The 288,358-nt window shown below is 42.6% G+C and overlaps 7 protein-coding genes and 1 long non-coding RNA gene across 37 annotated transcripts in view; 5 read left to right on the top strand and 3 right to left on the bottom strand.

The window, feature by feature from the left end:
• PIK3AP1 (phosphoinositide-3-kinase adaptor protein 1) overlaps positions 1–26,653 on the top strand; it is a 47,970-nt gene extending 21,317 nt beyond the window's left edge. For all 4 annotated transcript variants that reach the window (XM_083615592.1, XM_083615594.1, XM_083615595.1 and 1 more), the window contains 13 exons: positions 1,854–1,996; positions 4,193–4,322; positions 6,153–6,349; positions 7,898–8,090; positions 12,078–12,158; positions 13,087–13,269; positions 15,944–16,009; positions 17,021–17,226; positions 18,717–18,789; positions 20,631–20,786; positions 21,536–21,606; positions 22,891–22,994; positions 25,711–26,653. In XM_083615592.1, coding sequence (XP_083471718.1) covers positions 1,854–1,996; positions 4,193–4,322; positions 6,153–6,349; positions 7,898–8,090; positions 12,078–12,158; positions 13,087–13,269; positions 15,944–16,009; positions 17,021–17,226; positions 18,717–18,789; positions 20,631–20,786; positions 21,536–21,606; positions 22,891–22,994; positions 25,711–25,780 — 1,673 coding nt within the window. In that variant the 3' untranslated portion in view covers positions 25,781–26,653. The remainder of the gene's footprint in view (positions 1–1,853; positions 1,997–4,192; positions 4,323–6,152; positions 6,350–7,897; positions 8,091–12,077; positions 12,159–13,086; positions 13,270–15,943; positions 16,010–17,020; positions 17,227–18,716; positions 18,790–20,630; positions 20,787–21,535; positions 21,607–22,890; positions 22,995–25,710) is intronic.
• Positions 23,009–25,700, top strand: LOC310763595. The gene is made up of 3 exons (XR_014548695.1): positions 23,009–23,402; positions 23,447–24,380; positions 24,896–25,700. It is a non-coding gene; the product is annotated as an uncharacterized lncRNA (long non-coding RNA).
• Positions 26,654–30,943: 4,290 nt separating the features above from the next.
• Positions 30,944–54,086, top strand: TM9SF3 (transmembrane 9 superfamily member 3). The gene is made up of 15 exons (XM_083615694.1): positions 30,944–31,281; positions 37,697–37,892; positions 38,990–39,112; positions 40,659–40,819; positions 41,512–41,589; positions 42,283–42,414; positions 43,888–44,054; positions 45,875–45,969; positions 47,596–47,726; positions 48,745–48,884; positions 50,250–50,318; positions 50,427–50,573; positions 51,285–51,368; positions 51,506–51,582; positions 52,184–54,086. The coding sequence occupies exons 1-15, from the start codon at positions 31,204–31,206 to the stop codon at positions 52,249–52,251; spliced, it is 1,746 nt and encodes a 581-aa protein (XP_083471820.1). The 5' UTR covers positions 30,944–31,203; the 3' UTR covers positions 52,252–54,086.
• Positions 54,087–58,068: 3,982 nt separating this feature from the next.
• On the top strand, positions 58,069–68,054 carry EIF3F (eukaryotic translation initiation factor 3 subunit F). The gene is given in 9 exon segments (XM_083614012.1): positions 58,069–58,161; positions 58,165–58,654; positions 61,124–61,194; positions 61,550–61,629; positions 63,103–63,240; positions 64,238–64,329; positions 66,206–66,342; positions 66,444–66,557; positions 67,755–68,054. Coding segments are annotated over 9 exon segments (1,278 nt in total). The 5' UTR covers positions 58,069–58,083; the 3' UTR covers positions 67,833–68,054.
• Positions 68,055–74,402: 6,348 nt separating this feature from the next.
• ANXA7 (annexin A7) lies at positions 74,403–102,291 on the top strand. Its single transcript, XM_083615846.1, has 13 exons — positions 74,403–74,659; positions 81,014–81,068; positions 86,195–86,417; positions 87,577–87,672; positions 90,073–90,110; positions 91,966–92,068; positions 92,887–92,981; positions 93,644–93,757; positions 95,287–95,457; positions 97,237–97,407; positions 97,513–97,588; positions 98,341–98,453; positions 101,685–102,291. The coding sequence occupies exons 2-13, from the start codon at positions 81,015–81,017 to the stop codon at positions 101,805–101,807; spliced, it is 1,377 nt and encodes a 458-aa protein (XP_083471972.1). The 5' UTR covers positions 74,403–74,659; position 81,014; the 3' UTR covers positions 101,808–102,291.
• A 3,189-nt stretch (positions 102,292–105,480) lies between these two features.
• PPP3CB (protein phosphatase 3 catalytic subunit beta) lies at positions 105,481–143,070 on the bottom strand. 17 transcript variants are annotated; one of them, XM_083615770.1, is made up of 15 exons: positions 142,940–143,070; positions 135,559–135,759; positions 131,238–131,362; positions 128,661–128,772; positions 127,461–127,606; positions 126,904–127,043; positions 126,747–126,824; positions 126,553–126,647; positions 120,514–120,639; positions 119,276–119,353; positions 118,216–118,242; positions 114,654–114,738; positions 113,460–113,557; positions 108,755–108,784; positions 105,481–107,043 (listed from the first exon to the last, which is right to left on the bottom strand). In XM_083615770.1, the coding sequence occupies exons 2-15, from the start codon at positions 135,584–135,586 to the stop codon at positions 106,865–106,867; spliced, it is 1,347 nt and encodes a 448-aa protein (XP_083471896.1). In that variant the 5' UTR covers positions 135,587–135,759; positions 142,940–143,070; the 3' UTR covers positions 105,481–106,864. The 17 variants fall into 17 exon arrangements, 14 of the variants coding, with proteins under 14 accessions (XP_083471896.1, XP_083471894.1, XP_083471904.1 ...); XM_083615768.1 differs by lacking the exon at positions 142,940–143,070 and adding an exon at positions 140,508–140,830; XR_014548631.1 differs by lacking the exons at positions 108,755–108,784; positions 142,940–143,070 and adding an exon at positions 140,508–140,830 and having other exon boundaries at positions 114,654–114,916.
• A 1,867-nt stretch (positions 143,071–144,937) lies between these two features.
• Positions 144,938–244,865, bottom strand: USP54 (ubiquitin specific peptidase 54). Of its 10 annotated transcripts, XM_083615499.1 has the most exons (26): positions 244,600–244,810; positions 244,003–244,193; positions 228,736–229,014; positions 218,474–218,527; positions 201,807–202,632; positions 197,048–197,140; positions 189,292–189,426; positions 187,545–187,658; positions 187,344–187,426; positions 185,108–185,213; positions 184,493–184,639; positions 184,089–184,238; positions 181,538–181,706; positions 179,465–179,635; positions 175,705–175,836; positions 175,180–175,548; positions 172,771–172,996; positions 171,294–171,433; positions 169,635–169,808; positions 168,262–168,381; positions 166,932–167,118; positions 162,379–163,817; positions 160,391–160,509; positions 159,284–159,421; positions 147,149–147,338; positions 144,938–146,315 (listed from the first exon to the last, which is right to left on the bottom strand). In XM_083615499.1, exons 5-26 carry the CDS (start codon positions 201,951–201,953, stop codon positions 145,663–145,665), a joined length of 5,202 nt encoding a protein of 1,733 aa, XP_083471625.1. In that variant the 5' UTR covers positions 201,954–202,632; positions 218,474–218,527; positions 228,736–229,014; positions 244,003–244,193; positions 244,600–244,810; the 3' UTR covers positions 144,938–145,662. The 10 variants fall into 10 exon arrangements, with proteins under 10 accessions (XP_083471625.1, XP_083471622.1, XP_083471621.1 ...); XM_083615496.1 differs by lacking the exons at positions 244,003–244,193; positions 244,600–244,810 and adding an exon at positions 217,811–217,983 and having other exon boundaries at positions 228,736–229,101; XM_083615495.1 differs by lacking the exons at positions 218,474–218,527; positions 244,003–244,193 and having other exon boundaries at positions 244,600–244,740.
• Positions 244,866–257,464: 12,599 nt separating this feature from the next.
• MYOZ1 (myozenin 1) lies at positions 257,465–285,449 on the bottom strand. Of its 2 annotated transcripts, XM_083615989.1 has the most exons (6): positions 285,030–285,449; positions 277,910–277,992; positions 272,614–272,795; positions 262,143–262,413; positions 261,308–261,473; positions 257,465–258,066 (listed from the first exon to the last, which is right to left on the bottom strand). In XM_083615989.1, the coding sequence occupies exons 2-6, from the start codon at positions 277,983–277,985 to the stop codon at positions 257,835–257,837; spliced, it is 927 nt and encodes a 308-aa protein (XP_083472115.1). In that variant the 5' UTR covers positions 277,986–277,992; positions 285,030–285,449; the 3' UTR covers positions 257,465–257,834. The 2 variants fall into 2 exon arrangements, with proteins under 2 accessions (XP_083472115.1, XP_083472116.1); XM_083615990.1 differs by lacking the exon at positions 277,910–277,992 and having other exon boundaries at positions 285,030–285,392.
• Positions 285,450–288,358: the final 2,909 nt, after the last annotated feature.

Here is a 288,358-nt window from a genome sequence, read left to right as displayed (position 1 = left end):
CCACAGGAAGCAGAAGCTGTCTTGCACTTCCTCTTTCCCCCACATTCTGCCAAATGGCCAGAGCTGCGCTTAATTTTTGCTGTGTGGTAATTTTAGAAGCATAACGGAACTCAAATTTGTCATTCAAAATAGGAAGGGTTATGTTGTGGAAGCTAAGTTAATTTTTATTCAAATGACAGCCTGGAGAGTATGAAAATCCTTAACAGGAACACGTTTCTTCCTAAATGTAGGAATTTTTTCTCACTTTCCTAAGGGCTGAGTAGTTCAGTTGATTGTGCTTAGGGCTCTGGCATGGACCCTGTTTAGTTTTCACGCATGAATCTTTTAAGGGAGTTGGTGACTGTAAACTGCAACAGGTTTCGTTGAAACTGCTCACCAGAGAGGACTGTGGCAGTGCTGAATCCTTCTTGTGCTTCCCCCTCGGGCCAGCTCCAATAAATAAATAAATAGCAAGGACTCAGGATTTCTTCTTGGGCTTTGTTTAGGCCAGGAGTTCTGAGTAAATACTTCCTGCATTCTCTGGTTTCATCACATGATCATGGCTAAAGCAAGTTGAAAGCACTGATTGTGCTGCTGGGTGATTCTTGACCTTCCAGTTTTGTTCTCTTCGATAACTTTAGGTTTACGTCATCCCTTCCACTGCTGAAGCCTGTAGGTTTCTCTTGGCATGTTAAGTTCTTCCACACATTCAGATACATGTGAAAGAGGCATAGCAATAGCAGCTCCACCACTGGTTTTGGGTGGCATGGTTGGTACAGTTCAGCTTTCGAGGAAAACAGAGGCCCACCTGTTGACAGGTAGTACCGTATTTTTTGCTCTATAAGAAATGTTTGTGCGTCTTATAGAGCGAATGCAGGCTGCACAGCTATCACAGAAGCCAGAACAGCAAGAGGGATTGCTGCTTTCACTGCGCAGCGATCCCTCTTGCTGTTCTGGCTTCGGAGATTCAGAATAGTTTTTTTCTTATTTTCCTCCTCCAAAAACTAGGTGCGTCTTGTGGTCTGGTGCGTCTTATAGAGCAAAAAATACAGTACTTAGTTTCTTGGCGCATCCCTAACAGCAACATTGGCTGTTAGGGAATGAATTACCGTATTTTTCGCTCTATAGGGCGCACCGGACTATAGGGCGCACCTAGTTTTTAGGGTGGGAAATAAAGGGGGGGAAATTATCCCCCCCCCAGCCCCAAAGAGCTCCCAGAGCTTGCGGGGCTGAAGACGGGGGAAGCCCGAGCTTCCCCCGACCCCAGCCCTCAGAACAGGTCCAGGAGAGGCGGCAAGATTGCGCGCAACCTCGCCGCCGCTCCCGGAGCTTGCAGGGCTGGGGACGGGGGCTTCCCCCAGCCCCCAGAACAGGCTATCCGCAAGCCTTCGGAGCGTGGCGGGAACTCCCGCCGTGCTCGGAAGGCTTGCGGACAACAGGGTGCTTTGCGCAAGCCTTCTGAGCCCGGCGGGAACTCTCCGGAGCGCTCCGAAGGCTTGCGGATAGCTGCCTGAAGCCTGGAGAGCGAGAGGGGTCGGTGCGCACCGACCCCTCTCCCTCTCCAGGCTTCAGCGAAAGCCTGCATTCACTCCATAGGACGCACACACATTTCCCCTTCATTTTTGGAGGGGAAAAAGTGTGTCCTATAGTGCGAAAAATATGGTAGTAGCCGATGTTGCTTTTGGAGAACCACCAAGAAACCAAGCACTACCTGTCAACAGGTGAGCCTCCGTAGTATCCCTCGAAAGCTGAACTGTACCAACTGTGTTCAAAGGAAGGCCACACAGAGCATTGTTCTTTATTGATTCTTCTAGCATAATGGGTTTTCTTTTGTACCTTGTCTGTTACTGATTAATCTTTGCCTTATCCCACAGACCTATCGCCTGGAGCTGTATGCCTGCGATTGTTTTCTGGGGATCTGATGATAGCTGAAGCAAGCATTTGCTATTACACTGACATGGAAGAAATTAGCAACTTGCTGTCTACTGCAGCAAATCCAGTGGAATTTATGTGTCAGGTAAATGTTAAAAGATGGGGCAAAGGAAATAACTTGAATCAGCGAGGAACCTTGAAAAATAGCTAACTGCATATCAGGATAATTCTTATAGTCATGAGAGACACAAGCTATGCCTGATGGACATACTGCTTTGTTTTGTTTTAAAATCCAGGGTGGCAATAGAAATGATTAGTTTGAAAAAGATCTGTCAAACAACTGCAATATACCTTCTATGTAAAATTCAGCCATGGCGGTATTTATGAATTTAAATGGAAATTTAGGTTCCTATTTTAATTCCTATTTCAGGAAGGGACAAGGAGCACGTTTACTACCGTGTGATGTGGAAACATATTTTAGATGCAGCAGTAGCTAGAAAGAATTTGCTCCATGGCACCACAAGTTAAGCATTCACTTTTTCTGCTTGGAAACAACAGTGGAGGAAGGTGCTTGCGTTAGCAGTGATGAAAGGAAGGGCTTGCTCATTGCTGCAGTGAAGCAAAAAAGAGGCTAGGTGCTTAGATAGTCTCTGTAACAGTGGGAAAGTTGGAGTCCAGAAACCAACAAAATCAATTATGAGGTCTAGTTCCTCAGCAGGTGTCTATGGCAGGGGTCAGCAACTTAAGGCCCATGGGCCCCAAGAGGCCCATGGGGGTTGTTTAGCCGGCCCATGACCCCCACCACACGCTCGGGGACCCCCACTGCCTGCTTGGTTGGCTCCCGTGCGCGGTGCTAAACTGGTGTGGAGCAGAGCAGGGACCGCCATCCGTGATGCTGGTCAGCTTCCCATTGGCCGCAGGAAGCTGCGCACGCCTCCTCCGCACCGGAAAGAGTGCTGGAAATAGCATTTGTGCATGCCTGTGCATGCACTCCAGCCCACCACGGCGTCTGCGGGACTGTGAACCGTCGCAAGCCACAAAAACGTTGCTGACCCCTGGTCTATGGGGCTGGTGATGGGGTTACCTGAACACTGTGAAAAGGCTGAGTGACTCTGACATCAGCTGCTGCTGAATGGATATTATTCTACATATTACGCAGAGTTAATAGCTTAAGTTTCTAAATTCAGAGAAAGAATGGAGCACTCATAAACCCTGTTACTTCTTAGTTCCAGTGTGAAATTGGATAAGAGACCTTGGGATATAAAAAGATTAACCTCAGAAGGTCAGCGGTTCGAATCCCCGCAATGGGATGAGCTTCCGTTGCTCGGTCCCTGCTCCTGCCAACCTAGCAGTTCGAAAGCACACAGTGCAAGTAGATAAATAGGTACCGCTCCAGTAGGAAGGTAAACGGCGTTTCCGTGTGCTGCTCTGGTTCTCCAGAAGTGGCTTAGTCATGCTGGCCACATGACCTGGAAGCTGTACGCCGGCTCCCTCGGCCAGTAAAGCGAGATGAGCACCGCAACCCCAGAGTCGTCCGCGACTGGACCTAACGGTCAGGGGTCCCTTTACCTTTATAACCTCATTAAATGTAAGTGTGTGAGAGTGTGCATATTATTATTATTATTATTATTATTGTTATTATTGTTATTATTGTTATTATTATTGATTCAATTTATATATTGCCTTTTATCCAACGATCCCAGGTCAGTGAACAACATTAGAAACAACATTTACATAGCGTAATAATAAAAGACAATAAAACCACATGAAAAAGTCATAACCATCCCCCCACTTTTAAAAGGCCATACACTGTTCATTTGCCTGGGTAAAGAGGAATGTTTTTGCCCAGGGTCTAAAGACATGGGGCCAGGTGAGCCTCTCTGGGGAGAGCATTCTGCAGATGGGGAACTACCACAGAAAAGGCCTGTTCTCGTGTAGTCACTCTCCAAACCTCTCAAGGAATGGGGACACAGAGAAAGGCCTCACATGATAAGCGCAGGGTTGATTCCTATAGGGAGACTCTAGAGCAGCTTTCACCAGTGCAGTGGCCTCCCAGAAGTATCAGAGTACAATTCTGATCAACTTCATCCAGCACAGTTGTGGTAAGAACCATCTGGAAAGCATCAGTTTGGCAAAGGCTGCTCTAGATGGACCATGGTGCAATCAGTATTGTGGCACCTTTGCTTAAATATCAGGTGTGCCTTTGAATGTGGGTAAACAGTTCCCCAGAAGGGGATGACTTCTGTTCTTGAGATTTACAGGTGGATGAACTCTTGATATATTAAAACATGCTGTCTGGCTGAAATAATCTGATATGAATCGGTTCCTTCCTTTCATCCAGGCATTTAAAATAATCCCTTACAACACAGAAGCACTAGACAAAATCCTGACAGAGTCAATGAAAAAGAACCTTCCTGCAAGTGGTTTGCACCTGTTAGGGATCAACCAGCTAGAGGAAGAAGACGTTGCATGTAAGTGTGGTGGTGGTTTGAAAGTTATTGTGTTCTGTGAAAAAGCACAGTACAATTTGTTGTTGTTGTTGTTGTTGTTTAGTTGTGTCCGACTCTTCGTGACCCCATGGACCAGAACACGCCAGGCACTTCTGTCTTCTACTGCCTCCCGCAGTTTGGTCAAACTCATGCTGGTAGCTTCAACAACACTGTCCAACCATCTCGTCCTCTGTCGTCCCCTTCTCCTTGTGCCCTCCATCTTTCCCAACATCAGGGTCTTTTCCAAGGGAGTCTTCTCTTCTCATGAGGTGGCCAAAGTATTGGAGCCTCAGCTTCAGGCTCTGTCCTTCCAGTGAGCACTCAGGGCTGATTTCCTTCAGAATGGAGAGGTTTGATCTTCTTGCAGTCCATGGGATTCTCAAGAGTCTCCTCCAGCACCATAATTCAAAAGCATGAATTCTTCAGCGATCAGCCTTCTTTATGGTCCAGCTCTCACTTCCATACATCACTACTGGGAAAACCATAGCTTTTACTATACGGACCTTTGTTGGCAAGGTGGTGTCTCTACTTTTTAAGATGCTGTCTAGGTTTGTCATTGCTTTTCTCCCAAGGAGCAGGCGTCTTTTAATTTCGTGGCTGCTGTCACCATATGCCAGTTTGACGTGTTTGACCATCCCACACAATACAAGGTAGTATAGGACAGAGGGTTTGGTCAAGCTGTCTTGTTCTCAGCCCAACACAAACATTTGAGAGTAACACATCTGCTTCTAGAGAGAGGTGTGCTCTGGAATGGTTAAACATCAGAATTTAGCCCCCTGGCTCATCAGCTGCTGGGTGTGTTTTAAATCCTGCTCATCAGTGCCTTCTCTGCAGGGAATGTTCTGGATGTTGTTGTTGTTGATGATGATGATGTTGTATTATATTTATTTAAATCCTGCCTTTACCCCTGACATGAACTTAGATCAGCTTGCAACTAAAATAAAAACTGCTAAAAACATAGAAAAGAAAGCAATCATGAAAAAACGATTAAACACTAATAGTATAGAGTCGTATCTTGGTTCTCAAATGTAATCCGTTCCGGAAGTCCGTTCAACTTCTGAAGACATTCTAAAACCAAGGCACGGCTTCTGATTGGCTGCAGGAAGCCGCACACAGTTGGAAGCCGCAAAAGCCGCGTGGAAAGTTCAGCTTCCAAAAAACGTCCGCAAACTGGAACACTCACTTCCGGGTTTGTGGCGTTCAGGAGCCAAAACGTTCGAGTCACAAGGTGTTCTAGAACCAAGATGCGACTGTTTACACCCACACTCCATTTCAATAAAAATATCATAGCACCAGCTCTTTCCTTAAAAACAGTCAGTTCCCAAAGGCCTGCTGGAACTAGAAAGCTTTCACCAGGGTGGATGGGCAACAAGGAGGGAACCAATCTTATTTCTCTAGGAAGGGAGTTCCAAAGTCTGGGAGCAGCCACTGAGGAGGCAGATCCCCACCTCCACCCCTACAGGTCAGCTGAGGTGAACGGGACCACCCTCCTGTCCATCACCTGATGTCACCTTGATGTTAGATGATGAACAGGTGGGTGCCCCACTCATCTGTGAAAGTTGGCCCATGGGGTGACTGTATATCATGATCTGGGCTGCTAATCCAAAAGTTCCAAGGTTCTAATGCACCTTGCAATTAGGGTAGAAAAAATAAAAGCTTCTTTCACCTGGGAAGGAAACTTCTGAGAAATTGGAGGTTTGGGCACGACACTAGCTCCGAGACAGTATAACGATTGAGAACTGCTGAATTTATCATCCGTGAGTAAAACTAAAAAAAGTAACTTGCCTTGCATGCCTGTTTTCTTCTTTTCAGGCCAGAGGGATGAAGAGCTGCCAACTCTGCTGCACTTTTCTGCTAAATACGGTCTAAAGAACCTCACTGCCCTCTTGCTTTCGTGCCCAGGAGCCCTACAGGCTTACAGTGTTGCCAACAAATATGGCCACTATCCCAACAACATTGCAGAGAATGAGGGCTTCAAAGATCTCCGGCAGTTCATTGATGAATATGTGGTAAGAGGGGCTGTCGCCCTTCCATTCCCTGTTGTCAGGATGGTGGAGAGGGGGTACCTCAGTACGGGGACTCCTGAATCTTCACACTGCTTAGGGTGGTGCCTCACATAGAAACTGCACTGCAGGGGCAAGAATTCAATTGCCGCAGTTTTATTCCTTCAGAAAGTGATACTAGTATTTGAATGTGGGTCCCTTTCCCCAATTCTCCAGAAGCTGAAGATGCATTTTACTTAAAGTTCTCTAGCTCACATGTATGATTCCTTTCTGACAGCAAAATAATAACCTGAAGGAGAAAACTCCCAACACCCCCTTCTACAAATTACTCTAGAACAGTGTTTCCCAAACATGGGTCTCGAGCTGTTTTGGGGGGCTACAACTCCCATCATCTCTAGCTAGCAAGACCAGTGGTCAGGGATGATGGGAGTTGTAGTCCAAAAGCAGCTGGAGACCCAAGTTTGCGAAACACTGCTTTAGAATCTAGAGCAGGCATAGGCAAACTTGGCCCTCCAGATGTTTTGGGGCTACAACTCCCATCATCCCCGACCACTGGTCCTGTAAGCTAGGGATGATGGGAGCTGTAGTCCCAAAACATCTGGAGGGCCAAGTTTGCCTATGCCTGATCTAGAGTAATTGATAGGGTAGATGATACTTGTGAAATTAGGGCCTGGAGATATTGGCACACTTCAGTGTTTGTAGGAGGAAAAATAACACCTGTGAACAATGTTGAACAGATCTTCAAGTAGATAGAGAAAGCACATGCAGAAGCAGTGTGGATTTGTCAGTGGGAGACAGGCAGGCTGGATCAGTGGCAGAGGTGAAAGGTAACAGCACCTTTTTGCTCTGCTTTTCTGGAATTTTCTGGAATTTCTCAGACAGGAATGCTTTAAAGATTTAATGTATGGCTTAGGCCTTTGCAAGAGACCCAGCCTCTTCTCTGAATGTTATTCTCTCCATAGACATGATAGTTCCTGATTTAGCATCACTTGTGACATTTTCCTTTTCCACATATAATGGGCAGTGAGATACCTTAATGTGGGAAAGACAGCCATCGAGGGGTTGCGGTTTTTACGGAATCGGGGCAGATGTGTACACCAGCCCTAGAGGGTGGAAGGTGCAGAAAGCGAAATGCAGTAAAATAATGATTTAACACCAACCCACCCACCTTGCCGTTTCATGAAGTTTAGAGGTGCATGACTGCAAAGGAAAGGGGTAAATTTGCTTGTATGTGTTTCAAAAAGTGGCTAGCTGATGGTTGTGTGCCTCTAAACATTTAAAAGAGTTGACAAAATGTTGTGGGCGTCAGTTAGTGAACAAAATGCAGTAAAACTAGCCTGCTCCCCTGTGTGGTGGTCTTTCTGCTCATTCTGCTGACTTCCACCCCAAAGTTCTGCCCTGCCATGAACGCTCCACTGCATATAAAGACTCAGGTGTGGTAGGAGGGGTCATGTTTCGGATTGGTTACATGGGCATGCTCTTAGATTGATTCAATGGCATTCACCACCACCACTGCCTCGGTGGGTCTGTTGATTTACTTCCTTCCCCTTCTAGGAGACAGCAGACTTGCTGAAAAGCCACATAAAGGAACAGCTGATGCAGGGCGAGGAAGATGATTCTGTTTATGAGTCCATGGCTCATCTTTCCAGTGACCTGCTGATGAAATGCTCTCTGAACCCTGGCTGTGATGAGGAGCTCTACGAATCCATGGCTGGCTTGGTTCCTGGTGCTACTACTGAGGACTTGTGTATGTATAGTCTTCCTCTTGCTCTTAAGCTCCACGTTTATATGATGCTGTTAAGAGAACAGCATCCGTAAAGTAGCGCTGAGTCAAAATGCCCCCCAGTTTGCCCTCTGGTCTGACAGCTTTCTGTTTTCTTGGCTCATCTCAGGCTGTTGCCCATAGCTCATCTCTGACAGAGAAGTGACTATAATCTTAGCAACAAATTCAAACTTCCAAGACCTCAAAGCCTTTTGATCAGGGGGAGTAATCTTAACAGGGGGCTTCATAGTTTTAAATTACATACTACAAGAGAAAGTTAGAAATAAGCTTGCGACCCTACCGTTAGGCAATTGAGACATAGACTCGACACATCTTTGTGTTTCTTTACCCTTATAGGGGAACGGTATCCCCAGCGGAATGGAACACTTTTTCAGTGCTTCCATCAAGAATCTGTAGTTAGTCTCTTTTTTAATAGCCTTCTGGGGATCTCCTTTAAGATGATAATTCTTTGTTCCTCTATTTGTAGTGATTTTTGGAAATGGGCTTGGAGAAAGTAGTCTCTGATGCTTCTTATATTAAATATCACCAAACAGTTCCCTGGCAGTTTTTTAGCTTTGGCATATGGAGACTTTACTCTGAAAACTTTATCTATCTCTTTATTCAGCTCTTCCTCCTCCATCTCCAAGAGTTTAGATTGATGTTCTATGATTAAGACCCTGATTTGTTCATTCTGATGCTCTGGAATACCTCTCAGACATAGCGTTTTTGTTTTAATTCCTGAAGTGCAATATTATCGAGTATGTTCTCTTGAGTTGCTGTGTTTTCGTTCTTTCTTGATCCCTTTTAATCTCTTGGTTCTCTTCTTTATTTCTCTTAACTGCCTCCTCCAAAGGGGACAAGGTGCCTTCTTGTCCTTTGCCTCAGGCAGCAAAATTTCTTGGGCCAGCCCTGATGTTACTTAGGCAGGTTGCTAAATAGGTGTAGCCAGAGATCAACTTAAATGACACCTGGAGAGCCTTAAGTAGCATGTGTGTGGAAAGATAAGTAAGGGTGCATCTTATTCTAATTTCCAAAAGGATTGATCTAATTCTGGAATCCGTTTCCCTGATCTCATAAACTCAAGGTTCCATTATTGTCCCAGAGATATGATCTGACTGCTCATGGGTGTTGCTGAGGGCATGGCTGGAATCCTAATATGAATGTTGGAAATTGAACAGCATTCTTTTAAAAGATACAGCTGTAATGCCATGGACCAGTGAGGGCATTATATATTTTGTTGTTGTTTAGTTGTGTCCGACTCTTTGTGACCCCATGGACCAGAGCACACCAGGCACTTCTGTCTTCCACTGCCTCCCGCAGTTTGGTCAAACTCATGTTGGTAGCTTCGAGAAGACTGTCCAACCATCTCGTCCTCTGCAGTCCCCTTCTCCTTGTGCCCTCAATCTTTCCCAACTTCAGGGTCTTTTCCAGGGAGTCTTTTCTTCTCATGAAGTATTGGAGCCTCAGCTTCAGGATCTGTCCTTCCAGTGAGCACTCAGGGCGGATTTCCTTAAGAATGGAGAGGTTTGATCTTCTTGCAGTCCATGGGACTCTCAAGAGTCTCCTCCAGCACCAGAATTCAAAAGCATCAATTCTTCGGCGATCAGCCTTCTTTATGGTCCAGCTCTCACTTCCATACATCACTACTGGGAAAACCATAGCTTTAACAATACGGACCTTTATGTATTATTTTAACTAAAAGCAGACACTGGCAGTTTTTTATTTGGGATGCTTTCAGAACAGCTATAGTCTTACAGCACCACATTGTCCACTCCTGAATTTGAGAATGTTGGAAGTGCGTCTGGCTTTAGAGTTAGTATCAACATATCTGTAATAATCAATGTATCTATTCCACAAATGGTTCAGAATCACCTACAGAATTTATATACATTTCCATGGTTTAACAAGCCATTCCTATGGAGATTCAGAATTCCTTCAGTTTACATGAGCTTAATAAATCGAACTTGGACTCCTTATCCACTAAGCTAAATTTAGATATTAAAGGGCAGACTAAAGAGTCTGTCATGGCTGCCACCATGTATTGCTGTAAGTAGAATAAAACGTCTCCTTCCTCCTAGCCTGATCAAGATCTAGACAAAGCATTTTATCAGAACAAGTTAATTGTTGTTTACTGTTGTAACAATTGTTTTCTCAAAATGTATCTTCTGTACCATGAAAAATACCTTGAAAGCATTATCCAAAAAAGCAAAGAAACAAAAAAAGATCTGAACAAAGCCAGTGTCAATTAACAGCTTCTCTTGAACTGGTAAATGACTCAGATTGAAAGGAAGTGCATTGCAAAGATCAGTAAATAAACTGGGTCTGGCTGTACCTAACATGGCAGGGTATCATGCAGAGGAGCTCAAACACAGAATGTTCTAACCTTGTTTCAAGTCCAAATGCACACAACATTGGAAATTAGAACAAAGAATTTTCAGATCGTGGCCTCTGGATGAATTTGTTTGGTAGGTATGAGGAAATGGCTCACCTTACCACTGGATTATTTATTTATTTGCATTACTTAGAGTGGCTTGCAGCCGTCAAAGTACTACATTCCAGGATAAAACAGCATTATCAAGACAGGCTCAGCACATTTTCACCAGAAATGGCAAGGGAGTGGGCCAGATAAACCTAGCAGGGCAAGGTTTTCTACAGTCTGGGTGCAGCCATCAAGGAAGTCCTTCATATCATCCCAGCCAACTGCACCTCCATCCTTGGTGGGACACAGAGAAGGGCTTTGCTACCAGATCTTAGGGAATGGGCAAGCTGAAACAGGGTGAAATACCCTGGACCCAGTCCATTTAGGGCTTCAGAGGTTATCACCAACACTTTTAACTGTGCTTGGAAACAGATTGGTAATCAATGCAGCCGTTGCAGGATGAGTGTAATATGGTGGTCCCATGGGCAATTTTTTTACCTATTTAATAATAATAATAATAATAATAATAATAATAATAATAATAATTAATAATAATAATAATAATAATAATAATAATAATAATAATAATAATAATAATAATTTTTATTTATACCCCGCCCTCCCCAGCCAAGGCCAAGGCAACAAGTTGAATGAATACAACTTAAAAACAAGATTAAAATACAACATTAAAATATTAAAACATTAACATATTAAAATGCAGCCTCATCTCAGGAGGAGAAAGGAAAAAGGAAAAAGAAAGAGGGGGAGGGAATCAAATTGGCTCCAAGCCAAAGGCCAGGTGGAACAACTCTGTCTTACAGGCCCTGTGGAAAGAAATCAGATCCTGCAGGGCCCTGGTCTCATGAGGCAGAGTGTTCCACCAGGCCGGAGCCAGTGTTGAAAAGACCCTGGCTCTGGTTGAAGCTAATCTAACTTCCTTAGGGCCCTGGACCACTAGGGTGTTGCTATTTATGGACCTTGAGGCTCTCCGTGGGGCATACCGGGAGAGGCGGTCCCGTATATCCCTCGAGAGTGGACAGTGCTGACTAAGACTCTTGCTACCACATCCTGGACCAATGGGAGTGTCAAAAGACTCTTCACAAGTAGCCCCATGTAGAGCACATTGCAATAATAATCCAATCTTGATCTGGGTGTCGCTAGGGCATGTGCTATCATAGCCAGACCTGACTTTTCAGCAACATGCACAGCTCAGCAGCCTAAGTTGTGAACAACCACTATCTCAGCATCCTGATGGAACACTGAATGCAGGAGAACCCTCATACTGCAAACCTGGCTTTTCCCCATCCAAAACAAAATCAAGAGCTGCGGTGCCGCAACAGGAACTCCCCACGTGAGTGGGTTCGTTCACATGGGTAGTGGAGGAGTCAGTTTCACCCATTTCAGCCTCAATTTGCAGTGCCATGGAGCCTTTTGAGCAGCTTTCCCCTTTCAGCAGCCGTCAATGGGAGTCACGTCTCAGTTGTTCTTAGATGCTGATGAGAGAAGCTTTTCCAAGAACCCAGTGGATGATGTTTGTCCGTTGTTGTTTTCAGACGTAGAAATGCTTCAGTCTGAGACTAGCAGCTCCTCCGCACGGACAACAAAGGCCTATATGATGCGCAAGTTCTTAGAAGGTGAGCATATGCAGAGGCTCAGAGTTAAGATCTCCCTATGAAGAGATCTGGAGGATAGCAATATGAGAGAGAACCTTTTCTGCAGTAGCTCCCAGTTTGTGGAAGGTTCTCCCCAGCAAGGCTGGTGTAGTGGTTAAGAGCAGTAGTCTCGTAATCTGGTGAACCGGGTTCGCTTCCCCGCTCCTCCACATGCAGCTGCTGGGTGACCTTGGGCCAGTCACACTTCTCTGAAGTCTCTCAGCCCCACTCACCTCACAGAGTGTTTGTTGTGGGGGAGGAAGGGAAGGAGATTGTTAGCCGCTTTGAGACTCCTTAAAGGGAGTGAAAGGCGGGATATCAAATCCAAACTCTTCTTCTTCTTCTTCTGTATGTCTTTAGGTGCCAGGCGAGAACAATTCTCTTCAACCAGGCCTTTTGCTGATTAGCATTCTATGGCCTTTTAAATACGTTTGTGGGAGGGGGTTATTGTTTTGTTTTGTTTTCATTTTATTATGTATTTTGTATTCATATTTTGTATTTTTATGTTGTGAACCGCCCTGGGATCTTCAGATGAAGGAGGATATACAAATTTTATTAACAACAACAAATCTTATCACTAACTGCGAGCTATAGCCAAGGCTTCTTCTTGGTCAAAGCTCATCATCAGCGTGGAGACAGCTTACCCATGAACCTGGGTTCAAATGACACGCTAAGGCAATCCTTGGCTTTTGTTCAGAGTGATGCAGGGGTAAATATGTTCAAATACAGCGGGTCCAATATTAGAGATTCCCTCAATGACTCTATAGCCAACAAAACAAAAATATTCAGACTAACATAAGATAAATAAAAGCCCCCCGTTCCACTCTACAAGTTATGTAAAACATAAATGCACACAGTTGCTCCACTCTGCATGAGTTTCCTCCTTTCTAATTATGAGTTTGTTTTCTAGGTGTGAGCATGGATGTACCAGAACCGAAAGAGGATATATACCATGATTGTGAAGATGAAGAACTCTATCACACGGTGGAACAGGACAGTTTTCCTCAGGAATTGGTCAATAGGCCACCTGTCCCTGTTCCGAGACCTGATCCCTCCACTAAATCACAGGACAAAGAATCATACATCTATAAAGGTGACTGAGGAAGCAGAATTATCTCAACGTTGTTTTGCAAAAGCCTGTAGCGAGGGAATGAGGGACCACTGGTCCCCCATATGTTGTTGGACGTCAGCTCCCATCATCCCAAGTCAGTGGTCATCCATGATGGGAGTTGCAGAGCAACGTCAAGAGGACCACAGGTTCTCCATCTTTGCTGTAGGCTGTACAGCCTAGGAAGGGACATGAGTGGCACTGTGGTCTAAACCACAGAGCCTAGGGCTTGCCGATCAGAAGGTCGGCGGTTCGAATCCCCGCGACGGAGTGAGCTCCCGTTGCTTGGTCCCAGCTCCTGCCACCTAGCAGTTCGAAAGCACATCAAAGTGCAAGTAGATAAATAGGTACCGCTCCAGTGGGAAGGTAAACGGTGTTTCCGTGCACTGCTCTGGTTCACCAGAAGCAGCTTAGTCATGCTGGCCACATGACCCAGAAGCTGTCTGCAGACAAACGCCGGCTCCCTCGGCCTATAGAGCAAGATGAGCACCGCAACCCCAGAGTCGTCTGCGACTGAACCTAATGGTCAGGGGTACCTTTATCTTTACCTTTTATACAGCCTAGGATAGGAAAACTCACAGCTTGTATGCTTATAGTTGAGTTCAAAGAATTATGCTTCTCATTTTTTAAAAGTGGTTTTGTCTAGTCTTCCTGGTCCCAACAACATATTTGCCAAATACCAAAGGAATGAAAATAAAAGGGAAACAGAAGTGAGCTCCTATTATTTCAGCCTGTCCAGGCAACTAACAGCCAACATACGACCGCCTCCAGGAACGTTCAAGGCCACAGTTAGGTTCATTCCTGGGAGGAACGTGGAGAGAACAAACCTGTTTATATGATCCAGAACCTCCATGTGTCAGAGCCCAAGCGTGAGAGGAATGAGGATACTTTGCTGGGGCCTGAGAGGGTGACCCAGTCTGCAACATGCCCATTCTTGCGGATTGAAAAAAAATGAGGCGAACCTGGTTGTGCGAACCTAGTTCCTTTTTATCTATTTGAGATTTCCAGATTTTGTCTTGTGAGATTTTCCAGAGCCAGTCAGAAGTAGTGTTTGAACAGCAGAAACAGCATTTGAAGTGCTGATCTAGGCTCTCCTCTAGAATATTCCAGCAATTCCCGTACATGCTCTTTTGGGGGTCCTACATGCCCATCCGGAGGGAATTTTGCAATCTAAAGCAAATGTCCTGGATTTGGGGGGGGGGGTTATATAAAACAAATTGTGTGCAGGTGTTTCTGGTTCAGACTTTGGCTCTGGTGGGGGCGGCCCAGGCTTGGTGGCGGTGGAGGAGGGGCTATCGGACGATTGCCCTAAAAAGAATGCTCAAAAACTTTTTGTGTCTGGATTTTCGCCTCTTGAAATATGGCAACCCTACTCTAGAACCATCTTCTCATTGTGTGCTGGTCCAGGGGGGAGGTTACCGTGGGGCGAGGTCCAGGACCTGAGTCGAGGGTCGGCAGACAGTCCTCCATGGGCGAAGCGGGGTCCACAGTGAGGAGCCGGGCAAGGACAGGAACTCTGGGGGAACCAGACTGGGTGCTGGCCGAAACAGCTCTTCAACGACGTTGCTCCCGCAACCTGGGACCGGGCTGACTGGCCTTTATCTTCTCTGAGGCCAGGGGCGGTCCCGGCCCCCAGGAGACCCGCCTCTCCTGGCCTTAAGGCGAGCACTCCTCCTGGGAGAAACCAGTTCCCTCCGCCTCTCTGCCCTGAGCCTCTGCAGTTCAGGAGAGGCTGAAGGGTTACTGGACCAGGGGGAGACTCACCTGTAGGCACTGAGTCCTCAACCACCTCCGGAGCCAGAGTGGATTCACCTGGTGCCTGCTCCTGAGGATCCGGCCCAGGTGCAGGTGCTTCAGAATCAAGGCCCTGCCCCAGTTCAGCCGGCCCTGGAGGCGGGGACTCCTGTGCAGGCTGGGATTCCTCCGGTTCAGCCTCTGAATCGGATTCCAAGGCCATCACACATTGCCTCGCTAGGTGATTTCTGTGCTCTCATTGGAGAAGCCATTCATTCAGTTATTCAGAATATGTAAATCCTGTTTTATAGCCCAGTTTACAGATTATTATTTTTAATTCTAAAAAGTAAATGAAAATCAAACACAAATTAAATTTTGAAATGTTCCCTGGGCAGAAATCAGAACTCCCCATAGAAATGCAAGATGCCACCATAGCAGCGTTTGGGCGCCACCCTAAAATGAGAAGCAAGCAGCAATGGCGGGAGTTAATGTTTCTTTCTAATATGGCCTTCTTTCATGTGAAACCTTTGATTGTTATTTTTAAATCAGCTTCTAGAATTTTCAAATTGCAATTCACAATGCTGGTACATCCCATCCCATTCCTTTTCCTTTAAACATAGCAGTCTTCAGTATGTTCTGTCATTCAGATTTTCATAGACTGCAATAGTATTCTTTATTAAGTCAGTGTTGGCAACAGATGGCAACGTTGATGAGTATAGCATCTGTCTTACTGTGTTGTCTATAGACCAATGGAAGTTGGCAGGCTGATTCCCACACTGATCCGCCAATCAGCTAACTCAAGTGTTTTGGGTTTGTTGTTGTTGTTTTTGCTTAGAATGGGATTTCTCCTAATAGTTGCATTGACTGACGTTTGGTCTGGATCTGCCGTATTGTCTCATGGCTTAAATAGCTTGCCACTGTTTAGTTTTTGCAGGAAAGCACCAGGAGAAACCTGGGAACCTTTACGTGTCTACAGGCAATATTAGGAAAGGTAAGTCAAGGTTATAGCGACTCTTCCCATTGCCTCAGTGGCGTAGCGTGGGGGGTGCAGGGGGGGCCGGCCGCACCGGGCGCAACATCTGGGGTTAGGGCAAATCCACGGGTTAGGGGGCGCAAATCCACGGGTTAGGGGGCGCAAATTACTTGCCTTGCCCCGGGTGCTGACAACCCACGCTACGCCACTGCATTGCCTGACAGGCTAATTCTTGGGTATGACTTCCATTCATGGTTAATATCATTTACCATATTAAGTGTAGATGAGCTGTGCAGATTAAATTGCTGTAGTGGAATAAGTAAGAGAAGTGAGTGGGCTGGCAGTAGCAAAAGCATTTGGAATAGAAAAGCAATGATGTGCTCTAGGTGTTCCCTTAAACTATACTTTTGGAAGCAGAAGTTTTCAACCTTTTTGAGTCCACGGCTCCCTTGACCAACAACATTCTTTGTGCAGCTCCCCTGTGGGGGAACAACCCCCGAGCCTCACAAACCCAGTTATGTCACCCCTTGCCTGCAGAGCCAGCAGCCCCTCAGCCCTTTTCAAACACCGTCCCTGAACTGAACCACATGACACATCTAGCAGTGTTTTGCTTTTTTAAAAAACGATATTTTCCTTTTTTGGGGGGAAAGTTTTTATTGTTAAAATAATTCAGCATTAATACACACATATTGCGAATATACAAGCATACAAACATACAAACATACATTTCATACAATCCTTAAAAATATTCAAACATAACTACACTCAGTCCCACAGATAATTCCTTTTCTCATCACCATCCACCACCCCTCACCCCACCTTTGTGTTAGACTTCCAATCTACTCAGTTGCAGTTTCTTTCCATTTCTATTACTTTCTTTCACACACCTTTAACCTAATTTCATGCTTCTTTTTCTATTACACATTGTTATCCACCTTATTTAGTATTTCAGTATTTAAAACGGAACTTGTTTATTCTAATAGGAGTTCTGATGATATTTTCCAAGCGTTTCCTTTGCTTCCATTCCAGAGCAAGCAGACAGAGATCCAAAGGCTCAGCCACAAACCAGTATATATGACCCGTTTGCTGGGATGAAAACCCCAGGCCAAAGGCAACTCATCACTTTACAGGAGCAAGTGAAACTGGGGATGCTCACTGTGGATGAAGCTGTCCTTTGTTTCAAGGAGTGGCAGCTGAATCAGAAAAAGCGGTCGGAATCATTTCGCTTTCAGCAGGTGTGTGAGTCAAAAAGTGCTTTTCATTGGGAAATATAAAAAGCAACAGCATTACTGAGTCTGCCCTACCACATACCACACATACCGTATTTTTCGCTCTATAAGATGCATCTAGTTTTTGGAGGAGAAAAACAAGAAAAAAATATTCTGAATCTCAGAAGCCAGAACAGTAAGAGGGATTGCTGCGCAGTGAAAGCAGCTACCCCTCTTGCTGTTCTGGCTTCTGGGATAGCTGCGCAGCCTGCATTCGCTCCATAAGACGCACACACATTTCCCCTTTTTAGGAGGGGAAAAGTGAGTCTTATAGAGCAAAAAATACGGTAATTCTTTCTTTGTCTTTCTGTTGTCATTGCTGGGAAAGGTAAAAAGCTGCTGTTTTCTCTTCTGCGCCTTTCCATAAGTTGGCATAGTGTAATTCAGAATGCAGAGCCAAGTGGGCAGTGGTTTCAGCTTGTAGGAGCTGGAAGCTAAAACGTCTTAGTATTCCCAAATGTGTCTTTAACAAAAAGGACAATGAGGACAATCTCTAGGGATGGACGGACCCTCTCCACTTCAAAAATGATCTTGAGTTTTGCAAGCTTTCCTCACAAGAACCTGAGGGGATTTGCAAGGAATCCTGGCAGAGTCCAGTTAGTAGATTTCCCCTCCCTTTCCCTCCCCTGTCAAATGGATGACAGCTCTTCACAGCTGAGGGCTTCTGTTCTGCTGCTCCATTTGCAAATGTGGTATGTGGGGCAGGAGCCCCAATTAAACTCATGGCAAGCTCAAAGAGGACATTGTCCAACTTGCATTAGAGCTGACCAGTCTGCGAGGAGGGAGCCTGCATTTCAAGCCCTTGGAAATGTCATCTTCCCCAACCATCCCAAACATCTCCCTTGTACAGACAAGCCCATAGTACCCAGCTGTACTGTAGCCTTGTCTTTAAAGCCACTCTGATACGTGGACTTGTTTAAAAAAATATGCAAATAGCTACAGGCTAAGAGAGAAGCCAGATGTTGTGCCCATACTGGAGTCTTTGCTAATAATCGGAAATGGTTGAAAAGAGGGAATATTTGGAATGTGTAACACAGTCTTGGTTAACCACACCAAATTGCTGCAAAACTCATTTTTGCTATTGATTGCGTGTTGAACGTGAGTCAAACTTCATCAGTTACACAAGTATTTCCTGCGTTCCCTCCTGAAATGCCTTCACCACCTATGGAGTCATAGCTAGGAGGACTCACAAAAAAGTGCATGGACAGGGCAATCAGTTTATAAGATCAGAACAACATGGACTGGAGGCTATGGAGAATTGCTGATAAATAGTTAAATCTTGGTTCATGATCACTAGAATCTCTTTCCTAATATCTTACACGGTGAGGCCCACGTATTAGTAGAAGAAATGGGATTATCTACCTCGGATTCAGTTAGATCTTGCCAGTTTTGCAAACCATTATGACTGGTTGTGCATGTTTGTTCAGATCCTTGAAAATAACGTTTTGCGTTTCCAGGAAAACCTGAAAAGATTACGCGACAGCATCACTCGGCGGCAAATTGAGAAGCAAAAGGCTGGCAAACATGCAGGTAAAGGGCTTGACTAATTGGTGACCATGCTGAAAACTGCAGCAGTTGGACGTCTCCCACTCCTGGTCTGTAGCCAAGTGTGGTGGAGCTAAGGGGTTGTACGCAACATTTTGCTAAGTACTACTTTGCATGAGCGGAACAACTTCCTCTTGCACAGCAGGGCATTCCCCCCCCCCCCGCTCCTACCCCTGTGCTCTGCCTAAATCTCTTAGGGGTTTTTCCCAACCCTCCACAGCAGATTTGGGGACATTATGGAGCATGCACAAAGGCAGGGGGAAGTCGCAATGCAAAAGCAGAAGCAGTTCCACTTGTGCATTTATTTAGTTAGCCCATGGTACACTCTGTTGTAATGGTTTTCTAGTTGGTTTTCTAACCTCTTTTGACTTCGGTCTGATTGTAAGACAGAGGCTTTTGAGGCAAAAACAAAACTGGCCCCAGCAATCTGAAGATCCTCAAATGCGGGAGGAAACCTGAAACGGGGGTTCTCTCAATAACTCATTTTTTGTTACTTTACTACGGTCTTTACATTTCAGAAGGATAAACAACTCCCATAAATTCTAAGTTGATGTATACATTTTTGTGAAAGTTCTGGGACGCAAACAAGATTGTGGATAAAAAGACTACGATAAAGACTCGAGGCAAAACATAACCTTTCTTCTGTGGTTACTGTCATTTGACACACAGAGGGCAGGAATATCCGAGGCTGTATGTGCACAAGCATACCAAGACTGCCCAAATAGCAACTGGTTAACATTATGTTCTTTTCACTGGCGCTGTAGCTCGTCAAATGCCATCATTTATGATAGCAAGGCACTGGTGGAAAAAGTATGGTTTGGATTGGTGCAGCGGTGGCAATTGTAACTACAGGGATGTGCCTACTAGATGCCAATTTTGCCTGTTGTATTACTGAAGGGGATGTGGGTGGCGCTGTGGTCTAAACCACTGAGCCTCTTGGGCTTGCTGATCAGAAGGTCCATGGTTCGAATCTTCGCAACGGGGTGAGCTCCCGTTGCTCTGTCCCAGCTTCTGCCAACCTAGCAGTTCAAAAGCACTCCAGTGCAAGTAGATAAATAGGTACCACTGCAGTGGGAAGGTAAACGGTGTTTCCGTGCACTCTGGCTTCCATCACGGTGTTCTGTTGTGCCAGAAGCAGTTTAAGTCATGCTGGCCACATGACCTGGAAAACTGCGGACAAACGCCGGCTCCTTCGGCCTGAAGCAAGATGAGCGCCGCAACCCCATAGTTGCCTTTGACTGGACTTAACCAACCAGGGATCCTTTACTTGCACAGAATTGGTGAGGGCAGAGAAGAGACATCAGTGGAAAATCCAAGCAGCCCTATGCACGGATTTCCAAAGTGCAGGAGGGATTACCTTGTTTGGGGCAGAATCAGAATTTTAGCTGCCGATGCCAAGGAAGGTACTAGATGAGCAACGAGGCATAACTTCCAGTTTGAAAAAGTTTTGCCCACTGCCAAAGGGACAAAGCTGAGGTATAATTTTTGAATAAATGTGTTTTAATAATGAGCTCCCGTTGCTCGGTCCCTGCTCCTGCCAACCTAGCAGTTCGAAAGCACGCCAGTGCAAGTAGATAAATAGGTACCGCTCCGGTGGGAAGGTAAACGGCGTTTCCGTGCGCTGCTCTGGTTCGTCAGAAGCGGCTTAGTCATGCTGGCCACATGACCCGGAAGCTGTACGCTGGCTCCCTTGGCCAATAAATCGAGATGAGCGCCACAATCCCAGAGTCGGTCATGACTGGACCTAATGGTCAGGGGTCCCTTTACCTTTACCTTAATAGTAATAATAAGTTGCCTTGCCTTGATTCCTGACTTTTTCTTCCTAGATTTGGAAATCACTGTCCCTGTTGGTCATTCTCAAAACATCCCCAAGAAACCAGAGTGTAGCATTTATGAAGCTCATCCTCGGAAAAATCTATACCAACCAATTAAAGAAATCAGGCGAGGGGACTGGAAAACAGAAAGCGCCTCAAGTACTACTAGTAAGTAAGCAGCCAGGAAGCCATCTAGGGAGAGGCGAGGATGCTTTGGATTTCTAGTCATTAGGGATGGAGCACTTAGCAGTTGTTGCTTTCCCAGCCAATGCTCTATATTACCCTCACTGAACTTACTGCTCAGTCTGTTTATGCGCTTTATGAATGTTTCCTATGCAAAAATTAACTTATCCAAACATGAGGAATTAGTACCCAAATCTCACTATACACACCACAGATTCAGATAACCAAACATAAAACATGTTTTCCTTCCTTGTTTTCCTTTTGCTGATCAGCAAAAGTTTGAGTTTCATCATGCTGCAGTTTCATCCAATAGCAATAATTTAATTTACTGGTGCAGAATTCCACACCTCCTTGACGCTGTTCTGAGGGGAGTGGGGAAAGCCTCTCCTCTTCGATCCATTTACCTGTAAGATAAACATGTATAAAGCCTGTTTCTCAGTACATGCAATTCTCTAAGCACTGTACACATATTGAAAGATAATTCAGTCCCTGCCTAAAGGTTCACAATCTTAACAGACACATGACACAAAATGAAAAAGAAACCGAGAGGTAAGAAGAAATAACTTCATACAGAGCTCTTGCCTAATTCAGAAATTATAGGAATAAGCGGAATGGTGGTTTCAGGGCCAGGGGAAAGGATTGGAAGGTGGTTCCTCACAAGAAAACATGAATGTGTGGACACTTTATGAAATGCTTGAAAATCCCTAACTGGGCTTGTTTCCTCATCTAACCAGGTAGTTCAAGCAACCGATCCAGTACACGAAGTATACTGAGTGCCAGCAGTGGGATGGATGGAGACAACGAGGTAACACTTCTCACTGGAAATTTTCTCTCTTAACAAACTTGCACAACTGCTCTGGCCTGATCCCTCACTCAAGCTACAGAAATGCATGTTTCAGTGTACAAGCAGTAGCCGCTTGACTGTGGGCTTAGAATACATAGCAAACAGGCCGCATAGAGCAGTGATGAGGTGTTGGGACTACAACTCCCATCATCCTTGCCCATTGGGCAGTCTCGCTGGGGCTGATAGGAGTTGGAGCCCAACAACTGTACCTGCACGGCCACAGGTCCCCCAACCCTGGCATAGAACTTGATAAAGGAGTAGCGGGAAGAGTTAATTTGAGGCACTAAGCCGGGATTGTTGATGCTGTGGTGACACTGGAAGGCTTCGCTGAGGGGAACTGAGAAAGAAAAAGGCCGCTTTGGCAGAATAGCACTCTTGTCTCCCAGGAACAATATTATGGGAAATGGGATCTGGTGCCAGCAGATCCACATGAGAAGGACCAGGGTGTGGGGCCATGATACTCCCTACCCTGCCTGAAATAATACACTGTTCCTAATGCCAGGAGCTCTGGGGCTGCAAAGTTGAAGAGAAACCCACTCTTGCCTTTGCCATCAACCAGAGGACTAAGGACCGCAGGGTTCCCCTTGCCCCCGTTTGTTCTGTTTTAGATTACCGTGCTATTGCTTTGCATATCTATAGGCAGTATATAAAACTTCAAAATCAATGAACTAGTTAGATGACGAGGTAGTTCTAAAGTATTTCATTATAGAGCCGTAGTCTGGCTTGGTTTAAGGCAGCGTTCTGTGTTGTGTAGCACACTGATTCATTCATAGAAGAAGGCCTGAAGGCAGATAGTCCTAGGCAATGCAAACATGTATGTGTATTATGTATTATGTGTATTATTATTATTATTATTATTATTATTATTATTATTATTATGCCACCCATCTGACTGGGTTTCCCCAGCCGCTCTGGGCAGCTTCCAACAAATTAAAATACAGCAAGACATCAAACATTTAAAGCTTCCCTAAACAGGGTTGCCTTCAGATGTCTTCTAAAAGTCAGAGAGTTATTTATCTCCTTGACGTCTGATGGGAGACCATTCCACAGGGCAGGTGCAGCTACCGAGAAGGCCCTCTGCTTGGTTCCCTGTAACCTCACTTCTTGCATGGAGGGAACCACCGGAAGGCCCTCGGAGCTTGATCTCAGTGTCCGGCTGAACGATGCGGGTGGAGATGCTCTTTCAGGCTGCGTATTTTCCAAGGAAATGCTGTGGGGAAAGCTTACTTTCACATCTTTATGTAGGATAATGAAATACCAGAAGTAAAGAGAAATTTCAACCCCGGGACCCAGCCGCCAGACAGACCATCTGCAAGACCTCCAAGGATACCCCCTCGAGTTACTAGCAGGTTGTTGTTGCTGTTATTAATATCATCATGATTGTTACCTTTCTACTGCCATCTACCTCAAGAGCAGGTTTGACAGGTCTCTGCCCCAAGGGGCTTACAATCTAAGATAGAAACGGAGGGGGGGGAGATGAAATGCAATGGTGGCAGATATAAACAAGAGACTATGCGATTATTATTTTGTTCCAGTTACAGCTGCTTAGGCTTAATGCGGACGGAGGTATGGTAAGGCATAGGAACTAGGGGGTCCTGCCAGAGGCTTTGCAGGAAAGATGGTTTTTGAGGAAAGATTTGAAGGAAGTAGGAGAGAGAATCATACAAAGGTGTTATGGGAGGGAGTTCTAGGCATAAGTGACAGCAGGGGCAGAGTTTCTTTCAAGGCAAGGAGCAGGAAACCACCAGATGTCTGAGGTGGTATAGCTGGCCAAGCAAAGATCACAGGAAGGCGTGTGGAGAAGTAAGTGGGGCAAGGTCATAGAGGGTTTTGATGGTAAGGAGGACAGTGAAGTCCTGCTGGATCCAGGAGCAGACAGGAAGCTGTTGGAGGGATGTTTACACAAAACACAGCCCCCCCCCCCGCTTTTTCTTTTGCCAATTTAGAGCCTATCAAAACTTTGAGGAAATAAAGCAACCATGTGACTTATGTAAAAGGCTCGTGGAAGCCAGTTGTTTTGCCATTTCCGTATCGTCAGTAAAAATATTTAGTGGGCTGATTATTAATAGCGTGCAGATATAAAAAGAGTTGGAAGTCATAAATAGCTGCTGTAAGGTGATCTCTTTCAGTATTTCTTTCACTTTTATTCCAATTGCACAATGAGGTAAAAGCCAGTTTTATATTTGAACCACTTCTTTTTGTAAAGCTTTTGACCTAGTCCTCTAGTTTTATCGGAATTTGAAACGAAGTTGCATGTATGCATAAGTGGATTTGCTCATATTTCCATGCTTTGCCTCCCTCATTCTTCCCCCTTTCTCTGTCCCCCCCCCCACTGTCAACACTGTAAGCACCTCAGGGCAGGGGCCTGTTTCTTTTGCTTGTGTTACTCTATAGAGTGTCATATGCTATGTAGTTTCAAAGGGTACTATCCTCTCCCTAGCACTGCTTAACATTGATATGTTAAATAGCCAGATGGGCAGAGTATAAATTATAAAATTATTACCGGTATACTGATGAGACACAGCTCTATTTATCTCTAACATCTGAAACGGGAGAGGTGGTGAAAGCTCAGGATCAGTGTCCGAAGGTAGTGGTGGATTGGATGAGGACCAATAAATTGTCTGAATCCAAGGAAGACAGAGGCTCTTTGGGTGGGTAGTTCCCGTGTCTGGGAGATTAGCAAGTTACCCATTCTGAATGGGGTCGCATTCCCTCTGAAGGAGAAAGTGTATACCGTATTTTTCGCTCTATAAGATGCACATTTCCCCCTCCAAAAATTAAGGGGAAATGTGTGTGCGTCTTATGGAGCAAATGCAGGCTCCTTGGCTTCAGCGATAGCAGCGCGAAGCCTCAGAAGCGCAGCGGGAGCGCTCCCACTGCGCTCTGGAGGCTTCGGGTTGCCTTCACTGAAGCCTGGAGAGCAAGAGAGGTCGGTGCGCACCAACCCCTCTCGCTCTCCAGGCTTGAAATATAGCCGCCTGAAGCCTCCGGAGCTCACTGGGAGCTCCTGCTGCGCTCTAGAGGCTTCGGGTTGCCTTCACTGAAGGCGAAGGCAGTGTGGGAGAGGGAGAGCTGCGCAGCGCCCCTTCAGCGAAGCAGGAGGAGAAATGGAAGGGGCTCTGTTTCTCCTGCCGTTTCACTGAAGGGGCACTGCGCAGAGAGGGGGAGAATTTTTTTTTCTTATTCTCCCCCTCTAAAACAAGGTGCGTCCTATGGTCGGGTGCGTCCTATAGAGCGAAAAATACGGCAGCTTGGGGTTACTCCAGTCCTGGATTCATCTCTGTTATTAGAGGCCCAGAAGCTAAGAGTGCCTTTTACCAGCTCTGTCTGGTGATCCAGCTTCATCTGTTCTTGGACAGAGAGAGCCTGACCACTGTGGCCCATGCCTTGGTATCTTTGAGGCTGCATTACAGCAATATGTGGACCTGCCTTGGGCTTCGTTTGGAAGCTCCAGCTGGTACAGGATGCTGCAGCCTGACTCCAGATGAGAGCTTCTGGTTGAGAACATGCGACCCCATGGTTAAAACATCTGAACAGGCTACCCAGATAATACGGACCCAGGTTCAAGGTCCTTGTATTAATTTACAATGTCCTGAACAACTTAGGTCCTTGGGGACTGCCTAACCACTTACATCCCAGCTGAATCACTGAGATCATCTGCCAGAGTGCCATTGGTTGTCTCCTAAGTTGGCAAGACTCATTTGACAGCAACATGAAACCGATCCAGCCTCCTTCTGTTTTAACCTTTAAGCCCCTTTTGCCAAGCTTTTTTCTGGCAATTAAAAACAAACATTTATATGGTTTTAATGGCATGGCTCTATGTAAAACAGTTGTAAGCTGGTCTGATAGTTTATATGACTAGTAGAATATAAATATTTTTTATAAATAAATGTAGACTGACATCATTAGTAAGAATATTAATAATAGCTTTTCTGTTTCAATTTTGAGTTGGTGATTCACATAAAAACCGCAAAGACATTCTGTTGTTTCCTTGCCTTTGAAGTTCAGCATGTGTAATATTCCAAAGCTATGCTTATGCTCTGCTTTTCAAATGTTTTTCTGTAGGCTTTTTAGCAGTGACAACTTCTGCCCTCCTCCCCCTGTGCCTCCGAGAGGTCGTGAAATGCCACGCTAAATCTTCAGGATGCTGAATGCGAAAATGCATGGTGTTTATTCTTAAGGTTGACTTTTAATAATAATGAATATCCAGCAAAGGTTTTCTCCTCACTCCGCCCCGTCAAATGAAGAATTTTGGCACAGGTTTCTTTGAAAAACCAAACCGAGGGGGGCAGGGAAAACAGGGAAAGCAGGGAAAAACAAGAATTTGGCTGTCCTCTTGGCAGTCATGGCTTTTCAGAACAAACTGGTTACGGCAGAGGAAAGTACACACTGAGCTTCTTCAGGATTATGCGATTCATCCTTCTTAATAGCACCAGATCAAAGGTGGCAATCCCTCAATATGAAAATGGAATACCTACAAGTGGACCTTTTTCTCTGTTTATCTACAAATGAGGTAACAAATGACGCTTTCAGGTAGGCAGATTGGAGATGGCATAGGGCTGTATTCAACTAAGTATTACTTAGAGTAGACCCACTATAATTAATGGACCTAACTCAGCGATTTTCATAAATTTCAATGGGTGTACTTCGAGTAAAGCTTTGTTGAATCCCACTCACAGTGCAGTGGAAGCTCAACCACAGTACACAATGGAGTAACTCCTTCGAAATCTGCCCAAACAGATTACCGGTTTTATGGTGATTTTATATTTCAGACTACTAAATTGGTGCCTAAAGTAGCTTTTTCAGATTACAGGGAAACATTGTTTTGCACTTTAAGTCCTGTGCCTTAGAACACAGGACCTCTGTGGAATCTTCGTCCATGCCTTGGTGTGTATTAATTCTGTGGTGATGTTATCAAAAGCCACCCAGCAAACTGTGGATGTTAATGAACCTGGGTTCTGTATAATTTATGAATATCAATAAAGTTTATGCACAGATGTTTAACATAGTTCTTTTTACAGAGTCTGAATTCTTTTTTTCAGAGGCAGCCTGTAAAGGCAAGCAGCAGATCAGAGTTAAAAGGTTTAAGATGTGCATTCTCAACGGTTTGGTCAAAACCCCTGGGAAGGCACAACACATCTGGAGAAGTGAGAGAAGACTAAGATCTTGCAGCAGACAGATCTTTATTTTCCCAGCCCTTTGACCTGACCATCTCAGGTTATACTATTTTCCAGGGTCTGTTCCAGGGTCTGAGCAAACTCCTCAGATCAGGTTTAACAAAGCAAAAAACACCACTGTGCAGAATATCTCTCATAGCAAATTTCCTGTAGGAAAATACATATGGAAGAGGAAATGAAGTATGGCTGCTTAGAGCGGTGTGTGCTTAATGTGCCTTAGATAAGGACCCCCAGTGCATTTGTAAAGAAAGTGTGTGCCCCCATCATCCCAGGCTAGCCTAGAAAGGAACACTGGGAAGAGGTCCTTTCTTCTAACTTCTAGGTTCGATTTTAGGAGACAGCCAGAGATAGCCTACTCCATCTCTACTCAAATCCTCAGGGCCTGCCTAAGACTTTTTGGCACCCGAGGCAAACCACAAAATGGCGCCCCGGGGAAGAAGGGTTAAATGAAGAGCTACATCAGGATCAAGGGAGGGAACACTGGGAAGGCTTCGCTGTGGGTTTCTATATTGGAAACCAGAGTGGGAGTCAGCAGCGCCTCCTGTTCGCCAAAAGGCTGTTGTGGAGGCGACATGTTGCAGGGAAGCTGAGAAGGCAGAAGATGTGGCCTTCAAGCAGTGCACCACAGCTGTCACTGCCACCATACCACCAGAGGGCAATGCATTCCTGCCCTGTGGATCCTGCTGCCTGAGGCAGTCTCCTCACTTTGCCTCATGGGTGGGCCAGCCCTGCTATTTCTGTGTTACTGGCCCAGTTCCTACCATCCTGTGAAAATCTTCCCATGCAGTAGTGCATCTCACACATGATTGCATGTGAACATTACTCTCCACTAGAGATGGAGGATAAATTTGATTCTGTTTGCATTAAAGACAAACCTACCTAATTCACACTTTGCAAAGCAATATGCGAACCAAAACACATCATTCTTCAAAATTTGTATTCTCCGAATTTTGTAAGGTAGTTCTCCAACCAAGTCATGTGAACAAAACTGCATATATTTGTGAAAGAAGCATGCATTATATTTAGGAAAAAAGCCTTGCAGAAATGTGTATAAGCAAAATTACAAAGGTGTGTTTCATAGGACAAATTTGCACTAAAATGCTCCTGAATTTCTACAAGGACCTTTTTAAAAAAATAAAAGTGCAAACTGATGTGAAAATGTGATGAACTGAACTTATGAGTGGGAAAATTAGAAACTGAGAGAAACCAAACTGACTGATTTGCCTATCCCTACTCTCTGTTTGCTCATTAGCATGTTGTGGTTGTTGGTGAAATTGATTTTTGGATGGAGAGCTGACTTAAAAAGTTTGAGGATTTACTGTTTAAGATTGGGGGTACAATGCCTGGAATCCTAAGAGAGGCATTGATATCAAACCAGGGTACAAAAGCAATGCCCTTTTCAGGTTAAGATATTTTTGCACAAACCAATATGCTTTCAAATGTATTGTTAGGCATGTGCTGAGCAATGTGAAGTTTCAGGGGTGCTGTGTTCACCCAGGGTTCTGTTTCCTTGGAATGCGGGTCATTGGAGACTGAAGGTTCTTCTGTAATATAATGTTTTGTTTACACATATACACAAGTTGAGCATAAGAGAGACAGTTCACACCATTAACAGTCTAGCAGATATGACTTTCCATTCAGTTCCTAGGTGGCCACCAGTACCACAGGATTCTTCCAGAGAGTAGTTCAACCTTCAGTCCAAAACTGCAACCTTAGGTTGTCCCCTCTCCCCGGCCAGGTGGAGGACAAAACTACTTTGAGGGCTTTCTTTTTTAAAACAATCAAGCAGTATATAAATTTTATGAAATAAGAGGGTGAGTCATTACCCCACCTTTACTGTCCATTCACAAAGGTAGCAACTAAGCCAGGCATAGGCAAACTCAGCCCTCCAGATGTTTTTGGCCTACAACTCCCATGATCCCTAGCTAACAGGACCAGCGGTCAGGGATGATAGTCCCAAAACATCTGGAGGAACGAGTTTGCCTATGCCTGAACTAAGCAAAGACACATGCCCAGGCATGATGTTACGTCACCAGTTCCCATCTTGCAAATCCTGGATATTTTACAGTCAGGTGTATGTGAAGGTAAGTCTATGGGTGAGATCCAATCATACTCAATGTAGAACCATTTAAATAAATTAAGTCCATTGATTTTGCCGGGCTTGCCCCGAGTACGTCCTTGGCACCCGTCTGTCTCGGGAGACAATGGAGGAGTGTGCCTTCGGAGGTGAAGTCAAACCGTGGGAGAATTACAGCGCCTGCTGTGGCTGTAGAGACCAAAACAGGAGAGACATGTTTTGTTGTAGCTGGGGCAGGTGGAGGCGTCCAGTTGTGCTGATGCAGATACAGATACACCATGGCATTTCTTCTCTCTGCACTCCTCCCAGTGGTCATTCCTGGGTATGACGTAGGTAAAGATTGCCCTCTCTGCTTCTGCATGCCTTTCCCGCAGTGTTTGCTATCTATGTTACTGCTCCAGGCACGGAGGAATTGACTTGCTATAGTCATGTAAGGGGGAGGAGGGAGAATGATCAGCAGTGCGAGTGTGGTGTCTGTTGAGCCAACAAGGAAATGTTCTGTGGCTGACTGGGGTTTTCCCAGAAGCGCAGGAATGTGAAGAGTAAAGCCAGGAGGGAGAGCCATACAATGTTAACTCCAGTAAGGAGGCAGAGCTAGTAGCTTCAAGAGCTACACTGCAGTAACTTGCTTCCGGTGCATAGTGGAAGAGGGAGCTTGCATTTTCCTGGAAAAAAGTCACAATACTGTATTGCCTGAAGGTGCCCCTGTGTGGAAGTGTTTCCTGAGCTTTCTTCATCTGGTGTCTAGGGTCAGCACCTTTTACTCGTCCTGACATGCTGTAGTGGGAGCAGGGGCAACTGAGGTTCCCCTGGATCCTGTGCTTGCTGGTCTGGTCTGCTCCCTCACCTGCTATGGCAAGCAGGTCTCCAGTGTCAGAAGGAGAGCAGACAGCAGAACTGTAAGGGAATTGAAGGCCTTTTCTCTTGCATCAACATCATCATCATCATCTTATCTGTATGCTGCCTTTCCATAGTTAAAACAATGCTCAAGGCATCTTACAACATGCAGCCTCTGTGCAGAGTATCTGGTCAAGGTGTAGAGGCTGGGAATAAGGTCCATGGGCATAATTCTTATTATGCCATTCCACACACTATCTCCATAGAATTGTAGAGTTGGAAGGGACCCTGAGGATCATCTAGTCCAACCCCTTGCAATGCAGGAATATGCAGCTGTCCTATACGGGGATCGAACTTGCAACCTTGGCATTATCAGCACCATGCTCTAACCAACGGAGCTAGTTTTTATATATGCATACACTCAGGCACAGAGAGTTTTCGTTCTATCCGTGTTTAATTGTTATTTTCTTCCCAAATTATTTTAATTAATTTTCCAAATTACAGTGGTACCTCAGGTTAAGAACTTAATTCATTCTGGAGGTCTGTTCTTAACCTGAAACTGTTCTTAACCTGAAGCACTACTTTAGCTAATGGGGCCTCCTGCTGCCACTGCGCCACCGGAGCACGATTTCTGTTCTGATCCTGAAGCAAAGTTCTTAACCCGAGGTACTATTTCTGGGTTAGCGGAGTCTGTAACCTGAAGTGTATGTAACCCGAGGTACCACTGTATTACAAATCAAACCAAATTAAATTAATTTACTACAATTTCTGAAAATCAGGTTTCCCGCTCCTGTTCCAAACCTATGATCTTTATCGGTTGCTTTTTTCCCTTCGACGTTTTTAGCGGTTTCTGTTTCTGTCTGTGATTCTTATATTCATTATTGTATTTATTTACACGCCGCCTTTTTATTTGACAGGGACTCAAGGAGAGTTATAGAATAATAATAATAATAATAATAATAATAATAATAATAATAATAATAATAAAATATATAAAAAAAATCGGGATGCAAAAATTAATAAATAATCGTTAGCCGCAGACAATGTGGAGATGCGACACTGCATTGGTCCCCCGCGAAGAAAAAGAACCTCAAGGAAATCCTCGCTTAATTCAGCAGCCGCGGCCCCCGCATGGCTTTAACATGCCGTTCCTAGCTCCTCCCCGCACGCAGGATTGACGGCTCGCCTCGCCCCGCCCACTCATTGGAAACCCGGCGCACGTCGGGCGCCTTCCCGCACTCTTTCTTCTACCTCTCGTTCCCGCGTCACAAGATCGCGCGGGGTGGTGCTTGGCCCCTCCGCCGACGCCTCCCCCCCCACTCTCCTTTGCCTGCGCCTTCTGAGCCTTTTTGGGCGGCGCCGGCCGCCGTAAGCGCCGGCTGTTCCGGTGTGCGCCCGGATGACGTGGCGGGAACGGCGGAAGCGGCGGCGCCTCCTTTTCTTCGGCGGCGGCTGGTGGAGACGGGGATGGCGCCGGCCGGGCTCCTGTGGTGCGTGGCGGCCTTGCTGGTGCTGCGGGGCCGCGCCGACGAGCACGAGCACACGGTGAGCCGGCGCGCCGCGGAGGGCCTGAGGCGGCGGGGTCGGGCGGCCTCCCCTCTTCCTGCCGCCTTGCCGTCAGTCAGTCGCTCGCTTGCCCGCCCTGCCTGAGAGGGCCTGGTTCGGGGCGGCCCCTCTGCCTCCTCCAGGCCTGTCCTGAGGGCCGCGAGGAGGGAGAGGGCCCAGTGGGGCTTCGCTTGGTGGCGGTGAGGGCCTGTCGCGCGTCTCTCCGAGCGAGGAAGGCTTCTTGTCCTGTTGGGACTGGGGGGTGAGGGGGCCTCGTCAAGAGCCGCCTTTTCTGCAGTGGAGGGGGGAGGCGAAGTGGCCGCCCGAGCTCAGGATGCCGTGCAGCTCCATCCTGCGCCGCCCGGCCCCGTTAAGTTCACCGAGCATAGGATTGCGAGTCAGACTTTTGTAGCCCCGTGTCAGGTTGGAGGAAGAGAGATTCACTGGATATCGCCACCCCTTTCGCTTCCTTGAGGGAACGTTGCGCTGCGAGAGTTTGGTGTGTGGTGATGGTGGGGAAACGCCAGCCACATCAGCTTAAAAAAACAAAAAAACCGTTCGCCTCACATCGCATAACTGGCTTGGCAAGTTTTGAGAACAGCGGCGTGGATGCGCTAGTGATAGTCGTCCCTTCACGTGAAAGTTGGGAGAGGCAGCAGTGTCTTGGCTTCTAGCATGGCAAAAGGTGGTGGGGGATACCTACGTTTCTGTGGCAGGTTATTGCCCCATTAGAGAGCAGTTAAGCAGGGGTCTTGCACGTGCAATCTTGGATATGCTGCCATAAGCCGTGGCCGACCTGCAGCGCTGTGGGGTGCGCGTAGACTATAACAACACATAGGAAATGCGCAGCACATAAAATACTGACCTGGTTCGCGTGTCAAGCCATTGTTTATTTTTATCTATGGTCTCATACAAGCAACCAGTGTGCTGGTGCACACTGTTCAAGTTTCCAGTTCGCTCTTCCCCCTGCTAACACTTTGCTGTGGTGGGGAAGAAGGAAACCAGAGGCTGGCTTAGCATTATGGGTGAACCTGCAAAGCCATGGAATTGTTTGATTCTGGGACTTCCTGTTCATGTGTGCTTTCTTTCCCTCTCTCTATGCCTTTCTATAAAAAGAATATTCAAAGTGACAAAGTGTAATAGAAAATTAAAATAACATAAAACATAAAAACCCACAGTACATATTTACAAAGTAAATTTGTAAAACAACAACAAAAAACAACTCCACAAACAGTATATTTATTTATTTTAAAGATTTGTGCTCTCCCTTTCAAGCAACCAACTGTAATGCACAACTCTCACATACACATCACCTGGCAGGCCTTGGTTTTCTAACTGGTGGATGGTTCCAGAGTTTGTTATCCTTCATTAAAGTGGAGCTGAATGTTCTTTCTGGCAGCAAGTGGGGAAGCAAACATCCTGCAGCCTTTCCATCCATAGCGAATGGGGCCAAAGCAGTCTTCCTGGAGGTGGGTGATGGTCATTGGTCTTCTGACCAACAACCAGAATTCCTTTTTAAAAGCAATACCTGTTGAAAACTATTGGAAGAGGAATTGTAGAATTGGAAAGGACCCTGAGGGTCATCTAGTCCATTCACCTGCAATGCAGGACTCTGAAAAAACTTATCCATGATGGATGGGCACCCAATCTCTGCTTAAAAACCTCTAAGAAAGGAGAGGACTACCTTTTGAGGGAGTGTGTTTCACTGTCGAACTGCTCTTGCTCTCAGAAAGCTTTTCCTGCTGTTTAGTCAGAATTTCATTTCTAGTAACTTGAATCCATTGGTTCAGGTCCTACCCTTCAGAATGGGAGAAAACAAGCTTGTTCCATCTTTCATGTGACAGTCCTTTAGATATTTGAAGATGGCTCCTCTCAGTCTCCCCATAACGTACCCAACTCCCACAACCATTGGTTTCCAGACCCTTTATCAGGGATATCCTGGTTTATTGAAAGGCAAGCAGAAGCAGTGATAGCAGCAAGCAGATTTTTTTCAACAAAGAGTTGTACAGTCTTGATGCCACTACAGCAAATGGCCAGATCTTAGACTAAGACTGCAGTCCTATGCCTACTCAGAGGTAAGTCACATTGAATTCAGTGGAGCTAGGACTGCAGCCTTAGCCTACGTAGTGCTGTTCAAAGGCTACTCTCTGTTAAAGACAAGGAGAGATGAGTGTGTTCTGGACCATAGCATATGCCTTAATCCCTGGTATAACAGTGCTACTAAACCAACAAAGTTTTCCCTGGCAGAATATTGAATGCTTGACTTTATAGGTAGGGCAGCTGTTAACAGTTTTTGATAAATGACAGGAATGCTTGTAACATGTACATAGAAACAAGGGGTTGTCTAAGGCAAATAGGAAAACCTAAATTGTTTGTCATACTGATGAAAGCTGATTTTTTAAAATTGTGAATCAAGCTTCTCTATGAACATTGGTTAAACATTGGCTACTGGGAATGAATATTCAATAACATTATAGGTATCCTATGAGGATATATAATTTGTGGGAGCTATTCCATGCTTGGAAAAACAGATTCTCTTATCAGTGTGATATAACTGAAAGTTTGGGGAACAATGGTATGTATTCTTAATGCTCTTGTGTTGATTTTTAGGCAGTATTCTACCACAGACCGTCCTGGTTCGCACGTTATGCTAAGCCAAACATAAGCTTAACATGAATGTGTGGGCTCCCATGGAGTAGCTGGTAGCTGATTTTCTTTCTGCCATTGTTTCTGGAGCTGTGCTGCAATAAGTGAAGCCAAGATTTGCCTTACCATGTTGTCTGAATCAGAGTTAATTGTTTAGCTCTCCCAGACTAACCATGAACTATAAACCAAGAACAAACCTTGGATTCACCTCGCTGAACTGGAACCCCTGGTTTGGATGGTGCGCTAAGCCAAACCGCAGCACAGCGCAGCAACAAAAGGGCCTGTGGAGGAGTAAAGTGACTGCAAGCTTTTTCGGGAACCTGCTTATTTCTGCTAAGGCATAGTTTGGTTTTGTGCAGCTGATTTCACTTCCATAGAATCAAAAAGTGTGCAGCTTCTTGGAAGGAAGCCACAACTCCTCTTGGGTGCGATGAATGGGTAAACACAGAAGAAAACACTGGTTTCAGTGCAAACATTTTGGTTTGTATATTAACCAAGAGTTCTGTGTTTTGTCAGACCTAATACATTGGTACTTCCGGTTACGAATGGGATCCGTTCCAGAGGCCTGGCTGCATCCCGAAAATTTTGTAACTGGAGGCGCCCTTCTGTGTACGCGCGCGGTGTGATTGAGCACTTCTGCACATGCACACGGCAAAACCCGGAAGTATACACTTCTGGGTTTGCCGCGTTCGCAACCCGAAGTTAACGTATTTAGAGGGATACGTAAGCAGAGGTACAACTGTATAGTTAAATCGGGAAAAGAAGCCAGGATCAGGCTTATTTCTTGGTTGGTTAACAGACATTAAGCCAGAATTGCCTGTTCTGGGCAAAATGAGGAACTGGCTTAATACAAGCCAGGATCTTTGTGCCGGTCAATGCACAGTGGGAAGGGCAAGAGAAGCGTTTGGCCCTAGTGTCCATTGGAAGCCTCAGAAATAATCCAAACTGGTCTTTTCTCCCATTTAAAAATAACACATCATGAAATCTGTATTTCATATAAATTACTATATTGGGGGCTTCCTACAGGACAGAGGGACTAGCTGGTCATTGCAGCGTAGCTTGCATCAGCAGGATAAGCCAGAGAGTCCATGTGGATGATACTGTATCCTATTTTATACCTTATAGTTATCTGCAATGTTTTAAGCTCTTTTTCCCATGGTTAGCGTAGGTGGCATGGAACAAGTGTTTAAAAAATAAGATACGCCAAAAGAGAAATAACATGGTAAAAAGAAAGCTTCTGAGTTATGTATCAAATAGATTTCATTAACTTCGCAAACCTACATGCCAGAAGTCCTTTTCATTTTTGTGGCTCAGAGATGTTGTCTTCACTGAATTCTCCTCCCACCTCACTAGCAGCCACCTGCCTTATATCCTAGACCAGGGCGGTCCAACCTCTCAGTTTAAGTGGGCCACAAGAGTACTTTGACACAGAACCCGTGGGCCATACACTGAATTAAATTACCATATCATAAATTAAAGTTTTTGCAATATAGTTAATATTTTTAATATACACAATTAATATATATTTAATTAAATATATAATTAAATACACAATGTATAGATTTAATATATTTATTAAATGATATTTAATACACAAACAGGTGTGTGCGCTTTCGTTAACGACACAGACACTGAGTCCCTGTCAGGATAAAAAGGTGGGGTATAGGTAAAGGTAAAGGGACCCCTGACCATTAGGTCCAGTCATGACCGACTCTGGGGTTGCGGCGCTCATCTCACTTTATTGGCCGAGGGAGCTGGCATACAGCTTCCAGGTCATGTGGCCAGCATGACTAAGCCGCTTCTGGCAAACCAGAGCAGCGCACGGAAACGCCGTTTACCTTCCCGTCAGAGCGGTCCCTATTAATCTACTTGCACTTTGACATGCTGTCGAACTGCTAGGTTGGCAGGAGCAGGGACCGAGCAACGGGAGCTCACCCCGTCACGGGGATTCGAACTGCCGACCTTCTGATCGGCTTAACCCACAGCACCACCCGTGTCCCCCAGGGTATAAATATGATGATGATAAACAACTTATTTTAGAATGCTCCTAGTTAAAACAGTTTGATCCTCCTGTGAAGCCAATTAACAAACTCAGCCCATTGGTTGTTACCCTGGCACGAACCAACTAAGAGACAGGGTTTCTCTCTGACCTTACTGTTCATAACACACACACACCCCAAAAGCAATGTATATGTATCTGTACTTTGGGATAATATTTTATGCATCTGATGGGGGGGGGGGGAATGTAGTCCACAAAAGCTTATGCCACAATGAATTTGTTCATTTCTAAAAGTGCCGCAGGACTCTTTATTCTTATTTACCCTGTTAGCTTCTTTTAATTGCTTCTCTCCTCTGAAGCCTTTGACATTGATTCCCATCTTAAAATGCCATATTCCAGCTAGATTTCTAACCCATGCCTCTTTAACATCTTCCTTGACGATTACTTGACCCGTGTACTCTTATTTAAAAAGGAGTACAGATACTACTTACTTTTTGCATAGGAAAAAATATATTTAGCTGCACTTTTTTTTACATTTAGCAGCCCAAATTATGTAGAAACCTAGTGCGCTTTGAGGTAGGTAGCAAAAACTATCTCATAAGCTTCCCTGTGCCTTGTTCAGTTCCTTTTCTCCTAACTATCTACCCACTTGCTGCAGCCCTGCCTCAGCTTTTTTGACACTGCAGTAGCCCTATGCTCCAAGATTTTCTTTGCCTTGTGTGAGGGTGCATGGACAACTGCCAGGGCACTGTGCTTGGCAAAGCTGAGGCCAGCTTCTATTAGTGCTGTGATCTGCAACTGCTGTGCCACCAGTAGGGAGCTGTGTGTTTTGGTGGCAAACCACCAATAATTGTTTGTCAAACGAAGTCAAGAGATGATAAGCAGAATGTACCAGTACTTTTTTTTTGAGAAAACTCAGCACCTCACTATTGTCTGCTGAGTGTGAGCAGCCATCAAAAGTAAGATGGGATTCTTGGACATTTTAACGCCCATACATAACAAATGACAAACACTTCATTATCCTGCTAAAGTTACACAATTCAGCCAACGGTGTGCTACCTGGTGCTGTTGGTGCTGACCTTTAAAGCCCTAAACGGCCTCGGCCCAGTATACCTGAAGGAGCGTCTCCACCCCCATCGTTCAGCCCGGACACTGAGGTCCAGTGCCAAGGGCCCTCTGGCGGTTCCCTTCCCGTGAGAAGTGAGGTTACAGGGAACCAGGCAGAGGGCCTTCTCAGTAGTGGTGCCTGCCCTGTGGAACACCCTCCCATCAGATGTCAAGGAAATAAACAACTATCTGACTTTTAGAAGGCAGCCCTGTTTAGGGACGTTTTTAATGTTTGAAGTTCTGTTGTGCTTTTAATTCTGTTGGGAGCCTCCCAGAGTGGCTGGGGAAACCCAGCCAGGTAGGTGGGGTATAAATAATAAATTATTATTATTATTATTATTATTATTATTATTATTATTATTATCTGCAGAAGATGGATACAAGAGAGAAAAGGATTTGAATATGTAGTGCAGTTCTAATTTTAAAGTAAGGCTGTACAAGCTTGGCCTAATTTCATGTGAGTGGTAAGGAGGGAGCCTATAATTAGCTCCAGCTCAGTTGGCCCTCAACAGTTTACTTCTGTGGGAATGTGGCCCTTGAAAGCAAAAATGTTCCTCACTGTGTTTTGCACTTTCTTCACAGATTTTCCTGTGAATATTTGCTCAGTTCTAAATAACACATTTATTTATAATCCTTTTACTTTTCAATATGCTTTCTTTTCAGTACCAAGATAAAGAAGAAGTTGTTTTATGGATGAATACAGTAGGACCATACCACAATCGCCAGGAGACATACAAATACTTTTCTCTCCCTTTCTGTGGTGGATCCAAAAAAAGCATTGGTCACTACCATGAAACGCTTGGAGAAGCACTGCAAGGAGTCGAATTGGAGTTCAGTGGTCTGGACATTAAATTTAAAGGTAAACTGCTTTTGTTGATGTTTTCTAAATTTGCACACGACTGTTCAAGTCTTAAACACACACTTGGAATTACCGTATTTTTTGCTCTATAAGACTCACTTTTCCCCTCCTAAAAAGTAAGGGGAAATGTGTGTGGGTCTTATGGAGCGAATGCAGGCTGCGCAGCTATCCCAGAAGCCAGAACAGTAAGAGGGATCGCTGCTTTCGCTGCGCAGCGATCCCTCTTGTTGTTCTGGCTTCTGAGATTCAGAATATTTTTTTTCTTGTTTTCCTCCTCCAAAAACTAGGTGCGTCTTATGGTCTAGTGCGTCTTATAGAGAGAAAAATACGGTATATTATCTTATGTTCAGAAATTTGTTTACTGCAGCTCAGTTACTTCTTCGTTAACCCTCCAACACCATCATTGATACTACTTTTGTTCACAATTATTGTTAAGGGTTCAGAAGCAGGCCACGCTCCTGTTCCCTTCCATGGGCCTTTCCCACACCTGTCTTCAGCATCATAAAGGTTAATGCTGGTGTTGACCTTAAGATTAGGTTTAGTGGGAATTGCTATTAACCAGTATTTGAAACCAGGGTTTTAATTTGGTTACCATTAACCATGATGAAGGATGGCTGGAAAATTTGCACAGGCAGAATCCTATCTCCTAAGTATAGGTATACACACATCCTCTTTTTTGTGGGAGTCTTATTTTTGTGTGTGTGTGTGTGTGTGTGTGTGTGATCTGGTGATTTGGTTATTGGTTTGGAGAAAAGCATGGCAGGAGTGATGGTCTATTCAGCCTGTGTGCTTTGAGGGACTGAGAGCTGTATATACTCAAAGCCAAAAAGCTTGGATATAGGTTGCTCTTAACTCCTTGAGCATTTGATGCCCATCAATAGACTTTTGGGGCCTTGTGGGTGGGTTTAGTTTTATTTGTAGTTCAGCAGTAAGGGTTAGCAATAGTGCAGCATAAAGGAGCTCAGCGGGGTTGAAAGTGGGGAAATGATCTTTGAGTGACTGATCTTTTTAGTAAAATAATGTTAGTGTAATATCCAAGGCTCAATTAACTTTCAGTTAATGCACTATTAATGCATTTTTAAAAATAATTTCCACAGATGATGTGATGCAGACAACTTACTGTGAAATCGACTTGGATAAGCAAACAAGAGATGCATTTGTTTATGCTATCAAAAATCATTATTGGTATCAGATGTACATAGATGACTTGCCAATATGGGGTAAGAAATGTTTGCCTGCAGAACGGAAAACATTTAAATAAGTAGTATACCCTTGATCTTATCTGACGCCTTTCTGTCCTGTTTTATCCTACTTTCTTCCCTATTTGATCAAGCATTGCCTCTTCCACATGAACCTTGAATAACTGGCAGTGGGAATTGGCACAAGCTGCTTAGGCTGGCTTCTGTGTTTGTAGCTCTGCGTCATGCTGGAAGGAATGGGTATGTGTTGCTCAGCTGGAGTGACACACATGATTATAGTTTTTTACTGTTTTATTGGTAACCTTGAGACCGGATTACTGCAACATGCTCTACATGGGGTTCCCTTGGGTTTAACTTGGAAGCTGCAGGGGATGCAGAATGCAGCAGCTTGTTGACTTGGGTAGCTAGACAATACGTTACTGGGCACAATTTCAGGGTCTTGCTTTTAACATTTGAAGCCCTAAATAACTTGGGACCAGGATATCTTAGGAACCACCTTGCCCACAATATCCCTTCTTGGCAACTGTTCTCCTCAAATGAGGCACTGCATGCTGAGACTACCATATGCCCCAGAAGTGCACTTGGAAACTGGGATTTCAGTGTAGCACTCCTGCTTTCTGGAATTGGTTTCCAGCTGATGGTGTTTAGGCACCTACTGATTTATTTATTTTTTTTAGGAAGGCTGAGGTGAAATTATATATTTGATAAAATGATTTTGTTGTTTTAGAGTTTGCTGAATTGATTTGATTGTTCTTCAAGCTTGTGTTTCTAAGTTTTACTCTGTTTTTACTGTGTACAACACTTTGATGGCTGCATGCTGTGAAGCGGTCTATGATTTTTTAAGGGTTTTTTTTAAGCCGTGCAAGTTTTCCAAGGATATGGTAGTGTTCTTGAGACCGTTGATTTGAGTAGGGGTGCAAGCTTTAATTTGTCTGGTTGATAGATTAATCTACTACAGATTTAGTTAATTTAGTTTTAATCTATAATGATAAACTTGCAGGCATCTGCTTAAGGCCACTGGGGTACTGCAATGAGATTGTTAAAATGGAAGCCATCCCTTCCCAGTGTGTAATAGCTCTTTTTTATTACATTGTAAGTTGATTTTAAACTTCCAGGTTTAATGTTTATATCCAAATTTATTTTAATTGATCAGTTAATGGGCAGCAAACTTGGTGAAATCTCGGAAGGGAAGTCAGAGAAGGTGTAGCTGAATTGAATCAACAGTGCTCAGAAGAGTACATCAGTGCCTATATTGCTCCTTGTCCCTCTCCATGACTAGCGGAAGCAAAATAAAGTATGCACATTTGTTTTATGTTGTGTAATTTAGCTTTCTTACCCAGAATTTGGATTCCTGTGGGATCGTTTTGTGTGCGTGGAATGCAGAGTTTGCCTGCAGGCTTCATCTCTCTCTATCTCTGCAACAGCAGGGAAGTATCGTAACTCTTGAAGCCCATCTTGATTCCCCTCAGGGGGCCGCACTTGTAGACGGCAAGCCTGCTGTAAAACAAAACCTGCTTTGGTGCACGGATTAATAATATTACTTATATCCATTCCCCTCTCTTTGCAGGTATTGTTGGTGAAGCTGATGAAAATGGTGAAGATTACTATCTCTGGACGTACAAAAAACTTGAAATAGGCTATAATGGAAATAGAATTGTAGATGTGAATCTGACAAGTGAAGGAAAAGTTAAACTAGTTCCCAACACCAAAATCCAAATGTCTTACTCTGTAAGTAATTCAAATTCATGGGTAACATTATTTATACTCTTACGTTAGTGGTGACTAGGCCATTCAGCGAGCTGAGCTAATCTCTTCGTTTTAGCCTTGCGTTGAGAGCTAACTGGTGTGCTTGTTGTCACTTTCTACCCTATTCCCAGCAATATATAAAAATAGAGCTGGCAGTTGAATATAACTGCAGGTCATCTTCAAAAACTTACTCTCTCACCTCATGCTCTGGATTGCTGTATGTTGGGCATGCTTAGGATGTCCAAGTCCAGACCCTGAAAAGCACCTATGTGCTTTAAAGGGTTTTATAGAAGCAGAGATTTTCTTGAGTTTGGCTCTTGCATATTAACGGTGCTCTGGCACATGGTCTTCTGCTTCAACAGCCTTCTTCCTGTATGCTTGCCAGCTTGCCGTTATTTTTTTGATGGCCCTTCCCCTGTGCCTTCAGCAGCAGTTGACATGGAGAAAATAATGACTGAAATAAACCAAGTGATTCTTTATCTCTGTCTCCCTACTAGGAAAAGGTTGTCTTGCGTGTTAGGCACAGGAGTAGGGTCACAAAGAAAGGTGGCAACTCAGATTGCCAGTTCACAACCTGTTTTATTTTTCCCTAACTATAGGTGATTTGCTGAACTGGAATTCAGTAGACCTATAACCAAATATTGTCAGCTTTCCAAGTGTTAATTTCTTTCTAGGTGAAATGGAAAAGGTCAGACGTGAAGTTTGAAGACAGATTTGACAAGTACCTCGACCCATCTTTCTTTCAACACAGGGTATGTTTCCTTTATTCAGTTTACGTATATGCACATTATAATAATTACTAACCCAAAAAACTCCTGTCCTGGTTAAATCTTGAATGGGTAATGTCCAGATCGGACAGTGAACTCTCCTTCAGATCTTTAACCAGGGTTAAGGTTGGGGGGGTCACTTAAAACCTGTGGCGTTTAAACACCAGCATGCAACAAGAGTTGTTTTTTCTTCTTTAGTGTCCCTAACTTCCATTAGCTTTACATATGAGCTCTGCTTCTAGGATATGTTCCTTCAATCTTTTAATTTCACCTTGCCCCTCCAACCTTATTATTATTATTATTATTATTGTTGTTGTTGTTGTTGTTGTTGTTGTTGTTATTTATTACAAGATGTGACTCTTAAACCTTAGTACAGTAGGCTACATTTCAGCTATGCAATGAACACCCACCACCGTTCTCCATCCAGTCAAACAAGAAGCATTATTATATTTCAAAGTCACATTTTAACCAGGTGGGGGGAGCATTTGATGGTGTCGAGCAGGACAGTGAGGGGCGTGGCTTGGGAACAGTCCCAAGGGCCAAGCTGAGAGGCCTTCTGGGCAGCATTTGACCCTTTTCTTGAGGTTCCCCATCGCTGGGCTACAGTATTTATTTTGTCTTTTGAGTAGCTTGCTTAAATAATAAACAAGCTGACACATTTCCACTTTTTTATTTTAGATTCACTGGTTTTCAATCTTCAATTCCTTCATGATGGTTATCTTCCTGGTGGGCTTGGTTTCTATGATTTTAATGAGGACACTGAGAAAAGATTATGCACGATACAGTAAAGAAGAAGAAATGGATGATATGGTAAAAATCTTGTTTATCTGCTACTATGTCTTTTTTAAAATTACATTTTCATTTCTAGAAAACTTGTCCAAATGACAGCAATTTTTCGGTAAAAGGAAAGGATCTCTAGAACAAGTTTTCGGTCAGATTTCAGTTCCTCTGGGTGTTTCTGTGTAATTTATGTGAGGGCATAAATGCAGGAACATTGAACTTCCTTGATATGGGTATGGGGGTGTCTTGCTGCTCAGTTTATGTTCGACTGTCAGAGGTGCATCTAGTCCTTTTGGTGACTAGGAAGCCTATCATATTCTGTCAGTTTCCCCCATATATTCAGTTTAATTGCTTGCATCTTCCTTCCTTCCTTCCTTCCTTCCTTCTTTGGAGGGCATTTCCAACCCCCAACCCCAACATGCCTGGACAAAAAGTCAAGAGAACTCCCTACCACTATAGGGAATTACTTAGGAGTGCAAGGAGTAGACTTCAAACAAGTGCAACTGTGGGGTTGGAAAGTCTCAGAGCATTCAAATATGCAAGGCCTCATAAAAGAAAAGCTGCTTGGAGCAACATTCCTTTACTCTTTCGACCCTTGTTCCAAAGAAAGGAATGCAAGTGGATTATGGCAAAGAACTTTCTCAAAAGCTTGCTGACCTGGCACAATTGAATACAGATTGAGGCAAGTGCCCAAGCCATTTAATCCCCACTGGTAGTATAGCAGAGTATTGACACTCAAAAGCATGAGCTCATTAGTGAAAGAGCTTTTTGACTCCTGAGCCAATCAACGCATAAGTCAGGAATTATGTCCAAGCAATCCACTCTTGGTGGTACTCAAACGGTTGCAGAGAGATCCTCTGAAACACCCAACATTTAGAACACTGGGAATGAATGACCAAGAACCACAGTACTTGAATGATCTCCTTACATCAGAGGTTCTAAGCTTGAGCTCATCTGAAAGAAAATATTTTTCTCCTTGGGGCAGTCCTTGAGAGCCCTTAGCAAGGTTTCTGGTGCTGTGCACAGAATGCCCCTCCTCCCTGCCTAAGCTGTCTACGGAGAGCAGCTCTTTGGGATCTAGCATTTGAGTTACAGACCCCCAGGATTTGGTATTGTTGTTTTTCCAGGAATTCTTACTAAGGCAATGGGTACAGCTGAAATACAAATCTGTTGTAGCACCCTAGCGTTGCAAAGAGAATGGATCACAGCCAACCATGGCAACTCATTCTAACCACAAGTAGCCAGACGCCTGGCTGAACCTTTTGCTGAATGCCTCGCTGTATCAAGCACTTGCCATTTAGTGAGCTTCAGTACTCTCATGTACTGTGCTTTGGAATATTTATTGCATCTCATGATACATAGCGTCTCACAAAGTGCTTCTTTCCTATAACAGTTTGGCCATTGTCGCTTTTTCTCCTCCTTAAATGGGTATTTTTGCTTAAATGGGATTGACTACTAGCCATTTCCTTCCTGGTGATTGTTTTCAAACTTTTTTGTGTGCAGGACAGAGATCTAGGTGATGAATATGGCTGGAAACAGGTTCACGGCGATGTCTTCAGACCATCCAGTCATCCTTTAATATTTTCATCTTTGATTGGTTCCGGCTGCCAGATCTTTGCAGTTTCTTTCATAGTGATCATTGTTGCAATGCTGGAGGATTTATACACAGAGTGAGTATTGCTTCGTGCCTTCATCATATCTTAAAAGATCTTGGCTGAGATTCAGGAACTCCTTACAGTTTACAAAGTGGATCACATTGGGGCAGTTTTTCTATGCCCAGGAGATGAGAACCACCACCGTGTGCATAAATCATTCTCAACGGCCATCATGGTGCAGAACTATTTCAGAAATGAAAAGTTTAAAACAACATCTTGGATCCTGGCTTTCTTTCTATGAACAAAACAAGAGTTCATGTCAAGGTTTTCCTGTTCCCTGTGCCCCTTGAGGGCTGGGGAACCCTTTGGAAATAGTGTGGTGCAAATGGAAAGAGGGAGGAGTTGGCAGAAACCTCCTGATTTTGTACTTTCTATGTGCAGATTAAAAGCATAATTAGTAACACAGACTGATTACTTGGGGGAGCATTGTAGAGGCTCAGGCAACCTGGGAAGGCGCATCCCGTCAGATGAGGAAAAATGATGAATTATGTCCCAGACTTCAAAAGAGTTGACTTGGCCATGAAACAGCAGAACTAGATAAGAACCCAAAACCTGCTGGATTCCAAAACTGTTTTTCCAGCGACTGACATTCATTCAAAAGGTGTAAAGTGTGTCTGCTTTTTTTTAAAAAAATGCATAGAACAGCAAGAGATAGCATCGGCCCAGTGGTGAGAAACAGCCTCTTGCAGCTCTCCCGGTCTCTCTTCTGGAGAGACACTTTGTTTTTGTGGAAACCCTCTGGAACTGTATGTACAAGCCAGAAGCTTCCAAGTGATCCTTGTAGGACAGGGGTCAGCAACCTCTTTTAGCTGGGTTTGGTTCACCATCCCTCAGACCATGTGGTGGGCCGGACTATATTTTGGGAAGAAAAAACTGAACGAATTCCTGTGCCCCACAAATAACCCAGAGATGGATTTTAAATAAAAGCACACATTCTACTCTCGTAAAAACACACTGATTCCTGGACCGTCCATGGGCCAGATTGAGAAGGCTATGGGGCCGAATCTGGCCCCTGGGCCTTAGGTTGCCTACCCCTGTTGTAGAACCTAGCAGAAATAAAAACTTGTGAGTATTGTTTCCAGACTGCTGTAATCTGAAAAACATTGACATTTCTGAAATTTCACTAGAGGGCTCCTATGACAATTTGCCTTGTGAATTGAAAGACCAACATCGGAATTAGCAGTATCTCCTATGGTTTTGATTCTTGTACTGCTAGGCTACAACAGTGATACCAGCACTTCTGATCTGCAAGGAATTGTGTTTAAAAGGGCATAATTGTTAAATAATTTAGATCTTGTAATAGAATTTTAGGTAAAGTTTTAAAAAACATATTTGAGCATAATTCAATGTTGCTTATTCCCAAAACTGTTAAACTGTTCTAGTTGTTACTTTTTTTGCAAGGTGACACAGTTTGCATGTCATGGTAAGTAAGCTACAAACCATAGCTTATCACAAATGAGTCACACTGCTTGATTATTGCTCCTGCTCACGCTAGGGGAGGAACAAACTACAAACTTTGGCTTACCATGTGGTCTGGGAACATGGGTTGTTTTTCCAATAAGCCAAGGTTTATGATCCTGGTTAGGGGAAGTGTGATTGAGCAGCATGCAGCAGCTTATGGTGACATGTAACTGTGGCTATAATGGAATACTTAATCCAGATGTTCAAAGCACTTTGGGATTTTGTTCTTGCTGCACATTCAGATTGTTGGTGTTTTGCACTAGCTGAAGCTAAACATTCAGCTTACCTTCCACAATTTGCTCCTTGTAACTTTTTACATTGGTAGTCTTCAGGCAGTCATTTGTGTAGCCAAAACTACATGTCTTTCATTTTAGGAGAGGATCAATGCTAAGTACCGCTATTTTTGTTTATGCTGCAACATCCCCAGTGAATGGCTACTTTGGAGGAAGCCTTTATGCCAGGCAAGGAGGTGAGACTTTAAAAATTACTTTTGTATTAAATATAATTTTGGAAGGAATTTAATATCTTATCACCATCCTGGGTTGCTTTTGACTTTTGGGGATTACCTGCACCATTATACAGTTGTGAATTTTCTGGGTTCTGCAGACAGCTTTGTGCCTAGCAAATTTCTCTGTGGCAAGAATACTTTGAGTAAGTGTACAGAGTAAATTAACACTGGCCGCAGTTAGATGTTGGAAATACAGTAGTAGTATGCTGTTGTCATTGGGATAAATTGTTCCCACCTGATCAGAAAAGAGTCAAGAAGGGCTCGGTAGTTAAGTCAGTAAAGGGTAAGCAAGTTTGTGTCCTGTAGCAGAGGTCGAGAAAGGTTCTTGTTCACAGTACCTCAGCAGCATGATAATCGGAATAGCTGAACAGGTGCTGCAGTATCTTCTCATGTCCCTTTGAGCATATGTTGCCATCTGAAGAAACCCTTTGGAATCTACTGAAGGCCAGACTCTGTTCTCATTTTTGGGGAAATATACACCCCAACCTAAGGCTTTGGAGAGGAATGGGAGGCTGCAGACGTTTCCTAGGTGACAGCAGACACCACAAATAACAAGAGGGCCATTCTCCTGCAGATATCATATCAATTGTATCTATTCCTTGTCTTGAAAATCCCAGAGGTGAAAGACAGAATTGTGCCAAGATGTTGAACAGTATAGTGCTTAGGACAATGCCCTCTTCCAGGTCGATGCAGATATGTTTTATGAGCGCTTGTTAGCTACGGTTTCTCAACCAGCTGTGGCTCTATCTCATAGTATTGTCTAGCCCCTATTTTACCACCTTGTTAGTGTAGGGAGTCTCTATCATATGCTTTGCTGAAATCAAGATATACTGCATCCATGGCATTCCCATGATCCACCATACTAGTAACTATCAAAGGAGAGCGTAGAAGCATGTCTGGCCACCAGATGGTAAATGTTCTCCATCTGCCCAGGAGTTTACTTTGAGCCTTTTCTAAAAAGATACAGAAGCTATTCCTGATATTAATGACTCATGATTGTCATTTTTTTTTACCTTTCAAAATACTTACTTGACAATAGCATATACAGTGGTACCTCGGTTTACGAACTTAATCCGTTCCGGAAGTCCGTTTTTAAACCGAAACCGTTCTTAAACTGAGGCACACTTTCCCTAATGAGGCCTCCCGCCGCCAGTGCCCTTCCACCGTTCGGCTTCCGTTCTTAGACTGAGGTAAAGTTCACAAACCGGGACACAACTTCCGGTTTTACGGAGTTCTTAAACTGAATAGTTCGTAAACAGGGTTGTTCTTAAACCGAGGTACCACTGTACAAGTAAGGTTTGTGATAGAATCATTTGAGATGCGAGTCTGTTTTAGATCTATGCAAGAAAGATAATACTAGGATCCAGACATTTCCAGCCTAAAAATTATCAGACTTTGATCTTAACATATTAATATTTTCCCTGAACCAAAATTTGTTTTTCAGGGCTATACTGAATATGCATTATGGTTTCCTTTTACCTAACCATTCCTATATCACAACACAGTGTTTTTGGTTACAGAGAGGAACATGTTCACATGCCGCTTGAGTCCTGAATCTTAATTTCATTGGGGTATTTCTCTTTGCAGGAAGGCGGTGGATAAAGCAGATGTTCATTGGGGCATTCCTTATTCCTGCAATGGTGTGTGGCACAGCCTTCTTCATTAATTTCATTGCCATCTATTATCATGCATCAAGGGCTATTCCCTTTGGAACAATGGTGAGTACATTAGTGCTGTAGGTTTGATCTATTAAACCAAGAAGGCTGCTGTACATTGCCTTGGGCAGTTAACAGTTTAAAGTAGGCGGGAACTTGCATGCAAAACTTTGAATTACATCACATCAACAAGAAAGCCAAAAGCTTAGGTTTACTGATGCATCCTGATAATTAGTTTATTTAAAGCAAGGATGGTGGGCCCTTTCGAGGGTCTGCATGTCAGTGACTTGCAAGATCTGTAGTAAGACAGTCCCTGCCCCACAGCTTATAACATAAAATACACAACATGCCAAGAAACAGGGATTGCGGGGGGGGGGGGGGAGAGAGAAGGAAGGTAAGCTCCACCACAAATCTTAGTTAATTTTTAAAAACAGCCAGCTACATGGAAGCAGTTCAGGATGCAAACTAGCCTGATATAATGACTGCTTCTAGATGACCATTGTGGAAAACCAAAGGCAGCTGGTCCCTCAGCAGAGATAGGAATCATCCAGCATATTTCTTTGACATAATTTATATTAAGTTCGGTTTTCACTCCAGTTGAAAACAAACAAACAAAGGGACTTCAGCGGCTAAAATGTTCACAAAAAATCCCTACTTCCCCCATTAGAAAAAAAAAGAAGTCATCCGCTGCTTTCTTGGGGGAAGGATTAGGAGGGCCCTGAGAATGCAGTCCAAGTTTGGAAATGGACCCCCTGGGGGTTTTCCTGACCCCCAGACAACAACCTGTCTTTATTGGGGGAGAAACCAAGCAGAGTGTGAGTTCTCCAACCCTGAGCTCCAGGACAGCTGATGCAGTGGGCTCCCAAAGTTCCCTCCACCAGGAGAGGAGAAGACAAATTCATGCCTGGTGCTGTCCACCACCACCCCTTCAGATACTTATCCTTTCATGGAATGAACCTTAGTGATGCTATTCTGAATAGGCATGTTAAGAATGTTGGTAGGAAGCAGAAATTGTTATAATGGGTGCATGTGCTTTGATGCATTTTATATCCTCTCTTCTTGTGTGATTATGAGTTTACAGGTGGCTGTGTGCTGCATCTGCTTCTTTGTTATCCTTCCTTTGAACCTCGTTGGCACAATACTGGGACGGAACCTTTCGGGTCAGCCCAACTTTCCTTGCCGAGTCAATGCTGTTCCTCGTCCAATCCCAGAGAAAAAATGGTAAAGTATAAATGGCTTCTCTTGGCATTCATGCATCTGGTGAAGTAGGTGGTTGCCCGTGTAAGTAGGCTTGCCCCTTTACTAGCCAAACTACCAAGGAGGTCAGTTCAATTTTAGGTTAAATACTTGCTGAGAGATAAAAATCCTACGGGTGTCATTGGTAGTTGCCACATCTTTTTATCAGTGGTTGAGGCAATGTACGGTCTTATTTTTGGTCTGTTGCCTGTAATAAAAGGTAAGGGTAAAGGACCCCTAGATGGTTAAATCCAGTCAAAGTTGAACAATGGGTTGTGGCGCTTATCTCGCTTCAGGCCAAGGGAGCCAGTGTTTGTCCACAGACAGCTTTCCGGGTCATGTGGCCAGCATTACTAAATCGCTTCTGGCACAATGGGACACCATGACGAGTGCCAGAGCCCACGGAAACACTGTTTACCTTCCCACCGCAGCAGTACCTATCTATCTACTTGTACTGGTATGCTTTTGAACTGCTAGGTTGGCAGAAGCTGGGACAGAGCAACGGGAGCTCACTCCGTCACATGGATTCAAACCTCGGACCTTCCAATTGGCAGGCCCAAGAGGCTCAGTGGTTTAGACCACAGCGCCAGTGATGAGTATTGTGGATAATTTGAAGAGCAGGATTAGGGAACTGGGCTACCCTCTGTGGGCTGCTTTTGACAGGTGAGCAGTCACTAGCTGTCAATCAGATGATCCAAACGTCAAAGGAAGAATTGGGAGCTCACTCTTAAGTGTGTTCCCGATTCTTCCCTTCAGGCTGGGGCAGGAAAGATTTGGCACTCTTGCAAAACGCCTATTTTGGCAGAGATCCTAAGGGGAACCAGTCCCAGTAGGGCTTGCATTTGGTGCCAAACGCAACCCCAGCCTGCCAAGGAACAATTGGGGATGCACATTAAAGCTTCCAGTTGTTCCTTTTGGAGTCATAGCCTTACTTGCCCCACACATGTTGTCGATGTGGGGACAGGTGGGTGTGGCTGAGGGGAGAAGACTTTGTGTGCCTAATTTGGCCTGAAGAACAGGCGTTCCTTTTTCCTGATTTAGAACTGCTATCATGTTTTTGGTCTAGCAGTGATGAACTCCTTGCACAGGTGGAATTCAGGGGGCTGGCGCTCTAATCCAGAGCTGTAACTGCATGCAGAATGCAACTAAGCCAGCAACAGTTCTGGAGAATCAGGACTCACATGGTCTGAACCTTACTGAAGTGATCACAGTCCTTTTAGAGCTTGCCACCAGTGCATCTTTAAATCAGCTATCCGTTTGATTTCAGTGATTCTGCAAGAGCCCCTCTCTTAAGTGAGCTATTCCATTAGTTATGGTCAAATGAGAAAGTTAATTCTAATTTCTTTTCAGGTTTATGGAACCAGCTGTTATTGTTTGCTTAGGTGGAATTCTCCCGTTTGGATCCATTTTCATTGAAATGTGAGTCTTCTGCCTAGAGAACTTTGCAAGCGCTTTACCAGGCACTATCAGCCTGGTTTAATTAAACGTTCATGTCTGTACAATAAACAATGCTTCTTTATTCTGTAGGTATTTTATATTCACTTCCTTCTGGGCTTACAAAATCTATTATGTCTATGGCTTCATGATGTTAGTTCTGGTTATTCTCTGCATTGTGACCGTATGTGTGACAATCGTGTGTACATACTTTCTACTGAATGCAGAAGACTATAGGTGGTAAGTATATTTTTTTCCACTTACAAGTCAGTCTTAAGCAGCAAAAAACCTAGAAATTAGTGTCACAGAAAGTCTATTCTGCACTTGCAAGAAATCTGTCTTTCAGTGGGGTAACACGTAGCCTTTGAGGCAGGCAGGCAGGCAGGCAGGCCTGTGTGTGTGTGTGTGTGTGTGTGTGTGTGTGTGTGTGTGTTTTAAGCAAGCCTAACCAGATACATAACGTCATGCATTTTTATGTGTACTCTTTAAATAATGTAAACTTAAAACTGGTGATTCAATTATATTTTGAATTGTTTAGGTCTGCTTATGTTTGATTTCTTTTTATTGACAATTATAATGTGTATTTTGTGTAAAATGCTTGGAAGATTTTTACAGTTAAATGGCATGCATATTCTGTTAGTTAAATATTTTTATTTAAATAATGAGTCTCCAATGTTAAATGCATTGTTTAAAAGTTATGCCCAGAAAAAGAAATCTCTCCCTCTGAAGTGTGAAAAACAGAACTGGAAAATGGTGGTTCCACAAAAGTGCACAAGGATTGTGGACAATTTGTGCAACAGTATGAAGAAAGCTAGCTTGTTTTTTCATGCAAGGTGGAAAATAGTTGAACAAATTTTATGACTTCCTGTTACGGTTCTTGTCTAGATTTTCTTGTACTGTTTGCCAGGCTTTTACTCCCAGTTGTTTGAAATATTTGTGTCTGTTTTTCAGGCAATGGACAAGTTTTCTGTCTGCTGCTTCAACTGCAATCTATGTTTACATGTACTCCTTTTATTACTACTTTTTCAAGACAAAGTACGTAGCCTTTGACATTTTGTATTTTCCTTCCTTTTTAAATTAAGAAAGCTAATACTTCACATTTTAAAAAAAGATTAATTATTGGTAATAAGGGAGATACAAAAAATATTCCTCTTCCTCTTTTTCCCCCTCAGGATGTATGGCTTGTTTCAGACATCATTTTACTTTGGTTATATGGCAGTATTTAGCACAGCGCTGGGGATAATGTGCGGTAAGTTTTCTGCAGCATACTGAAATGCTGTCATCTCTCTTTTCTGCCAGGCCCATTCTGTTATATTGTGTTTCAGCCTTAAATTAGCATGTATCCTGTCTGTGAGTTCGTAGTCTATTGAGAAAACAGAGAACACAAGCTAGGAAGACTCCTAAATGGGGGGAAGCATTCCATAAATTGGTTTTCTGGATCTGATTCATTCTGGTGGGGAACATGAGTTTGCTAGCTTATCAGATTTTTAGTCTTTAAGGTTTTTGTCATATGTATGGCTCTTGGCAGCACATGCACAAACACTAGGCCGAAATGCATGTGTTGTTTGAGATGAAAAGAAGCTTGCACTCCAGGGTGAACAAGATGTAATTTTAAAAAATGATATACCAAAAATGACAATGGTGCATATCTTAAGCTTTTTAAGGAAGGAGCTTTTTGCAGGCTATATGGTTGTATGGCATAAACATAATTATTGAAGCTTATCTGATGTGCTTTTACTTGGGAGGAAGTCCTAATGAATTCAGTAATACATAATCGTAGCAGATATGCAGCCATTGTCTTGTAGAACGTAAGCGAATCTAACCTATATATATTTGCCTTGTTTTTGCAGGAGCTATTGGCTATATGGGAACAAGTGCCTTTGTTCGAAAAATCTACACTAATGTGAAAATTGACTAAGGAAAGTGAACTCTGGAACAGTTAACCCTTGGGGTGGGGTGGGGTGGGGGACAGAGTATATAAACTTGCACACCAGAAAGCGCAAGGAGAAAATTGTGTATTTAACACTGGGCACTCTGTGGGTCTCTCTTTTGTGGATCATTTAAAGCAACATCTGTTTTCATTGATCCTAGGTTCTTACTGACTTTCTTCAACTGTTCTCAGCAAAAGCTTGGATTGTATTCGGTAGGCATCACTCCCCAGTACATGCTAATCTTCCCAAAAACTAGCTCACAAAGATGAAATAGACTAGCTCTCTTCAGTGAAGAGGACAAAACTGTATTTACACATTTGTTCCATTTAATTAAAAAAGGAAAATGAAACTTGTGGATCCTAAAACTTTGCTGATTAGTTTCTGGTACTTTAAAATACTATTCTGGAAAGATTTCCTCCATCCAGTTGTTAGTGCTATTTTACAGGGTAAGGGGACACTGGATGCTACCAGGATAATTTGCAGCATCACCTATTCTAACATTTACATGCACTTGTTTTAAAAAGGCAAATATTTGCATGCAGTATCAGTCTAATAGGACCGACTTTCCATTGGTTCGCCATTAAAGGAATATCCAGCTATATCTGAGATCCATCCAAAGAATCTTAAGTACAAAGGTGGAATTCTCTGCACTGCAATTTTTGTACAGTTAGCAAGAAAAAACGGTAAATAAAGATGATGCCATCGGTTTTTATTCAACACTTGGTGGTCTAGGTAACAAAAATAATTGAATGTCTACAATGATTTTCTTTTTCTTTTTTCCTAACTCAGCCGCCCATCCCCGGTTTGGCGTGTTTACTTGATGATTAAAAGGGGTAACAAGTGTATAAAACATTAAATGATGTAACTTAGATGTAGCTCCCAAATGTATTTGGATGTACAGATTTACTAAAGAATACTTTTTCTGATGATTCAATGTACAAACGTGTGAATTTAGGTGGCTTTTTACATCCTGCCTGCTGTTGCATGAATTTTGGGGGGGTTTCCTCGCAATGTGTGTGTGTGTGTGTGTCATGTTTTCTGTTGACTGAAGCTCTTTCAGAAGCAAAAACTTGTAATTTATAAGTTTAATTTTGTTTAGTTATCTCTGGACACTTGTGTAACACCTAAAGCAGCGCTGCTTTAAGTGTTCAGAAAATTTGAAATAAATTTTTCAGACAAACGTTCTGATTGTAAAAAATAGATAAATTTCGCACTTGGAAATTTTTTTCAAGCAGTACTGCAGAATACCAGTTCTTGAATAAAGTGCTACATATTCTCCATATATCAAAACGCCAGAGGATAGGTCACATTCCAATTCCAGTGTGCTTTGTTAATTTAGAAAGAAGCTTTCTGGCTCATGAGAAGAGGCACCTATTAAGTGTACAGGCTACGATGGTGAAATAGATAGTGGACAAATGACAATTATTTCTGGAGGTTTGTTGCAGCAAGGCCTTCAGGGTTCCTTGTTTTCAAAGATGACTGGAGATTAATTTTAACATGTATCGCCAAGGCAAGGCAGATTCCAAATAATGCAAGTGTTCCCAAAAGACAAATTACTGTGAGGGGAGTTGGTTAGCCCTAAACTGTGTGTATGGTGTATGTATGTATAAAGCGAAAACAGTTTTCCCGAGGTAAGTTCACTTGGATACTTATTTTCACCTTGGGAAATTGTGGAAGAGGAGAAATAAATACAATTTACTGTAAGTGAATTGTGGCTGGCTATCTGAAAATGTTTTATATGTGTAGTTAAATTCCATGGTGGGTCTGCAGTTCTTTTCATATCTAAATGGCAGACAGATATTAAATGATTTTGGCCCTCTTATTTTGGTAGTGTTTGCAGTTCATTTTATAAACACTGGTTTTATTCATAAATTCTAATAGTGCAGATTAAATCCTCCATACAGTTACTGGACAATCTTTTTTCAGGTAGCAGTGCATAGGGGTTCTGCACAAACTTCATGGAAATCCTTGCAGATTGCACAGTAGTGGGATGCATAGCACATTATGATCCACTGTAGATTAGATGTTTGCCTCTGTTTGGAAACTGGAAATATTGTTGTTTAGTCGTCTAGTCATGTCCGACTCTTTGTGACCCCATGGACCAGAGCACGCCAGGCACTCCTGTCTTCCACTGCCTCCCGCAGTTTGGTCAAACTCATGCTGGTAACTTCGAGAACACTATCCAACCATCTCATCCTCTGTCGTCCCCTTCTCCTTGTGCCCTCCATCTTTCCCAACATCAGGGTCTTTTCCAGGGAGTCTTCTCTTCTCATGAGGTGGCCAAAGTATTGGAGCCTCAGCTTCAGGATCTGTCCTTCCAGTGAAGACTCAGGGCTGATTTCCTTAAGATTGGATAGGTTTTATCTTCTTGCAGTCCATGGGACTCTCAAGAGTCTCCTCCAGCACCATAATTCAAAAGCATCAATTCTTCGGCAATCAGCCTTCTTTATGGTCCAGCTCTCACTTCCATACATCACTACTGAGAAAACCATAGCTTTAACTATACGGACCTTTGTTGGCAAGGTGATGTCTCTTCTTTTTAAGATGCTGTCTAGGTTTGTCATTGTCAGGAAATATTACTTAAACTAATTAGAACAGTGACCAGAATTTCAGTATGGATGCCAGTAGTGAGAAATCATTTTATACTTCTCGCCAATTTTTGGTTTGTTTCCTGTTCCAAAAAAAATTATAGATTATGTCACAAGGATTATGTCACTGCCAACTTAATGAAATAAGCAAATTAAGTGATGTGGTTATTTTGCATAATATTTGCTTATATTCAGCCCTTTAGTGCAGCTTGCAATGTTTAGGCACCAGGTGAGCCAGCCAGGGGTGGGGGGAGTGTTCCATAATTGGGGCACCAGCTTACCTCAACGTATGTCAGGTTTATACTGGAGTAAGTAGTCATCGAGGTACCCAGGTTATGCACCAGGGGTTGCCAAGCTTTTTGGACTTGTGGGCAAATCTTGGATTTTGAGTGTGTGCTGAGATTTAGGACAAACTCCACAGCAGCCATTGTGTGACTAACACAAAAGACTGCCACCCAGAAGAGAGGGCTTGAGACATCACAAAATCAGAGTAGTCAGGGTGACGCTTTTCCTATAATTGTATTTCCATAATAAGAAAGGTAAGCCTTTTGGATTTCTGACTGCCAAACAGCTGTTAAAGGAACAAGAAAATTATTTCCCCTGCCCTGGAATCTAGGGCTGTGCTCCTGCAGGAAGCAAGCCCCTCTTGAGATGTGAATGCTCTGAACCAGTGGTTCCCAATTAGGGGTCCGGGAAATGCACCTATCTCTTGCTTCCCTCCCAACTAAATTGTTGTCATTCTTGAATGGCAATATCTCAAATTTTATGTCTGTTTTAGGGCTGTGCAGTTTTTCAGTTTATTGGCCAAAATTGGCTTTGAAATCACACCACAATAATGATTTTGAGCCAGCAATACACAGCAATATATTGCTCCTTGTGAGCAGGGAGAGCAGGGCAGCCGATTTCAAGGCACCGCTTATATCACATGAAGATCTCAGTGGATAATGCTGCTGATCTGAGCTGCCTTCCCTCGTGCTGAGGGAAAACAGGGCAACTGATCACCCTCACTTCAAGGCACCGTGGCACTACCTTCCCCTGGCACTGGGGCACAGCAACTTTTCTCAGCAGGAAAGCAACAGAAGCCACAGTGGACGTGCATCTTCACTGGCTGCCACGGCTGGCTGCCCCACTGATGGCGCCTTGATGCACCCTCCATCCCCTCCCACTAAAACCATGCGGTGGAGGTGACTCCGCTTCCACTCCTTCCCCCCACCCATCCGATCTCCAAGGTTGCTCCTTCCCTCATCCCCACACCCAGTCTCCAATTTCAGACATCATGATATATTGGAATATTGTGATGTTTAGCTGCTGATATATCACAATGTTAAAAACCAGATATCGCTCAGCCCTAGTCTGTTTTTTAGTACAGTTTTACCTCGGGTTATAAACACATCGGGTTACAAACACTTCGGGTTACAAACTCCACTAACCCAGAAGTAGTACCTCGGGTTAAGAACTTTACCTCAGGATGAGAACAGAAATCACACATTGGCGGCACGGCGGCAGCAGGAGGCCCCATTAGCTAAAGTGGTATCTCAGGTTAAGAACGGACCTCCGGAACGAATTAAGTTCGTAACCAGAGGTACCACTGTATACGTAAAATCCTTTGCTTATTAGAGACTACCCTACATTTTGTTCAAAGAATTGCTTTGCAGAGGTAACTAGCACAGAGTTATCAAAATTTTCGAAAGTCAGTGGTCCATGCTTTGAACAATCTCCACTGTAGACTCCGGCATATATATGTGTAAATAAAACCATATATCTTAAAGACACTACAGTCTCCACTGTGCCTCATTTTTCCAAAGGCAACACAAACCCTGGTTAAGTTTCAAGACCCCTGGAATCTCACACGGCTCGGCAGAGATTGGGGTGGCCTGCAACAGTGTGATTGCCTAGCCTCAGGACTCAACTGAGCAGACATTCATCATGTCTGTAGTAGAGCTAAAGGTCTGATTCTGTTGCTGTCTTCACATGATTGTGTGGAAGAGCAGTACCTACAGAATACTAAGAGATCCTCCTGCAGAAAAGACTTTGATTTTCTGATTTAGGTGTCCGTGTGTTGTGTTCCTCAAGGTCTTTCGCATTTCTGTTCCAATAAGAGTGCAACCCATTTTCAGCATATGTTACCTATGAATGTAATTATGCAATTGCGTGAGATGGAGAATGGAGCAAGCTTGTAGGACCTGAACCCGATGGCTTCAAGTTACAAGGAAGGAGATTCCGACTAAACATCAGGAAGAACTTTTCAGGAGGATAAGCCGATAAGACCTCTTTGACAGTGGAACAGACTCCCTCAGAAGGAGGTGGACTCCCCTTCCGTGGAGGTTTCAAAACAGAGATTGGATAGCCATCCATTAGGGATGCTTTAGTTGAGATTCCATCATTGCTGGAGGTTAGATTAGATGACCCTTGGGATCCCTTCCAACTCTACAATTCTGTGTTTCTGATAAAAAAATACTCGCTGTTCTATATGGACATATTGAAAGTAATGGAAAAAACAACAACCCACACACACCCCTCCTTAAAACAGAAAAATTATATACAAATTATAAGAAAACCATCCAAGATACCAAGGCTTTCCTAGCAGCAACACTCAGAAAATGTGAGGCATCCCCTGGAAAATCCTTTAGAACCAAAACAGGCTTGTATATTTTCCCAGCCTAAGGAAAACGTATCCTCCTTTCTGCCCCAAGTGTATTTCCATAAAAATACCCTGTAGTAGATGACCAGATAATATTGGACTACACTGCAGGGTTGTCATGCATCAACATAATTGTCGTCATGCCCATGTGTGATGGGTATGATAAGTTGTAGGGCACTGATGTAAGAATCTATATGCCTTCAGTGCCACTCATACCTGCAATATCAATTAGTGCATGTTACAGGATTGTTGTAGACTGACTGAAGTGCAGTCTGCCCACCAGCACTGTAACTGGACTGTATTGGTATTAAAAAAAAAAAAAAACTTTTTAAAGATCTCTCCCCCCACTCCCGCAAGAAATCAAATATCCACAACAAGTACAATGTGGCAGGGAAGAACCAGTACGTATTTAACATGGGGTAGCTCAATCGCTAGAGCATGAGATCTCAAGGTCGTAGTTTCGAGCCCCACATTGGTCAAAGGCTTCCAGAATTACGGGGGGGGGGGGGTTGGATTAGTCCTTTCCAACTCTACAATTCGTATGCAATAACAAGCAAGCTGAAAACCCTTAGTTTCTCCATTGCTCCTCTATGGGCACCTTGAGGAGGAAGGAGAAAGTGAAAAGGGAGCTAGGAAGCTCCACGGCACTCGGGTTGAACGCGTCACTCTGACATTCTTTATACGTCTATGGTGACGGCAACCAAAGCGTCGCGGGGGATGGGAGGCGTGACGCGCCTCCTCGGGAAGAGGGCGAAGCACGTGACTCTCCAGTGGCCTCGGCTCAGCCTATCAGCGCCGAGGAGCCGCTTCCACGGGTCCCTTTCGCCGACAAGATGGCGGCCGTAGCAGCCAGTTCCCCTCAGAGCGCCGCGACGCCCTCGCCGCCGCCGCCTCCTGCTCCCGCGGCTGCTTCCCCGCCCGCAGCTGCCTCCACCGCCGCCGCCGCCGTTTCGTCGGCGCCTCCCGCGGCTCCCGCTCCGGTTCCCCTTCAGGCCGCCCCGGCGCCGGCCCCGACTCCGGCCCCTGCCCCGCCGCCGGCTCTGGCGGCGCCTTTCCCCGGCGGCCGCGCGGTCCGGATCCACCCGGTGGTGCTCGCCTCCATCGTGGACAGCTTCGAGCGGCGGAACGAGGGGGCCGCCCGGGTCATCGGGACGCTGCTCGGTAAGGCCAACGACACCCTTCCGTCCCAACCGCCGCTTTTCCTCGTGGCCGGAACTCTGCACGTGCTCAGAAGCCCGCCTTTCGTTCTTTACCTACCTTGTACTCGTCGCTGGCCGGTAATAATCGGCTTGGAGTTTCGCTGGCTTGCTTTTGTTTTGTAACCGTCCGGTGTATAGGTTTTGTGAAGCGGAAGCGATAAATTAATTACCTGGCATAGTTTTAGTTCCTAGTTATTTCGTAAAATGTATACACCGCTTGGGTGTTAAAACACAAACGTGAAACTCGGAAGTCAGTCATCTGTGTACTCATTTAAATGTAGCTTTGCCAGGTAATAACTATGTTTTTTATCCCCTAAAATATATACACCGTTTGGTCGTCAATCAAACTCAAAATTATTGTTATTTATTAAATTTATATACTGCCCTATATCCAGGGGTCTCAGGGCGGTTCACAGAATAAAATCAAGATGTAAAACCAGCTAGTCATCACCATACTAATTAAAATGTAGCTATGCTAGTTAATATTTTTATGCTTTTTTATTTCATCAAGTTTATACGTCATTTGTAAACAACAACAACCCAAACCCTCAAAGCATGTTACAAAAAGATAAACCGGTGAAAAGCTACCATGTGTTGAAAATGTACAAGAAGCTAAAATGCTAAAAGCAGCTGCTTGGCAGCGTTTATGTGGTGCTTAGTTTAGACTGCTTTGCAGGGTTACCCACAGGCCAGGGGTTGAAACTGCATGGATTGCAGTTTAAAGACAGGGATGGGGAGCTTTTGGCCTCTCCAGACATTGGTGGGCTCCAGTTCCCATCATTTCTTGCCTAACAGTAAGTGGAGGGTCATAGGGTCCCATTCCTCCTCTTAAAGTTTTCGAAGTGTATTTGACAGGCAGAGGTGAAATTTGAATCCGGGCTTCATGCCTTGTAGCTGAGGTCACATGGCAGCTTTGCTGCTTCGAAGCTCCCGTTTTGTAATGGTGCATTATTGATTGCATTTTGTTCCTGCTTCCTCTGTCATTGTTTGGCTGGTGCGCAGAATCATTCCTGTGAAGTAGTCTAAAAAGCAGCCCACCTGTGTATACTGCAGTGGCTGAGCAAGGAATTTGGAAGCCAGATCTCCCTGTTCTATTCACGTCAACTGTAGTGGCTCTCAGAACACTTCACTCACTATGGTATCTCAACCAGTTTGTCAGGCAAGTGAGTATGATTATTCCCATATTGCAGATGGGTGTTGAATTTATGACTTTATGGCAAAGAGACAAGGCAAACCAGGAACGTACTGATTTGTAGGTCAAGCCGCTAGGCTGTGGTACCTCTTGCATGGTCACATCTCAGCCCTAGGATGCCCAAATGTACTGGAGAACTAAATGTGCTTTAAATAACATCAAGGTTGCAGGTTTGATCCCCTTATAAGTCAGCTGCATATTCATACATTGCAGGGAGTTGTACTAGATGATCCCCAGGATCCCTTCCAACTCTACAATTCTGTGAATTTACGTGGAAGAGGGGATTTTGGAAGAGGATAGCTTGTCATAAAAGGCAAGGAAAAGTGCATCTATTGCATTGTACTTTTCTAAATAGTTTATTGAAGGAACAGGGAGCTCTTTTTTGCACCAGGTCAAAATACTCGGGCCTTACACTGAAACGTGATCCCATGGGCTAGTGTAAATTATGGCCACATTGTTGTACACCACAATAAAAAGGATTCTTTAATAGATACTGAAAGAAACTGAAGTTGGAGAAGAAAGCTGGGTGATGTTTTTAATTCCAATATACTTTCTTAGCAAACCTGAATCTTCTGCTTCTTTTAGTCAGGCTTCTCCTAAGTTCTGTGCCAAGGGTGGGAAACCTTCTGTCAAGGGCTGCAATCCACCAGCTGTAAGATGTCAGGGGTTACATTATGTTGGTGACTCTGTTGACTTCATCCTTCCCCCCCCCCCACTTTCTCCCTCCGAGAGAAAGCAATAAAAGGGAAAGCACTTTGCATTTTGAGTACATCAAATACTTTGATACTCTACAGCAGCAGCATCCCTAAAACACAAGCCCCTTGCTTCCGCCTCCAGCATCCTAAATTTTTGTTTCCTTCTCCCCACAGACCCACAATACTTCGCAATTAGATTACATCAGACACTCTCCAGCATAAAGAAGGCATTTTGCCTATTAATCTTGGTTTCCTCCCTCTACCCTCCAGCACTTTTGCCTCTCCCTATAGCTTCCAACAAAACTGTGGAGATGGCCATGGCAGGGATCTGGCTGATGCTTTCTCATGGACACATATCTCTTAATTTCACAGGCACAGTTGACAAACATTCTGGAATTGCAAGGCTTCATGAGCTGAGACCAGCCCAGCAGCTGACAATTGCTCATCCTTGTCTTATACCTTGATTACAAAATCTCTCCTTGCATGATCCTGGGGCCTTGGTTAGAAAGGCTTTATCTTACAGAAACATGTTGTCCTTTTGCAGGCACCATTGACAAGCATTCAGTAGAAGTCACCAACTGCTTCTCAGTGCCTCACAATGAGTCAGAAGATGAGGTGAGTACCTGCTTCCTCCCCATGCTGTATTATGTCATGTACTGGCCACTCAGAGCTAAGCCCAGTGTGGTGGTGAAATAGTTGATGGCTTGATTAGAGAATTCTGGTTTTTATAATCCCTATGACTCTGGTGCAGCATCATTCCTTGGAAATTTGATAACCTGGTGATTGTTTGAAATGAAGGCAGGGAAGCTGTAAGACCATTTGCAGAGAGCAGGTTTTGTGCATGTAGAGTTCCAGGTTCAATCCCCAGCATCTACAGTCACAATAATTTAGTTAACAAGGCAGGGAAGACTGCTTCAGGCCTTGGAGAGTCACTGCTACAGATTCTCTTACTTCCTTTCTTTACTTCTAGGTGGCAGTTGACATGGAATTTGCCAAGAATATGTATGAACTGCACAAGAAAGTTTCTCCCAGTGAAATTATTCTGGGATGGTAGGTTGCTATTCTTCTTGTTACAAAAACAGAACAGCATTAATTGGCTTTTAAAATTGTTGATGTACAGTACAAATTATGCTGGGGCAAAGGTGTATTTACTCCTGTGTTGCATAACTCATGCCAGAGAAGGTAAAATTAATTGTGACTTACCTAAAAATGGCAGAACTACAGCAATTTCCTGACTTCTGTTAGTTCTATGTTAGAGCATCTTATTTGATTTTTTTTTTTAAAAAAAAGCACTGCTGCCAAGTCCCAACTTGGGAGAAAGGTGGGATATAAATATGTTAAATAAATACATATTTGTTAATATTTTTATGCCATCTTTCAAAATCCAAAGTCCGCCCCCCCCCATGATGGCTTACACTCAGCACAAAAACATTTCAAAAGTATATTTTTTGTACCCAAAAATAGTGAGTACTGCACTATATAACTGACTGCCCATTTAGTTGGAGGAGAGGAACCTCTTGTTCCATATAGACCAATTGGTTAAATGGCCGGAGTATCATGTGGCTACATTACTTATGAATGTTGGATGTGCCAGTCTGCCCATACCTATAACATATGTTCACTGTGTAAGGGCCTGGTTCAGACATAATGACAAACTGAGCTGTGATTAAAGGAATGAGTGTTTTGTGAGCCTCAGAAGCATATACCTCCCTGTTACTTTTCGGCTCTGCACAACCAAGAGGATATTATAAGTTTATCTACTTTCACTTTTAGATTAACCACAGTTCTCTATTTTATCCAGACTTAGAGAACTGTGGCTAGTTCTAACTGTAGTTAGTTTAAACAAATGACAAACATTTGATTCTGGTTTATTTTAACTAAGTGCAATTTCTAATTGCACTGGGCTTATGTTTTCTCAGCAGAGGTACTGGCAATTCTCTTGCTATCTTTTTTCCTTGTATTTATTTTGTGATGCAGCTGGTTTATCAACAAATCATAGAATTGTAAAGTTGGAAAAGATCACAATGGTAATCTAGTCCAACCCCCTGCAATGCAGGAATCTTTTGCCTCCAAACCAAGTTATGATATGTTTCTTTACTGTAATTCAGAGGGTAGCACAAGAATGATTTATGGATGTATCTACATCTGAATTAGCATTGTTTAATATATCTAACAGGGGATGCGGGTGGCGCTGTGGGTTAAACCACAGAGTCTAGGACTTGCCGATCAGAAGGTTGGCGGTTCGAATCCCCACGACGGGGTGAGCTCCTGTTGCTCGGTCCCTGCTCCTGCCAACCTAGCAGTTTGAAAGCACGTCAAAGTGCAAGTAGAAAAATAGGTACCTCTCCGGCGGGAAGGTAAACGGCGTTTCCGTGCGCTGCTCTGGTTTGCCAGAAGCGGCTTAGTCATGCTGGCCACATGACCCGGAAGCTGGCATATCTCATCTGTGTCTAAAAGGTCTGTGTTGAATGAATGGGCTTCATTGTGTGCAGGTATTAATTAGTCTAAATTATGTTTTTGAAGGTATGCAACAGGGCATGACATCACAGAACACTCTGTCTTGATTCACGAATATTACAGTCGAGAAGCACACAATCCAATTCACCTCACGGTGGACACCAGTCTTCAAAATGGGCGCATGAGCATTAAGGCCTATATCAGGTATTTACAAAACAACCTTCGTGTACTGCACTTGTTCTACCTCCATCTTTGTTCCTTTTAACTTAGAAATCTGGTGTTTTACAAAAATAGCCTTTCAAAAACAAGTAAGACAATAAAATATCAAAAATGAAAATCTAAATGCAATAGAATAGACCATCAGATACGTATGACTATTTGAAATAAAAATGTTTTCAAAGCATATCTATAAAGAGAAAGACTGAGCCCAGTGGAACTTGCTTGGAAGAATTTCTCTTATTTAGTCGCTACCATGGAGAAGGCTCTGTCTGTCTCATATACCCAAGGACATTCAATTTATGAGAACATTCCAGGGCTCCTGACTGTAAGTTTCAAATTAACAAAGGATTTGGAGAACGTTTCAATGGGCATTACAGAGGAAGGAGAGAGGGAAAAATTCGCCATCCTGCTTTTAAGGATCCCAAATGTGTGGATGGTCCTCCACGTACTATGTATGGAGAAGGGATGGGGTGAGAACAGGTGTTAATGTTCTCATTTGTGCTTTCTTCTGTTTCCTACCATTCTGCAATTTCCTTGCTTTTTAATCAGGTATTTGTCCACCAGAGCATTCAGAAGTACTATTTGTATATTTGCAGTTCTTGCCAAAGTTTGGCTTATTGTGTTGCCCAGAGCAGGATTCATAGTTAAACTCTCCTTTCACTAACTTGAGCTGTGTTAACCAAGGTTTGTTCTTGGTGTTAGCTGATGGTTAGTGAAGAGGGAGCTTAACCATGATCCTGGGTTCAGATGACACCCTAAGGCAAACCTAGGCATAGTCTGGTGTAGTGTGGCAACAAAAATGACCTGGGAAGAGCCAAGTGGTTGTGAGCTCCTCCAAAACCCCACACATTGGCACCATCTCGGTAAGCCATAGTTTGTCCTACCATGCTATATGAATCAAGCCAGTGTAACCACCTTCTTGGGTGCTATAAAGCTTCCTCTGAGCCCTTGTTTGTGCTAAGAAAATCTATTTTTCCTCTAGTACTGCAATGGGAGTCCCTGGTAAGACTATGGGAGTAATGTTCACTCCGCTCACAGTGAAATATACTTACTACGACACAGAACGGATAGGTGGTAAGTATTCTTGTCCTTTTTTGATACTTTATAAATGTCTTTGAGTGATTAAAGTACAGTGGACGCTCAGGTTGCGAACGTGATCCGTGCAGGATGCACATTCGCAACCCGGAGCGTTTGCAACCTGCGTCTACGCACGCGCAGGTTGCTATTCAGCACTTCTGTGCATGCGCAAAGTACCCGTTCTGGTACTTCCGGGTTTCGGCGGCCTGTAACCTGAAAAAATGCAAATTGAAAGGTCTGTAAACCAAGGTATGACTGTAGTGTGTGCCTGTCCTCCCAAGTTTCTCTCATTATTTGGGGCTGAGACAAGTAGAGGTTGGCTTGACAGTGTTCTGTGGGATAAAGTAATAGGGCTATAATCTAGGACACAGTTGAGAGTGGCCTAACCTGCCACTTATGCCTGATGCTGATCTTACTAGGGATAAGGAGTGGGGCTTGTTTGTGATCACCCCTTTGCTGCTCCCAGTATAAGTGAAATAGTTGCCACTCATTCCTATGGGTGATGCTGACCCTTAGGTTGGAAGTCTGGGATTTTACTTAAATAATCCACAGCAGCCATCTCGTTTGCCTGGGGTGAGTAGTTATCAAATGCACATACCGCCAACTTGACCATAGTTGTGTATTCCAGTCTAGAGCATTCATAGCACTCCTTTGTGTTGCCTCCGCATATTATGGCTGCTGTCTCTGTGCATGCTCTCTCTACTTCCAAGTAGTGGGGGTGGGGGTGGTTTGCTGTGGGTGATTTAGAACAAAAGAGGAGGATTCAGTTACCCAACATTCTTTTGTAAGGCTGGGGCTGAATGATGTAGAGTAGTAATAGTTAAGGCTATAATAACCAGCTGATCAACTAATGCATTTTCTTGAATGAACTGACATTTATTTAGCTCATATTAAAAATTTATTTTAAACCATATATATCCTGCCTTTCTGCCTGTCAGTAGGCCTCCAAGGCAGCTCACAGTAAAAAATAAAAATGAACCTACAATAAATGTAAGATTCTTTTTCAGAAATAAGACTGTGGGAAAGGAATTCTTTTCCAGTTGCTGCTCTTTCAAAGTTTGGCCATGGCCATGTGGGAAAACAGCCTACCACCACCACATGACTTTGTTCCAGGGGTTGGAGAACCTGTTCTTGGGCAGTAGGATGGTGCTGGCTTTTCCTGGCAGCAGTGAGAGCACAATGATAGCTGTCCGCTGCTCAGTGCTTAGATACCACTGTGTTTATGAATATTTGGGTCCAGCTGGGTTTTTGGTGGCTGAGAACAGCTGCAAAAAGGCAGTGGGTGCATTGCTTGAATCGAGTGGGTTGAGTGAGGGGCCTTAATCTCTGTTGATTGCTTTTTGCCCCTGCAACTCCCTTCCTTCAGCTCAGGTCCTAGATAATATGTTTGCCACATTGTGAGGGAAAGCAGGTGGGAGGAGGGACTTGCAGGGGAACTTGGCTGTCAGGAAGGAAATTAAGCACTTAATAGCAGCTACAGTAGCAACATGCTTGTGTGCCCAGAGACACTGTTCTTCATCTAAACATGTTCAGCTTTTAAATGCTTTCTCTAAATTGGAAGGCGTACAGTATTTGGCAATATCAGCCTTCAGCAATCTGGATTTTTAACAATTGAATTTCAATTTCTAATGAGTGAAAGGCTTTGCCAACAATGCTTTCAGCTGAATAACCATGCAGTGGCCAGGAGGAAGAGATGAGGCAGTAGCATCAAATAGTAGTTGTTGAATTCCCACTAGAAAGGGTGTGGCAATGGATTCAGAAGGTTGCATATGAGTAGCGATTGCTATGGTACATGGCTTTCGGTTCAATTTCTGGAATTGTCAGTGGCGACAAATGCTGTTCTAACAGTCATTCCCACACCCTGTGTTCTCAGTTGATCTCATCATGAAGACTTGCTTCAGTCCAAATCGAGTGATCAGTTTATCCAGTGACCTTCAGCAAGTGGGAGCTGCTTCTGCTCGGATTCAGGATACCCTGAGCACGGTGCTGCAGTATGCCGAAGATGTGCTGGTGAGGATAGTGTTGTGGTCTGGCCAGAAAATAAATGCACCCTTGTTTGTGTGCACCTTTATTTTGAATGACTTGTTAACATTGCCTGTCTTCATATCTAGTCTGGTAAGGTGACTGCTGACAACACTGTTGGCCGCTTCCTGATGGACCTCATCACCCAGGTTCCGAAGATTTCGCCAGAGGACTTTGAGACAATGTTGAACAGCAATATCAACGTAAGTCCGTAGAGCTGGCTTGTAAAAGCATCGCTTGCTTGGAAGCTTCCCCCATGCAAGCAATGTGCCACAATTGGCTAAGATATAGATGTATAGGTGGGTAAGCTGGTGATTCCTGTTTGGTTTAGTAGCACCTCTTGTGTGTACTGACTTGCAAGGCTGCCTTAGATCTCTGGTGCAGCAGCCTTCCTGAACAACCAGAAGGAACTTTGAATTGGCTGCCTTTTATGAAGGCTTATTTCCCTGCAAATCAAGAACTTGCGTTGTATTGGATCATATTCTGAAAAGTTGCCTATTTGGATAAAAATATGGACTCTGACCAGTTCCAAAGTTAGCGTTGGGGTGGGGTGTGTGCATACACATGTTGCTTATAAAAGGGTGGTAGCCAAGTCAGTATGTTCTATGTATAAGCTCCTTCCCACAAGCTCCCTTGAATGCTCCTGTGTAGTTTTGTAGTCACAGCCTAGGTCTTGCCCAGAGCCTCAGTTTACCCAGCTGCACACCGCAGTCTTGGACATGTAAAATTATTGGCAGTGGCCAAGCAGTTCAGACTGCATAACTCAAGATAGTGGTGGTTACCTCTGATTCAGGTTTCCTGTCTGGAACATTGGGGCCTGGCTACCCAGGCCACACACCTCATTGACACTGCTCCATGCTCTCTTCAAGTCCTTTTGCCTGGTTGGAATGTGTCCTTAGACTTCGATAATTCATCTTGCTTGTTTGGATGGGGGTGTTTGTGTGTGAAGAGATGTAAAAACCTCTGGCTTTTGTGTGGTTGGAATTAGTCTACCATGCAGAGAGAAGAGTTTCATTTATTGCTCTGCCTGCTTTTGCTTCTGGCCACACCAACCATTGGCAAGCGGCCCCCAGAAGGTTGCTTATAAGGGAATGTGGCCCTCGGGCGGAATAAGGTTTCCCTTCCTATACCATATTGCAGAGAATGAGATCAAAATTAGTAGAGCACCTCTCTTACTGGACTAAATCCCGTTGTGGTACGAAGCTTCACGATAATGTAACTGTTTGGCAAGGCTTTCAAGCTATATTAAACAATCTGGAACTGGGAGCTGAAGAGGCTCTGCAGTGTCTTGGCACAACCAGGTGGACCCAAGTATCAATACGCTCCTGCAAATGAACAGATTGTTATTTTATACAACTGTTTTCTGCCTAATCTTATGCATGCTCCTTTCTTCTTTTCAGGACCTGCTGATGGTGACTTACTTGGCAAATCTCACACAGTCACAGATCGCACTCAATGAAAAAATCCTAAACCTGTAATTAACTCCTAACCATCTTATTAGAGGAGAAGGTGAAGAAAACTATGGAGTTGTAATCTTGTCATTCAGTTCTTATAATTGGACTATAACTTTTGAAATGACTGATAACTAAACTGTCAACTTTATCCTGGCCCCTCTTTCCAACCCTTGAAGAACCCCGCCCCCCAACAAACAGGATCACAAAGAGGAAGACAATAATTAAAGATAAGCTAGCAACTCCCAAGCTGCTGAGTCTTGCCCATTCATGTTTCGATCTTAATAACCAACCAAGTAAAATCCCATCCTTTTTAATTCATTTTTTGACAAATCTATTCTTAACCTCAGCACTTCAGGGCAGAGGAAGAACAACCTAATAATACATACCACAAACATTTCAAAAACAAACTACATAAAATGTTGCTGATCTTTGAAACCTTTCTACTAAATGGCCGAAGTTCTTTCAGCACTACCCAAACTCTGCTTGGGCTTCAAAAGTCCTTGGGGTGGGGGGAAACCATAAAATATAGTGAAGAATTGTGAGAATCTAATGGAGCAGGAGATGTTGACTGACTTTTCCTTGGCCTAGAGGCTTCTGCCCCAAGACTCTCTAAGAGTTCAGTATTCTTGGAGTCGGGGGTGCAGATTAGATTCCAGCCAAGCGGCAACAATAATTTATTGGAAGTGGACTTGTTCAGAACAGTGTTGAATTGATGTTAAACCATGGCAAGGAGTTTAAAGTCCCAGTTTTTCTATATAAAGCACATGTGTCAGCAAAGGGGGTATGGCTCCTAAGCATGTTTTCCGGCTAAACACATAACAGTGTCTCCTCTGTTACAGGGAGCTATCCTGCCAAGAGGCATATGATACTTAGTTGTGTATCTCATGATTAACTATAATCTCTAAAATGCATTCCAAACTCTTGTTTCTCTGACACTCACTGTTGCCAAGCTTGTTGAAGCCTTCACTTTCATCAGGTCTCTACAGCTGTGCTATTTCTCATACGTAATAGGGGAAAAAAATATTACAACCTTTGGCCCTCCAGATGTTGTTGCACTACAATTCCCATCCACTCTTCCCAGGGTTGCTGGGTTGATAGTTGTTGGAATCCCATATGGAGTGCACCAGAGTTCGTCACCTTGGGACTACACAAAGCAACCCTTGAAAGCCTCTCTGTATGTCCATACTTATAATTTATCACAGAAGGGCACAATCTGTTGGAACATAAGCATTTAGGGCTTTCTAGATCAATTTGACCTTCCTAGATTATGCTTTAAAAACACTTACACAGTTGCTAGCTTAATCTGTGATGGGCAATAGCCAACAGATTGATTGGAAAGTGTGGTTTCTCATTTTGAGAACCTTTTGGGCAACAAAATTCTATTGCTATCCTAAGGTTGAAGTGGAAAAATAATATCTTTTGTGATTTTAAACCCCAAATACAAGAGCAACCACACTTCAACTCCCCATTTGCGGAAAATATCCCCGCTGTGATGTCTTCGTGAAGACTCATCAGAGAGGGATTTGAACCTTTTAAATGTAGTTTAATGCACATAAAAGGGAAGCATCAGCATTTTCAAAGATCCTGACTTGGTCAGCCATTTTGCCCATTGCAGACGTGCGCTCAACAGTAGCATTTGTTATTGTTATTAACTGCAACCCCGAAAAAACAGACAAATAAATGCATGCAAGCCCGCCCAAATTGTGTATTCCGGTTGCAAAGTTAAGTCAGGGTAGCAAACTGTACTTTAACCTGAGGATATTAAAAGCACTTTCCATTGTCTGTGATGGTCTCAGTGCCACTGTTGGGACCTGATGTCCCAGCAGGTGTTAGGATCCCAGTAGCTTTAACGATTCCTGCCCTGGTCCACTATAAATTCTATTTTCAGTCTGATACTCCAAGAAGTGCCACCTGGTTGGATTTAGCCAACCTTTTAATTACAGTACCAACAATGCCCCTGATCTAGTGCCATGTAAAGGAATTATGAGAAATTAAAAGGATGGCTATACCCAACACAACTTTGAGTGCTGCCAACAAAGCCAGGTTAGTTGGAGAGAACCTGTCGACAGAGGGCCCCCACCAGTGGTCAGTTTGCTTGAGCAGCCCTTTAAACTTGGACATATCTCTGGAAGTTCTACTGCCCTTGTCTGTACTGGGATTTTTTTTTTTACTTGGGCTGTCAAATGGTGGTGGAGGCAACCCATGATTTGTGCTAATGGTAGTGACACAATGGCCCTTGAGAAACCTGAGATGGCAGCATCTGTGGTCTCTTTTGTGATGCTTGTAAAAACATGCCATTGTTAGTAGTCTGTCCCCTATCAGCATATATTGTATGCTTGGCAGAAAGAAAACAAAAGGGAGGAGGCAAAGGTATATTTCGCTTCTGAGGTTGTTCACAAGCATGTGCTTTAATGAATGAAAGAACTGCAGTTTCTGCCTGTCACCTGCCCCACTCAACTCATTAATACTAAAAGCTTGCCTTGACAGTTGTCTTCTCAATCAGCAGCCTTTTGACATTCTACCTGTTAGCAAGGCCACAGAGCCCCTTCATAGTCTCAAGACACTGCAAGCTTACCCTAGACTTTCATCAATGTTACAAATGGAAACCTATTGTTGAACAAAAACATGGAGGAGATTACATATCCACCAGTTTTGATAGGTGGGATAGGGGAAAGGAGAGAGAAAAAAAGGGACCTTTCTCACATATGGTTGGTTGTTACCTCTTAGTTTCCTTATCACAAAATGCACCTATATTGTGGTTTTGGCAATATTACTGTTTATATAGCACATTAGAGTTGTGAGCTCTAGTGACACCTATGTGTGTTTTGCTTTCAGACATCTTTTTTTATGCCTGCATGCTCTTTTGCACTTTGGCATCTTAGTGATGATGAGCAGTGAAAAGTTTCAAAGCAACCCTATGCAACTTTGGTTTCCTTTTGGATGAGAGTGCACTAGAGATAGAGGGTGTCCTTGTAATATTTTCACTATTTGTAAATATACTAGTGGGGAGTGCTCGGTACTGCCCAGAAAATTTCAGAAAATGAAAAATACTGTGAGTTAAATGGATAGTATGCGTGTCATACCAAAAGCAGGTGATGTCATGTCAAAGTCACATTTCGGTCTGCTATCTTTATTTAAAATGATACCCAGACTCCAAACATTGACAAAGACTGCTGCACCCACCCCAGGAACCCTCATCCCAAGTTTGGTGATGATATCTTGAAAGGTGGCAGAACCTAAGCCTAAAAAATCACACCAAAGTCACATTTCAGTCTACCATCTTGATTCAAAATGGTGTCCAGAGTCCAAAAGTCAGCAGTGTCTGCCACCCCCAGCTTGTGAACTCTTGTGCTGTTTGGTTGTGATATCTCAACAGACTTCCAAACTTTGGAGACCAGATGGACAAATAATTTTTCAAAATATATAATAGACAAGCAGAGGTCTCGGACCCTCTTCCTCTCCATTTTGCAGTGTTTTTAGCCAATATTTATCGCCTTGTTACCGGAAAAATCCGAGGGCTCCCTTGGACAAAAAGTAAAGACACCAAGCAGAGTAAATTGAAGCAAATCAGCAGCCTGTAGGCTTGGTCTTTATTGAAGAAAGACTGTCAAGACAGGGTGCTCCCCTCACTTGCAGGTGAGAGGAAAGACCCAGAAAGATGGTGTGCAAGACCTTATAAAAACTTTTGAAATTCCCACCCTGTAGGTCAAGCCCACCCCCAGAAACATCATGCATACATTACAGAAAGGAGGGGTTGAGGGAGGAGTTGTGGTGGTAACCTGAGTGTCCTGTCACCTGGCTGATTCCCTTCTCTCCCCCCTCCCCACGAGTCACTTCCAGGAGACAAAGGGGAGTCGGCAGTTTCCTGCCCCCAGAGGGAAGATCTGATCATTGTCCTTTGTTTCAGTCCATGCTGAATCTACTCCCATATGCAAGTTCTTTGTGATCTTGATTGTCTTCTGTCTAGGACCATCAGGGTTGGCACAGCAACTGGGCAGGGCTCCTGTGGATGTGCTGGGATGGTGAAGGGATTATGGCTGGCCTGTATCAAACCTTCCCCATTTTGTAGTCCTTCCTTCATGGAGTAAAATAAAAGTGGAACAGTGCAAATCCGATGTATGGTTGATTTTCTATGAATTTATAACAGAAGCGTAGCGTATGTAGTGAGTGTGAGTGTGAGTGTGTGTGAAGTTTGTACAAACTGAATGATGGGGGGGGGGTTTCCTGCTACAGCCTTCTCTGAACTCTGATCTCCTACCTAACAATTGCCTCCCACTGATGACACATCAATTAGCCATTCTGGACTATTGACCAGTAATTTGCATAGGGAATTTGCATAGGGAAAGGTCAACCTTCAGCTGCTTAGCTTAAGTTGGATAGAGTGTGGTTATACAATTGTTGCATTTAGTTTAAAGGAAAGCAGAGATTAGTGTTCTTTCAGCATTCCTTGATGGCTAGTTCAGAGCCGGCAACAAATTATGCCACCGCTTGGGGTGGTGGGTGAAGAGGCTGGCATTTCCCTAGCTCACCTCTAATTTATTTATTTTAATGTCTAAACTGGCCTTCAGCAAACTGCAGGTTGCTATACAATAGAGAACACAATATAATGAAACATGATATTCGAACAACATAGAAGACTGAGAGGCAACAAAAATATAAAGAGACCATCCTAGCAGCAGTTCCTGTGTGAATCAAACATATTATGAAGGTTGTTCTGGCTATAAGCTACTGGACCATTTATTTATTTCAACTGCATCTGACCAACACGGCTACCTGCCTGAATCTATTACGAAGGATTACTCATGTTGTTGGACTCCCAACTCTCCTCAGCTCTAGCCAGCACATTCAGTTGTCATGGAAGATGGGAGTTGTAGCCCACAACACCTAGAGGGCTGCAGGTTAGCCCTCAAAACTACCAACCACAACTGAGACTCATGAGAATGAAGTTTTTGCCAGGCAACGAATGGATAGCAAAGCAGGTGCCAATAATGGATTCCTAGGAACTAGAATTCAGTGGGGCTCTTTGCTGAAAATGTCCCCCTCCCTAGTCATCACCTGCCTCAACTGAGGGTGAGGAGTCAACAGATGAGTCCAATGTGTGGTCAGGTTGATACAGGGGTAAGTATTCCTTTAGCTATGTGGGTTATGAGTAATAGCATAGGTATGCATCACACCAGCACCATAGAATGTTAAACAAGGTAGAGAGAAGGAACAAATGAAGAACCCTCATGGCAATTGCAATCTTTGCTCATTGGGGATTTTAAGATGCGGCACATAACTTGGAACTTTAAAAACGCGAGTTACTGCCTGTTTGTTGTTATATATATATATAACTAAAGACGTGGAGGACCACGTCTTTAGTTGTATAGATTGCTTTAAAGAAGTGCGCATATATATATATATATATATATATATATATGCACTTCTTTAAAGCAATCTATACAACTAAAGACGTGGTCCTCCAGGGAGCACCCCCAGACTGAACATGATCTTTCTGTGGGAGTCTGCAACCCCATTCAAAACAGGTTAAATGCCACCCAGAGAAGTTTTCCACTCACAGAACCTCAGTGTGTTGGGATTTAGCTTTAGTTTATTGGCCCTCATCCAGCTCATTACTGATTCCAGGAACTGGTTCAGAACTTTAAGTGCCTCACATGACTCCCATGACAAGGAGAAATAGAGGTCATCAGTGTTATTAGTAACATTTCACTCTAAAGCTCTGGATGAGCTGCCTCAGCAGCTTCATATGCATATTAGAAACCATTGGGGATAAGGTGGAACCAGCCAATATGTCATGAATGAATCTCCTATCTCTGTGCTCCTACCCACAGAATAATACTGCGGATAGTGGTATCAAAAGCCACTGGAAGGTCCAATAAAATTGTTAAGCGTGCATCCTGTCTCCTATTAGAGTGACCAAAAGCAGTTTCAAGGCTGGATTGAAATGGTGTAGATGAGCGATTCTGAACAGCGTTCGAAACCCCCATTGCTCTAGGCGCATTTTGTGACGGAATTTCATTAGCGTGAGCTGTTTATTAGTACTGCGCCTAATATTTCAGATTAAAACTTCCAGAGTGGAAGGAAAGAAAAACTTTTTTCTGCCTCCCCATTTCCAGTTACTCTCTGAAGCCTGAAGAAGAGACCCTCTTAAGAATATTAGGGGGGTGGGCAGAGGAAGAACTAGACCATGTGAAAAATGGACATAATATTTTAGCTGCATTCATTCATTTTCAGCCTTGCATTCAAAAGCCTGCCTGGACATTCCGTTGTGGCGCCCATAACCTAGGCTTAAGGTGCCATTTAGCTCCTAGCTAGCTTGAGCTCCCACCCCAGTTTCTAACACTGGTCCTGAACCTTGCAGCCCTCCCATCAACCCATGGTTGTGGGTGGTGGGAATGCAATCCGGTAAAAAAAATCTTGCGAGTCACAATTTGCCCACCCACGGCTGGTCTAGCTAATCCACCTCTCGGCTAAGAGAGCTTGGAGTGGTATAGCCACCACCTTGCCCGACAGCAAGCGCGACATTCGCGAGCAGCTGCGGGCCGTTCAAACGTCCCAGGTTTCTGGGCGGTGGGGAACGCGCAGCCGCGTTGCGGAGCCGCCCTGAACGTGCGAACGTGACGGCGGGGTCCTCCCCGCCAGAAGAGCCGCCCTGAACAACAACGCCGCTTCTCCTCACAGCCGCTGGGGCAGCGCGGCGGGTCTTCGCTTCCTCAAGGCGGGCGGGGCGAAAGTCAATCCCGGCCCCAGGGAAGGGGCGGGCCGGGTTCCGCCGGCCTCACCTCGCCCGGGCGACGTCTCCATTTTGCTTCGCTGAGCTGCGTTTGCGGGGATTGTCGGCCGCGCCTCAGGTGAGAGCGGGAAGGCGGGAACCCGCGGGGGGCAAAATACTGTAGTAATAGTAGCAGTAGTAATAGTAGTAATAGGGGTATTAAGTTCTAGCGACGTCTCCCGTGTTGTGTGTGTGTTTTAAACCAAACCCGTGTTTGTGTTTGTGTATGTTTTCCTCCTTGACGACGTGGACGTCTCCTCAGCCCTCACCCCCCCTTTTTTTTGAACAACGGTTTTTCTCCCCGCTTCTGAGCGTGCCAAGTTTTCCACCCGCTTTGAAATCCTGCCAAAGTCCAGGGGCTCGGGAGTTGAACTGCAAACTCTTAATGCTGCGGACATTGCCTTTTTTTTACTCTCTCTCTCCTCCCTCGGTGGTGGATCAAATTCGGATTAAGGGCAACCACGACTCTTTTCAACTCAGGGCAAGGTTAGGAATGAGAAGCTTCCCTAGGAAATCAGGCGACCGATGCTGAGAGTTTCGCGTTGCTTTGGTGCGTTGGGCGAGCTTGGCTCTTCCCTTCTTCGCGCTATGCTAAGGGTAACGTTAAGGGATAAATGCGCATTATTTTTTCCACATTTCCTTCCCCTCAGCCTTGCGCCCCAGGCGGCAGCCGCGGAGATCAGCGCGTGATTTCTTCAGCTGCTAGCATTCTATAAAACCGGCTGCTTGCTCAAGAAAGTACGGGCAGAGGTGCTGCCTCGCCTAAAGCGGCAGAGGAAGCCCCAGGAATTGCCCCTTCGTGGGGTTGGTTTGCCTCTGCTGCTAGGCTGGCCCTGTATCCCCATTTGAGTCTTTTTTTTATGATGGTTGTGGCAAGATACACACACACACACACACACACACATATATATATACATATACATACATACATACATACATATATATATATATATATATATTCTGTATATATATACTGTGAACCGCCCTGAGACCTCCAGGTGTTGTTGTTTAGTCGTTCAGTCCTGTCCAACTCTTCGTGACCCCATGGACCAGAGCACACCAAGCACTCCTGTCTTCCACTGCCTCCCGCACTTTGGTCAAACTCATGCTGGTAGCTTCGAGAACACTGTCCAACCATCTCATCCTCTGTCGTCCCCTTCTCCTTGTGCCCTCCATCTTTCCCAACATCAGGGTCTTTTCCAGGGAGTCCTCTCTTCTCATGAGGTGGCCAAAGTATTGGAGCCTCAGCTTCAGGATCTGTCCTTCCAGTGAGCACTCAGGGCGGATTTCCTTAAGAATGGAGAGGTTTGATCTTCTTGCAGTCCATGGGACTCTCAAGAGTCTCCTCCAGCACCATAATTCAAAAGCATCAATTCTTCGGCGATCAGCCGCCTTTATGGGAAAACCATAGCTTTAATTATACGGACCTTTGTTGGCAAGGTGATGTCTCTGCTTTTTAAGATGCTGTCTAGGTTTGACCTCCGGGTACAGGGCGGTATATAAATTCAATAAATAAATAGGTGCTTTTGCTTTTTGTTTTTTTAAGTGGTTACTGAACTGCATGCATGCTCTTTGGAGGAAATTTGTTTGCCGATGCGCTTTCAATGTTAACAGTGACTAGTAGCTGCCTCCTCTTGTTTAACACACTGTGAAAGTACTGGAGTTTTTCTGGATTAAGCTGAAGTGAAGCATTGCAGGGGCTTGGATTTAGAAGACCCTTGAGGGCCCTTTCCAGCTTTACAATTCTGTGATTCTGTGACTGTGTGCCTTTTGCGATGCAATGATTCTTGACACATTTGCTTTTAGTTGTACAGTATGTCCAAAACGGAAAGCGTGACAGTGGGCAAACGCATGAGTCATACAAGGTAGCTGTAACCCTGGATTTGCCATCCTGCCTTGTGTGCTCACAGTGGCCTTCATTCAACAGGTTCTCCCTGCAGAACTTTGAGTTAATATTAAAGATCTGTTAACTGCTGTTGAGTTTCTTTGCAAACAAGCAGGCTGAGTAGTTAAAAGGTGTGGCATTTATTTATATATGGGGTGGAGATTATGAAGTAAGCCTGAAATTGGGACTTCAGGCAGAATGAGATTGCACTTTCTCCTTAATCAAACAATGCTATGTGGTCCTGTACTTGCAATTCATTTATTCATATAAACTGCCCCATCTCAAAGATGGGTAAGATTTTAAGTCCATAAAACTGAAATTTAAATAACCAGATAATGACCATTACATGATTCTTTAGCACTTACCTCATATTAAAACTACCCTGAAAAACTAACCCTAACAGATTACCCCTGCAAACGAACAAGTTTCCTATGTTTCTGTGTGCACTCTTAATGATCACCCCTGATCATACACGAGTCAGCAATTACCCCTGTAGATTTCTAGCTACTATTTCATTCAAAAACATTAATTGAAAGGGTAGACCAGGGGTGGGATTAAAATGATTATCATACGTAAAGTGATTTTATGTTCTCTCCCAAAGTGAACCTTCCATATTGATGTTAATAGCTTGTGTTTGAACTCCTAAGCAGGCTGTTACAAATTTTGACTTGCCTTTTAGGAGACTGTTTTTGAGAACAATCTCTCTGGGCACACGTAGTACAGCTCCATAGTACATCATTATTTTCTGTTAATTCAAAACAGCCCAAGCTGAAAACAAACGCAACTACAAGAAAAAAAAGTGGCTGCTGTTTAGTAGTCTCATTAAAAAACAACGACGAAATAAAATAAATCAGTCATATAATCTTGAAAGCAATTTTACACACTATATATATGGGTTTCTTAGACACTGTCATATAGGAATTAGTGTAGGCTAGAAACCAGTGAGTATATAATCAGATATGACAAATAACACTATAAATGTTTGTGAACAGAAGCATACATGCTGAAATACATTCATGTAGGGCCATTACATGTGACAATCTGCAGATGAGTCATATATGATATATTTATTTGTTCTTCAGTGCAGGCAATCCATAAAGGGCCCCCCAGATTCCTAGAGTATTCATGTATGCCCCCTTGCACATCTCCTCCGGTCTTCCTTCCTTCAACTCTTGTCTTTCTACATTCCTTTTTGTTACCTTCATTCGATTTTCCTGTTAAGATCTGTGTTATTACTGGGCCGACTATTGCATATAGTTATATGTATTTAGGGGTTTTTTAAGGGGCCCCAAACCGCCTTGGAGTAGAGAAGCTAGGGCAAGGCATTTCCCTCTGCTGGTGTTAGCCCTGTTGTGGAATGGGACAATTGCCTGCATCTTATCTGTCTTCACCCAGAAAGGGCTAATAGCAGATTGTGCTTAATGGGTGTGAAGAAACAGGGTGGGGACGAAAAGGGTTAAAGCGCCGTCACCACCTGCTCTCTCAGTGCTACTCCTTTCATTCAGTTCCTCTTATGGTTGCTTTATTTTTTATTTTATTTTTTTTTAAAAACAAACACTTCATTAGGATAATAAAATATAACTGTATTTGTATTTAAATACAGCTGATTTCTGTTGCAGCATTCAGCAAACAGGCTTCCCTTTTTAATGAAGGTGTGTCTTTCCTCTCTTTTCTCCACCCTCATTTAGCTTATCAGTTTTGCCATTAGCACATAGTGCTTTATCTTCTCAGACTCATTTCTCATTGTCCTCAGGATTGGGTATAGTTCTAGCTGCTGTTATCATATATGCCGCTAATGCCTTTGGCAGCATTACTCTCTTGTCTTTAGAGTAAGTTAATAAACATAGTGTTTGGATATTGTAACCTAATATTTGCTCCATTGAGGTTTTTACAAAAAAAGAGAGAGAGATTTTGTCAGTATTTATTTCCCATAGTCGATCTCCCACATAATGCTTTGGTCCTCTTATTCCCTGTGGCTCTGTCCATTTCTGTTGTGAAATCTTACTATTTTTTTCTTCTCCAGTTGTGTTGTGAAATCTTATCTATTTTTTTCTTCTCCAGTTGTATTGCAGTGCTATCTAGTAGATGCCTGTGATGCTTATGCAAGAGCACTGGATTCACTGGTGTGTGGGAAGAATGTAACTTTCCCAGCAACAAAAAAATATGATGGTTTGAATGCTTTAAAAAAATATTGGTGTCTCCCGTCACTAAAACATTACCTTCAGTATAGGATATCTGGATTCCAAAAAACAATTTAGTAACAAGGATGCATTTATTGCACTTTTAAAAATTGTAAAAACCTTCCCTCTATATTTGTAGCTTAATTTGAAGTAGTGGGTACCTTTATCTCATGTTTGGGTTTCGTTCCATCTCCCATTCCTGCAGTTTAACTACTTGATAACTGCTGCTTTGGTGTCTCATCCTTCTCAAACTCTTTAACCAAGTTTCCTTGTTCTTGTGTTCCTTCATGCTTTTTCCCTGATTAGTCAGTTTTATTTATACCATTACCCATTTTGAAAAGGCTTTGGAAATTAATGCAAGAACGATAGCATAGCAAAAATGCCCTAAAGCTTCCCAAAACAATCTCTGACCAGAAATGTGCTTTGCTATCATTCATAGAGAAGACAAGGTTTGGAAAAAGAGGTAAATGTTTTTCCTTTGAAAATCAGTCTAGCAGAAACTGTAAATGCAAGGTTACCTAGTCCTGGACTGTGGATATGTATAGCCATATCTCTGCGTGTCTGCTCCCTTGTAAAGTTCTCTTTAAAAGGATTTCTCAAACATTGCTGAAGGTCATCACAGTTCTAACAGTCAACTTTGGATTTTGTTTTACTCTTTCATGGCTTGCTAGGAAATAGTATGGAAGGGGAAGAAAGTGCTGAGTGAACCTGTTAATGAATAAACAGTTAATGAATAAGATTTCTGTGTGTGGAATAGAAGAGGTCTGTAGCGATACTTGGGGCTGAAGTAGTGAACAGGCCCCATATAAATAAGAGGAAATGGAAGAGGATCACAGTCAAAGCAAGGGACTAGCAACTTCATTGCCAACTGTTACATTCATTGAAGCATATGGCAAAGCGAAATGAAATAGATGGCATAGTCTCACATACCCTCTGTATCTCAGATTTGACCCAGTTAAATGGGCAATGTAACAAAGTTAAATTTGCATCGGCAAATGTGAAAGGTTGTAGCCATGGAAGAAGGAGATGTTTTCAGAAACAGGTTTGACTGTAGTCTGGTACAGGAATCTACAGATTTTGACTTGGCTCACTAGCAGGTCATAATTTATGGACACCTCTGACCCCTCACTTCCAAGTCCCCTGTATGTGCAAGAGGAAGTGTATTGCACAATTGCACCGTGACCACCTCCAGACTGCAGGGTGATGAGAATTGCCTAGTAGGAAGACGGCTTCATATCTGGCCAAGTGACAAACAGGCTGGGGCTCAAAGCTTTGCATTGAGAAACACTTGGAGCTATTTGTGACATTAAACCTCTCCTCCCCATTCCCATGTTAAAAGGAGTGGAGATTCTACTCCTTGGGGAGTAGATTTGTGGAGACTTGATTTACTGATCCAGCGATAAAGTGCACAGCCATGCCTCATCACTGCTTCTCTTCCAAGATTCTGAATTAGGAGGAATGTCTTAATTTAATTTTCATTGCTATGAAGCTTGGCAGAAGAGAGTCTCTTGTAACTGAATGCTACCCAGATAGCCTTAATATAAAAAGGCAGATCCTTTTAAATTATCTCGAAAGCTTTTAAACTTTAGACTGTTTCTCCTAAAACACACACATAGTTTTCCACAGTCAGATGAATGCTCTGTTTCCTGCTTGGCGTTACGTAACTGCCTTTGTGGAGGGTGTGGTCCTCATTTTTTACTTCAGGAGGATACACTGAAACATGGATTAGTGACTCATTGTGAGATGGAAACATAGCTGGCTGGCCTTTAGTAAGATCATATTATGTGACTTCAGTTCTCTGGAAAAACAGAAAATGCCTGAGAGGGCTATAGGCACTGTGGAGCTTGTGGAGGCTTGACTTCAATTCACCACCTCTGATTTCTAAGCTTTTAAGTCTTTCTCCCTTTTATATGGAGGCAAGGTGCATATTCTACCCAGCTGCTCAGCAAGGAAAAAAAGAAACCTGCCCTTCTGTATTCTGATGAAAGACTACCAAGGCCATAATATGGATGGCACATGCATTAAAACAGGAGTGGGAAACCTTTTTGGCCCATGGACTAGATCGTTATCTCCTTCCAGCCCTTGTTGGTCCGCTTTGACATGTGGGAGGGGCTACCACCTGTCACTTGCTCAACATCATGGTGGCTGATAGGTGGGTGGAATCACCTAACTGTCAAGTAGACCTGCCAAAGGTCTGCTTTGCTGGCATATTCCCCCACAATCAAAATGCTGGTGAACCAGAACCCTACAGCGAGCAGCACCAGCCAGTGAACAGATTGTTATATCCTGCTGGTGGTGAAGTGCTCACATGAGGAAATCACTTAACTCTTAAGTAAAAGCTCTCAAGTGCTTTTCTTTTGTCTTACAGAATGTCGTACCCAGGATATCCCCCTTCAGGTTACCCTGCTTTCCCTGGCTATCCTGTAAGTATTTACTATATTTCAGTTCTCTCTCTTTTTCACACTTTAGCACAGCAATAGACAGTGATGATTTGCATTGTTTTGCTATGTATTTAGTAGGCATAAAGCTTCAATCAGATGGTGCCTTTAAGCCAGGTATGGCCAATCTGTGGCCCTCCAGATGTTGTTAGAAATGGCCAGTAGTCAGGGACAATGTGAGTTGGAGCTCAGCAACACCTGGAGAGTTGCAGGTTAGCCACCAGTGGTTGAAGCAGTCCCCGGGTAGCTTTCTGGATCAATTTTATTTGGGTTTCAGACAGCTCCCAGAGATATTGCGAGTGCTTCTCATCCAAGACCAGGACTACAGTAAGAACACTGAGGCTTGTGTTGCGACTATATATAATAACAAGCGCATATTATTGCTTAATAAAAATTAAATTGAATTTTTTTCCCTGTTATTGACACAGATGTAATTTGTAAGGTGCAACTGGTCTAGAAATTATTTTATTGTTGCGAGCATTATTGCATTGTGTTGGTATTGGGTTTTGAAGTTGCAGAGGAAAAGAAAATGTTAAGAGTGTTTTGAATTGTTGTGCTGAAGGATATTGACTCACACACATCAATCTGCTTCTGTCATGCATAATGGCATCTTCTGTCCTCCGAAGTGCTCTGAGGTTTCACCACATAAAAGCACAGTTTGTGCTTCTCCAGCAAATGCTCTCAATGGCACTTTTACTTCTCTATTTTTCTCCTGTTTCATGTTTACTCAATGGACACACATTGTTTTGCTCTTGTGTTCGTCCACTTCTTCATAATAGTATATTTTACTTCTGTTCATAATTTTTTTCTTGTTTCAGTGTTTATGCTTTAAATTCTTGTTTGGTCTTTTGTTCATGTTTGGTTTTGGCATTTTTGTTTGTTTGTTATAATGTTGCTTTTTATTTATAATCTTTAGTTTTGTCTACTATAATGTGTATTATTTTTACCAGTGTTTTTCTCATTCTCTCCCTCCTCCCTTTTTTATTCATTGTGGTTTCCCCCGCCCCCCTTTTGGCTGCTTTCTGTTTGTTTGTTCCATGTCTACATTTTATTTGTACTGTAATTCACTATTTTAACTGTTTGTTTTTATCTTTCCCATGAGTGATATGGTTGGTATTGTGTAAAGGGTTTTTACTTTTTTATTCAGGTAGCGTAGTGTATTACTAGATTTGTTTGTGTGCGTGTGTGGCAAAATTGTTTGTACTTCTGCATCCAAGCAGAAGGAGGGAGAAGGGAGATGCCCCACCACACTCCTTCAGGGCAATAAAATATTAATCAGTCCCAGAACCGTATATTGTAAATGTTTGTAGGTCTTAATCTGCCCTGAGACTAAACAGTCTCTACTGTATGATGTGCTTATTGCCCTCACTTCCCTTTGTCTTGATGTTGATACTATATTTTTGGAATAGGAGGGTGTGGAATAAATGAATGAAAATGACTTTTATTCTTAGGGATGGTATGGTGAAGATGAGCATGCCTGCCTTAAGACCGATTCTGTGAACAAAGAGGTTCAAAGGAGCCCCAAGGAGGGTCCCTTTGCAAAACTGTTTATTAGCATGTTTTACTACCTGAGTTGTAAATGTCTTACATCCTGAGTTGCTGAGACAAAGCAAATGTTGGACTCAGAAGCTTGACTCCCTAAGAGGCTCGTTTCCTGGCTGATGTTAAAGTAAAGAATGTGTTAGATTGTTAGCCTTGAAAGAGGGATAGATTTATAGTTTAGAGGTGACCCGATATAACAAGGAGAAATAGCAGATGATAGTTTAAGAACTAGTAAAAAAAAAAAAGGTAAAGGGACCCCTGACCATTAGGCCCAGTCGCGGATGACTCTGGGGTTGTGGTGCTCATCTCGCTTTACTGGCCAAGGGAGCTGGTGTACAGCTTCTGGGTCATGTGGCTAGCATGACTAAGCCACTTCTGGCGAACTAGAGCAGTGTACGGAAACACTGTTTACCTTCCCGCTAGAGTGGTACCTATTTATCTACTTGAACTGCGTTCTTTCGAACTGCTAGGTTGGCAGGAGCAGGGACTGAGCAACGGGAGCTCACCCCGTTGCGGGGATTTGAACCGCCGACCTTCTGTTTGGCAAGCCCTAGGCTCTGTGGTTTAACCCACAGCGCCACATGCTAGTACGCAGGCTTAAATGCTGCATGAATATTATAAAACACACCCCTATTGTAAAAACTGCTAATTTGAATGGACATGGGATATATGCTATTGTTGGGGGTACATGTTTAGGAGCAAACATGATGTAGGCGGATCGGGAAGCCTGTAAACTGCAGTTTCTTAACCAATAGGAATTGTAGGAGGAATATTCGAACCATCTTAGGGTATAAATTATCTGTGATGTGAACTGGAATGTGCAATCCCCTCTTTCCAGCATGAGCTGCGGGGGGGGGGGGGGTCTTTGCCCACAGTCTGCTTATGCTTGATCGTGGTGTAGACTTTCTCCTTTCAAAGAGAAATTTGAATCCCTCTGGGAAAGATCCCTGTTGTCCATAATAATTAATTGTCTGTTTCATTGCTCCTTTGGCATTTCTGATCAATGAAGTTTCTCTCTGTATTGATAACAGTAGGCATTATGGTTGACCTTGCTTCTGTTACTTTAGTCCGAAGTCCAGTGTTGTGGGTAGGGTGAATAAGGGCCAGTGTTTACTCAGCCACAACCTCGGAGGCAGTTTCTGTATAGATCTGTATTTTTTCTGCTTCAGTGGTAGACTCCAACAGCTTTGCAGGACAGGATAATTTCACCATTTTGCAAAGTGCTTGGAAACTGGGTGCATGCGATGGAGCTTTCTCTGCCCCTCTGGCAAGCTCAGAGAGGAAGGGAGAAACACTCACAGGGGAGCCCAACTTCTGGCAACCTTGCAGAGCTGGGTATCTGTTTCTTTCTTTGCAAGACGCTTGTAGCCCGGGTGATAAGCAGGGAGTTTTCTGTCTTTCTCTCCTCTGAGCCTAGAGATCTTCAGTCTAGCTTCTGACATCAAATGTTGTCAGAAGCTGTTCAGGTGGAAGAGGCAGAGGTATTCTCCATATCTGGCACTTGATGGTATGTAGTAGTGACATCCTCTCAATTGCAGTTGTTTAATCCACTTTTATTTTATTTTATATATATATATATATATTTTAATCCACTTCTTGAAGAGGTTTCCCACTTCATGGACGATGAGCATTCCATGTTGGTATTCTACTATCTTTGGAAGATGCACCTGTTTACGCAGTCATTCCCTTGACCTATCGACCTGTGTCTCCTGTTTTAACTACTGTGTTGTTTTAATGCAATTGTTTTATGGTGTGTTTTGAAAAATGACTGCGTAAACAGGTGCATCTTCCAAAGATAGCAGAATACCAACATGGAATGCTCATCGTCCGTGAATTTATAATCCCTTTCAAAAACCATCTAAATTACTGATCATCACTACATTGTCTAGCTTTGGTTTCTTAACCATGCTTTCCATGAAATCTTAAGTGGGAAACTGTAAGTTTAAGAACTCACTCCAAAACAGGATAAAAGATCTAAGGGAGTTGCAGTATACTGAGAAACTTTAGAAACAGAGATCCAGTAACTATAGTCCTAAGCAAATCACTGGTCTATCTTCCTTAAATGAAACCATGCACAGAGCAAAACTAGCAACAGTTGGCATAAATGCACCAAATGTGGAACAAATAGTTTTATAAACATCTATTGAGGACACTACAAATTAACAAGGGAGATATTGGCTTACTTATAGACCATAAATGGAACTAAATAGACCATATAAATCAAATACGCCCCACTTTCAAACCTCTTCAAGAAGTGGATTTAACAACTGCAGTTGAGAGGATGTCACTACTGATATTGCTTTCTGTAGAATAGATACTGTTCCATCTTCTTGATGAAAACTTGTCTTAGTTACATGCATGCATACATATTGCAGAAGTTATTCTGAAATGTATGCTTTGAGTACATAAGAGGACTCCAAGATTGGAACTTTATTATACTGTCTCTGGTCCTGGCAAATGCATTTTGAATTTTACATTTACATTTTATTTTACATTAATAATAATAATAATAATAATAATAATAATAATAATAATAATAATTTATTATTTATACCCCACCCATCTGGCTGGGTTTCCCCAGCCACTCTGGGCGGCTTCCAACTTAATATTAAAAACAATACAGCATTAGACATTAAAAACTTCCTTAAAGAGGACTGCCTTCAGTTGTCTTTTAAAAGTAAAATAGTTGTTTATTGCCTTGACATCTGCTGGGAGGGCGTTCCACAGGGCAGGCGCCACTACCGAGAAGGCCCTCTGCCTGGTTCCCTGTAACCTTACTTCTCACAATGAGGGAACCGCCAGAAGGCCCTCGGCGCTGGATCTCAGCGTCCGGGAAGAATGATGGGGGTGGAGACACTCCTTCAGGTATACAGGACCGAGGCCGTTTAGGGCTTTAAAGGTCAGCACCAACACTTTGAATTGTGCTCGGAAACGTACTGGGAGCCAATGCAGATCTCTCAGAACCGGTGTTATGTGGTCTCGGCGGCCACTCCCAGTCACCAGTCTAGCTGCCGCATTCTGAATTAATTGCAGTTTCCAGGTCACCTTCAAAGGTAGCCCCACATAGAGCGCATCGCAGTAGTCCAAGCGGGAGATAACCAGAGCACGCACCACTCTGGTGAGACAGTCCACGGGCAGGTAGGGTCTTAGCCTGCGTACCAGATGGAGCTGGTAGACAGCTGCCCTGGACACAGAATTAACCTGTGCCTCCATGGACAACTGTGAGTCCAAAATGACTCCCAGGCTGCGCACCTGGTCCTTCAGGGGCACAGTTACCCCATTCAGGACCAGGGAATCCCCCACACCCGCCAGGGAATCCCCCACACCCCTGTCCCCCCAAAATTTATTGCATTAACTGTTTTAATGGTCAGGTTTGCACTGTATGTATTAGGCAAGCATATTTGTTCCATGTGTGATTTTTTTTAAAAGTACAGCAGAGTTGTTTTCTTTAATCCAGTAAGTGGTGGAGCTGAAGTGAGAGCCTCAGTATAGATTTTCAATTTTCTGTGACTTTCTCTAGGTCTTTCTTTCTCAACTGTATTAACTCTTGATCTACTGCTTGTGTTTAGCCTACAGGGCAAGAGTCTACTTACCCACCTGCTGGTCAATATACTTACCCTGCTGCTCCTGGAGGCTTCCCACCTATGGGAGGTGGTGCATATCCTGCTGCTCCACCAGCTGGTGGCTTCCCAGGGGCTACAGGATACCCACCCGCACCTGGTGGGTACCCCCCTGCGCCTGCTGGATACCCTGGGGCTCCTCAGCCTGGTGGAATGCCAACTTATCCTGGAGGTAATGTGCTGAAACGCTGTTGGCTGCTTATCTCTGCTGTAGTTGAATGCCTCTGTTTGGTGGCTTAAGAAATACAAGGTTGTACCCAGCAAAACCATCCTGTTAATGCAGGACCCTCAACCTGTGCAGCAGGGCTTCTTTTTCTACCCATCTATCCCCACACTCTCCAGATCTGCTCTGGAAGGTTGTGGAAACCCCCCAGAATGGGCTTGCGGAGGGTAGGCATGAGGAAGAGGAAGTCCTTGACTAACGGGACAACTTCATACTAAACCCTAAGCAAGAAAGAAATGAATCAATGCTCTCAGTGAGGTGCTGGTTATGTTCTCTGTGTTTCAGAAAGGTCAGAGAAGCTTAGATGAAAAGGGCAAACCTAAATGCTCAGCTCCCATTTGTCTTCCAGTCAGGCACTGAACAGGCTAGGGAAGGACACTGCGTAACTGAGAGTGACTATTCAAGGCCACACACCAGTCCCAATCCCACATAGTGTTAGCTTACTGCATACTTGCCACCATTGGCCCCACATGAATGACTTTTTAAAAACCTACTATAAAACCAGAGCCATGTTAAGGAATAGGTAAGCTTCAGACAAGGGCTGGCTTATCCAGACATACCTTTGCTTTGCTCTCTCCAGGCACAGTCCATGTGTCTGAGTGTGCCACCCCACTCCCCCCGGAGCTTTCCCTGCAACAATCCACTCTTTAAAGCTGAATTTGAGCAAATGGCAATTTGGGTTTTCTGAGGATTGCCATTTGCTCTGATTCAGCTTTAAAGACCAGCTTTTCGTGGTGAAAGTTATAGAGCAAAAAGAAAGAAAGGTGCTCAGGAAAGTGTGGATAAGGCTGGCCTTTGAAACAGCTAGCCTTAACTCTGCAGCGTCTGCTGAATGATTCTTTAACTTGCCCCCCCCTCTGCCCACAGCATGCAGTGAGCTGCCTGATTCATTTGGGAAAATTCCTTACCTAATATAAAGGAAAAAAATTATTAGGATTCTAGTAGTGAGCACAAGTAATACAGGTTTTCAAACAGACATTAAATCAACTGAGATTTTCTAGCTCTTTAAATTGATGTATTAACTATATTTTGTACTATGTGATTGAAAGATTTTGGTTGCACTTGCATGGTATCAGATTTTTTATTTTTTTAAATGTATTTATTCCAGGCGCTGGGTTTGGAGTACCTTCAAATGGTTCTGGCTATGGCTATCCGCAGCCTCCAACCCAAAATTATATGGGAGGTGGACCAGCACAAGTACCAGGTATTGAACAACTATTGTGATTGGATATGGAAAGGATAAATCATTCTGTTTATGGGTTTAGAGGTGGAATGCACCCTGTAAAATATGAGACTAGTGAGGCAAACTTGTATCAATAGGAGTATAGCATCTAGATCAAGGGAAGTAATAGTGCCACTGTATTCTGCTCTGGTCAGACCTCACCTGGAGTACTGTGTCCAGTTCTGGGCACCACAGTTCAAGAAGGACACTGACAAACTGGAACGTGTCCAGAGGAGGGCAACCAAAATGGTCAAAGGCCTGGAAACGATGCCTTATGAGGAACGGCTAAGGGAGCTGGGCATGTTTAGCCTGGAGAAGAGGAGGTTAAGGGGTGATATGATAGCCATGTTCAAATATATAAAAGGATGTCACATAGAGGAGGGAGAAAGGTTGTTTTCTGCTGCTCCAGAGAAGCGGACACGGAGCAATGGATCCAAACTACAAGAAAGAAGATTCCACCTAAACATTAGGAAGAACTTCCTGACAGTAAGAGCTGTTCGACAGTGGAATTTGCTGCCAAGGAGTGTGGTGGAGTCTCCTTCTTTGGAGGTCTTTAAGCAGAGGCTTGACAACCATATGTCAGGAGTGCTCTGATGGTGTTTCCTGCTTGGCAGGGGGTTGGACTCGATGGCCCTTGTGGTCTCTTCCAACTCTATGATTCTATCTGTAAGTCTGTATTCCACTGCTGAAACACAAAATAGTAGTTACCGTATTTTTCGCTCCATAAGGCGCACCGGACCATAAGGCGCACCTAGGTTTTTTTGTGGGGGGGGGAATCAAGAAAAAAAATCTTATGCCCCCCCCCCAGCCCCAAAGAGCAAAGAAGCCAAGACAGCGAGGGGGATCCATCCCACTGGCTGTCTTGGCTTCCTCTTTAGCCGTGCGCAACCTCTCCAGCCGGGAGAGGCTGCACGTTGCTTTGGCAGAAGCCAAGACAGTGAGTGGGATAGATCCTGCTGGCTGTCTTGGCTTCGTTTTTAGCCACGGGGCTGGGGCAGGGGAAGCCCGAGCTTCCCCCAACCCCAGCCCCCAGGGCAGGTCCGGGAGCGGTGGCAAGGTTGCGAAGCCTTTGGAGGGCAGCGCGAGTTCCTGCTGTGCTCCAAAGACTTCAGGGATAACCACCTGAAGCTTTTGGAGCGCAGCAGGAACTCACGCTGCGCTCCGAAGGCTTCCTGTTCCTGTTCCGAAGTCTTCCTCTCCCGGCTTCAGCGAAAGGAACCCGAAGCCTTTGGAGTGCAGCACGAGGTCCCGCTGCACTCCAAAGGCTTCAGGTGGCTATCCCTGAAGCCTGGAGAGCGAGAGGAGTCGGTGAGCACCGACCCCTCTCGCTCTCCAGGCTCCAATGAAAGCAATGCGGAGCCTCCGGAGCGCGGAGCCAAGCTGGTGCCAAATGTATTGCTCTGTTTTCCTTGGGGCCACATCCTTGATGCCGGGCGGTGGGGTGGCGGGTCTTGTCATCTGGAAAGCCCAGGACTTCCATACACACCGCCCAGGCCTCTGCCTCAGAGAGGTCACTTCGTTGTTGCTAACATAGCAGAAACAATGTGAGAGGCAACAGCTATGAACTACCAGTCTCTGCAGCCACAGCAGGTGCTGTGATTCTCCAGCAGTTTGACTTCAACCCCAGAAGCGCACTTCATGGTCTCTCGAGACAGACGAATGCCTACAACTCTTTCACCGGCCTCATGTATAATCCCATGTGAGGACAGTGATTCACAGAAACAGCATCTATGCACAGCCCCAGCTGGCTTGTGAGTCCACTAGTGGTCCTGCATGATCCTGAATTGCATGGATGCTGCCGTAGTTGGCTCCTATCGTTAATGTTAATCTGTTCAGTGGCAATGCAGATATAACATGACACCCGAGTAAATACTAACCAGGAAAAGGAGGGGGGAAATTGGTTCAAAAGAGCGAGAGGAAACCTGTGAATTTGTGGCATTCCTCCTCATCTTGGTTATGCTGCTGTTAATGCCACATCTGCACTGGGCCTTACTGTAGTCCCACTTCCTAAACTTGTGTCGGAAAGGACCTTGGAAATAAAGATAGGGAGTTCCAGGCTGCAAGTGATAGTGTTTTAATGGTCAGCTTTGCATCCAGCAAATATTTGTTCCATGCACAGCTCCCTGAAGGGAGCAGGAGATGCAAGGAAAGAGACAGAAATCTGAAATGTGATTGAAAGTGACACAATTTGGTGGGTGCTCATGTCACTGAGAAGCCTGCAAGCTTCTTTGCAAGTCCTAAAGTTCTCCCTAATCTGCATGAGGAAATATTAGCTGAAAACCAGTGCATGAATCAGCAGACTTCACATTTTGCTATCATGATATTTTATGCACACAGCATGGCAACAGTAAAATCTTATTTCAATTTTGTATTTTTCTTAAGCTGGGTATCCAGGTGGACCAACTCCAACACCACCTCAGGTATGTATGTCATTTGTATTATAAAATGGGATAATGTTGTTGGTTTTATTTGATCATGGTGGGAATGCAAATTGTTTTCACAAAGAAAAAATGTTGTGGTCCAGTTCTGCAGATCAGTATAGAAAACTACTCACGTGTATGCAGCATATTTGAATACACCTCTTGGAGTCTGGCTTGAGAAGCCAGATAATGCTGTAAATATAACTGAGTCCTTCAGTCTTAGGGGGCAAGCTTTCCTTTTGAGGGAAATCAAGCTAAGCAAACTTAGTGTTGTATTGGCTAGGTTGTTGCAAGGGTGGACAAGTAGAACCAGTTTAAACTACAAAAAGGTATGCTTAATGAAAGTGTAAGAAAAACTTTCTAAGGGAGGTTGTGGAATCTCAGCTCAGGCATACACAAGCCGTACTTCTGGTGTGTGTCAAATTCCCTACCTCACTTCCTTGTTTTGTGAGAACCAGAGTTTGTCATCCAAATGTGGCAAACCATAGTTACTGCATATTTTGCCTCCAGGCCTGAATTGGAAACCATGATTTGAAATGGGTTTCCAATTATGGTTTGGAGAGGTACTTATAATGACTTTGCTTGCCTGATTTTGAATAAACTGTTGTTGTCATGAATCGGGAAGGACGGTAGATGAATTGGAGTACACAAGGAGAAGATCGCTTGGGCAAGCTTCAGCTGTAGCCTTCCATGTAAAAGAAAGAGCTCGGGGCAAATAATAATAATTGTCAAAATAGTAATATTTAAATAGAGGGGAAAGTTTGATATTAGTTTTTTAAAATCTGCTTTTAAATTAAATGCTAATAAAACCCTTCTGCACTAGCCATTTGTAAAGGCCTGCCATGTTTTGAGAATTGCAGCCTTGATGATTCCAGTGTGGTAACTTGGAACATAATAGATTTTGGCAAAAGTTACACTTCACAACAGGGTGGTTTCCCTTGAGGTTCAGGCCACTCTTGCTTTGGAGTAGACATAGTGAGCCCTTGTTCTCAGAATTCAGGATCCCAGTTCATCACAGGACCCTCCTAGGGGCTTCTTCTACCACCTCCTTGTGCTCAGATTCCTCCTCCTTCCTTCTCTTAGACTGGCCCCTGTACACAGTTGACACAGGCAGTGCTGTTGCCTCTTGCCTCACCCAATAAACTTTCCTTTGACTCCCAAGGGAGTGAGGGATTGCCACCCTCCTACTTATCGTTGAGTCAGCTGCTTTAAAAGAGGGTTAGACAAATTCATTAAGGATATCAACATTAGCCATGATGCATGTGTTCTGCCTCCACAGTCAGAGGCTGTATGCTTCTGAATACCAGTTGCTGGAAACCGCAGGAGGGGAGAAGGCTGTTGTGCTTGCAAACTTCCCACAGGCATCTGTTTGGGCACTATGAGAACAGGATGCCGGACTAGATGGGCCATTGGCCTGATCCAGTAGGCTCTTAGTAGGTTCTTACATTCTCTTCCTGTGCCTGTGTTCCTGTTGAAAGCCCCAAATGCTGTGGAGCTTTTCCTGCAGCTGCATCTTCAGTTGTTCTCTCCTTCTCCCTCTCTTCACCTCAAGCCTACCTCTCCCTCTCTGTGTTTCTGTTTTAACTCTGAATGCTAAGGGAGGAGATGTGTCCTCCAGCCTGAAATTGATTGCTGGGGAAATTTCCTGCAAATACTTATAAAGGCTTGAGCCGATGACAGGTGCCCCATCATATTAGTAAACCAATTCTGTTCATCTGGAATATATTGGCCTCCCGACTGCTTAGGATGTCTCTCCTTTCCCTCTAAAGTACTGATGCCTAAGATTTCATTGTTGAGATTGAATAAGCATTTCACATGGATCAATAACATGGTAAAACAGATTTCTCAATCTCAGCCTGCAGCCATGACTCAACATATGCAAGGCACAATTCGACCAGCTCCGAACTTTGATGCAGGGCGGGATGCAGAAATTCTGCGCAAGGCTATGAAAGGGTTTGGTAAGAGCGGTTTTGTGTTTCATACAGTGTTCGTGTTTAAACTTGTGTAGGCCCAGAAACCAAACTCTCTTCTCTACCTTAATCCTGCACGTCTCTCACTAAATCCTTCCAACACTTGTATATATTTTAACCATAGTCTTTAACATAACTTGGGGTGCAAATCAGCCTTTCACTCTACAACCTGAATTGTTTATATGGAATATTTTTTCCAACATGGCTTCCTCTTTCCATGGCTTGGTCTCCATTTTGGATTTTTAAAAATAGAAATACGGGCAACAGTGAAAAAGAGCAGCAAGACTTGGGATAGATGGGTCTGTAGAGCGGGGCATGAAGAATCGTTAACCGTGAGAGAGTATTGCACAATATGCAGGGCACTAGATGCTCCTCAAGACTGTCCTTGGCAGGGAACTCCCTTGTTTAAAGTGTATCCAACACTGTCCAGGGCAGATTTTGGTGGTGCCTGATTTGGTGGCTGCAGGTGGGAGGAGAGGAGGGTGAATTTCCATTGTATAAGAGAAGTCCATTTGCACCAAGTTGGATTCTACCCCAGAGCTTTTGTCAGATGTCCCCGGGTTTGAAATCTTTTCCCTACATTGTGCATTGCTAAATACCTGTTTTAAGCAAGCCTATCTTGCTGCATTCAAACTCTGCAGTGAAGTGCTAGTTTCATTTTGTACAAGAAATCTATGAATGTGAGCAGTTTGCAAAGTCTCTGTACTAAAGCAGTGTTTTTGCCCGATGTACACCTTGGGGTGTACAATAAAAGGGATGAAATGGCTTGATATGAGACTACACTGAGTTGCCTTCTTGCTCCCTAGGAACGGATGAACAGGCAATCATTGATGTTGTGTCCAACCGCTCCAATAGTCAGAGACAGCAAATTAAGGCTGCTTTCAAGACCATGTATGGCAAGGTATGATTGCTGGTGATTTTGTTTTAGTCATAATAATGAAAAGCAAATCAGCAGCTGGTACAGCATATGGACAGCTTATGTGCTTAACTGTCGTGAGCAGAGTGAGGTCTGTAATTTAACTTCATTTCTTTATTTTGTCAAATACTGGACCCTCCCCCTGTAGTGGTTTTCAAGAAAGCTAGGAGTGGACATAGCCTCTGGCTGTGCTTTACTAGTATAATGTGTAACAGTGAAGTGTTGACAGTAGCTTCATGTTCAGTATGTGCTGAGTGATGTAACCTATTTCAGACAGATGCTCTCTCCTATCATAGAAGATTCCAAATAGCTCTTTGACATAAAAAGTCAGTATGGGCCTTGTTGAGGCACTAGTATTGACATACAAGGCACATGTCTACAACACACCAACTCTTCTGCATTCTGCTGTATAAAATAAAATAGTAATTTCTTCTAAAATGGCTGCCTGTGTTATGATCCCCTAGTTTAAAAGAAGTTTTAAATTGATTTATCATGATTACTGCCTTCATTTTCTGTCTTGAAAATATGTCTCACTAGACTTCAGTAAACATTGATTTGCCAGCAGCTGAACTGTACATTTTCAGTCTGTGTGCGCATGCATATTTTATGAATGTATGTCTTTCTGATACCACTTTGTAATTGGACAGGATTTAATTAAAGACCTGAAGTCGGAGCTAAGTGGAAATATGGAAGAGCTGATCCTTGCATTGTTCATGCCAAGTACCTACTATGATGCTTGGAGTTTGCGGCATGCCATGAAGGTATGATTTTCACTGGCATTTATTTTCATGTACAGTGATCACATTAACTGTAAAGGACTGCAAATGCTCAACTAGCTCAACGTCATTTCAAAACTTATTTTCAGTAATAAAGGTGAAAATTGTGTTAAGAGTTTTTAAAATTAAGGAATAGATGCAGTGTACATTTCCAGAATATTCACAGACAAATGTAATCTGCTCCCACTCTCTCAAAATTACAGCAAATCTCTCATGAAAATAGTCCCCAATGCCTTGCAAAATTAACCATGGTCCTCTGTTTTGCATATTCTTTTGTGCTACTCACAGAACCCCACTTCTTGTTTTCTTATTCGCTTGGCTTTCAGTCAGAGTCAGAGATGATTGTTCTCCCCTCTCCCAGTTCTTTATTTCACCCCCCCCCCTGTTAGTGTTGGGGAATGAGGCACACGTGCAATCCAGGAACACCTTGTGCTTGGCAGAAACAAATAAACCATCAAATTAACACCCTGCCCTGCACCCCCACCCCAGATCCATTGGAATCCACTCCTGGTTTTCTCCTCAGCCCCCTTCAATTTTCCAGAAAGGCAGGTTGGGAGTGGCAAGAGCTGGGGTGGCGAGGCTGGTGAGAGAAACTTTTTATGTCAGGCATACAGAAGAAGAGTGACAACGCCTCTGTCATCCTCAGCCAACAAGTCAGATATGCAGCGCTGGCTTGTCACCAGTAGCAGGGCTGGGTGACTGATTGATCTGAATGCAGAAATACCTGTAAGACAACTGTGGGAGAGTACTTCAGGAGGGAGGCAGGGATGCTCATTCTGTGAATTTAAGCTACAGTCTAGTTGAAAATATTTCTCCACTGACAATGAATGAAACCTGTGCAAAGAGCATAGCAGTGCCCAAGTGTAATTTATATGTACATGGTACCAATTCCTAACATGAACCTCCCCACACATCCCTTAGTTATTTTAAGAAATGGAGAAGGCCTTCTATGTTCTGAAAAACTGAAGGATTGATTGGTGTCCTTGCTTTCTTTGCTCAAGCTCCTTACATTTCTGGCTGCATGACTTCTATATATACCCAGATATAGAAATATGTATGTGTTAGAAATACAAGTGACAAATGCCCTATAGACACAGTTCCCTGGTTGTAGCCATCTGAGTTTTACTAGACCCATAGACCCATTAAAATTAGTAGAGCTAAGTCATGTTCGCCCGTGCTTGTGCCTGCATCCTGTTCATTTCCAGTGAGACCATCACTGGATTATGCTCTTAGATTATAATACTTTTCTTCTGTAACAAACCTTGGGAACTATCGGTAGCTGGTGGCTAAATGAAGCAAGTTTGCTGGGTAGGTTTTTTTGCATGAGCTGAAAGATGCACAATGGCTTGCAACATGATCTAGTTGAATGAAGCAATATGGCTCAGATGTTCCTACAGTACAAAAAAGTGATCAATCTTCTTTCTAATGTAATAAAACAATTAGATGTTCTGGTCAGCTTTCCGAGCAGCCTGCATTGAGGTAATGTCTGTAGTGCTTTGTTTCTCTGCCTGCAGGGTGCAGGCACACAGGAGAATGTCCTGATTGAGATTCTGTGCACAAGGACAAACCAGGAGATTCGAGAAATTGTCAGATGTTACAACAATGAATTTGGAAGAGATATCGAGCATGATATTCGGTCTGATACGTCGGGACACTTTGAACGATTACTTGTATCTATGTGCCAGGTAGGATGAACAACCACCTTCTGTCGCATTTATGTTTACCTTGTTCTCGATACCAAGGCCACCATATAAGTATCTAGTTTGCACCAAGTACAGTTCCATCTGTAAGTTTTCCACCCCTTTTGAAATGTATCCTGGGTTTAGGTACCATTCCTTGTATGAAATAGGATTTGATGATAGGACTAGGCTTTTTCTATCAGATGGAGATTTCAGATACCTATCTCTTGAAGTAAATGGTTTTGACTTAACATGACCCTCTAGGACCCAATCAATGTGACATCCAGCTCTGAAGGAGACCTATTACTGATGAATAATATTACTGAATAAAACAGACACAATAGATGAGTAGCTCCCAATTAGCTTAGTACTGTGGACCCCCATTTTTCAAAATCCAAGTCACAGACCTACTTTTGAAAATGTGGTAGTTTTTGTTATGTGAATGGTGCCACCATACCCTTCAATATGTCCCAGCACAAAAACCAGGATGTGTGTCTTCTGGGCTGCGCTCCTGCACGAGTCATTTGGCCCACACACAAACATGGTGCCCAAAAACGTCCGTTTTGGGGCACCGCAATGTTGTGTATCAGGCTGTGTTCTCACGTGTGAGCATGGCACCCAAAAACGGGATGTCTTGGACATTTTTTTTTCTCTTAGATGGAACCAAAGTACTGTGTTAAATAGACCTGTTCCATCTTGCCCAAACCAAAACTCTTGATTTGGAATACATCTCTCCTAACTAGTTCAACCTGTTAATGTGTTGATACAGGCACAGATCATGGGCCAGGCCTCCTCTTTTTGCACACTGTATTGAATCCCCCCCCCAATAGGCACTTTTATTAATGTGCTGCCATTCTTTCATATCTTCTTGCTCTCTGGTGGGGGCGACAGATCCTTTGGTTCTCCAGATGATGATGGACTCCAGCTCTAGTCCGCATGGGCCACTGATGATGGGAGGTTTAGTCCAGCAACATTTAGAGAGCTGCAGGTTCCCCCATCCTCTTTATGGAAACAAAATTGGTTCATTTCAATGTTCACAATCTTACAGTGCCAAGAAAGTTTGAAACTAGTCTGTCTATCCAGCTCAGTTTAAATTTCTCCCCTAAGTAATTGTCATTGTTGATTAAAACAAAAATACTGGACTAGTCTGTTGTTAACTGATAGAAAGATAAGTAGTTTGATCATGTTAGAAATATTTATCTTATACTGTGGCTCTGCTTAATTTACTTACCATTGTAATGTGCAAGTATTAATTTCTAATTTCTCTCTGGTCACAGTTACCAGTGGCTTTAAATATAAATTAAACTGGGGGGGGGGGCAATCTTGCCTTGTCCTCTAGATGGTTTAAATTATGAGATGACTGAAAAGTTGATCTTAGGTTTGCTCATTTCGTTTTGCATATTTGTGGAGCCATAGCTGTGTTCAGACAAGGATACTGTAAAGCATAAATGGAGGCCAGATGTTTAATCATTTGATTTGCTATGTCTAAATGAAAGAAAAGGGAATCACCATGCTTTTACTTCCTTTTTAAATAGTTGAAGGCAACTTGCAAGCAAGGCTAGTACAGTAAACCTGCAACTGACATGCATTTAACCTGTGTGCTTGGCAAAAAAGTGAATTAAAAGAGGGTGGGCATCCAGGGAAAAAGGCTTGGCAATCCTACCATTGAACCCAGTGAGTTCTGACTATGCACAATTTCTGCTGTGATCCCTGGAATGTAACCCCTGCATAAGTTGTGGGCTTACTGTATATAATAGTAGTAATCAATATTTTTCTCTCTTACAGGGCAATCGGGATGAGAATCAAACTGTAGATTACCAAAAGGCTCAACAAGATGCTCAGCGCCTTTTCCAAGCTGGTGAAGGGAAGCTGGGGACTGATGAGTCTGCCTTCAATATGGTCCTGGCAACTAGAAGCTTTCCCCAGCTGAAAGCCACAATTGAAGCCTACTCTCAGGTAGACAAGAAAGGGAGGGCATTTGTGTGGACTAGACAAGACTAGATTTGGCTTTCATCAGTTCTTTGGCTAAAAAATTAACATTTCCTACTTATATTTTTGCAGGTTGCTAACCGAGATTTATTAAGCAGCATTGGCCGGGAGTTTTCAGGAAATGTAGAACGTGGTTTGAAGGCTATCGGTAAGGGACTTTTCCTGCCTTTCATTGTTCAATGAGGTCATTTTTATGGGCAATTTATTTACCAAGCACCTACAACTATTAGATGCTGGAAACTTCGCTCATAAATGACCATAAGCTGGGGCTTCAGTGCCCTTCCCAGACCTGTAAAATAATTTATGCAAAATAAGAGGACTGATGTCAGTTGCTTAATTTGCACATATAATGTACAGTGGTATCTTGGTTGTCAAACTTAATCTGTTTCGGGAGTCCGTTCGACTCCCGAAACCATTCAAAAACCAAGACGCAGCTTCCGATTGGCTGCAGAAGCTGTTTCGAATATTTTGGCTTCCAAAAGACATTCGCAAACTGAAACATTTACTTCCGGGTTAGTGGCGTTCAGGAGCCAATTTGTTCAAGAACTAAGGTACCACTGCTTCAGATTGCTGGTGGTGCAGTAATCCTTTCCCTCCACTAGGAACTGGGCTACATGCACTACCCATTTCCTCCCTAGAACCAGTTAGGGCTGATCTAACAACATTTAACTCTAAGGACATGATGGTTACTTTTAATTACGATTGGGTTGGATAATTTTATGCTTTTGAACTGTTGGTCTTTGTATTATCTTTATGTTATAATATACTTGGGGGGGGGGAATGCAATGACAAAAAATGCAGTTTGGATTAAAGATTCTGGCAGGTTGATGCTGTTAGAATCATGTGGCTTTGAGCTGTCAGTGTCAACTCCGAGTTGATCTTAATACTCTTTTATTGCAGTGCAATGTGCTCTGAACCGCCCAGCCTTTTTTGCAGAGAGGCTTTATCATTCCATGAAAGGAGCCGGCACAGATGACTCTACCTTGGTTCGAATTATAGTCACTCGCAGCGAGGTAAGAATTTATTATGTGTAAATTTTACCTAATAGGTAATTAAAGGCCAGTTATTTAATCTTGTTTGTGTTCATTATATACACCATCTGGCCATACTTCCAAAGAGGTCAAATGGCTCCTTTATTAAAACGCAAATGCATCACAGTTTTTACTGTATGAAGTTCAGGCACAATGGAAAGGTAACAGAAGCTGTAAACACTTTTGACAAATTGATAGTTGAAACTTTTTTGGTATTATAAGCAGCTTTCTTTATTAAACTTGTACAACCCAAGTGGCACATTGTATAGATTCAAGGCCATTAGCGGTGATGCCAGTTACCTGAGCTGGCACAGATCTAGATGATAGAAAGCACTCTTCTTTTAGGTAGCAGACTCAGTGCCACATTGTTCCTGGCAGTGATAGTTGCCCCAACCTCAGTCTTCATTATTGAGTCATTGCTTTAGAGGCTTTCCAGGTAGAAAGACTGGCTATGAACATGAGGTGGGGTAGCTGCAGTTGCCAAGACAGGTTGGAGCCATGCACTTTAAGAATGAAAGAAGTGTATTGTTTCATGTACCGTATTTTTCACTCTATAGGACGCACTTTTCCCCCTCCAAAAATGAAGGGGAAATGTGTGTGTGTATTATGGAGCAAATGCAGGCTCCTTGGCTTCAGCGATAGCAACGCAAAGCCTCCAAAGCCCAGAGGGAGACTCCCCCCGCGCTCCAGAGGCTTCATGTTGCTTTCGCTGAAGTCGCCTAAAGCCCCTGGAGTGCAGGGAACTCCCGCTGCGCTCCGGGGGCTTCAGGCAGCTATTTGCAAGCCTTCGGAGCGCAGCAGGAGTTCCTGCCGCACTTCGAAGGCTTGCGGATAGCCGCCTGAAGCCTGGAGAGCGAGAGGGGTCGGTGCACACCGATCACTCTTGCTCTCCAGGCTTCGCTTCGCTGGAGAGGCGCTGCACAGTTTTCCCTCTCTGCCCAGCGCCCCTTCAGCGAAGCAGGAGGAGAAATGGAAGGGGCTCTGTTTCTCCTGCTGCTTCGCTGAAGGGGCGAATTTTTTCCCCCCTGTTCTTCCGGTGCGTCCTATAGAGCAAAAAATACGGTATTTATTTATTGTGTGTGATTGCTTTTGTCATGTTATTAGGCCTGGCAATACATCACTATCTTGCCCAGGACTGCTAGGAGGGGCAGCCCGTGATGACAGCTTCACTCAGTGGTATATTATGGGTGAAACTGACACCTCCTGAGTGAAGCCACCATCCCACTGTGCCCTCATACCGGCAGAGGGAGAGACAAGCTGCATTGGCGAGGCACAATACAGCTTGTTCCTCCCTGTGCTTCTTTAAACGGCTTGGCTGAGCACGCCGCTGCCCTTGCCAAGCAGTTTTGCAGATCCCCTGACACTGCACAAGCCAGCGGTAGGGTGGGGGGGGCTCTGTTAAAGTGCTTCCCAGCCCCACTCCTGCTTGCACGTGGGCAGGATTGTGGCTGGGGAAGTGCAGGCTCTGTCACACTTCTCCATTGAGGTGTGCACCCCTCAACAGAGACGTTTAAAGGAACCCCCACATCTCCTGGCTCTGTTAGACTTCACCTGCTGAGGCAAGCCTCAACTGCTGCCGCTTAGGGGGTTGGATGGGCTCAGCCAGGGGGTGCAGAGGCTGCGTGGATACAGCGGTTTTACACCCCATGGCTTGAGGACCAGGCTCTGTGCACGTGGCTGCCTTTGTCTGGGAGGGTGGGCTGTCTGTTACCACCCCACAAGGAAAGTGGCGGCTTGCCTGCATAGGCAAGGGCAGTCAACACACTGATGCCTGGTCCATCTTGGGGGGGGGGGGGTAAGTTTGCTGCCTCTTCCTCCCAGGGGAGAGAGGTACCACACCAGCAGAGAGCGCCTCCAAAAAGAGGTCCCTGCTGCTGGCACACCAGGGCTTGCTCAGTTGCGGGGTAGGAGCCTTCCCATCCACCAGGCGTTGGGGTGAAAGCACCTCAGCTTCCACAGTGAGAGCTGAGGTTGGTTTCACCCCTTGCTGGTGAGAGACACCACAATGTTGAAAATGTACTGTATTTTTCGCTCTATAGGACGCACTTTTCCCCCTCCAAAAATTAAGGGGAAATGTGTGTGCGTCCTATGGAGTGAATGCAGGCTCCTTGACTTCAGTGATAGCAACACGAAGCCTGCGAAGTGCAGAGGGAGCGCTCCCTCGGGAGGCTTCGCGTTGCTTTCGCTGAAGCCTGGAGAGCGAGAGGGGTCGGTGCTCACTGACCCCTCTCGCTCTCCAGGCTTCAGGGATAGCCGCCCAAAGACTTTGGAGCGCAGCGGGAACTCGCACTGCGCTCCGAAGGCTTTGGGTTCCTTTTGCTGAAGCCGGGAGAGCAAGACTCTCCTGGCTTCAGGGATAGCCGCCCGAAGCCTTTGGAGCGCAGCGGGAGTTCCCGCTGCGCCCCAAAGGCTTCAGCCACGCACCTGCCTGGAAGCCGGAGGAGGTCTCCTTCTGTTCCTTCTCCAGCTTTGCTTGAAGGGGCACTGCGCAGTTCTCCCTCTCTGCGCAGTGCCCCTTCAGCGATGCGCCTGCCCTGGCTTCTGCCTTAGCTGCGCACAGCCTCTTCGGGCAGGGGGAGCCTTCATCCCGCTGTCCTGAAGAGGATGGGTGCAGTTATCCCAGAAGCCAGAACAGCCACACGGTATCCCAGAAACCAGATCCCTCTTGCTGTTCTGGCTTCTGGGATTCAAAATATTTTTTTTCTTGTTTCCCCCCCCCCCCAAACTAGGTGCGTCTTATCATCTGGTGTGTCCTATAGAGCGAAAAATACAGTAACACTGCCCAGCCCTAGTTATTATTTGTATGCTATCTTTCCATAGTGAAAACCATGCCTTCAGGAAAGGTGGCATACAAATAACATGAACTTCTCCCCCAATGTGGAAATGAAGGTTGCATTACACATCATCCACTGTACCAGAGAGTAGCATATATGCATTACTTACTTGTTCATAGAGAGCAGTATTAGAGGCTGGATCGCTAGGCAAACCTATGTCTTGAGTAGCTTTGTAACATGTTGCAGACTCTGTTTCTGGTGTCAAATTAATTCTTCCTCATCATCAAACTGGCACTGAAGTTTTAATGCCCAGTGTGGGTGAATGGGGCACAATCCATCTGGAATTTCAGTGGCACTAGACCTGCCTGTTGAGTTTAATGGGATTCATGAATTAAGTTGTGTCCTCTCTCAGTTGTCTGCTTTGTTTCTTTTGGCACAGATTGATCTTGTACAAATCAAACAGATGTTCACCCAGATGTATCAGAAGACTTTGGGCACAATGATACAAAGTGACACAAGTGGAGATTACAGGCGTCTGCTCTTGGCCCTTGTTGGTCAATAGACCACGCTGAAACAAAGAAAATGGAAAATGAGCTGCTTGGGCAAATGACTATCAATGCATATAAGAGCATAAGTTATCCTAGACAATGTAAACAAGTATGCTTCTAATGGATGGTTTATTTTGCACATATAATTGCCTTAATTTCGCACATCATGTACTTTACAATATAAAATAAGACACCTGCTGTCTGAGTTGTAGTGAAGTGTCTTTTTCTTGTTACCGTGGCTATACTCAATACATTAATATAAACCAATATCACTTATTTACAAATATTAAATAACCTTGGATTGTAGCTAAATTACTCAGAGTAGACTTAATGAACCACATTAGTAGAATACAACCCCTTATTCTTGTGAGCATTTCACACATACAAGAAAGAGTCCTTTCTACTTAGGAAATTTTTCCTATATGTACAAAGTTTGTAGCAGTTCAGAACATGCCGGGGTGGGGAGAAAAGGCTATAATAAAGTATCTTGGAATAATGCATGGCTGTCTTGCTGAAACCTTCAATAAATATGCAAAATAACAAAACAGTACTAGAAGCCATGCCAGAATTATCCCCGTTGGAACATTTTGCAAGACAATCACTCACACTACAAAGAGCTTATAACCCACCTACTCTCAGCAGTCAAGAACATCAACACTGGAGGGAGCTGTTAGGAGTGAACGTGGAGCACTGGTACCAAACTGTATGGGAAACAGCCTTACTAGAAAAGCTAACCAACAAACCAAAACTAGCACAGGGACAAATAAACAAGGATGCCTTCACCCCAGTGTGGTTCGCCTTTATTACACACACAGCCCAACAAGAACCCAGCGACAGCGTGCGAATTGACATGGCTAACTTGAGCCAACAACCCTTCATGCACAAACAAAACTTACTGTAGCAACTTACTGTAGCCCCCATGAACACGAATGAATGAATAGAAAGGGAACCTATGCATGTGACTCTGACACAAAAACCTTGCACATACACTGTAAAAATGCAAGTTTACTGCGCCCCACCTCTCTTCCCACAACCTTATACTGTATACTACATCGAATAGAACTGATCTGTTGAAAGGACTGTATGATGCAAAACAGAGATGTATGTACTTCTGTAACCCAAGAAAATCTTTAATAAAAACAATTTAAAAAAACAACTAAGAGCTGAAACCTGCAGCTCTTTGCACTGCAACACATTGTTGCAGTCTCATTTAGAAACCTGAAGTGCATAAGCCAGGGCTTTATCCTCCACCCTTCCAGTTTTCAAAGTATGCAAATACTAGCTACTGATAAAATGGAACAGCAATCCATTAAAAGGATTATGATTTAACTAGATCTTCAACCACTGTATGAAGTGACCAAAACCCTGTTCATATGGTAGTAATGTTACTCAAGAACCATTTCTCCAGAGTCTGATCCCATATTGCTACTGTGTGTTTGAGTGAGGCATCTAATTGGGCTGTCAAAGTCCCTGTTACTTGCTAGTCATAGAAACATTTTCACTATTCAAGCACAGTGGTGCCAGCAGGACAGACTTTGGGAGTCCTCTCGGTTATTCTGCCCCAAACAGAAAAGCTCTAGTTTAGCACATATTGAAGCGAAGTAATATATACCACCACTATCTAAAGAGGAAGGTCCCTGTATGTCCAAATTTAGAAATTTTATTACAAAACTTTTGACCTCTCCAGCACTCAGGTTTACACATCCTGATTATATGAGGAAAGTTCAGTGGCATGAGGTATTTCATTTCATTTCATTTCACTGTTCATTTGTATACCGCCTCTCTATATTACTATACACAAGGAGGCTTGCTAGCTGAAGAAACAACAAAACAGTGAAGATCACAAATGTACTAACAATGTGATTCAATACACAAAAGACTCATCTGTATAATATGTAGTAAGCGTTTCCTAATCTGAGCTGAAACAGACACTAGTGATTTAGTCTGGCAGACTGATGACACCTCAGGGTTGAAGCCTCAACCTACCTCCCAATTCCTATTCTCATACATTTTTAAGCTGAACTACTAGCGTACCCCTTCCATGCAGGGAGGGTGAAATCTGGACAGATCCATCAGACTTATACCACAGATAGTATTTCCCAGCAGTTGGAATGAGTTCTAAATTGAGAAGATGCTTAACAAGCATTTGGAAATAATTATGTCTGTGGTCAGGGCTGCATAAGGACGTGAAGATGCTAAAAGACAGTGGCAGGGCTGTCCCTTGTTAGTTTATATTGCTCTGGCATCCTCAAGAAATCAGGTCACAAACATTAAAAGGAACCAGTATTTTATGCCAAGAAAACAAAACTGCACTGTGTGCAGTTTTTTATCTTACTTCTGGGACAGCTGCTGTGCCTCAAGTAATGCACGTAAATAAGTCATTTGATGGACATCTCAAAGTATAAAATTAATATGGAATAAGTCTGTGGCCAAGTCACTCAGTCAACTCACAAATGCAGCTGAGTGGAACTGCATTTTCTTGCAGTTAAACATTTCAGATATTTAACCATTTAATCTCCCCAACCACAGACCCACCTCACAAGTTAAGAGACACTGCTGTTTCTCACCTCTTTAGTGAATGGCACAGCAGATTGGGAAAGGTGGAAGCTTCACATATAAACCTGTGGGAAAAGTGGGGAAAAGTCAGTATTGACCCACATTATGTACATGCATTCCGAGGACTCACCCACTTCATGTCTCCCCCACCCTTTATTGCGGAGCAGCGTTGCTGTTAAATTGGATATACTTGTTGCACGGCCTAATTGATGTAGGAGGCGATGACCCCCCCTTTCAATATACAGTGGAACCTCGGTTTTTGAGTGCATCAGAAGCTGAATGGCTTCTGGGGCATGTTTCTCGGTTTTCTCAATGGGATTTGCTGACCGCCCATTGAGCCTCGGTTGTCGAACAGTCTTCCAGAACGGATTACATTTGACAACCGAGGTTCCACTGTATTTCATACACATTTATGATTGTATACGTGAGACACTGGAAAGTGGACATTCTTTGCTGCTTTTGTATTGTACCTGCAGGCTTACCTTCCTTTCATTTATATTCCACTTTTCCACTAAGGTCCTCGGGGTGGCGGACATGATTCTCCCTCTCCCCATTTAACCTCACAACCACCTTGTGACATAGGTCATCGGAGGTCACCTGTGATAGGGATGGAGGAGGCTGGGAATGCTGGGCACAAATATGGCAGTTACTTTTCAATATTGTTTTTTTTTTTTAAAAAACAATAAAATTAAACTTTGGTATTTAACAAAAACACCCCACCCCAAATTACACACATCATTAATAAACAGAGCTGGTAACTCTACGTTGTCCATACATGCAAAACCATCACTGACTTTCAAATGAAATGTTCCTTTGCCCTTATAGTTAGCTGTACTTGAGATCTAATCACCATATAATAGTCTCATTAAGTACAGCACTGCTCTACATCCAAGTAACTATATGAGGAAGGATTGTAGGAATGAGCACACCAGCTCTGCCCCTGTCACCTTCCTCAAGTTGGAGCAAACGTTTGACATAGGGAGGCCTCCTTAACTCAGGGACTTCAAAGATTCTAAAATGTGCTTGGAACCTCCCCGTTCCAGATATTTGCCCCCAGGAGGTCAACTAGAATGGTTGGTTGTGTTGTGTTCCTCATTACGCAAACAAAAACAGAAGCAAACCAATCCGAGCTGAGGCCCATGCACAAACTTTATTGTGCGCTTCTTATTATAAAATACTTGAATGGTTTAAAACATGCATCAAATAGCCAACTTAGGGCCACACACAAGTTCCACTTTGTGGCAAACAAACTGCAGGTGAAATCCATTGCCGTAAGATTCCAACAGCTTCCCACAGAATAAGAAAGGTAGGTAACAAAATGTTGGGAGAATTTAACTACAGTTCATCATTCGTTAGATCAACACATGGTTTGATTTTATTTTAACCGAACAGTCCAGCTATCAAAAACATAACATGCATCTTGATTTTATATCTTCACTAACATCTTAATGTCCAGAGTAATTATGCATTGTATGGCCAAAAGTTCAAAACAAAAACAAAAACAACCAAACAGAATTAAAAGAACACACTTGCAGCCACTCAGCCCAACAATTATTAACTATTTAAGCAACTTTAATACAATAAACTAAAAATACCCATAACAGCTGTGCTGCATAACCTATAGGATGTTTTCTCCTGTATACCCTAGGTCTATATATTAAATATCTGCAAAATTAAAACATGCATACCGAAAATACAAAGCCAAGCTTTACAGATCTGATATGAATCAAATTTACTTGAAACGTAATGTACAAAGTACCTTAATTTTAAACTTTTTTTTTTTTTACTGTTAATAGTTCTTTTAACATTCAAGTGTGGGGAAAGTCTCAAAAAGTTGGGCAAAAAAGTTTCTAAATTAAAATATTTTTCAAAAGCTATGGTTCAAGTAATAAACATTTTTATATAGAAATCTTCTGATAAGTTTTAACTAAAAATAATATGTTGAACATTATACAGAATTAGCAACAGGAGTATACCCAAGACCAGAAATTTACATAATTACTAAGATTTTTGGCATTTCTTCCTCACTTATTTAAAACACAGACATGTCTGCAGCCTCAGATTTATATTTTAAGACCACTGTAAAACTATCATTTAAAGACAGTTCATAAGACCATTAAATAAATACGGATGCATTAGAACGTCCGATTTAAAAACAAAAGAAAACCACCTCACAAACCCACCACCTAGCTCTACAATCCCATTCTGTAAACATAAAAAGTGTTGACAATGATAAAAAAGTAACATGCTAAGTCTATAGTGATAACAGCAGAAGCTTGTCCCTGGATCTCTCTCCACAAAGTGAGTTCCAAATATGCACTGTTAAAATTCATGTTGTCACTTTTAGAAGAGTGGCTGTCATCTCCAAAGCATCATGGCTTCTCTTCAGTAAGATCAAGTTGTGATTTCGCTCCGGGTAAAGCGTGGGGACTGCATCTCCCTGGGATGTTTTGGCTACTGTCTTTTCAAGAAGCAGTCCTCAACGAATTATTACGTAAGTAAGCAGATGCGACGGTCACTGCGCATTGTCGTTGCCAGCGCCATTGTTTCCGTTGGCATTTGTTGCATTCACAGAATTAATGCCACCCTGAAGAAGAGCATCTTTCCTTGGCGGCATTCGCTCATTGATCCTATCCAGTCCTTTTGCCTCTTCAAAACTGCAGATTTTATGTTGTGGAGAGAATCCTCGTATTGCTTAACAAAATGCAAATTAGACATGTCAGTAAGGCGGAAAAGCTCGGCGTATTCTTAGTAACTTCTAAGAAATAATATCAAAAATGTAAAAAAGAAAAGGGGGGGAGACACCCACAAAACCAGTAAGTTAGATTAAATGTGATTTTATGTATTTACACTTCTCTTAGAAAAAGTGAGCAGAGGTGTACAGCCTCTCTGAGTTTTCTTCTTCACTATATCATACCAATTTTTGCTTAAGGCCGCTAGGCATTTCAAACATCACTTATGAGAACACAAGAACTAAAGTTGGCAGCAATGCAAGATATGACTGTGAATACCTAGGCTAAACATGTGAGAATAACCACAACAGCCTTGGAAGCCACCGTAAAATAAGGACAGTACCTAGACTTCAACAGATCACCTTACACATCAGGCAGGAGCCCATTTTATTTTGATCACTGATAATAAGACAATTTTTAAGTTTTGAAGAATAATGACATGTGCACACACTGCTATAGAAACTAGAGTTCTGTACAATGGTGCCAAGCATCTTACTCCATTTTCCACCACCAAGACAATCCCACCCTGCAAATGTAACTAATCATCAATAGTGATGTATAAATATGGTGTTTGAACCGTTAGGGAGCTTGCTGGCCCGGCAAGTTCCTCTGAAGATTTTTAAGGAGATGCTGAGCCACTAATAAGTATAGTCCAAGTCTTCAGACTTGGCACACATTTAAAAAGCAGCATATGCACCAGCGTTACAGATTAGTCTGCAAACGTGATTAGACCACAGATTTGCTTGGTACCAGTAGCTCATTTGTGCACATAGACATACTTTGTCACTTATAGTAAAGCAATGGCCTGACAAATGATGGGATATGAAAGTCATCATGGACAGTGGCTATTAAGGCTAGGATCCAAAGAAGACTTTACCCACACCACCCAAGCAATCTGAGCAGAGTTGCCAAAGCAGTGACATGGCATGAAAGGTTGCCATTCCAAAATAAGACGCGTCTCTGGAAATAGGCAAGCCCTTGGCCATGTCTAAATTATTATTCGGCTCTCATCCAAAGATAACATTTTCTACTTTGCCAGTTTCCTGGCACTTAATGTTCACAAATGAATACTACACATTATAAAAACACCTTTGTAAAACTAAATCTTGCACTACCAGATGGGTTATGAGAAAGAAACGAAAAGACACAGACTTCAATCCAGAAAACCATATGGGAAGATATCTGCGCACAGTGGAAGAGAGGAGGGCTGCATTATTCTATGGCACCAGAAACTACTTTTGAAACTCCGGGCTATGATGTATTGTTGAGAAGTCACATTCAAAATATGGGGGGGGGGGACTAGCAAATATGAAAAGCTCAATTTGAGTGTCCAAGCCATGCAAATACTTAAAAGTGGCCTGCTGGATTGGAGACAACATTTAAAATCCATTATCACCAGAGGAAGTATGTCAACTAAAAGAGGGGACATAAACATAGCATGCTATTATGCTAATGAAAGAAAACACATCCTTATTCCACAGTCAGAAAAAGCAAATCACTCCAAAAGCGAAAGGCAACAATCATCATCAAGACAAGACAAAATGCTACGGATAACAACAAATGAATCAGTGTATTGATTCATCTCTGGTTGTGCAAGTTGAAAGAGCAGAACAGACTTTTAAATCCCTCCCAGACCCCAATCCCTGCCAGTAGCAAAGACACTGAGACCATACCTTTTTCAGCCTCAATTGCCTCTACTGTGGCTGTACAGAAGTGAGTAGATGCATGCAAAATGAATGAGAAAGATGAAGAGTGTAATATCACATAGCAGAAAAAAATATGATTAATATTATACTAGCTGAAGGTTGATTTAAGAAGTCCTTTTTGAAAATAAAAATTTCCTTGCTTTTTTGGCTTTGATACTATTTATTTATTTATTTATTTATTTATTTTTAAAGAAACCACAGTTTAATATGAGTTCCCAACAACATGGAAAGGGCTGAAAGGGACAGTTTGTAATGTTTTGGGAGGACTTTCTTCATTAGTCCACAATACCAACATGCAATAAAATATCAAGTATTTTATTCCTGAGTCAAACACAAGAATTTAAGAAAGGAACGTTTCTTATCATCATCATGAGTAACTGCTGCTTTACATACAATGATGATGATATTTTTTAAAAAATGTAACCAGCTGCCATGCAAACTAAGAAGATGAAAAGTCTGCATGTTTGTAGGTGAGCTGCAGTTAATAATGGGAATCCCCAGATTTTAAAAACGGATGTGAACCCCCTACTGTTTAAAGTAGCTATGAAAAAAATAAAACTTTGGATATTCTTCTGCACATTTTCTAATATGCTTATGAACAGACTAACACTATTTCACATGAGAAGGAATGTAAAGACCCTTCACTGATAGCCAAGGTGACTGATGATCACATCATCAAGAATTAACTGTTTTTCTTTGTAATTTCCTTTGGAGAGATGAAATATTCAAACATCTCTGTGTACCCACCATGACAACTGAAAAAGCAGTGACCCATGCCATTAGCTCAGTAAGATCTTAGAGGACAAATACCTGTTCTATAAAGCAATGATCTCTTATTACCATCAAAAAAGTTCCTCTTCTGCGTTTACCATCAGTAGGATAGGATTAATTAATAGGTGGGAACAAAATTTACAAATGAATATAGAGGAGTGGAAACTGGAGGAGTTATGGGCAACAAGGTCTTTCAGATCAATATTGTGTTTACAGAATTACCTACAAACTCACCCACAATGAAACCATTGATAAAGACGCTGAAGCCAACCTATAATTCTCAAGTTTTAGATCGTCAGTTTGTCATTTAAGTGCAGAACTGTATTCTTTGAAATACAATGAAACATTTGTTTTGGCATATATTGTTAGAAGTTACAGTGATAAAGCTTTGCTTCAAAATGTGTTTTATGTGCATTAAAAAAAAACCCCAAACACTGCTGTATTTTTTATTCAGGGTTTTTTTTGGGGGGGGGGAGTAGAAACCTCCCAAGATACCGCAGGAACAGAAGTGGACTAATAAAAAACAATGTAGAAACTAATTTCACCTCTTTCAGGAATAACCAAACTCATATCCCAAGTGACTCTAATAAAACTCTCCTTTAACACAAAAGCCAACTTAAAATTTCTTAAGAAACCCGCTTGAGTTTCAAAAGCAGCTTGCCATACTCCTGGATCTGGAAATGGGACTGAAAAAGCCCTACTGAGTTTGGATGCAACAACAGACTACAGTTTATTATTGTAGGAATAAACCTAGACAGGCAGTGAGCTTCTTTGTTTCTCTCTTCTCCTATAGGATTGGCTGTGAAGAAACATCAGAAGCTTCTGATTCTGTTTTTGACTAGCTGCAGTTTCATGTTACATTTGAAACTGGATAAACTGCAGTTGGTGCTAACTGTGGTTTACTGAAACAAGCCAATTTCAAACTGTGGTTTATGAACAGTTCAGGTGAAATGTTATCGCTAAACTGTGGTTAATTGACAACTGAAGCTGAAGATTCCAATCTCCTCCTTGTGGCTGTTGTAAACGTGGCAGAGAAGAGGACAAGGTTGACTAGGCTCCTTCTTGTAATGAGAAAACAGTTTATTGTTCTGTGTGAACATAGCAAGAGGGCCACAGCATTAGTTTGTAGGCAAAGCCTGGATTGTTCTTACTGGGCACCATTCAAACCTAGAGACAATATCATATATTTTTTCTGAATCCCATTGCACCACAACCCAGGCCACTGAAAACCAGTGACATAAAGGTTGCTGTCTTTTAAAAATAATTCAGTCTAGTCAAGGAAGACAGGGAAACATTTGCCTTTTTCTTCAAGTAATTTTTCCTCCTATGGCAAGCAATACAGCAGCAGCAACAGTGCACTTATCAGGGTGCTGGTTTGGAAATGCAGTTACTACCTCACAGAGTTCACCTTCAACCATCTTACTACTTACTACGAGACCAGTCCATCTACAAGTGTGTAAGATGGTTAAATCCTAGACTACAACAACAGTGCAAAGGGAGGTGATTGTGGGATGCAAGAACACACACATACCAGCACAATCAGAGATACCATTTTAAGCATTTAATTCCAACCAAACATGATGAAATTACTTAACTTGCATCAGGTCTGGCACAAACTAAATTAGTGAGCTGAATTAGCTTCTCTGAAATGCTAATCATTTATCTGGCAGGGTTTTTTCCCCCTCTAGCAAAAGAGATACCAAAACTCAAATATCTCGATCTTGCATTTCATTTGTACCTCATAGTTCTGAAAGATTACCTGAATTAAAGAATGGAAATGTCAGGCTATTAAGGGCTGGATGCCCACTCCCAACAGCTTCACCCATAAGATGCAGCTGCTTTTACAAAAAAATAAAATAAAATATAGGATAAAAGCAATGGTGCTCAATCAAATCTTTCATCACAAGAAGCCATTTGATTTATATTGCTACTACATTAATTTTAATGTAGACAACACTATGGCATTACTCCTTTGGAAAACAAAATGACTCCTGAATGCCAGTTTTCTATTTGTCCAATTTACTATAACGTTTCATTGTTGTAAGTGATGAAAGATTTGTGTTACAACTTTCCATTAAACATTAGAAACGTCTAACTTGCAACAGGAATCATCTGGTTTACCCTATCAACAACAGTAGAAATTGTGTGAGCACCTTAAAAATCTACTGAATTCACAGCATTTCTGTTAAACTGTTGCCATTTGAGGCTCCTAAAGGAGTAAAGTTAGTTAAAATTCTAAGTTGTGGTCATGCTGAAATTAAATTTTTTGATTGATGTTATATGTCAGGTCCACTTGTCTTGTTTTAAAACAAACATGAGACAACATTATCAAGTCCGATCAAATGCGTATGTTCCAATTCTCTACAGCTTACATAGTGCTGAGAAAACTACAATATGCAAGCTGGGTAGTGAATATACACACTGAAAGTAACATTTAGAGGGGGAAATCTGATGATACAAGGAACATACACACCATTTGCTATTACAGACATTCACAGATCACATACATACATATATAAGGACTTATGAAAAGTGAACTTGGAGACATTATATGCTCCAAGAGGATAACGATAGTAAATAAAACAGTTTAAATAATATTAAAAGGTGTTAACTCAAACAAAAATTATTTTAGACTGACACAGTACCAGAAAAGTTTCACAAATTTACATTTAAATATTGAATTTTGATTACATTAGGTGGCAAAAATATTTTTTTTGACAGACAAGAAAAAACATGTGCTGTAAAACTGAACTCAGATATTACAGAAATATCGAAACAGAAAACTAAAATGTTTTCTGTTAATAAAGCTCAGGAATGTTATGACGCCCACTTTCTTTCTTGACATCCATTACAAAAAAATGAACTATATAGTCAGAAGAAATTAAAAAAGAAAAAAGAATCTCACAATATTCTTCTGGCAACAACTAATCCATCAACTTTTATAAAGCATTCAATGAGCCAGATTACAGGTGTATTTTCTTTTTATTTTCATGCAAAAAATATAAGCACACTTAAACACCCTTTGAGTCTGACTTATTTACAAGGTTTTCATTTAGCCCCTTTATTCTCAATTGGATTTTATAACAGCTATTGGTTATTTTTCAGTTACATTAGCCATCAGAATGCATCGGGTGCAGAGCCAAATGCAGCCAACCTCAAAAATAAGGTGCTACGAAGTTGCTTGTACATCGAGAGACAGACAAGTGTCTGAGATAGTGATTTAATTTTTTTACACACTTATACAGACATACAGCGATACCTAAAGACAGACAGATCTAAAAAAAGCAGCTACATCTGCAGAGGAAGGAAATAGCAACTTACAAGGACAATTCAGGGAAGTCAAGTAGTATTACACAGAACATTTGACAAACAACATGAAGGAACAAACTTTGGCATCAATCACCAGGGTACGAAACAAAGCACATTTTCCATCCGTGGAATGCAAAATTGAGCTTGGAAACTTGTAGCTATCAATACTAAAAGGCAACTGGCATTTACTAAACGGATTAACGTCTGTAATAAAACTGTAGGAATAAAGAATAAGGCCATATTCGATATCTAATGAAATAACGATGTCTCTTTAATTTTCTGACCTACCCTGCCAATCTTTTCCCAGTTCATAAATAATCTTGCTATCTGAAATGCTCTATCAAGGAAAGCTCAAAGACAGACAAAGATTAGCACAGCGTGACTAATACTGCTTGCTTTTTGTTTAATACCCTGGTTAAATACTGATTTTACATTGCCTGATTAATACATAAAGTTATGCTTTATCATCAGCCGCTAAGACAAGAACTGAAAAGCATAAGGAATTCCCTGCATGCACTGTGTGTGGTGTTAGCGAAAGAGTGAGATGTGCCCCATTCCATCTGAGGCACAGCAAGTTGCATAACATCATTACCACTTTGCAAGGTCTGGCGTCCTCCAGCCAATACTCCACTAGGTAACATTCCAGTGGGAGTCAAACCCTTGAGTGTCAGTACACTTTCACTCTCTTCCCTGAATTTAGGAGACAAAAAAGGGGAGGGGGGAAACTCTTTTACCCAAAGAGGTCTTCATACCCAATATGCTTCAGACTTGCATGCAGGTCCTTGCCTGAGCTCTTCTTATCCCCCAAATCCACTGTCTCCTATCTAACACTGAAGAACCGGGAAATGTAATACTGTAAGTGAAAATAGCAGGGAGGGTGAGATTTAGAATAGTGAGAGGAAGGTGAAGGCTGGGGAACACAATATCAGGAGAGGTCTGCCAGCCCTGCTCCCTGGTGTTTAGGAAGGAAAGAAAGGCATTTCCTCCTCCCATTATACGTACAGTCGTACCTTGGATCCTGAACACCTTGGTACTCGGACGTTTTGGCTCCTGAACGCCACAAACCCAGAAGTGAATGTTCTGGTTTGCAAACGTTCACAGGAACCCAAATGTCCGACGGGGCTTCCGTGGCTTCCAATTGGCTGCAGCACCTTCCTGCAGCCAATCAGAAACCGCACTTTGGTTTCCAAACATTTTGGAAGTCGAACGGACTTCCGGAATGGATTCCGTTCGACTTCCAAGGTATGACTGTACATCTTTGGCATCTTCTTGCCTTTCAAAAATATTAGATATGTCAGGAGCTACTCTGAGCTTGGATATGGCAGGATTATTATTTTTAAGCGAAACCAAATACCAGATCCCTTTGTTCTCATCTCTTACTCCTGCTGCCTTTAAATTCTGCTTCTTGTGTTGTCCATTCACTGTGCCCATGACATCATTTCCCTTCCCTCCTTTGCACCTGTCTTTCAGAGCCCATTTCTTTGGCACAGCTTTTCTTGCCATTATTTTTTACTCTTTGATCCTGCCATCACCTTTGCTCTGCTCTCATTATTCAGCTGCATGAGAAAGGGTTAGGATAGCTCCACATTCTGAAAAACAACCATTGGTGCTAAATAAATGTTTAGCAGAAGTACAGTATTAGCAATAGATAACTCATCTATTAAAAAAGTTACAGCTGCACTTAATTGTAAGAGCGGGTAGGGAACTGCTAACATGTAGCCTTTCCATATAAACTGCTAACATGTAGCCTTTCCATATAAACAGGCAAGTTGAGAATAGTAATTACCTGAGAACAGAGAAGACTCTTGCCATCTTGCCAATTGCACGGATTTTGTTTCTGATTATTTCTTTTCGTGCTGCAGCTGTACCTACTTCCAATGGAAGAAGAAAGTCTCAAGCTAATGGAGCACACAACAAAAATTGCATACAATGTGACCATCAATAAAACTGTGATAACATATGGTTCTCCTTCAGTCTGGAACTTAAGGTGATTGAATAATGATGCCTCATCACAGACAAATCTCTTCAGTCCACAGATCACCAAACATCCTGAAAAGATTAAACAGTTCTAAACACTAAAGTGACAAATATCAAGACTATTAATTGCTGCCAATTGTTTACTGATGGCATTTCATTCTTAGGCTTTTGACTGCTGATCTCTTAACCAGTTATGAACCTGACTGAGCACAAAGAGAAAATGAAGGAGTAAACAAGAGTATGGGACGTATACCATAGCTGGCATTCAAATTACTAACTGGCAACCTAAATGTGCTCCAAATCGACAATGTTGTAGAACACTGAACAGAATGTCTATTCATCCATCTCCATCTCTCCCTCTATCTCCCACAGTCACTATATTTTATTCATGTAAATCAGTTCAGGACTTTCTGTTGTGGGAAGTGATGCATGAATTCAATTAGCTAGCTAACATTCCCTCTCCTGGCATGTATACTTCATTCCAACCTAAGTGCTATTTCACTTGTAAGGTTCTTCCAGGCATATACCATATTTTTCCGTGTACTGGACACCCCAATGTATAGGACAACCCCTATTTTGGGGGACTCCAAATTTAGAAAGTGGGGGGAGATTGCCCTGACTTGTAGAGCTTTTTTTAGGGAAAATAGTTGACAAATGCTGACAGCCGCATGCATCCAACAAGCTGCCTATCAGCTGTTCCCTCGTGGCAGAAACACACACACTGCGCTTTCTGGGGGGGGGGGCAGAGTTGTTGAGCTGCTCTGCTTTGCTGGAGGCTAGGGAACAGGCAGGCCACGATCGCGCAGAGCCAGGCAACGACGCTCATGAGGAGCAGGCCACCGCTGCCGTCGCTCCTCGCTACACACGCAGTAAAAGGACCACCTGCTCCTCTCAGGAAGCTGATAGCAGAAACCACCTATCAGCTTCCCGATCGCCACCAGCGGCCGCCAATCATGCTCCTGCTTGCTGCAACAAGGGCAGCTGTCTATTGGCTGCCGTAGCGGCAATCGGGAGGGCTAATGGCGGTGATTGGGCAGCTGTGAAGCGAGCGGTAGTGTGCTGCGTTCCAGCGGCCAATGCTGAAAATCGCTCACCCGCTATAATGAAGCGTGAGCCCGAGATTGTAAGCGGCGATTGGCCGCTTGATTGTGTGTGGGGAGGGGAATGTTGAAAATTGCTCACCCACCGGAAAGAAACGTGAGCCTGATTTTGTAAGCGCTGATTGTAAGCAACACGAGCAGTTGTGTGCTGCGTTCTGGGGGGTGAGCGATTTTCAGCATCCCCGCCCCCCCAATCAAGTGGCCAATCACCACTTACAATCTCAGGCTCGTGCCAAAAAACCATTCGCCCATCCCCCCTCAGCACTACCCGTGTATAAGATGACCCTAAATTTTGAGCATCATTTTTGGGTCAAAAAAGCTCGTCTTATACATGGAAAAACACGGTATGTCTTCTTTGTTTGAAAAATTAGATTAGACTCCCATACACACACATGAACATGATTTTCCTTCAGGGATGTGGTCTGCAGAGACTGTAGGACAGGGGTGGGGGACCTTTTAGCTCAAGGGCCACATTCCCTTCTTGGCAGCCTGCCAAGGGGTGGGCAGCGTCAGAGGCAAAGAGCATGTATACTTTACCTTTGTACTGCAGGCTACTTGCTTTAACTACATATGAAACTCAGTTGCATGATTCCCTCTTTAAAAAAATACTAAGCTCTAGGCATGGATAGGAACAAAAATCCCACCAACAACACAAGAAAGCAGGAAGGTGGGTGGGGATGGAGACTAGAATGGAAGTTGTCTCCTCAACCAATGAACTGTAAGACTGTACTTAATACAGTGTGCAACTGGGAGACATATAAGGAACAAAAGGCAGTTTCCAATATAGTTTTCAGAAGGAAGACTAGAGAATTACTGGGACATTTCTTCTTTATTTAAGATGCACACTTAGTAGGCAATCTAACATGCCACTACCAGCATACTGGTTGCATAATTTACATTCTTATCATAATTGTGTTTAATATCTGTCCCCAAAGCCTGGTCAATAAAGGTTGTGTCTGGGTTATATTTGGTGCACCCAAGGATTTGGGCAAGCCCCATGGAATGTTTAATTTTTACTTTTATACAATAGAACCATCCCCACTATGTGATATCACAGCTTTAAAAAGCCCTCCCCCCCAAAAAAATGGTTTTCCATGCAACTGGGAGGTTGGAAGAGGGCCATTAAAGAAACACAAGTCGAAAGCTCCCTCACGTGTGTAGAGCAAGTTGCACAGTTCTTTGGATCTGCGGCAATAACACTGCAGCAATATTTAGCAATAGGCTCTTTCAAAGCTATTAAAATATACTTCTGCTCATTATGAAAGTTCTGCGAGGAATTCCACATAGCACCAAGCAGATTGCTCTATCAGTACAAACACTTATGCTTATGCTGATGGAGCAATCTCTGCTCACCTGCCTCCCATGTGCCTTTCTGGGAGTTCTCCTAACCTCCTCCATGCAAATGGGGAGGGGTAAAAACAGGGGGCTTGTGGGGAGAGGACGGTGAAGGGAAAGCCCTGTTGTGCTAGCGAAAGTCTTTGCGCAAACTTCTGCTTGCAGGCCTGGTTAAAAGGGACCCCTGACCATTAGGTCCAGTCGTGGCCGACTCTGGGGTTGCGGCGCTCATCTCGCTTTCAGGTCATGTGGCCAGCATGACTAAGCCGCTTCTGACAAACCAGAGCAGCGCACGGAAATGCCCTTTACCTCCCCGCTGGAGCGGTACCTATTTATCTACTTGCATTTTGACGTGCTTTCAAACTGCTAGGTTGGCAGGAGCAGGGAATGAGCAACAGGAGCTCACCCCATCACGGAGATTCGAACTGCCAACCTTCTGATCAGCAATCCTTAGGCTCTGTGGTTTAACCCACAGCGCCACCCCTGCAGGCCTTACCTTAGTAATATAAATTATTCTAACTTATTATTATACACATCAGCTTGAAACTAGCACAATAGTGATGTAAAGCTTTCTCATACAAATATTAGCTGGAAGAGAACAAAATTACTGCACAAACAGCAACTGAAACATTACAGAGATCACATTTCATGCACCATTTGTAATGTAGAATGCTTACACTAAAATCATAAACAAGGCAGACAACTGAAAACTTTCCTACACATGCAGGATCAGAAAAAGAGATATTAAAAGTAGGGAAAATATGAAAGCTACTACAAAAGGGGAATGGAAAAGAGGAGAAACCCTTCATGCACAGAAAGACTGGCAATAAAACAAATACTACACATTTATATAAGGAAAATATATAAATGTGTTCTCTACTTTGATAACTTTGATAAGTCATATTTCAAAACAATATTACTCCGTCTTTTCTGTACCTTTTTTATTGCCATATATGATTCGTTCTTCAGATGGAGAGTCCAGAAAAAAAGAAAGTGAACGATGGAGAAAAAGGTGAGTGAGGAAAACTAAAAGGAAGAGCTTTTACATTGGCAGTGATAATAAAGAATGGAAGTTGAAAAGAAAAATGAAGAGGAAAAATGGAAAACTGCTACTCTCATAGAATACTGCATACTGCTGAGTGCATTTTAAAAATATATTGGTAGCATTTGTAATGTCTGTTCAGTGAGTTTGTTGACAGGATGATATAAAGTGTAGGAAGGACATAAATTTCAAGTAACACAAATATACAAACAAACACTGTTAAATATATAGTATAAAAAGCACCCCAAAGTCAAAATAAGTAAAAGTTATCAAAATAAGTAAAAGTTCTATAAACAAAACAGACTTCATAGGTTTCCTTGCAATGAGTAATAATAAATTACATGTATCAGGAAGCAGAAATGTGAAATATGGGCTAAATAATGGATAATCTACAGCCCTATTCAGACATTCTCCCCTTTGGACAAACTTTCCTTGCTACCAATCCCATCTTTCTCCCCAGTTTTTGGGGCTGAACTTGTGCAGCAAGGAGTCTTTTCTACTTGCACAGGCTCCACTTATGATTTAGCCCCTAAGTCAGGGTTCTAGACCGCGCCGGGGAGCCTAGTCAAGTTCCCTACTGAAGAGGTTTAGCCCTCAATACGTTGGGGATGTGTAGGAAGTGTTGGGGACAAATAGTTCATCCCTACTCTGCCCCTTGCATGATGGCAATCGTGTGTGTGTTGCAGGGGGCAGGGGGAGAAAATGAAGAAGCAGATCTTGTGTCTTTTTATTCTATGCAATGGAATAAATATTTTACATTAAGAATTTTAATACAGAAAATATAAGCACACCAAGTTTTCAATTCTTAATATACCAGAATCATTTGAAGACTCTCTTGTAAAAATCTAATAGCATTCCTCAAAAGTGAAATCCTTAAAAGTTCACAAATTATGCACAGAATAAAACTTTCAGGAATTCACAGTACAGACCCGTAAGTCATAAAAGTAGCCTTACCGTCAAATTGATCTTCACCCTCAGTCATCAGTTCATCATCAGAACAAATACTCAGAACGTTCACCAGCATTTCTGTCACTAAATTAAAAAAATAATCCAACACATCATAATACTTATTATAAGCTGAATAGTTTAAAATGCTACAATACTATTAAAATGCAAAATACATTGGAGGGAGACAGAACAAAATTATATGAAAAGCCAAATGGGTCAACTTCCAATCCTTCACTGTAAGTCATTTAATAAAAGAACAGCATTGCTGGATCAGAAATTAAGTAAGAACAATCAGTGCCATTAGAGAGCTCACAAGAAGAAGAAGAAAAAGAAGAAGAGTTTGGACTTGATATCCTGCCTTTCACTCCCCTTCAGGAGTCTCAAAGCGGCTAACAATCTCCTTTCCCTTCCTCCCCCACAACAAGCACTCTGTGAGGTGAGTGGGGCTGAGAGACTTCAAAGAAGTGTGACTGGCCCAAGGTCACCCAGCAGCTGCATGTGGAGGAGCGGAGACGCGAACACGGTTCCCCAGATTATGAGACTACCACTCTTAACCACTACACCACACTGGCTCTCAAACAGGGCATGAAGGCATCAGTCCTTGCTCCCAGCAGGGGTTGTGTTCCAGGTGATTGTGTGAAATCACATGCAATTTAAACAGCCTGCAAGCACCCCGTTCTGCCTCATTCCACCCTACTCCACCCCATCCTGCCCACCCCTTCTAATGACACTTTTTATGACATTTCCGAGTTACTTCTGGGTTCGGTGCTGTGCGTGATTGCATGCATATCAGTTGCGCCTAAAACGGGGAGGGCTTGTGCAGTATATTGATGGCTGCTGACTCTTAACAGAAATGTCTGTTTTACATACATAAATAAAAACCTGCAGCCCAACAATGTAAAGCACAACTATAGTACTGTGGGTAACGTACTATGCTGAACCCACCTAACAGTCAAATATGGCAACTCAACGGGGCTCAACAAGCACTGTAATGTAGCTACCTGCCTGAAACAAAACAAAACAAAAAAACCCAAAGTGAATATCAAACAATGGGCAAAAATACAGTTTGTAGGCGGTGTCTGAATTGCTGGGCTACAGGCAGGTTTTATCTGGCCACACAGATACACACAAGCTATCAATTGAAAGCATGCATTTAAATCTACTTGCATAAATGTAACACTAGATAAGCGGCAAATGTTTGAGTGACAACCTGTTTTTATGCCTTGTTTCATGATATGACGTACCTTTTTCTCCAACAAATGGCAAAGACCATGTGAAGACATCCATAAAATTTGGTAGCCAATAAGGATGCGGTGAACAGTTGAACTGCCGAATATTCATAACATTATTTTCATATTTCAATACAGCAGCTGTAAAAAAGTTTTAGTGATTAGCTGAAATTATGTATCAAGCAATCAATAACAACTGCAAACCTTTCAGCTAGCACATTCATTCCAACACCTGAGGGTTGTTTGACATTTTTTAAACAGCCAACAGTTGTGTGAATTGTAGATTCTATCGGGCTATTCATATGCGAGTTTCAGCAGGCACAAGCCCCTTTGTTTGTGAGCCTGGCTAGCAAGCAAACACAAACCATGAATTGGTTTGTTTGAACAAAATAATAAACAATTGTCACAAACAAGGACTAGGAGTTACTAATTTCAGAACTTGCAGGATGTAATCCAATATGGCCTCTAACAAGCAGCAGCAACACAGAGTATCAAGGTAGTGTCATCTTGGACATAGCAGGAATTTCCAAAGATAGATGAGTGCTCTCCCTGAAAGTTGCAGATGCTGGAAGGAAAGCCAGTTAAAGCTTTAGATGAGTCAAATTCTCATTCTGCACAAGATGATCAGACTTGAGGCTTTACCACAACTGTATCAGGGTATACTGAGAGACCTTTGTGCTTCTTTCTCATCCGGAACAACTGTGGCCTTGCCAACTGGTTTTAGCTAACGTGAAGGTGGGAAAGATAAGGAAGCTGAGTAATGGCATCAGATTCACTAACATAGATGTATCTTCCTGAGTAATGAAACATTCCTTCTGCCCTGAAGAAGTAGGTACGATGGAATGACTAGCTGCAGTTGTCCCTTAGGACTCTCACAAAATACTGCTGCTACTGCTGCTGCTGCTACATCGCGTCTACATGACACGTGTCTATATACCTGACTCAAATATAATTCAGGAATGCAAATTGCACTATCTTGGTCACATTCAGATGAGAGTAATGAAATGCACCCTATGGGACACAGTCTCTTAAATGTGTTTGGAGACTTTAGGTGGTGCAAAATATAGTGGCTTTTCAGAGCATATTAATTCTGATACAGTCATACCTCGGGTTGAAGTAGCTTCCGGTTGAGCGTTTTCGGGTTGTACTCCGCGCATGCGCAGACGCTCAAAATGACGTCAAATGCATGCGCAGAAGCAGCGAATCACAACCTGCGGGTTGCGTTCACTTCAGGATGTGAACGGGGCTCCGGAACGGATCCCGTTCACATCCAGAGGTACCACTGTACTGTTAATTTCATCCTGCTGAAAGAATTCAAGTGCTTATTATTACGTATAACATTTTGGGAACAAGTTATTAGAAGGATTGCCTTCTTCCACATAAGCCTGTCTACCCACTGTGATTCTCATCTGAGGACTCGCTCTGCATCTCTTTATCATCAGCGGTTTCCGTTTCAGCACCTAGGCTGTGGGAATTGTTACTTTGGGAGGTCAATCTCTAAACCCTTTCCAACATTCTGTAGATATATCTTGTTTTGCTGAGGTTTGATTCCCCTCCTGCTGTACATATATTTTAGTAGTAAGCTCGGTCTTTTATTATTATTTAAGAAATTTACATACTGCCCTATACCCACAGGTTTCAGGGCGGTTCAGAGGATAAAATCACGATATAAAAACACAGAATACATAATCAAAATATAAACAAGAACAAGTCTTCTAGCTCTGTTTTCCCTTTGTGGTTTTATACTGTATTTTGCTTTAATCTGAGACTGAACTAACTTGGGGCTGAAAGGCAAGACAGAAATATTTTAATAAACTAAATAACTTTTATCCCAAGAGTAGCCATGTGCAATGCTCCAAAGCGCGGTAGAAAGTGATCATCTGCCCTAGATGTGTGGAGATTTGTACCAGAGAAAGAGCACTTTAAGGCTACCCTACTTTACTTCCCACTCCTACCAAGATCACCATTACTCAAGGAATTAGTGTGTTGAAGAGCATAAAAACCAAGCCACCTCCCTAGAGGAAGAGTATAAATGCAGAAATCTGAAGTGATGGCAAGCAGGAGGGAACATTTCCCTCCATCCAAGAGGGAAGGGATCACACCACTAGTGAACAGATGTATAAGCAGATGCCAGGTACACTGATATCTGTGCACTTCTGCTCCCCTTAGGAAGACAGAAAATAGAAAGTTCTTGTTCCCCACTCCCAATATATAACCTGGTTGTCTGTCTTAGCAGATGTGGGGATGTCTCTCCTGTAAACTCCTGACACTCCTGACAAGTGTTTCCCAGACAGCCACACACATACATGATGCTGTGTGACATTGCTCAAAAAAGAATTAAACCTGCTGCCTTTTCTCTCTCTCAACACTGAGGCTCCATCCTTGTATTTCCATTGTCACAGCCAAACTCTCACGTGAGCATTCTCTAAAGCCAGGCCCTATTATTGTTTCTTCAGTGCTCCACACACTTGCTCTCCATTTCCATCTATATGAAATACAGCATCTCCATCAGTTTTGAGTCCTTTTGAGAATTATTTCAAAAATATACAGCACTGTTTTCATATTAGCTATTTCCTTGCTTCTGAAACCCTCATATTATTCCTATTTCTTCCCACTAATGCTTCTTTGGATCCATTCTGGGGGAACTTTCTTTTTGCCCCATCATTTTTTGGGGGGGGTTATTTCCTTAGTTTCCCCTTTCCTCCTTTTAAAAAATGTTTCTCAGTGGAGTATTTACTCTCTTTTAGGGCTGGTTCAACATCTCACCATCACCTCAGGAATGCAAAGGGTCAATGCTGGGCCACAACTGAGCTCCACTCATAGAGGCACTGGCTCACACAATTGGTGCCTTCAGTGCAAGCTTGATCTCACTTCAAACAGTGTTAGTCCCACTTTCTGAAGGCAATAGAGACTGAATACAGAGTTGCTTACCTGTAACCTGTTCTTATAAGTCAGTTTTCTGTGAAGTCACACATATACAGTAGTGACCTTTTAGAAAGGTGTAGAAGATTAGGAACACTGGCCCCTTCATCCCACATATTATAGAATTCTATGCATTGGGTGAGATTGGTGAAGCCAGTTGTTTCCAGAGGGCTAGTCACACTCTGCTTTCCTATTCGGGATCTCTATTCTACATTATAGGATGGGGTAAAAGCAAGTGTCTGCATGTAAGTGAAGCACAATGAGTCTACTTTTAACTGAGGGTGGGCTTTCAGTGCGCTGCTGGTGGTGCAAAGGAGATGGTTAGAGATTTACCTGAGGTATTTTTTGTAGGAGTTATTTCTTCCTGTGCTGTCTTGTTTTCAATGTGGATGCGCTTCAGGTGATTTAGACTTGAAATGCATATCCTGTGTAACTACCTGCATCTTGATAACACATGTACACTCTGTAGTACTGCAATGGGGGCTTGTATCTGTGATACACAATTTCCATTAAAGAGACTTGTTGTAAGCTACTATTAAGCAGCTTGCGCCCTCATCTGAAATCTGGAGAACACAACACAATTTGTGGTAACCCCCACCATAACCTGCAATATAGGGATAATAGTGAATTACATTACAAGTTATTGTCAACCCGCTGCCCTCCATCACTCTGTCCGTCTGTGTGTGTGTGTGTGTGTCCTATGCTGTAACAGAAGGAAACAACTCTGGTTTTGTCCGACCTGCAACGTGAGCATAATGTCCTCATTCTCCCCACCCGTTCTCATCTATTGGAACTGAGTTGGAGAGTAGGTATCAGATCTGTGCCACACTCATTACCAGTTACATGAGGGTTTGATTGCCACTCCCTGAGTCCTGACTAGAAGGTAGAACTAACCTTAATAACCACTGAAGGATTAAATATTGCAATCAACTTTGAAATGCTCAGGAGCTGAGGATTTATAATTTTGTTTGTTTGTTTGTTGAATTTATATATTGCCCTATAACCCGAGGTCTAAGGGTGGTTCACAGCACAAAATCAGAATATAAAACCACAAAATATATAATCAAAAACAAAACAACAACCCAATAACCCCCCACGTCAGAATCTAAACGCTGAAGACAATGCATTGGTAGTTCAATATCCAAAGTTCTAATTCTTAGGTGAAGATTTGGAACCAGAAGGCTTTACTGGCATTAAGGGTTGCTTTCCCTGGGGCACTCTGGATTAGCATGTGACAAGGAGCCAGATATAGGTGACTCAGGTCAGATACTGAAGAAACAGCAGGAAAGGGGCCAGAACATAATGAAGTGTGGGAGGCAGAAGCCTACAGAGAAGTTCCACCTAGGAATACAGGAGAACTGGTATGATGAAGTATGTCTTGAAGGGCTTCTTTCACATAGTGACTTGGGAGGTAAAAGGTAAAGGTAAACGGACCCCTGACCATGAGGTCCAGTCGTAGCCGACTCTGGGGTTGCGGCGCTCATCTCGCTTTATTGGCCGAGGGAGCCAGCGTACAGCTTACGGCTCATGTGGCTAGCATGACTAAGCCGCTTCTGGTGAACCAGAGCAGCACACAGAAACACCGTTTACCTTCCCGCCGGAGTGGTACCTATTTATCTACTTGCACTTTGACGTGCTTTCGAACTGCTAGGTTGGCAGGAGCAGGGACCGAGCAACGGGAGCTCACCCCATCACGGGGATTCAAACCGCCGACCTTCTGATCAGCAAGCCCTAGGCTCTGTAGTTTAACCCACAGCGCCACCCGGTACTGAGCCTTTAATTTGTAAATTCTTTCACTGGGTTTCTGAAAGTACTTGCAGATTTCCATGACCAGGCTCTCACTCAACCATGTAAGGCAGGAGCCATGAACGCCTGATTTTTAAATGCAGACGCTGCACTTATGGCATTTAAAAAATAAAGCTCTCTCTCTCTCTCCATGGTGCAAAATTTTGATTAAAGAGAAACAACTGAATATCGGAGAGATATCGAACAAACTTATGGCAAACGTTTAAGCACGTTTCTGCTGTGGCCGTGTGTGTGTGAGAAATTACCCTGAGTGGAAATGTAATGAAATATAACTGCATCTGCACTTCAGTTCTTCTAATCTTCCAGAGGTTTCCAGATGGTTCTGCATATGGGAATGTGCCTCTGCAGACTGTGTGGGGCACTGCATAGAACAGTCATAGGCAAACTTGACCCTCCAGATGTTTTGGGATTACAACTCCCATCATCTCTGACCACTGGTCCTTTTAGCTAGGGATGATGGGAGTTGTAGTCCCAAAACATCTGGAGGGCCAAGTCTGCCTATGCCTGGCATAGAATCTATGAAGCAGAACCAGACCGTAGCATTTTAAAGAACTTCCTGGATTCTTTTATACAAGTTACTGTGAACGTTTGTGTTCGATTGCATACATATTGTACAATTCATTCATCCCTCCAACTACTCAAACGTTCTACTCGTGAAACCATAACCAGCATAATATCATAGGGGGGTGAGTGGACATGGACATTTTCTGCTGTTGCCCCCCTTTTTGTGGAATACCCTTCACTCTGCTATAGACGAAGCAGCAACCACCAGTTGCTTCAGATGTCTTGTAAGGACTTATCTTTTTGCCTAGGCTTTCCTGACCTGTAAGACTGGACCATGATTAATGTGCATGAATCCCCTGAATTTCTGTATCACTCGCTTTTATGTTTTTATTTAGTTTTACAGTGGTACCTTCATTTACTAACTTAATCTGTTAAGTCTGTTAATCTGTTAAGTCCGTTCTTAAACCAAAGCGCTCTTAAACCAAGGCGTGCTTTCCCATAGTAGTGGGGAACTCAATTTACAAATGGAACACACTCGACAGGAAGCGAAACATGTTCTTATTCCAAGGCAAAGTTTACAAACCAAAACACCTACTTCCGAGTTTGCAGCATTCTTAATCCAAGCTGTTCATAAATTAAACTGTTCTTAAACCAAGCTACCACTGTATTTCTTTTATCTTGTATTTGTTTTACTGTCTAATCTTTTTTGTAAATAGCATACACCACAAGAGATTTTTAAAAATTAATCAGTTTAGAAATGTTTTTAAACAAAGACAGATTATGTTTCAGACATGTTTACCTTTCTTAGCCATATGCTCTTACCTTTATTATTGTAGACATCCAAGTAATTAGGTGCAGAAAAAATTGTTATTAATGATGGGAACCCTGTTGTTTGACTTTTCCTGTACATTCTATAACTGTAAAATAAGAACAGTTGACTTTGTGTCACAAAGGAAGTGGTGAAGCTGAATATTTGAGTACTGAATATTTGTATAATGGGAGGGCAAGATACTTACCCTGCATCTTGTGCTTCATGAGCTCTGATAATAGACAACAAATTATTACTCTGCAAAAATTCGCAAACTGCAGGATAGCTGTGAAATGAAACAACTATGAGTATAAAGTAATGCTTTCATGCAATCACTTATCAACTTGATCAGTTTTATTTTTTACCTATAAAAATAGGAACATCCTCTGACTGTATTGTGACTGAAATGCTCCTGTGATTTTTCATTTCCAAAGTCTTCAGAGGGATCTGACCACAACAAGTCGCACATTGGTCCAAATGCTGGGGGCTCTTTGAATCTATCTAGCTGTTTCAATGAAAAATACCACAGTGATCTTCATTTTCAGTACGTCCATTTTCTTTTATTATTCTCACTCTCATGTTAAGCTATATAGATCACAAACATCCAATCATACCAAAGAAATAAAAGGATATTCATTACTTTATGTTTTTTTCATCTATCACTTCCCTTCTCAGACTGAAAAACTCCATAAATCAGAGAATTAGGCTGCAATCCTATACACACTTACCAGGAACTAAGTCACAGTGGGGCTAAGCCTCAATGCGGCTTATTTCTTAGCAGGGACATATAAGGTTGCAGTTAATTTTCATTTGATGTCTAACAAAGGACAAGAAAAGAATCAGCTTAACATTTAAGAGTGGCACGTCAATAGCATTACAAAAGACCCCAACACCCCCATGCCTTTAGCACAGTAACACTCACCCTCCTAATGTCATCTATTGTATTTATTTCTGGAGAGAGTCCACCATGGACACAAAGAAACTGCTGGTTTAGAAGTGCAGCAAGAGGAAGGCAATCAAAAGCTTCCATACAAGCATCATAGACTCTTTCAGAATATTTTATTTTACCTATAAAGGTGGGGGTGGGGAGAGAGAGAGACACAGTCTATGACATACATTTGTTTATGATGGCAGGCTTACATCTAAGGAGCATTTAAACATAAGTTATCAAGATTGTTCCTTGAAAAATTGATGAATGGGTATCATAATTTAAACAAAAAATAAAATAAAAGGGAGAACTCTCTGGATGAGCACATTTAACTAGATGAATATAAGCTGACACGTGTCATAACAATATGATATGCTAGAATGGGAAAGAAGGATACTGCTCATGTAATACCAGCTTTGCAAATACATTAAAAATCACCTTTCCATTAAAAATAATTAGTAGCCCAGTTGTCTGTACAAAATTCCAATCTGCCTGTCATCTTAAATTCCAATGCTGGAATACTCTGATCATGGTCAGGTGCATCCCCCAAAAACTGCAGGCAGGAAGTTGTCCTGGCTCAGTTAAAAAGTGGATACATGGTCCACACATACCTGATCTGCTGGAGGCCCCAATCTGTGTGTAGGCTCTGCAGCCTTCCTCTAATAGTAAAGCAACTTTTCTATAAAGTTAGCTAACTGACCTGTGATATATGGATCTAGCTTCATTTCTTGGTAAATGTATTTACATGTTGTCTTCATTTTTTTTAATTGATTGGCTGCTTGTTATCTTAAGCTCAAAGGGTTTGTTGCTGTTTGGCACAGTGGTAAGAGCTGTAGGATAGCCATCAATTTCAATTTGTAGATAGGGGTAAGTCACTTAATGAAATCCATGTGAGTCTAATAACAAGGTAGGCTGCCATCCTATCCTGGCAGCCACTTGGGCTGAAAGGACAAAGATTTATTAGAGAAATAACCATACTGATATGTCCTATTCTAACATTTTCATGGGAAAGTGCACAAAAGAAACACATACACAGTACTGTTATAGATATCTCAAGACTATAATGTTGCACCAGATCCTGAAAAACGTTCAAATACATACGAAGCAAGACAAAAATGTGTAAAAAAAAAAAGGAGGGGGACTGATAACTAAGTATTCAGGAAGCCAACAATTACCACTGTTATTAATACTTACATTCCTGCTTAAAAGTAAAATATTCTGTGAGGTGCCTGCATTCATGGTTGCCTCTCAAAAGAAATAATGTGCTTGGATACAGAATCTTCAGAACCCACAAATATAGCACACACTGTTGAAAAACAAGAGTACTAGTCATATGTGATAGCCCCATTTCAAGTATTACAGCACAATATCCAGCTGACATATAGAATAATGCTCACTTAAACTTCATTTATCACATTTGTATACCACCCTCAGGTGGTACTCAGGACAGTGTATTAGAAAATTACCATGGCAATTTGGAAAGGAATGACACAGAATAAGACAGAATTCCCAACTTGCATTCTGTTACTGCTGAGAGGCAAGGGAACTGGAAGGCAATTATTGGCAGGTGGGAATAGCATACTGAGCCCATCTTTCCCCTGATACCCCTTTAACTCCTCCCCATCAAGAAACATTCCTACTGGGGAAGTGATGAGATGAGAATTGACAAGCAGAAGGGTTAAACATACTGCCCAATGGATCCTTCCATCAACACTTGTATGTAATTCTACTCTGTGGCTGAAGCCGAGTTCAAACATGGTGGTAACCTAAAATCCATTACTACTTGGCAATAACTGCTTGACACTTCAGAGGCATTCTAATGAATATTTCCTGTTGGTGCAAGAACATAGTATCAAATTCTGTGCAAAATGCCCGGTGTACAGCAGCACAGTGGAATGTCCTTGCATTAGTATTATAAAAACAGCCACATCAGTTTTGAAAGGCCCAGTGTTTCCAAAAAATGCATCCAAATGTCTTAAGATGCCCTTGCACACACAGTTGTCAACCTAGATGGCTCTGCTCCAAGAGCACACTATTCTGTATGGTATGGTGTATTAAGCACACAGAAAAGAAAGTTCCTTTTTTAAAAAAAAGAAAGATAAAAAGCTGTTCACAATTAATCTAGTGAATCTTTGAATATAGTTTCACAGAACTCTAGAATGCTTGCTGCCTATCAGTCAGTTTCCTAACTGTTTGATGTAATGTAGGAGCAGGCAACGTACAGCTAACAGGGGTACAACTTATTTTTCAGGCCTATCATGTGGCAAGGGTGGTCATTCTAGAAGGAAATCTGAGCAATTTTTTATCACAATTAATAAAATTAATAAAAAGTGGATTGAAATAAACATGTTTTAACATTTCTCTTAAAAACTGACAGTGATGTGTGCCACAATCATTTCTTGGGCAGGGATAGGAAATTCCAGAGGGACAGTGCCAGTCCCAGAAAGTACTAGGGACCCATCAACCCAACATCTCTTATTGACAAGTCAGAGAAGAGGCTGCTGTACATAAACATTCTGAGGCTATTATAGGTTTCAAATCAAATCTGAAACATAGCAGCTTCAAATTTAAGTTGGGCCATGAAACCAACAGGCAACCACGGGTACAGAATTGGTGCAATGTGTTCCAGCTGCTTGGGCCCATATAAGCATTCTTGCTGCTACATTCTGCACCAGCTATGGTTTCCAAACCATCTTTAAAGGTAGCCTCACATAGAACACATCAGTAATCCAGCCTGGACATAAGCAGTGAACATGCCACTAAGGCAAGCTACTTTCTCCAGATAGGGTGATAGCTGGAAAATTAGCCAATGCTGATGAAAAGCAGTTCTGGCCACTAGTGCCTTCATCAAGAGTGCCAAGCCCAGAAGCAAACCCAGAGTGCCTACCTCATTTGCCAGGGGGAGTGCAATCCTCTCTAAACAGACTGCATACATCCATCCAGATCAGCAGTTTCCCAACCTGCCAAATTTCCATCTTGTCAGGATTAAGCTTAATCTGGCTTGCCCTCATCCATCCCAGAACTGCCTCTAGACACCTGCTCAGAACTTCCATCGCCTCCTTGAGATTAGATTGCAGAAACAAGAAGAGCTGTGTCTCATCTGCATACTGATGACACTGCGGCCCAAATCTCTACATTAGTTCTCCCAACAATTCCATGTAGATGATGAAAAGCATGGGAGCAAAACAGAGCCCTGAGGAACTCCAAAGGTCAGGGGTCAAGAGGAGGAACAGAAGTCCTTTAGCACATGGAAACCTCAGGTGGACCGAAACACTGCCTTATGGTGTAGTAATATGTGAAAGATTGTGATTGTGGAAAAAATTACAAACCAAGTAAGGCTAATAAAGGGTGTAGGCACATAAAATAATGGTTGATGTTATTGGAAGCTGCCATGAGGCCCAGAAGAACCAGTGGGGTCATATTTTCAATGTTATCAGGATAAGTCACCCACCAGGGCAAACAACATCCTGAATCCAGGCAAAGGAAAAAGAAAAAAAATGGAGCTGTTCTAAATAACTAGCGTCCTCCAAACTGCCTGATGCTGGCAAGACTTCACTCACTCTAGGATCTTGCTGAGCAACCGTAAGCCTGAAATGGGACAGTAATTTTCCAAAGCTGAGGAATCTAGACTCAGCTTCTTTAATAGCAGTTTTATCATCACCTCCTTCAGAGAGAATAAACATACATCTTACCATGGTGAAACAGTTACTATGGCAAATAAATGGGAAAACCATTGTTGATATTAACATCAGGACACACACATTCAATTACCTCTATGCTAAAATATCCTCTGTCTACATAGTCACCAAGGAACAGGTATCTTGTGTTAGCAGGTGATCCTCCCACTTCAAATAGCTTCATTAGGTCAAAGAATTGGCCATGAATGTCACCACACACTGCAATAAAAATGCTGCTGATTAAAAAACCATGATGAAGTTCTACTGGTGGGAAAACCACCCAAACTTGATTCAATCAGAATTTCAGGTCAAGAATCTAGTCATTGCATCTTAATTTTAAGTAGCAATTAGAATTAATTTTAAGTAGCAATGACTTCCCACCCCAGCACCAATCTTGCACCATCTGTTTTTCAGCTATTGTTGACACTCAGATTAATAGGACTGGAAAAAATATTTGCAGTGTCAGGTGCCACCAAGAATGTTCAAGTGTTAGGAACATATAAACTGTTTCAGGGCTATTCAGTAGGTTGTCTGCATACCCTAGTAGCTATCAAACATTTTTATTGCCAACTTCCCTAAAGGAAGACTAAAGTTATTTGAACTTTCTCAAATCTAGATTATGGCAGAACTAGAATCTTAAATTGTATTCAAGCAAACTTGTCTTCTTTTTTTCCTCATTAATTTATCACTTGCTATTGCTCCATTCATTTTTTACCATAACTTTTGCTCCAATCTCTTCCTCATGTTGACCTTTCTTCTTTTTCCTAATTTTCTTTTCAGTCTTTGTCCTTACATCCCCTCTTCTTCCTGTTAACTATTCCTGCATGTAATTTCCACCTCTCCCATGACCACGTGGTACTGGGTGGAAGTGTTCACACACCAATGGCATATAGTCCTGGAGGCAACCAACTCTGGCACATTACATTTCATGCATTTACTCTGTTTCACAAGGTAGTGTGAAACAAGTTTCCCATATGGACTTGTTTTCTGAGTGACCACAGAATTTATCCCATTCCACAACCAACTCTGACTGAATGTTCCCCATTGTGTTCACTATGCAGCTCCACCATCAATGGTGGTAGATAGGAAAACATACTTGACTTAATAGAAAGCATTGTGTATTTGGCTCCCAGTTTTTTCGTAATGCTGCTGCAGAGTTCTCTGGGGCTACGATCCCATATAGATAGATACTTTTTTGGGGGGTGAGGAGAGAAACACATACACACAAATGGAGGCAGACACACTATATATGGAAACCAGTCAAAAGTATGATATTCCAGCTGCAATGCACTCAGAAAGTGGATTCTCTTTAACTGAAAAGGTCCCAGCCTGAAAGTAAAAAGAGCACAGTCTCCTGAGGGATAGGGGAAATTTTTCATAAAGATAAAGGGATAGAAAGACTTCAAAGTAAAAAATGATTTTAAACCGCTCTTAAAAAGTCTAGCATCTGTGTAGCAAGCAGAGAACCATCTGCTTTATCAAAGAAAGGAACTTTTAAATTCTGTCTGGGAAGTTGAACATAAGGCTGCTAACTGAGGAAAGACCTACCTGTTGTCAACTGAGTAGCACATGCATCAGGGGGCAAAGTTAATTTCCAAGAAATGAATCATGAATAAGGTCAGTCAGAACATCAGTTAAGCCAATAGTATTTAACTTGAATTGAACAGTAATAATATATAATACAGTATTTTAAAAATGCAGAAGAGAACTGCAGAAGAAATTAACCTTCACACTTTTGATGTCATACTATTCAAATATCCATGTCTACAACTTTAAAGCAATTCTTATATTAAAAATAAAGCACAATAACCTATCTCATTTCAGAACCAAAATTTCTTATGCAAGATTTTCCAGTGTTTTGTCCAGTTCCAAAATATTAAAAGGTAGCCTTTATTTCCTGCAAAGCATTAATCATATCAACTTTCTGTAGTCATTTGACATGATTTATTTTACTCACCAATCACACCTGCCAATTCTTCAATTTTTATTTTTTTTACTATTATCACCTTGCAGTAATCAGTAGATTACTAATACCTACCAGTTCTAGGTGTTCAAGAATAAAGCTATATTCTGAAATATACAAACATAGTCTTAATTTAAAAGGAAATAAACACTGTCAAATTTGCTAATGAACTCTATTATTTAGGATTCAACCTCCACTGCCTATGTATCTACCAGCTTTCCAAATTAATCTACCATCTAATTAATTAATTAACCTCTGGTCTATGAAAAATCATGCCCATTGAATCTTCAAGATGCTAGGAGCACTTGCAACAGTGAGCAACATCCCAGCCTGAATGCTTGTGTGCACAGCCGTGTTCACAGCCTGCTAAAAGCGCAATCTGTCCTTGCTTTGACTCAGTGAGCACCAGCAAGTGTTTCTCCTTTCCTTGCCCCAGAGACCAGTAACTAATCTTGGGGAGAAGGATTGTGGGGGGGGGGGATGATGAAAGTCCTGGTAGAGTAGCTTTTCTTGGCACAAACTCTTAACTATCAGTTCCAAAGTCCCCATAAGGAAAGTGATGCTATGCACATCATTTCTGCCTGGGAAAAGGTTTGCTGCATGCAGGGTGCATGATCACATTTATCCTGCGAGTACCGTCTCCCCTTCCCTGCCCCAAGATCTCTCTGTTCTGTGCAGAACCCAAAGTAAGGTTGGAGAGGTGGTAGGCAGTGTCCATGTCCCAGCAGTGTCCGAGGGCCTTCTTCCCAGGCAGAAATGATGCACATCCATCAGTTTCCCACCAGTAATCTCAATCCTCATCAGGAAAAGTCATTTCTCTGGGGCTAGGGGAGTACAAGGGACGCGGGTGGCGCTGTGGGTTAAACCACAGAGCCTAGGACTTGCCGATCAGAAGGTCGGCGGTTCGAATTCCCACAACGGGGTGGGCTCCCGTTGTTCGGTCCTTGTTCCTGCCAACCTAGCAGTTCGAAAGCACATCAGAGTGCAAGTAGATAAATAGGTACCACTCCAGCAGGAAGGTAAACGGTGTTTCCGTGCGCTCCTCTGGTTCGCCAGAAGTGGCTTAGTCATGCTGGCCACATGACCTGGAAGCTGTACGCCGGCTTCCTCAGCCAATAAAGCGAGATGAGTGCTGCAAGCCCAGAGTCGGCCACACCTGGACCTAATGGTTAGGGGTCCCTTTACCTTTACCTTAGGGGATTACAAGACATCTCTGCCACTTTTCCCCGTCCTGCTCCAAGGTAAGTTACTGAACCTTAGAGCAGAAATGGGAAAGGCAGCAGCAGAGGATGCTTTGTAGTCACTCACTAATGAAACACTAAACAAAAATTCAAGACTTAGTGAACATTCACAAAGGATGGGAAGCATTCATTCGGAAGGTTCACAAAGGCTTGGTCTCTTTCAGATAAGCAGCAGCAATGCTTGTGCATTCCTAGTCACAAGGCACCATCATTTTGCATATAAAGTGATGAGTATTTTATGTGTAGCAAAAGTAAATGATGGAGAAGTCTTAAAGCATGACAATATAAGGGTGCATAAATATGTTATTCATTCTATGAAGTCCAATGTGTTTTGGGAAATACTAAAACTCTAAAATTAGAAAATACAAGCTTTATGTCATAATTGAAAGTATTTAATCCTGCCTCCCCAAAAATGTAAGCTATAAAAAGCAAAACTTGATACATAGCCAAACTTATTAACAACCAAATCAAGCCTTAGATAAAATTTAAATGTATTCAATTTCAGAAGTGTAAATTATATCACTACTAAAATTATTAAGCAAATATAAAATTTCAGAAAGACTTGTTCTAGTTTCCACTGGACCATTAAATTGTATTTTTTTAGCAAGCTGAAAAGCAAAGCTTCATCCAAGGTACAGTGAGCTGGTTCAAACATCACAATAAATCATGATTTGTATAATGACAAGAATGATATGAGACAAGTCTGAGACTTGCACACTCACCCTCTGCTCTCTCCTTTGGCACACCAGCAAGGAGATTAGATACAATACCATTTTAACTGCAGCTTTTCATTGCATCTGAACCCAACAAACTACAGTTAATATTAACTATGGTTTGTTTGAAACAAGTCAACTTCCAACCAGAGATTATGAATATTCCTCCCACCTGGTCGCAAATCATAGCTAGTACTAGATGGTTTATGTTCTGATGTAATGTTAAACTGTAGTCAACTGAAAGCATAAAATCACCTCCTTGCAATTGTACCACGTGAGGAAGAAAAAGTGGGAGGACATGTGCTCAAGGTTTATCTATGACATCACTACCCCAGTATATTTCAAAGCTCATATAATCCCTTTCTTTTCTTTACCATTCATGCGAAAATTCTACACCTTCAATCTTTCTACCTAAATTTTTTTACTTCCAAAGGTACTGAAACCTCATTCCATGCATTTATGACATTAAAAGTGGCAACAGTTAGCCAGAGCTTGCACCTGTAATAGGAGCTTCAACTTCTATCATAGTTTTCTCTCTTCTTAAAATTGAAGCACCATCATTGATGATTCTTAGTGCAATTTCTTCATCTACCCGACCTTCTTTTATTAGGTGGTTTTTCAAAATATCAACCCGAGGTTTTCCAGCTGCATCAAACACTTCTTCTGATGTTAATCGGTGTGTTGGCGGAAAAGGGACAGCTGAAAATGAAATACCGCAAATATTACTTACAATCAATGACTTGAAAAAGCTCTGGGCACCATTTTGATCTAAGACAGACAAAAAAGTGACTTTTTAAAAAAGGAAGGAAGAAACAGTTGGCTTGGTTATTTATGTATGTATACTAGGAAAATGAGGGGGCTGAATATGTGGGGATGGAATACATTATAGCGTGTGCACAAAGCACACAAAAATATAGTTTCCTTGGCAGTGAGGGCAAGGCCATTCAGTTTCAGAAATGCATGTGCATTGATTTAGTATTCCACACAGGAAAAGTGGCAGGCATTATTATTAGAGAAATAAAAGGGTGCGCTTTAGGATACCATTGAGGTTTGAAATAAACATATTCCCTACGCCTTGTGACTGCAGCAACTTAGAAAACCAAGGTTGGGCCTATTTGTACATTCCTTTCCCAGTTCCCGTTTTGGTCTAGAGCACAAGAGTATGGTTCAGTTCAGACATAATGCCAAACTAAAGTTCATTAAGCAGTTTGAGGAGCTGTCTGAATTCAGTTAAACAAAGCCATAATTATAATCTAGCTCCACAGGCTGATTCACCATAAGGACTGGAGTAAACAAAAAAATCTGACAATGAAACTGGAAACAGAAAAGCAATTATAAACCAGCTACTTTGGGAAGCTCAGGACACTGTTTGGGTTCTAAGCTGTGGTTAGAGCAAGCTATGGTTTGGTGTAGAAAGTCACAAACTCTGCTTTTTTTCTGTGTTTGTGCTGGACAGTGTGGAGGAAAGGTGCAGGGGATGCATATTATCATCACCTCTCCTCAACTCCTAAAAGTCCTCATCCATCTGTGAAGCTCCATGGTTATGGCATTACCAAATGGAGATATGACGGTAAAAATTAACTCTGGCATAATTTCCTGCCCGTAGGGCTTAAAAGCAACATGCTGCAATGTGACAGGCCAGGCCAGTGCCATCCAAAGGGATGACACCAAAGGAGAATGCCACAACGGCAGCCAACCCCTTTTGGAGTTGTTTTGTTCCTTAAAGGAGATTGTTTTATATTTGTCCAACTGACTGGGATAGTCCCGGTCAAGTGGTAAATGGCAGGTGTGCTGGCTGCCACACTCAACACTAAGTGAGGAAGGGCTTAATCTCCCTAGGTGAAAAGGGAAGACATGGGGTGGGAATTAATGCCAGTGGTGCTGGTAGCAACTTTTCCCCATTTGGATATTTGCTCTTTGTTGGTAGATCCAAGCAGGGCTCAGCAGAGGGCCACCCCAAACCCCATCCAGTAAAGCAGACTGAAGGCTCAGATTGCCCTGTTACTGGGAATTTATTCAGTCCCCTTTGTTCCCAATTAAATCCTGCTGGGTGTTATGGAAAAAGAATCAATGCCAATATCTATCCAACTCTACAATTCTACGATTCTGTGAAGGCTTTAAAGCAGAGGGTGAATGGCTATCTGTAATGTATTATCTAGCTGAGATTCCTTCATTACAGGGGGTTTGAACCCAAATTTAATTATTTCATTTTAAAAATGGTATCTGGTTCAAAATATTGACTCAGCTTACAGAAGACCACACAGATTTTATTCAATGATAATTTATACATTATAAGATTCATTATCTGTTATTTCCAGAGGGATATCTATGCTAGGTTTTTGTAGCACAACAAAGTCTTGTGGCATCATAAAGACATAAGCTTTTGTGGACTGCACTTTACTCCATCAAATGCAAATACCAAAATAATAGAAAAGAAGCTCCCACTCAATCAAGTTTAGCTTTACTGTAACAAAGCAATAATGAATATGTTTGCATTTACAAGGCTTACTTTATAATAGGTTTAGATGCTGTGAGGGGTCATTTTTATTTTATGTTTTGCTTTATTATATGCCTCCTATGACACTGGAGGATACACCACTGAACATACCGAGACTTTTGAATACAAATTTGTAGGATGGCGCTGTTAACATAAAAAAAAAATATTATGTTAAGTTGGGAATGGGTTCAGTAAAGGCAGAAAGTTGCTGTAAGCAGCCAAGAAAAGTAGTCCCTCAGTAGCAGCTGCCTGGACCACTTTGTCTAATGAAAAGCATGTGTCCTGCCCTGACCCAGCTTGAAGCTCAGGCGAAGCATACGGCTGCAGAGGCACTTACCAGTTAGTCTGAGTCACAGCAGGCAAAGCAAGGCAGGGTCACAACAGGTAAGGTAGGGGCTATCAGGACCTTGGACAGCACACTCCTGAAGGTGGTGGCTAGAGAATCCTCCCACAAGGAGAGCTGTTGCCTCAGCAATGTGAACAAGCCGTACAAAGGTCTGGTCCTGCTGCCCTGCTCACGCCTGAGAGGTTGTCTGAGGGGGTAGGTTTCTGGGCACACAAGAGGGATCAGTGTGCCAACAGAGTTCTTTGGGCCTAGTACACTATATATGTATTGCCCCTCCCAAAAGAGGATACAAATTTGCATATACTAATTTATAGGTAAATTAGCTCTCCCCATAGTGGGGAAGATGGTAACTGGGTTAGGAGACTATCTTTTTGCTATGATAAGTATAAAGCAGGGGTGGAAAATCTTTGATTTTTTTTTTTAAGGGCCACTGACTCACAGAAAAAAACAAATAAGAGATTACACATAAAATGTCTGTCAGATTGTTAGATTTCCACCTGCTAAACAGCCATTCAAGGCAAAGAGCTCTGCTCTCTCCCAGAGCCACTCCTAAACCATGCAAAGAACTCATGTTTCAGGAATTGTAAACAAATTATGCTATGCTAGATTTCTCATCAATTGATTTTAGGATGACAAAACTACATTTAGAGCAAGATCAGACATAGTATTTCTGATTTCAATATGATGATGTTGAAACAGATCTAAGATTTACAATAATCAAGGCTGAATACTATACACTTTCTTGGAAGGTGTGAGTGCATAGCTTGGGGGTACTTCTGGATCCATTATGTTGCATGAGCCTTCAACTGGTGGCCCAGCTGCAGCCGTATCTGGACAGGGGAAGCCTGACTTCTGTTGCCTGTGCACTGGTAACCCTAGTTTGGACTACTGCAGTGCATTGGCTGCCTTTAAAGGCAGTTCAGAATCTGCAGCTCATGCAAAATTTGGCGGCCAGGTTGTTGATGGGAGCTGATGGTATGAAAGGAGCAAGGCTGCAAATCCAGTTTTAAGCCACAGATAGATTCATAGGCATAAAGGCAATACATCAAAGTTTAAAAACATCAGGACAGGAAACTGGATCTGGAAGCACAGTGTCAACCAGTCCACTTGGTGTAGAATGAATGTAATGTGTCTCGACTCTCTACCACCGAAAAACACCCAATTTTCGGCTGGTGAATCGTTTCCTGAACAGAGACAGTTTAGATACAGTAGCCTCCAGAGTGAATTATTTATTTTATTATTTACAGTACTTCTGCTATTTTTATATTGCTGAATCACCAAGCTGCATTATATGTAGGGTTGTCCTTACAGTTTATTCAGAATCTGCAGCTAGTGCAAAACACAGTGGTTAGGATGCTCAGTGGTACATTCTACTGTGCACATAACACACATGCTCAACTGAACTACCAAGCCAAGTTTAACGGGTTGTTGCTGATTTATATGTTTTTATTGTAATTATCAGTATGCTTTATATATATAGAGAGAGAGTGTATGTGTTTTAATTATGTTAATGTTTAACTGTATGTTAATGATTTTTTTCTACATTACCATCTCTCCCCATATGAACCAACCTGGACCCTGTGATCAGTACCTGAACTCCTTCATGTGCCCCCTTCCATGAGAGGTTGGGAGGGTGACAACAAAAGAAAAGGTCTTTTCTGTTGTGGCCCCTGTGGGAAGCAAAAAATGATCTTCTCCCAGGCCTTTGGCTAATTAAAAAGTCTGGGAGGGAACAGTGTTATTGTTTTTTGTTTGTTACTATGTTATGTATATATTTTTTGTTTTTATATTGTAAGTCACTCTGTATTATTATGATGATGTTTTTAGCAGTTTGTGTTTTTATCTGTAAGCTACCATGAGTCCCAATCAGGGGGAAAGTTGGGGTATAAATATATAGATAACAATATTTCATTCTACTATACTGCCCTTGACAAAGAAAAGCTTTTCAATAATAATATTAATCACGTTCCTAGCAGTTCTCTCAGGGGGGAAAGACAGGGTATAAATAAAATACATAAACATTTTACATACATTGCCCTCGACAGAGAACAGCTGTGCTATACCAGCTGGAACACTCAATGTATTTCCCTTTCATCTCACCCCTTTTTGTTTCCCTGCCTTGGGGGGGGGGGAAACTAACCCGAAAACCCAGGATTCAAATAAGCAATCCCCTCCGAAATTTCAGGTGGGGGGAGGCAACCCCACAAACTCTCTCAGCCCAACTCAAGAGGGTTGCTCGGAGGGCTACCAAACAAAACCCAGCCCGCACCTTCGCTGCATAAAGGAAACAACTACAACACCACAGAAAAATCCCTCCCCCCGCCCCGGCATCCCGATGGACATCCACCACACAACCACGCTCGCAGGCAGCCGCCATACAAACAGCCAATGCGCTCTTCCCTCCCTCCGGTGAGGAAGCGGGCGCGAAGAGGACGCGAGTGGCGCCTGCAACCGCCTCTCAGGCCCGCACCCACAGCACGTATGAACTCCCCACACACACACGCGGAGCGAGGGGAACTGACGGGCGAGGCGCGGGATCGCCCAGCCCAGCCCCAGGAGGCGGGCCTAGCGAGGCGGCCGGGCCTGGCCGGGCCTGTCACTCACCCTTGACGGCCCGCTCACAGGTACCGTGAGGCGTCGCCAGCGCAACCCGAGTCCCCTCCTTGCCGGACATGGCGCGGGCGGCGAGAGCAGCAGCAGCAACGACGGCGGCTCCCTCAGCGTCTCTACCCGCCCCGGCCGCCCCCCGCCCCGGCTGCGGTTCTCTTTATCCGCCTCCCGCCGGGGCCCGGCCAGCGCGAGGGCGAGGGGCGGGCGGCGAGAGACTAGGGGCGGGCGGGAGCAGCCAGGGCCCAAAGCAACATGGCGGCGGACTAGCCGCTGAGGGAAAAAGAGCGCGCGAGCGCGAGTGACGAGGCGGCGGGTGCAGCCCGCCTCGGGACCGGCATGCACCGCGCCCGCAATTCCCCCCCCCCGCCGCCCTCGCCACGAGGAGGCTTAAGGGAGCGCCTCAGAAGTGCTCTGCTGAGGCGCCATAATTAAAGGCTCCTCATGCAAATAAATGAGGGTGCTTCCGAAATGCTTTTCTTTCCCCCTTTCTTTTTTTTTAAAGCGTCTATTCCTCTCAGTAGGAATATTAGTTTGTGGCATATTAACTGCCCCCCCAATAGCGGTATTGATATTGGACGGTTGCAAGGCGGCTCACAAAAGTGTAAAAAAAAGCGTGTCGAAATTCCCCCAAGCAATAAAACAAGGGCGAGAGCCACAGTCCCAAGGGACCTCGCATAATATCTCTTATTTTCCACACAGACACGATTGCTTTTTAAATGGGATTGGACCCTCTCGGCTCAGTATCCCCTGGAGGGGAAATGCTGAGGCTTCCCTAAATCCAGCGCCAGCAATAATAATAAAAGGAAAAGTGAACGAAACTGCAATTACAACTTTATTTTTTTGCACAGGCAGAAGCTATAATAAAGTTCCCTTTAAAAGCCTTCAAGCGGTTCGAAACATTTAGGAAGCTCACTTCCCCAGTGTCATCATGCTGCATAAATTATTTCATGTGACAATTCGTGGATTGTCCAAAGAAAAGGCTCTTTTGGTAGCTTCATATTAAATCACCATTAATATTAAATTACTCCGCCTAGAGGCTTTTATGCTGGACTTATAACTGGCAAACCCAGGCTTTTATAAAAACTAGAAGGTGGTCCTGGTTCAGACTATGGGATACAGGATGCTTATCCGAGAGGGCCTCCTCTGTCTAGAGAGAGGTTATTAAACTGGACAATAAACTGGTGGGCACCTTGGACTAGATCAAGACCATCCATATTAAGAAAATATTATTCTGCATCAGTTTCTACATCTAGGGGAATATATTCACCTTGTATATCTTTATGTGAACTCAGGATCGTAACAATGAGATTTTTATGAAACAACACTGATCTCTTTTTAGCTTCCTTAGACTTCCATGCTACACATATTTCTCCTTCCTAGCTTTTATTTGCTATTGACAAATAATTTTTAAGCAGCAGGTGTGACCCTTGAGGGAATGTTTTACCTGTGTAGTGTTATAAGTCGAAGCTCCTGGACCAGTTTGCTAGAGAGAACATAGGGTTGCCATATTTCAAAATGTGAAAATCCAGGCAAAAAAGCTTTTAGCCCACCACAAGCCACAAAGCTGAAAACAATCTGCATGGCTGAGCTTCGTAGTTCAGACATCATCTGAAGCTAAACTGAAGCATGTCTAATTGAATTGTCATTTTAAGCCTACCTGAACAAAGCTACTGTATCTGTTATTCTGCAACAGAAACTGAGTAAAGGTTATTTTTACCTTTTACAATGTTGCTTGTGTGATTATTCTTTTAAGGGGGAGGAAGGGGGGGATATCAGGAGAATCCAGTCTGCCTTAAAGCATCCTGCATTACTTAAACTGAAAGGCTAAAACTAGCCCATCTAAGCTTTATAAGTTGCAAAAGGATGCACTCTGCCGAACTCACAAATGTGAGGAAGCATAACATCTAATAAATATATAGTCTCCTAACATCTATACACATTGCTACACCCGACACAGAACATGCTGAATCCTTAACCCAAGCCACATTTTCAAACACTCCTTAACTCACCTTTCTCTTCACACACATAATTCTCTCTCCACTCCCATTTATTTAAAATTATAGCCCACCTATATTAATAGTGCCTGTAGCAACATCCCTGACCACAGGCCAAGCTGATTGCAACAAAATACTTACAATATGTAGGAATTCAAACGTGATCAAATTTGCATTTATTTTCCAGCTAACCCTTACCCCTCTCACTAGCACCTTCTTCATTAGCCTGGGTTCCAGCCAAGCGATAAGGGCATATAGATCACCACCTTGTAACCTAATTTGTGTGTTGTCTTTTGTTACCTTCTTCTACCACCTTAAAAGTATTAAAATGTAAGAAAACCAGTGTCTGCACAAATCCTCATCTACAAAGCAAAAAATAAAATCAAAAGTGAAATAGCAGCCTGTGTTTCACTTTATACTCAATGTACTTACTTTTCACCAGAATCGAGGCAGCATCAGAAGTCAGTGTTCACAATGATGCTCGCACATCGCTGATACGAGCCTTTGGCCTTGATTTGCAGCCCAGTAAGACTGTTTTTGGCACAGCTGTGCTCTTTTCAGCTTTGTAACAAGGCAATTCACTCCAGCTGATCGCTCCTGCATCACCACTAGCAGGTGACATGAGAGCTTTTAGAAGGTTGCTCTGAGCATGGTTGTTACTAGAGACATCATATGACAGTGCTACAGAGGAATAATGAAAATTGAATGGGCAACCATATCACATTTAGGGCAGGTGTAAAAATATTATCTGCAGCTCAGTGCTCAGACTGCATACAAAAAACAAAAACAAAAAACAAACCCCAGAAACCACAGCATCATGTTAAATGAGCTGTACATTTAATAGTTGCACTAGGAAAAAAAGTATAATTGTCGAGCAGGATGACAATTTGGCATATGTATTTAGAAGGAACACTAGGCAGCAGTCTAGGTTTTATATGGAGGTCAAGAACTTAACAATCCACTTTTCAGTCTAATAGTTTCTGTGTGGGAGCAAACAATGGTGTTCATTGTAACACTGGCAAGTCTTTGACGATATTCCCTAAAAGGATAATGTAACAATGTGCCAGGTTCTTGCAGGACTCAAGCAATGAGACAAAGAAGAACAATTCACAAAGCTCAGATTTTTCACACACCAACACTCCTGGTAGACCTAGCTCCTAAGTTCAAAATATCTAATCTTTAAAAAACAATTAATTACCAATTCAACACACCTACCTCTTAGCAGGAGCTACAGGCAATGTAAAAAAATCCCAAAAGGAACGGAGATCATATGGAAGTCAGTAGCCAGCCCAGCCCCTCTAACAGGCAGAGAGCAGTTTTCCTTCAAATAAAGTCTCAGACTAACTCTGACAGGCAGCAGATGGTATGGAGATTCCTTACCTGTTAACAAATTGTTTTATCTTTTAATTTTTATCTTTAATTACTTCCCCCCTTTCCTCCAAAGAGCTCAGGTCAGCATACATGTGCCTTACCTTTCAATTTAATATTCACAACGACCCTATGAGGTAGGGTATGAGACCGATTGGCCAAAAGTTGCCTGGCAAGCTTGATGACTGAGCTGGGATTTGAACTTCTTGGCCTTCATCCAACCACACTGGTGAACTTCTACATATGTTTATAGAATAACCACTAGTATAGGGTGTTAGGGGAGAGGTAGTATCTCTGTTGGGGGACATATTGTGCTGCTTCTGGGGTAATTTGTCCACCTTTGGTCCATACCCTGCACTCAGCTTTCACCCGTGGGTACTAGAAGTTGCCAGCATGTAACAGCAGCCACACCCTGGAAATGGCTTTGATTGGCTGGCTAAACCAGGTGAGGGTAGCTGATGGGTCTCAAATCCTTGGCGAGTTAGGAACATCTTCGGGAGAAGAAAAGGCTAAGAAGTAAATCCTACGCAAATCTGGAGTCCCTACGGTGGCTGGATGGTGCCTTGGTACGCCCCCTTCTAGCAACTCCTGCAGCCAAGCTGGTGTCAAACGTATAGCTCTGCTTCTCTTTGGACCACATCAGTGAGGATGAGAGGGGAGGGGGAGTCCTGTCATCTGGGCAGTCAAAAACCTCCAAACACACTGCCCAGGCTTGCGCCCTGAGGTTACTTCGGTGCTGCTAATGCAGCCGTTTGTCTTCACCTCTGGAGGCACACTCCCTTGTCTCTCCAGACAGACGGATGCCAAAAACATAGCAGCACGGTACTCTTACACCTCTGCCTATAGAGTGGGAAGTCCTACCTGTTTCCAGAGGTTTGCTCCAAATACAGGATCATGAGCAAACCTGTATCAGATGCCAGGGGATAGTTTCCATAATATGCAGCTCATGTGCAAAGCAAAAGTAAGAGCTAATGAATGTGCAAGAACTGTAGAATACCAGTTTGTTAGGTTTTTTAAATCGCCTGGTTGAAAGACAAAAAGAGCAATTCATACACCACCCAATAAATATAACTATTTCATAAATTTATTTGAAAAATACTTACAAAGGCAAGTATGTTTGACCCTAAAATAGTTAAAGTGATTCTGTGTTTACAATGTTATAATTGAGTGTGCAGCCTTAACAGTCTTTGCTTTCTGAAGCACTGTTAGTCTGCTTTGAGGAAGTGGGAGAAGGCCTGATTTACACATGAGCTATGCCTTCTTTCCAGCTCCGCACTAGCACCTACAGCAGTCTTCTGTGCCTAACATCTCAACACAAAGAAGGATACATTTGCCTCATTAACCCATAAGCACTGCCAAATCTCTAACTTCAGAGAACATGGGAAGTTTATCAGGCCCCACCTAACGGTGAAGAAGAACTCAAAACTGAATAATGGGTTGGCATATGGGATTAGTAGCGATGCTTTTCATGACTTAAGTCCTTTTAAACACAGCCTGTTGTCAACAACCGATTTCATTCGCAGCTCTTGCTCTTCTTCCAATTGCTAGTGGGCCTGAAACCATTTTCTGCGGAGAGAGGCTGAGAATGGAGTCTCCAAATAGTTCCCCATGGACAGCGGTTCGGCAGTACAGAAACACAGTGCAATTAGCTTCCACTTATCGTATAGCTACTTTTAAAGACAAGACTGGCACAGACACGGACTGAAAAAAAATCTTGCTGCCTTATCAACTATAGCTCGGACAACCTGTTTCGTAACGGGGCAATCCCTTCTGAAGTTAAAGAGACCTCACCAGTTGCTGTTGTGCATGGAAGCAGCAGCTGCACGGGCCAGCATCCTACGGTGAGCTTCAGAAGCAGATGAGTAAGTTCCATCTGTCATGTGCACTGGCAACACTCTCCTTGCTCCAGGCTGAGAGGTATAGCTATTCTGCCGCCAGTCTTCATCTGGGGGCATATCTACCCTTCTGGGACCTGGAGCCTTGGCCTGTGTGGGTGGCACTGGACAACCTTGAAAGCCACCTGTGTCTCTTGAAGCCCACTGAGGTATGCTTAAGGTACTGTAACTTGTGCCAAGCGGTGACCTACAGTCAGGGGCACAAGCATCCCGTTTTCCTTGCTGCAGTGGCTGCTGGAGTACATGTTTTTGTGATCCCTTGCTTGTTGGAGCAGCGTATCCCCAGTGTACTGTTTGTCTATCTGGCAGTGTTGCTGTTTGTCTGGCAGTGTGACTCATCTGCAGCCAGTGGCCAGCGGGGCCAGATGCTTCTTTGCTTCCTAAATGTTGATTAAGAAGAGGTCTCTGCCCAAGTTGAGAAGGCGGGCCCTGCTGTTTGTACGTGAGGCTCCCATAGTTCAGTGCCACAGCTGGGTTGTCTTCACCTTGGAAAGTTTCACCCCTGTCAGGCACAACCAAAATTTTTTGGATGTTCTTCTGATTTCCTGAGAAAAGGAAAAATGTAAAATTATTTGCCCCGAGCAGATGTTTTTTGTTTGTTTTTTAAGTAATGATATATCAACAATGTACCTCGAAAGCTACTAACAAAGGAGTTTGAGTGCTTTAAAACAAAACACTAGTAAAATTCATAAATAGCTGCTATTCATTCCTTGGGGACAATACTGAACTATAGGCAAAACCTGACTACGGCCCCCTCACACTGGGTCACTAGGGTGATTATGACAGATATGAAATAACATACATTCCCTTCTCCTAAAGGTGACTCCAGGGTTAGAAGGAGGAGGCAACAGGTTCAGGTTTGGGGAAAGAAAACAACAACACAGTATTGCCCCTCGCTTCTCCAGAGTAAAGGCTTCAATGGTCGGTAGGATGGTAGGGTGTTGAAAGATTGAGGGAAATGAAAGGTATTCTTCATCCCATACCTCCACCAAACTTGATAAGCCTATAACTAGTATGTAAAAACAACAACGCAAACAAACAATGCCAACTCTTCTCACACCCTTTTCTTTGTGGGGGGATAGAGTCATACGACAGATATACCGCCATGACAGGATGAAGAAATACTGCTACTTAACATAGGCTAAAGATGAACAGTTTATTTTATATGCCCACTCGCTACAGTATGGATTGAGCAGTGCGGTGTGTTAAGACAACATATTGTGGAAAGGTCATGCATCATTACAGGCAGCTGGGGGGATCAAAAGCATCACTATTGCAGAAGAGCCCAGCCCGGAGCCTTGTGCTACAGCTGATGAAAGAGCGGCGTACTTACTCTCCCATGACACAGGAGGAGGAGGAGGAAGAGCCCAGTGATTACCTGATGGCCTATGTGTCTTGCCCACCATGCTAGGCACTGGTGCATCATGGGAGAGGTGCTGCAGTTGGGTTGAATAGTGCTGGGGATCAAAGGGTAACACAGGAGGAGAACCGTGAGGGAAAGTGAGGGAAGTGGTGCTGGAGGAACGGTGTCTGGCTTCCACTGGCATTTTCCTCTCATTGGACACTTCCTTTTGACAAAAGGGAAAAAGGGAAATAGAATTGAAAATGATGATTAAACACAGAACTGGGGAAAAACCAGGCAAGTAAAGAACTGGGATAACAGGTGGGGAGAGTGCAGGGACAACTGAGCGATATGGTCACGCCAAAAAGGGCATGCAACTGCTTGTGAAGAGAAATAGAAATGTTGTAGGTGTGGCCATCACAGTTCTCAGAACTTGTAAAAGAATTGCCAAGATTTATTTATTTATTAAAAAACTTGTTTATTGTATAGTTATTTTATTATTATTACTATTGCAAAATCTAGTGCAATTTGAAGACACAGACATGAACAAAATGACTAAGATCAACTGTTAAAATAAATAAAGAACCACGGTCTTCATCCAAAACAACACGTCAACATTGTAAATTAAGTGGATTAGAGACAGAGCATAAATAAAGATGCCCATGGTCAAGGATGGAAGCTGTGCTCCAGCAACATCTAAAGGGCACAATACTGGCTGGCCTTGGACATATTTCTTAACATCCCCAGCATGTTAAGTATGTGGACAGCACAAACCACACTCAAAGTAAGCTGAGGGTCGGGATAACATGAAGCATTATTAACAGGGGCATGCAGTTCTTTGGGTTTTTTTCCAGGTTATGATACATCAAGATCTCTGGCATATGCAATGCATAGATACCAGGTAAGTAAGGCCAGGTTTAGTTCTATTCATAATCTGAATTTGGTGTGTCTGCTTTTCAGCAATCCCACACTGTGCAAAACCATTGAAGAGCAGCGAGAGGATGGAAGGAATTCTGCATTGTAATCAACTCTCATTGTGAAGCCAGCAGTCAGTAAGAAAAAAAGGGCAGGTCGTGACTTGGAGATATTATGCCCCACTTTTTAAATATCCAACCCCCATTTTTAAATGTTGGGGGGGGGAAGTATTCAAATGAATACATATTATCTTTAAAATGACCAATGATACACCAAGATTAGAATCCTAAGATTTCAGACATAAAATAGTTCTCATTTGCTAACCCGTACATGCTAATTTTACCATAGCCCCTACAACGTTTTTTCCCCTGATATCGCAGACCTGTGAAGCAGTCAAATGAAACAGTTAAACTGCAAGGAGACATGTCCATTTACACAAATCCAAGCAATTTCACAAAGTCAGGAAAATCATAATGAAGTTGGGCAAGATAAATCCCAGCTCATGTGTCTAATAATAATAGCAAATTACAGGAATGGCTTTTAGCAATGAAAACTGATCACCTGGCTTGACAATGTAGCTCTGTTCACAATCACCCAAGCTCTGGTTACCTTTCTATTTGCTGCTGTAAAGCACTCTACATGAAGCTGCCCTTGAAAATAGTCTGTAAATTTCTGCTAGTGAAGAGCTATGCTGCTCGGTTCTTAAACAGAAATTTTGTAAGCAGTTCTCAATTGAGGTACCCTCATGACCACTGAAGTTTCCCTTCCAACTCACAACCTATCTGTAACCTGCCTTCATCCCAATCTCAGGTGCAACAGACATCTGAGTGTTAACATATGTTGGAGGATAGATAGCAGCTAACAGATTGAGGTTGAATCCTGACAAGACAGAAGTACTGTTCTTGGGGGGACAGGGGTCGGGTGGGTGTGGAGGACTCCCTGGTCCTGAATGGGGCAACTGTGCCCCTGAAGGACTAGGTCCACAGCCTGGGAGTCATTTTGGACTCACAGCTGTCCATGGAGGCACAGATCAATTCTGTGTCCAGGGAAGCTGTCTACCAGCTCCATCTGGCATGCAGGCTGAGACCCTACTTGCCCATGGACTGTCTCGTCAGAGTGGTGCATGCTCTAGTTATCTCCTGCTTGGACAACTGCAATGTGCTCTACATGGGGCTACCTTTGAAGGCGACTTGGAAACTGCAATTAATCCAGAATGCGGCAGCCAGACTGGTGACTGGGAGTGGCCGCCGAGACCATATTGTTAGTTTAAAGCAGAGTCCCGTGCACAGCAGAAGGATGAGGAGTACGTGCTGCATACTCTATATTGCTTTATTTAAAGTTCAAAGCGATTATATTACAGAAAGACATCTTGCCTCTGCCGGAGCAGAGAAATGCATCCTCTCTCCTTGACAGCCCGGAGAGAAACACCAAAGTGAAACTGCAAAGAACAGTGAAAAACAGGAAACCAGTGTACGTCACATCCAGTCTCCCTTTCCCGTGAGAAACTCCAACAGTACAGACTGTGGAATGTAAACACCTGTCTCGTGACAAACCCTTTCGCTGCACAGTGAAGGAAAGCAGAAACCAACATCCTCCCCCTTTCTGTGAACATCACTGGGCAGCGTGTTCGTACAATATCAGTACAAACCCAACTTTTGCACATAGGTACAGTGTTGATCCCTGGATACAATCTTGGACAATACATCAGCAGGAATTTCATTACCTGGCATATAGGACACCGTTACGAGTCCCTTCTGAATACATTCCCTAGCATGCTGCAACTTTAATTGCAAGTGCTTTGTGCTTTGCTTACAACCTTCAGACTTCAGCAAAGCTAAACATGCTTTGTTGTCCTGGTAAACCCGGATTGGACATTTGACAGGAATTTTCATATCTTTGCACAATTGTATTAACCATTCACAATCCTTAAGTGAATAAGACAGTGCATTCAGTTCGGCTTCACAAGAACTTAAGCTAACTGTTGTTTGCTTCTTGCATGACCAATCAAACAGACCCTGATTGTACATGTAGCAAACTCCAGACGTACTTTTCTTGTCTGTAGTGTCACTTCCAAAACTTGCATCTGCAAATATCTCAAGACCACCAGACTTTCGATTGTTAAATCTCAGTCTGTAATGCATAGTGCCTTTCAAATACCGCGCTATGCGTTTCAGAGCTTTCCAATCCTTGATACTAGGATTGTTGACTTGTCTGCTTAGCAAATTACAGCTAACAGCAATGTCTGGTCTTGAACATCTGGCAATGAAGTTTAGCTTGCCTAGCACACTTCTGTACAATGTAGTGTCAGAAAATGCTTCTCCAGTGTCATCTATCTGATAACCTGTTGTCATCGGTGTGTCTACAGGGTTAGCATCCATCAGATTTAGTTTGCTTAACACATCAGCAATTTTCCGTGACTGGTGTACTAGAATGTTACCATCTTGATCTCTCTCTATTTCCAGAGATAGGTAGTTGTTTACCTCACCAAGATCTTTCATGTCAAAGTGCTCTTTCAGTTGAGCTAGGGCGTTATTGTACATTGCGACATCTTTCCAAAAGAATAATAAATCATCAACATAAAACAAACAGTACAGTTTCTTCTGCCCCTCCTCTTTGACAAATACACATGGATCAGCTTTCCCTTGCTGAAAACCTAGAGAAAACAATACTTCAGTGAGTTTTGTGTGCCAACACCGTGCACTTTGTTTGAGACCATAAAGGGATTTCTTCAGAGCACAAACAAATCCCTGTTTTACCTGTACGCCATCAGGTGGAAGCATATAAAGTGATTCATCTAGAGATCCATACAGAAAAGCTGTATTAATATCATGGTGACTAATGTGTAGATTTTCCTCTGCAGCTAGCTTGAGCATAAGCCTTATGCTTTCATACCTCACTGTGGGTGAGTAGGTCTCGTGATAGTCTTCACCTGGTACCTGTGCAAAACCTCTGGCTACCAATCTGGCTTTGTGTCTGACTATCTTGCCATTTTGATCTGTCTTCGCTTTGAAGACCCATTTGCTTCCAAGCAGTTTCATTCCTGGAACTACTGGAACTAGCTCCCATGTTTTGTTCCTTTCTAAGGAATCAAGTTCAGCCTTCATGGCATTTAACCATGGCTCAGCTTCCTTTGAATCCAAACCCTGGATTTCTTGGAAACTAGAAGGTTCAAATACCTTCTTGGAGCTTTTAACAGCTGTTACTGCTATCGTAGCAAATTCATCAGCAAATCTCTTTGGAGGTCTGCCTTTTGTGGCTCTCTGTGACCTACGAATTAGCCTTAAGTCTTCAACACTCTCCTCTTCCTTCTTAGGAGAAAAACGACCTATTGTGAACAATGGTTCCTCCAATTCTTGATCAGAGCTTTCAGAGGGTCGCATAGAGGCTTTCGCACTCTTGAAATCCTCTGAATCACCCGATTCAGTTTCAGATTCAGACTCAGAACCTTCATCAGTGGGTGTGGGTTGTTGTGGCTGCTGTTGACTATCCTCAGTCTCATCACCGTCATCAGGATAACATTGGAAAATTCCCACATTCTCCCCCCACTTTGCATTGTACTCAACACTTCTCGTGAGCTTAATTGCCTTAGAGTCAGTCATCATTATTCTGTAAGACCCTTTCTGATAACCTAGAAAGATACCATGCAATCCACGCTTGTCTAACTTGGAATTTTGTGGTGAATGAACCCACATGTCAGAACCAAAAATTTTCATGTGTTTAATGTATGGCTTCTTGCCAAACATCTTCTCATAGGGGGTACAACCAATCGCTGAAGATAACCTGCGATTGTAACTGTAAACAAAACACGAGAGAGATTCGGCCCAATAACTCTCTGGAAGATTGGCATCATGCAGCAAGGTTTTTAACCCTTGAAGCAATGTCTGATTTGCCCTTTCCGCAAGTCCATTCTGCCATGGCGAGCGAGGACTAGACAAATCGTGTTGAATTCCTTTCTCAGTCAGAAAAGCTTCAAACTGCTGAGAAGTGAATTCTCCCCCGCGATCACTGAAAAGAGTCTTTATCTTCTTACCATGCACATTTTCCAACCAAGCACAGAATTCCTTGAACCTAGGAAAAGCCTCTGATTTCTGCTTGAGATTGTACACAAAAATATATCTGGAAAATGCATCAATGAGAACCATGAAGTACCTATTGCCACCCAAAGAGGGCGCTAGTGGTCCAACCAAATCTGCATGAACAATCTGGTATGGTTCCGTAGCTTGCCTACTAGACACCTTACCTTTCGCAGCCATTTTTACCTTGTTTGCTGCGCATGCTTTGCACTTCATGTGGTACCTGCAGGGTTTAATAGTCATACCTTCAACCAAGGCAGGCATTTTAGATACTGCCTCAAAATGCAAATGACCAAATTTTCTATGAAAATCATGAATACATTCTGCATGCAAACTTTTGTTAGAACCTGCAATGCAACAAGTGTCATCCTGCACAACATCATCATAATACAAAACAAACAAACGATCAACATATTCAGCATGCAATACATAATCATTTTTCTTTGTGATGATGCACTTCCTGTTCTTGAAGGAAACGTCAATGTTCCGCTCATTCAGCTGTCCAACGCTGAGCAGATTATGTTTGGCATCTGGCACGTAAAGCACATTCTGTATCGATAAGTCCAAACTGTGAAGAACAACAGTTCCGTAGCCTTTACTGGGAATTGTGTGGTCATCCGCCTGGTGAATCGCACCTTCCTGCGGTGTAAAAGACACAAACAGTCTCTTATCGTTGCACATGTGGTGGGTCGCCGCTGAATCAACAACGAAGAAAGATCTAGACGTCTTCTGGACCTCTGCAACCTTTGGAGTGAAGCGTGAAACCATAGCCTTGTGCTGCGTTGTCCTTGACACCGGACCTTTGCCTTTGCCTCGGCCTTTTCCGCGCGATGAGCTTTCGCTGCGCTGCTCTGTCTTGGCCCTGGGATATCTGCATTCCCTCTTCATATGGCCTAGACGTCCACACGAGTAGCATTTCACTGCCTTCAAAGCTTTGGCGCCATCTGGTGGTTCCACTGCACTATGGGACGACGTCTGTGAAGACTCCCCCTTGCCCATGCAGCTAGCACCCCGGCGATCTGCTTCATTTAAAATCACGGCAGTAACATAATCCACTGTTAGCTGAGCTGTTGGTTGCACAGCAATCTGGGTTGCAACAGACTCCCAACCTGAACCCAAAGATTGTAGTATCATGAAAGAATACACAGCCTCTGGAAAGTTGAGTCCTCTCTGTTGCAGCTCATGTCTCAGATTTTGCATCTCCATCAGATGTAAACGCACATCTCCACCTTCAGCAAGAGCCATATTATGCAGCTTGTTGAAGTAAAACATAGTGGATCCAGCTTCTGTCCTTAAGTGAGCCTCTCTCAAAGCGTCCCAAATTTCTCTGGCTGAGGTCTTATCACGCAACAGACAGAGCTCTTCCGGGGATACTATCAATGTAAGAGTTCCCCTTGCTTTGGAATCCTTAGCTGCCCATACATCTGTAACTGGAGCTGGGGGGTTGTCTGTAATCACCTCAAACAAACCCTCTTTCCGCAGAAGTGCCTCTGCATACAGAACCCAGTCCGCGTAATTCTTCTTATTGAGCTTTGGAATCCCACAAGCATCCTGAAGGGCCATCATGACTCTGGCATCAGCCTTCAGCGTTATATATGCTGCTTTAAATCTTGCTGCGTCACTGCTGCAGCTGCCTTATTCCAAAAGCGCACTTAAAAGTTACTTTCGATTTCCCCAGCATAGTAACTTGTGCCTGGGAGCCTTTTGCCTCTTCCCAGCAAAACGGCTTTAAAGTTAAAAGTCCAGCCATAAGGCCATTAACTAGAAGCTGGCAGGCTGCCCGGAGCAGTAGCACATACCTCATCAATCATCTTGACACGCAGAGCAGATTCCGATCCGATCTGTCCCTCTGCATTCCGATCCCTTGCCGGTACTCCGATTCGACTTCTGGGCCCATAACCACGTGTTAGTTTAAAGCAGAGTCCCGTGCACAGCAGAAGGATGAGGAGTACGTGCTGCATACTCTATATTGCTTTATTTAAAGTTCAAAGCGATTATATTACAGAAAGACATCTTGCCTCTGCCGGAGCAGAGAAATGCATCCTCTCTCCTTGACAGCCCGGAGAGAAACACCAAAGTGAAACTGCAAAGAACAGTGAAAAACAGGAAACCAGTGTACGTCACATCCAGTCTCCCTTTCCCGTGAGAAACTCCAACAGTACAGACTGTGGAATGTAAACACCTGTCTCGTGACAAACCCTTTCGCTGCACAGTGAAGGAAAGCAGAAACCAACACATATAACATCGGTCCTGAGAGACCTACATTGGCTCCCAGTACATTTTCGAGCACAATTCAAAGTGTTGGTGCTGACCTTTAAAGCCTCAGTCCTGTATACCTTAAGGAGCGTCTCCACCCCCACCGTTCAGCCCGGATACTGAGGTCCAGGGCCGAGGGTCTTTGGTGGTTCCCTCACTGCGAGAAGTGAGGTTACAGGGAACCAGGCAAAGGGCCTTTGCAGTAGTGGTACCTGCCCTGTGGAATGCCAAGGAAATAAGCAACTATCTTACTTTTAAAAGACATCTGAAGGCAGCCCTGTTTAGGGAAGTTTTTAATGTTTAATGCTGTCTTGTGTTTTTAATATTCGGTTGGGAGCCACCCAGAGTGGCTGGGGAAACCCAGCCAGATAGGCGGGGTATAAATAATAAATTCTTCTTCTTCTTCTTCCCCCCATGTCTATACTTTCCAGTGATTTCCTGAAGGTTTCAGAAACCAAGGATCTACTTGTGGGCTCAGTGAATTTGCTCACTGCTGCCTGTTGCTCAGCTCCACAGTTCCCCTCAATATCAGACGCATACCATTCCCATCAACCCACATGTTCATAGATGAGAAAGTCAAGGTACAGACAAACAGACTGGTTATTTCACCAACCAATGGGTGACTATGACCAGAAATGCTTGAAGAATCACCTTTTTGTTGCTGATTTCTTTAAAAAAAGACCCTGCAAAATTTTATTGAAATGCCAGATATATACAGCATTGGGAAATAAGCATAAGAAAAATGCTTCATATACTAGTAACTTAATAAAACAGAGTTTCTGTACGCCAACATTACTTGGCAAACATTGTATACACCAATAGCAAACTCAGTTTTCAGTGTGCCAACCCTTAGGTAGTAAAAACAGTACCATTCACAAACAGAAGGAAGTTATTAGTAACCTTGAGGAACATCAAGGTTTGAAAAAGTATTAAATAAAACTTGTGGATAAAAACCCTAAGGGGAAGCAAAACCCCTAAACAGTCCAATGAGGTTCAAGCTTATTGAGTGGACAAGGAATGCTGGGGCAGGAATGGAAAAGGAGGAGGCGGAAATGGAATGGAATTATCTTGACAGAAGACATGACCAACACTGAACAGGAGCACTCTGAACTGCAACATTTTGTTGCAAGTCCCACTTGTCACTGCATAACAGAGTAAAGAAGTTGAGACCAACCAATGAAGTCTTTCCAGAAGGTTGTCTGCATCATTCCAGGGCAAAGAGCATCAGCACCAACATAAGCAATAAAAGGATACCCCCCCAAATAGTGACTGGTTTCATTAATCCTTTAGACAAACTGATTTTATGTGCAATATTTTCAGGGGTGCTGGGTTCAATACTGGCAGCATGGATGGAGTATATATGCTCTAAGCAGTCATAGTCCCAAGCCTGCATGTGATTATTATACCTGAAGCAATTGTCCTACTGGAGAACAGGACAAGGGGAGATAAGAATGAGGTGAATAATGCCTGGTTGAGCTAGCAGGAGAGTGATTCAGGTATAGAGAATGAATCCAAAATTGTTTCATTGATCTCACCTTCTGAGCCAAGGACATGAATATCAGGAGAACACAACAACATTTGCTGGAGTTTGTCCTAATATCTGCTGAAGTAACAATTCAGGGCAAGACCAAATGCATTCATACTTAACATGCAATCAACGGCTTTAGCTACAAAGCAGCAGTGGCAGATCCAACTTTTAAAAGAAATGGGAGCAGCCTTTTCTCTCCCTTTGCTCTGTTTTACTCCCTCACATTCTACTGCTTTAGGCCTGGTATTGCAACTGGGCTGGGGAGCAGAGGCGAAAGTCTTAAAGCATCAAAACACAGGGACATAAGATGTCCCACTCCTTTTAATACTAAAAGGTAACCCACCACAAGCAGTTTATTGCGAAACTAGCGGGCAGTTGTTAATAAATAGACATGTGCCTGGTTTGTCTCCCAAAGCAGAGAGTTGTGGCAATCTGGACAGGAGCAAAGACTGAAGATATTAAACCAAATTGTGTGTGTGTGTGTGTGTGTGTGTGTGTGTTCAGCACTGCTGGAAAAGTTCAGCCTGGGTCTCTGTTTTCTTCCTCTTTGCTATCAGTCTTTATAAGCCCCTCTCTTCTCAGGTGGCAAGCAACAGCAACAATTTCATATTCAAGAAGAGTAAAAGAATTGACAATAAAAGTATACTACAGCATAAAACCAAATACACCTTAAAGCTAAAATAGATTAAAAGGATCTGGGGAAATAAAAAGGATCAAGGAAAATGTCAGGTTTGTTTGTGTGTGTGTGTGTAAAAATATATATATAGGGAAGGCATTGCACAGCTAAGGTGCCACCACACAATAAATCCTGTCTCTCATAGCTGCCTGCCACACCTCATTTGGCAACAGCAGCACCCTGAGAATGGCCTCCGAAGATGTCTGTGTCTGGGCAGGTAAAGGTAGGAGGAGGGAGTCCATTAGGAACCCTGGTCCCAAGCCATGGTGAAGGACCTTAAAAGATCAAAAACCACCACTCTGAATTCAGCTCAGAAACAAAACTGAGAGCCAGTGAATATGTTGAAGCCTGTGTGCTCATTTCACCCAGGCCCACTTAGTACACTCATGGCCATATTCTGAACTAAGTGAAGTTTGTAGACTGTCTTCAGAGGCAGCCCCAGGCACAGAGCATTGCAGTAATCCAAATGGGAAGTCACCAGCACACGAATACTGAAGCACGATTATTCCTGTCCAGGAAGGGCTGCAACTGGTCTGGAAGTTGGTGAACAGCGCTTCTTCTTCTTCCTTCCCCTTTCCCATAGGATCGCCTGGTGGAAAAGAGTCAGCAGCAGCTTTCTTTTCTCCCCAGCTTGTTTAGAACCTGAGGTCAGTACCAATGTGGAATAAGTTGCTATGGCACTGGGATCAGCTGAAAGCATGGGGTAGGGGAGAGGAGGTTGGTGATGAGGGAGAAGGTGGAGCCTGAGGCATCCAAAGCTGCAAGGGTGTGCTCCCACAGAATGGCATTGAAAGGAAAAAATACATTGCGGCATGCTTGTTTCAGCCTGTTTTTGACTGCTAGCTAGTGCCATCATGTGCACTGCACTGAGGCAGAACAGTCACATCTGAGGGGTTCAGGGGTTTGCCACGATCCTTCCAACACTTACTTAAAGAAGGTCATTGCACCCAAAGCACATGATTGTTGGGGAAAGTACACTGAGGGAGGGTGTCAGGGAACTGCCATCGGAGCCAGAGGGAGAGGGAGGGCTCCAGAGGGGTTCCGGAGAGCGTCCCGGGAGGGAGAGAAGCAGCCCATCTTCTGGGGAAGGAATTCAGCGTAGCACCAGTGGAGAAGGGGGGCAGATGGGGGAATCGGCGAGGTGGCTCCATGACTCCTCGCCGGAGACCAGCGGGGAGCGCACGGGTCCTCCGCTGCCCACACCCTCCCTGCGCAGAAGGTTTCCGCGCAGGGAGAGTAGGCGGAGACTAGGCGTCAAAGAGCTTCTTTGCTGGAAGAAGTTCAAGAAACGCCCACTGACGGATTCTGCCAGCGATTGAGACAGCCACGGGTGAGTGGCTGTCCGGACAGAAAGGGTTCACCCAGTAACCCAGCCAGGTGTGGCGTCGATTTACGCACGAGCAACCCCTAGAACCATTACAGAGGGAGAACAAAAATGCAAAATGAGAATGAGGAAGACTAAAAAAGATGGCTAAAGGAAGAAAAGATATAGCGGGCTCACTGTGGAAGAAAGCCACAGAGAAAACTATTGGTGTTGATGCTGACAAGAGAATGGAGCAGGAGGGCTCTTGCTCCAACTATTTGGGCACGTAGCTTCCTCTTGGGAGAAGTGGACTCCACGCTTAAAAGCAAAAAGGGGTTGAATTTAGCTTTAGAAAATTCCAGACATCATGCTGCATAAATGCATGATTTATTTGTCCCTGAACAGGGAACACAAAGAATAAATGCCTTACACCAGTCTTCCCATTGCATGTGGTTTGAAAATCAAGATCTTCTCTGCCCTTCCCAGATATCCTGATCTTTCTATCAGTCTGTATCTTCAGGTCTCCAGTTCCAATTCTTCCATCTTCCCTGCAGATTCCTCAGACACAAACTCAGTTTTATCCTTCCAAAACATATTCACCATCTCCAGTGATTCTAAAACTCAGGGTGGGAGCTGAATACCATATGCCCTCTGGAGAAAGATTTGAGGCATTCCTGCCCCAAAGGAACACTCCTGTAAGGGTCTCTTATAGGGTCTCTATAAGTGTATTTCATTTCCAAGGACTTGTATTCTGTTTTGGAGATGATGAGGAAGGGAACCACTATTGGGTGGATAGCTTAAGTAGGCAGGTTGTACCTGTGAATAAGCCCCACTGATCACCGTGGAATTCACTTCTGAATACAGAATTGCACTCTGAAGCACTTTATGATTAGTAGAAATGAGTGTATGTTGCACCAAACACAGCCCTAGAATCTTTGAAATTTGGCCATAGCACCCTACTGACTGCATGGCTGTTCATAATCTTTTAATGCAAAGGCTTTGGATGTGGGGTTCTGAGGGAAAGTGTTGGAAAAGCAGTTGAAAGGTTTTAGATACAGAGTAGGATGCCCCCAAGAAGGCTTGGACTATAACACTCTCCACCACCTCCAGCCAGCATGGCCACTAGTCCTGGATGGTAGGGGTTGTATCTGCAAGGCCCCAGACTGGCTACCCTTGGTTTAGAATGTATTGGTACTAAAAACAGCAAAACAACCTAAAAGAGAGGTGAAACTTAACTGACCCATGTGCCAATGGCATAAGCAGGAAGGCACTTTCTGTTAAATGAGAAGAGATGTAAGAACGGCTCATAGAACAAGCTTATTAAAATGTCCCCCCTGTTTAGAACTTGGCAATAAAGCTAAATAAATTATTTGGGGCGGGGGGTGACTCAATCACACTCATATCTGAATCTTGTACTTACAAAACTGTGGGAAGAAACAAGTGTCTCCTCCTTGTTTGCGAGGACGGTCCCACTGAGACTACGTGCAATGCGACGGAAGTTCTCTGCACTGTACATTTCCTCTTCTGGCTCTCTGCCGTGGTTTCTTGGGTATGGTACCTGAAGAGATGTTGCCATTGAAAATGGGCATACAACACTATTAGCTAAAGGAGACCACAGCAATATGACACGCAGTTTCAGAAATGGACACTGAAATTACATCGATCATTAACATTTCCATTTCAGAAATGGCAAAAAAATAAGGAAGCAAAGGAGGGTATTCTATTAATGGATTTCCACTTGTGCCCCAGGACTTCTCCCACTACACATGCTCCATGCCATCCCCAAATCTGCTTCAGAGGGTTGTTGGAACCCCTAGCACAGCGAGAGGAGAGAGGGAGAATGTTTCACTGCACAAGCAGAAATACTTGCATTGATGGAACAACTGTCTTAGCACTATGTTAGGTTCCACCCAAGGCTGCAAAGCAATAGAAATTTGCATCAGATTTAGAAAATAATGGTATTATGCTGGATGTGGAGAAGCCATCTTGAAATGCAGCAACAATGTTCAGCATCAGGTTAGCCCAGCTCAAGAACTGTTCCAGCAGAACGTGGAAATTCAACAGTTTGCTCTGTATTGATTTAAGTCCACTGGGAAAGGACTGGCATATGTGTGCTTGGGTTTAGAACATTATTTCTTTCATATTATGGTTCAGTAAGCCACACTAAAAAATTTTTTTTCCTTCCAGTAGCACCTTAAAGACCAACTAAGTTAGTTCTTGGTATGAGCTTTCGTGTGCATGCACACTTCTTCAGAAGTGTATCTGAAGGAAAAAATTTTTTTTTGTTTTGACTATGGCAGACCAACACGGCTACCTATCTGTAACCACACTAAAAAGTTATTAGGATCATGACCAGGTAAACTGATTTAGCTGCCCCTACTTCTAATGCTGGATATGATGAAAGGTTTAATCTAAAACAAGTATTTATAACTGCCCGGCTTCTAGCTCTTTATTTCCTCACATCTTTTTAGCATTCCTTTATTTAACACAACCCTCTTTTCAGCACACATGTACAATGTGTTGCTACCTTGGAGACTGGAGATGCAATGGTTCCATAGAGGTTACGTTCGATCTCTGCTGTTGGTGTTTTTGAAAGACCCATGCAAGCTACACCGCGCATCTTTCTGGTAGGTAAGTTTGCAGATGCTGTGGGGGAAGGGGAGGGAAAAAGTAGTGGTAAGCTGAACTTGTAAGTATACATCTGTAAAACATTCAGGTTTTTCCTGCCAACCATCAGTGACCAGTACAGTAGTCTAAACTATGAGAGCTGGCAAAAAGAACAGAGATCTTTATAATCTATCCCATAACCTATTATTTTACAGGACACCACATTTAAGGTCCAGAAACAATTAAGTCACAATTTAAAATTATACAGTTCCATTTCATTTTTATTACACAGATTATCAGTAGAAAAAAAATTAGCTAAATTACTCACAACTTAGTTTCACATTCCTATACCTCTCACAGCTATTACCTTAGTTTCTTCATATTAACCAAGGTGAAAAACTATATGTGTGTTTGGCAGAGGAGCTGCACTGTCTGCACCAGTGACTATTTTTCACTAAGCTGCACAACTGAACTTTGCTTGGAGCACTCAAAGGCCACTGATGGCAGAACACAGGAAGAATGGTAGGGCATGGCCATTCAACACATGGAATTAAACTTACTCATCCTGTTGCCTCCCAATTACAACCCATGCTGGCCTAGGAGCATTGAAAGCTCAGCATATACAGGGAGCAAAACCAGGAAAAGTGGAAAGATTGAAGGAAGGATATGGCAGGGGAGGGGAAGACTAGAACCTTAAGACTACAAATTTCTTTCCGCAGGGCCTGTAAGACACGAGTTGTTCTGCGTGGCCTTTGGCTTGGAACCAATTTGATTCCCTCTCCCTCTTTCTTTTTTCTTTTACCTTTCTCCACCTGTGATGAGGCTGCATTTTAATATTTTAATGTTTCAATATTTTAATTGTTGTATTTTAATCTTGTTTTTAAGTTGAATTCATTCAACTTGTTTTTATTATTGCTTGTTAGCTGCACTGAACCCGGCCTTGGCTGGGGAGGGTGGGGTATAAATAAAAATTATTATTATTATTATTATTATTATTATTATTATTATTATTATTATTACAAGGGCCTTACCCTAACCCCTTCTATTCTACCAGTCCAATTTTGGCTATTACCATCAATTTAGGGAAAAGGCAGGCATGATCTGCTGAGTAAAAGACTCATCCTACAATGTCAGAATATTGCATAACCGTGTCTTCTTCCTCATGAAATCATTGCACATTTCTATTTTTTAAACTTAGGGAAAGCCACAGCTTGGTAAAAGTTTGTAAAAAATGCAGCTGCCAAGCTAAGAGGGTTGTCTTGACTGAAGATAGGTCACGATTAATGAGAATTGCTGCAAAACTGTTTATTATCGTGTTCATAAAACCTGAATTCTTCAGAGGAAGAATAACCCATCAAATTTGAGGCTCTGGCATAGAAGAAAAAATAGGTATGACTTGTAGGAAATAGTACAAGAACACTCCAGTTAATGGCAGAGGTTTGAGCTTTTGCATGGAGCTTGACAGATTTGTGCACCAAGGGAAACTTTTACAAGGAATGTGCACAGATTGAATGAAAAAGAAAGTAACTGAACATCAAAACATATCAGTTCAGAGGAAAATGTTGGCAGCATTTTCCTGGTGATACAGATTTATCTGCATAACTTGTGTGCTTTAAGCGTTTATTTCATGACATGTTCGTTTTACACATTTGTTTCCAAAAAATTCATACTGTGCCTTTTTGAGCAACAGAAATTATACTGCAAACCCCCAATGTTACCAACTGGTGCAATACATGTCAAAAGATGCAATTCTACTGGCCTTTAATTTAAATTGAAATGCCTTTTATACACTCCAAGGCACTGAGAACTTGCAATATTTTGCCAGTCTAGGCCCCTATATATATATATATATATATATATATATATATATATATATATATATATGGCAATTCATAGCATTTACATTACCTGTCTTGCCCAATGGATGCCAGGGATTGTCCAGCCTTCCCGATACAGACTGGCTTGTCTGAGATGCCTGTAAGCTAGCCTGATACAGTGACTCCAGCTCAGAAATCTCCTGTTCTGTGTCTTCATTCCACTGTGGGTGCTTCTGTATTGGATCCTCCCCAAAGGCTACTTGATGAGACACAGGCGACTTGTTCCTAGGCACCGGAAGACAGGTGGCACTCTTGCAATCCAGCTGAGAACTATAATACCTTTTAACATTGTCTACCCAACAGTCCACAGGCATAGATGTAACCAAGCCAGCAAGATTGCCGTCATTCACCTCTCCCACTTCTCCCTCGTGGTTGAACTTCCTCGGGGATAAGTCAGGATCTACGGAACATTGTTCCCCTTTGTTACACAGTTCTTCATTGTGTGATCCAGAACTCTCGGACATTTTACTGTGAGCACTAAAATAATTTCCGGAACTGAACTTGTCTCTAGAACTCAGGCACGAGTTCAACTTTTCAGCAAGCCATATTCCATTCTCTTGCCTTCCAACTACTGGCTGCCTATGCCCTAGGAATTGAGGATTGCTGAAGGGCTCCTGTTGTAACATTGGAACATACTGATCATGACAGACAGACACTTCCCTTTCTTTCTCATGAGTGCCCTCCTTCTGGGGGACACCCTGCAACCGCTGAAATTGCTCTGCAAGGGAGCGAACATGCCCCTTAGCACTGATCATCTCAGGTTTCAGAGAACCCCCACTGACAAATTCTTCCTGTGAGTGATGTAAACTCTCATGGCTGTTTGCTCTTGGGTACCTATTTGCAGTCGGCAATGGATCTGGAGGACAGTGGGGCAAAGGGGAAAGAGAAGTCAGGGTTATGACGTGATTGGCCCACTGCTGCTCAACAGGAGGCCTCTCTGAAAAACCTGATGGTTTGAAGCATGGATTATGAATGCTGTTTTTATCAGATGGTGCTTGCGCTGGATGTGAAGAGGGGAAGAGCGTAGGCAAAGATCCAGAGTTTACCATGTTGCTTTTCAATTTGCAATATGGTGTGAGAGAAGCCACTATGTTATGCACTTCTTCGAGCTTACTGCTACTGCTGCAATCCTTATTGTCTTTTAGACTAGTGGGAGAGACTCCCTCTCGCACTGTATCATGGCAGACTTCATTCTCCGTTCCAGTGGATCTGTCACCCACCCCATGTCTACTTGGAAAAGAGGGAGCTCGATCACTGAAACCAGCAGAAGCAGTTTGAAAGTTCAGAGAAGGCTTGCAAGAGGGGTTGCTTTCAGGAGGAGGTGGGAGAAAGGACTTGGGATAGGATGACTGCATTTCATGATGGGAAGCAGGTGGATGGAAGTAAGAACTGGACCCAAGTTCTGCTTCTCTGCTGGGTTCCAGTACAATCTTCTGGCTCAGCAGTACTTGGAGCGGGCCAGTCTGTTCACTGAAACACACATAAAATCACAGTCAGTTTTTAGTGCTTCTTAAGTGGAAAACAAATCTTAGGATGAATTTGAAACCCCTTGTGCTCCACCAACGCCCACTCTAATTCACCTTCAACAAGGCACATTGTTAATTCTTCTAGCATTTTAAAAAATAATAAATTGGTGGGGTGGGAGAAGAAAGGCTACTGATTTCAGGATAACATTTAGTCTTCTTACAGGCATGAGTCCCATTGGTACTTATCATCATCATTCACAAAGCAGTATCCATAACAAAGAGCTTTGGTGTGCATTCTGTCAAAATACTCCTAGTTAAAGTGCATGTGAAATGCAGTTGCAGCTTGGAAGATATCTAGAGGGAAACCCAAACACGGAGTATGTTTTTTTAATCTGAGTAGGGCAGAGGAGATCCTCATAAAACCAAGAAGATGCAATTCCTAGCTTATGTGCATCATCTGCTGTGTTATGGTAGAACTCTTCTTAGAACTTATTTTCTCCACATTTTTTTTTAAGCTGAAGTTTTCCAAAAGCAAGTGTAAAAGGAAGTTTGAAGGTATCATGCAGAAGATTCAACCAGTAAGCGCTTTAGATGGAGTTGACTCTTCACCCTGAGAACCAGTGACTATAATAGTGTTACAAGTTGATTTACTCTCCACATTAAAAATTACCTTTGAAGTAATGTTGTTTTAACATGAGTATTTCTGTAACAGATACATATCTACAGAATATAATGGGTAAAAGAATACTTTTTGTGCATATGGTGATGTCAAATTTTAAAACTGTGATGGAACTTTATATTCCAGAGATCTTATTTCCACTCATGTCTGTATAATACACGCCGTAGGGATCTAAATTAGTGTACAGTACATCACAGTACACTGTAATGGAGGAAATAACCAGAACTCTAGGCTAATAACGTGGCGAAGATATCACCTTTTGATGTCTTCTAAGTTTTTCTCCACAAGAGATTGTCACAACCACAACAGTCTGAATGAGAGGAAATGGGGCAATATGGTTCGTTTTCAATGTAACGTCTCTCCAACGACCACCATAAAGTGAGTAAATTCATAACTATTAAATCTGAAGCAAAACTAGCATAGATTTTGGAAGAAATACCTAAGGGCAGAGTCTCTTTTCTCCAGCCCTTTCTGCCTGCCCCCAACTCAAAGGATTTTGGCTTTCAGGCCAGTTTCCAGCTAAATCTCAAAAGGACTAGGAGAAAGCTGTAACAAGCAAGGCTTAGCATAAATCTGCATTTTGTTATTCATGCTTTTTAAAAAGCATACTCAAACTGGCCACTTTTATTCTGAAGAAAAAGCAGCTGTGGGTCCCAGGTCTGAAATGTGTCCTTGGTTTGGATTTGCGGATCATACCAACTTCCTGCCCGCCACTCGCTCTCTCACACCCACCCCAATTGCTATTTGCCCTTTACTATAAAGCAATTTGGCCATATGATACAGCTATTGTTGAAACTGAGGAAAATTTGAACATGTGCCTCTTTTCAGATGCATCTCTGAAGTACTAGAGAAGGGAGGTTCTCATCCCCCTTGATACTAAGAGAGTTTTCCTGCTTCCAAGTCCCCAAATTTAAGAACACAGGAAGCGACCCTCCAATGCATGGAAAAAGAAATGGCATGTCCCAGAACTGAGCAGAAGTCAGGATACTTCCAAAGATTGACTGACTATCTATCTATCTACCTACCTACCTACCTACCTACCTACCTACCTACCTACTAAGGACTTCACTTAATACTAGTTTGGAAAAAGGCATGCTTCCACATTTTATTTGCTAGTTTGTGTGCATTTGGGGACGTTAGATACAATTTTAAAAATCAGCTTGCTACCACATAAGTATTGATCCTGGTTCAGTACCTGTAACTTGGCGTTGACAATTTGATTGGTACTGAAGAACATACTCAAACACTTCGTGCCACATTCTAAAACTACTTTGCAGACTAGGAAGCCTCCATACACACAAACCTGGTTAAAAAATAATAATTCAGGATTTGCAGAAATCAGACAAGAACTGATTGTATGGCAGTCAATGTTGGGTTGCTGGGGTGCACACACCCTGTGGACAGCTATTGCAGGGTCATCATTGTGATTTCCGAAGATGTCTCATCAAAACTCATTAACAGAAGGGCTTTCTTTTATCTACATGGCATATTCAACTTTGGTATTGTAAAGCATTTCTTCTTCTTTTTTTACTCTCACTCATTCACATCTTCTCATTTTTGCCTTCACACGGCTCCTTTTTAAATGGTACTGTCATCTATCTATTATTTTTTTCTTTGTGGTGAAGAAAACCTGCCTGGGTTAGCAAACTACTATCAATTTCTTTAAATACCTTACTAGACAATTGTTTTATTGTACAATTAATGCAAAGTTGTTGCACTTGGCTGTTGCAGTGGATCTCTCTCTCTGTCTTTCTCCTTATAAGTGGTTCTGTTTTGTTTTCTCAGCATCTAAACTGCCATTTTGTTGTTGTGATTCCCCCTTAGCTAGGCACATGCAGTAAAATTCATTGTGTGCCCCTGCTGGTTCCTTGTTGGCCAACATCCACAGTATCACTAGTGATAAGGAACATTCACTCAGCTCCTATGCCCACACCATTCTCAGCCTTTAAAAAAGGAGAGGTACTATTATTCCCTGCTGGAAGAAGAGTGGCCTTTAGAAATGAGCACAGCAAACCCCCCAAAACCAGCAAGCTTACTGCCTTATGAGCAGCATTCCTCAACCACTGTGCATACTTTGCAGACTTTTTAAAAATGAGATGTCTACTTCCATCTTCAGCACTAGAATGCATATTCCACCCCCTACCCCTGCCAAATTGAACATTTCCATTAAAACAAGACACCTTTCCCACATCTGTTACAGAGGCATTAACCTTTCAATGGATTGTGCTCCTAGTTCTGGATCAGGGTTTGCACGGTTCAACACCAAAAAAAAACCAAAATCCAATTCTCACCACCTGGAGAGGTCCACAATATTCTAAGTTGCTTGGGGGCATGAGTTTAAGAAGGGGTTTCACACAAACCGAGGAACATATAAGCTCACTTCTTCTTTCCAGATCAGGCCCAATTCAGATCTGGAGTACTGCAATATTCTTAGTCTACCTTGAAGATTGGGTCATGTTGCCCCCCAGTGGCGGGTGGCGGGTGGGCGGCGGCTGTGCTGGCTGCTGTTGCTGCATGCGATCCTGGAGGCTCCGTGCTTTTCGGATACAGATTTGCAGCTTCTTATCGACTAGAGCTCTGCTGTGAGTGCTAGAGCTGGCATCATGCATGGCAAGTCTTAGTTTAGCTAAAAAGCAAAAGAAAACATAGCAGAAACAAAAACAAAACTGGGGGGGAGGGAGAGAAAAACAAAAGATGCAACAAAAACATAAAAAAGAAACATGCAAATACTGCCACAGAAGAGTCCACAAGGATGCATCCGTTCCCATTAATGCACATTCAGGTTAGCTATGTGTCCAAACAGGTTAATCAAAACTGAAAAGATACAAAGCTGAGCAAAATTGTTTTGTTATTTTTCTTTTTTTAGGAAACCCCCTCTTCTCTGTGACATGGGTCACTCCCTGATGCATTGAAGCTACTAATTGTTTCTTTTCAAATGGCCGTGTTTAGCTCCAAATACTGTAATAATACTCTATATACAAATGAATCTAGTCAGGATATGAAATCCAAGATATAGCCAGTTGGGACACTTGCTACCAGAGCCTTTATGAAGTCTGTATTTTGCCTTCTTGTTTCCTTTAATCCATGAGAACAGACTTCCAAAAAGAAATACTTTCAACCTTCCAAAGCCATGACATTAGAAATCAGTTTGTCTGCAACCTTGCTAACCAGCAAGAAGGGAATGGAGGGTGGGGAAAGAGTCAGCCAATCAAAAATATAACGTATCAAAATAAAGAAATGCAGCAGCACATGTTCCCAAAAGTCACAGCACATGTCTTAAACTTATTGAAACACTGATGCCTCCTCTTCCATCACAAAATTTCAATTGGTACAGCATACACTCTCTCCTTTCCGGGGGATCAGGCAACTATATGCTGTACTTTGGGAATTTAAACTTTTTGAGAAACCAGTCTCTGAACTGGGGGGGAAATGTATGCTGTGGGGGAGACGGGCGGCTGGAAAGCAGGAGGTAGAATAATACAGCAGTCAGAACTGTTGGCATCAAGTGGAACATTTTTGTTCCTCTTCCTATTGCCTTAGTTCAAAAGGAGCCCCAGTCGGAAAAGGGGATGGGGAAACGCTAGGACTGAATTCCAGGGATGATGGTGCTCACAAAGACGATGCCTCCATACACTTTTAAGACACACACAAGCTTTTTCCAACTGTGAGTTTGCATTGACCTGTCCAGTTCTACTTTCCTAAGTGATGATATTAGATATTAGTAAACTGCAAAAAGCGGGGTAAGCTGAAGCAATTAAGAATTACTTACATATAGCTTCATTACAGAGAGCCAAAGCTGCAGCACAGTCTCCCTTCTGCTCTTGATGCAGTGACTCTTCAAAGACTGAATCTGCCTCCTGCACAGACCTCTCAAAGCCATCAGTCCTCCCTGCAAGGGGGCAGCACTCTTCGTTTTCATTGACATTCTTTTCAAGTTTCCTTTCCCCGCTTCACCTCAGCAAAAGACAACATCCCCTCCCTAACGCAGAGCAACCTTAGCTCTGCAACATTTTGAATAGCAGACCCTTCTCAGAATCACAAGCACAGCAGAGAGAAAGAGAGGGAAAACTGTGGGTCAAATGCAGCCAAGCTACCCAGGGATTAAGAAGCAAGTATCATTAGTATGTTGATGATATCCAGTTTTATCCTTCATTTTCCTCTAATACAGGGAGGAGGTGGGTGGGCTAAATATGGAACCCAGGAGCAGTAATGAACTGGATAAGGGCTAATAAACTGAAGCTCAGTCCAGAAAAGGTAGAATATTTGTTCAGCCTGCTCTGGAGAGTTTCTTCTTCCCCTAAAGGGTCAGATTCACAGTTTGAAACTGCTGTTAATTTCAGCACCAACTTCAGATGTCCCTTTCATTATCTAAAGCTAGTGCACCAGCTGAGACTCCTCCCAGACTGAGATGGCTTAACCACCTGTCATCTATGCCCTGGCAACATCCAAATTAACTACTGCAACATATTATATGTTGGACTCCCTTTGAAGACTATTCAGAAATGACAGCCTGTGTTCAATGCAGTGAAAACGCTACTAACCAGAACTGCTTGTTTGGAACATACCTTGCGGTTTTAAAAACAGCTTCCCTAGCTCTCTGTTCATTTTCAAGCTCAGTTCAAACTACTGGTTAGAGCAGTTGGTTTATTAACTCCATTTCTGTAAACTACTTTGAGGAACTTTGTTTAAAAGTGGATATAACATAGACAGAAAAAAAAACTTCAGAATAAGAGGTATCACAAAACATAGTATCTCTAGTGGAAATCTGTATATTTGTTTTTCATTCTTGGGCGTTTTATAGCTTCTGGGTGTAATTCATCTAGTTCACTCTTGACAGCAGCCCCAATGTAAAAAAATATTTCACTTATTTTAATGCCTTTAGAGCCCTTTGGGATCCAATGATAGGACAGAAAGGAAAGGAAATCAATAAAGCTAAGGACCTCCTTTTTCTACTGAAACACATCTAACAAACTATGCAAGTATGTATGAAACTGCTACAGAAGTTACACTGCAACCCCCAAAGAGTGTGAAATGATCTTTGTAGTAAACCATTCTCTCCCCATTTATCATCCGAGGCACAGATCAGCCAACCCCAATCCTACCACTTCTGTGCAAGATGGATAGCCTGCCCATACATGTTACCCTGGTTTTGCAGTTCATCCAGGTCCATGAACCTGCTTGGGCGGGGATTAAAGCCCATTGCAGCCTCCAGTTCCTTTTCCCGCTTCCTTCGAAGTTCCTGCTCCTGGGCCCTCCTTGCCACTTCTTCCTGTAATTCATCCAGTTCACTCTTAGAAGAGACAAGCACCTCCCCGCCTTGAAAAGGAAAAAAAAACATCAAGAACACCACATTTTGTTAATAAACATGCCGTTTTCTTTCCAGGATTCCACTCCCCCCCCCAAAAAAAACTTGGTCAGTTTTCTTAAATCTACTATAGCTCATACAAAGTTTGTACCAAGCAATTACTTCCAATATGAGACTTATCAAGGAGGTGAAAACCTGCTATTTCTGCCCACACCAATACCTCTCTACTTGCTGGGCATGCAATTTTAGCATCATCTCCTATACCTTCTATTCTTTCACCACAAAACCCAAACCGCTGTACAATTTCTTGTTCCCCAAATTAGTCTGGAAAAGATAGGCTGTTCCTTGGGCTTCTCATCCACCCCATTTCCTTTTGCTAATTCAGATCAATCTACGTTAAAACTCCCTCCCCCCCCTCTCTAGCTCTCTCAGAGTTCAGACATCATAATAAACCACAACCAATAAAGCTTAACTATGTTTAGTGCAGGGCTTGGGAACCTATGGACTCTGTGGTTGTTGGACTCCAACTCTCACAACTCCCATGGAGTTTGGCCGACGGTAAGGAATGACGGGGGTTGCAGTCCTACAACTTCTGGGTGGTTGCTGCAATGAAGTGACCAACCATACCTTGTAATCAGCCAATAAACCCAAATCAGAAACCAGCTTGAAGTGGGTTTGCAAACAATGTTTCGTGCTATTGTTTAGTATGCTTTTTCAAACCATGGTTATGATCACTGCTCCACCATTGAAGGCTCTTGCGCCTAGATGTAGCAGTGTGGAATAGAGTGAAAATGAAAGCAGGCATCTAAACAGTGATTTACCTGGTAACTATATTTCAGTGTGTGTGTGTGTGTGTGTGTGTGTGTGTGTGTGTGTGTGTGTACAGGCAGACACCCACCCATGGCAGCAATTTAGGATAATGCTTCATACATCTGATGGTATGGACTGCAGTTCACAAAAGCTTATGCCGTAACAAATGTTAGTCTCTAAGGTACCAGCAGCCTCTTTGTTGTTTACAAAAAAACCATGTATTTTTCTGGATGACAACAGCCTACTTCTAATTGTGGTTGCTTTTCATTTTCCCCACTACCACAGCACCAAGCAAAAATAATACAACTGAAAACGTGTCAAGTGGCATTTCTGTTAAATGGAACTAAAAGTATAAGAGAAAAGATTCATTCCTGATGATGTATGCCTGATTATTCAGCGAATTGTGTATGTAGTGTGTTCTGTTCGTACTGCAGGTGCTCTGAGCCCTCACAGCCTATCCCTTGAGCTTTCACCAGCCTTTCTTTTGGTGTTGAGGGCCAACGATACTCTGCCACCAATACTAAGAGCTTGTGCTAGTGTGACACAGGGAGGAATACCCACAGCTCTGATGCCTTCTACTTGTGTGAGATCGGGGGGGGGGGGGGACGACCAGCAGGTGGAGAGAGTAATAGAAATAACATGCTCCAAGGACTGCAAGTACTTTAGGAGGGAAAATAAATCCTTACCATTACCGATGGTGTGCTTGTTCTTTGACCAGCAACCAGCAGTTGGTGCAGATTCTACCTCCAAGATACTGCTGCTATGTGATTTGGGAATGTTACGCCAGGCAGGAACAAAAGCTCCAGGTCGCTTCATATGAGAATCTCTTTAACCCGAAGAAAAGCAAGGTTATTCTAATATGAACTACTAGAGTCTGCTGTCCTTGCTTGCCCAACGCACCAACCCTGCCTACTCACAAAGGCCTTTGCCAACCCACTTTCCACACCTGTCCAAACCCTTTCCACCTCACCCCTCCCCATTTTGTTCCTCCCCTGCCCTCCCAGTATTTTTTACACTTTAGGTGCAGTATTATTGTATAGCCTTTGCCCTAGAAGCCATGGATTTAGACCTGCCAGATCTTCAAAAGGTGATTTCCATACCTTCCTCAACAATTAGTTAACATTTTAACCTTTTAAGCCGCAAGTATACAGATCCTAAAAGTAGAGGTTAAGGACCTATCCTGTATTTCACATATGGCATTCTGGCTGCTTAGAACCCCAAAATGCACTCCCATAGAATGGTCTAAAGTTAAGAACAAGGGGCTGAAATCTCTGGTGTTTTGTTTACTTCCAACACTGTAGTGAATTTATATTTTATCTCAAACTCCAAGATCCTAGGCTTAGTTTATACATTAACCTCTTAAGAGGTGCAGAAGCTTCTTTATCTGGCCACTGTGGGCAATTCTGTCCCCCAGCAACACTGTTTTCCTGCACAGAGAAACAAGGAAATCACTCCCCAGCAATTATCATTCCCTGTTATCTCTAGTATTAGCTGCTCGGCTCCTCTTGCCTGCAGTTTAGAACAGAACATAAAGAGTGGGTTGGAATAACTAAAGTCAAATAGAACAAGAAAGTAAACAGTTTGGGACTTCCTTGTTCCTCTTTGCAGGAGATAGTGGGGCACTGTTGGCAAATGTTGGCTGCCCTGCCCGCTTGGGAAATGGGGCAAAGTGAGAGATGAAAAGCATCCCTTCAACACATGCACCTGTAGCCAGTGTAGTGTAGTGGTTAAGAGCGGTGGACTCGTAATCTGGTGAACCGGGTTCGATTCCCCGCTCCTCCACATGCAGCTGCTGGGTGACTATGGGCCAGTCACACTTCTCTGAAGTCTCTCAGCCTCACTCACCTCACAGAGTGTTTGTTGTGGGGGAGGAAGGGAAAGGAGATTGTTAGCCACTTTAAGACTCCTTAGGGTAGTGATAAAGCGGGATATCAAATCCAAACTCTTCTTTTACTCTTCTTCAGTTGTCAATTTAGCAGCCATTAAAGCCCTTGGGAGGCCTGTGCAGATTTTTAATTTATTCTAATTTACAGACCATCTCTCCATGTAAGCTCCCAATGTGGTTAACAGGGAAATCTTGCAATGATTTATTACAAGGGTAATGTGTGAACTGAGATTTAGAGCACTGAAACTGGAACCAGGTAATATTTTTATGAAACTTACCTGGAGGTGCTAGAGCTCTCTGATAAAGGCATGTCCAGGCTGACTGGGCTGTTGCTGTTGCGTTCGCTGCTTTCATAGCCAGATTCCATCCTTTGGATCAGACGAGGTTGTTGATCCATCATATAGTGTGCACCCCGACCTAGAGTCCATTGCTTATACTTGTTGGGTTGGTTTGATCTTGTTTGGGAGACTGGCTCCTTTGGCTCCTCTTCCATAAATTCTTTAGCTGATAAGATACAAAGAACATGAGTGAAGAATCAAATTTTATTCTGTCACACTCTCTATACAATTCAGCATCCTAGAAAGATTGCTTGTCTGTAATTGATGTTCTTTCAGTTGTTATCAGTGCACTCAACGTTGCTGGGATCAGTGCCTTCTAGAACCTTCGCCAGAAAACCAACAACTACCCTTCCCTCCCAGAAATACGAGGAACCTTTGGTTAAAGAGGTGAGCCAAGGACTTTTCCATTCAGTTATTTCGAACTGCCAGCAGATTGGGGGGGGGGAGCACCAACAGGGCTGTGTGACTGCACAGATGACCACTTGAAGAACATCAACTGCAGGTAAGCAACCAGTCTCTCTTCTTTGTGGCTTTCCAGATGTTATTGTCCCAGATAGCTGACCAGAGTGACTGGGGCTAATGGGAATCCAACAATGTCTGCAGGACCACAGGCTCCTCTTCCCTACTCTACAGAGGTCCCCTAAGACATAACTATGATGAAAGATAAAAGACGATTTTTTGGAAATCAGATTTAAATTGGGGTTTTTAATAAGTTATATTGAAAGTATATTTTTAAAAAAATGGTTTAAATGAAATCTGGCTTTAATACAAATCAACATGATAAATAAGCTTGCCCTTAACAGATTGTCAGTTGCTATAGAGACTGGAAATAAGCCTAAGCAAACAGAATGAAGCAAGCAAGTAAACAAAAACCCACTGGGTATGCTCAGTTGTGAATGAGCTCTCATCAATTACCAAAGCAGTATTTTCAAGCCACAAAACCTCCTGCATTGCTTTGCAAAGTACTTGTTAATTGTGCTCTGCTTATTATCTTTTTTGTGCAGATCAATACCTAGCAAATTACGATTATGAGTTAGCGGACTGTGCTCTCCAAGTGTGGCCACTATGTTTGAAAGTAGCTCTTGATTTACAATAAACACAACCATAAACAATGATGAAAAGCTGCTTGCTTTGGCAAAGGAAGTCCTGTGAGGAAAATCATCACAATCGGTCATCCTATCCCTAGATTATGGCTTGGAATTGGGGCCAGGTCAGGTCAGAATTGTTATTCCACTGATTTATCTGAGTGACCTTTTTGCGCCTGTTTTATGTTTTGCAACTACCTGATCCCTGCAATTGGTTTATTATCTAAAAATAAGCAGTGCATTGTATAACATTTTATTAAAGTTAAGTATTTCAGAATCTTGGAGGGTGCCACCTGAGTTTGCATAAAGGTTATATTCATGTTAAAGAAGAATCTAAATAAATTATTTTTAATTAAAACAAATGCTTTAAATGAGTTGTTTCTACTTGGTGATAGAAACTGGTTATGTAAATCAATCCTTCTGTCTCGATTTCTTTAATTCACCTAGAAAGATGCCTGTCTTCCTATTTCTATTGAATTCTCAGCAATTTCCAATTCTTATAGAGCGTATCAATAGTTTCCACTACCTCCTTCCCATCCAATTGCTACACCATTAAACAGCCTCAATTTTTTTCATTCTAAATCCAAGCAACTCTAATTCTGAAACCTCTGAAGTGGAGACCACTTCAAAATGTCTTCACCATTCCTTGTTCAGGTTTCTTGCTTAAAAAAAAAAGTTTGCATCCCTAACCATTATGGATTAGCAGGAGCAGGATTAGCGAGTACGCCCATCTTCCATTTTCACACGGAGAATATAGTTTCTGATGTTTCCTTACTGAAGACTGGGTTTTGGTTTGACAATTAAAGGGCTTTTCTATTCGAGGCAAACCAGGGTTAGTCACTCGCTGATTCTGTATCAGTCAATTTCACTGTCAGAGAGATTCAACAGAAACAGTAGTGAGTAGCTGTCCTCAATTGCTTTTCTAATCTAGCGTCCTAAATTACTGTACAGCAGAAAAAAGCAAAATATGACTGCTGTGCTTTGCATAGACAAGTGAAAGGGAATGACAAAAGGACCTCTCACAATGAAAATATAGACCTTTGAGTGTGTTTGAAACATTTCAGCAAACACGTTGTTCACAGGGTCAAAACGGCACAAAGGAAAATTCAGGCTTCCCTCACAGATTCATCTGATACAGCATAAGAAAATGTACTAGCTATGCATACTAGTTAACAGTGTTATAAGTTGTTTCTACATAGTGACTAATAAAAAAATGAATGCATTTTTCATACTCTCCCAACCCACACCTCTCCCAAATTCTTACCTGAATCCTCAGAGAAGGGGCTGAGTTGTGTGTAACCACATTGTCTCCTCTTTTCTTTATTGAAGATGCTGTCTATGTTCAGTGACTCCCTTTTGGGTCTCCAAGTTGGACGGTACTTGCTAGAAGAACTTGATTTGGATTCGCTGCTTGTGCTCTCCATTTCCCAGTCTCGAGACAGAGCAGGCAGAGCTCTGGGCAGTGACTGTATCTCAGCCTGATCCTTCCCTGTTCGTGGAGAGCCCTGGCTTGTCTGTGATGGTCTGTTGTGGATCATGTTGCTGACAGTCTCTTTAAATTCCCTTAGCCTGCTGGTACTGCTGGATGTCTTAGGGGCAGTTCTTGGGGCTTGTTTCTCCTTCAATGTTTCCCCTGCAGCTCAAGAAGAGAAGCAGAAGACAGTATGAGCTACATAAATTTCTTTTAAATTAACAGTACTTTTATCATTTTTCTAAACTGGCAGAGGCAAAAGAAGAGATTCAATCTATGCTGGACAGACACACAGAAGAATTAAACCATTCTTCTTGCCTTCACTGTGATATCCTGACGGCTGTGATTCATCTCCCTTTTTCCGAGACCTGCTGGAACTCCTCTTGCGGTCTGTCAGCGAGCCCTTTTTGGAAATATGCCTCTGATTACATTCACTGTCAGTCAGGTGTCCTGAAAGAAAAGAATATACTTCAGATGGAAAGAGCATTCCAATTGGCTGTGTTGCATTCTAAGAATAGCAGACCTTTTTCACTCCCCACAAACTGCCGGTTAATGCTAGAGCTGAGTAAAATGAATAGCTTTCAGTAAGTGTATCTGGAAGTGAAGAGTTACAGTATAATAAAAGCAACTATCCATCTAGATGTGGTAAGTTAAATAGCTAATACAAAGGGACAGGAGGCAATGCATTGAGCTTTGGCTCAAAATCCTCCGGGGCCACTAGCACCTTTCAGTACTACCATACTAACAGACAGAATTCATGCATCTCTCCAAGCGAATGTGAATACCTATGTTTCACTCTTCCTCCTGCTGCACTTATGGTCTTTTCTTGGTATCATACCACAGCTATCAGCCCAGCTGAGAACAGGGGTGGAGAACCTGTGGTTGGTCCAGATGTTGCTAGACTACAACTGCCATCTTTCCTGACTACTAGAGCTGAGGGGAACTAGAGTCCAGCTACATCTAGGAAAGTCAGAGGTTGGCCACCCCAGTTCAGAAATTCAGCATACTGTGTAAGATAATAATGGGGGGAGGGGGAATCAAGTCTGAAAAGGTTGAAAATACATGAAAATAATGTATGTAACAAGAAGGGGAAGGGATCATTTTCTAGTTTTGTTTCCTTGTAATTTTGCCTTACAGCTCAGAAGAACTTCCTCTCATCTTCTCAAATACGTATATATTCCCTTTCTATAACTGAGCTCTTCTATAACAACATGGTATGCAAAGAATGTAGGAAGAGCCTTGTTGGATGAGACCAAAAGCCTATATAGTCCACCATCCTGTTTCTCTCTGTGGTCAGTCAGGTGCCTATGGGAAGCCCATTAGCAGAGCCTGAACACAACAGTCCTCTGCCACAGTTGTTCTCCAACATCTCCTATTCAGGGGCATGGTACAGATGACATGATTAGGAGACATGGCTAGCCTTATCCTCAATCAATTTGTTCAATGACCTTTGAAAGCTGTCTAAATTAGTGGCCATCAAAATGGTAATATTTTATGAAGGGAATTCTGAAGTATAACTGTGTTTTGTGAAGTACTTCCTTTTGCCTGTCCTGAATCTCCCACCATCCATCTTCTCCAGATGACCCTGGAGATAACCCCAAGGGGTTTCTATCCACTTTCTCCATACCATGCATAATTTCATACAGCTCCCATCATCGGTCCCTTACTTACCCCCCACCCAACAATGGTCTGGTTTGCATGTGACGCTAAGTCATGCTTTAGTTAACAAACTATGGTTAAACTTCCAGTCGTACCACAGATGATCAAGCTTGCTACATTATAGCTTGGTTTCCCTCCTGACTACCTTCTTCGCATCCCCAACCTAATATCCCAAATGCCTCTGCTGTACCCTAGTACTGGCATTGACTCACTGTGTCATCAGCCAGCTTTACGAACTGATCAGGAAAACCTCCTCGGAGCATTTCTGCTCTCGGCAATGGCTGTGCCATTCCAGATTCCCTCCCTCCCCCAATTAAAAGAAGATCAGCGGGCTCACTGGAACTCTTAACAAAAATCTAAAAAGTTAGTGAGATAAAATTTGTCTTAGAAAAATCATATTGATCCTTCTTCAGCAAGATTTGTCCATCACCACTCTATTCCACATGCTTGATAAATTTATTTAGCAATGTGTGTTTCAACAATTTACCTAGAATAGATGTTAAGCTAACTGGCTTGCAATTTTCTGCATTCCTCGCCACCGCCACCCACCCCATTATTTTTAAAAAAGAAAGAGGGAGCACTGCAATGGCCATTTTCTAGTCCATCGTTATGAAGACCAATCTTGGGGGAAAGTTACATATTTTTGTCAGAACAACAACTTCCTATCTGAGCTATTTAAGTCCTCTCTGAGAGTAGATGTCATCTGGATGCAGTGATTTGTTTTATTCTGCACGGTTTTATTTGATGTTTTAAGGTGTTGTAAAACGCCTTTAGATTTGTTTCTATAAAAGTGGCATTGAAACAAGAACAGCAATGATGTTACTTTTTAAAATTGCCCATAAGGTCTGGAACATATCTTTGCATCACTATCTGCCTACAACTCTCTTTCTAACGGAGCCCCAGCAACTAGACTTTGCCCATAGCCAATAAGAGGAGATAACCGCCCCTCCCACTACTTCAAGGGAAAGTAATAAGTGAACCTGAAATTTAGAGACGAAACAATACAAAATTTTGACAAGGGCAAGCTTTGAGAAAGTCCTTAAACATTAATATTTTGAAAGAAAAAGATTTCATGTTCGCTGTTCACCAGCCTGTATGGTTCCCATGGCAACCAAAAGAACTTATAGATACAAAGATTACATATACTGGACCCAGCATGAACTCTTCTGATCACCATGGGAACTACACAGGGCACCAGGTAACTCAGCAGGTAAGGATGCACAGGGTGAATTAGTTAATTGCAACTAATTACATGTTTACATAGAAGTGATACCTGCTTCAGCTCCCTTTTCTGGCTCACCTTCCTCTCTTATTAGGGCTGGGAGCCTATTACTGTAGCATATTTAAAACTTCAAACATTTGCAAACCATGAGAACAGAACCAACAGAAATAAAGCCTGGTGTGGGGGAAACAACACATTGTTTTGAATATATTTTGTGTAATGCTGTGTTGCTGGTGTTTTAATTATTCAGCAACTCCCTCTTGCGGGTGTGGGAGCAGACTGGGCCACATCCAAAAGAGCTCCTTATTCATTTCACAACAGCATATACATGTGTTACAATTATATTTTACATTTCTTCAACAAAGATCAAGGTAGTGGTTGTCTCCTCCACGCTGTATCCTCACAACATCCTTGTGAATTAGATTGGGCTGAGAAAGGGGGAGTGGCCCAAGGTCATCCCGCAAGCGCTTCATGTCTGAGTGGGAATTTGAACCTGGGTTTTCATATTCAGATCCACTAGCCACACTGCACTATTTTGGCTCTGAACAGTTTCTTTTCACAACATCCATATCCAATGCTTGGCGGGTTGCAAAACTTTGACCATAATCCAAAGCATGGGAACGCACATCAGAATGACAAAACAGGTAGCAAAAGAAAAGCAGCAGCAAGTGGATCAAAGAATCACAGAGAGAAGAAAGGAAAGTAAATTGTTTCTTGTCTTCAACTATTCCCATTGCTTTTGGCCCATTGCTTAGTGTTCACCTGCTCCCCCTCAGCTCACCTACCTTCTACCATTCATTTTCCTTCCTTAATTGAGCTGGATTGGGTGATAGTAAATGCCCACCCATTGACAGATACTGCTGATTTTTCCTACAGCTGCAGAAAACCCAGCTCATATCTTTCAATGGCTTTGTTTTCATAGTCCCAACCCAAGAAATAAGGAGAGGGAAGCACAGTTCTAAGGATCTGACAGGCAGGCTGGCAGCCCAGCAGACCTTTGAAAAATCCCTACTCTGATAAGACACTTGATCGCCTGAACTTGGGTGGGTGGCCCTGCAGGAGGCATATGGGAGCTCAGTCAGCACAAACGCCACCACCCTCACCCCCACCCCGGATCTGCTGCCTTAAGCCATGTGGCTCAGTGCAGCTCATAATAGGGCCAACTTTGTGTTTGCCTTAAATGAAGAAAATGATTACCTGTGTCCCTGCTGCTTTGTGAAGCTACATCGTTTTCCATGTTGTAAATGACAGTTCCCTGAGAATCAGAAGAGAAGTGACTGACCACAGATTCGTGGTGGGAATGTTTATAGGGATAGCTGTCTGTAGAAGAGTCTGTCCTAGTGTCACTTGCGATAGAAGGCTCACGCCCTGATAAAAAGAAATTATAGGAGAATTAGAAGGGCAAATCAGAAAAGGGCTAAGATGGAAAACAGTAACTGAGAAGTGTTATACAATGATGTACAACAACCACTGTGCATAATAACATATCTCAGTGCAGCCAAGAACAACCTTTTGTTGCAATTGATAAATTTCCTCAAAAGCACAGGAAATGTTTTAATTACCTTACAAAAAACAACAACTCTTATTATACAAAATACTTTTTTAAAACCCACTCATCTAGAATATTAAGGTGGTGTACAGCAAAATATGCAAGTACAATACAAAATAAAATAGCATAAACCAATACAAAATAAGCATCTCATCTTGCAAAAGTTTAAACTACTGAATAGTCTGTTGGCCTTAAAAGGTCTTAAAGAGATGTCTGAATCTCTGCTGGAAGACTATTCAACAGCATGGGTCTGGCGACACTAACTGCTGGACTGCCAGTTGAAGCCAGTCGGCTCCTGAAACACGGGAAAAAATAACAGCAGTACTCTGGATGAACTGAGTGATCAAGCTAGGATATAAGGACTCAGGTGGCACTTAAAGTATCCTGCACACAAGTTGTTCAAGATAGGGTATTGGTGACCGGACAGTACTTATTACACACCATTGGGTTGGAGGGGATACCACCACCTCCTTAAGGGCTGCAGGCAGCACCCCATCACACAATGATGTGTTCACAACACCCTTGGTCTACCTGATCATCCCCCTCCAACTAGCTTCAACCAGTCAGGAAGGGAAGGGTGCCAGAGGGCACATGGCTGGATGCATTACCGCAAGTAAGTCAAAATCAACTGAAAATGATCCTATAGCACTGGGACAGATGTAGTATTTTAACCTAGCTCCCTGCCACACCAAATAGTTCATCATATGGAAAGCTCTTACGGTGCTTCTGAAAGATGCTCTAGCAGTGGCAAGTATTCAAGAGAACAATGAATATATCTCCCTGGGCCTTTGCTACCTCACATGATACATGGAAAGCATTGGGTGGGGGGGAATGATTTTTTAGTTCATACAATCCTCTTCTCAAAGATGAAATGAAGGAATTAATTGCTGCTGAGTTATGCCCTCCAGTCTTCAAGGCAGGAGGAAGAGCTAGTCGTGATTTGCCCTTCCTTGTGGAGCTGTTGTTGTTCAGAATGATGAGCCAAACCCATAAAAATGATGAGTCAAACCCGTAAAAACAAGTGAGAAAATAGTCCCTCCTTTGTTCCTCAAGAACAGGAATTTAGGAGAAGATTTCCTGCTTCCAAATCAGGAGTTCAGTAGACTTCAAGATGTAGCTCAGCAGCAAAATGACAAAAGGGCGAGGATACAAGTAGGTTGCAAAAGCTTCACCAAGGGAGAATCTCCTATCAAATGCAGCATCAGCAAAAGCGAAAACATCAAACCTACATGATTGGCAACTGTGTGAACTGACGCTGCTGCAAGACAGGAACTGGGCTCAGGTGAAATGTCATCTAAACCCAATCTAACCCTGTTAAATGGTCAATTCCTTGTGGGGAAAAGAACAGGTAGGCAGAAGAATTTAGAGAATCACTAGCCCCTGACTTCTGCCTTGCTCCTCTGCAAGTCCTTGTCAGTTCCCTCTTGTGTTTTTCAGTATGAAATCTAAGCACCTGAGGATTCACCAGAAGGCCACAACTTGCACTGCGGCAGCCTAACAGTAACAAATGATTCGAAGTCCCATTGGAAATTCTGGATATTAAAAATGGTATTTTATTTGCATACTGAGTTTTGGAGAACACTTCGACACCATCTCTTATCCAGCAAGATTTCTTTGCGACTCCTCTGCTTTCTGTTATTTCACCAGGCAAACACACCATAAATCTTGGTGACTGGCAAAAATACACGCAAAACTCTGAAACTAGAGTGCTCAAAGATTACCTGAGTCTTCACTATCATAGTAGGTCCTGCTATACTGTTGTAGGTCCACCTGTGTGGGAAGGTCCTGCGTGGATACTGGAGTTCCTCTCGGGTCTGCATACAGTAGTAGCAAGGGCTGATAATGACCCTTAATGCACTTGGTCACAACATCTTTCCATTTCGGACCTATCTGAAATTTTTGGAAAAGTTCAAAACACATCTTAGTAGAGGTTACCTGCATTTAGTTGGAATTATGATAAAATTTAACACATCATTAGTCAACGGAGATTCACAATGAACTTAGGTTACATTAAAAATAATTCTCTTTCATTTCTTTTGAATGAGTATTAATGCTTACAGTTGGAGAAAGTCACAAAATCTTATTCTCTCTCCCCCCGCCCCCATGCTCTATGAGCATATGTAGTAGCCGGTGGGAAATTCTGAAATGGACCATTTCAGGGTAGGGGTGGGGGTAGCTTTTTATATGATGGATTCAAAGCTACATGGATCTGCTTAAAGGCCCAGTCCTCCAATTTCACCAGCTTAAAGCACCACCTTACCCTCCATGTGGCTGGCATGAGCCAATAGGATTTTGGATGTGATTGTGCACCTACTACTCTAAATCTCCTGGTCCCTTGCCAGAATTGCTCAGCCTCCCTCCTTTGCCACCATAATATGAAAAAGACATTGGTCTTGGCAGAGAGGCAGGCAGGAATCAAATGTTGATTGACCATTTTGAACTTACATACAAAAGATTGAATGTAGCAATGGAGTAACGTTCCGAGATATAAAATGAGTCGAAAAGCCTTAAAAATGAAAATGATATGCCAGAGTAGTATTTACTGTTGACAAAACCTCTTATTTAAATCTGAGTTGCACATACTTTCAAGATCAAAGTGTTGATGTCCATCAGAATGTACAGAAAAAGATTTGTACAGCATGTAAAATACAAGTAGCATTCTGAGTGTTCCAATAACCAGTACTCTGTTTCGTACAGGTGGTGACCATTACGCACATGTCCAATTGATGTGCAGGTCCTTTTGGACCCAGAAGAGAGCAGAATGGGTGGCAGAACAGGGTGGGGCAGGCTTATGTACACTCTGCTGATGCACACGGGGGCCAAGAACGGAACCCCCATGCAAAATGGTCACCACCTGTACTTCATAGACATGAACTGAAGTAAGCACCTTAAAATGCATTTTATCCTTACACAGGGATGTTTTTTAAATACAGGTAATTTACGGCAGAGAAAGACAACCAAAAATAAATTAAAGAGGTAAAGTTCCTCTTTTAGGGGTTGTGAATATTCACATTGCAATAGGATGGTTCCTTTTGTTACTTTTTGGCTTTTGACAAGTAGGAACAGAAGATGAGAACCACAGAGAATATCAAAGTGAACTGTATGCTCAAACTGATGGATTTCATGGCAAGTACTTCATCCAGAGCAGCAAGAGAGAAGAACTTCTAATTAGGAAACAGCATGTTTAAATGATGGCATGTTTGCACTAGCCAACATCTGCTACGGTCTGTTGTATTTAATTTTGCAGAAAGAACAAGAATGGGGAGCCAGCTGGGACAGGCCACTGATGGGTGAACTACATAAGCTATTTATGATTCATTCAGCTACAAGCTTTGCAAAAGCCAGCTGTACAGAAACACCTGAGAAGAAGGGAATAAGACATAAAGCTTACAAATTAAAGGGTTCCAACCTGATGCAGGAAGGCAAACAAGTAACCCAAACGTCGTACTCTGAGCAATGCACCAAGTGTCATGATATCAGGCATTGGTGGCTGTGCTGTATACAAGTCCACAGGTATTTGAAATGTAGACACAAGCAGCACTGCCAGCCAGGAACAATTTCAGCAATGGACAATGCAAACGTGCAATGCAATATACCACTCATATATCACACAACCAAATATTGCACATGCTGCGGGGGGAACATATATCAGAAAGGGCATCCATTGTGTATAGTCAAAAGGAAGGTGTGGTTAAGTAAGCCTCCTATTTTTTCTTCCCCCCTCCATGTTTCTCTGGTACCCTACCCTCACACTCAGCATTCTTTTTCCTTTTTAAGTGATCACTTTTCTATAAGAACCTGCCTTTGCCCTGCACAGCTCTCTAGATATATGGACCAGAACACATATTGTTATAGGGAGGCAGCCCATTTCTATTTTATTCAAATGATATGCAGTTGTCCCTAGAATAATAATCTGTAACCATTCACTACATGGAGAGCCACTGCATGAAGTGATTTAAAATGCCCTCCATATAGCAGCCGTTACATGAACACCAGCCTCTGCTCTCAAAAATAAAGTGCCTTCCTAGTGAGTGACACTTTTAGATGCAATGAGCACAGCTTACTTTGCACGTTTCTAGCACGAGATCCCTGGAAATAAATGAAAGCTGTGCAAGAACAAGTTGCATGAGGTGAAGCAAGTACGAGCTGATATGTGAAAACCCATCCTAAAATGATCTAAAAATCTTTAGGAAAAACAAAATAGACCCACATTCTCACAAACACCCAAACGTCTTTACTGAACTTTCAAATAAACAAATCTAATTTTCTTACCTCTTTGACATGAGCATCATCAAAGTACATCCACTTGCGGATCTTTGTTTGGAAGAAGAAGGTAGAGTAATGTTTTCCATAGTAACAGATCATTCCAACCAAATACAGTTCACATTGTTTTGCTCTGTCATCAGTTACTCTGAAGAAAAGCTTTTAAAAAAGGAGAAGAAAAAGCAAAAATTGTATTGTCTTTTGTATGGAAATTACATCTAAAAACTACTGAAAGGTCATTATTATTTTTTCTTTTAAAAAGAAATGAAAGGAAGTTAACTATTTAGCTCAACCTTAAATCTAGCCCATGCAGTCCATTTAATAGTAAAAAGGAACAAAAATTTAACAGCACTGGCATAAACAAAAACAAAAAAGGAGAAGAGACATATTGCTATAGAATGCAATGGACTTACATCTCCCAGTTTAAGACAGGTGCCCAGGCTGTGAATTACATCCTCAGCCAGATCAGAGTGATCAGAGTCCCACACCAGCCCAATAGTGATGATCTGGGGAGAGTTCATCAGTACACGACGAATACGAATCTTTTCTCCACAGTTGCTCTGAAAAAAAGAGTAACAAATAAAGTCCCAGGTTAACTAAAACTGGAATTAATGCGGCTTCCTGTTGTTTAGTATCCTCTCAAATCCTGACCTCTTTCCACCCTAAATATATTGCTCTAAGACAGAAAGGGCTTGAAATGTAACTGATTCACAAAGTAAATACGAGTGCACGTGGTGCAGGTTTCCTTGGCTGAAAGCACCCACTGTGAGTTTAAGTAAACTGACAATATGAAACAAGGAGGGAGTCAGAAAACCTCGCCCAGTTAGAACATTGACAATATTGACAATTGACAGTCATACACAAACTTGTACAATTTCCATTATGAAACCAGCAATATTTTCTACTATTTCTAGTATGCTGATGAATTAAGACATGGCGGATTCTACAATTAGATACAGGTAGACACAGATTTCAGTAGATACCATTCAGTCTACTGCTTCTATTAAAGGAAAACAGCATATACACACCGGACAGTTTCTCAAGTCCCCCATGGTGCTGGCATTTTGTAGCAGCTCTCCAAACATATCTGGAGTGGGTTTCTCTCGTCTTTCCAGCATGCAAATTGCCTGATTGCTTTAAGTTGAGGGGGAAAATGTATAGAGCAAGAATTAAAAACATTAGACTTTGGTCTGTGATCAATACTTTAATAAAGCTTATGTATCCTAATATCTGGTGTAGAAGTACAGAGTCTCAGCTTAAAAATCAAACTCACAAGCTGAACAGAAACATGTGCATGGGCAACATATGATTCAGAATCTAATGTGCACCTGAGCGATGCTTTTAGCAATGAAGGATTTAACAGCCGGCTCACTGCCCTGTATCGGATACGCTATCCTGCTCTTCCACATCCTACAAATGTTGAAAACCCAACATTTTATATTTTATACCCAACTTTTTGTGTGCATTTCTTGCAATATAATATTTGGATAAAAGCTTCAGAATACACACAACTTTAGAAAACAAGTTAAGCAAGGAGGACAGATCCTTTTCCCCCAAAGAGCTTACATTTAATGTCGATTGGGAGGAAGACTACAGTAACAGAGAAAGGGAAGTTAGTTACTAATTTGATCAGAAAGGAACTTGTTAGTCATGTAAACCTACAGTAACAAGTTCCTCAAGAGTGAATACTTATAACACATTGTTTTAATCATTTCTTTCCTACATTATGCTGCCTTTTCTAAAATACTCAAAGCCACATTTGTGCCAATTAAAATGCAAAAAATATCAGATTCTCTATTGCAGCCCCTCAGCTATGGAACTCCCTCCCAAGAGACAAGCCTCCTCAATAATGATTTTTAGGCAAGTGATTAGTCTTCTTAATTTGCCATGCCTTTGATTTATTTTAATTCCTACATGCTTACAGCTTTGTTTTTGTTGCTTGATTTAATGCTCTCTGTTTGTTATATTTTATTTATCACTTTACTGTTACAAAATTGCACACACATAAATCATAAAACATGAGACGACTGACAAAAAAAAGGGCCACGGGGGGACGTGTAAAATACTAAACATATTATTTTACAGAACATAATAATGAAGCGAATACAATAAACCAGTTCAATGAATTGTTCAACGAATCAACTTGGAAAACACAGAATAATAGCAGTGAGCTAATGAGCAGTGCCCGCTTGTCTACACCATATTGCAATATAAGTTGTAGGTATTTCTTGTCCACATGTTGTTTAATTTGTATATTTAATCAAATCACACCATGCAGTGTAAAAAATAATCTCATTTTCCCTCTGGTTTTCATATTTTAAAATTTTAATTCTAATTGGCTAAAGCACTTCTTCACGCAATGCACAGTTAAACTATGGAACTCCCTCCCACAGGAGCATAGCTGTCACCTTTTCCCTTTTCTTGCAAGGAATCCTATTCGGAATAAGGGAATTTCCCCTTTAAAAAAGGGAAACGTTGTCAGCTATGCACAGGAGGCAGTGATGGCCACCAACCAAGATGGCTTTTAAAAAGGATTAGACAAATTCCTGGGAGGAGAGAGCTATCTATGGCTATTAGCTCTGCCTCCACAGTTTGAGGCAGCAATGCTTCTGAATACCAGCTGCTGGAAACCACAAGAGGGGAGAGTGCTTAAATCCTGCTTGCAAGTCAGTCACGGTGAGAACAGGATGCTGGACGAGATGGGCCTGATCCACCAAGCGCCTACTATAATTTTAGTGCTGTAAAACACAGGGAGGGGCGTCCTCTTGAGAGCCAAAAGGAGGTACAGTGGTACCTCTGGATACGAACGGAATCCGTTCCAGAGCCCCGTTCGCTTCCGGAAGGAAACATAACACGCGACTGTGCGTCTGCACATGCATGGGTCGCGTTTCGTTGCTTCCGCGCATGCGCGTGACGCCATTTTGAGCATCTGCACATGCATGAGTGGCGAAACCCGGAAGTAACACGCTCCGTTACTTCCGGGTTGCTGCGGAGCGCAACCCGAAAATATTCATCCCGAAGCTACTTCAACCCGAGGTATGACTGTGTACAAATACAAATTTTATAATATAAATAATATAATATAATATAAATAATATAATAAATAATATAAATAAAAATATCTGAAAAGTATTATTATATCATGAACTGGGGGCCAATTATCAATAATATACATAACATATATGGTATGTTATGTAGATAAGACTCCTGACACAAAGGGAATTTTTTTCCTTTTCTTTTCCATTGCAAAGAACTGAGACTCACCAGAGTGAAGTGGTCGAGATATAATGTACCATCTGGATAAAGGGCAGTGGGTCAGAGGTGGCACCACAACTGGTACAAACACACTAAATCAGAGAAATAAAAACCGTCAGTAGTCAAAACTGAAAACAGTTTCTCATGCACATTTACACATTTCTATATCACAGGACTGAATTGGTTTGGGATGGATATGTTGTACCATACCTGCTCAAATAGGGTCATTGCAAACTTTTGATGTGAAATGCAGTGTGGGGCAGTACAGATGTCTTCTTTAGATTCATCTGCAATGTGAAAGTGAATCCGCATTAAGAGGTTTTCCTGCAGCCAGGGAGAGAGGAAATAAAAATAAGAATTATTAAACAATTTCAGAAAGACAAATAATGAAAGGTGACATTTTAGGGTCAGGTGGGATGTACCTTTTAAGTATTCTAAATTTATTTAAGAATTTAGGAGCTTGACAGATAATGTCAAGAATGAGTTAATGTAACTCAAAAAGCTATCCTGTATTCCATCCATATTGGATGTTACACCAAATCTTCAGGTTTTGCCATTATTAATTTTGACAAATATTCAAATGTCAGTGGTTTGGCTGAAATACAAAGCAGCATCTAAATAGTGGGCTGACAAAGGGTGACAGGCAGAGCCTAGCTATCTGCTTACTGACCTGGTATAACATTATTATCTTTTGTTCAGTGATTTCTCAAGTACATATAATATTGGCTTAAGTAGTATTGACATACCTTTTAAGGAAAGAAAGTGAAGTAATGAAGTTGTTATAAGGTTTAAGTGGGAACCTATTTGCATTCTCCATCCACAACCTTTATGCCAGCCTACCAGCTTGCAAGGTTAGCAAATATCACATTTTGTGATGACACAAACTGTATACTGTATTTGTTAGCATTTATAAGCTGGCTTGGCAAGTCTTGAGTTCCTAGCCTTTTCCAGTTTTAGCTACCAAACATTACAAGTGGGTTTTATATAACCAGTTATGACATATCCTTTTACTATTGTGAGTATGGGTACGCAATATGGAAGTGACTGCCAATTAATATAACTTCCCCCTTTTCACCAGCAGATATAGAAAGGCAGCTTCACAAACCTAGCCAAAATCACAGGGAAACAGGAGCCATATCAACTAAGATTTCCCAGTTCAATTAAGTTTGGACACCATGCACCAAAAGTCAGAGGAAAGACTGATAAGCAAAACACTGGCATTCCAAACAGAATAAATACTGTACCTCAAAACCTTAACTAGTTATAGTTTGGTTTTTTTTTAAGAAAAGGGTAAATATATGGCAGGTGTTAGTGGCAAAAATCATCTAAAATAACAAAATAAGGGAGCAGATGCAACCCACTAGGCACCAAGCAGAGACATCAGATTATGCCAGATATAACATTTTCTCTTCCTGGTAAAATTAACACAATGACTTGGCCAGTACTGTCTCTGAATTCAAGAAAGATCACTCTCTTAACAGCTGCCATGATTGTTTCTAGAACAATGGGTGGTTGAAGGATTTATGTAAGAGATTCAAAGATCTGAAATTTTAAATTTATGCTTCTACTTAAGCAGCGAGAGAGCAAGAGAGTGAAGGCTAAACTATATTCTTAGTAGAATTTAATGCTATCGTTATTTAAGCCCCAAACTGTGGCTTTTCTCACAGTCTTATTCACAAACACGCAGCTGTTTAGATGGGTTAAAATAGTTGTTAAATTCGCCTGCTTTTGCAACAGTATTATCTTCACTATTACACTGTATAGCCTACCTAAGTGTCTCACTAGAAGCAGCTCAGTGTTCCTCACTACTACCTCTGCTGTAAAATACTTATTATTAATATGAAAAAACCACTTCCCATTTGAGAATATGGGGATTTTATCTGCTAGTTTGTGCTTAGCAAGGCAAGGCATTCTTTCCTGCAAGAATTTTCAGCTATTCCACAGAAGTCATACTCACAAAGCATTCGGCAGCATCATCCATGATGCCCAACTGGAAACGCTGTTCATCTTGAAAAGTCTTTGCAAGAGCACTACGAAGTGCATCAGATGGCAACACTTTCTCACTGCTGCATTGAAACTGGTTAAAGATACCCTAGGATAGGAGGAAAGTTAAAGGTCAACTTTTACATGAACTCACATATCTTAAGTGAGTGTACATTTACACAAAGTGAATCCAGTTACCAGTATCTGTCATGTTATCATGTCATATATGAAAACCTTGATACTAACTGCAGACTCACCCTTTCACTCTTTTCCTGCTTTTGGCATCTTAGCTACATGTATTACTTTTATCCTGTTTTTGGTTCACATGCTCGTGCTAAATTCTTGACCTTTCTCACACTCACGTGCCTGCTTCCTCTGCTCTTGACACCACACCACCTGGAGTGTTTACTAGACTGCACCAGCATACCATCCATACATCAGAGATTACTGCCAGGGATGTTACTGCACAAAACATTTTGCATATATTTTTGTTAACAACCCTATAAACAACCAGGCTTCAATGTTCTTAAGATACGGCAAACAGGTGGTCGTTTATAGGTTCCTGACTTGCCTATAATAGTTAGGCATCTGACTGGCATAACAAAAGACATCAGCATCTGAAACACATATAGGGAATTAGACTATTTTAGTTTGACTGCACCTCCTTGCACTGGACTCCATTCTGCTGCAAAGGGTTCCAACAACCAGGAGAAAATTTTCAGGTGTGCAAGGGGATGCAACAGGAAAGGCACTTAAAAAGCCCCAATGTGAAAATGCAAATTGCAGTCCTTAGTTAGTACCCAACGGCAACTATTCTAAACATTCATATTATCAATAAATTGTCATGAGGAAAACATCTGCAAATATAGCTTTAGCAAAATTGGACTTAAGAATAAATATGTACAAAATATTTCATACATCCATTTTTGGTACTATCCATTTTTATTCTAAAAACAATCCTGTGAGGTAAGTTAGGCTGAGAGATTGTGTCTAGTTGAACAAACTTCATGGTGGAGTGATTTGAGACTGAGCTTCTCCAATCCTAGTTTGGCACTATAACTACTACACCCCAGACATGTATGACTTACAGTCTTAGACCCACTTGTTTACTGATTGCTGGTACTTTGATACGTTTTTTGTCTCAAATGGATTAAATTATTCTATCCATTTTAGCCCTGGTATAGTCCTTTTAAAAACGTTTTACTACTAAAAGCAACCCCATTTGCTTTCATCTACGGCTAGAAATATTCCAATCCACTTTCCATTACAACTAACTCAAAGCTTCTTAGTGTTAGTGACCTTAGGGACACTGTCTTCTTCCAGTCTGCAATAATTTCTACCTTTCTAAATGAGCAATTAACTTCCTATGATGCTAACAGGCTTCTAACCGTAACACTAATTAAATCTTGTGGAGGACCGTCTCCTAAGCATCACAAAATCTTCCTAGCTGGCAAAAATCAGTTTCAACATTTTGTTTACCTATTCCAAAACATGCAACGGAGTATTTTGAGCTCTTTGGAGAAAGGACAGGGGACAAAAACAATAAAATGCATAAATAAAAAAATCATGTTATCACATACCTTCCTTTGATCTATTTTTGCCATAAGATTTCAAATTCCCAATCAGTATTTCAACTTAAAATCTCAGTCATAAAGTATGAGCCAATGTGGTTGTGGAGAAAGTTTTGATGGATAGGCAGGTGGGAGCTCAGGAGCTCCTGAATTTGCCTCATTACTGCCTGGGGGCTGGAGGGATGCAGTTCACCTGGGGAGAAGGCCCTTGCAACACCCCTCCGGGGCTTAAAGCTAGCAGGAGAAGAGCCATGGGGCCCGGGTTCAAGAGCAGAGGAAGCAGGCACGTGAGTGCAAGAAAGGTCAAGAATTTGAGAGAATAGGGAGTACCTGAGACACAGGGACTGAAAGCTACCACGAGGAGAGACTGGGAGCAAACTGGAACAAAAGGCTCAGCTAGAAGTCCTTTGCAAGAAGGACCAGGATTAGAAGCTCTTAATGGCGAGGGAAAGGGCAGGAAGAAACTGAAAGGGGCTTCGTAAGCCTGGATTCTAAGCAATAAGCTCAGTGGGAAGCTTTTCATTTGGGAGTAAAAGGTAACTTGGAACCTGTAAGGAAGATTAATAAGATTGTTTATTTGTAAGAATCCTGGATCCTGATTTAAGTTTTGTAAATTGTTTAGCACTGATTGAAGTGGTTCATTTTCATGTTTTCCTTTAAAATTAATAAAAATCATTTTAAAACAATGCAGTATGCTTTATGCCTTCAAGAGTAAAAACTTTAGTTTTGGGGTGAAGGGTGAAAATCTACCAGCGTGTGCTTATCAAAACAATATACTCTGGCTTCTCCTCAGATCGCATCAAATCAATATCGTGTAGATTTATATATACAAGTATATATTCAATACGAGGGAGAAGGCTCCAACATGTTGTTCAAGCTCCTTGAATAAAATATTAACTTCCATCCAGTGATCTTTAATTTTTTTTCAAATGGAAATAAAACCACCAGTAAGCATTATTAGAATTAGACATCCTAAGAGTTATTTTCTGGTTCCATTTTCCTAATCCTAATTCTATTTTCAAAATTAAGCACAATCCGTTAGGACCTTTAATTTCCATTTTTATGTGTAATGGGAGTTTTTCTGAATACAAATCATGAGTCATGCCACCTTTAGTCAGTCTTTTTTAATAAAGAATTTTCATGGGTGAGGAAGGAGCTTAAAAAGGCACTTTTCAACATTCATTTAAAAAATCAAATTCTACAATAAAGCAATACTACGATCATTGTATTTGCAGTCCAATGAAATTTCCCTATTAACCTTTAGGGCTGCCTGTTTACTAATATGGAGCAAGCCTAGCTTCTAGAAGGGCAGGGAATCTGCACACTAGATGACCTCTGGGCTCCTTTAGGAAGGACAGTGAGTTCGGGGGCTGCAGGGGCACCCCAGGGCATTTTCCAACAAGAAATATAATAAATAGTAAATACTTAAAGTGTAGATTAGGAAAAAGGAGGGTTGGCAAGAGACTAAAGGAAAGCAGAGAGTATCCTCTTAAAAGAGGCATTCACCCTTCTTTCACACACCTACTTTCCTAAAATGACACCTGTGTATATGACCTAAAAAGCAAGGAAAATATACTTCCTGCTGAAGAAATATTGTTTTTACCTTTGTGCAAATTTAATCAATAGATTAACAATTATTTAATCCGCTGTCAACAAAAATCTGCTACTAAAATAGGAGGAAATATTTTTTTCTTGGACCCAGCAACATTGCCCCAGAGTGACAGTAGACTACTTAATAACTAATGGCTAATGATAAAAAATAAGAAAGGTAATGATAGACAACAATCATTTTCCTTGCCTTTTCTCAAGACAAATGTTTCTACTAACACTGCTGCAGATGATAGCAACTGGGGTGTGAATGAGAGACAGAGAGGAAAAATGTTAAGCCTTAATAATGTTATGAATTTGGGGTTGCAAGGCAGCCTAGTGCCATGTTTTAATTAAGGTTTGGGGTGGCAAAAGCTACCATATTTTTCCAGGTATAACTCGACCCCGTGTATAAGATGACCCCTCTTTTTGGGAGGCCAAAATTAAGAAATTGAAAAATTAAGGAAGTTGTTGAGCTTTCTTTGGGAAATTGCAAAAATACCGTAATTTTCGCTCCAAAACACGCACTTTTTTGCTCCTAGAAAGTAAGGGAAAATCCCTGTGCGTGTTATGGAGCGAATGCACTCGACCGGAGCCATGGCTGCCGTCAGTCAAGCAAAGCGGGAGCCGCTTGCAGGGCTTTGCACGGCTCTAGCTTTGCTTGCTTTACAGCCAGGAGGAGGGGGAGGAGCCGAGGAGGAGGGAGGGAAGGAGAGCCATGGCAGCAAAGTGGGCAGCAGCCGCTTACACACGAGGAGGGACAAACGGGAGCCATAGCGAGCCGGAAAAGCACCGTGTAGCCAGCAACAGCTGCTGCAGCCTCAGCTAGCAAAGGTCCGTGCGCTCTCTAAACGGAGCAATGAGGCTGCAGAGGGACGGCAGGGCACAGGAGGGCTCTGAGCCACGAGCGCAGTGAAAACCAGTAAAAAAGTTTTTAAAAAGGCTGCTGGGGACAGGAGGGCACGGGATGAGGGAGAGGGGGAAATTACGATTCTCCCAGCGTCTCAGCTGATCCGCTGAGCAGGACTTGGGTTGCAGGGGATTCACCATTAGCTGCGTAAAGCAGCAAAGAGGGAGAGAAGGAGCAAAGCGGGAGAGGAAAGGAGCTGCTTACACTGCTGTAAGTGGCTGCTGTCTGGTTGGCTCCTTTAAAGCAACAGTGCTCTTTCCCTCCCCCCTCCCCGCTCAGCTCACCGAAAAGCTCCTTTTCCACACACCCCACGCGAGCTCCTTCTCCCCTTAAACCCCTCTCCTGCATCATTAGCAGCATCCTTCTCTACACACCCCACGCGTGTTCCTTCTCCCCATAAACCCCTCTCCTGCATCATTAGCAGCATCCTTCTCCACACACCCCACATGAGCTCCTTCTCCCCTTAAACCCCTCTCCTGCATCATTAGCAGCATCCTTCTCTACACACCCCACGCGTGTTCCTTCTCCCCATAAACCCCTCTCCTGCATCATTAGCAGCATCCTTCTCCACACACCCCACATGAGCTCCTTCTCCCCTTAAACCCATCTCCTGCATCATTAGCAGCATCCTTCTCTACACACCCCACGCGTGTTCCTTCTCCCCATAAACCCCTCTCCTGCATCATTAGCAGCATCCTTCTCCACACACCCCACATGAGCTCCTTCTCCCCTTAAACCCATCTCCTGCATCATTAGCAGCATCCTTCTCCACACACCCCACGCGTGTTCCTTCTCCCCTTAAACCCCTCTTCTGCATTATTAGCAGCATCCTTCTCCACACACCCCACGCGTGTTCCTTGTCCCTTGAATGCTTTTCCTTCCCTCCCCACTTAAAACGTGGTTACAAAGCACGGATCCACATGGATCCTCAGGATTTTTGCACTGGGTCACCCCAAGTTCACCATCAGATCACATAGCATATCCATGGCTACAGCCTGCACCAAAAAACACACACGCACCCACTGTTTCATGGGGCTGCAATGGCGCAAAAACGTGGTTACAAAGCATGGCTCCACGTGGATCCTCAGGATTTTTGCATTGGGCTACCCCAAACTCACCGTCGGATCACGTCTGTGGCCACAGCATGAACCACAAAAATCATACATCCACTGTTTCGTTTAGAATATTTTTTTTCTTGTTTTCCTCCTCTAAAAACTACGTGCGTGTTATGGTCAGGTGCGTGTTATAGAGCGAAAAATACGGTAGTTGTTGAGCTTCTTTTTGCAAGCAGCTCCAGCCCTCAATTACTTAACTTACTAACCCATGTATAAGACGACCCCCCAATTTCAGAAAAAAAGGTCGTTTTGCACATGGAAAAATGCGGTAGTCTCCCGGTGTGAAGTGATAGCTAGACTCATGCATTTAAGTGTGCAATTAAGCTAAGCATCAAAAGCCAATTAAGTGAGGAGGTGACTTGAGGTGTTTAATTAAGCTTGTGTTAAAAACTGAGTCATACTATCTAGGGGTTAAAACCTAAGGAAGCATAGTGTGTATTCTAGGCACACTTCCTGGGTTGTGTACAGGACATTGTAATACTAGTCAATCAACAAGTGTTAATGAAGTAAAGCAAAAATAGTCCAGGGGATTAACCATTAGGAGTTCAAAGCCTCAAAAGAAATAGGTGTTAGAGTGCAAATGAATGGAGTCTTCCCTCCCTTTATAGACAAAGAGGGCTTAGTTCAGGGAAAGGATGTAACCAGGAAGCAGAGAGGAACAGTTAAGCTGGGATGTGCCATGCAGAACAAGAGAGGCTGCAGAGAAAAGATCCTGATGCTGCGACTATGGAGTAAGCTGGCACGCTTTGAGCTGCTGCTGTGAGCCCCTCCAATGAAAGCTTCAGGTTGCATATATGTGTAAATAAACCATATATCATAATGACACTATAGCCTCTGTTGTGCCTAATTTTGCAAAGGAAATACAAACCCTGGCTAAGCGCCAAGACCCTTGGAATCATGTGCACCGCTTGACACAGATTTGGGTGGCCTGTAACAATACACCCTTTGACTGAAGGAGAGAATGCCTACTAATGAAGTCATACATCCAGGTATGTAGCTCGTTCCTTAAAATAATGTGTGTGTTTATCCTGCTCCATAAATGAGAAGAATGTGTGTAAGTCTGCCTTAATGACATGTGTGTTTCCGTGTATGTATCTTAGTGAATGAATGTATGATTACACACAGAACAGGAAACTTGTGGCTCTCCAGACGCTCTTGGGCTACAGCTTCTCAGGGCTGTGGGTTTGAGCCCCACATGGGGCAAAAGAGTCCCGCATCACAGGGGGTTGTACTAGATGAAACCCGTGGTCCCTTCCAACTCTATGATTCTACGAAAACTCCAACCATCTTTAGCCACTGGTCATTCTGGATGGGAGTTGGGAGTCTAACAACATCTGAAGGGCCACAAGTTCCCCAATCCTGGAACAGAGGGAGTGTCTAGCCTAACAAGAGAACATTTTGAAAGAACAAGTTGCCAGTGGCGCCAGGAGTCTCAGAAACCAGAACACAGCTTTAGCAATGTAAGTAGATCTGTACAGATGTACATAATTTATTTTGCTTGCTCAATATGGACTTACCTACTAAAATTAGAACAGTACATTTCTTGTCCCTAATGTCAGTCCAAACACTGTGTGTCTCAGCTTTCACCTCAGAAAACACCCGTTCTGCCCAGAAAGTTAATTCTTCCTGCTTTTGTTACATATGAAAAACTTCTAATACAGAAGCTCTAGCAGAATGTACAAATCAATGCTGCATTCTTCTCCACCAACAACAAAACACCCTCTGTCCTACATCCTGGCACTACAATCCCTGGAAGGCAAACAAACTCTTTGTGGCATGCTTAGTACCACAGACCAATCCCCCCCCCTTTCCCTGAGCAGAGATAAACAAACTCCAAACCAAAGTCATACATTAGATGAATAAAGAAAGCAAGGACTGTGCACAGCAGACATCAAAATGAATAATAGATCAGAAAATTGTTCTAGTGTCAAGGCAGCACTTCTGCATCCTACAGTCACTAAGACAGCTGGCCTGAAAGCAAGTAGGAGCCTTGATCGCATGCATCACTACCACTCACGGTTATTTTCCCAAGGCAGAGGTTTAAGATTGCAGCTCAGATTATGAAAGCTACAATAGGAGCACGTCTTATTTTGATATGAGCAGGTATGACAGGTTCTGAACGACGACACTCAATGTAGACGAAAGCGTATGAGCAGTAAGACACAAATTAACTCTTGCAGAATGTGAATTTATATTCACATGAATGGAAAAATCACAGTGAGGAATTTCTTGCTGGAGAAACCTGAGTTATAGTCCATAAATTGAAGCACTTCACAAAGTTCTATCTCATGGCTTCACTTCAGTGTGACCAAAGTATAGCTTGAAAGTAAAGCGAGGCCCATACCTTGAAATACTGCTACAACATTATTATGACTTTTGTTGTTTAAATCTCATTTTGTATGATTGTTTATCTATCAGTCGTGAGCTTCTCTGAGCTCCTGACTGGAGGAAGGGCAGGATAAGAATCTTCAATGAATGAAGATGCAGCTAATATACACTTACTTTTTCATCTAAATCTGAACTGAACTGAACTGACAAATTACTCACTTTGAGAGCACAGAATATACAGGAATCTCCCATACACTTGTGCGTTGTAAGCTGTCGAAAACTACGTCGAAATATATCCAGATGCCAGAGAACCTGTAAAGCAAAGAAGAAGAATGTGATTTTTAATTTATCCATTTCAGAATGTCTTAGATAAGAATCTCTGGCTAAAATTAGACAGATAATAAATTCATCAGCAGCATCTAAGTACCTTTGGGATAAATCTAATCTGGAGATTAGCATTTTTTTAACCTTATCTATTTCTATCCCAATGTTTGAGTTAGTATCATAGAATCATAGAATTGTAGAGTTGGAAGGGACCATGTGGGTCATCTAGTCCAACCTCCTGCCTTGCAGGAGTTTTGCCCAACATGAGGCTCAAACCCACGATCCTGAGACTGAGAGCCTCATGCTCTACTAATCAATTTATCCCAGAGAATAAAAATTAAAAGAGTAAAAGGGGGTAAGATCCAGGACTGAAAGAGGTATGCTTTATCAGAATAAACTAGGTGATATGAATATTCCTAATATATTTCAAACACATACCTCACATTATTCAGCCACTTGATTTATATGAGCCTTTTGCCCACTTGTTCTGTCCTCAAGCCTTTTCTAATCTCTTTTAAGCAGGCCACAGTAAGTCACAGAGTTTTTAATTAACCATAGTTTCCCATTTCATGAGAACGAGGAAACTATGGTTACGACATTCATAACAAGCTAGGATCATAAACCACGGCTGGAATTTGCTGTAAAATCCTGGTTTCTTCCAAACCTGGTAACCATAGTTTCCCAGTTTGGAAGGGAGAAGGAATCGGTGTTTTAATAAAGACAACTAAGGTGCGATACGATAGAGTTGTATAAAATGATGCATGATGTGGGAAAAGCAATTAGACCAATTCAGAGAGTATGGATCTACCACTGGCTACTAGTTTTGGCAGCAATGGAGCTGCAGCAAAATACTACACTATATATCCAGCCACTATTAGGAGTGTTCCTCTTCATGGTTCCAGCCAGCATGCAACAGGGAGTTTGTAGAGCTTTTTGAAGTTGGCACCTTTCCCCCACCCCCATCACCCTCTTAAAACCTTCTTCCTCCACCCAGTGCTACAAAGTGCTACCCATTTACACAGGGTTACGTTCCAGGCCCTGAGTGCATAAGTGAAATGTATGTACGTGGGTAGCACTCATGTTGAGTCCTTATGGCTCACAAGGAGACCACCCCTGGAGACCAAAGAGGATGCCCTCTTTGAGCTTTGGGGCGGGTCTTCTTGTGAGCTGGACACACAGTGGGCCTTTGTTAAGGCTCTTCAGCTGACATGCGGGAAAAGTGCATGTCAGGTGTTAGGTAGGGAGGCTGAACAGCCTCAACAAAGCCCCACTGCACCTCTGGCTTGTGTGGAGATGCTCTCCAAAGCCTGAAAAGGATGTCCTCTTCAGGCTCTGGGGAGGGTCTTCCCACGAACCACTTCTGGGTTCCCAGCACTACATGTATTCATGGTCATGCACAGGTGGGGAGTTGCCTGTATATCAGCTATCAATGTGGGTATATATTTATTTGTGTGTGTGTGTGTGTGTAACTCCGGTTTATACCCCCCACAGCGCCAATGCTCAAGTATGTCAACTTTCCCTTTCTTCCTTCATTCTCTGTTTTTAACTGATACCTTCAACTTCCATGGCTCAACTGTCCTAAACCACAAACTTAATTGCTAGACTCATAGTCTTAGTCTGCCTGACTTTTTTCCTTTACCGCTTTTTTCTCTCCCCAAATGGAAATGAGAGTTGCCTATAGAAAATAATTAAAAATCCAGGATTTTAGAGGAGATGTAATTGCCAGCAGCATGTTCTTTCTCCACCTCCAACCCAGAACAAAGTAGGAGCAAAGGCAAAAGTTAATCCCAGAAGCTTTTCTCCAAACAATTATATGGATTATGTAGAATATTCTTATATTCATGCTCACAACATTCCATAGGTCATGGAAGCTCAGGTTTCTTTCTTTCTTTTTCTTTTAGTGTACAAACTTATACTTCCGCTTGCTGGGAGTCCCAAAGTGGCCCCATTTTGTTTCAAAATTGCTAGAAAGTTCACTATCAAAATGATCTTATTTTTAATATATTTAAATGCTAATTTGATTGTGTGAAAGTTTAATAAAAATGCAAGGTATTCAAGCCTGGACAATGTCTTCTTCATCTTCTTTTAATTAAAAAGCTTTAGTTATTGTCTGGATCTGAGTTTCTTTACCAAGATGGTCAAATGTTTAATGGCTCAATAAATTCTTTTTTATATTAAAGCATCCCATAATATTGGATCTGGGGAGCAGTTCAAATTAGGGTGGTCATATTGTATTTTATATGGGCTAGCATTATCTGCAGTAAGGGATAATCCTAAAAAAATAAAATATGGCTCTTAAAATAATAACTTTAATAAACTAATTTTATGAACATGCACAAGATGCTCCATTATACCAAGTCACAATACTGGTCCATTTAGCTCAGTATTGTCTACACTGCTTGGCAATGGATCTCCACGGTTTCTGATTGGCATCTCTAGATAGGACTAGTAAAGACGCCCATGTTGGGCAAAAGATTCCTGCATTGCAGGGGTTGGACTAGATGACCCACATGGTCCCTTCCACCTCTGCAATTCTGTGGTACTAACTCAAACATTGGGATAGAGATAGATAAGGTTAAAAAAATGGGACCTTCTTCACACAAGGCAGTTATGCTCTAACATTGAGCTACAGCCCTTCATAGCATCTAACCAATAAAGGCATAGGTAGGCAAACTAAGGCCCGGGGGCTGGATCCAGCCCAATCGCCTTCTAAATCCGACCCGCAGACGCTCCGGGAATCAGCGTGTTTTTACATGAGTAGAATGTGTCCTTTTATTTAAAATTCATTTCTGGGTTCTTTGTGGGACATAGGAATTTGTTCATTCCCCCCCCCAAAAAAAAATCGTTCGGCCCCCCACAAGGTGTGAGGGACAGTGGACTGGCCCCCTGCTGAAAAAGTTTACTGACCTGTGAATTAAGGGCTTTTATCATTTCACTGACTAAGCAGAAGATTAAAGTTCTCTCTGCAGTTTATAACATAATAATGGTTCTATATTTTGGATATGACCAAATTCTAGGTCTGGTATAAGTTTTAACTACTAAAGTTGTAGTTTATCTCCTGTTCACTGCCAGCTTACTGTTAGAAGTAATTTTCATATTTAAAAGATAGGAAACCTAAATATAACTATTTAAAAATGTAGCTTGATGTCCTGGATGTTTGCAGATAAAGCAACAGAAGTACAATGAGTGCCTCTTAATATGAGACAGTAAACCAACACTTCCTCTTCTAGCTTTTCCTCTCGTCTATTGATCAAGGACCATGGGCACAGCCAGTGGGCTGGGGGGCACTTGCCCCCCCATCAAGTAAATAAATAAAAATACTTAACTGACCATTTCTGTCACAGATAGATCAGTTCTCCCCCCATCCCCAACATAAATCCTGGCTATGCCCATGTCAAGGACCTAGTTTAAATAGGGTTGATCATATTTACCAGGTGAAACCATTTCAGGTCCACTACTAAATAGAGTTTCTTCAGTTTCAAAGTGGCAACCATGCAAAAAATAGGAATGGGCTGCCTCAATAAAAATAAGCAGATACATGTCCAGCTTCAGAGCAACTCCATTTTACACAGAGCTAGACACAGATATACTCCAAAACCCTGCGGTTTTGCTATCAATGTCATTGAGTGAACCATCATGTGTATCCATAACACTGCCTGGAACTACTTGCTCAACAGTTTTCCATGCCTCTCTTAGGAAGGGAAAATCCAAAGTGATATGCCACTATCCATAGAACTAAAGCAGCCAATAACAATAATCACACCTGCACAAAAATATTTCTGCATATTTCTGTCTCTAATCAAAAAGAATATGTCTTGCTCTCATAAAACTTAGTAATTCTATTGGTTACCCTGTACTAGTACCAACGATCTCTGGTGTAAGCAAAATCAGATGTATGTCTATCCTGGCTTTATTACCAAAGTTTCATAGCCCTGAGCAATTAGATCAAATGCTTTAGCAAATCTTTTCATAAAATTAGAATAATAGGTACCACTTAAACTTATTCTAAACATACTGTGTAATTAAACCAAAGGACTATTATAAATAATTGTCACAAGCTAATGGGGCATTTCCTGACATTATTACATTCCAATTAATGCTTGCTAAAAAAATATTATTATTACTATTACACAATTTATATATTATGCACCCTACACCAGCAGGCCCTATGGTGGGTTACAACCATTTCAAAATTCAGAATTAAAAGCAGTGAAAACATACTACATTTACAAGAACAGGGTGTGCCCAGGCCATTTATTCCCAAGCACAACTTTCACATGGGAGCCAATTTGAAAAGCCTACATAAAGATTGTGCAACAGAGTCTCACCTCAACCCAGTGTCAAATCCAAACCACTGCTAACAGCCTTGCAATTGTATGTGATTTTGAAGTAACATTTGTTACCACTCTGAAATACTTTTTAACCTCATAAAATAATTAAATGAATTTATACAAATCCAAGACAAGAAACAATAAGTGTACCAGTGACTGGTACCTGAATTAAGAGGAAATAAATTCATAGAAGGGTTTGATAGCTTTTACATTGTTGCTTTGCTGTTTAGATGTTCTCACAGAAGCACCATAATCCATAGCACAAAAAAATTAAGAGAAAAACTATGTATAAAAGATAGGCACACTTCTTTTAGATTTCTTACCTGTAATGCACTATTCAAGAAACAGCTGTTCTGTCCAGGCTCATTGCTGAGACCTTTACTAGGTGCTATAGATGTTGTATTACGTGGAGTGAACATTCCTTGCACAGTGCCCCGTCCCACCGAAAAATAATTCCTCTTCCAAGACATCTTTCACACTTCAGTCTTTATCATATGGAAGGTTTTATACCTGCATGTTATGTACGCAAAATCCTTTCCTTGATTCAAAATCAGAAGTAGCTTGCATAACACCAAAACTAAATTCTGTCTCCAGATTTCTCATTTGTATTGCATCAAGGTATAGTAAACCATAATTTTCTTCAAATGCTGCTAATTTTGCTATATAAAACTACAGTCCATGTAGAGTAACACCTGTCATAACAGCTGAAAAGATGGAAGGCATACTAAAAGAAGTCACAGTCTTTCAAGGAGCGTTGTGATTATGTGCCATCCTTTAGTATAAAAATAATAACAATTCAGGTAACACTTTGAAAATAATAAAATTGCAAGTGTTCAAAACGGATACAAAACAAGCAAAAGCAAAAACAACTTCCTTTCTTTTGAAATCTTCTCAGATTGATGAGCCAAATCCAACAGAGAAAAAATCCAGTAAAGAAAAAACAAACCCCTCACTGCTTCTTGTCAATAGTTTCTTGCTGGAATACTGATTCAGGCAAACTGGCTCTTTAGAAGCTGAGCAAAGGAGAGATTCAAGAATAATGTTCTTTAATCCGAGCAGAAAAAGGTCTTCCTGAAGTTCTTTTAACGTCCTGCGTAGAACTTGAGCAGTTTCTTCTAATGTTCCTTCTCTTGCAAATGGAATGCCTAGCTGTGCCAGAGAGAGAGAGAGGAGAGAGAGAAAAATAATCAAAGGCTTGCATCACTTAATTACTCACTTGGTTTTGTTCTCTTCTGCCAAGATTAGCATTGCCTCACCTCCTACCAGAAACTCGGGACCAGAGTCAAAACAAAGCAAAACAAAATCCCAACCAGAAACTAACCATTGCAGCTAAGAAGCATTACTACGGTCAGGTTTATAGATACTCCTAGAACAGAAAACTTGCATATTTTAAGACATTACACATAGCTTTTTACGATGAGACTATAGCAGGCATAGGCAAACTCCGGCCCTCCAGATGTTCTGAGACTACAACTCCTATCATCCCTGACCACTGGTCCTGTTAGCTAGGGATGATGGGAATTGTAGTTCCAAAACATCTGGAAGGCCGGAGTTTGTCTATGGCTGGGCTATAGTATCTCTTGCTACACACATGCTCAGAGAAATCTCAAAGTAGCCAGTTATTTACCTAGCTCTATCCTGGATAAATAATTACAAATGACGGTTTTCTATTAAGTATTATAGATATGGTTCCTAAATCACTGTTGAACATGGAAGAGATGGCAGACAGAAAATTCAGTTCATTATGATGAAGATTAAGATTCTTTCAAAGGTTTGTTTTTTTATTTCCCAGTGTTGCTTGTTACCTAGATGTTTTTAATTCAGGCAGCACATTCTTCCAGATGTGCAAAAAATCAGCAAATAAAAGCGAAAAACCCATGAAGAAAATAATCTGTTTGTGGAACTAAATGGTGGAGGTGGAGAGAGGAGAGAAAACTTCCTCCCTGTTAGGGAATTCTTAATTCAAGCAGGATAAACAGTCAGAACACTTGGGATATCAGCTTGCATAGGGTTATACCGCAGCAGAGAGGACAGGCTATGGACAACCTACAGCTGTTTACCCTACTGTCTCGTGTCTTGGCTTACACATGGGAGTGAGCACCTGAACTACACACTAAGAGGAGAGTTCTACTATAGAGTCTCTTGCTGTTCACATGGGTGTGTGTATGTTAAAAAGCCTTTTGCCAGTGTCTTACTTTCTGTTGATACAGGATAAAAGTGTTGGTAGAACAAAATGGTGTGTCCATTAGTTTTTTACATGGGCGCTATTGTTGGGGACCAAATGAAAAGCATTTGGAGACTGCCTTTGCTTCCCGGATCTCCATTATATACCATGTTTCTTATTAGAATATAATGAACACAGTCCAGAAAAAAATACAAATGTGTGTTCCAATGCAAGCTTCAGTCATCCTAATGCGTATTTTGCTCTTTCATTTCATCATCTGAAGATCAGATTCTACAAAATATTAATTAAATCTCCACATCCCTATGAAGTAAGAAAGCATAATTCAGATTTTGCAGAAGAATTATTCCTTTAGTTCCCTAACTATTCATCTATGCTCCTTTAGGGGATGCAAGTACAAAGAATAAGAACAAACCAGTTCTCCAACATTCCTAAACACTGAATAATATCCAAGACCTATTCCAATGCCAGGCCCAGTCTTTGCTCAAACTCAAAAGCCAATCCAGAAGCACTTAATGCAATGAATTCAGTGACAACTACTCATTTATATAGCCTTAAAATATAGCCACATTATCTATAACTATATGAATTAATTCTATTGTGGCAAAAGAAAAAAAATAGGATTACATTGTGGATTCCAAACTAATTATTTCAGTTTGACAGAAGCAAAACAAATGCCTTTATTGAAAAAAGTATCAGCAATAAGAGCAGCAGAATATGAAAGAGATTATATCCAATGGTGACTTTGCCTTACAGGTAAATATTTATATTTACGCCAAGTCAGAGTACCTAAATTTGCAAAAATAAAAACACCCAACCCCCCCCCCAAAATGTCTACTGCCATATCCCATTCTATTTCAGAGGGACTTCTCAATCTTTAAGAACATCTTTTTGAAAGTGTATGTGTACAGAAATCCATTCTCAGCTTCACCTATATGAAGCTACTCCACATGTAAATCAAAGTTTGGGGGGCATTAGTAAAAAAGGACTCTTGAATACTGTGTCAATCAGCCAACTAAAAATCCAATTAAAACAACACTGATCTAAACTGAAGCCACAAATGAGAGATGAGAGTAAACAAGTTTCTTAAATAACATCTCTGATTCTATGATTCTATGATCTCTCGGAAGGAAGATGTCTGTATCTGGGGCATATGTGAGTACTTATCCTAGTACCCTAGAGTCACCAGGCAAGTCAATTTAAAAAAAAATTAAATGGTGCCTTAAGCATCCAAGATTTACCCCTGGGACAATAATGAATTGCTAACTGCTGCCACTTACTGAATTAACAGTGCAGTAAGATTCAAAATATTTTGAGGAGCAAGCTTCTGACAAGGGTACTGAGTCACCTTTCTGCCAGCTTCTCAAATCTCTTCCCACTCAGTTTCCTAGAAGTTACACACCTCTGCAGTAGCATGGCAGAGAGAGGCCAAGGAAGTATGTGGGGCAAGCTATAACGGTTTAGACTCTAGCCAGATCAGATTACTTCAACAAAAAAGGATGTTTCTTAATCAGAGCACAAAGAATATAATGTTACAGGTCTTCTGAAAAAAACCAACAAACAATTGTTTCAAACTCCTAAAGTTTCTAAACTTGTCCTATCTGGTATAATAAACAAGTAGTTCCTTTCTTATGTATTACAGAAGACCCATTGAAACAGAAATTAAAATATCTTGTTCTGTCCTATTAGCACAACACAAACAAGCTCCTGTTCAAAGCCCAGTGCAATTGAGGGATAAACCTACCCCCTTTTTCTAAACCTGCAGTCAGGATAGGAAGCCAGGGGTTGTTTTGGGACTGGGTTGCCGAGGTGCTCCAAGCTTTCTTGGATATTTCTAACCAGGTTAGATAATTTAACAATTATTTCATAAACAACAAAGTGACCCAGTTAATATGTACCAGGTTAAGTCTATGAAACAAGGGTAGGATTTAGCCAGCCAATTATCAGATGATGCATGTAAGCATTTAATCTTTCACTGTGGAAATTAATGCTCTTTTAAAAACCCATCTACTATGTGCTGCTGCCTAGTGACAACATAGCAAATGAAAAAAGCTAGACAGTTTTGTTCTCCATCTCTCATAATGTGCTTGTTTGGCATTCCACTTGCTTGCAACACGATAACAGGATGCCACTTTTGCTGTTGTGGTGCATAACCAGAGTGAATTACTTTTCAATCAAGAACATGGTGCAAGAGTACTTTAAAAGGGCACCTACCAAGCAATAGCACATAGTGGGGGGGACGACACTTAACAGTGCAATCCTAATTACTAACAACTCAGAAGGAAGTCCTATTAAATTCAAGGGGGCTAAAGAAACAAGTAGGAACTCACACCGAGAAACTATGTGATACTCCAAAGCAATCTAGCTCTCCTTTCATTTAAATGTTATATATGTGGGTACAAATGCCCATTTTTATGTCATGTAGTAAAGTATTCCTTATTGCTTGGAAGCCTGATATGGACTAACTCAGATGAGCATTTGTCTTATGGCTTGTTTCTGTTAGATTTTCCCTTGCAAATATAAATGTATTTTAAAAGCCACATTTGAATTTGATAAAATCACTCTTGATTAGGGTTCATTCACACTCTCATGGGAAACAATAGCGAACCCTGTCCAAAAAAATGATGAGAATATGGCAAGACTCAAGATCAGAGGCATGGCAGCCAAAGCAGAGCTGTTTGCTGTGGAAGAAAGCAACCCTAAGTGGACAGCTGCTACAACAAACAATTTTCTGCTGTGTTTGGAACAGTAATAGACAAGTGGTATGACAAGGAAGAGGAAAATTGGGGAGAGCACTTAAAGGCAGAATTTTAGGACTATAGCCTTTGGAAAGCATATTAAGACAGAGATGAGGAACCTGTTTCCCCTTAGAGGTTGTTCCACTCTAGCTTCCATCAGACCCTGCCAACATTGCAAATGGTGAGGGATAATGGGAGTAGAACCCAGCATCGGGAGGTTACAGGCTCCCCAACCTGCATCAAGTCAAGGGGTCCCCAAATGGACCCACCAGTTCATGCTAGCAAGTGCATTTTTATTATTATAACAGAAATACCAGTACTGTACAGACATAAAAATAATGAAAAAGAACAAAGTCTGTTCTTGTTCTTACTGCAGGGTGCATTGTGGAGATCTTATAATGTCAATATCATGTCCATGGAATCTATGTCCTCAAAGATATTGACAATTCATCCCAGAAGTGTAGATGGAAAATTGGACACACTTAACTATTGTTCCAAAGTTTCATATACTTACAATGAACAGGTGTTGCATTATCAATGTAGTGGTATAAGAAATAAATGCTTGCTATGTTGCTAAAAGCAATTGGGAGGGTTGTGATAATGTGCCCACACAACTTACAATTTGAACTAATGTTTCCCAAATTCTCTCTCTTGCAATATTATAAATGAATCTAATGCCCCAGCATGACACAGCATCATGTGGAAAATGTTAATTATCTAGTAAACAAAACATGTTTTGAAAAATATTTTATGTGTTAAGAAGCAGAACAGATGTATGTCAAACAACATAATGACATAAACAAATCTGTGCAGTTTTGTATTCTCATGCTAGATGAAGCTACAAATGTAGCACTTCACTTTAATTTTTGTAGCCTATCAATAAAAAACATCTAGTTTCAATTAATTTAAAAAATAAGACTCAATGTGATTAATACCTATAATATAAATTAAATTAACAATCAGTTAAATGTTAAGGTTCCATTTGTTTCCTCGCAGAAAGCTCTTAAGGAGGGCTTAATATTTAATGACATTAAGGAAAGGGCTAGTCTTTCATTCAACTGCATTAAAATTCATTCTCTGAGAAATCTGTAAGAAGTCTTCTATCTATTGGGCCCTTGGGCAAGAAGCTATCAATAGACCCTTTAGCACCATCCATCTCCCTTTAGATTCAGAAGTCAGGGCCATTTGCCACCACGTGAAAGATCCCAAGAGAAGAAGGAAGACCTGAGCCTGCTCCAGCTGATCTCTCCCCATTGGACCCATGTACCACCAAGTGCCCTGTGGTAACGATCCCAATGATTTTTTATATGTTGCTGCTGTTAACGTATTTTAACGTTACTTTTACGCCGCCCTGGAAAGATTTGTATCCTGAAAGGTAGAACAGTAATAATAAATTACCAAGCATGAGGATTTCTGATAACATCCAGTCATAAAAGAAGAAGAAGTGTGAGGGCTTTCAATTAAAAATGCACTTTGTTTTTAAGGTAACATATAGACAAAAGTGATTATAAAATTGGGAGCACAATTTATTAAAATAAAGCAAAAGGTTATGCAGCTAATATGGAACCCTTATTGGAGGAACTTTATCCTCAAAATGCCTTGCAAATAAGTCACAGAGGACTAATTGATGACTGCAGGGAATCATCCGGGGCTATGAACCAGTATGAAAAGTTCTGTTGCACAGCATACTTTAGACCAGGCTTCCTCAACCTCGGTCCTCCAGATGTTTTTGGCCTACAACTCCCATGATCCCTAGCTGGCAGGGCCAGTGGTCAGGGATGATGGGAATTGTAGTCTCAAAACATCTGGAGGGCCGAGGTTGAGGAAGCCTGCTTTAGACACAATGCAGCAACAGGATGACTTTTCTGTCCAGATTGCTTTAAAACTGCCAGGTTCATTCTGGGTTCTCTACCTCCTGTGCTCTAGCTATTGTTTCGCTTGCTTAATTTCTAGCAGCTGTGCAGTAAACCACAGTCCCAGAGAGAATACTTGTGCCACTTGACTAGGTCAATTCAGTATCTTTAAACTTCTTGAGCAAGAGAGCTTGCCAGGTCAGCTGGAAACTCCAATGGGAGTTTGGAATCCTCCTGAATGCAGCAAGCTTCTGGGGGAGAGAAATTTTAGCTGGCCCCTTATCTTTGCAAAGGTTTTTTTCCATTCCTAAGAGTTCCATTCCAACCCACTGTTACAACTATCCATCACAAAAGGTTTGTGATTGGTATCTTCCACTCACAAACTGCCCCTTTTCTTGACTGCTACAGAACTCCATATTGATATATTACCAGCAACTTGCATAGGGCCAGAAACACAGTGGGACATCACATGGTTGTCACAGTAGCCACAAGCAACCATAGTAAGGATGCTGAAATCTCATCCAGGACTAACACTCAACACTGGGTCCAGGACCATTTCTGTGAGCTCAGTTACAGAATCTGTTAGGCAGTCAGGAGAGCAGATGAACAGAAATCCCTATTCTGTCCCAAGAACACTAGATACATAGACACAATAAAGCTGCTCTGCTAGACTAAGTGTCTGATGAGTGAGATGATACCCTTGTGGACCATGTCTGTTCCAGCTCCCTGCCCAATCTCCATATGTTGATACTGCACATTATTTCACTAGATTACTGTTTTTTCTTCAGAGAGCTCAGTGTGTGGTTTCCCTGCCCAATTTATCCTTGCAACAACCTTGTGAGGTAGGTAAGGCTGTGAGATGGTGACTGGCCCAAGGTCACGTTTTGAGCAATATAGATGAATGGGAATTTGAACCTGGGTCCTCTGGCTCCTAGTTGGATACTCCAGCCACTATACAAGCCAAGTCTCAGTATCATATGACTGGTTAGCTTCTTTCTTTAGGATCTAATCCTGCAAGATGTATGTTTTATGGGAGAGAAAGGACACAACATTAACTTGAATGAATCATACAGAGAGTGGGTAGATAATAAGGTACCAAGGATTCCATGGTCTAGAAGGAAGACCAAAAGCAGGGACAGATGCTATTTGGCTAGATCTTATTCTGTAATTGGTTAGCTTACCCTTCCTGAACAGCTAAATGGCTCCTAGGAGGCCACCAGGACATTACTGCTGCTGTGAGTGTGGAAGGAAGACAACTCCCTGCTTGCAAGGCCCATTTCCACCTGGCCTAGGGTGCAGGACCCAGACTTACTCTGAGTATGTCAAAAATGTTTTTAAAAGTTTTTAAATGTTTAAAATACTTGTTAATTTATGGTGTTTTAAATGTTGTTGTTTTTTGCGCTTTGTGGGTGGGATGGACATTTGTCGGGGCTGGGGATCAGTTTAGTTTTAGTATAAATGTAACCCTCATTATTTCAATTAGTATTGTCTTGTTGGTTTGCTGTATAGTTTTACTTTGTTTAAAGGGGAGAGGGTATGAGTCATGGGGGTGCAGAGATTGTGTGAATGAACTTAGTGCTTAGCTTATATTTTTAGTTGCTGTTTTGTTAATGTTTTTAATATCATTTTATAGATTCTAAATGCCGCATTGATTTGTTAATTACACGACTTGCCGTAATTGTGAAGTTTAATTTATTTTTAGTTGCTGTTTTGTTAATTTTTTTAAAAATTGCAACTGTTTTATTGATAATTTGTTAATTATTTTATATGATGTATGCTGTATTCACAATATGCTATTATGTTTTATTTTGTTATGGTTATTTATTGGTTGTAAGCCACTTTGAGATTCATTTGAATGACTCAATCAATCATGTGATATGTCCCACACCCCTAGCACAGCCAGTTGTGACTGCAGGCCCCGTCTTCTGTTGTCGGATATATCTGTTTTTATGCCCCTGTGTTTTTATGTTTGTACATATTTTATGGGCTAATAGCCGTAAATAAATAAATTGACTGCAGGCCCCGTCATGCCCCTTCAGTCCTCTGGCCAGGAGCTACATCCACAAAGCCTGTTTGCTCACCCACCCAAAATGAACTGTGCCAGTTAAGGACTATGCTAAGTGAGTTTTGTAGATTTCCAACAAATCCCTTTGCCTTATAATCCATATATGTGACTTGACGCACACCAAGTAGCTTGGCTCATTTTGTTGTGTTATCTGTTCTGCAGAGAAATTATTCCCTGCTTTCGTGAAAAGTTGTAGTCTGGATTGCACAGTGATCTAGGGCAACTTGCATTCACAGCATTGCTTGTTGCACAGAACTTGTATGTACATGCAACAGGTGTACTGCTCCGATGAGCAGAGCATTTTCTGCAAGCCCTGCCCCTAGGCATGAGAAGTTTCAACCCTAAGGCCCCATCCAGGTGTCATAATGTTTTATGTCAAGAGCTGTCAACACTACTCACTTTCCCATGGGACAGTCAACTTATTTTTTTCACACCAATCTCAGTAAAAAGAGTATGTGCACAGACCCCTAGAATAACCTATCAGTTTATATGAGAAGCAGGCTTATAAAAATGGGAGTGTGCTGTTAAGAGTAATTCAAAGGCTGCATCATCTTGAAATCTAGTAAATGTCTGTGGGTTGGTGTTTGTTTTATATCTTGTCTAATGCGACACTGGGAGATGTGGAAGGCATGAAACACACTATTGCAAATGGGCACTACCTGTGAAATGGTCATACAGTGAGAAATAACACTCAAATTCAGGTTAATACAGGCAAAATAGACAAAGTAGGATAAAGGCAACAGAGACCACAGAACTCCTGTGAATCCTTTTGAGCAATTTTCTGCTTTGTAGAAGTTTAATCAAACATCTAACAAAAGTCAGGCAATTTTGAAGAGACAGTATGGGCTTAAAAGGCACTTTAGCTCACATAAGCAGCTGCAGGGGCATCACAAGCCCTCAACATGCTTCAGTTTTCCTGACAAGCAGGTATGAATTCTTCTCTAATCACTCCTACTTGTAAAATATTTGTTCCTCTGATGCCATGGAGAGTGCAGTGACTGACTGACTACTTCCTCCCTAGGAAAGAGATCTGAGGAAAACTCTGGGACAGCCTCAAATTACTACACTGAACACATCTGATTCTCCTGATAGGGAATCTGTTCTAATACACAAAGAGCACTTGAATGTCCAACCAGTCGATTGCAATGTACTGGTAGATCCCTAGGAGGTTTTGGTAGATCGCTGGATCCCTTTCCTTAGCGTAGGTAAAATAAAATCCGACCCCGTCCTGTCGCTCCACCCTCCATTGTTCCACGATCTGCAGAACAGAAGATGGAGCTTACTCATCGACCTGCTGATGAGTGGCTGTTCCACTTTCTCCCTTGAGGTTAGGCTTTCCCCCTCCCTAAAAAAAGCTTAACAACTCTTTGACCTAAACCCCCCAAAAGGGGGTAGATCACTGCCAGCTTTTAATTCTGTGAGTAGATCACAGTCTCTTGGGAGTTGGTCACCCCTGGTATAGAAGTTAAGTATTTGCTACTGAATAACCAGGCAAAAGAGAATGGTCTCTTTAATTCAAACAGAAGCTCAAGCTATGCTTAAGCCCTGGAAACATGGAACATGGAGCATTCTCACACAAGCTATCCATTTTACCTCTTCCCTGCTATGAGAAAGGAAGAAAGGAAGAAGAAAAGGAGAGGGGGAGAGGTCAGAAAAGTATGACGCATATTCTATAGAAAACCCCAAAGCGTCAAGCACCACAGCTTCTCTCTTGAAACTGCTACTTAAAACAGTTCCATAACTGACCAACTACCCCTTATTATCTAGGGACAGTTCATAAGTTTTGAAAGTATCAGGTACATGTCTGTATTTCATGTAATGCCACAGCATGCAAGGACCTCATCCAAACCTGTCAAGGTTCTTCTGGGGAGGCCCTTCTCTTGGTCCTGCCACTCTCCCAGGCATGCTTAGTAGGGATGCAACAGAGGGCCTTCTCAGTGGCTGCTTTCAGACTTTGGCATTCCCTTCCTGGAGAAGTTTGAATGACTCCCTCCTCATTTTTTCTGCTGGCAGTTGAGAACTTTCTTATTCCAACAGGCTTTTGGGAAATCTGCTTTTAATGAAAGGGTGCCTAGCTGGTTTTATTGTAATTATTTGTATGATTTTAATAGATCTTTAGATAGAGATTATTTTAATAGATCTTTAGATAGAGATATAGATAGATAGATAGATAGATAGATAGACAGATAGATTTCTATTAATTTATCATCACCATCATCCCTGCTTTTAGTTGTTCTTATTTTATCTGCAAGCTGCCTAGTATCTCTGTTATGGAAAGGGCAGGATATAAATAAATACAGAATAATGAGGTTACGGTTAGCAGAAGGATGACTTCTTGAGAAATGAAACTTCTCTCTTCTACCTACAGACCTGTTCTGAGTTGAGGAAAGCCCCATAACAGATTGGAGGGTGGGGAGAGGGGAAGTTCTACTGCACAAAAGGAAGTCTTTGTGCTAATGGTTGAATACAACCCAAAGAAAGAAAAGGCCACACACTGCAGGGTCTTGTAATAGTCCCTGCCCTCACCATACGGTGTACAAACTGTAAAGAAATGTGAGTATGCCCCTTACACACCAGAAGGGAGAGGTAGTCTACTGGCATATATCCACTAATGCTTGCAACGTGATGTATTTTTACTAGAGTAAATATTGAAAAAGACTGGGAAAAAGCAGCACAACTATTGACACTGCAAAGCTTTTTATAAGAAGCTAAATAAGAATGCATAAATATTTAATAGTGCAGCAGGAGCTGAAGAGGCAGAAGTGTTGCTGAATACTTTCCATTTATTTATTTATTTAGAAGATTTATGCCCCAACTTTCAATCAAATTATTCTCACAGTGGCTTACAAGCAACAGGCTGTGATAACAGGAAGAGAAAAATTCCATGCACATGAACATGCACACACGTACACACATGAAGCCTTTCCCCCCGTGCCTGACAGAAGGTGCCAGGGTGCACTTCCCTTCTGTTCTCAATCTTTGAAGGGTCCCTGTGCAAGATGACTGCTGGGCCCCCCCTTGTAGTACCCAAGTCACTCTGGTGTCCTGTTTCCTCTCTCCGCCCACCAGCAAAGCAACCTTAATTGCTTGCCCCCCCCTTTTTAAACTTTATGCAGAGGTTGCTGGTGGGCACAACCGGAAGTTTGCTGTCCATCATGCCCAACAACAAACTCTGTAAAAAGTGTTCTTAAAAGTAAAAGGGACTCATTTCCTACCACCACCCACTATGCAGCCTGGTTGATCCATTTATCCCTTCTACTTGTGCCAGTTGGGGGCAGGGGCACAGATAAATTAATCCCTTTGTCTTTTGACAGAGGTTTTTGTAATGTGCATTGGGCAGCAAAGCTCCAAATTGCACCCATTTCCCTAGAGAAATTTAATATAGTGGCCATGACAGAAGGGGTTCATTGCAGCTGCACACCAAGAGATCCCTTTAGTTTCTTCCTCTCTTACAATGACCAAGGGTAAAGAATCAGTCATGCCCACCAACTTCATTTCCCTAGAGTGCCTGGGCTCCATGTGGGACCACAGACACACTGGGGAAATGAAGACGGTAGGTGCAGTTGGAGCTTCACTTTGCAATACACCCACCTCTGCAAAAAAGACTTTTAAAGGTGAACAAATATATTGGTGCAGCTGCCCCTGTAATGTATTTCGCTCCCTGCAAAGCTGCAGGATCCTGGCCTTGCGCCCTGTTATTTGGCCCTAAGGTAGATGCTGCTGAGGTCAACCCACAGTTGCAGCCAAGTGTTCTCTCTGGCAGGGAGAAGGGAAAGAAATCCCCTTCAGCTGCTCATTCTTGGGGTGATGGATGGACCAGGCTGGTCTTCCCGTTGCCATAATGTTCTTTCCCAGGAGGCAGGGGATGATCAAATGACTTAGCAATCATATAAATTAGCAGCCTCAAAGTAATGTGCATTAAATAGATACAAGTGGGAGCTGCAACAAAATGCTGCTGTTTGGAGTGCTCCTGTTCGGGGTTCCAGTTAGCTAACCATAACATTTCCCAGGATATGGAAAATATCCTGGATTCCTGGAAGTATCACTCTCTCCCCAAGTTTTCCATCTCTTCCCCTGAACAGGAAGTCAGCATTCCATGGCCACTGCACATGCTCAGTTCTTAATGCACTTTCCTCATTCAGGTTTTCCCCCTTCATTTTTCTTTTTTTATTTTTTTATTTTTGTATTTCTGGAAACCTACTGATACCATTCTTTTCATGGAATAAGCCTCTCTCTTTTCTGATCTTTCATATTTGTCAGAGATAAAATTCTTTGTTGACAAAGATACGTTGTGGAAAACTGTAGAGGAATAGCCAATGCTCTTGAAGAGAGGCATGAATACTGTTTCTGGTTGTATATATATATATTAATAAATGATACTAGCCTATCCTATCCTATCCTATATTACACTGAAACATTTAAATGTTTCTTTGATTGTCCTCGACTCTGCCTGCCACACTTGCCATTCTCTCCTGCCACACCAGTGCAGCATGCCCTACACTTTGACAACCACTATGATTTAGTCAAATCCCAGACACCTGCTAAATCTTTGTTTCCTAAACGTGGGAAAATCCACTAACATATCACGACCTTTAGCTTTTTATGATACAAACTTCCCAATAAAGTAACAGAGCACAATGTTTTCACAGCTTGCTCTCTCTGCCAAGTCATAGCTTAGGGGGGAAAGGGATTCCATAACAGTTGTTTCAGAAACAAAATGTTCAACAGAAAAAAGAGGCGGGGGACACACAGAAAGATCACCACAGCAAAATTTAGGTTTGTTTGTTTGTTTTTAAGTTACATCAAACACAATGTAATCTTCCTTAATAATGTACACCAATAGCACCTGATCCAATAAAACATATAACCTCAATGCTTTCAATGCTGGCAGCTAACAGTGAAGCTGTTTACAGTGAACAGAACTAGCAAAGTTATCTTCTTTATCTTGATAGAAAAAGAGACAGTATTCAAACATATCTGAAGTCAAGCCTCCCCCCCACAACCTGCCCCTAAGCAAAAAATAAGTTTGGTTTGCTACAAATCTAAATGCTAGGGAAAGAAAGGATATTATTGTTTCACAATGCCTAACTTCCAAAGCCAGGAAATCTGATATTTAAGTTAAATAAAACAATAAAATTCAACAGGGATCGAACTTGCAACCTTATCAACACCATGCTCTAAGTCTAACCAACTGAGCTATCCAGCTGATGAGCAGGTGGAGTTGGAAAGTGAATATATCTGTAGGGCCACAGGGTTTCACATCCTGATCTAGACCCACTTCAGTCTTGCTTCCAGCAAGCTCTGAGAAATAAAACCACCCCACTGGGTGACACATATCAGGAAAGAGACAACAACTGTGCATATCATGCTTGGTATGATTGTATTGTTCTGGACGGTTTTGTCGGGGTGGGAATGGAAGGCTTAACATTTTGATAATTTGGCTGAATAGTTCCAGAAGGTAAAACGGAGACACAGGTGCTTTGGACCATGACATTTACGTGGTGAGGTTCTGCAAGTTTCCCGTGCTATTCAGAAACTCCCATGCCATTCAATATTACATGAAACTGCTTGGAGAGGATGTGACCGCCTGATCTAGCTAATGAGGAAGGAAGTGTTAGGCCTTTTACAAGCGGAGTTGGGAAGTATTTCTTAGAAACTTGACTCATGGTACTCAGAAATGAGGAGGTTGGCTATCAGGATTCGGCTTTATCAATGGAGTGAAACTCCTTCTCCATATCAATTCATTTTGGCACCAGATTAAAAGTACTGTGTTTTCCTAGTCTTTTAATTGTTTCCACATTGGTCTATGGTTGACTATTAAGGAATTTGGTGATCTTTTATCTAACTGTTTTTAATCACTGTTTCGCATGTTTATTGCAAACCACATTGAAAACATTTTATTGGCAGGCAGGGTAGAAAAAAAGTTTTAAACCAATTAGCTAAATTATTAACTTCTGCAGTCACTACCTATGTTTCCAAACACTATCTCTACAGCTACAATGACAAGTTTTGTTTTCTAAACATCAAATAATCTAGTACTGCACCCAGTACTAGACTGATGCAGTCCTGGAAGTGCAAAATTTCACCAAGTCAAAGTCAAACTGCCCTGAAGGAAGAAGTAAGGATTATTTAGATTTAGCTGCATTAAGATTTCTTCTTAAAACTGGTTCTCTTTTAACCTCTCTATCTTAAGTCAAATAATCTCCACAGATATTTAATTATATTTCATGTAATCCTGAAAATACTGTGTAAGTAGGGTCCAAATTCAATTTAAGATATGGTTAGGATTGTGATGTTAATTGACAAAAAGTTCAATGGCGTGGAGGACAATCTCTCTCTCCACCCCACATACTCAGTGCAGCTACACTGAGTATAGAAGGAGTTGTGGCATTTATTACTGTCAATTCAGCATTTCTTTTCTTTCAAGACCACTTGGAAGTATAGACTGTCAGTGGTTCTTTGATCACAGCCCCATTGCCCTGTTAAACTTAAAAGTATTGATATTTATCTTGGACCATTGTTGGAAAAATCATAGAAATACATTATTGTTGCAGCTGTCTGGACTGCAGAACTGAATGCATGTGATTATTACAGGACCGAACATATCATCCTGCAAAAATGGAAAGCCACAAGCTCTCCTGATGTAGATCAATGGGTGAAAGACCTCTTAAATCTTGCAGCTCAAATACTTTATATAAAAAGAGGGATGTAAGATAAATTTCAAGGTATTTGGCAGAATTTCTTAGAATTTCCCCTTTACACTCCTACCTTCTGTGCCAGCAACATATTTATTTTTTCTTCATTGAAAAGGGGAGAATTAGAAAAAGAGAGATGAGATAAACAATTGGAAGAATAACCAAACCAGTATATGTATAAATGATAGTGGTAAACTGTTTAATACGCAGGGGTATATTCCTAACCCCTCTTACCTGGGAGTAATCCCATTGAATTCAGTAGAATTTATTTATGAGTATACATTGTTAGGACACAGAACTGAACAGCATGGGGAAATGAAGCTCAATCTTATATGTCCTGTATAACCAAATACAGTACATCACTGGGAAGAAGGGAGCAAGATGGTCTGTTATTGCAATAAAATAAAATAAAAATGTTTTAAATATTTCCATAAACAATATTTTAGAAGTTTAACCAAAGGAAACCTTAAACACCATAGATCTGTCACAGCAATAGGTGCAATAACATTTCCCCTCCCTGTAATACTTAAGGCTTGTGCCTAGCAAGGGTTTTAATCCTACAGCTCTCAGCCAAGAGCAAGCAGCCGAAACATGAAGCACTGACAGTACAAGATGGAAAGGATGCTGATTGACTGTCAAACCAGGCAGTACAAGCATGGGGATGGGGGAGAGGCAATTGATTCCATCTGTCCACCTCATTCCCTGGCAGCTTTACCAGACTGAGCATTGCTGACCTGCAGAACAACTGTTGGGGAAATCCCTAGAAATTAGCAAGGGTATGCTGTGACACTTACTTTTTATTTACATTACGAGATGACTTAGGGTGTACGTGTGCACTTCCTTTAATCACCAAAAATTCCCAACAATGCTTTCGCAGCTCTGCAGTCTCACTATTGCCTGTGCTTCCTGGAATGTGTTTCGAAACAGAAGGACCTGTGAGCAGCTGGTGATGCTACCTGTGCAGAGCCTGGGAATGGCAAAATATTTTTGCATTGCTTTCAAGTGCTCCAGCTGCAGAACTGCACAAGGATTATGGTTTTTTAAAAAATTAATTAAAGGAAGCATGGACACAAGCATAGAAACATTCATGAACACATTCTCAGTTATCTTGTAATTTAAATAAAAGGTAAGTGTCCTAGTACATGTCAGTATATGTCAGTGCGGGACCTTTGCATTGCCGCCCCGCCCCCGGCGTTTCCAACAGTACACCTGCTAATTTCTCCTAATTTTCACCATCTTGCCCCAGTTTTTGAGGGCAATTTCTTCCCCAACCTCTGTGAGCGGCTGAAAAAAAAACTCTTGGCCAAAATATTAGCACAGCCCTAGTTTCAGCATTATCCTTTAATTTTGCTATTTGTTCTGGGATCTATAGCTCATAAAATTATTAATAGAGGGCATTTTCATAACAAACAGCACTGAGATTTGTTCAGTTCAAACAGATCATGAGAAGCTACCACTTATTCATGATGAACAGCACGGCGTGAAACAATACTGCCCAGATGTAATTATGCCTCTTTAAAGATATTATAAAAACACAAGTATAAGATCACACACTTTCCCACACACTCCCTGAAAAACATGAGCCAAAGGCCTTTTCAACTATCGGAACTTTCTGGGATTCCCAAGTAGTATGGCCTGTACATATTTAATCGCAAATGCTGGACTGAACAGAAACCACAAAGAACTATCATTAATAACAACAGAGCATAGGAAATCTTTTTATGCTGTACTTCAGTGCAGCTGCTCCAATACAAATATGACACTTTTACTCAATTTACACTGGGAAACTAAGTGGAAGAAATTAATTGCAAAGTCACTTCCACCAACAGGCAGAGAATGCACCTGCACAGGAGTTTACTACTCTGAACAGTTTGAATTTACTAGCATACCTGGCATTTTGCTATGAAAAATTCATATAACACTAAAGCCCAGAATAGGCATGGACATTGAAACTATTAACCTACAGTTGAGGAGCACCAACTCAAACTGCATGACCCACAAATCCAAGTTCCGCGGCATCATTTAGCTCCAAGGGTTCAGTGCACTGAGGCGGAATGTATGCAATGGCTTTGCAAGATAGCACACTGGAAAAGATGCGAGCAGAGGTGACGGCAAAATCCTACCACCACACAGACAGAACTACAATTTGGTCCATGAGCTAATATGCTGCCACAGGCATCTCTTCTTGAAAACCCATGGTATCTTTTGAAATATAAATGCCGCATCAACCCTCAAATATGCAGGAACACCCTACTTTCTCACATATGCAGTACTTCATTCCTCGTGTATATGTGTGTGCACACGTACGTACACACACACACACACTAGCACAAGCACCTTGTCCCCTTTTCAAGACCCATGGACAGACTCCCCATCTTTGGGGTACGGGGCCAGAGATTCAGAGGAAGTATCAAAGTAAGAGAGGGATTTGCCCCTGGAATAAGTCAAACTTTACTGTCCAGAAAGCTGTAGCACAGGAGCGGACTGTTTTATCACCATCACTCCAGCCTGAGAAAGTTACACTGACATCCTCAAATTCTGAGGACTCCAGAAAACTACAGTCACTTCTGTGCCATCAGTCAGTGGTTACTCCTTCCTCCTGGGCTGTGTCCAGAAAGTGGTGTTGGGGCATGAGTGTTAAGACCCCTGGCGTTCACTTGTGGGGTGCCTCAGGGCTTCATCCACTCCCCCATGCTTTTTCACATCTATATAAAATGGCTGGGGGTTTGGGCTGAGTGTCCACTAGTATGCAGATAATAGCCATCTCTAACCTCTCACTGGCGGGACGCGGGTGGCGCTGTGGGTTAAACCACAGAGCCTAGGAGTTGCCGATCAGTTCGAATCCCTGCAACGGGGTGAAGCTCCCGTTGCTTGGTCCCTGCTCCTGCCAACCTAGCAGTTCGAAAGCATGTCAAAGTGCAAGTAGATAAATAGGTACCGCTCTGGCGGGAAGGTAAACCATGTTTCCGTGCACTGCTCTGGTTCGCCAGAAGTGGCTTAGACCTGGAAGCTGTACACCAGCTCCCTCGGCCAATAAAGTGAGATGAGCGCCGCAACCCCAGAGTCGGCCACAACTGGACTTAATGGTCAGGGGTCCCTTTACCTTTAACCTCTCACTTAAATCAGAACCAGTGAAGGCGGTGAATGTTCTGTGTGAGTGGCTAGAGGTGGCTGGGAGAGATGGCAGTCCACGGATTGAGGCTGAATCCCAACAAGACAGAAGTACTGTTTCTGGGGAACAGGGGACGGGCATGTGTGGGAGACTTGCTGGTCCTGAATGGGGTAACTGTGCCCCTAAAGAACCAGCTGTGCAGCCTTGGGGTCAATTTGGATCCACAGCTGTCCATAAAGGCGCAGGTCAACTCTGTGTCCTGGGCGACTGTTTAGCGACTCCTTCTGGTATGCTAGGTGAGACCCTGCCTGTCTGCCCACTGTCTTGCCAGAGTGGTACATGCTCTGGTTATCTCCTGCTTAGACTACTGTATTGCCCCCTACAGGGAGGTACTTTTGAAGGTGACTCAGAAACTACAATTAATCCAGAATGCGGCTGCTAGACCAGTGTCTAGGAATGGTCGCCAGGGCCATATAACACTGGTCCTAAAATATGTACATTGGCTCCCAGTACGTTTCTAAGCACAATTCCAAGTGTTGGTGGTGACCTTTAATGCCGTAAACGGCTTTGGCTCTGCATGCTTGAAGGAGTGTCTCCACCCCCCATTGTTCAGCCCAGAAACTGAGGTCCAGGTACTTCCCTCATGATGAAAACTCAGGTTACAGAGAACCAGGCAGAGGGCCTTCTTGGTAGTGATGCCCACGGTATGGAACACCCTCCCGGCGGATGTCAAAGAGATAAATAATTATACGACCTTCTGTAGACATCTTAAAGCAGCCCTTTATCAGAAAGCTTTTAATGTGTGATGTTCTGTTGTGTTTTTGTATATTCTGTCGGAAACTGCCCAGAGAGGCTGGAGCAACTTAGTCAGAAGGGCAGAGTAGAAACAACAACAACAATTACTACTACTACCGAAGCAGACTAAAACCCTTTAACTGCTGGCTCAGTCTGGGCTTGCTTGTTGCTGAAGAAACATTTGACTCTCCAGCCTGAGTGGCAAATGGAGCTATCCACAGTGCTACTTGCTTTGCTTGCTTTGCCTTAGCAGAATTTGATCTCTGCTTTGCTAGACTTTGTCTTATTGAACGGATGGGAAATCTCAGGCCCAGGGACCAAATGCAGCTCTTGGTGCCTCTCTATCTGGTTCTTAGAATTCTCTCCAGGCACATCCTTTCACCATCCCTGTTGTGTACTCTCCTTGAGTACTTTGCCTGGCTAGAGCATGTCGTTGATAATGCTTATTGCTTGCCTGGATGGAGAAGAGTGTGGGTAAGTACAGTAAGCCTACTATACAAATGTAACATTAATATTCACTGTTCTGTTCATTTTTGCTTATGGCTCTACCCACCACTAGCATGTGGTCTCCAGGTTGAAAAAGTTCCCTACCCCAACCTCCTTGGAACCTGGCTTCTGCTTTGCTGGTCTTTGCTTTAGTAGAAGCTGAACCTTGCCTTGCTAGACCAGAACCTGGATATCCTTGACTTTGCCTTGGTTTCCTTACTGGAACACAAATTTGTGCCTAACATCAACCCACAAACACACCTTGAGCTATAACCTCATCTGGCTGAGACCACTACCTGGAACAGAACAGCCCTTTACCTTCAGCATGAAACAAAGTGGGAGAGCAGCATTTGCAAGTCTGTAAAATCCCACAGCAGGGTCCCCACCTCCACAGCTCTAAGTGGCACAAGTGGTACACCTAGGGATCTACAAGAGGTGGATTCCTAGCTCTCGACTAAACTTGCAGCTCTAACAGTTACCATGTAATTATTAAAGCTTTTAAGAACACAGCTAATGAACTCCCTTTCTAATGAACAGTGTACATTTTCAGAACACGTTTTATGTTGGGCTAAAGCAAGTCCATTTGCCTCTAGTAGTTCTGAATCCATGGCTCCCCTCCATTCATGAATCCAACTTCCAAATGTACATCTTCAACCTATAATAAATACACACCTAATCAGTAAGGGATAGTTAGCTCCGTAGAAATGGGCCTACCCAAAGATCAGGTACTTTCTTCTCCTGTGACCCTATGAAGCTGATAGAATAATCTCAGGCAGTAAGACAGCCACAACAGGGCATGTGTGCACCCTAGAACCTACTGAAAGCCATGTGCTGATAAGCATCCAAGGGGACCATGGGAGAAAAAAACTGAGGCAGCACCAACTCATAAGTGCAGCATTCTTGTCAGGGACTGGAGCATTCACATCAGAACACTGAGAGTCAGGTTCCTGTTCCCTTAACATGCTGTGCTAGCAGGAGAGTTCATCAGAATAGGAGCTTGCAGGCCTATCAAGTCATCAGAGGGAAACCTCAAGCAGAATTCTTCTGGCAAAGGAGTCATGTGAACAGGATGAACCAATGACCTTCCTTGTATATAAACTCTGGGCCTCTTCACACTGAAACTCAGCTCACCTAGGGGTGCCATTCCACACTGCCTGTTTCTATCTATATGCCAGTACCCCACTGCCTATAGCAACTTTCTCCACCAAACCATAATTCTACTTTCAACTTCACAAGACACAACAGCAGGTACATTTTACTTACGTTCACTGCTTCATACCTGGTAGATACTATAAACACTAAAGACGCAAGTAGTGTACACAAAGAACCTTTTCTGAAATAGCCAGTAAGTTCTGCTAGTCTTTCAATCCAATTGCAGATTCTCTTCCCTTAAAGTACTGCTTTCATCAAAAGTAAACATTTCACTTCCTCCTGAAATTTACACGTGTCAGAGCAAACAACAATCCACTACAGCCATATGCTGTAACTGCAGTCTTTCTAGGTTCTGTGCTAGCTTAATTTAGGTCTACTATTACAGTTCAAAACCTACCATACCTATCCACTAGCACTAACTGCTTCTCTTTGTGTATGTGGGTGCCTAAGGAGTCTGCAGAGGCCTGGTTATTTCTGAATCAGAAGAAAGAGAATACTGAGAAGAATGGCTAACAAGTCACCATGAAGCCACTATTTAGAGACCCTCTGTTCACCTAGATAATGTGGTGCAATGCCAGAACTATTTCAGCACAGTCCAACAATCACATCACAGACCACAAAGCAGGCTGACAGCTGATATCAAAGACAAGAAAGCAGCTAACTTGTGTTGTTCTTGTCCATCTTGCATGTGTTAATTACATTTGCAAGCCAAAAATTAAAAGCCAGGGTACAAGCAAGCAGTGCCTGGGGACCAAGGACATTTCTCATCAATACAGGACTACATTTTACCACAAGTGAGTGCTACAGCACTGCCTCTTCGTATGAAGAAGGCAGTATGAAAAGGCAGATAAAATTACTCAATAAGCCACACAGCATGCTTTTTTCCCTAGGAAGAAAGCATATGACACTTACTGTCATTAGGAAGAAACCTAAGAAATGTTACCTCTAAACATGGGGCACTAGTAATTTTTTAAAAAACGCCTTTTCAAACCAGTGTCTTTCCACAGTCCTCAATTAAGAAGCATGCTCTTTGTATCACCTTCACACAGCAATTAATTCCTGAAGACTGCGGATGACTTCAGCAATATTTTTAATACTTACAAACTGCCTGTGCTCTATCCATTTCTTACTCCTCCCAGCTGGAGATCTGCAATTAGGAAATCATTCCCTCCTCTGCATCCGTCTCTCTCAAGCAGGTCTACTTAGAAAGATGACATCATCTCTACAGACATGCACCTGATTCTCAGGAAACTGCCCCTCCTCCAACAAGCAGGTCATTTTTTTTTTAAAGTGACAGCCAGAGACCGCCCTTGCCAGTGTGTTCTCGGCACTGCAGAACATACTCCCGTAATCATTCAATTTCTGCATTTTTCCTGCTCTGCTCTTCTCAGCCTGGATGTAAATTGCTCCTTTGGGGGGGAAAACCCACAGCAAAGAAATGTCATTTTTAGCTGAAATGCAGGTGACAATTCACAATTCCTCTATAACAAGCAATAAACCAAAGACAATGCAGTTTAGTCCCATAATTCTGCCCCAAATGCGTAAAGGTAGACGAGAGAAATCTCTCTTTCATATTAGAGACTAAGATTTCAAAAACATTTTAGCTCTGAATATTTTACCTCCATTTCCTCCTCTAGTCACTACAAAAATGTCCCTTTTCCTAATCCTACTATCTCTACTGCAATATATAATATAAATATGATCTATGGTCACAATTCAGCAAACAAATAATACAAACACACCCAGGATTTTTTCTTCCTGTCTGCTGTGAATTGGCTGACTAGCACACAGTTTTTTGCTTTCCACAGGCAACAAAGGATGAATAAGTGTAAGCTTGCCAGGCCAGATTTTAACACCATTCCAACCCCTCCTCTTTCTTCTTTAAATTGTGTGTACACAACTGACCTGGATAGAGAAGAGGTGGAGGAACACAGTGGTGGCAATTGGCCTGCAAGGGGAGACATAGATGCAGAGTAGTGTGGTACAGTAGCAGCAACATATCCACATTACACTTCATGTTGGGCTAGCTTTTCCTAGTATAGGAGGCTCAAGGCCGTGTTGTGGTCAAACCAGCAACCTTAGCCCTGCCCACCTGCTTAGGTGAATAGAACACGAGAAAGAAAGAGTGTTGGATTGTGTGTGTGCATGAGTTTATGAGTAAGAAGAATCTGTTTGCTCACTTCCTAAAGCAGTCTTCTCTAAGCTGGGCTGGATCTAGACATGTCGAAGAAGCAATTCAGTTAAACACATACAGGGATATCCGGTATGGAAAGACAGGACTCCACAGTGCCATCTAGTGTAACAGTGTTGTAGCACCTATACAACACGTATAAAACAATTTTTCTTTACCAATCTAGCCAAGTCCCTAGTGCCCTCCAGATATTGTTCCATTTTAGCTCCCATCTGCCACAGCCAGCAGTGGTTAGGGATGATATATTCTTTATTAGATTTATACACTACCCTTCATCAAAAGGTCTCAGGGCAACTCATAAGATAAAAACACGAGATAAAAGCACAAATAAATAGCTGAAACAGAAACAACAATACAATAACCCCCCCTCCTACAAATACATTGAAAAAGCTGTAGAATATTAATCAGCCAAAGGTCTGGTTGAAGAGGAGTATTTCTGCCTGGTGCCTAAAGATATATAAGGCACCAGATGAACCTTCCTGGGGAGAAAATCCCACAAACGGGGAGCCACTGCAGCAAAGGCCCATTCTCATGTTGCCACCCTCTGGACCTCACATAGATGCGGCACACAAAGAAGGGCCTCAGATTAGGAACACAGAGTCTAGGTTGGTATATATGCAGAGAGGCCATTCTTGAGGTATTGCAGTGACGTACTCCAACATCTGGAAATCATCATGTTAAGGAAGTCTGTTTTAGGATAATCTACTATAAACGAGTTTTGAATTACCTCCACCAATACACTCATTGGTCTAAGGCTGGGTTCATGTAACTGAGTTAGGAATTTTTAATCCCTGTTTTAAAGAAGGAATGTGAAAAAAGTGACTATGTTGTATAAAGACATTCCATTAACATGCTTGGTACATCCCTAATTTTGACCCCATGGCTAAAGATGCTCTGTATTCTGTAACTTTTGAAATTATGTTCTCACCATAAATGCCTAAGAGTGTTGTTCTTGCACAACACATGCTTATTCAGCATATGCTCTGATTATCTATATTTCCTGTACAATCAGTGTCTCTATATCTGCCTTTGGGGAAAGTCTGGATAAAATAATTTTAGTGGGAGTTGCCAGAGCTGCTGTCAGTTTTCCATATTTAGCTCCCTTCCCAGGCTCACAAGAAGTGGGGTGGTGGATGCATCTTGTCTCTTAATATATATGCATGTAAACATGTGCGCAGAAACACTAAAGCACCATGCAGTGCACAGACAGCAACTGCATATGTTGGTGAAGCTCCTTTCGATTTTTAATAACCCAAGAGAAAACTCATTTTTTTCAAGTATAATTTTAGCCAAAAAACCAAACAGACTCTTATCAGAATTTAAACCAGTGCAGGACAAGCTATTGCAGACAAAAGAGGGGTAATATTAAATATATTAAACCACCATATTTAACAGTATGGGAGGTGTTACATGCATGTGTCAAATCTTTATCTGTGAAATGTTGCAGCGTATGGATTAGTAATAAAGAACACAAGCTACTTTCATTCAAAGATGCTAGCTACCATACACAGTTGTTTAATACTCCTAAAAAAGTAAAGGTAAAGGACCGCTGACAGTTAAATATAGTTGCAGACGACTTTGGGGTTGCAGTGCTCATCTGGCTTTACAGGAAGAGGGAGCCGGCATTCGCCCGCAGTTTTTCCAGGTCATGTGGCCAGCATGACTGAGCCACTTCTGGCGCAACGGAACACCAAAATCAGAGCAGCATACAGTGGTGCCCCGCAAGATGAATGCCTCGCAAAACGAAAAACGCGCAAGACGAAAGGGTTTTTCGGTTTTTGCGTCGCTTCGCAAGACGATTTTCCCTATGGGCTTGCTTCGCAAGACGAAACGTCTTGCGAGTTCTTGCGAGTTTGTTTCCTTTTTCTTTAAGCCGCTAAGCCGTTAATAGCCGCTAAGCCGCTAAGCCGTTAATAGCCGCTAAGCCGCTAATAGCCGCTAAGCCGCTAATAACCAAGAGACTCGCGGAACGGATTAATTTCGTCTTGCAAGGCACCACTGTACGGAAACGCCGTTTACCTTCCTGTCAGAGCAGTACCTATTTATCTACTTGCACTTTTTGACGTGCTTTCGAACTGCTAGGTTGGCAAAAGCTGGGACCGAGCAATGGGAGCTCACCCCGCCATGGGGATTCAAACCGCCGACCTTCTGATCGGCAAGTCCAAGAGGCTCAGTGGTTTAGACCACAGTGCCACCCGCATCCCTGCTTAATACTCCTAAATGCTCACTAATAATATCCACCAGAACTTTTGCTTAATAAAGCACAGTATTTATTGGGCTGGTTTGCCACACTATGGCTTAGCAACTATGGCTGCGCAGATGTGCAGGCACCCAGAGTAAGATTTGAATATATATGGGATTGGACACATGTTTCTACCCTTCCCCCACCCCCACCCCCCAAAAAACACACAAAATGGAGGAGGCAAAATGGAGGGGGGAAATGGAGTATTCTTCTGATCCAGAGTTAGTTAACTTGTGGCCCTCCAGATGTGGGGACAGGAGAGAGGGGCTGGGGTGGCAAAGCTTAAGTTCTTTTATTTAGTGTATGCTTGGGGTTTTTCTGTCATCATCACTTGGGGAAGTTCTCTTTCTATTCACTTGTTATGTTTCCTTGGTGGTGAGAGGGGTTGGAGTGGCCTAGGGTGTGGCTGATCGTCTTTGGCTGGCTGCAGTGGGATTTGTTTGTGCATGGGTGAGAGGGGTTGTCGGGTTAAGTTAGCCATATTGAATCGGATGCTGTCGGTGGGTTATGAGCTCTTTCTAGTGCGAGTGGGCATTGTTATCTTGGAAGATGTTCAGTAGGGCCAGTTCTGGGGTGACTTCTAGTACCTGTTTAGTTATTTTGCTTATTTCTGGTATGACTGCACGCACTCCTTTTCTGACTGGGTCCTCAAATTACTTGGTTTGGTGGGATCTGCTGGTTCAGACACAGCATATGTCTGAGAAGGCCCCACGAGGGATCATGGGGAGGAGGTGTGAGGAAAAAACTGTTGTGACATTGATTTCTTGGGCAACTTGGAAGGGCTGTGGTGGGATCCGGAAACGGCAACCTGGAGCCCCACTGACCACTTAACTGCTCTCTTCTCCATCAGCTTGGGAGCTTTTTCTGAGATGCTTGCAGGGTATGATAGCATCCTTTGCTGTTTGAGCATCTTTATCAAGATGCTAACAGATCTGCCTGCCTTTGATCAGTTGTGCTTCAAGGGAAGCTCACCAGTCCTCTGATTCTTTAATATTTTCCAGCCCAGACAGATGTTAACGAAAGGATCTCACCATAGTCATCTCCAGTGTGGTGTAGTGGTTAAGAGTGGTAGTCACGTAATCTGGGGAACCGGGTTCGCGTCTCCGCTCCTCCACATGCAGCTGCTGGGTGACCTTGGGCTAGTCACACTTCTTTGAAGTCTCTCAGCCCCACTCACCTCACAGAGTGTTTGTTGTGGGGGAGGAAGGGAAAGGAGAATGTTAGCCGCTTTGAGACTCCTGAAGGGGAGTGAAAGGCGGGATATCAAATCCAAACTCTTTCTTCTTTCTTTCTTTCCTTGCAGGAGCAAGGAACCACAGGAGAATCAGATTAACCACAAATAGCATCTTGGATGGGATCGCTTTCAAAGAGGCCTAGACAATTGCATGGAGGAGAGGCGTATCAAAGGCAACTAGCTGTGATGGCTATGCTCAGCCTCCCCTGTTGGAGGAAGCAATGCTTCTGAAAAGCACCTGCTGGAAGCCACAGACTCCCCAAATGTGTTTCATAAGGACCCCTTCCTTCCCTCTGCCCCAATACCTGAGGGTCATCACGTCTCTTCAGGGATTTGGTCAGAACAAAGTATATGTTGGGGAAAGGCTCCCTCTCTGCAAAGAAAATGGAGGAATCAGCAGGCGCCTGGCTCCCAGCCATGCTAGCACCAGTCTGGCACATGAGGGTGGGGGACACGGGAAGGAAGCATTCCTATAGTATAGGGCATTCAATTGGCATTTCCACCTACCTGAACTCTGAGCCTTTCCCTCCTTGTTCTGGACTGCCTCTCTCCTAAGGAAGATGCAAGCTCTTGCCGGAAGCCACTGGTGGGAAGAATGTGCCTATGATTCCCAAATGTTTCAGAAGCATCTTTTTGTTCCTTTAGCTGCTTGATATAATCATAGCATGGCAGAGGTGGAAGGGATCCCAAGGGTCATCTAGTCAAACCCCCGGCAATGCAAGGATCCTGCCCACAGCCAGCCCTGGCTGGGCTCCAAACTCCAGCCTTCTGGTTACCATTGCAATTCTGCATGGTGTGGAGAAAGGGGAGAGAGAAATGTGTTGCTTACACTCTCATAACACTGATATGAGATCCACACCATGCAGCCTTTTCAATAACTAAAGTATAAAGGGCTGTCACATGGAGGGTGGAGCAAGCTTGCTTTCTCCTGCTCCAGAGGCCCTTAGGGCCTGAAGCAGTGACTCTCCTTCCTTGGAGGTTTTTAAGCAGTGCTTGGATGGCCATCAGCCATGGATCACCTAGTTGAGATTCCTTCATTGCATCCAATGCGCCTTTAAAGCACATGACTTCCCCCAAAATGATTCGTGCCATTGTTGCATCCCTCTCACGGACCTACAATCCCCAAAACCCCTAACAAACTACAATTCCCAGGATCATTTGGGGGAAGACATCTGGTTTTTAGAACAGGGATGGAGAACCTGCAGTTTGCTCACCACCCATTTCCTAGGAATCAGGAATGGGAAGCTCAAGTGCTTCGAACAGTATGGTTATAGGGAGCAGCGTGTATAAAATATTGACTGTGATAAGGTTATTAAGGTAATTCTATCAGAATTATTATGGGAATGTTAAGGAGGGAGGGGGAAAGAGAGATTGTGGGATTCTGGTGGTGAGTGACGATTGGATGAGGATTTGAAAGGGAGTTTGAATACGAGGCAGCTGAGAGTCAGTTAAGAGCGGTGGGTTCTGGAGGGGGTGGTTGGGCAACTATTCTGTTTAGGATCAGTAGTCCAGTCATCATTTTTGTAATAAAGCAGCATATAAGATAAAGTGAATTTCAGGCCATAAGCTCAGGTACACACGTCATCCTACAATCATTTAGTGAATCATCCATACAATCTATGGTACCTATGATCTGGACCAAACATTGATATTTTTTGCTCTTTTCCAGTTTATGTTCTGGTTCTAATGATGTAATGGGGTTGGGGCTCTTTAAATACTGGGGGCTGCTGCACACTCCTTTTCTTTTTTAAAATAAAACAATAATTTCCCCTCGTTTTAAAAAACACATGCATTGTCTCTTTCTTCAGGTTCTTCAGTTAAATTTGTTGTGAGACACTGGTGTTATATGCCATATAGGGTTGGGAAGAAAAGAGGGCAGGACAGAAACCCCATTATCCCTACCAATGGCTCCTCATGTTAGTTATCCTTGCTCTACTACTGCATTTAGTTGACAAAGCAAACTGAAATCCAAACCATGCTTGTTCTTCTGTGCCTGAAGGCCTCGTCTTCCTCATTAAAAGTTTTAGAATATGCTAAGGAAATCTGTGGGAAGATCTGCTGTCCAAGTTAAAGCAAACTTTTACAGACAATATCCCAACAGGTTTTGCATAAAAAAGTGGCAAGCATACTATACACACACACCAGCAAGGAATTGTCAGGAGAAGGAAAGAAAAAGGGAGTTTTGGTTCTCGTAGTATTTATTGTCCAAACTATGGGGTCATTATAAATTGATTTTTTTAAAATTGTGGTATCCCTCCTTTCCTTCCCCTCTGCAATGTATCCACCCTTAGAGGCTGGCTCCATTTCAGTAGCCAAGAGTGATCTTAGTAGCCTTTTGTCCTAGGAACAATTGTTGCTGAGCAGAGAGATGAACTGGTCTCAGGCAGAAAGAGGCCCTTTTTCTTTTTAAATCACAATTCCACCCCTCCCCACCAGATTACTTTTGGCAGTGGAGGTAAAGCCTCGCTCTTTTCACCAAAATGACAGAACAAACATTGTCCTTTAAAACATTCACTGGGGGCCTTGTTAAGCTGAGGGAATGCACATGGCTTCCCTTACTCAGATAGCAAAGGTTACCCATGTGCTCTGCTGCTGATATACTCTACGGCAGCAGGAAGGAAGCAGGTATCTTCAACCTGCATGTTAAATACTCCAAACACAACACAGCAAATAACAGGCTAATTCCTTTTACATCTAAAATGTTACAAGTTTTACTTCTTTTGTATCTCTTAAAACAGTAGCCAATCATAAGACTTGACTCTACAAATATGCTCTACTGAGAAGTGACAAGAGTTCTCTGTCACATAATGACACACACAAAATTAGAAGGTGGTTGTATTTTCATGATTGTCATCAAAATGCATCTCTTAAAAAGCAAGTCCCGGTGATTTCACTTCAGTTTTTGCCACTGAAGAATACACACAGGATTTTTTGCAAAGAGATACAACATAAGTTTCGGATGAAAAAGTTATTAGATGATGGAAGTGAGCTTTCTCCAGATGAAAAAAAAACATCTGCCCTGGGTAGTTGGTAGTTCTCCTATACACTATCTGCTTTATTGTTCAACTCTCACACACACATTCCTACATAAAATCATTTAAAAGGAGGCAATGGAAACTTGTGGTTAGAGGGCTAGACCAAGTTCAAATTCCCACTCAGCTGGGACATTCATTGGGTTTTCACAACCTGCAGACGTTTGGGGGGAATTTGGATTTTCAGGTGGGGAGGCCATTCCAACCTTCTGTTTGTTTGTTTTCTGCAAGGGTAGGAAGCCTCTTCGATCCACGTACAGTGGTACCTCGGGTTACATACGCTTCAGGTTACAGACTCCGCTAACCCAGAAATAGTGCTTCAGGTTAAGAACTTTGCTTCAGAATGAGAACAGAAATTGTGCTCCAGCGGTGCAGCAGCAGGAGGCCCCATTAGCTAAAGTGGTGCTTCAGGTTAAGAACAGTTTCAGGTTAAGTACGGACCTCCAGAACGAATTAAGTACTTAACCCGAGGTACCACTGTATTTTCCTAATTTGTATCTCCTCCCACTTAGGCCTCCAGGATGTACACAATGGACATTTACATAATATAAGGAGCAATACACTTAGACATGGCCAACTTTTTCTCAAACACTCAAAACGTACAAGTTTAATATTATGCCATTTTCTCTTGAGAGCAATAATAAAGCAAGTTAAAAACAAACATAAAAAAAGAAAATTTGATTAGTTCCATTCTCTCAAATACACTTGAGGTCCTTGTCACAGTTTTCCAATAGTCTCCCCCCCCCCACCCATATCAAAATGAATTTAGTAAGTCAGAGCATTGCAGATGTTAGATTAGGAGAACTGAGCTAATTTGTTATTGGAGCAAGTTATCTATATGCTGACAGATATGGAGACATTAAATTCTGAACTGACTGGATGCTTTGGGCTGAGATCACTAAACCAGTTAAGCAAAACTATTTTGCCATAACTTTGATTCTGAACACAGACTTTAATCTTAATCCTTAAGAATTCATCTATCAATTGACTTTCTTTACCAGCATAATGTTCTGTTCTGAAATTTTGTTTTGACTACACAAGTCAGATGTTGAAATAAACAGCTAATTGATAGTACACAAGTTCTCAGCGCTTGCTTTACTAATATGAATGGAACAATATTGCCATTATTTTGCACATTGAGCTATTGAACTTGATTCAGCACAGCCGCAGCAAATCTTTAAAGTTGCATAGCAAGACTCAGTTAAATAGCTGCCGATTTCTTGGCAGCCAAATCCATCAAGCTTTGCTAAACCCAATCTTACACTAAGCAAAGGAGTCCCTCCACCCTTCCAGCATAATTTCTTGACTGACACCTAGAAATAAATTTCCCAATAATATTCAAAGACTTTAGCTCTTTGGGAGGGAAAAAGACAGTCAAGACTATTCAACAAAAGATCTCCCAGCAGGTGCTGACCTGCTGCTTCAAGATAAGGAACATGTAAGAACTTGTGAGCAGACAGCACTGAGGTAATACTGATCTAGGTACCCACCTCCCCAAAGCACCCACACGCAAGAATCTTGTGTAATCAGACCTTCACAAGCATTTCCATGATAAGGAAAATTCTACAACCTACCTCTCCGCAATAGCTTCAAGTTTGACATCCCAAAACCAGACACACACAATTGTAAGGCTGCTTCTATTTGAATGTCATCAGATTTATTTTTATAGGGACCATTAGGTCCAGTCGTGACCGACTCTGGGGTTGCGGCACTCATCTCGCTTTACTGGCCGAGGGAGCCAGTGTACAGCTTCCGGGTCATATGGCCAGCATGACTAAGCCGCTTCTGGCGAACCAGAGCAGTGCACAGAAACGCCGTTTACCTTCCCGCCGGAGTGGTACCTATTTATCTACTTGCACTTTGACGTGCTTTCGAACTGCTAGGTTGGCAGGAGCTGGGACCGAGCAACGGGAGCTCACCCCCGTCGCGGGGATTCGAACCTCCGACCTTCTGATCGGCAAGTCCTAGGCTCTGTGGTTTAACCCACAGCGCCACCCACGTCCCTTATTTTTATAAGCTCTCTCTAAACATGGATGGGGAAATAATATCAAGGCAATGAGGTAAAAACACAAATAATGGTTTTGGTACAAGGGAAACCATGTATCTGGGATACTTTCAGCCCTCACCACCAGTACCAAATACTGGTACTGTGGCTAGTGCCTCTGCAAAGGGTGGAAATTAATTTGTGAGAGAATTGTAGCATTGTTGGGGGCTCCCCCCCCCTTTGGCAATTTTACAAAATCTAATATTTATTCTAAAATACATCGAAAGAGGACAAAATAAATAATTGCTGTTCCTCTTTATTACTATGCCCTGTAAGCATATGCTAAATTAGCAATTCTACTTTTTTTTTTTTAGCTTGGCCCTGGAGAGAAATCTTTATTTTGACAGCTAAATATGAAACCGCAGGACACATCATTCAGAACAATGAGTTTCCTTTCAGAGCTGACTTCCCAACCACAATCAGCACTAAACACTTCAATACATTTCAATCAATTCCATCAACATCCCACTTGGTAGAAAAAACAATGGAAAAACAAAGGGCCTTGGCTCTAGTCAGCTGACAACAACAGAAACATGGAGCCTTTCCTAGCGCTGCAAAATAGATGAGTTTGTAGCACATCACCACAGCCACCACTGCTTGGAAAATACCTCTCTTGAGTTGAAACACATCAATAAACAGAAAGGCTCAACTGGGAGGCATGCAGAGAAAACTGGGAAAGAGAAACCTGGCTAAACAAAAGAAGAAGTTGCAATTCCAAAGAGTACAAGCACTAATCTAACCAATAGTGCCTATTAAATTTTACAAATTTCAGTCAAACGTTGTCTTAGAATTGCTTGAAAAGATTCTCCAACTTCAGTGTTAGAAACTGAGATATGAAAGATAGGAGCTAAATGGCACCTTAAACCTAGGTAATGGGCGCAACAGTGGAATGTCTAGGTGTGCTTTTTAATAATGATAATAATAATACAAAGCTGAAAATGAATAAACTGCAGCTAAAATACTATGTTCAATTTTCACATGGTCTATTCCTTCCCCTGCCCACCCCCCTAATATTCTTAAGAGGGTCTCTTCTCCAGTCTTCAGAGAGTAGCTAGAAGAGGGGAGGCAGAAAAAGGTTCTCTTTTCTTTCCATTCTGCAGTTTAATCTGAAATCTTAGGCGTAATATTGCACCGAGAGCTCAGAAATTGCTCGCACTAATGAAATTCCCTGTCGCAAAATGCACCTAGAACAATAGGAGTTTGGAACACTGTCCAACCCGTACTGTTGACATGCATATACCTAATAGACTTTTCTCCATGGAAAAAAAAGTCTCTGGATTTAACTAAACAGTGAAATTGAAAATTCTTACAGCAAAGACACAATGGAACGAAACAGATATTTGAATATCATAAGAATAATGAGGACAAACATATGATTTAACTTAATAATAAATGATCTGTGTAAATGCTAAGCTGAAAGGAAGTCCAGTTTGCAGATCGCCCCAGATTACTTATATTAGGATGGTGAAAACACAAATTGTGAACAGCTCCAAAAAGGACAATCTGCGTAACAAATAGGCAAATGAGATCCATCTTTAGTAAATGTAAAGTGTTACACACTGGAGCAAACAGTTCAGTATAAATTTGAGCAATCAATCAATCAATCAATCAATCAGTTGCTAGCTTGCTGTAATGATAAAAAGGCAGGTTATTGTGTTTAGATCCCACTTTTCCTCCAAGGATCTCAAGGTGGTGTACATATTTCTTTCCTCTTCATATTATCCTCACAACACCCCTGTGGTAGGTTAGGCTGACAGACCATGACTGGCACAAGGCCCCCAGTGATCTTCATGGCTGAGTGAGGATTTGAGCCCTGGTCTCTCAAGTCCTAGTCAAGCACCCAAACCACTAAATCATACTTGCTCCCACTTGCTAATATAGAAAAGAAAAACAATCCATATTATAATACATTTATACAAATGAAGGGGTAACAATCAGTTTCAATGACAGATAGAATGGTGCCAAGCAAATAGGTATGAAATTGGCCACAACAAAAGTCTGTCCATCCCAGAAACTATTTAAAAATAAACAAAACAGGTATAATTGAGGGGTTAGTAAGTATGCATTTGTGTGAACTGCTTTGCTTGAAGTACCTTTTAAAATCAATGTGGGAAGGATGTTATCCAACAGTTTTCTTCCCTTTTTTAAAAAACAAAAACAAAAAAGCTCCAGTTAGGTTCCATTAAACATCATCAATGAACACTAAATAAAACAACAATCAATAAGATCTCATGAGATCAAGAAATTAATGAATGTGTGATAATGTTCTTTTATTTATGCTTACGGCAACTTTTTTTACATATAATTATCAATAGCTTGACACAAGCCAGTCGCAAAAGCTGTGAATTCAATCTTGGGCTGGAATACTGTTTAGGGGGTTCGCTTGAGGGTTGATGCTGGTATTGATATTAATCATTTGTATCCTTCTTTTATTTCTTATGATTTATGTGGAAATTGTTCCATTTCGTTATGTACTTTTTGATGTTTTATTTATTATTTAAGGCTCCTTTTGGTTCTGTTTGTAATTATGCAATTGTCTTCATGTTATAAGCTGCCTTGAGCATGGTTAGAACTATGGAAAGGTGGAATACAAATAAAATGATGTGTGTATTTTTCAGTTAATGACAGTATTAAGCTCCAAGCTAATCGTTTTAAGATAATACTGGACTTGGCCATATGGTTGTGTTTATATGGTGATCCACAAGGATTTGTCATGGAAATCTTCACTAAATAAGAAACTGTTTCTATATTTAACCAACCGTTTACTCACATCCAGAGCAGGCAGTCTTAATGTGTTGTTAAATGGACATGGTAGAGTCTGAAGCAGAGATCAAGTAAGATTTGGGATAAAGAGGCATCTGGGTGGCTCAAGGGATTGGTAACAGGATACACTACTTTTCAACGGCAAGGCACTGGTTTAACTTAAGATAGCTCATAGTTCAAGAAAAAAAGATTGTTCAACAGCTGTGAGAAATTAATTGGTAGTCTCAACAGAAGCTACGGAGACTATCAAGATTTTCATTGCTAATAGTGTCATCATAGCCATTACTTTTGCTCGGAAAACTGGGCACTTTCAAGTTTGACAGAACTCTCTTTTCCCCCCAGACAAAATGTAATCAAAGATCCAATGGATTGTGTGAGGTATGCTATCATTCTCATGTAGTACAAAAATGTAATGGGAACAGAGGAGGGAATGGGCATTTGTTTTCATAATTATTACATTTATTTCCCATATTTCTTTCGTGGAAATTAAAAGCAGCACACAGAACATTTGAGGCTACCGTCCACATGATGAAACCTATCAATGTTAGTTTTAGCAAAATTAATGCACCATATGCCTTGAAACTATTTCCTTATATATACTTTGCTCACCCAGGTCACAACCAAGATGAGATAGCCCCACATACATGATCAACCAACAGCAGTTCATTATTTAGTTATTTGACAACAAATTTAGGATTCAAGGACCTCCACTACCAACAAAGTTTATACAAGATTAAAACAACAATAAGCCATAATAATCTACAAAGTCAGGGAGAAGCAACAGAGAGATTGCTACACAGAAATCTACGCTTAAAACTACATCTAAATCGACCAGTCAAGCAGTATCAACTCATCACGCAAGCCTTGCTAAATAATCAGGTTTTCACTGCTCACCTAGAGACCAGTTGGACCTCTCTCAGCGTTGCAGTGCCACAACTGAAAAGATGTACACCACTTCACTTCTAGAGTAAGGACAATAGGTGTTCAGAAACTAACTTGAGGACATGGCGAATGCAGAGGGAGAAGTTTTGGTTGTCTTCACCAACTACATGCAGGTCCAAGTAACACCATAGCTTCTTAACAAGGTACTGACAGAGGGAGGAGTTTCCTAGTTTTCCTAGATAAAAACCTCAATCTTAGCTGTGGTAGCATCTCAGCAATCACACCAAGCATGGTTATCAGCACATGCACTTAGGACATCACAAAAGGAAGCACAGCACAACAATATTGACTCAGATTCCTGGCTTTCTATGAAGCATTGCTTGACAGCCCAAAGAGCCTAATGGATAACACTGTACCAACAGCTAAAAGGAGAACCTGAAGTATGTACCTGAACAACTCTACACTTTTCACTCTCATTTGAGTGTGCTGATCTTGTTTCTGAGTGAGCATTAGAATTCTCGATTTCAACTGTATTAACTGGTCTGACCTTTGCCTTACTTGAACTTTGATGGAAGTAATGAAGGGAGGGTTACTACACCGGCTTCATGAATCGGCTTATTGAATTACTGTTTCTGTCAAACTGTTTTCCATCTAAACTAAATAATTCAGGCCCCAATAAGTGGCATACTCCTTGCTTAAACTAACTGTACGTACTATCTATCTATCTATCTATCTATCGGTTTAAAAGCAAATCAATTTGTTCATTTTATCCCTTTCATCTGCGCAAGCTTCCCTGATGAATAACCGAAATGGCTCCTGATACAAGAAAGAATGTTATTTAGACTAAACATTAAGAAGAACTTCCTTATTGTACAAGCCGTTTGACATAGGAGCCAACTCCTAGGGGCTAAGATCCCTTCGCCCCCCTAAAATATTTGAGGGGGGCCCCAAAGTTGATGGTCATTGCCCTTCAAACGGTGTGCATGCACCACATCATGTGATCGATTATGAGAGTGGGGCTTACCTGCCCCTCCTTGAACATTTTATTCAAGTTGGCATCCTTGTTGTTTGATCAGCAAGGAAATGTGCTGTAGTGTATTGGAATATGGTGGACTTTCCTTTGTTAGACATTTTTAAGCAAAAGCTGGATGGCCACCTTTCAAGGATGCTGCAGGAGCACATTTACTACATAGTCAGGGTAGCAGATAGACCACATGACTTCTGAGGTCCCTTCCCACTCTGATCCTACAATTAGCTACAGTGTATGTTTGCCTAATTCAGTTTTGACTTTGCTACAAGGGTTTATGCTAGGGACCATATTACAGTGTTTCAGAAACAAGGCGAGAAATCTTATTTGCATGAGCATTTAATTTTAAGGGATAATCAGAAGATTCTGGAGACAAACTGTTATTACCTATCTCCAGTGCTATTTTTCTATAAAAAGTGGTGCCGGAACTCACCATGAACGTCTCCCTCGTTCTCTTAGAACAGCAACAGCATCCACCTGAGAAGTGCAGGAACTGAGTTTCCCCGAGCTCCTGCTATAAAAAAAGCCCTGCCTACCTGATCTTTTGAGGATACATAAAGTAAAAAAATTAAAATCTAAAAATTAAATTATGCATACATTTTCTGTACTAACAATACTGAAAGCAATCACTTTATTATACCCATGATGCCCATAGCAATTCTCTTTTCACTGATTTACTGATCCAACAAAAGGAGTGTAGTACCTGCAAAATTTTAAGAGCTTTGTTTTGGTTTATTTTTAGGACTCTAATCCTTGGTTACAGAACAGCAGCCATAATCATTCTTCAGAACAGGAGACTAAAACCTTTAACAATGGAACCATGTAGCTGTATTCTAAAAGAGAAAGTGCCCTCCCTTTTGTGCGTTTGCAGGGAATTATGCTGTAAAGGGGAAATAATGTTTAGTTTCTATTACAGTTACATAAGTGATCCAACAGTATTCATTTATCAGTATGATATTACAGTACTTAAGAGTATTTTTCCTGTTACTGAATAGTTTGAATATTGATGACATTTTCAAAACTTCCCTGCATAGATGGGCATTAGACACATGTTCTACCCTAATACAACAACATACTCCATATGATTAGGCCAATTAAAACCAGCATCCAGATTTTATGTTCATGCAATTCTGCTACAGTGAAGAATACATTATCTACTAGCAAAACAGACTGTCTTGGGCAGGCAGAATATGTAGCCCTGTTAAAGAACTCATTATCAGCCCAGCAAGAATACAGTACTACAGAGCTATCATCACTGCATCTCCTGAATAACATTTTTAGTTGCAAACTTCCAAAATAGTATTCAGACTTCAGTTTTAGTAATTAATACTGCTGCACTGAAATAACTAAGAAACAAGTTTTAAAGTAGCTATTCAAAATTATAGTCCTGCAGAAAGCATCCTTAGCTGCTGTTAACAACACAGAAGCAACACAGTTTCCTCCCCTAACAAGCAGTCTTCTTATTCCCTCATTAATCACATCCTGGATTTCAAGTATGTAAGAACATGTTGATTTTCCTCCTTTTAAACGGATACAACAGTCTTTCAAAAAAGAATAAGCCTGCCTGCTCAACCATACCTAGTTATTTGTGATCCACTGTCAGTCATGCAGCACAATCCTATGTATATTTATTTATTCAGAAAAAAGTCCCACCGTGTTAACGGATTTGAGTCCCTAGTACCCATGAAGACTGAAAGAAAAACAACAACTCTTGTCCATTTAAAAAGCTCTTTACATCCCTGGTGTATAACCTCTGATTACACAAATTAGGCCAATTTTGTGCCAATACAAATGGATGTAGCTTTTTATGTCAGGTGCATGCTTACACATAGTAAATGGCAAAGTTAGGTTCCAAGACAGCAGTTGGTTGTTCAGTGGAGAACAGTAATTAATAATTCACCCACATGATTTTTCCTGTATACCAGTAAAACTGTACAGGGTTGGATGATCTGGCAGTGCTGTCATTAGCACACTGTTCCTACTTGTGTGTGCCCACTGGTTAACTTCCAAGAAGGATGGGGAAGCAACAATCTTTCTCAAGATTGCCCCTGCTTAGCTTTATGACTTCCTGTCCTGTTGGTTGCATGCATGCATGGATTTCACACCTGCAAACAACAGCACAGGAAACAACTAGTAAACGGGCTGATAAGAAAGGGTTCTAACATGCTCCATCTCACAGCAAGCTGATGGGGAATCTGTCACGAAGGAGGAGGCTTCATTGTAAGGAAGAGCAAAACCCTCCCATCTTCTCCAGCCCCATGGCAGTGGTCTGACTTGCAAGAAGAGTGGAGCCCACTTTGTGATACAGCAGGAGTTGGAGCTGTTCTGCTGTCCTTCCTCAGAAAACAGTGTCTTGGGAAAGATTGCTGAGGAAAAGCAACTCGCTTTCCTGCAGCCAAACTCAAAAGAGGAACCTGATTCAGCAACTCCAGCTGGTATTAGGAAACATTCCAGGGAAAAAAGCTGGTGTGAAAGCAACATAACTTGTAATGCAACAGGGTGCCACAACACCTCTTCCTTTGTTGAACCTGTGGGAGGGAGCAGACATAATCTCAGGCAGAGCTGAATCCGCCTACATCAGAGCTCCTTTCATTCTAGGACCGTACTGTACTGAAGAATGACGTTTTACTGTCTAACAGTTTATTCAGCAGCTTTATGAAAATGTTTTGACACTGGTAAATCAAAACTCTTCACACGCGAGTCATTTAACTTCCTTCTAAATTCTGTATCTTGATCTTATTTGTCACTTGTCTCTTACATGCCATTTTATGTGTGCCCCAGATTTCTCTTTCCTTTTAACTCTGTTACAAAGATACTCTTCCACATGTGCCCACAGGCATTCTGGGGAAACCAAGGTAGAAGTTGCTGTGAAGTTTCTCTTCCCATCATCACAGTCTGCCCCATCACAGTCCTGGCAACCCTATGGGAGACAGACAGTGGTGGCTCACAGCAGCAGTGGATGATGGTGCTCGGCCGAGCACTAAGAGAAGCGAAGCACTTGGCAAAACTCCTGCAGCAACCACCACCATCTTCATTTTCCAGGGAGCAGAGGACTCTTTGCCAAACCTCTCTCAAGCCCGGCAGAAGTCCTGTCCTTATTGAATATTAAAAGAAATGATTGTGCTGCTATCCTAGCAAGAAATTTTTTAAAAAAGAGGATAGGTTTCTGTAGATAGTTGGAACAGATGAGACTAAAGTGCTCACCCTCTGCATCAGTACATTAACTAAGCAATCAGTACATTAACTAAGAATAAAATACAGCTCAGGGGGAAATTTTCTCTTTGGCTAAATAATACAAAAGTTGTCTAATGTACCATTTCCCCTGTTTAAATTCATGAAATTTGAAGCTGCACTCAATGGAAGATGGCTGTTGTTTTTATACATAGAAGGAATCTAACTTTCTGAAGTTTTCATGGGGACCTCTCCTGACCAAAAAGACTTTTTATACAAGGTGTATAATGTTTGATGGAAACTGGCAAAATAGAATCTACTCCTAAATTACAATGGTAAAGAGATCTAAACATTCAAACTATGCTTCAGTCCATGGACAGGCTTTATGAACCGGGCCCATGCAGAGCTTGACTGAGGCAAGAGTCCCTGGTCGGCTGGGAGGCCCAGGGTGTTCTTGGCATGACAGCATAAGTCCAGTAGGCCCTTGGTGAGGACCCCTGGCCAGCTTAGCCCACCATGGCCCAAGACAACTGTACCCAGCTGCCCCCTGCTCTTCATGGGCAGGTAATGAACCACATCAAATTGCACTGCATAAATATTTTAGATGTGATACTACTTACATTACAGAGAAGATATACTGATTTAATTGGTGCATCTCTAGTGAGACTATGAGGTCACCCAAAACTAATGGAATTTCCCCCCTATGTGTCAGGATATTGTTGAGTATGAGATTCCATTCATGCCTATACTGTAGTTAGTTTGCATGGGTGTGCTAAACATCATGTTAGATGAGGACAGAGGCAGCTAGTTGGTACTGTAATGATAAATACAGGTAGACTTCTTTAATTTTTAAATTCTGAATTCAAGATACTGTAATTTGTCAATAATGCCTTCAGAAAATGCTCAACTTGAAATACCAGCTACGGATTTGAAATGAATTAGGTAAAGGTAAAGGTACCCCTGCCCGTACGGGCCAGTCTTGACAGACTCTAGGGTTGTGCGCCCATCTCACTTAAGAGGCCGGGGGCCAGCGCTGTCCGAAGACACTTCCGGGTCATGTGGCCAGCGTGACAAAGCTGCATCTGGCGAGCCAGCGCAGCACACGGAAACGCCATTTACCTTCCCGCCAGTAAGCGGTCCCTATTTATCTACTTGCACCTGGGGGTGCTTTCGAACTGCTAGGTTGGCAGGCGCTGGGACCGAGCAACGGGAGCGCACCCCGTCGCGGGGATTCGAACCGCCGACCTTTCGATCGGCAAGCCCTAGGCACTGAGGCTTTTACCCACAGCGCCACCTGATAAATACAGTACCTGATTTCCCACAACCCTTCAAAAAAATGTTTCTCCAGGGTCCCTTCAAGAACCACAAAACCAGTACAGTGGTACCTTGGGTTAAGATCTTAATTTGTTCTGGAGGTCTGTTCTTAACCTGAAGCACCACTTTAGCTAATGGGGCCTCCTTCTGCCGTTGCGATGCCACAGCACGATTTCTGTTCTCATCCTGAAGCAAAGTTCTTAACCCGAGGTAATATTTCTGGGTTAGCAGAGTCTGTAACCTGAAGCGTATGTAACCTGAAGCTTATGTAACCCGAGGTACCACTGTACTAATAAAATGCAGTAGTCAGCCCCACTATGTCACTATGTTCAGTTGGACTTGTTTCCAGATAAGTGTGCCTAAGACTACAGTGAGAGAATTTCTGCAACTTTAATCTCGAAAAGGGATACTAGAGGCATCGTGTTTCTTTGCACGTGTATGTAGATGTGACTACACAGTAACAAGAAATGCAGCTATTTTATATGCTAGGGTGGCTTTCTTTGAGCTGTTTATATAGCATATTCTAAGACAATAATGTATTTAAACTACAGTTGTTTAAGTGGGAACAAAACTGCTGTAAAACAGTGTCCCTAACCCAGGCAATGAATCAAAAAGATATCACAGTTGATCGTATGAAAACCCACTGAGAGGTCTGGGGAAATAAACTGGGTCCCCCTGTCAGGGGAATGAAATTTTAGAACTTAAATCAGACCTGAGATCAAACTCATCCAAAAGATCCTGGAGTTGCACAACACATTTCAGAGTGCACACACACACACACACACACACACACACACGGTGTTCATCATTGCTCTTTCTGAATGGAGAATACTGTACATGATACTCTCTTGCAGCTACAAATCATGAGGGAGATGAGATTTCATTGTATGGAAGAGCAAAACCCTCCCACCTTCTGCAGCCCACTGGCAGTGGATCTACTTGCAGGAAAAGACTGGAGCCTGCTTTGCAGAAACTTAAGGAACCCTGGTTGCCATTACTCATTTTCCCATTGAGAAAACCCTGATAAACTTGTAAATAACTCAACAATCTGCATAATAGTTTGAAAGCCAATGCCATACAGTATGATGAACAGCCTTTATTTCAAAATACCCCTGCCTTCTGTTATTAGGAAGATGCAAAAAGTGAATAGCTCAATACTGTCTATATATTGTAATTTCAGCCTTAATCCCCGGTTTTCAAATTATAAGATTCCTAAAGGTTACCAGGCATTTCTAGTAATGCATAACGTGAAGCAGGGAACAATGAAAGAAGCATGATCCTTCAGAACGGAGCAAAAGAGATCTGTGGAACCTTAAAAACAGGTTTATTGTCGCATAAGCATTGTGGACCGCAGTAGGCTTTCAGATGCCACAAAGATAATCTATTCTTGTCAGATAACACACACACACTCATATAGAATTGTGGGAGGTATTTTAAAAAAGTTAAGTCCAGGCTGCAGGAGGCCTTAAAATGTTAAGTAGCAGTAGCTGGCCTGCTAAAGCCCAAATTTATACAAACAAGGATAACGAAATAGCCCATACCAACAGAGCCAATGTTTTGCCGGAACCCATATGAACATGCCTGACAAAATGAGGACTACACTTTTCTGCATCTGATGAATCCAAGTCCTTAAGATTATTCAACAGGATGTGTTTTGTTGCAGTTTCGGGGTGTGGGTATGTGTCTGTGTGTGACAACTGCATTCTCCAGCTATGCTGTGCCCATTTAACACCTGTAGCGTGACAAAGCAACAACAACAAAAAGGCGCCCACACCAGGACTGGGGGTGGGGGGGGAAATGGGATTAAGATTCTAGTTCAGCATTTACACGATATTGGGGGGGGTGCCCCGAAACGACGGGGCTGGGAACAATGCCCCCCCCAAAATGTGAGTGAAAATGGAGGGGGATTTACCTTCCCCATATTTCGAGGGAATTGGAGGGGGTGCTTATCCCCCCCCCCCAAAAAAACCCCTCATCAAAGCCGGGGTCGCGCGCCGCCTTACTCTTCCCCCCACCCGAGGTCTCTGGGCTCCCCGGCTTCGAGGCGGGCTAAAGACCCGGCCCAGCTTGAAGCAAGGCCCTCTCCCCGGCCCGCTCCGAGGAGTTTCAACGGGGTCTACCAACTTATGCCTACTCACCGCCGGCCAACCCTGCCCGTTCCCCCTCAGGAGCGTCTCTCGCGAAGAGCATCGCCTCGCCTCGCCTCCTCGGCGGCTTCGCCTCTTTCCCCGCCCCCCTCGCCCTTCGGGCCGCTGTATCACTACTGCTATAGCTACGGGGAGCCAAGGCAACCGCTTCTCGCGATAGCTCAGGCGCGAGAGAGAGAGAGAGAGAGAGAGAGAGAGAGAGACTGTTGCCTCGGCTCGCGGACGGGGCCGGGGGGGCGGGAATGTGGCGGCGGGAAGAAAGGAACCCAAGCATCGCGAGAGCGAACGAGGCCCACCGCCGCTACTGCGGAGCGTACATAAATAATAAAGAGTTGTGGGGTTGGAAGGGATATTAAACAGCTGGTTAATAGCCAGATGCGCTGGCCCATTACGCCCCTGGGGGCGGGGTGTTTGTGGTTTGGCTGCTCGGGAGCGCCCTGTGATTTCCTTGATGTTTTTTAGTGGCCCTGGGAAGATACCAGCTCTCTATTCTGCTCTATTATAAAGGGGTGTTTTCTCAGCAAAGAATAAGCTAACAATATTCTTTTCCTTTTCTTGTGGGGGCCGACCTGATTGCATCCTCCTGATGCAATTAGCCAGCAAAGAGCTTCTCTCCTTAGCTATTGTTTTCATTTATTTATTGAATTTATATACCGCCCTATACGCGGAGGTCTCGGGACGGTTCACAGAAAAGATTGCAATATATAAAATCAAAATAATAACAATAACCCAATAACATCCGCCCCAAAAGAGCCACATTTTAAAAGGGTATATAGTAAGGTTGCCAGACGTCCCTGTTTCCTGGGGACAGTCCCCGGATTTACACATCAGTCCCCATACAAAACACATTGAACTTGAAAAGTGTCCCCGGATTCATTGGAAAAAATCTGGTAACCTTAGTATATAGGATGTCAATCAGGTCAACCAAAGGCCTGGTTAAAAAGGAATGTATTTGCCTGGCGCCTGTAGGTATAAATACAATGAATGAATAAAGATTGAATAACTGCAACATAGGATTCTACCTCAAACATCATTTCCGCCTTTGCTTTCTTAAGGCTGGCGGCGAAGGCTTGCTCTCTAATGTGCAGGTGGTCCTTCAGATCGCATTATTTTTAAATTTTGTGTATGTCTTAGGATTCTATCTCAGAAATGTATACTGGTAACATCTGTTTCCAGCAGGCCTGGTGCCCAGGGCTGAGGGGCAAACAGCAGGGATGGTGAATGATGCAGCAACAGAACTTTGCACCTGCAAACCCAAAATGCTCTGGCACTGCCATCTTACTTGTATCAGCCCCTACACCAAATGTGTGTACGTCGGGGAGAACAAGTAGATAGATGGTCAGGCCAGGAAATTCAGACGTGGGCATAGAGCTTCATTCAGCAGCAGCACACACAGACTGATCGTGATTCAGACTAGGGAGGGCAGTCTGGCAACAGTAATGGCCTGCACATCTGAACTTGGCAGCATCCAGCATGCCATCTCTTCCCAGAATGTATGCATCAGGGGCAAGTCCTGTATTATTAAGACGGGTGAGGCTTTAGCAGGGCTATTTTTCTATAAAAAAGGTGCCAGAACTCACCATGTCATGGTGCCCACCTGAGAGGTGCCGGAATTGAGTTTTGGTGATTTCCAGATGAAAAAAAAGCCATGGGTTTTAGGTGTGTAGGCTGGAGCTCTCTGCTCAGCACTGCCACCGTGGACAGACAGGCCACCCAACCTGCTTTCCTGCCCCTGAACTAATAAGCCAGGAGAATTGGGCCCGCTCTCCAGTCATAACCTGCCTTGTTGTAAACTGCCCTGTGATGTGTGCAAAGGGCGGCATATAACTCATCTAAATAAATAAACAAACGGTGCATTATGCGTCCCACAGCTGAGTGCATCAACATGCCTCAGGCTGAAAGACACGTTTGCTAGAAGAATGCCAGGTGTGTTCTCTTGTCGACCTCTGAAGAGGATTGCTGTAGTTATGAGGCTGATAACCTTAAATCTGGAGAGGAAACAAAAATATTATACATACAGTGGGAAATTTGATTAAAATCTCATTTGCTCACTCACCCCCCCCCCTAAAATGGTATGTCTTTAGCAAGACGTCTATACTGCAGATTTGTTTTGTTCCCTTGATGAGTCTCCCCTGTTCTTGATGTATTTCCCACCCATATTTTTTGAACTGTGGATTATTCCTCAGGTTGAGAAATTTAAAATGGAAGGAAATAAAACACCAGAAGGTGAAAAAGCATATAACTTCAAGTACCTGGTGGTACTCATAATTTATTTACAAAATGCACTATGTTGAATACATTTCAAACATGAAAGCTCATACCAAGAACTAACTTAGTTGGTCTTTAAGGTGCTACTGGAAGGAATTTTTTTTTTTTTTTTACTATGGCAGACCAACACGGCTACCTATCTGTAACTAAAATTTTCAGGAGCACTTATCCAAATGTATTTTCCGAGTGAAGCAGTTTTAACATCCTTTCATCACCAAGTAGTGTTACCTCAGGATTGTGGGCTTTTCTTTGGTTTGGGTACTTTAATACATCTCTGTGGCAGCTAGGCCCACACAGTATCAGAAGAACAAGAAACAAATTAAATAGCTTCTAGAAAGGGCCATGGCACCTTTCATCTCACTTGTGGCCTCCCAGTGTGCAGTTTGTATACTGTATGAGGTGTCACGTGGCTGGGTGTGGGTCCACACATTATCCTGTTCTCTTTCATTTCTACATTGGCATGGCAAGAAGCAGGAAGACAGCTTTTAAATTTTAATTTTTCTTTGTTGACTTCAAAGGGAGGAAAAATATTTACACCAGCCTTTGATCTGGCCTGAAGTTGTGTCATCGTTGTCAGTAAAAATGAAGGAGCTTAGGAAAAATTGTAGCTCTGCTACATCCCCATCCTGCTTTCACCTGTTCTGCTGGTGTAACTTGGCTAGTGGGATATTATCTAGGTGGATCATATTTTTATTTCATCACCATCACACACATGAGCAACCTCTCACTTATTCATTCATACAGGCATGCAACCCATTCATTCATTCATTCATTCATTCATTCATTCATTCATTCTCTCTCCCTCTCTCCCACACATACCGCCACCAGATCCTGACGGCAATCAATAAGTTCGTCCCAAATTAATTTCCTACCTGGAGATTGCCCCGAGTCAATTTTTCCCACCTCAAAAATATTCGCCAAGATCCCTTCAATAAATTTGTTCCTCTTGGGCATATTTTACTGAGAAATAAATCACACACACAATCAGTCCTTCATGTGTGAATCTGTGCAGCAGTCGCTCCATCGGTCCCTGTTCTCGCTCTTGATCGTCTGGGGAATGAAGGGCAGCTTAATCTTTCTTCCTCCTCTGCCTTCTCCTAGGCAATGTTCAGACAGGATGATGGACCGGAAGCAGCATGTGAGCTGGGAGAGGAGCCAGATACAGCCTGGAGCCCAGTGGAGCCCTGTATTAGAGGACTGATCTATCAACGACTATTAGTTATGACAAGTGAGGCCTTGTGTGTATGTGCGGAAGACATTGTGCCTCCAGATTCTTCTCTACCAGCTATCTCTCCCGCACCCTTTATTTCTCTCTGCTGTTGCACCATGTCTCTTGGGTGCCGCTGCTGCACTTGTTATCCTTCCCTCTCCCTCCCTTCTTCCTGGATCCTCACTCACCCCACCGCTTCCTTGCCCTAATTTCTCCTACCTCCAAGATCCAGCACAATTGCTTTCTCTTCCATTGTGATTAAAAGGTGCCTTGTGCTATGTGTGGACAGCTTAGCTGACTGCCCCGTCACTTCTGCATTTGTTCCAAGCTCTCCTTTTATGCACCGTCCTAGACCAGGCATAGGCAAACTCCAGCCCTCCAGATGTTTGGGACTACGATTCCCATCATCCCTGACCACTGGTCCTGTTAGTTGGGATGATGGGAATTGTAGTCCCAAACATCTGGAGGGCTGGAGTTTGCCTATGCCTGTCTTAGATCCACCTAGTGGCCATTTCATGTGCAGTCTGGGTGGGCTGTTTGTTTCTGTTAGGGGCATGTGGCTTTCTCACTTTCGTTTTTTGGATTTTGGGAAACCGCAGAGTTTTGAGCATGCAGAGTTCCCTCTCCTGTTCACAGCGGAGGCCATTTTGCCTAGCATGCCATCAGTACATTCTGCCCAAGGTCAGTACTAGTGAAAGTGATGGCTATAGTGAATCATCCTGGTTCAGAGGCAGTACAGTACAACATTAAATATCACTTGATGGGGAGAAACAGCAGAAAAGATCTAATCCCATTAATCCCTGCTTGTGAATTTCCTGGAGGCCTCTGGTTTGGCCACTGTGGAAAGCAGGATCATGAACTTTGGTCTGATCCTGTAGAGTTCTTCTTTTTTCACCCTCTGTGAAAAGGCTCGGGTTTCTAACATTCCATTTAATTTTATTACGCTATGTTTAAAACTGTTGATTGTAAATTCAGCTGCCTTGGGTTCCTGTGTGGGGCTGAAAAGCAGGATAAAAATTATTTTATAAATAAATAGGGAGATCCTGTATCTTTTATAGCCACAGTGAATAAGCAGAGCATGAATGGTTAGGTGACATCCATTCTCCATCACCTCCAGCCCACAGAGGAAGATTGTAACTTTTTTAAAAAATGGAGGAGAGGGATTGAAGTCCATATCACATGCAGTGTGAGCCCGAGTTATATAATGTCACTGCTTAATTCTAGCTTTGTGCATGTAATTGCTCTTAACCAGTCTTCCCATATCTGGTTCCCTCCAGATGTTTCAGGCTTCAGGTCCCATCAGTTCCAGCCAATACAGCTGTATGTGTCTCAGCCCACATGCGTGTCCAGAGTGTTTGGGATCTTTTGCTAGAGTTAGGATGTCCGTTGGTAATGAATATTTGTATACCTTTAACCTGTTGTAAACGAAATCTGCCCTTATTCCCTTATGGGGTACACAAGAGCCCTTATAGAGTCCTTTGTAGGTTCTCCATCGGTAGGAGAAAATAACAGAGGCCAACCAGAGCATACTGAGAAGCAAAGCAGCTAGTAAGCCTGATCTTTATTAAAGCTGTTGCAACAGGGAGCTCCCCTCACACGCAGGAGAGAGGAGGAGGACCCAGAACAAAGGTGTGCCCGCCCTTATATAGACTTTTTAAATTGCCCACCCTCAAATTCCAGAACACCCCCAGAAACATCATACATACATCACAGAAGGGATGTAGTCCAGGACCACCTCCCCCAATACATACATTACACATACATCACAGGGGACGGTCTAAAACAGCATCCTGAGTATGTTGTTTATCTCCTGTCTGGCAGGTTACCTTGATTGCATTATCTGGGTTTTGGCCACTCTTTTGTTATTGTTGTTGTTGTTTAGTCATTTAGTCGTGTCTGACTCTTCGTGACCCCATGGACCAGAGCACGCCAGGCACTTCTGTCTTCCACTGCCTCCCGCAGTTTGGTCAAACTCATGCTGGTAGCTTCGAGAACACTGTCCAACCATCTCGTCCTCTGCCGTTATTATAACAACTTAATTCCTGAATCCAGGTCACAGGCTCACCCTATTCACACCTTAAATGTGCCCTTAAGGCAGGATTTGTGAGCACAGAGACAATGGGGAGGTTTTTTTCATTTCCTCTCTCCTTGCAGAGAAACATTTGGTCAGTTTGGGAGAGTCAAAATGGTTTCAGGACTGTCTTCCTGTACTGTTTCAGGCATGTAGTTTATGTATTTATGTATGTGTTTGCTTTGTACATTTAATTTATATACCTGTGTCCTTAAATTCTTATAACAAACCTTACGCCCACAATAAGTCCTTACACAAAATGAATAAAGAAAGCTTGGTTAATAAACCATTTGATATAATAATATCAAATGAAAGGGACAGAATATATAAATGCTGCTTCAGACAGCAAAATTACAAAGTAAGCAGGCAGCAAATCCTATAATACAGACACACCTTCAGCTAAAGAGTGAAAGAATCTCTACTATTCTCGTAAGCCTACAGGAGTGTGGCAATTTTGCTACAGAACTCACACTAATAGAAAGATGAGAAGAAGAGGAAGGAAAGGGTATATCTGTCCTTAAGCGGGTGTTGGGATTCCTTGAGAATCCTGCATAAATTCTTTGTGGGAGCTAGGAGAGCTAACTAAGTGTTATGTACTGAGTTGAATAGGATCCAAACTGCAGCAGTCTGATTGGTCCTAGAACAATAGGATTCAGAATGCAGCAGTCTGATTGGTCCTAGAACAATGCAGCAGTATGATTGGTTGGCAGGAACCACCCAATCATGCTCCAGATAGCAGTGAATCCACAACCTGATTGGCTTACAGTAGAATTCCGGAATTAGCCAATCATGTGCAGCCCATTGTGTAAATAATGTATATAAAGCAGATACCTTGAGGGGACTTTCATTCATTCCTCCTCACCACTATGAGCTGAATAAAGAGCATGAAATCACTTTGCGACTCTGAGTATATTTCACTAAGCATTCAAAATCTAGTGTTTTTTGTACTGTTTTTAGTTGGTGCATTCCAAAGGAGAATGCAGTGGGCTTTGAGATTAGCAAGTCCTATAATTTCCACCGCTTTACACTGCTATTGAAACTTATCCCAGAGTTTCCTGCTTCCTTCCCAACTTTGCCCATCTTGGTTAATTAACAGTTGAAAGAACAGGGTTCTAGCGATGGATTGACAAAACTGGCCATTCCTGTCCGCCTCCTTTCTCAAAATTATCCCACTATGATCTTGATAGGTATCCATTCAAGTGGTAAGTAAATTTTAATGGTAGCTAGATTTACATGTGCTGACCTTTATGCAAAGTATTAGAAGCTCAGGGTGTTTCTAAATGCCTTCCAGGACATGTTTTTGAGATCAGACTGGTTGCCTGAGTCAGTTACTTATGACCTACAGCAGTTCTTTTTTCTGGGGGGACACAGGGGTAAACATACCCCTGAACATTTTGTGAATCTAAGTTTGGCCTCATTGAGGGGCAGTATTTCAATATGAGTAGGAAAATGAGAGTACTGATAAACATTTTTGTTAGACAAAAAAGCACTGATCTACAGTAATAAACCATAGAAAAAGTTCAGATTGACACACACACATATTCACAGATGTCCATGTGGAGGCCACCAGTTTCAGGAAGGTTGCCCGTGGTGGAGCCTCTCAATGCAGAGCAGCAATGGTTGTTTTCAGAAGTAATGATTAAATGGGTTTTGCATTTATCCTCATACGCAATTAGAATATATAATCTCAAATAGATGATTTAAATGTAGCTGCCGTCTACTTTCAACCTTGCATGCAGGACTAAAGAGGCTCAGTGGCGCTTGTGAGATTGCCATAGGAGTCTTCTCCAGCACAAGCTGCCTCTGTTCTGCTGGCCTAGGCAGATCTTTCAAAACCCCAGGACTGGTATGTTACTTCCCCAAGGAAGGATTCCTCGCCTGCCTCACAGGTGAACCCAGATCAGAGTGCAATCGTGGATCACTTCTGCTTTTGAGCTCCCCCTGTACACAAATGTACAAGAACGTTGCTGCAGATGGAGTTGGATTGAAGGATAACTTACCAAAAGTTCTGTTGTTGTTTAGTCGTTTAGTCGTGTCCGACTCTTCGTGACCCCATGGACCAGAGCACGCCAGGCACTCCTATCTTCCACTGCCTCCCGCAGTTTGGTCAGGCTCATGTTTGTAGCTTCGAGAACACTGTCCAACCATCTCGCCCTCTGTCGTCCCCTTCTCCTTGTGCCCTCCATCTTTCCCAACATCAGGGTCTTTTCCAGGGAGTCTTCTCTTCTCTTGAGGTGGCCAAAGTATTGGATCCTCAGCTTCAGGATCTGTCCTTCCAGTGAGCAGTCAGGGCTGATTTCCTTCAGAATGGAGAGATTTGATCTTCTTGCAGTCCATGGGACTCTCAAGAGTCTCCTCCAGCACCATAATTCAAAAGCATCAATTCTTCGGCGATCAGCCTTCTTGATGGTCCAGCTCTCACTTCCATACATCACTACTGGGAAAACCATGGCTTTAACTATTCGGACCTTTGTTGGCAAAAGTTCTGTATATGCATGCAATGCTTAAATTAGAAGGATATGCAGATCCCAAGAATGACCAGAGGTAGATCAGCTTGAAGAATGGCATTTTATTTATTTTTCTTCTGTTTCAGCTGTTTATGAAATACTATCATGAAAACAAGAATTAAATTCTAGAAATTCTAGAATATTTCTATTGTGGCTGCTGGACTTGCTGGGCATGGTTTGGATTGATATGGGTAGTGCTGCAAAGTATTCTGTTTTGTATTGTGCTTATTAGTTAATAAATAATCAGTGAAGCCTACAGGGGGCAGTCTAAGCCTCATCCAGCTATCTTTTGCTTACTGATTTTGATAGGGCTGGGATTTTTAGTATCTGCAATATGTTTTAACTGCAACACCAAGTTATTTTTTTTTTTAAAGTATATATGTTTATCTGAAAACTACAAGGAGATGCACATATTTTTCAAAAGATTTGCCTCTTCACCACAAGAGTCACTCATTTCTCTAAGTCATCGTGTCTGTGTACTGACCCGTTCAGAAACTGAAGGTGCCGTGGAGGCGATGCCTTGAGATTCTCTGCGGGACCCAAAATAATTAAGGCAAACACTTAACAAGAAGAAATAGAATAAAGCCCCGAGTCTGCACTTGCTTCAGGGCTACTGGAAGATGCTTGTGTGCTTCCAGTAGAATGTGGAAGTAATTACTCATCCAATATGCACTGTGGAATTTGGCCGAGGTGCTGTGTAACTGAATTTGTGTGGCAACTGTGAGCAGTCTGACTTGTTCTGCTAAAATCCTTTCCAGAGCTTGTGGGTGTTCCATACTCCACAGGTCTACCAAAATAAACACTATTTTTGCCTGCCTTTGCCTTCCTACACATGAATAAGAACTAAAACATAAAAAGGTAAAGGACCCCTGGATGGTTAAGTCCAGTCAAAGGCGACTATGGGGTTGTCGCGCTCATCTCGCTTACAGGCCGAGGGAGCTGTCGTTTATCCACAGATAGCTTTCCGAGTCATGTGGCCAGCGTGACTAAACTTTTTCTGGTGCAACAGAACACTGACAGAAGCCAGAGTGCACGGAAACAGCATTTACCTTCCCACCACAGCGCTACCTATTTATCTACTTGCACTGGTGTGCTTTCGAAATGCTAGGTTGGCAGAAGCTGGGACAGAGCAACAAGAGCTCACCCCACCGCGGGGATTCAAACCGTCGACCTTCCGATCGGCAAGCCCAATAGGCTCAATGGCTTAGAACAGTGTTCCCCAACCTTGGGTCTCCAGCTGTTTTTGGACTACAACTCCCATCACCCCTTGCTAACAAGACCAGTGGTCAGGAATGATGGGAATTGCAGTCCGAAAACAGCTGGAGACCCAAGGTTGGGGAACACTGGCTTAGACCACAGCGCCACCCGCATCACGACGTTTCTGTGCTTTGAAGTTTCAATGCATGGAAGACATTAGCTCAATCCCTGTTTCTGTGTAAGGCAAACACAGCAGGCCTTTCAGATATAATTGATGAAAGGTGCTTTCAAGCTGCCCAACTCCTTTCAAGGAACAGAACTAGGTTCAAGAGTAAGGATATAAGAATGTAAGAAGGACCCTGCTGGATCAGACCAAAGACGCATCTGGACCAGCATCCTGCTCTTACAGTGACCAACCTGATGCTTATGGGGAGCCGACAAGCAGGACTGAGGGAAACATCACTTTCCCCACTCATAATTTCCGACAACTGATATTCAGAAGAGTTACAACATAGTCACAATGACAAGAAATCCCACGTTGAGAATCTGCTTTAACAGGGTGACTGTAACATGATGCAGTTTGCTAAATAAAACAGTTTTCTTGTCTTAATGTGTATACCATGCCTCAGCAAAGCTCCCAGGGTGGTTTACAAAAGCACAAAACATTGAAATAAAATAAATTGCATGTTAAAATCCCAAAACACACTTGATTGGTCTGAATTTCTTACATAAGTAGTCTAGAAACCCATTTTGGGGAGAACTATGCATTATCTAATTTATGCTCTGTTTCTTCCCAATAAGTTTAGTTTAATGACAGTACTGAACTTTTCCAACCCATCTTCCAGCATGAATTGTCTCACATGCCCGCCTCTCTGTTTCTTTGTGCAATGCCTCTGGACTCATTGATAAATAACACAAGATATTCTCTCTTCAGCCGTAGGACCAAGCAGGCAGCGTGGCTTCTTAGGATACCATTCTTCTCCAGTACTGCACTTTCACACTCTAGCAGAGAAGGTACTGCCGTACATGCAGACTTGGCAAGCATACTGCGTTGGGCAGTAGCCAGTGCATAATAGATCTAATTTACCACCCTGTTACCTTTGAATCCTATGAGTAAGCATACTGCTTAGGCACCTTAGTAATTGCCAACTGATGTTTTTTTCCAACATATAAGCTTCTGAAGCTTATGGGACTAGCAACTTAGTCCTAACTATGTCTACACAGAATTGAATCCAGCCAAATTCACTGGAACTTACTCCCAGTTACATGTGTCGATACTGAGTGACTCCTTGAGTTTTTAGGCAACAACACAGGGATGGAAGAATAAGGGTCCTAATAGATGAAAAATGAAATAGGGTGTTGGGAGGGTAAGCAAAAACAGGCTGCTTTCTCTTTCTTTGGAGAAGGCAAAGCATGCAACATGGCATTATTGCAATGTCTTCCTTCTTCTTTGGCGATCACTCGTTGTTATGTACTGAAGTTCTCACCCTGGGCCAGCAGGGGGATACTGTAGATAGTTATGCAAATGAAGGATAGAAAGTGACATTCAGTGATTGGATAGTTTGTATGCAAATGAAGGATCGAAAGTGACGTTCAGTGATTGGATAGTGTTAGAAAGTTGCTACAGTTACGTTGTTCTGGAGCTCTATATAAGCAGGCTGACTGAGCTCTTCAGTTCAGTTCTGTTCCAGCTTACAAATAAAGAGCTGCTTTGGAAGAATCGCTGTGTCGTCTGATATGTTCGCCCACAACTTAACACTCGTAGCCGAGTAAGATGGTCTTCCATGAATATGGTCTTAACAGTGTGTCCGTAGATGACTGTGGAGGCCAATTCTGGATCTGCACGTCCTTCCACAATGGGGACATAGGTTTCTGGGCAGGAGTTGATCATGGTGAGGGTTTGCCAAATGTGGGGTAGCGATGGCTGCACAAATGCTGCTTAATATTCACTTACATCTGACTGCACTAAGCACGGGATTCCATGAAAAAGGTCAATTAATTTGTAACGTTTTGAAGTGCAGCCAGCATACCTGGGGAATTTCCAGTCTCCCATCTCAGTGTGATTTTTATATCATTCACAGGAAGTGAGGCTCCAAGGCAAGTGGTTGCATGCTATTACCACTGAACAGGAACTGAGAGGTGTATTGAGTAAAGTCTGAAATCCCAGCTAGGATACGATGACTCTTGGTCAGATCCAAATTTGCACTCTGCCTCGGTACTGTATTGTGTTTCTGGCTTGCTTGTGAGGCACATGACACAGGCCCCCAACCTGAAGTAATACTGCAACTACTGACCCTTTATTTCAGGATTCTGCAGCCTACTTTTATGGTGACTTTGTGGAGTTGTTGCTTTTTTCTTCTGCAGTTCAGGTCACGTCAACCACCTGCATGACATTAATACAGTTACGGATAGGAGTGGTGTCAGTCCTGGAAAACCAGCTAGGTACCCTTTTCCCTCACCTTCTGCCCCCACACCATATTTGGGTTCCTGTTTCTTGGGCATGCTTCCTGGTGTGCTTGCACACAGCTTATGTGGCAGTTAGGTGATGTCAGGATTCCCCCCCTCCCCATGTTCCTTCTGATTTGTTTGCAGGTTGACTATATGACAATGAAGATTCATCCTGATTTCCTTTTATAAGTGGTTATACATCTTCCCATTAATCAATCATTTCCCCCACACTTTTTAGTGCATTATCCATCACTTTCCTAACAGCAAAAAGTTTGGTGCTATTTAAAGTAGATTTCTTGTGTCAGACTACTTGAGTTTTTTTTGGGGGGGGGGGGGATAAATCCCCAGTACAGTGGTACCTCTGGTTACATACTTAATTCGTTCCAGAGGTTCGTTCTTAATCTGAAACTGTTCTTAACCTGAAGCACCATTTTAGCTAATGGGGCCTCCCGCTGCTGCCGTGCGATTTCTGTTCTCATCCTGAAGCAAAGTTCTTAACCCGAGGTACTATTTCTGGCTTAGCGGAGTCTGTAACCTCAAGCGTATGTAACCCGAGGTACCACTGTATTCAACCAATTTCCTTTTTGCAAAATAGGCAGCTTGAAATTGACTTGTAACCTTTAATCTCAGCTGGATGGTTCTAGGAATGAAGTTTTAGTTTTCTTTTAGTTCTCAATAAGCAAACGGCTATATATTTTTTTTAAATGAGCGGCAATTGCATTTGTAAAACAACAACAACAACAACCTAGTACAGCAATACCTTGCAACTGTAAGGGGCTGCAGTGTGGATCCAGCCATTACGTGGAAGAGCCTTTAGACTGTGGCTGGTCAAACAGGAAGTTGATGAGTAAAAGGTTTAAATTTCTTCTTGGACTGCTAAGCAGATGAGCAGCATAATTCCACAAGACCTGCGCAACTTCAAAAGCTACCTATTGGCAGTTGATGCGCAATTGAACTGGTTGTTGGTGCCAGTCCCATTGGTGCATCCTGACATGCCAGAGCCACAAATATATTTGGCAACCTTGGATCATGGCAAAGCTGAATGGTAGTTCTTTGTGCCCTCTTAGATTCCCCCCACCCTCACAATGTAAAGTAGGATGTGGATGTTTTAAATAAACTGTGAACATGAAACAAAGATTAGAGAGTCTTGTCTTCTTTCTTTCTAGATGCTTTATTTGTTTTTGCCAAATGATAAAACAGGATCAAACCCGGTACAGAGCAGGCAGGCGGCTTAAACATTCAAAGACTGTCCCTTTGTTTTGTTTTGGAGGGCAGATATATAAGTCATTTATCTCCCCCTCCCCACACCATCTCTCTTTCTTCTTTCCTACTTTAGTGCTTTCCTTCTTCTACCTCTGATATGGATAAATACCACAGCAAAGATACGTTTGAGAACCTAGTGGGAACTTGGCTGTTCTAAGGACAAAGATTAGGAATCTCTGGGACTGGAAGTGCATTTTTCAGCTCCTTGTAACAGACTTGCATGTGGGCAGATGCAGAAAGGAGGGGGCAGGGAAGGAAGGTTCTATAATTCTTCTGTTTCACCTGCAACTGGCACGTTCACTTCAATGGTGTATTCAGTAGGCTCTCCAGACCCCAGCCAGGGTACGGGGGTTCTGTTGAAAGACGGTCTATTGGTGACTTCTTGGTTGCACACAATGATAGGTTCGGGTACCAAAGGGCCAGCATCAAATTCGGGCATTTGGAAGGTCATCAGCTTGGCTGCCTTCTCATATCCCCCATACGGCATTGCAGTCCTAGGGAGATGTAGAATTGGCAATCAAGGTTTTAGCCTCAGCACCAGGGACAGTTCAGTGCATAGGGAAGCCGTAGCTCAGGCATAGGCAAACTCCGGCCCTCCAGATGTTTGGGACTACAATTCCCATCACCCCTAGCTAACAGGGCCAGTGGTCAGGGATGATGGGAATTGCAGTCCCAAACAACTGGAGGGCCAGAGTTTGCCTATGCCTGCCCTAGCTATACGTGACCCAGGGACAAAGCCAACCCAGCCACTACTTTGATAATGAAGATGCTTAGCTTTGTTTCCCAGCTATCCAAAGCAAAACATGTCTGAACCCTGGAAAGGAAAGGAAGGGCAGGGGAATGAGAAACAGCTACACATAATCGGGTGATTTGGAATGGAGACACAGTGGGCAGAAAAACCCCTTCTCTGTTCCACACTACCAAAAAAAAAAAAAAAAAGACAAGGACAAGGACAATATGAAATTATACAATTGAATATAAATATAGATGGGAAACGGCTATGTATAGTGAATACTTATCTACTTTTAAAATTTTTCACCTATGATCCTTTTCTTTTACTTCTTTATTTGTTCTTTGTTCTTTTTTTCTTTTTTCTGATATCTTATCTTTCATTTCACTCCTTTATTGTGAATAGCATTTTATAGAGGTATAAATAACTGTAAATATGAAAAGAGGCAAAGTATTCTCTAATTTTTTTCCTTGGTTATATGTATTTTCTTTTTCCTTTGTATTTTATTTTGTTGTAAATATGTATGTTTTCTAATTTGTACTTAATAAAAATTATTATTATTAAAAAAAAAAGACATTCCAAAATAGGGAAGTATGAACAAATCAACATGGAGACAAAATCTTTGTTAATAAATGTATTGAGACCGGGTTTGCAGGCTTCATCTCAAAGTGTTGAAGAAAACAATAATCAGAAAATAATAATGTCACAATACAGATTGTGTTTGATCATAATGTTAAACAATCAGAATTTTATTTAAAGGGGAAGGTGGTTGTGCCCAGTAGAACACCAGTCTGGCTTACCTCATGTCTTCTACATGACTGCATCCTAGAAGACCAGAGCTTTGTAACAAATATAAACTGATTTGCCCCTTCATTCACTCACCTTTTACAGAGAAGTCTGATGAGGCTATTGTCAACCCTTAGCATTCCAGTCTTTTTGTGTGTCTCTCTCTCTGTGTGTGGTCCTGCTATCTTTTTACAGACCCAATTCGTGGAAAACTTCCCCCCACTTAAAATGCAGTTGCGGCACCAGCTGGTCTAGTCTGAATTGGCAAAGTGCTGTTGAGGCCTTTCAGGGCTACTGTACCTTTCATTAGAATGGTCCTCATTGAGTTCCCCTCTCTCTCATTGCTTTCTAGGTCACTCAAGATGTGTGCAGTGATGAGCTTCCCCTTAATTACATAGAAATGAAAGCCTCCCCTGCCCCATGAAAAAGGGAAACAAATGCTTTGTGGGGCAATTAATTACTACTGCTGTACGGTGCTGAACAGAAAGCAACTAGAGGTTGAAACTGGAAGGAAGAAGCAGAGGATTTCTTCTGAATGGGAATGACTTCTGAGTACACTTGATAGAAGGATCTTGGGCCAAGGGGACAAGCCTTGCCAGATAATCTAACATGGTATCGTGCCCTGTGGAATCATTGTTTTAATTCTGCTTCCGGTTAATTGAGGAAAAGCAATGCTCTCCCAAGGGAGAGTTGCTTGGCGCCTTTGTTACATGTTTTTTTGGGGGGGACTTCATCTTCCCCTTTGTCTAATTAAACTGTTTGTGGTGGTTGAGCGTCGCAACCCCAGAGTCAGTCACGACTGGACCTAATGGTCAGGGGTTCCTTTACCTTTATGTTGGGACGCAAGTGGCACTGTGGGTTAAAGCACAGAGCCTAGGGCTTGCCGATCAGAAGGTCAGCGGTTAGAATCCCTGCGACGGGGTGAGCTCCCGTTGCTCAGTCCCTGCTCCTGCCAACCTAGCAGTTTGAAAGCAGGTCAAAGTGCAAGTAGATAAATAGGTACCGCTCTGGCGGGAAGGTAAATGGCGTTTCCGTGCGCTGCTCTGGTTCGCCAGAAGCGGCTTTGTCATGCTGGCCACATGACCCGGAAGCTGTACGCCGGCCAATAAAGTGAGATGAGCGCTGCAACCCCAGAGTCGGCCACGACTGGACCTAATGGTCAGGGGTCCCTTTACCTTTACGTTACGTATTTTTGCGTTTTTATACTGTTAACCACCAGAGGTGTACCTAGGGTCCTTTGCAACCTTGGCAATGGGCTGTATCAGCACTCTCTCCCTTAAAAAAAATCACTTTACCACACGCCTTTGTGCCACAGTGTGAGACAAACGGGAACCTTATCTTGTGTTTGATCTTGCCACAACAGCACACACACATATGCGTCACACTCTCCACAGTCTGATAGGTGACTCCTTGGAGGGGGGCCTGGGCCTACGCCCCCAGTGGAGGTCAGTTTCGCGTGCGCCCCCTGAAGTACGCCTCTGTAATCAGCCCTGTGATCCCCAGATGAAAGGCAGTATAGAAACTGAATAAACAAACAATCAAATATCTTTCCCTACTGTCGTACTGTCCACATTCAACATACCCTCCCCTCCCCTGCCACATTGTCGCGCAGTTTTCCTCGTAACAACTCCCTGTCATTTTCCATCTTTCCTCCTGCGATGAGGCTACATTTTAATATTTTAATGTTCCATTATTTTAATGTTGTATTTTATTTTTGTTTTTAAGTTGTAATCATTCATCTTGTTTTTATTATTGCTTGTAAGCCGCTCTGAGCCCGGCCTTGGCTGGGGAGGGCAGGGTATAAATAAAAAATTATTATTATTATTATTATTATTATTATTATTATTATTATTATTATTACTACTACTCTCTGCATCTTCTCTGCTCAGCCCTTCACAGTTTATAGGATCATCAATTTGGAAGAAACCAAAATGCCATTTTGCATGGAAACCAGAGCCTGTTTCAGTCCCAGCAGAGAACAGGGATTTCCAGTATCAACAGACCTTGGCTATTTTGTCTTGTACTCGCAGTATTATTTCCCTAATTACCAAACAGCTCATTTCCCTTGCATTTAAGGGGAAAGGGTCTTTTTCCTAATACGAGAGTCTTACTTCCTTTTGCTGAAGCTCCAGATCAAATCCATTTTCCGTTTAACTCACAATCATCTTACTTACCATCCACTGTCAGCCTCCACCAATATATCAAAAGTTTCCCCTTACCTGTTGAAAGATTTATAATGGCAGAGGTCTGCTTTGGAGCCATAAGAAAGGAGGTCAATTGTGAATTCACTTTTCTCTTGTGGGGTCATGCCTAGAGCTCTTTCCCATGGAGAGATGTAGGTCTTAAAAATGGAGACATGTTTCCCACTTCCACCTTTGCCGTCACCTGAAATATAACAACAACAACAACAGATGATTTAGGTCATTTTTTAAAGGCAAAGCAGAGGAACACATAAAAGAATGCCAGTGGGGCAGATAAATGTTATGAATTATAAAGTCAAAAGGTAGCAGTAGGTTGCTTCAAACAAAATCCAAATTCTGCACCAAAGAATCAGAAAACCTCCATTCAGAATAAATTACGAAAGTTGTGCCATTCTGTGTGAATTTACCAGAGTGCCACATTATCATTTATTTGGATGCAGCTGGAATAAGTTAGTAGTAGGAATAATAATGTTGTAATAATAATAATAATAATAATAATAATAATAATAATAATAATAATATAATTTTATTTTTTATACCCAACCCATCTTTCAGTGGTGCTGAAATGTCTGCAAACTTGTCCTTTTCCTGGACCTGGAAGCTTAAACAATTGAATGTTTTATGACTGTCAGGGGTATCCAGATTTTGGGAAAGATAATGCAAAAGGCAGGATGCGGATGCGGATTGCTTCTTGCTCAACTGAAACACGTATTTCAACCTCTGGAGCAATAGCCCCAAAAACCTGGCATCTTTCCTCACTTAAACTTGTATGTGTTATTTATATATATAATATATATATATATATATATATATATATATATATATATATATATACATACTCACAGATACTTGCCTTTCCCGCCAGTGGTGTCACTTCCTCCGCTACCATCCACGCCTCCTCCTGTGCCGGCAGATCCCTCGGTGTGGCCTCCTCCTGTTCCTCCTGTTCCTCCAGCTCCACCTTTGCTCCCAGGTTTTGGAGGAGGAGCAGGAGGGTATTGCAGTTTACTGGATCCATATTGCCCTACAGTTACACCGCCCACCATCCTCCCACTGCTGTGTGAATAACCGTGAGAATCAACTCCGTAGTGTCCCCCAGATGGGATGAATCTCTGAAAATGATCCTGGAAGGGAGGAGGGAGAGAGAGAGAGAGAGAGAGAGAGAGAGAGAGAGAGAAAGAAAGAAAGAAAGAAAGAAAGAAAGAAAGAAAGAAAGAAAGAAGTGTGAACATCAAGGTGCAGATTCATTACACCTATTCCCAGCTAACAAAATTCTTAGTGGGCCCTATTGCTGTTGGCAGGGTGGATAAAAATCAATCCAATTTTTTTAAATGTACTGTATTTTTTGCTCCATAAGATGCACCAAACCATAAGATGCACCTAGTTTTTGGAGGAGGAAAACAATAAAAAAAAAAATTCTGAATCCCAGAAGCTAGAACAGGTTTTGTTTTTGTTTTTTTAATTGCTTAACCACATCAGTTAACAAACATGGATACATATGCTATAATGTGATTGTTTTAGTTAAATAAATTGTTTAAATTTTTATTAAGGAAATGATTGTTTTTCTCCTTCCAATGAAGTACAGCAGAAAAGTTGTTCAGTGATAAACAGTTAACTTATTAAACCTCCCAATAATTTCATAATTATCAGTCTATGTATTTCTAATAGTATAACCAAATCAGTAATTTTTATATAACTGTAAAAACTACTCTGAAAATTTATTATATTCAAAAAATGAAACCTTAATCTGGTTGTAAATATCAAGATTATACCAGAAAGAATGAGTCTTTCTGTAAAAAATTATTTAAATCAAGTCTTACTAGCTAGTGATTTAAATCGTGATTTAAATTGATTTGATTTAAATCAAATCCACCCTGTGAGCAGTTATGCCATAGGTGTAAATGCATTGGCCTCAAGGTTATCTTTGTAAACCGCTTAGAGAGTGTTGTAGTTAAGCAGCATATAAATTCTTTAGATAAAATAAAATATTAGAAAGGAGCAACAGTGAGAATTGCCACTGGTAAGAGTCTCTGTATCTTTGCTAGGTTTACTTACATCGTGAACCACCCTGTGATATTCAGATGATACAAATTTAATTGATAATAATAATGATAATTAAGAAATAATAATAATTTAGGTTCTGAGAACTAGATTGTTAGGACAAAGTGCCCCTTGTTGCAATACTAGGGCAGCACTCAAGATGTAACGGGCGGTAAAAGGCACAACTAAGACACAACAATGCATAGCAGCAGGAGGAGACCTGCTAGAAAAGGAACAAAAATTACCAAGCCTACCTGAAATTTTAAACTTGACTTAGTCAAGTTTACCTACAAACTTAGAGTTGGGTGTGGGAAGAAAATCCATATATGTGTATGACATTGATTGGTTGGCAGCTTAATTGATATCTAAGGGAACTTCCTCCACCAATTCTGAAAATTGGGTGCCCTTCTTCACCCCATGATTAAAAACAAACACCTCTGCTATGCCATCTGTGTGCAGATTTGTTGGGTGTTTTTTCCTGCAGGTTTTTTCCTTCTCCATGTAGCTAATCCCAGCAAGTCATTTTGACTTTTGCCAACAACAGGCAATCTGTGCACTAACTAGATGATGTTCATATTATCCTGCTACAGTGGTACCTTGGGTTAAGTACTTAATTCGTTCTGGAGGTCCGTACTTAACCTGAAACTGTTCTTAACCTGAAGCACCACTATAGCTAATGGGGCCTCCTGCTGACGCTGCGCCGCCGGAGCCCAATTTCTGTTCTTATCCTGAAGCAAAGTTCTTAACCTGAAGCACTATTTCTAGGTTAGCGGAGTGTGTAACCTGAAGTGTGTGTAAACTGAAGCGTATGTAACCCGAGGTACCACTGTATTTGCCTTCACTAAATACATTTTGCAGGAAAAAATTAAGGAATCACATAGGCAGCCTGTGCAAATCATGAAACAGAGAGATAACAGCAACTACACAGGTTCTGTTGAGCAAAGGCACACAATTGCAGAATTGCAAGGCCCGCTGGGTCCACCTGCAAAATCACCTCTGAGGGATCCTAGCAAAACCCCACATTGTTTGTTTTTTTTAAAGGGTCAAGCACTTTGCTTGCCTGTTACATGCAGCACTGTTTAGTGATGAGAAGCTTTCCAGGCTGTAAACAGGCTTCCAAGGCCAGCTGTTCGGTCAGCTAAATATAGGAGAGAAGAAGTGAAAACCCCACAAGGCTGAGTGTAGAATTATCTAACACTCCACTCCATGTATTCAGCTGCAGTCGCCAGGGCTTCACGGCAGGTCATCCAATCTGCAGTCTGGGCACAGAGCCATCAAGCAAACTAAACTGACAGAGCTCTGGGGAATCTCCCTCCCTTGCCTATATAAATTTTCCATTTTAAGAACAAGGAGAATGAATTCCCTCTGAATGTTAGGAAATATGGGATTGGGGGTTGAGAGGGGGAGAGAGGAAGAGAATCTGAGTCATGGAAGGTTTCATCTCTAATGCTGCCTGGAGCTGGAGGCTGTGGCTGGTAGGGCTGTCTGTTCCCGTACTAAACAGGGAAGCACGGAGCGGCACAAATGCGAACTGAAATCCGCAACTGGTTTCTGAGTTCAGGAGGCCAGACTGCTTGAAGGGTGAGCATGTGACGATGATGCCTACGTCTGCAGGTGGGCAATTCCTCAACACAGCTTCACACTAAACTCCAGCCGCCAACAACCATCTGGGCTGCTTCCCTCCCTCGCATCTGCTTCCTCTTCTGCCAGGCTAAAGTCCCTGTGAGCGCTTACCAAAATTGTGGGCGCCCCAGCCTTGTTTTTATCCAGCAAAGGTAAAGGTAAAGTGACCCCTGACCATTAGGTCCAGTCGTTACCGACTCTGGGGTTGCGGCGCTCATCTCGCTTTAGTGGCCGAGGGAGCCAGCATACAGCTTCCGGGTCATGTGGCCAGCATGGCTGAGCCGCTTCTGGTGAACCAGAGCAGCGCACGAAACACCGTTTACCTTCCTGCAGGAGTGGTACCTATTTATCTACTTGCACTTTAACGTGCTTTTGAACTGCTAGGTTGGCAGGAGTAGGGACCGAGCAACGGGAGCTCACCCTGTTGTGGGGATTTGAATCTCTGACCTTCTGATCGGCAAACCCTAGTCTCTGTGGTTTAACCCACAGCGCCACCCGCGTCCCATTATCCAGCAAAAGGAGCTAGCAAAAAGCACCCACTCTTAATAAAGCCACAATTGATCCTCTGAAATGCCGAGCTGTTCTAAGAATGGCTACGCCCACAATTTGAAACAATCTCATGCACGTAAACTGCATATTTAGTGGTGCTTGCACTACAAAATAAAAAGTGCACCTGCAGTGAAATGCATCCAGTGCATTTCAGTTACTGAGATCCAATCATGCACCACCTGGATTTTCTACAGACTTAGCTTTTGAGCTAAGTTTGGTGGTTGTCTTCAACAAGGAGAATGGAAAGCCGGACTGAGCAGGGGATGTGGGTAGATGAGAGTGAAGAAGATGAAATCCCTGGGCACTGATCTAACTTAGCTGCACAATAACATCAATACTGTAGCCTCTGTCTAGCCCAATCACAAAAACGTCCCATACACACCAATCCTAATTCCTAGGCACATAGTAAAGAAACTCTTTTTAGCACATATTCCTACCAAAAGAGGGCACAGAGCAGCATCAGTCAGCATGGCCAGTGGTCAAGGAGGATGGAAGGTGAAGTCTATTTGAAGGGTGACAAGTTTACCAGCCTTGTCACAAGAAGATCAAAATATACGGAAGGATGGAGGTGATCAAACAAATGGAGATGCCCACATAATTCTGCTCCTAAGTCATTGGGTATATCATATGGTAGATGGAGGTCTCATTCAGTGAGATATACTGTATATGGCTTGGTAAACAACTTCCTTAATTTTGTTCTCTGCATCTTTGTACGGATGCAGTCCTGTTCACCCTTGAAACAGTTGTTTAATTTCTGGCCTGTGTGATATTTAAAAGAACATATTCTTTGCTTGCACACCCTCCAGCATTTCTCCAATGAAAATAGGGATGGTTGATTCAATAATAGTTTTTATTATTATTATTGTTGTTGTTGTTGTTGTTGTTGTTGTTGCTGTTGTTGTTACCCTTGCCGCCCATCAGGCTGCCCCAGCCACTCCGGGGGGGACTTCCAACAGATATAAAAACATAATGAATAATTAAACATTAAAAAAATCCCACTTCCTTATACAGGGTTGCCTTCAGATGTCTTCATACCCTCCAACATTTCTCTGATTAAAATAGGGACATCCTAAGGGAAAGCGGGACATTCCGGGATCATATCAGAAACTGGCTTCTGTAAATCCAGGACTGCCCCTGGAAAATAGGGACACTTGGAGGGTCTACAAACTACTATGTTAGTAGGATAGTCTGAGAGCTGGTGACTGCCCCAGAGCTTCATAATTGAGCAGGGATTTAAACGTGGGTCTTCCTGCTCGAAATCTGACACGCTTATCTGGTACACTAAACTGGAACATTCCCTTCTACTGGGGCCTTCCTACAGCTGCGTATACACATACACCCCATCCATTCGAAGCATGCCCCAGAAAGAATCCTGGGAACTGTAGTTTGTTAAGCAACGTGTTGTGCTTTAAATAGCTAGTGTGGATGTGACCCAAGAGCTGCTGTTCAGGAAAAAACCAAGTGTTCTGGGGACAGATGTGCTCCACCTGAGTACAATTAGGAAGGGAATCTTTGGATAGCGACTCGAAAAGGCCTAGCGAAGAAGGGTTAACAAAACCAAACACCAGGCTTGGTGGAAGGGAGAGACAAAAGTCCAAAGCGGAGTCTTCTCTGTGCTTTAGGCAAAGTCTGCAAAATCATGAGCGAACGATGCCAATCAGAAAACAGCCAAAGGGAAAAAGGGGTATTGATGCATCAGGTTGTTTTAGATGTTTGTACATAGAAAAATGCATTTATTATGAAAAATAATTGGGAGAGACTGGGGACACCAGCAGGATTATGACCTATATTGGCATTATGAAGACATATGGGGTGAGACATATGGATGTGTGTTGTCTGCAATAGCTATAGGTATGTTTTGTTCAGAGGCAACAAGAAAAGGGATAAAATGATGGGCTGTTCACCAAGATATCCACTGAAGGACCAATTGATCATGGATACAACAGCTGTTGCGAGACCTATCTTGCACAAATATATATAATAATAATTAAAGTCACCCAAACTAGTGGCTATTCACTACATCTTGGGACAATGGATCGCATACATTGATTGTGCAAAGAAGTCCTTATTTTTGTCTTTCCTGAATTTACACCCTGCCGACTAACACTCCTAGCCATCGTGTCAGGGCTCCCGCCACATTTTGGAACCTAGAGTTCCAGGTTTGCCCACCCACTCAAAGAGAGTTATGGGGAGAGTGATGCAGGTGCAGACAAGGTGCTGGTTCCCAAGGCTCCCCCTTGCATGTTTATTTAAACCTAATATGAAGTGGCTCTTGAGTTCTAGCATTGTGTGAGGGCAAGGGAAAATGTTACCTATTTCTTCTTTCCACACTGTTCATCATCTTACACAGAGCTCTCATTCCCCCAACAATCCAATAACACCTGGTTCTAGTTCTTGAACAGACAGGTGAACAGAAACCCTGTTTAAAGTGTTCTTTCTTTGAAAGCCAAAAAGTCAGTTCTTAGGGTTAATACCGACAGTGCAATTGGTGACCCCATTAATAAATATCTGGGTATAATAATAAGAGATACTGATGAATCTTAAAAGGTTCTCCCCTTCATAATATCTTGAATACAGGCAAATGGTATGGAAATGAGCAAATGAGTACTTCCACCCACAGAACATGAAACCAAGGGGAGAAATGTATGCAACGCACACACACAAAACAATATATGTGCAAAACTATATTTCTGCAAGCTTGAGAGGTTGGTGAATGATGGAATAGTAGAGATGAGATATATCTAGTGAAGAAGAGAAGTGAGAAGGTAGATGTGTGCACATTCTATTTACACACACACACACACACACACACACACACACAAAGGTAGAAGAGATGGGGAGGGCAACGGTTTGGTGGGGGCGTTAGAAAAATGTTTGTCCTGGCAAAGTGACAATGTGGTATGGCTCATTCCTGTTCTGTGAGGTATTAATCACCCCATGAGTACAGTGCTCATTGCAGTGGGACACAGGACCGAGTGTGGTGCAGCTCATGTAAAAAGTAGCTGCTTCAGACATCAGGAAAGGGCATTTTCATACATTTCACTTTTGTTTTTGTTGTTACTTTCAATGCCATTTTAATATAGGACCAAAATAACCCCAAGGCACAGGAGCTGCATGTCTACTGCACACTAACGGCTGGCATGCTGATGTCCTTTGGACATTTGCCCAAAGTGGCTTGAGTTGGTCACCAAATAGCCTGGCTAGCCCAGAGGGCACCTTCAAGTTTGGTGCAGGCCAAGCCTTCTGTTTCAACGAGAGAGAACTCCACTTGTGTGCCCTTCAGCTGCCTCACATGGAAGTCCCAACAGTGGCAACTTTCCTGATGCCGCAAGGCACTTTGGCTGTCTTTAGTTCCAGCATTTCTATATGTGCTTCAGGAGAACTAGGCAATGAAAAACGATCCACCTCAGGGAGATGGAACTGCTAGGCATCTCAAGGTCCTGACGTCACTGGGGGAGGAGGCCTGCTGAGTTGGGGAGATGCCACGAAGCTCTTTTCAGTGTGCCCTAAAGGGAATGATTGAGACCACCATGTGTGTTTCTATTTCCACCTCCCTGATGAAGAGCTTCCCAAAATGCTTACAGTCTATGTTATTAACAACACGTCTGGAGTTACAGTCACTCGCCTTCAGTCACTGTCCTCAGCCCTTGTAGAAAGGAGCCTTTAGTTTGAAACGGGGGAAGTTAAGACCTCTCCAAATCCATGTCGTGTTGTACATGGAAGCTGAAATCCTCTGTAATTAGTCAGTTGTTATACGGGAGTCAAACGCCTTTCCTCAAATAGCCTGTCAGATTGTTTGGGAACTACATTTCCCCAGTACTCAAACCACTATTCACAGTTGCTGGCAAAGTAATGAAAACCCCAATATATCCATGACATGCAATGAATGCTATAAGGATCTGGGGTTTTTTGCATGTCACGGGTCGCTAATGGCTGGAATCTGCGATACTGCTGATGATGAGCAACCCTGTGCTTACCTGTGCAGGTAATATTTCTATAAAAAGTTAAAATAATGCCTGTGAGGTGTTTCGTTGCAATTCTGTACATGTTTATTTAGAAGTAAATCTCCCTATGCTCATTGGGACAGAATTGCTCCCTGCATCTCCTATGTCAGGAGTCAGAGGCCACCTCAGATTCTGAACCCTGAACCCTTCCCCACACCCTCCAAGTGTCCCTGTTTTCCAGGGACAGTCTTTACAGAAGCTGCCCTGGTTTCTGATTTGATCCCGGAAAGTCCTGCTTTTCCTTAGAATGTTCCTATTTTCATTGGAGAAATATTGGAAAGCTATGGTAGGACGTCTCTATTTTCATTGGAGAAATGTGGGAGGGTATGGAGTTATGTGACCCCTGAGCCAAGGAGATAAGTACAGATAAGATAAGGAGAAAAATACAGCCTTTAGAAGACATCTGAAGGCAGCCCTGTATTATGAAGTTGTTTAATGTCTGATGTTTTATTATGTTTTTATATAAGTTGAAAGCCACCCAGAGTGGCTGGGGCAACCCAGCGGGGTATTATTATTATTATTATTATTATATAGAATGTACCTATTTTTATTGGGGAAATGTTGGAGGGTATGCATCCCAACATTGCTAAAAACAACAGCCATTGAAAATAAAGCCAATCAGTGATTATGTCTGCGACCTACATGCACCGCTAATGGTGTCTGCATGGTGTTGGGGATCCTGAATTAGGAACTCCAGCCTCTGGCACTGTCCTGGACCCATAAGTCCTGTGGGAGTCTAGGGGCGGTCTGCAGCATATTGTGGGTTGCCAGCATCCGGGGCCTTGCTGGTGCGGAGGGGGGATGGGAGGGAAGGAAATGGACAGGGTATGCATGTGCATTTAACTGCCTAACAGCATCTGTGTTACCCAGGAGATAAGAAAAGAAGAGTCGATCTGTTGTCTGGAAAGGCCACTTCCTGGTTCGCATGGAGAAGCTGTTTACAACAGAGTCCAGCGACGGAAGCGCACAGCTGTTTTGAGGCAGCACCACGTGCTGACATTTTGCGCCCCTAACAGTGTTGCACCCAAGGCAATTGCCCCTGTGCCTCTGCACACTACGCCACTGACCTGTTTTTGGACATGCAATTATGTGCAATTATTGGACGGCACATAGCTTGAAAAAGCTGCCCTTGTCCAAGGCCCAGTACTTAGATATGGAGGAAAGACTAGGACCTTCTTTGCTTGCCACATGGAAGTCAGTGGCCTGAGAAGAAGCAGTGAAGCTCTGCCTCTGCCTGCCACTGTCTCTTGCTTCTTTAGTTTGACTGCAAAACTTAGGGAGGGTCTAGGAAATATAATGAGATATCACACTATGCAGAACAGGGCAACATGTGAATCCAGGACATGCTTTGGATTTCCCCCTGGCATGCAGCCCCTGGAAGGCTCCCCACGAGGAATGACAGCCAGCCCTTTGGGTTGAAAAACAGACCCCAGGTCTATTAAACTATTTCAGCTATATTTAAAGTGGTAGGAAGGGTCATTTGCTTCATTATAACCTATGTGCTTCTCTTTGTACGCTTCGAAAAGCAACTTCGAACACAGTGAGTCAAATTCAAGAATAAAAGCAATATTTTATAGCATCACGTATATTAACAATGTATAATAAAATATATATGTATGATGTAAATTTTTCCTCTTATTGTTCTTAAGTGATGTGGCTTATAATAATAATAATAATAATTTATTATTTATACCCCGCCCATCTGGCTGGGTCTCCCCAGCCACTCTGGGCGGCTTCCATAGAAACCAAAAATACATTAAAATATCACACGTTAAAAACTTCCCTGAACAGGGCTGCCTTAAGATGTCTTCTGAATGTCAGGTAGTTGTTTATCGCTTTGACATCTGCTGGAAGGGCATTCCACAGGGCGGGCGCCACTACCGAGAAGGCCCTCTGCCTGGTTCCCTGTAGCTTTGCTTCTCGCAATGAGGGAACCGCCAGAAGGCCCTCGGCGCTGGACCTCAGCGTCCGGGCAGAATGATGGGGGTGGAGACGCTCCTTCAGGTATACTGGACCGAGGCCATTTAGGGCTTTAAAGGTCAGCACCAACACTTTGAATTGTGCTCGGAAACGTACTGGCTTTCTTGCTTCTGGATGGTAATCATCCTCTGCAGTTGCAGTGCCAGCCCTAACATTTGGCAGAGTGGGGCAACTAATTTTGAGAGTCGGCAAATTGTTCCTGTTGTTGTATTTCTACTCCCAAGGAGAAACACTCGCAGGATTTTCTGCCTCAGATGCTAAAATAACTTGCCTAGCCTTAGGCTCTATGCACCTTGCCTGAGAGCAAGGGGAATCATTTGTAGTTCAGCTACAGGCAGCAATCTGGGTCTGTTCTTAGCAGGGGCAGGGCAGCAGGTAGATTATATTTGCTTTTGCACTGTTTTAGACTCCCACGTGGGAACACAGTTGTCAGATCTCTATGCACAATTTGTATATTTATAAACAAACATATATCACCAAAAAAATGCCACACGTCTCCAGAACTTTCTCCTCACAAGGAAACAGCTCCTGTAGCGACTGCCGCTAGAACTTCAAACAATTTGCAGAAGTAGGTGAAATAATATTATTGGAACATTAATGACGAGGGAGATAGTATGGTGATCTGCTTTTCTGCCTCATCCTCTAGACAAGAGGTCCTTGTTCCATTTTATCCTCAAAAGATCAGGTACCGTAGGCTAGGATGAGAGGGACAGACCAGCTTGAGTCTGTTCAAATGAGCTTGACGGCAGGAATTTGAATTTGGATGTCTTATATCTCAATCCAACCTACTAACCCAAAACCACTCTGGTGAGCTGTGGGCCTCATCTTGCTTCCCAAATGATTTCAAATGCCCCCTCCCGAATATATCCAACCATTCAGCAACAGTGCTGCCAAAAAAAGAGAGTTATTATTAACTACTATGCATTTGTATGGAGGTATACACCTAATTTGAAGATCAGTATTTGTATTAGGGCCAGCTTTTATATAGGCACAAAAACAAACTTCACCAGGAACCACAGCCGGTCCTGCCTTTGGGCACTTTTGACAGCGTGCAACCATCTAGGTATCCTTTTGATCACCATGGACAAATGCAATTGACCACACATTTCTATACTTTCCTATACTTACCACAGAATTGTCGGTGAACACATCTGGGTTGTTCTCATATATGAATTTCTCTACCCTTAGTTGACGAAGTTTGAACATCTTGGATCCCTTGTTGGTGAGGAGAGAGAGTTCTTCTAGCATCACATCCCTGGGGATGCTGATCTTCTTCCCCAGGTTGAGCTTGGACCCTTCTTGTGGCATGACTGAAGGTGTACAACAAGGACAACGTTAGAACTACAAGAAACCTACATTTTGACCTCTTTCTTCGTTCCTCCAAACCAGTGCAACCAGAGCGGTTAAAAAACAAAAAGCCTATAAAGTATGACTGGTGGAGCTGGCCTTCTCTGAAAGGAAATTATGGGCCCTTGATAATTTAATAATAGGTAAGAAGAACTTAAATGACCCGGGATTGTAAGAGAGAATCTACATGTGCTGGTGGGGGTAAGCACCCTTCTTTCCTTTCTGTAAATATTGTGTAATTGATTCCATTCCCATTATATTGGCAAAATGTAGGCTTGGGAACACACATTTGCACAGTGCCAAGCAGCTGACCTTTTTCAGAGTGGTGAAGGTTTTATTGCAGCCAAGCCCAAGGGAGCAGCTGATGGAGCTATCAGTGGCCTGTTGTGACAGGTTTTCGATACTTGTTGCAGATAAAAATCATTCGAGTCCACTCTTACTTTGATTTCACCTGTATCATGAGTGTATATGGTATACCGCCCAGTTAGGTTTCAAGCGTTCGCTTCCTGAGGAGACTGCTTGAAGGTTTGCGGCCTACCAACTGCGTTGTTGCCCTAACCTGTGTTGTTTCTAACAGGGTGTGATCCCCACAGCCTTTTAAAGAAATCTGCAGTAGGTGGAACCAGAGCCAATGACAGTCAAGATTTAGTCACCTTACTCCTCCTTGTTGAGTTACATAAAGGTGGTACTGAGGCTAAGGAGGAGCAGGAAGCAGACAGGCAGTGCCATCCCTTGGAGTGGTTGGAAGAAACAGGTAGCAGCTGGCTGAGAGCAAGACTGATGGAGCAGTGCCCCCATTCACCCAAATGGACCAGCCTCCACAGTGCACAGGTTACATCTAGACTGGGCTACAATTATGCTTTCCAAGTGGAGCTGCTTTTAAAGACAGTTCAGAGAGCGCAGTTGGTTCAGACTCTGGCCCTCCAGCTTGCTGAGATGAACAAGGCAGTTATTGACTCTGTACCACAACTATGCTGGTTAACAACGAGCCATTTCAGTGCTGGTTTTAACCTTTCAAAGGTTATTTGAAGGATCTCCTCCGCAAATACAAACTTACCTCAGCCATTAAAATCAGCTGCTGAGGCCTTGCTCTCTGACCCATTTTTAGCAAAGATTAGATGAATGGACACAGGGGCAAGGATTTTTCAGGAGCAGCTCTGCTATGGTTGAATCCCCTTCTGTGAGAACTCTCATTGCTTTTAAATAGATTCTGAATAGGTTATTAATGACTTTTTTTCAGCCGGAACTCTCCAAAACTCAGTTCTGGCACCTGTCAGGTGGGCGCCATTGCCATTCTGAGAGAATGAGGGAAGTGTTCATTGTGAGTTTCAACACCTCTTTTTCTAGAAAAATAACACCGATGTCATCTATTTTACAATACTTTTGTGCATGTTTTCTCCTGACTCAAGTATATATTACTATGCAGGTATGTTTCTTTTGATTAATTTGGTTTCAATTATAGTTTTATTGTTATTTTATTGGTAGCATTGTTATTTTGTTTTGTAGACTATCTTGCAAGTATTATTGCTAAAGGAAATGAGTGAAATAAGTAAATAAACGAAGAAACAAATAGTGGTCTTGAATGGCCACCATCTTGTTACTAATCACCAAAAAGACACACACAAAAAGCCTCAATCTTGCTCTGTAAAAATTCCTACATTATTGACGTCAAATTGTGTGTCCTTGCAAACAGTTTGTTACAGTACATGTAATACACACAATGGTACCTTTTCTAGTCATGTTTCTTTCATGTAAGAAGTATGACCAGAAAAGCCACACGTTGCCATATCAAAAGCAATTGTTATGATCTTCCAACAAAGAGGGAAATAACAGACAAGGTTTTGTTATCCGCTATTTCCTCAGCAACTGTGTGCTGTTTTCTCCCTGTGGAAGACTGGGGGATACTGGCCTTGGTTGTGTTCCAGAAGCAGTGGGGTTGGGGCGCAAGTGGAGGACCACAAGGAGTCAAGACGAGGGATAGACCAAGCCAGGAGAGAGCAGGGAAGCCCAGAGCCAAGGGGATGAGGGACCCTGGCAGGCCCAGAACAGCTGGAGTGACAGGAATACCAAACAGTTGACCGAGGAGAGAGCAAGGGTGGGACCCCTGGATCCAGGCTATCAGAGTTAATGGGTGTGGAAGGGACAAAGGAGGTCATAAAGGGAATGAGGCTGAGAAAATTTTGCAGGAGGAAGAAATAGAAAGGGAGTGAGATTACCTGAGAGCTAGAGAGGAGGAGGAAGAGCAGCAGCAAAGAAGCCATCACCAGCCAAGCTTAAGCAATAAGTTTGACGTGGTAGGAAGGGGCTGTGTAATGGGTGGTATTATGTGGAGAGCAGAGATGGCCCCACAATGGAAGAAAGTATCTATACAATGTGACATTTCCTCTGGCTATCCCGGAAGTGACATTTAGAGTCTTAACCATGTTTACTTCTATCTGTCCTGCTTAGCAAGCACCACTGAGTTTTGAACATGTTCAGTTTTTTGTTCTACTCACCCTGCAACTTCACCCATCTTTACACACTACCAGCTATCACAGACAAATGGTTCTTTCTCAGTTAATGGCAATATCACTCAGGTGGCATCAAGCAGGGTTGGCGGTACCTTTGAGAAGCAATAACACTGGCCTACAAACTAAAATTACTTCATGCCAACCTGTCGTCCTCAGTTGCTTATTCTATGAAGTGGAGATCTGAACTCTCTAGCCATGTCCACTTCCACCATTTACAGCAGATATTGGGTGTCAAAAGACAGAGCAAAAGGACTGATCTCTATGGGTCAGAACAGATGTTTGACTCAGGCAAGTGAAAATGGGCATGGCATTTGCACACCTGACAGCAGAATTCTTAGTCTCTGTATCTCTGTTGTTGTTTTTTTACTTTTGATGATTTCCATCCTAATCCAAACAGAAATTGGCAGATTATGCTCATTAGAAATTCTAATGTGCGCTAGCCCTGACACCAAGGAAGCCAGCAGAAGCCAATTTTTGGTCTTCGCCATATTTTTAAAAATATTTTTATTTAATTTTCCCAACTACATACAAACCTAAACAAACAAAACAGGCTGTTAACATTTCATTTCTAAGGTAGCAATCCCGGTTGCCTCTCATGGATTCAATTGTTGCTTCCTCAGCAGGAGTCCACCATGAGAACTGTAACAATGGAACCTCTGTGATTTTGTTGATGTTTCCACAGTACAGAGCTGGGATGAGCCCAGTTATACGCCACACAATCGGAGCAACACCATTTTGCTCACCTTGCAGGGTCTGAGCTCTGCCTATGTTTGAGGCCCTAAACTTGAAGGCCACCAGGTCCTAAAATTTCTGCCACCGTTAACATCCCTCATGGTTCTTAGGTCACAGCTGTTCATATCCCAACCCCAGCAGTCACTTGCTGTGGCTGCTGTGCTGATAAACTATGTGCACAGCATGCTGGAGGCCATGCGACAAGGTTTCAAGCAATACTGAAGCATTTCAGCCAAGGCGCTGCCATTCATTTACTATACTGAATCAGAGCTTCGTGTGGCTTGCTTGTGCAAGTATATTTATGCACCCCCCCATCAACAAATCAAATAACTAGCGATTCAGAATCAAGCCATGCCTGTTTTCCAGTCAAAGCAAAATAATTAAACAATTAACTTCTTTCCTGACTCTTTACCACCCTGTCTGTACTGTACCTCTAATGCAGTACAGTGGTACCTCAGGTTACAGACGCTTCAGGTTACAGACTCCACTAACCCAGAAATATTACCTCGGGTTAAGAACTTTGCTTCAGGTTACAGACGCTTCAGGTTACAGACTCCGCTAACCCAGAAATAGTACCTCAGGTTAAGAACTTTGCTTCAGGATGAGAACAGAAATCATGCAGCAGTGGCGTGGCGACAGCGGGAGGCCCCATTAGCTAAAGTGGTGCTTCAGGTTAAGAACAGTTTCAGGTTAAGAACGGACCTCCAGAACAAATTAAGTTCTTAACCTGAGGTACCACTGTACGTATTATGACTTTAAACAGTCATGGATGCCCTCAAAGGATCCTGGGGACTGTAGTTTGTTAAAAATGTCGAGAGTTGTGAGGAGATCACTATTCCCCTTACAGAGCTATAGTTCCCTGAGTTCTCTGAGCAGCAATCCTGAGAGTGGCTTAACACTCAATCCCTCTTCCCAGTGAACTCTGGGAATTGTGGTTCTGTGAGGTAAATAAGGAGTCTCCTTTCAACTCTCATAACCCTTAAGCAACTACAGTTCCCAGGATTCTTTGTGGCGAGACACAACTGTTTAAAGTGGCATAATACTGTTTTCAATGTGTAGCGCAGGAGGGACACATATGTCAGTGTCAGGGCCGGATTTTGGTTTGATGAGGCCCTAAACCACGGGAGGTAATGGGGCCCTTTATATGTCTAGCTGTCCTTTGTCAACAACAAATCGTCACTGTTTTTTGTGTTGAATATATGCTATATGGTAATTTATGGACCTAATAGGTATCTAAAGCCATTTGCACATAACAAAATACGTAATTTATCAGAGTTATTGTTGAACTGAATACAATTAAGAAGAAGTATATTAATAGTGAACTTTGTGGGAGAGCCCAAGAGAGTGGGACCCTAAGCTATAGCTTGTTTAGCTTATACATAAATCCAGCACTGGTCAGTGTATATCTAAATAACCTTTGCTGCTGCAGTGCTACTTGAAATCTAAGGACTTAACATCAGTGACAGTGAGAGACCGCAATAAATATCCATATTTTCTCCTCAGCTGGGAAAATATGGGTAGTCATTGCGTCCCTCACTGTGCCATTCTTCTGCTTGTGGGTTCCATCTTGTAAAAGAAAAAGAAAAAACTTGAGACGAACTGCATGTGACTAAACATCATCACATACAGTTTGGCTCTTTGGGGTGAGCCTGTAAATATTCTAGAAAGCAGGAGACTGTTGTGGTCCTTCTACATAAGCCGTAACCTAACCACTCATGACTTCATTTTCATAGAAGCTTCTATGCTTGTTCTCTGTTTGGCACTCCACAGATACTCTAGGGAGGAAGTGCTCAGAGAGGATTTTATGTCTGCGTTCAGGTGCACATATATCTTACCTTCTTGGGTTAGTTCTAAAATGAGTTTAGTAGGCTTTCTCTTCTTATTGGGAGCCGGGGTTCCTGCAAGAGGCATGCTGTTTCTGTACGAGAATAGAATAGTGTAAATGAACTTCTCATTCGTGTTAGGTTAAATACAGAGCTGTTGCCTCTTTCACGATGGAGTTTTCTTTCGTTTGCTAATCCCTTCCCCCTTCTGGCATATATAGAAAAGGTGTCTACCAACTTCCTCTCTCAAGACAAAAGGGGCCAGTCCACACAGATGCTTCTGGAATCTTTCCCAGCCCCAGCAAATCCTAAGGAACAATGATGGCACATGACCTGTTTTTCATTCTGGCGGCATATTTTGCAGTTTTGGCCAATTTCAGTAATCACTTCTGCCAGTTCCTCAACTGCGAGAAGTGAAGTTTCAGGGAACCAGGCAGAGAGCCTTCCCAGTAGTGGCAGCTGTCTTATGCAACACCCTCCCATCAGATATCAAACAGATAAATAGCTATATGACTTTTGGAAGACATCTGAAGGCAGTTAATGGTTAGTATTTTATTGCATTTTTAATATTTTGTTAGGAGTCACCCAGAGTGGCTGGGGCAACCCAGTCAGATGGGTGACTAATAATAATAATAATAATAATAATAATAATAATAATAATAATAATAATAAGTGCCAACAGGAATTTCATGACCTGGTACCCAGCTACTCGGTATGTTTGAGGTTCATTGAGGTTCTGAGATCTCTGGTCTACAGACGAGTCACCTCAGTACAGAGAACTATATTTGCTAATTATGATAATATACAGAAGGATGTAGCAAAACAACAAATGAAATTGAGTGATGAATAAGCTGTGTGGGAGATTTTATTCAGTAAGATAACTGTGTAGGCTGCAGATTTTGAAAAACCAAAACAAATAATTTGATAATGTGGCATGTCCCTGAGGAGGACAGAAAGGACCAGGAAGCCTCTTTATTAATTTCTAGGCTGAAGAAGCTAAGGAAGATTCTCTGCTAACACTGGACCATATAAATGTTCCAGATATATTGTTAGAAACCTGTTCAACAATGTTTAATAGAAGTTGATACAACATGCTGTATGGCAGAAACGTAATCTGATGATTAGTTTACATATTATCAGATTACTTAAATCTATTACTTAAAAGCATAGCTTTTTTTTAAAGGTCACATCTACACTGCAACAGAATGACATTAGTTATTCATAGTGCTTTTCTCTGAGGGGTTTTGTTTTGTTTTAAACAATGGGAGTATCTATATTGTGCTCATGAAAATGTATGTTGGTAAATGGGCAGATTTGGCTTCAGCAAAAAAATTAGTTCTGCACTAACAATTTCTGGCTGTTTCAGGTATTCCAGAGATGCAGGTTTGTCTGCAATATGTGTCCTCGTGTGTTTCTTGCTTGAGTTAACAATGTTCTATTCTTCCTGGTTTCAGTTATCAATAACGATGCAATTTGTAATGTTGTCTTATTTCATTCATTTTTCTCACGTTATTGAACCCATCCCACTTTACACCTTGTTCTCTTTCATAAATGTGATACATCTGATGTAAAAAGAGTAAAAAAAAATTGTACAAAATTCATAATTGTTTTCAAAAACTTTGACAGACTGTTTGTTTCTCAACATGAATTCCAGCCACAAATTCTAGCATGGTTTTGGTTTACGTAATCTTGCATATTTTTTGGGCTGCTATATCCCCCAAAGTGGAAATCCAGACAAAGTTGGGGGTCAAAGTTGTTTAGCTTTCTTTGGGAACACACTCCCCAAAATGGGGGGGGAGCTTTTCTGGGAATTTTAACAGGTTTTCTTTAAAATTAATAATAATAACCACCCTACTTGCCATATGTCCAGGAGATTACTTGTATAACGGGAAGCTAGAAGAGCAGAATTCATTATGGAAAAAAAGATTTTTCATTTTAAAAAGCACCACTACCACGCAGAGCACTGTAATCCTGCGATTGCTCGAAGAATCTCACTCACTGTGCTTGGGGGCACAAAACAGCGAATTGCGTGACATTTTGTAAGCGATTTCAAAAAGTGCAAACTCTGTCCACATCCCCAGTCAAAGGCACAGCTGGCAGCTGGTAAGACATATACCCTCCCTACCCTCAAAATACCCTTAGCTGAGGCCAAGACAAATAAAGATGAACATGGGGCAGGATTAGCCCCCTACTGCAACAGTTAAGTGATTTCCATTCTTCCATTGGACTGCCTATGCATAGCCATATGTGTAGATTACACAAGAGGGAAATGAGTGAAATCTGCTCCTTACAAGTGGAGCTACAAGGGGAAAATATATATTGGGGTGGCAAAGTGCACGGGTGTGTGTATATGTCTAGCATGTTAAATTTATGATTAGGTTGAAAAGGTAAAGGTAAAGGTACCCCTGACCGTTAGGTCCAGTCGCGGACGACTCTGGGGTTGCGGTGCTCATCTAGCTCTATAGGCCGAGGGAGCTGGCATTCGTCCACAGACAGCTTCCGGGTCATGTGGCCAGCGTGACTAAGCCGCTTCTCGTGAACCAGAGCAGAACACGGAAACGCCGTTTACCTTCCCGCCGGAGCAGTACCTATTTATCTACTAGCACTTTGACGTGCTTTCGAACTGCTAGGTTGGCAGGAGCTGGGACCGAATAACAGGAGCTCACTCTATCGCGGGGATTCGAACGAGCTGACCTTCCGATCAGCAAGCTCTAGGCTCAGTGGTTTACACTACAGTGCCACCCGCGTCCCGTTAGGTTGTGCTTAGGGGAAAGCAAATTGGAAGCAAGGGTGTGGCAAAAGGGACCACCCACTGAAATTTCACCACACACATGACAAGCCACCCACCAGAAAAAAAATGCACCAATAAACTTCCACATTTAGTAGCCCAATGGCAAAGGTCCAGCATATGTCCACTTTCCTTTCTGTTACGTTGATTTAAAAAAACAACAACAGCACATAGAGCTTCTTTTGGCTAGGCCTATTCCTCATAATCACCTCACTAACATTTGGGTACCCTATTAAGACTACATTAGTTACGCCTCAGTTTTTGACAGTTGTCAAACTTCTGCGTTGGCATCACAATCCTATATTTCTACTCAAATGTAATTTTGCTTGTTTTCCACTGAAATACTCTTTGCCTGCATTGCTATAGCGGACCCGCTCACAGTGACCCCCGACCCAGGCAGCTAAGGCCTAGGCAATGTTTATGTGTAACAAACCGAACAAGAAAACATTCTGGGATTTTAAAACTGGCCACAGCTTTTAGGTAGGCTTTGGCTCAGCCATTGGGTACATATCCAAATTCAGCCTCCAGGTGGGTGGCAGATGTTTGAATGGGGTTGTGCCTGAGATTATGGAACTTCCTCAAAACATGGGTCTACATAGGTGGCCCATGCTTGGCTTCTGGACAGAGTTCTCACTAGACCCCTCTAATGGAGTACCCTGCGATCGCTCCAGTTTGGATTAGAGGTGATGCACCACTTCACACCAACCCGATATTAGACTAAAGGATTCCACCCAATGCCTTATCTGCCAAAAGTCGAGACTATTTGTTATCAGGAAGGCAAAACCTCCAAACAGGGTCAATCTTGTTTGCAGGAAATTCCTTCTCGGATCTGAATATGGTCCGAAACTTGGATGCAACTGACCTTTATAGCTGGGCCCTCTGGCCACCTGATGGCCAATTTGAAATCTAGGGGTGGTGGATTATCCCACCATTCTTTGCAGCTGGCAGAGGGAATTCCACAACTGCTGCCCACCCAGAGACTGAGTAAGCGGCCATTTTCTTACACTTGCATTTTACCCATTCTTCTGTAATGGAACTGGAAGTGTTATACATGTGGTTCCCAGGAGGTTAGACCTGCTTAACTTCAGGAAAGTGGTGGCCTCATAGATTAGACAGAGGTGATCATTTGACCAGGAGTCCCCAGTGAGTTTAATTGTTAAGAGACATTTTTAATCTCGCTCTCCCTGTCCAAGAGCCAAATTAGGTTTCACTCAGCAGAACCATAATTTAGATCTACCCCCTCCCCCCCCCAACTTCAAGGCAGCTATAGGGGGCTGCCAATTTATTCAAGGAAATGGCACTGTGGAATTTTTGTGTGACCTCCAGGGCCTGCTTAGATTTTAGCAATTTCGTCGGGAGTCCCCCCCCCCCGCAAAATCTGTTCATGTCCACACCACTCTCTAATTTGCAACTACTTCTTCAAGTGTTTCTGTATCATAATGCCCAGTTCCATTCTGTTTTAGTTCTAAATTCATTGCTGGCTTGTAATCTCTTTCCTGCACAGAATATTCCTTTGTTAATAGCAGGGGAAAATGTACTTGTTAGAACTACTGGTTTCTTGTTAATCCGTTGATCATCAGAACCTCTGCTTGCCCTACTGCTCCTATTTGGGAACAGGAGGTCTATTTAGAGAAAGCCACCATGGAGGTCCCAAATTTCTTACCGAACAGCCTAAATTTAGCACCCAGGTCATCCCTCTGACATTTCCCTATGCCAACGGTACCCACACTTCTACAGGCCTATTCCTGCTGCTCCCTATATGGCTGCCTAAAGAGACTGGCCAACTTCATACCTGGGCAAACAACTCTTCTTGTGATCCTCCCAGCCATCACACTCCTTCCTATATTTTTCACATCCTTTCAGAAATTGTGTCTCATCTCCCATGAAGCAAGCAGCCACCATATTAGCCAAAGGTTTTGTGCAGGGGTTCCTCCATTAAAGTAAGCAAATCACTGCCCCCAAATCATGAGCATCACAAGCATTTGCTGGAAATTTAAATTTTCTTATATGTTTCCCAGAATCTCACCAATCAGTGTTCTCTGGTTTCTTTAGCAGCCGCTCTGGTCTTTGAATACTGCATTTTGCCTTTGAGAACCTCAACATTTTTGAAAGACTGTGTAGAAATGGATCTATTTACGTATGTGCCACATTCCCAAAAGGTAGGCATAGGTTCAATTCAGTTTACAAACAAAGGTGAATCTGCCTAAGTCACATTTTACGAAACAATATGTGAACAGAAATGCAACTGTTCAAAATTCACACGTCTCTGAATTTTGCAGTGCAGTTCGCCAGCCAAGCAATGTGTACAAAAGTGCACATACTGAGATAAAATATGTATGAAAATGGAAAAATAACATTCAAAAATGCATTATTTTTGGAGAAATAGAACTATTAGAGAAAATAAAATGCTTCGCAAAAATGCGTTAGGCAAAAATTGCATACAAAAATGTGTATACGAGGAGAAATTTGCACTAAAATGCTGATGAATGTTCATGAGATTTTTTTAAAAATTGAAACTGATGTGGAAATGTCGAGAACTGTGCTCAGATTGGAAAAATGAGAAACTGACATAAACCAAAATGGAATTATTCACCCATTCCTAGTCATAATCAATCAATGCAATAAAACGATAATTAATCTGCCGTTGTATTTTGTTGTACACTTCGAAGGTTGAATATAGATATAGGACAATCTCTTGAAACTTAGAAAGTTATTTTCTCAAAAAACCGTTTGCATAGGAAAACCCCTTCCATTACTTTTGTTTTTGCTAATGCAGAAGTTATTAACACCAGTAGGAACAAAAGCACAGGGATATTATTTCACCACACAATCCTAATTCACCCTTTTGTCTTCCAGTTTTTCCCTTGGCAAGATGAGGAATGTCTGAGACAAGGAATTCAACAGATGAATTTGTTACATTCATTTGCTATCCATCATTAAAATTAAGGGTATGGAAGTGGTTAAAAATAAAACAAGACCACCTTTGGACTTCCAGTTTTGCTTCTACAATTATGTGGGAGAGTTCTGGCAATTGCACCCCAAACTCTCAGCCATGACAAAATAGGTAGGACTTCTTTGACAGATGGCATAACTGGTAGAATCTAGCTGTCCAGGGAGCTGATTGCACCTTCTATTTAAAGCAGAAGAAGAAATCAGCTAGCTGGACATCTAAATTCTGCTGTTTCTGCCATCTGTTCTCCAGTCTCTGATTAAAAGTACAGAATTGCAGGCATTAAACTGAGAGGATTTGTGAAATGTATCCATTGCAAGCAAGGTTTTTCATTCATTATTCTTAGATTTCAAGGGCAAAGGACAGCATTACTCTTGTCTCAAAAGACAAAACACATTTCACCCTGTAATTCCTCATTTGAGCCCAAGAGCTCAGGCTGGGCTAGGGCTCCTTCATCTTAAAACTGTTTTTACTGTGTATTTTTTTTTATTCCATTTTGAACAGTTTGAGGTGAGAAGTGAAGGCTGATTGTTGCTGTGTAGCACCTTGGCCAGAGCAAATGAGAACCCTACAGGTCAACAAAATGTCTTCCGGAATGGAGTTATTTACTGATTTCCACACTCTTCTTTCTAACTGGGATCCATCCAACCAGTGTGAACTCCATGTCATGTAGTTGCCAAATGTGTACGTCTCCAAATCAAGGGCAGCAGATGTGCCAATTAAATGCCCCATATGAATACTTCGGCAAGATCCTGGACAGCTGCTCCGGTGATAGAAAAAAGGAGCAGAAACGAGCTGGCAAGGCATTGGTGCTACTACCTGACCTCATGGGGAATGGGAAAGAACTTCTGCTGTAGTATTACTTACTGAGATAAGTTAGTAAGTGGGGAAACATGGGAGGAAACACCCCTATGTGCAGTATACTGAGATACATCCAAGAGAAAGATCTGATCTATTTTGACATTTAGTAAGGCCACGAAAGGAACGGGAGAGCTGGCAGCCTTCCCAAATGTCCTGGATGGTAACTTAAGACTGCTGAAGCTGCCAGTGCCGGCGGTGACAATTTTGAGTGGATCGCTTCAAGAAAAAGGGATCTCTGTAATGGTCATTGTCCCCAAGAGCGGGACTTCAGCAGGACTTTGCTTTCCTAGTGTAGGAAAGAGGGTCCGCTGGATTTAGTGGTTTCGGGAGCGTTTCGGGAGGAAAGGGGTCTCAGGCTCACAGGTGCAAGTACTTCTTTCTGCTTGCTTTGCCTGTTAACCCCCTACCCCACTGCCAGGCAGTGCACTGCAATGCAATGCAGACTTTCCACCATTTGTTCCGCCCCCTCTCTTGATGTCCCGTCCCTCCTAGCTACCTTTCCCGGCTCACCATCACCTTGTGCAGGCACTCACCTCAGGCACGCATGCACAGGCCACTCCGCAGAGCCTCCAGCAGCAAGAGCAGACCTTGGTGTGTCTGGCGTTCTTCGCTTGCTTGGTCTTGCAGGAGGCTTAGTAGCTCTTCTTGACCCCCCTGGGTATCCGGGGGCCCACACGCTCCCTGCTCAGGGTCTGCACGGCACAAAGTGCTGATGTGGAGTGCTGCGAATTTGACTCTTGGAGACACTGCTCACACAGACATCCTGGGGTTATTAATAGTCAACGGGATCTCGGAGTCCAAGAGTCTCAGATAGCACCAGCCCAGGCAAGGCTGGGAAGAGAGAAAAGTGCACCTCAGCACTCCCACGACAGCTACCTCAACCTGGGGCCAGATACCAAGCAGGGGACCAGCTCTGCACATCACTCTCCTTCCTCTGGGTTGTAAGCACTGCTGCTACCTGCATAAAAAGCTATATGAATTATATGCTTGAAATCGCGCATTTAAGGGCAATCGGCTGTAAGCTGATAAGAGATGGGTCGGTTGGGGCATGCAGTTCTGCAGAACTTGGCAGGCAGCTCTGTGAGATGAATGGGCGTGGAAAGGTTCTGGGGCTCGGAGGGGAACACAGACGAGCAATATGATCACAGCCCCTCTATGTCGTGCCACGTGTCACTTCTGCTGCCGTTGGCATGGTGGTGACTCAGTGTACTTGTTTCAACTCTCCAGTGTGCAAAGCAGGAAGAAAATAGACACTTTGCATTTCAGTTCACATACTTTTACCAACAGAAGTATGAGTACTTGCAGCAGACGGGGAAATTATTTACCTTCTAAATTTACTTTTAACATTTATAAGTTGCCTCTCCATTTAGAAAGCCTCAGAGCAGGGAAGTAAGGCATGAAGCAATCCTGACTCCTTGAGAGGAATGTGTGTCAGGAAATCTGGAGAAAAGCAGGACTGTGGGAATAGAGGGCTCCCCCTGGATGACCTATTTATTTAACATTCATCCTGGTTTGCTTGCACAAAGCATACACAGAAGTTAGTTTATATCCGGTCTTTATTGAGCATTCATTCTGATTTGTTTGCATGGAGGTGGGTTATGCAAGAACAATGAGCATTTATGTCCTGTCCTGTTCATCATTCATTTATCTTGTGCCTTTCAAAGTGTTTCCCCATCACTTTCCACAGTCCATTTCTTTTTTTAAAATGGATTTGTTGTGCTAGAGGGTAGACGGCTTCAATTTTTGCGACCTAAATATCTCACAAAATATTAAGCAGTCTGGAGGCGCCCTAGGAGAAACACAGGGAAGCAAGGGACTGGAAGCACAAGGCATGCCAAGCAAGAGCTGCAAGTGTGAAAGCCATGGTGAAGGTCCTGTGTGAGTGCCTGGAGGCGTTTGGAGGATGTATGGTGGCTAACAGATTGGGGTTGAATCCTGACAAGATGGAAGTACTGTTTGGGGGCGGGCAGGTGTGGAGGGCACCCTGGTCTTGAATGGGGTAACTGTGCCCCTGAAGGACCAGGTGCGCAGCCTGGGAGTCATTTTGGACTCACAGCTATCCATGGAGGTGCAGGTCAACTCTGTGTCCTGGGCAACTGTCTACCAGCTCCATCTGGTACACAGGCTGAGACCCTTCCTGCTTGTGGACTGTCTCGCCAGAGTGGTGCATGCTCTAGTGATCTCCCACTTGGACTACTGCAATGCGCTCTACGTGGGGCTACCCTTGAGGGTGACCCGGAAACTACAACTAATCCAGAATGCGGCAGCTAGACTGGTGACTGGGAGTGGCCTACATAACACCAGTCCTGAAAGACCTACATTGTCTCCCAGTACATTTCCAAGCACAATTCAAAGTGTTGGTGCTGACCTTTAAAGCCCTAAACAGCCTCGGCTCAGTATACCTTAAGGAGCATCTCCACCACCACCGTTCAGCCTGGACACTGAGGTCCAGCACAGACGGCCTTCTGGTGGTTCCCTCACTGCGAGAAGCGAAGTTATAAGGAACCAGGCAGAGGGCCTTCTTGGTAGTGGCACCCGTCCTGTGGAACACCCTCCCATCAGATGTCAAGGAAATAAACAACTATCTGACTTTTAGAAGACATCTGAAGGCAGCCCCGTTGAGGGAAGTTTTTAATGTTCGATGTTTTATTGTATTTTTAATGTTTTGTTGGAAGCCACCCAGAGTGGCTGGGGAAAGCCAGCCAGATGGGCGGTGTGTGTGTGTGTATTATTATTATTATTATTATTATTATTATTATTATTATTAATTATTATTATTGAACTGGGTGCAGTGTAGGGTGCAGTGTAGAGGAACTGCTGACCACAAGATGCAGTCAAGTAAGGTGGTCATATTCAAGGTGTTTCTTCCCAAACACCAAGTGCTGTCAGATTCTGCACTGGTAACTGCTGCAATTCCAGCTTGGGTTATGTGACACCAGGAGCTTTTATGCTTACCCTCAGCACTGTTGTGACCCAGCCCCTGACCCCTCAGTTATTGAAACCCCCTAACACAATCTCAGAGTCCCTGAATCCATCAGAAATAGAATTTGAAAGGAAAAGGCCTTTCCGAAGAAGAGGATGCTGCACTCACACTCTGAACCACTGTGGTCAGTTGCAAAAGACAGCAGGGCTCTTGCGCTGTTAATAATCGTGCGGAAGAGGGAATGACAGCTTGTTGTGCAAACTACACCTGCTGAATTTTCCTCTTTCACATAACTACTGTCAGTTGTGGGACAGTGCTCTGGGAGTCATCAAGACTTGGGATTTGGCTGGCTATTGATGGATCTCAATTCTTTGAAAGTTTGCTTGGATCCTGTGCTGCTGGGGTCTTACCAGCTGCTTGTAAGCAGGCTCTCCATGGCTTGGTTCATACATTCAGCATTCTCCCCTGCAAGTAACGTCATTCCCATAGCTTTGTGCAAGAACGTATGAGTCGTTTCACGTCAGTGCCTGATCTTGCAGAGCAACCACTCTTTCTTTTTTGAAAGAGAAACCCTTCCCAAGCAGGGCCGCAGTCTCTTGCAATCAGCTATCAGGCCAGAGCACCCTTCTCACACAGGGGCTATCCCATGGGGGCCTCTCCATGTGGGTGCCAGGAGTCGTTAGGGCTACAAATTGAAAAGTTATGTTATTCCACACCCCACCCCCAGATGGTATGCTGTTGAGGTTCCAGGTTGAATGGCTTGCTGAGCTATGGTGTCCCTTTAGGCTCTATATTTAAGATAACTTTACCCACCCAGGCAGTCCATTGGCCTCTCCTCCATGTTGAAGAACTATATGAAGTTCCAGGTCTGGCTGTATTGTGATCCGCAGGGATGTCCACCACAAATAGGGGTGATAGTCCACAAAACCGGAGGTCAGA

This window comes from Podarcis filfolensis (assembly GCF_964270895.1).
Source record: "Podarcis filfolensis genome assembly, chromosome: 5".
Lineage (NCBI taxonomy): Eukaryota > Metazoa > Chordata > Lepidosauria > Squamata > Lacertidae > Podarcis > Podarcis filfolensis.
This window is presented reverse-complemented; position numbering and strand designations above follow the sequence as displayed.

Coding starts and splice junctions, on each gene's coding strand:
- PPP3CB (XM_083615768.1), bottom strand. CDS start 140,577: ATGTCCGGCAAGGAGGGGACTCGGGTTGCGCTGGCGACGCCTCACGGT. Junction 113,558..114,653: donor AGAGTCTTCTCTGTTCTCAG/GTAATTACTATT, acceptor TCCTAAATTCAG/GGAAGAGAGTGAAAGTGTAC. Junction 108,785..113,459: donor ACGCCAGACCTTGCAAAGTG/GTAATGATGTTA, acceptor ACTTCTGTACAG/CCACAGTAGAGGCAATTGAG.
- MYOZ1 (XM_083615989.1), bottom strand. CDS start 277,985: ATGCCTCTTGCAGGAACCCCGGCTCCCAATAAGAAGAGAAAGCCTACT. Junction 262,414..272,613: donor TGTTCACCGACAATTCTGTG/GTAAGTATAGGA, acceptor CCTCCCTTCCAG/GATCATTTTCAGAGATTCAT. Junction 261,474..262,142: donor TGACACCACTGGCGGGAAAG/GCAAGTATCTGT, acceptor GTTATATTTCAG/GTGACGGCAAAGGTGGAAGT.
- ANXA7 (XM_083615846.1), top strand. CDS start 81,015: ATGTCGTACCCAGGATATCCCCCTTCAGGTTACCCTGCTTTCCCTGGC. Junction 86,418..87,576: donor AATGCCAACTTATCCTGGAG/GTAATGTGCTGA, acceptor TATTTATTCCAG/GCGCTGGGTTTGGAGTACCT. Junction 93,758..95,286: donor GTTTGCGGCATGCCATGAAG/GTATGATTTTCA, acceptor CTCTGCCTGCAG/GGTGCAGGCACACAGGAGAA.
- USP54 (XM_083615492.1), bottom strand. CDS start 201,953: ATGTCTTGGAAGAGGAATTATTTTTCGGTGGGACGGGGCACTGTGCAA. Junction 187,427..187,544: donor CAATGACCCTATTTGAGCAG/GTATGGTACAAC, acceptor TCTCTGATTTAG/TGTGTTTGTACCAGTTGTGG. Junction 175,837..179,464: donor ACAAAGCAGCAGGGACACAG/GTAATCATTTTC, acceptor CTTTTCTTTCAG/GACACCTGACTGACAGTGAA.
- TM9SF3 (XM_083615694.1), top strand. CDS start 31,204: ATGGCGCCGGCCGGGCTCCTGTGGTGCGTGGCGGCCTTGCTGGTGCTG. Junction 47,727..48,744: donor CTATTCCCTTTGGAACAATG/GTGAGTACATTA, acceptor ATGAGTTTACAG/GTGGCTGTGTGCTGCATCTG. Junction 51,369..51,505: donor TACTACTTTTTCAAGACAAA/GTACGTAGCCTT, acceptor TTTCCCCCTCAG/GATGTATGGCTTGTTTCAGA.